Below are 235,668 nucleotides of genomic sequence, written 5' to 3' on the forward strand. Positions count from 1 at the left end.
TTCTTAATTAAAATCGTTTTTGCATTAGCAACCGAAACTGAATATGCAACATCCAATCAATAATACCTATACGTATACCAATCATCAAAAGGAATAGGATACCACATAGTGGTATCGGATAATTGATTAACAAAACCTTACACTCCTGGTCTAATAAATATCTGTCATTATTACAACAATCAACAATATACTTATATGATTAACAGATTTTTTTATTAACGTTTTCTTTTAAACATTAGATTATTGAAAATCTAATAGATATGTATTACATATACAAGTTGGTACAATTCCAGTCAGATGTCACCACTTTTATCATTCTTTACGCTTAAAGTTGCAGAATCTTATATAAATCATTATAATTTCTGTCGTTTCAAAGTTTTATGTTTTGATTAAGACTAAACTATAAAATTTAAATATATTGATAATATATTACTTTCTACAATATAATGTAATAATATATTGAGTATATTTATTAAAGTACTAAATAAATTTTATTATTGTATTATTAATATTACAGTTTTTTTTATAAATTTTAAATTGTTATTATATTATTATTATCAACGTGCACGAGAAATGTTAATTGAAAAAAAAATATAAACTAGGTTTTATGTTTACATTATTTATTAACATATAATTTTATTTTTAAAAGGAAAAATTGATGTGAGAGGAAGAAGGTTTACTAGTAGGTACATCGCATAGTCTCCCTTTATTATATAGTCATTTTTACTTACAGGTTCAAATAATTATCATTTATACTTCAGGATGCGCATCATTACACTTATTTATATTTTTGTGCATGGCTTGCACATAGAATAATCCAAATAAAAACCGATTATTTGATAACATCTATGTCACAACTTCATTCGATCTTAGTTTTTATTCACATATGCTTTAATTGTAATTGCCAATTTGCATTATTAGACATTTGACATTATGCGTGGCGGCTAGATCTCTAAATATCGATCACATATTCACAATCAGAACATGCCGCATTATTCTAAAAGTAGATTATAAAGCATTTTTACGTAATTAGCACAACATACATTATATTGCTTATAAACTATAAATATATATGTATGTAATAAATAAAAAGAATGACAAAAATAATGAAGTAAACGAAAATCAAATGTATATAAATTTTAATCAAAATATTAGCTTTTCAAAAGAATTCTTACAAAAAAATTTGTAAAGGATTTTAAAGAATTCTTAAAATAAAAATTATTGGACAAACAAGCTGTATTGTCTATGATTTAATAGCAAGTATATTCTTAATTTGATCTTGCGCTGCTTTTTTTTGTTTGAATAGCTGTTTATGAAATAGTACTCTATAATAATATCAAATTAATTTTGTGCTTACGTTATCATATACATTACAAGATGTTATAATTGTGAGATATTAGAAACAAATGTTCCAAATACTCAATCTATCGTTTACTTGTATTAATTAATCTACTAATATTCTTGTATCTCTAAATATTGTTTAATTTCAAAATTATTTTCACGAAACGCGCAAGAAATTTGAGGCACATTTCGATATAATCTAGGCAAATGAAATAAATGCAAAAATTAACAATACTTATTCTCATTATATATGATTGTTGTTTACAGAGCGTTTGCTATTTAAATTTTCCGCGATGGAATTAAATTGAAATTCATCGAGCATAAAATGTACATTAATCATACATTTTCCGATTAGTCGCGCACAATTTAGATGATCATTCGTTTCATGAATCTACAACGAACAATCTACGATAAAAGCTTGACCGCGAAAGGGAAATATAATGCACGAATAATATATATTTTCTTCGCGATATCGATGATCTAGACAATATTACGCTTTTTATACGGTTTCACATAGGCTTTATACAGTTATTTTTATTACTTGCGCTTCTTTTAATCGTGCTAATGCCTAGAGCTAATTATATTTCTTCGCTAGATATTGCACCGTCTACCGGTCTTCCTTCTCTTTTTAGCGTTACAGCCTTTACTGTCTACTCATCATCACGCTACGTATATATGTATACACGCTACACACGATACAGCATCCGCTTATATGTATATATTAACTTATAGTTTTTTTACTTTTCTACAAAGTCTGTTAATCTCTGTACAATAAGCGCACCGTTATTTGTGCCCGCACACTTATCATTTATTTCAATTAAGACTACATAAGAAAAGTTTACTATGTAGCTGCGACATATGATTTCCTTCTCGACCAGTTAAGCTGATCTTTGGACTTAAGCCTTTAAACGGCGACATTTCCTTAATATCATCGCATTGATCGTATCGAAGAATCCAGCGTTCACAGAAATATTTCGATACAAGTGGATCTTTTTATTGACAAAATACACGCACACACACACACACACACATACGCACGCATGCACACATAATAATTATTTAAGCTACATTCTATTACTAATCGTAATAGCGCCACAATTGCGCTCTAAAATAGCAAAGACACCGCGAAATTATTTTTTTTCGGGATTAATTATTATCATAACGGTCTTTCTTTTACAAGAAATTTTTTTCCATATTATCCTATTCTTTGCACGTATCATGTTATGCAAAATTAAGAGTGATATACCAGTGTAGTAATGAGCATACTAAAAATTTGTTTAATAAAAAACATAATGCAGATATATTGCTATAATAACAGCATGTATAATATGCTATAATTTACACAAAATATATCTTACGCAAATAAATTATCTATATGTCGGGACATAATCAAATTGGATTGAGATGCTCTATTAATGTTCTCATGAATGAATAAAATATTTTGATTATAGGTCTGTCATTTTGATGTTGAAAAATGACCTCAATGTCTATCATATATATTTGTAAGTATGATAAATATATTTGCGTAATGAGAAAACATAGTAACTCTCACTATTGGCAGTGAATTTCGGAAGATATCCAAAGTGTCAAAATGTCCCTATGGCGATAACAAAGTGTCAGACCATTTATGCAATGGAAATATAAAATCTCATTACTTTAGGACACTCTGTACTTTTTATGGAAGAACATGCGCAACTTTTAGCGATAAGATGCAGCAGAAATATTAATGACGAGCGAAATAATATTGCATGCGCGTATCAAATTATAAACAAATAAAACAAACTATACAATAGAGTTTGTAATATAATAACAAAACTGCGATTACTTTCAATCGATCGACAACTAAAAACTATATTGGTTTATTGGACGCGTTAGATTTAGATGAAACATAGAAATAAGAATACAAGAAAACTGCGCATTTTTCACAAGGATCGACACGAGCACAAAATCGACGTGATATTCAATTAACTATCTCTTCTATTCGTCTAACTTTATAGCATATTGTAACAAGAGTTCTCATAGTTCTAGAATTTTAATTATTTAAACTGACAATGCATGTTGTCAGACTTTTATTTAAACAACGACTAATTAAAAGCTATCTTAGAGATATATCAATGATATATCCAATTTAATATATTGTCCTTTTTGTCAAATTGTACATTGATACGAAGATGAAAAAGCAATTGGATGAAGAAAATATGTTTTTTAAATAAAATATTTATTTGTTTAAAAATTTTTGACATAAAAATTTGATTAATAGTCATAGTAATTTGATGTAATAAGTATTGCACATAAATCATAAAGCGATATATAAATGCACTTTACTATCAAACCAATTAATTAATAATAAAGATGATGTAACGATAATTAACAATTTATTTGCTGTAATAACTAAACTTTCATAAAAATGTAATATAAATATAAAAATGTGAATTACTTGATCCACTTACTTTCTTAATTGTTAATTAATTTTTGGAATCTGACACAATATGTAAAATTTAGACTTAATTTATCAACTGTTCCTAACTTTTATATCATTTACAAGCACACATTGCAGCTACTTTTAATATATTGTATATCATATACATTTTTTATATATTTTATTTCATTTTATATATTTATATTAATTAACAGAAGTTATAATTTTGATTTTTTTAAATTTTACATGTGTATATGTAATTATATTTTTTACTCATTTGCATCAAAATATAAAAATAACATAAAAAAGTAATGTCACTATGCAAATATTATTTATTAAGATATAACGAGGTATATAGATATGAATTGCTACAACTTCTTGATTTCCTTTTTTTAATAATTTATAGTAATTGCGAAATACGCAGCGTTTGGAATAAAAAAAGATAAAAACATTGTTTTTAAAAATATTAAAGCAAAACTTATGATGTCGCAAACTATATTTATAATTTGCTAGTAAATTTTAATTGTTTACACTTGCATAATAAATTGCTCAATTAAATTACAATTTAAAAAAACATACATATAATAATAATACAAATAACTTACAAAATATATATAATAAATAATAAAAAATGTTAATTATTCAAACGGAAATGATTGGCCAACATATGAACTAAATAATTAATTTTAAAAATTCATTAAAATATTTTCCACATCATCACGACAAATACAAATAATGTCGCAAAACATTAATCAGACATCGATGGGAGCTCGTTTGCACGAAGAGTACCAAGTGTCACAAAATTCGAAGAGGAAAGGCCTGCGCATTAGGCCATCTCAAGGCAGTGTATATTCCGATCTATGATCGAGAGCCATAAGAAAATCGTCAATTGCTCGGTACTTCTACGAGGCGAGCTATCTCGAGCTGATACGTTGTTCGTGAATACACACACATACACACAAATGTAACATGCCAAATAACACGTGAGGTGGAAATTAATACATAACGTAGCGCGCGAAATTATTGCACCGAGAAAAGATTTTCTATTTTTTAATACGGCGGAATTCATATATGATAAATAGTCGGATAATATTTTATATATTTAATATCTTCACTTTTCGTCTTTCGTAACGAACGATACTTTCGTTCGATTCTACGACTAAAATTTTTTACTATTGATTTCATTATTATATTATTTTAATTAACGTGCGTCCTACGTAGCGTTAAATTTCGCAAGCTCTCTTTATGATATTACATTAGCATACGGATCATTATTCCGTTTGAATCGCAAATATTAGGAATGCATTCGATTTAGCAACGTGTATTTATTATCATGGTACACATATAATTTTTGCTTAATGCTACTTGTACATATACACCTAGGCGTACATTCTCAGCACATTACACATTACGCACATTAATAAATATATTCACACATGTGTACAGCATATATACATACGAATACGACTTTTGATCGGCTCGTGCGCGCTAACGATAAATTATGTACAAAAGGCGGGTAACATCTGACTTCGCCGACAAGTCTTAACATTTTTATTCTCGTTTTATTATTGTCCGGAGTTCAACACAGTTTTACAGACGTGTGAGTATAATTCGGTATCAAGTATGGAAGGCCATCTTCTCTATGCAAAGAGTCCGTGGTTGGCTACAATTAGCTACATTATCGAGACGAGAGTATATCCTGATACGGTTTGCGGTGCCTTACGTCATATGCAGATCACCCCTCAGTATCCTGGTGAAAGTTTTCTTAAACTGCTGATTCGCCATAGCATAGCAGAATGGATTCATGGGACTGTTGGCGTAGCACAGAAAATATGAGAACATGAAAAGGTGCTCGTTCGTGCACGGTGGATTCGCGCAGAATCCCTCCACTAGCGCTAATACGTGATAAGGGGTCCAGCAAGCGACAAACGCGCCCAGAATGAAGGAAATCGTACGAAAGGCTTTGCGCGCCCTATTCTCCGTTCGTGATTTTTGCCGACCTATCGTGGGATCTTTCTTCTGCGTTTTGGCCTTCAATCGTTTCCCGATGGATTTAACAAAATCCCGTCTAGAGCCGCTTTGCTCCGTATCCGAAGTCTCTTTCTTCTTCTTGGACTGGACCTTCGTCTCCTGACTGTTTGTAACCGAGACCATCGGCATTATGCTGCTGGACGACGAGTTTTGTGGTAGAGTACTACTCCCTTTAGTAGGCTGATCCGAGAATCGATCCGTCGGGCTGTTGGACGAATCCAGCGGAACAGCCACGGTTGTCGTTACCACCGTAGTAACGGGTTGATGCTTCGTCTTGTCGGCCTTAACGGAGACCTCCGTGTGTACCTTGCTGATAGGCGAGGTCTGCGACGCGACGTTGGTCTGATGTGTGATGAACACGCGCGGCGGATGCGTTTGACTCGATGCATTCGACATCGTTGGTTGATGATGCTTTTTGCTTTGCGCTAGTTGACAGGTACCAGTTTGCTGCGCCGTTGCCCTGATAAGAGCGGTTTGCAACAAACTGGTGCTCGCGCCGGCTGGCACGGCGTTGCCCAGGCTAGGCGACGGAGGTGCCGTCGACAATGGATTCGCCAAACTGCAGGAAAAGGAAGACGGCGGACTCTCGTAAGAGGGACTAGGCAGAATGATGGAGCTCTCGTCCATGTATCGTAAATCACCACCGTCGAGACCGGTAAGAATATCGTACGTGCCTTGACCGTGGGTACGTACGATCAACGACCTGGGCCTGTCGGTCGACGAGGACGTCGTCGGGCTGTCCGACACGGGCGGACTGCTTTGGAACTGCGTAGGCGGCGGGATGATGTTCTGCTGAACGCTATTGATCGACGCGCGTTTAAGTTGAGCGGGCGGCGTTGCCTCGAGCGAGGTAATCGATTGTTGATTGCCGTCGGCGTCGTTCGATTTTAAGGATTGCTCGGGCGTTAGCGTACAGCTGCTGGACTTGTCGGGCTCGACCGGATTGTCGGTGTCCAGGAGACTGAGCTCCTGTATCTTGGGCAGTGTTTGAGCTTTCTGCGTCGCAACGTCGCGCGTAGGACTGGTCGTCGGCAACAATCTTCTCGTCGTTGGTACACTCAGCTCGACCTTGACCGGCCCGATGCCGTTGAGACGTCCATTTGAGGCGAAGACCTGAAGAGCGCCGGATTGAGCTACCAAGCCTGCTAATGAGGATCGTTTTCTGATGGTGTTGAGTTGCTGAGCGTTGCCGGCGGTGCTTTCCTCGTCGGAATCGAACGCCGGGCTGCTGGAGCGTTCGGATTTCTCGGTTTCCATCACCGTGATACTCGCGGTGATAGTTTTATTCGCCGCATCCGACGCGCCTCTTACGGCATCGACGCTCTTCGCGATTATTTTCTGCGTAGCCGTCGCGTCCCCACCAATGGTAGAATCATCGTCCACCGCCGTGACGCCGATCTTTGGCTTGTCCTGACTCAACAACGTGCTCTGAGTCTTGGAAATACCTATACCAGCGGCACGACCGGCCATACCGGACATCGCGCCGGCGCTCAGCGCGACCATCGACTGCATCTTCCGCTGCTTAGCCTCGCTCTTCTTTTGCATGTCGTAGGCGGTCTTATATATGCCGCCGTAAAGAATGAACAGGACGATCAGAGTCGTCCAATAATATCCGATTATCAGCGCGGTGTTGAACACCGGATCCTTGAGGAATTGTACGGCGCACTGGCCCGGATTCAGATCTCTGTAACCGATGAAGTGCTCCCAGCCGAAGATGCTGATGAAAAACAGTAGCGCCGGTATGATCCAGGTAATGGTCACCATCCAGATCACGCGCTGCTTCGTTCGCCAGCTGCGATACTGCGCGGCTATCTTTACCGAGCAGAATCGATCGATCGTGATTAGCAGAACCGTATACTGAGACACCAGGCATACTGTATAATCCACTGACAGCCATAGATCGCAGAGAAGAGGTCCCAGATTCCAATATCCCATCAGCACGTAGACTGTGTAGAATGGCATCGACACGGTGCCTGTACAACAATTACGTCGTTACCTATATAGTTGGTTCCTGTTGCCGCGTGTATCTGATTACGCGTATTCTGCATCCGAGCAGAGATCTCGCGATAACGAAATTACATCTCTATATGATTCTCATCGTGATGAACATACGGGCGCTCTGTTCATGATTAAAGGATTTGCATTAGAAATTTGTCGAACAATCACGAACATTGCATTAAATTTCGAAGAATACAAATTGAAATGAAGCGAGTCTATCCGTATGTAAATAGCGATTCATACATATTTATTATCGCGACTGAAATAAAATCAATTTTGAACGACAAAAATTTTGATATAGAAATATATATTTATAGCAATATAAATTATTTTTCACAATAAAAGTGATACTGCAATGCAATTTCGAGTCATATAAAGTATGAGAAAAATTATTAACATACGGATTTATAAATAATATCAAGTTCAACACAACTTTCGAAAATCACATTTCAAGAAATTAATTATTGATATTTAAAAAATTATGAAATTATTAATTTAATTATATTCAATAATGCTTCTTAAACAATTTATATTTATTTATGTGTTAATTTTCAAGAATGCTTTATTTCTTTTGTAAAAATAATGTGTATATTTTTATTGATTTTTTTTAGACGTTCGCTCTCTTAATATACATAAATATGTGTGTAATTTAGATATCTCGCAGGATATATTCAGATACGATATCGCTTCTATAGAACGACGCGACGTTTACTACAAGGGGAGAGGAAAATGAAATACCGTAGAACTTACCGATAAGCATATCAGTGGCAGCTAATGACGCGATGAAATAATTACTCGGTTGTCTGATGGCTCTATCTACGATAAATGCCAGAAGAACGAGGATATTGCCGCCAATGGTTAGCAGTATGCATATTGCCAGACAGATAGCAATCAGAACCGTCTGCCAGAGCGTGAATGGTGGCAAAACGGGCGTCAGAGATTCATCTAATTAATACATGTAAAGTTTTTATCAGAGAACAGCATGTCAATTAATTAATTAATGCATGATATTAACATGGTACGTCTATGACAAAATAATACAATATTAACGAATGTACGTAATGTTTTAACGCGTACAAACTCTAACATATTTGGAAAAAGCTTGTTACGTTTTCGTAAAAGGAAATGTTTTTGTCTGCGAATGTTCCCTACATAACTTATAATACGTCCTTCGCAAGTCGCATGATGCGAAACTTAATCTCAATTACATTACCCAACGTCGACGAAGTCGTTGCATTTCCGAAAGCCGAGGCATTCGTCGCGTTTGTCGGGAACCAGTCGGGCAGAAGTTCCGCGTATTCACCACTGTTCCAGCGCGGGTCATCCGGGTCAGGCCATGTTCTATTTAACTGAGTACATTCTGCTGTCAAAATCTGGTTGTACACGTACCGACATAGACGCTCCCGTTGTCTCTTCAGTTTCCTAAAAAATGTGGACAATGATGGTTTTTTTATCAATTACGCGAGAAATAAAATGTTGAATGTATCAGTACACAGACACAGAGACATAGAAGACGGATCGACCAATCCATTACAACAGTAAAATTCCTTCATCAATTTTTATTATTAATATAAAAACGATTATTGCAGCTAATTATATTATAAAAATAAATAATTATATTATAAAAATAAATAACAATATACAAATAAAGTATGAAATATTTACATAATTACAGATCAAGAGGAAAGTGAAAATTACCATAAACACGACTATCGCACCTAATTATATTATAAAGATAAATAATTATATTATAAAAATAAATAACGATATACAAATAAAGTATGAAATATTTACGTAATTACAGATCAAGAGGAAAGTGTGGAACAATTCCATTTATCGATATGACTATTTCTATTCACACGTGTAAATTCACACGTTTTACGCATAAAGAGAAGTTCGATAGTTCGGTGAATCGCAATGTTCCTATTCCTTCGCAGCTGCATGTTTGTTGTTACCATCGAAGAAAATATGACACCGGTATTTCCTGATTCTCTACACAGCGCGACATACACGGTCCTATACTCTCCGAAGCTTCGCTACAGTAGTAACACGAGAAGCGAATCAAAGGCTGAATACACCAGGCGCACAATGAGCTTGAAATAAGCATGAATGGAACCGCATTCAACCCCCGCGTAGTCAGTCTCATCGCCGGTAGGCAAAAAGTGGGAGAGTATGCCTTAAAGAGGGCGAACCTGTTTTTAAATTATTCAAGCAATCGATCGGAACCTCCACAATAATAGTTTGAAATTGCGCGCGACGATCTCTTTTTTTTATAATTTATAACAAAGATTTACTTTGAATTAGAGTTATCAAACTGTTTTTGTTGATATCACCCCCTCAAAGCAATATATTCACACGCTTTCCTTTAATCATTTCCCACGCGCTTTTTTTTTTTTTTTTTTGATAAATTAAAATTCTTGAAAAAAAGTAAATTAAAATATAGTAAACTTTATTGACAAATAATATAAAAACTTCTTTATACAATATAAAAGCTTCTTTATTTTTGTTTTTAAGTTATCTTTGTTCATTCTTTTGCAAATCAAAGAAATATGCAAAAATTTATTCATATTGAAACTGTTTCAATTGCTTGTTAAAGAATATCCATCTTTTATATGATGATTTTAGATTCTACATATTTTCATATTTATAATTTTATCATTGTTCCTTTCTCGTCAATTTTATTTAACATTTATATAATTAATTGCTTTGTGAATTCTTAATATATATATATATATATATATATATATATTCTATATACATATGTATAACATATAATATGATATTATAAATTTTTCAATTTCAATATTTAAAATGTAAAAAAAAATAAAATATCACAAAAAACATAGCAAATGTATTTTAAATATTTAATTAATATGGCTCTTTGGTGCACAAAACAAGATAATTAATATTTAACATTTAATATTAATATAAAATAAAATCCTATTTTGCAGCTCTATTACAAACCTGATAATATAACATTCAACTTGATGTTATATATATGTATATACATAGTATACTATACATACATATAAATATCATATGAAAATAGAAATTCAATCTGATATTTGAATGTAAAATAATGCAAACACTTCATGCATAAGCTACCAATAGTATGTAGTTCCGAATACTTCCAACCCTATGTCATACTATTGTAAGGTTGAATGAGAACTCCAAGGATAGCTTTAGCAGGTCGTTTCAGTAGAGAACACGAGTCATAGATTATTTCGCGTCTAAAGTTCGACTGAGCTGGAATTCTTGCGAGGGATAAAGTCGTTTAAATATATGACCCGCGTGATTCTCATACTTTCATCAACATCAAAGAAATTGTCTGCATTCAAAACGTCGACGAGCATTATATAATCATAAAATACATATGTTTTTATATAATCCATGAAAATGCGAACAAAATATTTCGATCTGGACATGTTTCCATTTGAACGATATATTATAACAATAGAGTTTATAGACTTATCATGGATTTATCTACAAATGTACAATATAATTTTCTAATTAATTTTCGTCGGCTAAGAGCCGATTTTTACGAAAATTGCAAATTTACAAAGTTGAATAATAAACGAGTTTATGTCCGAAAGCTAGAATAGATAGTAGATAAAAATTAAAATTGTGTTCTCTCATTTATTATATAAAAACTAAATATTTACTTCATTAATATTATTTATACATTGTGCAATTTTTTCAGTTCTATCTATAAGTTTGAATATTTTTATTTCCATATACATATATATTAAAACTTGCAAAAGAACAGCTCTCTATTCTCATCATCCGTCAACTTCACTTCCAGAAAATTTTACAAATTGATGAATCCCACGCTAACGTTATTGCGACGGCAGGTCCCTAGTGTAAGTATCTAAGAAAACCGCGAGAATAAAGAATGTGGTATGAGATCCTTTGTTTCAATGTTCCCCAGAGTAAATACTTGTCCTCGTTATTCGTGAGCATCCTTCTTGTGTAGACCTACCGTGAAATCATTCGTAAATACTTGTCCCCGTTATTGCTGTACTTCTATTTTACGAAGCTATTGTGAAACCGTTCATGAAAAAAGAACCAACCACCTGTGTAATTATTTAAAAATTCAGCCGTTCCGTTTATATGAAAAAAATCGAGAATAGTGATGTTAGAATAACAGTAAATGAAATCTTTTCACAAAAATAAAAGTTCGCTGTCACAGCATATCAGATATTTTTTGTTAATCATAATATGGAATAATTACATATATGTATATAAGAAAAAAAATTTGAAAGAACATTAATTTTATTTATTTGTTTAATTAATTAATGTTTCAAAAATTAGTATTTAATTAATAATTAATAATTTTAATTATAGTTTTAAAAAGTTATATAATGTTTGCTTTATATATAATTTTTATATAAATTCTTATTTTTATAGATTATATAGTAATGTGCAATATCAAAAATTGTCCAATTAGGTTCTTTATTTTGAGAAAAATACGTCTCTTTAATTATTTAACAATTTTAAATAAAAATGTACTTATTTTTCCTGAAATAAGATTACAAACTAATTTGCCAGCTTGAATTGGATGACATAATGAAAAAACTTGTAACTCGATATTTAAATCCCTTCCTAACACTACAACACTAACTCGATCTATTATAAAGTGACGCAAACTACAGCAGCTACTTCCTATCATTTGCGTAAGCACGGAGTATCAACATTTTAAAAAATCTTTTTATCAGAAGAAGAAGAGAGAAAGAGAGAAAAAGAAAAAAAGCATTAAAAAAGAGAAGGCAAAGGGCGTTATGTTGAGCGTCAAAATGAGATACATGCAAGTATATCCTAAGATATACGGGGAAAAACCAGCTCGTCGGAAAAATATCCCTTCTGAAGCTTCACGCATAAAGCTCTACTCTACTAATGCTAAAAATATCTACCATACGTCAAGCAGACAATAGTATGTATCTGATATTGTTTTGAAAATTTTTCATTCACACATATAATATATTTTTCAATCCAATTTCCCTTAAAAAAAAACATGTTCAATTTTTTAAATTGTCTAGAATTTATTAATATTTATTATTGTTATAAATTCCATTTTTAAGAAAAGAGAAAAACACAGTACAAATAATAAATATAAAATTTATATTGCCGATAAAGATTTGTCTTATATTAAAGAAATTAAAGAACCTTCACGGATTTACAAAACAATCGGATGTATTTTATTTAAATAATTTGTAGTTTCTCGAAATTTCAAAAACTTTTACGAAATGAAAAATGTTTACTTATCCTCGAAATTGAAACTTTTGTTTCTATAATAAAGGAATCCTAAAAAGTTATATATGTACGTATTGTATAATCTTTCATAATACCTTACTTATATGTAGAAACGAAAGCTTTAATTTCGAGCTTAAGCAAATTGATTCTGAAATTGTTATTCATATTCAAGTAGCATAAAAAGAAGCAATTTCCTCTTTTTTATCCATATATGATCCATCGTCCCGATCACATTTGTTGAACGCGACTTGTCAACCCGCAAGTACCAGCTACACGCCAATATCTTGCCAGTCGAATGGACACGGACTCGGTGTATCGAATCGCGTGGACATTCGTTAACACCATGGCGCAATAACGCTCAGTGGCAGACCGTGTTGTGTGCACGTCCCTTTTAAGGTACGCGAGCGCATTTCGTCGGTGTATATGTGCCGTGAGAGGGTGGCAAAAGGGGTGGAAGCTATATAAGCCCTGGTGAGCAGAGGATCATCGCCGTGGAATGGCATGATCATACGGACGGATGGAAGGGCCGCTGGAGGGAGAAAGGACTGAGAGGGCGGCTGAAAGAGAGGAGTGAATAAAAAGTTGGGCCGCGTTGTAAGCGGGGAAAAATTGCGAGGAAGAATATGGCGAAGCAGGAATACGGCAACAAGTATCTGGTCGGCATCGTTACAGCGTTGTAAATACCGGCGAGAAAGAAACTCGGTTCAATGAACGAACACAGACTCGTTGCTCTTGTCAAGTCCAAGTAAATAGAAATGTACAATTGATGACAGATTCTCTGCTAAACAATTTGAGATTCAGAAAAACATAACAAGAAAGACAAAGATTCAATTTATAACAAAATTGCTACAAACGAGATGGTGATTTCAATCAGATTTTTATTAACTTTTATTTTGAGATAAACTTCAGATTGGCTCTAAAGAATTTTCTTTTTGCACGATAGAAAAATCTTATACATATATCTTTGTATATTACATAAAAATATTATGTATAGTTTCTTGCATGTTACTATAATTTTGTCGAGTTTTTTTCAGCAAATAAAATTGTTGCTCTTAATAATACAATTTCAGATTACTAAATATTTACTCTTAGGATTGATGAGAACATCCCGATTTGTAATGTCACACTTATATTTTTTCTTGGCAGTACATTCGCAATCCCCTCCGGGAAGACCTTATTTTTATTTTCTGGCCCAGTTGCTGAATGGAACCTTTCAAAAGGCTCCCACTTTCCTTGCTAGACACAAAATACGTAACCCATAGCTGCAGGCTGATATCGGAGCAGCTAGCATCGTTCCTTCTCAACGGTGCATCTTCAAGTGACATGGTTTCCTTCAAATTCTCCTGTATATCCTCTTCAAAGCCGAAGTAACTCAAAATCGATTTTGAAGAAACCAAACAGATGTTGGCTTGAATAAAGAGTTATCTTAAGTTTAGTATAAAAAAAGATCAAAAAATGCATCTGAAAAGGCTACTGTTTTATTTGGTAGTACATTTTTATCTTTTTTTTCTCGAAAAACGATCTTTTTTATTTTAAAGACTACGATCTTTATATAATTCTTTTAATAAATTATATTTTATATCGAATTGTTATTCATATTATTGTATATCTAAAAAAAAAAATATAAAAATCACAAAAATGTAAAGCTTTATTGTACCATTTTTATGTAAATAAATGTATTTTATATTTTAATATAATAAATGTATTTTATATAAATAAATGTAAAATAATTGCATCTCATATATTTTATAATTTTCTTAAAGAAAGCTAATAAATAAAACATCAAAGCTTTTTTGAAATTAATTTTATAAAATATTAATAAGACATAATATACAGTGAAGTTTAGATTGTCATAATATTACCTATTAATCGAATTAATTAGGCATATTTGTTATTAAATTAATTCTCCGCAAAGACACAAATGTAATATCATAATATTCTTTCTCATATGAACTTTCTATTTTTATGTTATCCTTGTTTGCTATTTTCCTTTTGTAATAATCGGAGATACAGCATGTAAGTTCGCAGATTAAAGTAGCGAAACTTGGGTACAGCTTTCCCGAAATTACACCTTGCAGCGGTAAAGAGGAACAGATCTTCATGAGTCGCCAGATATTTTCTAACTTTACAAAGGTATTTTCTACCAAAGTTTGTAATATCTGGACTTGATACAATGCATTACGGAATAATAAAAATTCAGAATCTGGATAAGTACTCGTATCAAGATTTTATAGAATATATTTTTTGTTAATCTTTTTCTTATTTAAAAAAAAAAAAAGATTAATAAGAGCTATAATAATTTTTAATAATTTATATATATTAATGTACAATATTATATACACAATATTTCCCTTCTCACAATATCTCGTAGCATCTAATACAAAACAAAGAACGCTTCACACTCCGTGGTGCTACGTGATTATCGTCAAGGGCTTGCGGTAGCTTAATACGGGATAGTGATCAAATCGGATTTCCACTTTAGGGCGAAGGGGCAAACGCGGCTCCATAAATATCAGCGGAATATGTTACGGCGCACCGTGGGATGATAGCGTTGCTGCGGTGATGTAGCAGACTGAGAAGGGGGAATCTCGATCGCCCGGAGGGAATTGAACGAACCTATTTAATAACTCTCGCTGACGTACGCGATCGCCCTCGGCGTGACACTGAAACCACCCGGATAACCTGACCCAACGGCGCTCGAAAGCAAATCGCAATCCCTGCGGCGGCTACATCGATGACGACATGCCAATGGCATCATACTTATGCAACTCTCTATCGCAGCAGTGACGAACCTGTGCAACACAGATCGTGAATAGATAAAAATATAAAAATTGTTCGACAATTGTCTAATATTATATCGTACATATTTTATTTTTAATAATATTCATTTTGATGTACTTTGATATATGTATGATTTTTATTTTACATCCTCTAATAATAATTATGTGAAAAATATATTGCTGTGTGATTTTCAAGAGAGTAATTTTATTACTATTTTTAATAATATTCATTTTGATACTTTGATATGCGTGATTTTTATTTTATATCCTTTAATAATAATTATATGAAAAAATATGTTACTGATTTTCAAGGGGGCAGTTTATCTTCGAAAATGCTAGTAATTCATAATCGGCTCCTTTCTTGTGTGTGATAAATATCGTTTTACACCAGCTAGATAAACAAAGAACGTTATTATCTACATAATAGGATTCTGATAAGAACTTTAATAGCCTAGCATTATGAACTACCGGGGCCTGTAAAATGTGGATGACGGCGGTCTAAAACTGTAGAGAACGAGCATTGGATCAGTAGAAGACCGTAGGTTTAAGCAGACACGACCTTGGACCAGTTTTCGAAAACTGTGCATCTGAATTGAACGAGTATATCTGAGTCCATCTCTTATGATTCTCGAAATGATCATTGCACGGACATATTAATAGCGCTGTTGTACATTTTGATTGCGACATGACGACATGAGAACCAACATATATATATATATATATATATATATGCAGGAATAGATCAAAATAAAAAAAACGGATTCGTAAAAGGTTTGTGTCAGAATGTATGAAAATATTTCCATTGTCGCTATTATTTTAATTATTTTATATAAGAATAAAAGTGTAAAAATATCAACTGTAAAAATATTTTTTTAATTAAAACGAATTATATGTATATTCCATATAGAACAATATATAATTGTTGCGTAATTATTTTAATTATAAATAAAATGAAATATATATTGCATATGTTATTTATACTAAAAAAAGATTATGACATACGAGCTTATCAATGTTAATTGCTTTTATCGTTTGCTATTTTAAAAACATTTATATTCTATAGATGTTTTCCTCTCTTTCTTTCTCATCCTCTCTCTTAAAAAAAAAGAAAAATTATAAAAATGCTCGTGAGTATAATAAATTAATCGTTTAGACTCACTTCTATGTTTCATTGCGATACAAAGTACAATTGATGAATATAATGATTGAAATGAATTTTCCTCACGAGCAATATTACAGTGACACGGCCAAGATGAAGTGTTCCGTGTCGCGAAACTACACGCGCGAGAGTCCAACGCAACGAACAAGGGAACGTGTATCAATTTCCACCAATTACACGTCACCCAACCTAGTCTCGTCCTTTCAGTTGGAAATTGCAGATGCGTTCGACTGTACGTCATCGTTAGTACGTATTATCAGAATTTTCAAATCACCTTTATTACATAACATCAGATTTTATATAAATTGTTCTACATTTTAAGTGTACTACACCTGCAACATATGTATAATTTTTATTTTGAAATTTTATGTAAAATTCTATGAAAATGACAAATATAAATAAAATTATATATTATCATCTAAGATTCTTAGAAATGTAAAACTTTTGCGAAGCTACATATGCAAAACAATATTTTATGTGATAATATTAGATAGTTATATATTCTGCATTACACATAGATAGACGAGAATCAAAATTAAAGTAAAAATTAAAAACTAATAAAAAATATATGTACTCAATGACATTGACGACAACTTTTGTCACACTTTATATCGCATTTTATATTACATTTATTTTTAGCATAAAAATAGAAAAGAAATATATTAGATAGTGTATTTGAAACCATAAAAGCAATATAAAAATACTCTTATTAGCATGCTAAAGTATAATAATTACTTTGATATTATTTTAGATCATTAATTATAAATAGATACAAAAATGTATCTGTTATTTTCTGGTAATTGACACAATTTTCGCTTTTGAATATAATTTTCAGATAACGAATTATCTGAACTTTTATTATAATATGTTATGCAAAGAAAAGAAATATGCTTCTATCTCGATAAGATCTGCAGAAATTTGATAACCTGAACTCGTGGGGGCAAGTTAATACATCATCGTTGACACGATGTACATTTTCGGAACATGATGAGAGGAGAAATGGTCAGCCTGAAGTACATGAAAAAATCAAGTGACATCAGGCCGAACATGCATTCGACATTTTCGGCTCTTCAATGTGATTGATAAGGTCGATGGGAGACAGAATTGGCCCCTCCGTGTGCAAAATAATCCAAAAATATTTATTGTGTTCATAATATATGTGTATATCTGGCCCAAGTTATATTTAACTTCATATCATAAAAGAGATGTTTCTTTGATTGATACGATTGAAGTCAAATCAGAAACATTAGAAATTTAAAAAATGCGAATAATGCTTCTATTGTTTTATATAATTATTGCATTTAAATACGTGTGTTCTTTTGTTATGCGTTCACCATCTGCGCCTTATCAAGTTTATATATAAATCAAAACTATATCTAAAATTTTGAATACATTTATATATTTATATATAATATTTGTCATAAAATCTTGCACAGAATACGAAATTATACATTGCTTCATATTAATATCATAGTGAAAAAAATCACACCTAGATTTCATTTTCTTGAGAAAATTACGATGCCACATTCAAATGATAAATTCGAGGAAAAGATTGGATACTCTAATTGAATGAGCATATCATAATGCATTCTTTGCTCGACAAATTCATTTAATTTTTTATACATTAACGATAACATTGAGATTTTTTTTCAGTAGATATTTTATGTTGTAATATAAATCAAGTATCTAAAATAATAATTAAGATTGTTATACGTATTGATTTTTTATCTAGTTTTCGTATTTGGATTAACAAAGAAAAATGAAATTAAATCGATTATAAAAAATATTAAGAGCTTGTATAAAGTTTATTAATCTGCTTTTTAAAAGAACTTGAGAAGAACTTCACAATATTTTATAACGTAAAGCTGTTTTAGATTAGCATTGTATTTTAAATGTAATAGCTAGAATAATGAACCTATTAATACTCATGTTAACTCTGATACTTTTTTAATATTTAATCTTTTTAATATTCTAATATTTAATGCTATAAAGATACTCTCGTTCTATTTATATATACACTCCTAATGCGTCATAGATATAAAAATTCGCAAGTTATCTTAGGCGAAAATTATACGTGCAATTTATGGTATATGCATGATTAATCGTTTTCTTCATATTAAGATACAATCTCTGTCCTTCATCGATTGTTTGCTCAACAGACTCGACTAAATATATTGGCGAGTGTATATCCCTATCTCTAAAAATATTATAAAAGGTTACCTTTGAAGACACACACACACAGTTTTTCACACAGGTCGGACATGCTATCGATTTCCCATTACATTCCGCGGATGTGTACCATATATTGTACATATCTAATATCGTGCATGATATTATGGTACAGGGTGTTTATGAATCGCGCCGAGATGAGCTTTCAATGTATTTGCAAAAAAAAGTAAACAATTTTCTCTCAAGTATCTTGAGTGAAAAATATTTATACGTCGTTTTGAAAAAAATGGAGAATAACATCATTCCACAATCCGCTGAAACGTTATTATGCGCAAAGATTGCTATCTCCCGTACATTTCCCGGAGACTGACATCGCTTATATAACCGTGAAAGAGTTTATAGATAAATTAAATATATCCTATGATTTGGGATGCAGTACATACATCGATTCCCTAGAAAAAGTGAGAATTTACGCGATATAAAAATCAAACGCGTGCAACATGGAGTATGCACTTTTCTCTCGATTCTCTTCAACAGAGCAATGAAAATTCGAGAATCAATATTCACCGTGTGTCATCACAATGTACCCCAGCGTCGTTCCCGTTGCTCGGTCTATTTTATTTTTTCTCTGCATATGCGCTGCAATCGTGCGTCGGTTCTGGTACACAAAACCGGAGAACGACAGAGATAATTTCGTTGCATGTTGGCATAACAACTCGGAAAGTGGAAATATGCGAGAGAACGACCTTATAAAACAATTAAAGTAATGCACGCAATTTTACAATTTATATTGTTAAGTCAGTTTAAACTAAACATTTTTAACTTATTATTATATACAATTACAGAGTTAAACTTAAACTCTTATATATCTTAATTCAGAAGTCCCAACAAGTAATAACTAAAAGAACATTTCTTTCTAACTAAGATTTAATACACTAACAAGACTTACTTGTAAGAAGAGAGTTTATGTAAGAAAAGACGAGAGAATAAAAAAGTTAGTTTTGTAAAATAAAAAAAATTCGGAGAATTCTTTAAATTTTTTCTAATAGTGCAAATATTTATAACATATATCTCTCGTATTCTAATAATATTGCATTTCTATAGATTTCAGATTATATAGAATATAGAATTAAAATAAAAATATATGTGTGATAAACGAGAGATCCAACCAGCGAGAATAGTTGCAGAATAGATATAACGAGAATTTCTCAGCAAGCAGAAAATAATATGACAATTGATCGCCGCATTATAATAGCGCTGTGCTAATCGCATGCATCACCTAGCTAGACGGTAACGCTACCATTCGCGCTTTTACAGAGTGTCATTCACGTAGTTAAACGAAACAATAGTAGCCGCCTCGTATTGGATGCAACAGTCGATCCATTTAATGGCTCTGCTCCCATTTTAACATGTAACGTCGTCGCTAAAGACGCGAATATCGAATGCAGCGGCCGCATTTTATCGACTGTTTTTTCAAAAGCGACTTTTCTCTCTTTGTATTAATTGCCAAATTTTTCACGCAAATTCTGTTTGCAGACTTTTTGATTATTTCTCAAATATCGATATTATTGCTCCTTTAAGTGTACACATATTTACATATTATTTAATTAAGTATTTTTATCATAACATTATATATAATCATCTTAGCAAAATATTTTACTTTAATTATATCGTTTGCCTCTTCACATAAGATAATGTTTTTTCTTTAATCAAGCTCATATTTTTTTATTATTTTTTATCTAATGTATTGTTATTTTTTTTATTCAATAATCTTTTATTATTTATCCGATAAATCTTCAAGAAAAACTTTAAAAGCTATAAAAGAAAACCGTAGAAAAAGCGTAGATTATTTTATACTATTTTATCGTTTTAAAATAAAATGTGTGTATTGTGTGTATCGACATTCAGTCAGACCAGCTGTTTTATCGTAAAAAGACATTAATAAAAATAATAATGTACATACATATTAATAAAAAATTGTTCTTGGTCGCATTAAATTTTGCAATATAAAAAATGCAAAATATATCAGTTTGTTGTTGTACAATCGATTACGATGGAAATCAATATATCCGGGAAATGTAACCTATTGTGTCACAACTTTATAATATACTTGTTTTATGCATAATATAAATGCAACTTTGACTTCAATCCGCTGCGTTCAAGTAGCTAAATATCGCATAAAAATGTAACTCATGTCGACTAATTTAAATATAGAGCGTCATACACAAAATATAAATATATTTATTGGAAAGTTAGAAATATTTAATCTTTGAAACAAAAATTTCATCACTTTTCTGACAAGGTTTTACGCGCGTTATCATTATGTGTGTTGCGCACCCATTAACTTTATTTTATCCGTCCATATACCTATTTCTCATTCTTTTTAAGCGTATTACGGCCTTTTAACGAATGTGAAAATTTCACGTACGTTGTGACACACATCGATGTGTTCTAGTGGACGACTTTTGTCGTCGCGACGTTGTTGACTCACGCAATATTCGAAATTTTCACCTCAATCGCGTGCACTCCGACAGCTTGTTCGACGTTGCTCGCGTGATTCCGCATCGTTGCACGACATCGGTTTTTTCTTTTGTTGTTAAATAAAATGGTCAGAATTCGTATACCTCCGTCTAACACGTATTTGTCGAGCTAGTCTATCAACCAACTGCTATACCATATATTGTATATATGCTTCGCATCCCGCGTCGCATTGCCAGATTACCGTGGCCCTGCTAGGTCAAGGATGCGATTTGGCCCGGATTGATTTACGTGTACGAGTTTTATATACGTCGGCATTTATATAAATCTCTACTATTATATACGTATGTAACACGATGCCTATGGACTATTTCAAAATATTGTACAAGCAATATATATGTATACATATCTATATGTAACGAAAATTTTATCATGTAAATTTAGTTTGTGTGAAATGCCGATTATGATGTATGTAAATGACTATTATGTACAATATTATTTGTCTTGAAATATCATTATGCTAAATACATTCATGAATGCAGGCAAATCAACAGTTATGATATAATAGCAAATATTCCAGTTGAATAATTTTCGATGAAATATATTCAGCAACAAGCCTGTTATAGTTCTCATAAGTATAGTCTTTCAGAGAAAAATTATAGATTCATCGAGAAGAGAGAGATTTGATAGAAGAATTGCATGTTTTCGCGTGACATTAATACGCAAGTCCGCATTATAATTTTGAGTTTAATCAGATAATCATTTGCAATGTATCTTAAAATATTTCTATATCATGGTATACATGTTTAAAAAATCTTTAATTTCTCCTTATATTGAATGAAACTGATTGTTGATTATATCACATTAAACAAATCTGAATAATCGTATAAATCGTATAAATAGTGTGAAGAAATGATTATAACAATTCCCGAAGAGAATTCTCAGCAATTGTACATTATGCCATTCGACTAGATTGAAGGTAGAAAAAAGGTTGCCGGAAAGTCTTGTCTCGAAGAGAGGAACGGCTTCCCGAGGGAATTTTTTTTTACTTCATTTTGTCCCCGATGAAAGTTCATTTCCTTTAGCCTTGATATTCACGGCGAAGTAGGGAACACAAACGAGAAATGCTGAGTGTATAAGACGCGCCGCGTGATGTTATTACCCCTCGATAATGAGCAGTCTTCAGAGGTAGCAGCAACTTGGAGAAGTTGCTTGGAATTCAAGAGGGCCATTTCGCCAAATGACGAATCGCTTATCTAAACGCGTTTACAGCGACAGACCTCACTCCCGCGAGGTTGCAAGTACATTCTCGCAAAACTAATCAGACCGTGCACGTAAACGCTATCGCTATCTTGCGAGTTTTGATTAGAATGAGATGTGCAGCGAACATATGTTACAGGCGTAAAATATAGAAAAGACACAGTCCTGATCAAATAAATAAATATAATGGAATTTATTTGACTAATAATTTAGTCGGTGCAAGTTGTGACGTTAATATAACAGTACAATTATTGCATTTTATGTTATGACAACTTATGAGTTAAAATTCACTCGCAAAAACGTTTGCATATGCCACGAATAAATATGATGTCAAAAATAAATTTACAATGCAAGGATTAATTTTCATAAATTTTCCTAAATGTAGTTAACACACACCACAAGTGTAATTTATTTAATAATGTGTTTGATTAAAAAAATACATGTATAAAGTTCCGATTGAAAAATTAATTATGTGTTTAACTTAATGATTAATTAATTATGTGAGAAGAACAATACTTTGCGATATAATATTTATAGATTATAGTATATAATATTCAATAAGCTAATTAATAATATTAATTACTGTTGTCCTATTAATATAATTTTGCGCGATCAATGTCTGCTCTGAACTTCTTAGCACATAAATCTTTTGAGGATGTCCAGAATTGATGGAACGAATAGCGTTACATAGTGCAAGTACATGTCAGCAAGAAAAATTTAAAAGCAATACGTTGTAACTATGAAAAAGTAAGATGCAACAAATATTAAAAAATCGCTATCCTTAAAGCTAATTTAAATATAACATTTTTATATGAAAAATGTTAAAAATATATATAATTAATTTTAAATCATATTTTTTTAATTTTATTATATTTATTAATTACCTTTTATTTACCTTTTTGTAAATACGTGTAGAAATTTTACAACGCAATTTTTATTTATAATTTACAATTCCCTCGAGAGATTAACAATTTTGAGCGTGCTATTTAAAAATTAGCAATTCAATAGAAACTTTTAATTCGGGAGAAATCCAAAGTTGTAATAATATTGTATATCAAAGTTATAATAAACTATATCAGAGTTATAATAACTTACGCGCAAAATAATAATCGATGCATGTATGTTCACATCAATGTGTGTGATGGTTTTACGTGCGTAGAAACGGTAACGAAAACTACATATATGTATATATATACATACATATAATGCAACGAAAACTATGATGCAACTGCAGTCTATATATATGCTAAAATTTTCAAAAACCCAAGGGACGAGCGGGAAGCAGTGTTGCGACAAGTTATATAACACGCATTCATTCGCAGTCTCGCGTTTCATTCTATCCGAATGCTAATCTGAATAAAAGCTACCTGTGCTTACCATTGTGTGATGAAATCCGTACCGATGGTGAAAATAGGCGCGGAAGTCCGATTGACCTCGGTGCCGTTCAGGCTGCTTTCGGTGCCGTTCATCTCCATTCCACCAAACCGAGGTGGCAGCAACCCTCAAAGTCACTGCGCCCTCTCCTCCTCACAATACCCAGTCATCTCTCGGACATCCTAGAAATACGGGTTACGATAAAAGCATATTCAAATGCCGATAGAGATTGGAAATATCGCATTCCTTTTCGAATATACTCTCTGCAATGAATTTTATACAATACACGCTCGAAGAGGCAAGCTTTTATGGCAAAAATATCATTTAAACAGCATTATTTTTCTTCTTCGGACATTGCAGTTCGCACTTTAATAAAGAAATATGAACGTTTGTAATGTTGTAGAAATTCTTTTATTCATTTATAGGACATTAAACTGATAAATGTATTATAAGAAATGGAATTGTCTACCATAGTATAATAAAAAGATTGAAATATATTGTTATCATCATATCGCAAGCTTAAGGTTTATTGATATTAAACATAACATAAGATTAATCAAAATTCCACTGTCGATAATACAATATCTACAAATAATTGCGATGTAATTGTCAAGGTCAAGCAAATAAAACGCACAAATCTCCCCTCGCGTGTTGTACGACGGGCCGGGCTTTTATATTTATGATTATGTCCTGGAAAATGTATGCTCATTACGGAGAGAGAAACATAAGTATATGTATATAATACTAATATATAAATGCCATGGACGGAGAAGCACTATTTATGGTTTAACAGCTTGCATAATTTTTTAAAAGAAAATTGTATGTATATTAATTTATAATCGTGTCTATTATAATTTTATTTTAAATTAAATATTGTATATATATGAAATAAAAAACTTGTTTAATAAAATTAATTGTTTCATACAGTTTTAATACGTTTAAAGTACAATACGTACTGTTTTATTTACAATTGTGAATATAAAGTTAATCTTTAAATGCAATTAAAATTGCAGTACATATGGATATTGTTGCAGATACGATCGAGTAACTGCCGCTAAGGTCTCATTCTAAAACATATAGTACTTTCTGATACATATTAAGATCTCACATAAGAAATTTAATTTCCACCAGTCATGCCTCGTGCTCGGTTACTAGTACTCGACGTCAATAGTACTGCAATATTATCATGCGTCGCGCTTGATCCAAGCTGGATAACGTTAATGCTAAACGTTCTCTAAACAACAAGTATTAATATTACTATATTTGTGATTTTTTTCACAAATTTATCAATCTTTTCTTATGTAGAAATCTGGGAGATAAAAATGTTTGATTCCACATAAACGAGTTCGTAGTTAGTTAAAAATTCATCTGATAAAAAAATGACGCATCATTTTCAAAACAAATATGTTCTCTTGAAAAAAATATATAAAATAGTGTTTGAGATAGAAAAAGGGAAAATGATAATGGTTTATATATAGCATTATTTTGTACTAAAAAAAAATTGAAGATATTTAGCTGTGCTTTTACGCAGTAATTAATTATAGATAGACTAATAATGGTATTAATAATAACAAAAAATGTTGCAATTTTTTATCTTTTGTATTCATGTTTATAAAGATCACATATTTACGCGTAATATGATGTACATTAATAGAAATATTAATATAAAAAGGCTAATATAAGAAAGCTGAATATACAAGATATACTCCACAATAATGTTCATTTAATTAAATGCGAATACAAAATACAGTATGATAATGATATATGCAATATGCTCTTCTATATGTTCTTCAAATATCTGTTATTTATGAGAGAAACTGTTGCGCACGATTATCAGGTTAATTTTAATCCGGAGATCAAACGCTTGGAATGGATGCATAATATTCAATATGCTTGCACCGTAATACGTCGGCAAAATTAACCGTGCGTGGTTTTCGTCAAAGAGCTCTGGCGTTACAATTACATTTCATACGTGGTAATTTTCTTCTTTGCTAGTCTATTACCTAATTAAGGGCGAATAATAAACCGCACAACTGCTACGAGTTTATTATATAACTATCTCCCGATTCTTCAACAAAATATAGCATTCTTCTGTAATGCGATCGATAACATATTTTCCATATTACTAACGCAATTCAAAGAAGTACACATTATAGCGCAACTTAATACATATTTATGAGTTCAGTAGTGAGTGACACGCAATATTTATCAGATTGACAATGCTTCTTTCAGCACATTATTTTCTTTATTTCCGTAGATCGGAAATTTACGATAAAACGACTACACAATGATATTGTTATCTATCAACAATTCAATGACGATAAATTAAAACGCGCACGCTGCTTTGGAAATATTTAATATTACTTAATAAAAAGCGTTAAAGTTTTTGCATAATTTTAAAAGAAAAATATTATAAACAGAGTCAATTGAGAAACGAAATCTTTAAATGATAAACATTTTGTTATATAATTTATATTTTATTATACATATTAATAATAATATCCAACAATTAAATATATTATTACCATTAGCAATTTACAATGTTGTTAATAGTGTTAAAAGTAAAAATAACATAATTTATAAACAAAATTGATTAACAGAATTGAATGCAATTGTATAAAAGGAAAGGATTTATCTCGGCCTCTTAACGAGACCCCAATTAGCATCGGCTATTATTATCCAAGAATATCAGATTTCTTTTATGCTTTGAAAATGAATGCTCCATAACTTTTCAATTAACACTATACAGTCGTAATTGCAAAACACACACACACACACATACATTTTTCATTATTTAAATCTAAATTATAAAGTATAAGTATATTATTTTGAAGTATAACGAAAATGTAAAATCTCATATTGAAGTTATCCATATATTACAATCTATCAAAAAACCTATTTACAAGTGAAATATATCACAAATTTAGATGTAACCTTAACATAATCAGTATCTCTAGATTTTAGATAGTTAAAATAATTAAAGGATTGCGTGCGCGAAGCACATTTTTTAGAAGACGACACTGTCAGCCATTTGTACCTGACATGGAAATCGCACAGATCATACTTCCTCGTTCACTAATTTTAGATCAAGATCTAGAGAAAGTGTTTAATCTCGCCCTTGACTAAATTAATTAGTTTAGTAATTGTATGTAGAAATATATGTAATCTTTGTATGTGTGTGTATGTGTGTGTGTGCTATTTATATTGATAAATAACTGCCTCTAATACTTTATTAATGAGTGCATTAATATTATTAATTTACAAATTGATATAACAATGTATTGTATTATTTTAGACATTGATAACTTATCGTATTAAATGAAAACTGTTTATTCGTTGAACAAACTGTAATATAGATATCGCATAAAATTGTATATAAAATTGGAAAATAAGTAAAATGTACAACAAATGGATTCTCATAAATTTGATTCCAGTGTTAATGTTCATGTGTAAATACTCACATAACAGCAACTTGAATTTCCAATGTATTATTTAAAAAATATATTGTTCAAAAAATAATTATGAGCGTGACATGACATTTAACGCTTCTCTTGCTTGAAACTGAAAGTCGGCTGTGACATATTTTATCATTCTCATCTCCGGATTTCTGTCTTGCTTAACGCTCGTGCTCGGAACGGGGATAAATTTGGACGAGACCGAGTATAACGCGGTACTTTAAGCTTTATCAGTCTGCAAATTTATGCAATCCCCGGCAGCTTCCCTTTCTTTCATCTTACAACGCGAGCGCTTTGTTTCCGCCTACTCCTAGCTTTCTGCGATTTACGCGGGGAGAAATATCGCGAAACTTTTACGTCAATCCTATTCCCCCGCTTATCGCCTTCGAGTCGCTCATTTATTTTCGCTCGGATGGGAATCAGAGATACCTACATATTTTTTTTCAAGATAGATTTCGTCGGTGGTTTCTCTCCGCCAGATTCTCGCAGCGCCGGGCAAAACGGATTGCGCACGCAACAGGAAGCGTATAGGAAAGGTGTGGCGCACGAAACAGAAAATAATGAAAACAAGAGGAGCAGATATTTTCGCGGCATATATTTTCCCGTCGAATGTTTCATAGCACAAAACCTCCGAGAAAATTATCAAGTATCTCAATTGAGTTGGAAGAAGCGCGCGTGACGGAACATCGCGCAATTGACATTTGCGCAAATGGTCTCGTATTCTTCAATATCGTTCGAGAAACTTCAATCTGTAAACACGCTGAATATTAAAAAGCGGAAATTTTTAGATATAAACAACTTTTGTGACATTTCCATTATATTCATCTTAAGAAAGCAGTCGATAACGTAAGAAATCAAAACTCATCATTTACTTTCACAGCAAAAAGCTACTACGCACGTACATTTTATAAATGCGTTTTTAGAATATTTATATAATATCATAAAATATACGATCTTCTTTATGCTTTAGCTGACATTTTTTTATGATTTTAAAATTCTAATTTTTAAATATATATTTCATCATGTAAAGATTACCGCAGATTATTATATTGGAATAATTCAAGGTTTTAATGGCTTTGATCCTAAGCTACCTAAGCTAAAGCTTTTCATTGAAACTGATTATCACATCTCTTTAAACTACACAAATTATATACTTTTCAATACGAAATACTAAATGGAATATTGATTAATCGAATATTTTAAATATTTTATGCCTTAAAAGGATATCTACATTTTCTGCACATAATTGAGAAATAGGTAAAATTTTTTATTCAAAATATTAATCAATAAATTACTAGCACATATTTAAGTATATACATATTTATCCTTCTTTTTTCTTTCTTGTTTTTTTTGTGGACGCTTCACGTTTGAATTATCGATTTGCACACCCTTCGTCTGATAATTTACGCAGAAACTTAGTATCATTAATCATTTTTATTGATACAGTGCAATTAACACTCATTTATTTATTTCGTGTATCCGGACTTACAAGCTGGAAAAATAAAAAATATAGCGTGATTCATCATTCAATGTATCTCCGCTAATAATTCATCAAGCGTCGAAAAATATAAAGTTACCGCTCACGTGAAATAGCTTACTAATCAATTTTAGTCAGCGAGACCCAGTTGCGCGTGATTGGTTAATGATTCATGCTAGAAGTACATGCTAAAATATATAATCTTTTAATATACATTTATTAACAAGTATTCTATAAATGTCTAAAATGTGACAATATCGTTACAATTTGGTACTGATTTTTCTATATCGAAGATTTTATGTGAATAATTGCAATTGGAATCTTTTAAGTTTCTTAATACACGGGTATTTTGTCCCGTTAACAAGCGACTACTTACGTTATGCTAAAAGTTTGTGACAGTAACAAGTTGATGTCACTTTATCACAATACTTTTTTATTACATAGACAAGAATATATTCGATAAAATTTTATATTTTAATATACATTAGTATACAGATGATAAATATAATTATAAAAGCACGATAACACATTTATCTGTGAAGCAAATTTCTTTATATTCTTTTTGTGTTTAATAATTGTAGTAAACAAACCATTAAACCAATAATAAAAGAAAGCAATGAGAATTATGATTAGATAATGACTGATAAATGTTAATATTATTAGCGATGTTATTATCAAAATAATATTTCAAAGATTCATGTTATAAAACGGTTAGCAAGTTAACTTGTTTATTATATTTGCGCGATTAACTCATAAAAGTTCTCAGGAAATTGTGCACGAAATTGTATTTCCCCAATATATAAGAGATCAAAAAAAGAGAAAGACAGAAAAAGAGAATCTGAGAATGCAATTTACTGTACAAAACAATTATATCATTCGGCACACATTTTTATCGATAATACTTTCAGATAACGAACATCGATAACGAAATATACAAGTTATCTTAAATCTGACGTGTTTTTATCTATGATATTTATACTGTGATCAATTTGAAATTGATATTATCTCAACAGAAAAATCAATTATTTTCCATTTAAAAAATTAATAGACTTTAAATTATAAATGACTAAGAATAAGAAGAAAACACGTGAAAAATTAAATTTTATAGATGTCAAAAATAGCAAAATCTTATTCTTAATTCAACTTTTTTCAAATAAAATAAAAAAAGGAAAAAAATGACTTGCTTTTATAATATCTGACATTCTATAATATATAACTTTTATCTCAAGTATTATATCCGTCATGTGATGTACATGATAGCTCGTGATTAAATGCACCTATCGAATATCACGTGGTAAACCGCCGATCGGCAGAACGTGCACGAGTGCGTACAGCCAATATCACTGCGGCGACTGTTGAGGAAGTTAATTCTCGATTATTGGGAGATGGTGTTCACTAATCGGCAATTTACGCCCGACCAATGTAGATTTCCGATGGCGAATCATCTTTGCATGCCGGTCTCTCCTTGGTTCCACGACTTGCAAATAATTCGCCGCTACAAGAGACCATCGGGGCTTTCTATTTAGTTTCAGCGAAGGAAGCTGCCGCTATGCTACAGAGAATCGGCTGATTGAATATCCAGCACTAGAGAAGCGGAGATGAAACCCCGTTTGCTCGGGGTTGGGATTATAGGTCTATTTATATACGTATATAGACAAATATATACATCTTTCTCTATCTTCCTTTTTTTCCTGTCGTAGAAAAAAAAATCCGAGGGGTGTTAAGTCTTGTGTGCTGATTGATTTTCGATAAAAGAAATCCGCGTATTTATCAAACAACAGACAACGTTTTAGTGAACAATTCACATTTGAAAAGTTTCACATCTCATCGCAAAAAAATGCGATGCTGTTATAATGAAGAGATTTTTGTAAAATTAATAAATATATAAAAATATCTGCTGCAACTCTTGTAAAATTATAATTTTTGCTCTTTAAAAAATAAATTGAACAGAATAAAGTAGTAATTGACATTTAATGTTAAATAATAAATTTTTGTTTAATTAATTAATGCAGTTAAATTAAATTATACATCGATGCAAAATTAAATTGGAAAATTATAAAAAAAGTTTGCCAAGATTTTCAAGTATAATCAAAATTAAGTAGAAATTATGTAAAATAATTATATATATGAGAGAAATACGGCATTACTAATAAATATAAAAATATGTAAAGAAATGCATTATATATATGTAGATATAAATATGCAAAAATAAATCAGGCTAAATATATTATATATGAATTCGTAAGATTCAATATCCGAATGGATTAACAATGTAGATGAGAGAGAGAGAATCATTTTCTCTGTAGAAGCTGCTCCTCTGAGAGAAACTCGTGAAATGATATCAACGAACGAGGAAATGGTTTCAACTCACTTGAACTCGATAGAATTCGCAGTCCAAACACCCTTCCAGCGGTTCACATAGATTGCTGAGCTGGGCGATGGAGAACAATGTCGACACATATATCCGCGTATTTCGATCAATCAATCGGGTGTCCATTTCAATAATTGGTGTGTTAGATAGCACGTCAAACTCGTCGTTTATACGTGAAACTTAATTACAGAAGATTATAGTTGTATAGTTCCGCAATATATCGTGAAAAAAAATTTAGATTTTTCTACACAATATCAGAGAATATTTCGAAGCCATTTTTCTCTTGCGAAGCAATTGACTTCTCTCCGGGAAAGTACCTGAATTTTTATCAAAGTTTGCAATATTTTTCTCAATCCTTTTACATTTATCGAGTCAAATGAATAAATACATAGTAAGATCTGTTTCTCTTAACATTCACCGCATTCATGGGCACATCTAAAGTTTATATTTAAAGATATCTTTATAAGTACAATTAATTTGTATACAAAAAATATTGAGGAAAATCTGTTTTTACTTTTTGTTCGATTCAAAAATTTATGATGATAATTTAAACCTCCCTTGATCGTCCATCACGTCGCAATAAATCATCTCCTCTTGTGCGCGCAGTAAAATAATCACGTCGCTAAAATAATACCATGGTAAATTAAAAATTTAATTAAGCATTTCATATATAAAGAGGTTGAAAAAAAGAAATGTTTACTTTCAAACGTGATTTTATGCAGAAACAAAGAAGAAGAAATGTACCTGCAATATTCGCATCGTATCGCTGCATATGCTACAATATATAGATGATGCGATGACGACGGTTGGTTCAGATGAATTATGTTTCGATTATGCAAAGCGCTAGATGAATAAACGAACAATGTGATGACATTTACCTTACGATAAAAGCATTGTATTAATCCATAGTTGTACTTGCAAATCAGTTTCGCTGCCACTCGCAGATTCGCGCTACATGTGTTTACGCGTTTTCACATTACGACCGGTATTGAATTTCTATGAGCACGTAACATGGACCAATGGAAATCAAGTAAACACGATAGTATAGCGAAACTAACAATGCGCCGACCGCTCGTACCGTTAATCCGACGTTTCTAGCTCTCGCTCATCGTAGACAATACGGAGCGCGAACGCGAATCCGTCAGTTTAATCGGTTCAAAATCGTTTTGCGGGTCCGCGTGCGTTTGAACTGGCCAGCCGCACGATATTTTCATTCAGAATGTCCCATACCTGTGTGAGTTTCGCGAACGAAATTAATTATGTGAACAATTATCGCGCGTGTCTTGGCCACCCACACGAATTGCCAGTCGATACGTTTTATAATTTGCGAGCGTTCGCGAGGTAATCGCGCGTTTTCGTGTCGTTGTTACCAAAACAATTCCGCTAATTGATCAGCTTCTCATTTCCGCTGCATAATAAAAAAATATACGTACGCTTCGTTATAACGAAATATGTATGAAACCATTCTATTATTTTGTACATAAATGTCATATAAATACAAATATAAATATAATTAGCTTTATTATCATATATCATATGATGCTTTTATAAGCATTCTTTTGCCATGAAACGTGGTATACTCTTTATTTCGGTAGTTATAAATTTCAAAATTGGTGCTAAATAAATGTTATAAATTTGAAAATTATTGCTAAAGAACTGAAATTAAGTCAATCTGCGTTTAAATAAAAAAATGTTGCAATAAAAAGCATTTGATAGAAATTCGAATTTTTATGGTTACGTAAACTCGATAAATCAACACGGTATACCAGGAATATCGTGGTATACCGTGATATAATATGTTGCTTTGAAGTCAAAGGACACACGCTAGCAATACTGATTACGTGAATTCTCTTGCCCTGAACTAGCCATAAATCAGAGTATCGACGTGTTTCTAGTAAAAACATGTGTGTATAATAGTGTATGATATAATAGCTTATGGTATGCACATCTGCTATTATTAACACCGTATTGATGAAAACGGCCGAGTTCAAAGCCGAGATTGTTGATTTACAATTTGCGAACATTTGCGAACGCGAAGTTTCGTATTTCTCTGAATCCACAGACGTGATCCTCCAGATCACTCAAATCGGAGGATTGCATCAGAGTGCACGATCGCTTGAAACTTAACGTGTATGTATTGATTTATACGTATTCAAGATGTCTATTATTTCAGCGGCAATAAAGTATTTTATATACTAGAATATCTAATATTTTGCATGCCCTACAATATCGTATATATGCATATATATGTATATATATTTTGTGTATCATATATGTGTATGTATTACGTTTCTTTAAAGTACCACCGCAATTGCAAAAAATTTCGTTTTCACCTCCGATATACGAAATACGGTGATACGATGGACGTGAACGGAATATCTTTTACAGACATTACAGATATTTTTACAGGACATTTTTTGCAAGGGTTTCAGAGGGAAAAGAGAGAGATAGAGAGAAGGAAAGAGAGTAAGAAACGTTCGCAACGTTCTTTTCTTTTCAGGACACGTTCTTTGCGCTATATACCCGAGACCATTCGTGACGCGCTTTTCCCGTATTGGGTTAAACGCGATTCACGAAGGGTGGCGTGTATGCCGGCGCCTCTCGTGCTCGTTATCGTCCAGTTCGCGAAATGTGCTCCGCCGCGTGCTCTCGCATATCGAGGTAATCGTAATTATTTCTTTCGATTTTTTTTCACGGCAAATGTACCCGCGCAAAACAAAAAATTCGGGCGATGCGCTCGATAAAGCAGCTCGTCACTCGTAGAATTATACGACATTTCGGGATCCATCGACTCGACTCAGCTGCTCGTCGATGTTTTTTTTTGTTTTCCTTTGAAATCGCGAGAGAACACTATACAGCTAAGGCACTGAAATTTCGGTCTGTGTGTACATCGATTTTCGTACCCCCTTACGTTTCCTCGCCAATCGTTAATCCTAGCGAGAAAAAGTTCGATTCAATTGAGATCAGCATTGAATAGTTGCGAAAATATAAGTAAATATAGAAAGTTATATTCGGAGTTTCACTTTAATATTCAGATTCAGCGATAGATTTGAAACATTTTTAATTTTTTTTCTATTTTCGTCTCTTTCTCTTTGCTTTATTTGCGTTGATAAAAAAGCAAATGTTGAAAAAATAACTTATATAAAAAAATAAAGATTTATTTAAACGCGAAGAAAATAGAAAGTAATTCTATAATAACATATTAAAGAATTCAGCTTTACATACCAAAACCCAACTAATTCTTTCTAACGCATCCATTTTTTGCAGGCTAAATAATTAAGTTTCTGCAAAAAAATTATATACTTTGTAAAATATTAAGTAGTATCATCATCTTGAATAAGAATGCAAAACTATGTCATTTAAAAAAGAAGCAAATCTCTATAAAAAAGAATTCTAAAAATTCCATGTTTAATATCGTATAATATAATGCAAAATATACTCGTGTTTGTGATTTACATATTTGTTTCATACAAAATGTCTTTTATGTATATTCGACTTAGCATCAGTAACTTAAATATATATAACAAAAGAAGATACAGTACTACGGACTTCATTACCATTTAATTTGTAGTCTGGGAATACTACGGCATATTTATTCATCATTTTCGTCTAGTGCGGGAAACAAGCCACGTTAAATGCGGATTTCGCGAAATTAGCAGCTCGCGGTTGCTTATCCCCTGTTCGCATATTTCCGTGCAAAGATATATACTCGCCCTCGTATTTATCTCACAGCACCGTGAGCACTTTGTGCACTGCGCGACATATCGATGAATATTTAAATCGCTAGTTAACCGTCACATACAATATTAATAACTTTGTCAGTGCGTGGTCCGATTAAGCTGAAACGCAAATAACATGTTAATATTTCACGCACATGACGCGTTAACAGCATCGGCTTCACTCACATTCTACACATATCCGCGTCCCGTAAGAATATTTATTTTGAAATCAGATCACTTGGAGTGCGCGTATCTCCGATATGATGTTTATTGCCACGAATAGCTATGCCGGCATGCGGAATGCTTTAAATGAATTCGAGTCCCGTGCGGTACTCGTCATATTTTCATTTTCACGCGGTGCTCGAGGATGAGAATGAGAATGCCGTATGTATAATTTGTGCGATAAACGCGTTGGCATTTCATAATAAACATATAAAATATTCGAAAATTGCTTCAGCTGTTTTATTTGCTGATTTTAGCAGAAATTTCGATTAATGAAAACTTAATACAATAGATTACTATAGCTTTCAAGAGATTGAAATTTTCACTATTAGATAGTCTGATAATTTTATGAGTAAAATTCGATTTCTTCATTAAGACACAGCCTAATTACAGTTAACTTGCAGGCAAAGTCCTCTTATCATAGAATCATTATTACAAGATTCGTGAAACTCGTTTAATAAACGTACCGTTATAAAATTGTTCTTGGATAAAATATAACATAATTTGACTGTAATTTGATATGATGTCATATTGATGTTTTATCTAAGTACATCGAGGTTTTAAATTTTAACTAGAGCTACATACTTACGTACATATGTACATGAAAAATCATGCTGTTATAAAAAAATCATGTGTTGCTACACCATATACATTAGATAAAAACTTTTAGCATCATAAATGTTTGAATATTCGCGTTCGAATATTTGAAATGTAGAATGGTCAATGAAACAGTTCGGAAACGGATTTTATCAAATCACCTATGCACCGCAGTGTGTGCGCGAATATTTCTAGAGATACAAACTTTTTGTTCTTAATATATTTCGTGACACGTATACGCATCATGAATAAAATATTGAACATTGTACTCCGATTCTTGCAATGGAGCTGCATAGCAACTTACCATCAAACGTAATTAAATGATTGTAGGACAAGACATCTTTGTCACAAAAAATTAAAAAAAGATTTAAGATAATAAAAACAAATTAGATTATTATCTAATTGAAAATTATTCATAATTCCATTGAAAGTTAGATTAACATTATCTTAAGCATCTGTTTTTAATAATATAGCTGAACAAAATTAGAGATTAAAAAATAAAAGGAAATATAAAATAATATTTCTTTATACCATAAAATATTCCAGTTTTTAATAGATGCTGCCGAGTGCAATGTCATTGATTTTATTCATAATCCTATTAAATTATCGGAAAAGTTGCTTCTCTCGAATCATGAGCACTCGTCGTGCGAAATGGCCGTGACAAGAAAATATAGGTGTAGGTTTATGTATCTACAAAGTATAAGCTAATCGATATTTATCGATCGCCCTACCAAAGGCGAGCAAAGGACACGCTAACAAGAATCCTTCGACAGACGCAATCACTCTTCGATAAACCCTCATACATGTACCTTTCGTTTATTGACAGTTGTTGATTAAATATAGCGAAGAATACAATACTTGAGAGAGATGAAGAAGAATATCGTCTAACGCAATATGTATATGCGTACCTATTTATTATTTACGAATATAATATCATAAAATTATATATTGTTAAACGTCGAATCTATTAATACATAATTATTTGCAAAACTGGGAGTATCAAATTAATATCTCGATTCTCGCTGCCATTATCACTTCTATACAATAAATCCGTGAAACTATGAAAAAAAAACAAGTCAACTCTGATGTCGACTATAAAAATGTTAATGAGAAGCAAAATTAAGCTACGATCAAACATGCAAATCAGTCTTCGTCGTTCTTGAAATGATTTCGCATAAATGATAATGGGCGACACGCCGATTATCATCGCATTTCACTGTCGATCGTAGGTCATGGTCATCTGACGTCGCACTGAACAACAAAAAAAAAAATAGAAAAAAAAGATCCGATAATGTCTCTTCACAGGACAATCGCGACAGCCATATTTTGCCAGAGATTCTCTATTTTTCCGTTCGAAACCCGCTCGGCCTGTCACTCACGACCTCGATGCCGCCTGGCCGAGCAGAATAAAGCGATCTAGAGTTCGTTTACATCGAGGGTTACTATGAGATCGTGTGAGACTGCAACTCTTGCAGATGGTTTAAAACTTATGGTCCGTCGCACCTTCATCACACATTTAGCGTTAGATGCGACTATATCAGTTTCATCTCACGTTGCCATTGAACAGATTGGACAAGTATAATAAACATTCAGTAGGTAATAGACGATACGAAAAAGATTTTAATTAAAATAGAGAATTGAAATATATGTAGGTGCACACACACACAATAAGCTACGTGCAATTTTAGCAATACTAATTATTTTCATTGTTCATAAAATAATTTAAATTTTCCTTAAATAAGTGACGTAAAAAGATCAACATAATGATTAGGTTTTTTTAAATTTATTTTCTTAAATTTAAGATATATTACTAAAATATTTTGAAAAATAAAAAAAGACACATAAAAACCGGAATGAAATATTTTAATAAAAATGTCAATGATGTTTGAAATGCCTAAAATATTCTCTCAAGTGTGCATAAATTTATTTGTTGCTTGCATATTTGTAAGATGAACTCTATTAAAGTATGACTGACATATTATATCAATAGTTAATTTATATTTTTTTATGACATGACATGCGGTACGAACAAAATATGAAGCGGAACAACATGGTGAACTACAAAATGTGGCGACGAACTGGAAACTCAATTGCGAATAACATCGGTTGAACATGAGGCACTTATTAAACTGTCGATTAAATATTATGTGTTTCTCTAACTCGGTTAGCTCGTGTTGTAAGCATTTCGAATAATTGTTGAAAATGTAATTTACAACTTCTACTTTACCTTTACTATTGCATGACATATAAATACGTATCTAATCAAAATTAAGTAAAATGCGTGAAAATGATATACCATAAGATTCAGAATAATATTATATAATTCAACAGATAATTGAAGAGAGAAACAGAGAGAAAAAGAAAGGATAAATATTAAAGAGGATATAATAGGCTAAAATTCTCATTCTCTCTTAGACTATATAGCACAACATAAGACATTCAGAGGAAAGATATTCAGAGGATATTCCGAGGATATCGAGAGGACATTCGAACATCCTCAGGATGTTCTCTGAACGTCTTCGGGATATGTGTGCAGTTAGGATAAGACATTGACGTGCAGACGAAATTCGCCTCTTCGTGCGATCGACCAATCAGATATCCGGCTGGAACGCACGGCAACAAGTAACCAAGTGATAGCCTCACCTCGCGCGCCCTCCGTCTGGAGGACAGAGCCGAAGTAGGCCACCGGAACTCCGAAACTTCAGCCCTTAGTACTCCACGCGGACGCACGAACGCGAGATCTTACTTCCATCTTCCGTGCACGCGTCGGCGCCAAGTTCTCCGATCGGCACGCGACGACTGTCACCTGGCAGCTCGACGACCGACGGCCGTCGTGGATCGTTTCGCGGCATTGGTGCATCGATTGTTCGACGGATCGTCGATCGGCACTCGATGCGTCGTTCACGAGGATTTTAAGAAGGATCCCGCGGGAACCTTTGCTACCTTATCCTCGAGCGTTCTCGAGCGACTCCGCATCTATATACGATATACGTTGAATAATCGTCCCTCGATCGCTGTCGCGGAATCGCCACTTCAAATCGATTCGATCGTCCTTGACGATAAGTCGCTCGACGTTGCTCTCCGACAGGAAATCCGTCAGAATCCCCGAGAGGGACTGACCTTGTTGAGTTAGATCACTTCGGACACTTGACGATCCACCGGGACATTTTCGCGCGCGATGTCCCTATACGACTGATTCTGCTGCCGCTTTCCTTCGCACTCCGCATTATGTACTCGAGAACACCCCCGGGGGACACGATCGCGATTTGACAGGAAAGAGTATTGACAGGTCACGTGCGTGTATCTCGCGACTGACACGTGATGCGGTATTTTATATACGAAGCACGATTAATTTCACGATCGATGTGTCCGTGCCTCGGTCTCGCGAGAGACTTCCGGTCCAGATGTAGGCTCCCCGGCCGCCGTCGTTCTCGGACCACTCGGATCTTTCAAGGCGAATCGCCCGACAAACACGCGGCGAGGATTCAAGTGAGCGCCGGCGAGCGTCGCGACGCCGTGCACCGTCGTCAACCCCGTTCCGACACACGCGTGCGCAGGAACGCTCTTCGTGCAGGGGGATGAATCGTTTCTCATGGAGTCATTATCAATTCACCTACTTTCCTATCATCATAATCATCGGCGAGTCGCGGCGCCGCTAAAGTACCCCGATTAACGGCGGGCTGCTCGATCGCGACGGATCCGCGTGATAGATCGCGAATGGAAGATTTTAAGTCTCTGTTGTAATTTCGGAGGAATTTAATCGTCGCAATGCGCCGCGGAACGCGTATATTTATTTGTGCATGCTGATTGTCACAAAAAGAGGTATATCTATCTATGGCGAAAAGAGATGATCCTACAAATCCACGTTGTTCATTATCTCGCGCCAAATTTATTATATTATTTTCCAATTTTAATCTCTGTGTGATATATTAATCCCTGTGATTATCCGGGATTATTAACGTCGATTTTCAATTATGCAGGTATATTCTACTTCAAACATTGCAGTTATAGTTTCGTACTGTGATGCAAAGTTCAATTATATTTCATTTTTTTTCTTCCAAAGATAATGACATATAATCAATTGAGAAAAAAGAATGTAAAGTATAGATATATCAAATTAAAATTATTTATAAGCCGATTTTAATATTCAAAACTTTTGTAAAGCTTGTGGTTTCATATAGTATATGTATAAAACAAAAAAGAATACATATTGATTATATTAATTATTTGCTATGACACATTTCTGTACCGAATATTTTGATATCTTTGATTTATACGTGCACACGTGTTGTGAAATGTCTCCTGTTTTATTTAGATATCAGATAATGATGTGAAATAAAATAGAAAGACATTTTAAGAGTCAAAAAAGCGTTATATCCCTCGAACAAAAAAAGAACAAAGGTTAATTTTATAATATATTTATATCTCTTCGAGACGAGTTTCGCTTTAAACTTGAGATCGCACACGTCTTTCTTCGCTAATAATAACTTTGTTGCAGGGGACGTAGATGAAACTACGTAAGAATATTTTTCATTGCAGTACGAAATTGGGCGAATCAGCTGACAACTATTTGCAACAGCGACTCGCAAGTTTTGTTGTTCAAGTGTCAAGTTATAACACAAGTTTTTTTTTATTAAAAGCGGGGTGTAATAACCGCAAATAGCCTTACATGTTTGCCGCGCAAACTTATATTCCTCGCAGCTGCGTCTTCTCTTTTGAATTATGCGGCGTATCGGCTGCTCGCTAATCCGTTGACACTTCATAGTTTGTCAAAGGCAAGTTTGCACTGGGGAACTTCTGTTACAGATGAGCGGCAACCGACCAACTTCATGAATACAGAGCGGAAGAACAACGAGAACGAACTAGCGATTAGATAAGTCTGCGAACTATCATTAAAATAGATCAATCAGAATTTCTCCTTATCTAATTGCAGCATTCTCCGAAATTAATGTTTGCGCACTCGTACTATCGACATCGATTTAACATAATTGTGCATTATTGTAAATAATGTTACATGATCAATTTTTGCATTGACCGAGAAAATAATAGATGTAAAAAAATTTTATAATAATCTCTTAATGGAGTAATAAAAACCGTGAAATAATAATATTCTAGGTCTAAGTACTTAAACAATTGCTATTGTATTCTAATTTTTATCAACTATTACTCGAAATTATGCAATTGACTGTGTACTGGACAGGTATTTTCTAAACACAAAAATTCCATTCGATTAACTGTGTATTGATTTAGCTGATGAACGGCTTTGGAAAATGCGTTTCACGTATCTAGTGCAGTCGCAGCAATCGTACCTGACAGCAGTCACTGCACACAAAGCTTCTGTCCTTTCCTTCGCTTTGACGTGGATGTGCGACAGACCTTAGCCCCAAAATTAACCCCATTACACGAAGTAATGAGTGGAATATCGCGATGTCATGAACATCAAAAGACTAATTGAGATCAAATGCAAGCCAAGGCACTATCGCTAAATTTGTGCCTTTGTTATCTAAGCAGATGTTTGCTTGGAATTTATCTATATAACATTTATATATATATATATATATATAAACAAACATATTTTTCGAATTTTAATAATATAATCTTTCTCAAACTTTTCCAAAATGCACTATTGTCTAAAGGAAAACGTAATCGAATAAAAAAATGGCCAAAAGGAGAAATAAATGAGTTTATAATTACCTCAATATATAAGAATCTTTATATAAAAAGGAGTGCTGATAATAAATATTTTCACATGTATAATCGATCAATTCAATGTGCATATATATATATTTTTTTTTTGCAGAAAATTATTCCGTCTATCGAAACGTTCATTACCGAGTCAAACCGAGTTGTCCTTGGATGGCAATGACTGCATGAACAATATGTGTTAGTATGCGCATTAAGGTGCGGATGTGCTATTCGATCTATCTGAAACGAGGAACCACACTAACAAAACCAGGTTCTACGTCGTTTGTGACGTCACCGCACTGTATTCCGTACTTTCCGTGCATTGGGGTTAATTTTGGACCACAGTACTCAATCGCACGATCTTCATCGATGTTGAACGCTATTCATGAGACAGGTGTGCCCCTGAGACAAGCTAGGCATGTTTCATGCACTTTATTGAGCAAAACAGCACACACACGGTAAAGACAACCTTAATGCTATTAATGTCAGAGAGCTTTCGCTAATAGAAAGGATATTTTGATACCCAAAAAGATTTTGGGAAAATAATTGCACAACAAAATCAGTGCATGGATCAATACTTTACAGGCACAAGTTGACAGATGTCAACTATTCATAGTTTAAAATAGCTTAAATTTTTTTATTCTCGCTTTCTTCTTATCAATTTTATTTATAAGATCACAAGTACTCAATTATCGGCAAAAATTTACATTAAACCAGCATTAGACTCGACTCTCAGAACGAGTACGCAATTTCCAACCGACGGTGTCTATCAGGCGGATGAGAAGGCGCCGTCGTGAGTGCATACTTCAATGGAGGCAATATTAGAGTGAATTTTCGGCGAGATCCGTCCGGTTTGAAAAGGACAGGTAAAAGCCTCCGGTCTCCAGAATGACGTCGCGACGGAATGAACGAATCCGGCGGAGCGACGAAGAGGGCAAGTTTGCGACGCGTCGTTGAAAAGAAGGAGAATGGAAGAAAGAACGAACAGGGGGAGAGAGAGGCTCTCATCATCCTCCGCTAATATTTACCCGCGCAGACACAAAGACCACCCTGGTCATCTAAAGAACGCTCCCTCCTGCCGCAGCTCTGGGCACTGATATATAAAGATACACGGAAGTACTCGCTCGCACAGCCGAGCTTAACTTCGCTTACAACACTGCCAATATTCTTCACGTGACTTTCGTGAAAAACGTGACTCGCTAAAATCAACATCGAAATTCAGCGCTAAATTGGCGACACGATTATTTTATAAGCAGGTAAAATGTAGACGGCGCAGAAGAAGAACACTATTTCTTTTAATGAAAATCTAAAGAGATTCCGTACGAAAAAGATTCTTTTATTGGCTTTTCTTCTCTCTCTCTCTCTCTCTCTCTCTCTCTCTCTCTCTATTCATCTTTTATTTATATATTTAAATTTGATGCTAAAACAATATTGAACATTTTTAGACATGCAAATACGTTGTAATTTAATTTATCAACGATAACATATATCTCGATATCATGCTTTCCAATGTAAATTAGATTTTGCAGAAACATATCCGCCTCGATACAAAAATGCATTTTATAAAGAAATCAAATATAATCATACACATGCATTGAAAGCTGCAGTTTTAGGTCAACTCGATTTTCTCTACTTTCTCGTAATATTTTTAGTAAACATCTTTTCAAGACCAGGAGCGCATAAATAACAAATGAAAATTCTATTTGGAGGAAAATGCATAATTTATTAACTGTTTAAGCGTTCAATTCGAGGATAAAAATGTGTAAACCTTTATAAAGGGTGAAAATTGTAATACGTAATAAAAATCGATAATAAAATTTTAATGATAGAGACTTAAAAGATTGTGCATTATATATTAGTATATGATATATAAAATAGAGAGATGCGCTATAGTTAAAATAAGCAACAAAATGTAAACAATCTTATTTCTTTTTATAAAAGACACCTTCTAGTTCTCCAATGACGTTCAAAATTGGAAATGCCTTTCATAACAAACTATACACTGTACAAACAATTCAATTAGTACTCTAAAAAGCCAAGCACTCAAGGAACCATAACATGATATCACATAAATGTGCACTCAACAGTCCCGGACGGTAAATTTCGTTCTTCACTTTACATTATGAATAAAATACTAATGGCATTATTAAATCGGATTTGATCGTTTTATTAATCAATATTTGCAAGATTTTTTGTGTTGATTTTTACACGTCGAATATCGCGAATGTCAATTGATTAACTTAATATATGACTCACAATCACAGTTGATATGAAATTGTAACGTAATAATCAGAGTCAAAGTAATCTAAATGGAATATATTGTTTTTCGCGATTTATCGATCAGAGAGACCATTACATTTATATCACAATCGACACGTCATTATATCACGTAAACTCCCACAATAACTTCTCAAAATGATAAATATTTTTAATGATATTAAATGGCGTAGCAAAGTAAAACGTTGGATCAGTAGACAATATTAAAATATCAATAAATTTATATAAATACACGCGTATATTATAAATTTATATATATGATTGTGCGCGAGCGACATCGGTACATTTAGAGAAGAGATAGGACGAAGCTTTCAAACAGCCTTATAATCGAATCACCGTGCTTCCGTCATCGATGTTACGGGAACAAGCAAGCAGGCGGTATAGGCAGCAATTTGCAAAGACCCCCGGAGCAAAACTCGCCTTCGTTGGCCTGACTAAATTAGGCCTCGGTCCGGAGCTAAATGCTCGACTTTTTATTTCGTCGCTTCCTCTTCGTCCAAGTACAGCGGTGGCTTCTCGACCATCTTACCCCGAGATCTGCGCGTCTCTTGATTTGATTTCGCATCTCGAAGAAAACTCGAGGAATCTTCGCAAGCGACTTGAATCGAAAATTAATGTTAATTAATTGGTCATTTTACGAGAGATTTTGAACTCGGCGAAAATTTCGCGGCGCATTGGAGCACTTAAAATGTTGAATAAAAATTATGCACCTAAAAAGAAATCGCCAAGAAAACTCTATATATTTCTTTCTATGGCACTATATATACGATCGAAATATGAAAAATATGAAAAATTGTGTGTTAACAAATTTGTTGTTAATTCCAGCTATTATATCTGTTGTGCGCCTTTATAGATTGTATGAATATTGTAAAATAGTAATTTTTATAAAAAAGCAAATTAATCTAAACATGGATTTAACTGCAACAATAAATTTGCCCTGCTCTGCGCCGGATTATTATTTAATAAAAAATGTTGTATAAGCTTAAGCCATGACAGGTACAACGCTATAGGTAAAGTTTCAGAAGACAAGAATTTTTAATAGCTTAACTTTAGTTTGTTTTATTAATTAATATCGGGAAAATAGATAATCTCTTTTGTTAAATTCCTAAAAAGAAAAACAACGATAAATATTTATGAGAAATTGGTTTGTCACGCATTATGCAAATCACAATAAATGACTGTATGGCAACTTTTAGAAAAAATTTTAGAAAAGTTTATTGTAATTTTTTCCAATCGGATATTCGAGTACGACACAAGTGGATTGTGAATTTTAACAAGACTTACAATTCTACAGAATCACAATAACGTCTTTTGGTATCAGTTTTCTCATCGTGATTGCCGATTGTGAGTGAATTTTGAAACGATGCCCAGATCAATCCTCGAGGTGATCAATTTGGGAATACCAACATCGCTCTTGAGTTTTGAGTAGATAATTATCAAGCAAATGATGGTAGAATTTCCAAAATAAACCGGAAAAAGTTGATTTTTATTATTCTTCATTTTTCTACAGATTGGTTGTATTACATATTATTGCATATTATTGCTATTATCACTTATTACTCTTTCGTAGATATTGTTGAATATTATTATAATTATAAGAATATATTATTGATTTTGTTCATAATTTTGTTCTGATATATAATTTTTTATGATATATCTTAACAAACATATACATGCATATATTTATATACAATAAAGTAAAATATGTTCAAAATACAAAATAATGAGAAAATACCAATCTATAGATCTCAATTCGATTGAAAAGTAGCTTTTTATACAAACGAATTATTACTATGTATCGATGCAATTGTTAGTATGACGCAATTTTGGATTGAAAGTCGAAAACGATCAAGCGAGCGTAATTTGATTTACATGGTACATGTTTGCATTTCTCTGATGCGCGAATAACATGCGCGTATATCGTATGTAACAGAAGCAAAAGCAGAGTATACAGGAAATATTATTATTTATTTTTCGATTTTAAAAAAATTCAATCTATTTTTAATCTAATTATTTCTGCGGAAATAGTTATTACACAAAAAATAGAAAATATTGAAAAAAAGGCTAGAGAAAAAAACAGGATGAATGTATATATAGCAATAGATTTAAATAGCAAAAATAATTATATATATATATATATATATATATATATGTATAAAGATAAAAAGATAAAGATATATAGTGCTTTATTTTGCAATTTTTTTAAATGTTAACGTATTATCTATAAAATAATATATATATATATATATATATATATATATTATTTTATAGATAATACGTTAACATTTAAAAAGATTGCAAAATAAAAGCACTATATATTTTTATCTTTTTATAATTCAATAACATGAATTTACAGAAAACTTCTTGAATTTTTTTTATCTGCATTTAAGTTTAAAATTAAAGTTGAATCTTATCTTGGAATTGCGAGACAATATCGCAAAAAAATTAACAGATAAAAAATAACCATAGTACATATTCAAAAATGCAATATTATTATATATTATACAATATAAAACTGTTATTATCTAGTCTTAATCTATAGATTAAACTTAAGTAGAAAATAAAAATATCTTGCTATGCAATTTTTATATAAATTTTTAAGAGTAAGAAGATAATTAAACAATAGTTAATATTAAATTTACAGTATTTATAATTAATATATATGATTCGCGGAATGCCTATCTCTTTAAAATTTAAACTATTTCCGCTGATATTCATACACAATTTTGCTTCATGAGACATTTGATAAGAGAACGATGAAATTTATTATCAATTGATAATTCGATTTGTCAGGAAGATTATTACGAACGTTACTTCGAAGTACTTAAAGCTAATTTGACATTTTTTAAATACACTTTTTATCTATTTGATGAAACATTTTTTGTGCGACAAATATTATACACATATGAAATTGGAGTAATATAATTCTAAAGAATATTAATAAAGAAATTCTTTTTCAATTATATTATTATATCAAGCCATTTAAAAAATGTCTTTAAACAATATTTTATAATTTTTTAAATAATCGTGTTTGATAAAATAATATTTTTTAATTACATGCTCAGATTCTAAGAATTACATTTGTTAAACAAATTTTGTAAACATTACAGAGAAATATTTTCCACTCTAGTCAATTAAAACAGTTGCTCACACATTATGCACATTTACGCATTATCGATACAATGAATTTCAAAGGAAGTCTCAATGACAAAAGGAAAAAATCATGCAAATCCACACGCAGCAATTTTATACGAAGAAGGCTGGGATAAACCGGGCAAACTTTCCCAGGGATTGCTTTTCAACGATGCAAGGTTTCAGGATTGTCACAAGGTATCTAACCGATAGGTGCTGAAACTTTAAGCTTGCCATCGAGTATAATGGTGTTCGAGCTTCTTCATTATGCAGGCCAATCATGACTGCAACTTCCTTTAAGTCGTCCGTCGTGTCAGCCTAATATACATATCGCTTCCCATTTATGCGTTCCCCTATAATGTGATATATATCCCTATCATTTATAATTAAATGCTCTACTGAATTTCTTATTAAGATTGGCGCACTTTATAATGATTTTTTAAAACACTTTCTCGAAATTAAAATATTAAAACATACAGTGTTATAATGATTTGTTTTATTAATTAAAATGACAATTTGCATTTTTCACCAAACCAATGCTACATTTTGCATTTTTTTGGCAAATGTAGCCAAATTTGTCTTAAATACATATAAATCAGACTTAAATCATTTACATAATTATCATTTTATTTTATCTCTTAATTTCTTTAACGGTAAATTATTTGATACCTGAGAACTATCAAAGTAATCTGGATTACAACAAATGTATTCAAAAGAGGCCAACTTATCGAGCAATATTTAAGATGTATCTAATTAAATTTTATTTCATACACAATATATTAAAATTACAAAAACCTTCCATATAAACGTTTCAACCGCACGCGGTCTTCTTCAGTATAACAGTGTTACGTAATTTATAATTCTTACAAAAAATATCATATTCTTAAAATTTACTGATAGTCCGTTAATACGAGTCGAGAATTTGTTAGAAATTTATGCGTGTTACAAATTGTCATATTTATAAAAGTATTCGCCATAATGTGATCTTATGATGTTGGATCCCGTAAATTATTTCTTCGTTATTAAGCGAGAAATTCTTAATGTCCATAGGCGTTTGTGTCGCCTTTTCTCACAGTTTAACACAATTTAAAAAAAAAATTGAAATTATTATAAATATATAAAACAACCGTCTAACAAGACACCTCATTTTGAACTATCTGGATTACCTTTTCATCCAGAAAAATAAATGATGCATGCGTTATCAAATAAAGATGACTTAAATATATGAATTATAAGTAAAATTTTTTGCGCAATTTCAAACAGTTTAATTTTTTTAGATTTATAAAATTTTGTTTAAATAAATTTTCAAATATTAAATAAAAATGTTTCAAATAATATGATTATTACACGTTTGTATACATTTAGTTACACAATATCAAATTTACACATGTTTAAGCATTATATTACTTTAAAATAGTTTTTAATATATACGAAAGAAATGTTTATATATTGTATTATATTTTTTGTTTGATATGAAAAAAGCAATATTAACTTTTTAAACGATAGTATTAAATTTACAGTATTTATAATTATTTCCGTAATTATTGATTTGATCTGTAAAATTAGTGTCTGTGCTTTTCTCTACACGTATCGTTTCTATAAATAAATTACAAGTACACCAAAGACCATACAAAGTAGGATATCGCTTAGGCTTCCAATATCAAGGTGTACAGAACGTAAGTAAACCTCAACGCAGCCTAGAGACAAGACGTGTAGCCTACAGCAATTACATGCAAATCTCAGCAAGTTGTGCCTAAAACCTCAACATTGTCACTAACTAGCAGCCACCACCTCAACCGAACAAGGAATGTTGCAAGTGCTATAAACGTATACATATAACATAAATAAACACAAGAAATTTAAAGAAATCTAGAAAAAAATAAATCTATTATACTAATGAAAAAAATAAATTAATGGTTAAATCTATCAGAAAATTCGAGAAGTTTACTTAACAACAAACAGAAACTTTATCATTTTTTATACTTATTAATCTAAATGTGATATCTTAGACATTTTACGTCTAACTTATAGATAATTATTTAATATAGATACGTCTTCTCTTTTTCATCTATCTGTTTCTTTTTCTTATAAATCAATAGATAGTTGACAGTGTATAAAACTCAATCAATTATTACAGTCGACATTAGTATTTAATATCATTGCGAATTATTTAAAAAAATTCACAGAAAATATACGTGCGGCTTTCTGCGTAGATACAAGTATATTCTATCGTATTCTCATTGAAACTCGTTATCACCATTACCCTGAGTGTGATAGACAAATATTATCTCACTAAATGTCCGATTGAGGTTGATGTCGATTTACCTTTATCCGTAATCGTTAATGACAAATAATATAACAACTACGCAGTAAACGCGACTTAGTCTTAATCTGGCAATGTAGTCTTAATCTCGCGATACAGTTAAACATTACTGAGCATTACATTGTAATTAAATTTCTAGTGAAGTTTGATTGTGATTACAATAAGTGATGAAAAATATTATGTCATGATAATATTCAGTAAAAATAGAACTCGTACTTTAAACTCGTGTGTGCACATGTGACTACTGCATGTATTTGTGTGCGTGTCCGTTTTATATATAACGTTTATCTCATTATCTTATATACAACATATAATGTAATGCAAGGTGAAAGATAGTCCAATACATATAACCGTGCACTTCTATTTATACAGAAACCAATTTTTAAAATTTGACCGAATGTATCCATGTTAAGAAATAATCATGATTTCTTATCGCTTCGTGTTCTCTGTGATTTTATTGATTATTCTCGTCGCTCTAAATCTGGTACTCGCGTATGCTAGCATAGATAAAAATAAAAATTCGAATGAAATTTCCGCACGATACCGACTACCCAAGAAAATCATTCCCCTGTCTTATGATTTATCGATTTACACTCATCCCAGTAACGCAGATTACAATGGTCACGTACGGATTATGTTGCAAGTACTTGAAAAAATAGATTTCGTCGTCCTGCATACAGATGCATTAACCGTACAATCAAATGCATCTTTATCGGATAAGTCGGGTCAATTGATTCCGATTTTATATTATGTGTATGATCAAGAAACACTTATGCTTACGATTAAACTCGAGCGCACACTGAAACCTGAAAAATACACGATAGAACTGTCCTTTAAAGGATACATTGCAAACGATGTTTTCGGCTTTTACGCAAGTCTGTATGAAGTTGAAGGAAAAATTAGGTAATTCTGAAAACTCTTTTAAATTCATATTTTAAGAAAAACATTGAACTACAATTATTACAAGTTAATTACAATGCGAGCCTTCAGAAATGTTTATGATTAATTATATTTGTTAAATATATTATATGTATAAAATTTATTGATAATTTTATTAAATATGTATATATTTTTATATATAATTTTTTATTATATATATATTTATCAACAGTAGTAAAAAGAACAATTATATTCAGAGGTATCTGCTTATAACTGATAAAAATAAATTTTCTAACAATCGTTGCATTTGATTCAAAATATATTGCAAAATATATATTCTTTAGACGAATCGGCGTAACTCAGTTTTCGCCTACGTATGCACGTCGTGCATTTCCATGTATGGACGAGCCATATTTAAAGGCGGAATTCAAAGTACGAATTGGTCATCATAAAGATCAAAATGCGACGAGTAATACTCCAGTGGAATCTATACGAATGATGTTAGTATATAAGGTTCTTTAAACTTATATTAAATATTAAAAGAAATTATACGCATATTATAAAAAGACACACAAAAAGAAGGCAAAACAGTTTCATTCTTGATATTTATAGAAATGATACTTACTACATGACCACATTTCGCCGAACGCCGCGAATTCCCACGTACTTGGTAGGATGGACAGTGCACAATTTTATCCCGGAGCGATCAAAAATTTCGGAGGACTTCAAGATGTGGACGAGAGATTCCATGAAGTTTCGCGGATCGATGGCCTTGAATCGCGGTCAGACAGTCTTCTCGGCATTGCAGACGTGGTTGTCGGTGAAGAGCCCGCTGGAGAAGGTCGATCAATTTGCAATACCGGATTTCAATTTTAACGCGATGGAGAATTGGGGCCTCGTCACTTATCGGGAATCCGTAGTATTGCATGAGAACGAAATCACGCCGACGAGAATAGTATTGAATGGATTGACAACGATGGCTCACGAGTACACTCACACCTGGTTCGGAAATCTGGTGACGCCCGAATTCTGGGACGTCGTCTGGCTGAAGGAGGGTTTCGCTACGTATTTCCAATACTTCGGTGTATCCATAGTAAAACCGGATCTGAGAATGATGAATGTGTTCGTAGTAGATTGTCTTCAACCGACGCTACTCGCAGATTCCGATGATCATACACGTACACTGAACGGTCAGGAGGTCGGAAATCGTAGCAGCATTATGGCTACTTTGGATTTCGTTTCTTACGAAAAAGGTGCGTATAAATTATATACAAATAGCCCTTATTTTATTTCTGTAAATTCTGAGATAGTTATGTTAACACGTTTAAAATATATTGGAATCATTTTTATACAAAACATTTATGAAACAGAACTATACTATGCAACTATAGAATGCAATACATAAACCGAGAATGAATAAGATATGAACTGACAATGAATTAAACATGAACTGAGAATGAACCAGAGAACTGTATTTTGTAAACACTTTGTATTCAATCATTTGATTTTAGTTACATGTGCTGCGTCATCTGTTTCTTACACAACCTGTTGATCGTATACGTGTAAAAATTTCTCAAAACAGATAAAGATATCTGCCAATCATGTGATAATTTATTTTCACAAGTGGTCACATATATTTAAACCATATGTGCAAAAAAATTATTGGAAAAATTAATCTCTACAAATTAATCTTCCTATATATCTAACACAATTTTACACATCTCTAACACATATGTTTAATATTATACGCTATATATTTTTATTCACATACGTTAACAAATTCATATAAATCGTCATTTTGAGATTATCTTTCTAGATTTCGAAACTTCGATTAAAATATCGATGACGCACCAAATCGCAGAAAAATAAATTTTAAATTAATTGTACTAGAAAGTTAAATTGACATTGTGAAATTGATTTTCCTCTTTTTTATAATTAAATAATACAACGAAATATGAAACTCATATTCTATAATAAAACGTACATATTTCTTTTTATTTTACTGAACATTTCAATCTTTTATTAGAAAAATATTTAATAATATATAACATTTATTTTACACACATATCAATTCATCAATATAAAATACATAAATATTAATACGCTATATCTCATTTACAGGTGCATCCATAATTCGTATGATCAATTATATCATCGGAAGCACAGCATTTCAATTAGGCTTGCAGAGTTATTTGCGTGAAATGTAAGCCTACGTAACTAAAAATGTTTTCAAATTCTCTCTATCCACAATTTTGCATTTAATATAAAATCGTAAATGTATATTGACATGCACGCGATAAGCTAATTTATTGAAATTTATAATTGCCATTTCGTTTTCTCTTGTTAATCTGTTACTACTTTACAAAGATATTATTTATTTCTATATTATTAGGTCATATCAAGCAGCACGTCCATCCGATTTATATCGAAACTTACAGACTGCATCAGATAAATTAAAGCAACTGCCTAAGCATTTGCTCGTAAAAGATATCATGGAATCCTGGGCAAATCAACCAGGATATCCCTTAATAACCATTACGCGAAACTACACCGCGAAAACTCTTTACGCTTCGCAAGAACGATTTTACTTAAATCGCCATACAACGCAAACAGACAAATCTGGTTGGTGGATACCACTGACTTTCGCAATTGAAAACTCAAATTTTACGTTTGATCAAATCAATATAGCAGCATGGTTGGAGCCGCAGGTCAAGAGAACAATAATTGGTTCTTTCGAGTCAAACTCGTGGGTGATTTTCAATGTTCAGCAAGTTGGATATTATAGAGTCAATTATGACGAGAATAACTGGAAGATGCTTATCGATTATCTGACATTGAAGAATTTTAAAAAAATACACGCGATAAACAGGGCTGCACTTCTAGATGACGCCTTTAATTTAGCTAGAGCCGGTTATGTGAATTATTCTATTCCATTTAATATTGCGATGTATCTCATGCATGAAACCGAGTACGAACCGTGGGTTGCTGCGATAAATAACTTTAATTTCCTCAATCATATTCTCGCTAGCTCACCGCGAGTACAACAACTTTTTCAGGTAAACAACTTTTTCTCATTCTGAACAATAAATCAACAATAATATTTTGTCAAGCAATGAACATTTTAATTTAATTTAATAATTTAATATAAATTTGTAGACTTACGCAAATCTTATACTAAAATCTATATACACTTTACTGAACTTCATCGAAAACCCAGCAGACAGTTTCACAATAAAATTACATCGCGAATTAATCTTATCGGCTGCGTGCTCAGTCAACAACATCCACTGTCTAAAAATATCAAAATTTCTATTTAATTCATGGATTTCTATGTCGGAGAAAAGGTACGACATTACTATGGCAATTTCTATTGAAATCAATATGTATGTTTATATTGTTTACAGTATTATAGCTATGTTTTATGATTACAAGTAGATTTAAATATTCCAATGCTGGATATATATCACAATTTTTTTTAATTGTTATATCTTATCTTTTATTCTATACTTTACAGAATTTTTATAGAGTACGCTACTTCTTAAAAAAAAATAATTAATTAATTAACACAACAATTTTTATAATAATATATTTGACATATACAACACAGAATATCAGTTCTCTTGAATTGTTATATCTTATCTTTTCTGCATTATAATAGGTATTCTTGTACATTTCTTCTTTGAAAAAGATAGTTGATTAATCAATATATATTGCTTTATAATGATATATTTCACTGATGTATACGCAGAGTATCAGCAAATCTTAAGAGTTTTGTGTATTGTGTGGGCATTCGTGGAGGTAATGATAATGATTGGCATACAGTCTGGAATCGGTTTCTCCGCTCTGATTTACATACAGAACAGGAACTTCTGCTAAATGCACTTGGATGTACTAAAAGTGCACAATTAATCGAAAAGTGGGTTCCAAGAATCGGATTACGTAAATAAGCATGTTTAATCTGATTCTAAATATTTTGATTTTCAGATATCTTAATATTTCCATAAATTATGAATTCAACCTCCGCAAGCAATACAGAATAATGATAATTAATGCGATTTTGAATGGCAATCCCGAAAATGTGAATTCTGTTATCGATTTTATTCACAATAATTTGCATGCAGTTATAAAATTGTATGTATTATTTGTTTTATTTTCTTTATTATATAAATTTATTTGATCAGAATTTGCAATTTGAGAGCCGACAAAGTACTGTCGTTTATTATATTATTTGTTGAAATGACAAATATTTGATTGGGCATATATATGTATCGGCGAATATAAATTTCTATAAAAAACGATTAAATTTGATTAAAATCTTTTATTTTATATTTTATTATTTGTTAATTAATTATAACGAGAGAAAAGAAGTTATAACTCAAAATCAATCTAGTAATATCTTTTCTCTGATTTTATAGAAGAGGAATAGATTTCTTAAATAAAATGCTTACTGCTATAGGAAATAAAATTATAACCGAAATTCAATTAAACAAGGTATATTGCAATCATTTATACTATTTTAATATATAATAATTAATACAATATCTTATCATATATATTTTATACTATTTGGATAATGTACTAATCGAATTTATTGCACCGTAAAAATTGTATAACGTAAAAATATAATGTTTATATTATTTCAGTTTCGCTTTTTTGTTGACAAGAATATCAAAGACCTAGGATCAGCGTTGAATTCAGCAAGGAAAGCTATAACTGTTTCTGCAGCGTCCATAACATGGATTAATGAATTTTTGCCTGCAATCGAGAAAGCATTATTGTTAAATTAATGATTTAAAGACATATTACGAGAATATATTATACTAATATAGTGATCACGTTGTATTTGTAATTAAATTTAAATAAATATACATACAAGCACGTAAAAGAGGACTTTATGAGATTATATTTAAAATGTGTAAAATTGCATTTTGTATTAATATTATAAAACCAACTTTCACAAATATTAATTTTATAATTTGATGAAAAAATTAAAATATAATTACAAGTTATTTTATAAAATATATTATTTTAAAAGTTATCTAGTATGTATTTATCAAGAGATAATGTGTATAATAGTGTCTCGTGCGCACGTATCTAATTAGAATTTAGAATTTAATAAAATATTGTATTTATAAATCGTCTTTGAATAAAAAAATTAAAAATTATTTTTGTAAAAGAGAATATGATACTCAACGACTTTACTGGGCATATGAGTATTTGTAAGTATATGATAGAAATCATTATTAAACATTGTTTAAATTTTAATTTTTTTAATATATTAATTATTTATCTATGCATGAAACAAAAAATGTTACTTAAATTAATTAACAAACATAATTATCAAGAACTATATCTAATATATTGTTAAGATTGAGACTGTTATTTGTTCCGTTTTTTTCATGTTGTTATATAAAATTGATAAACATTTATACACATATTATGTGTGCGTAAATCTTTTCTTATTTATAACGTAATGATCATTACCTTTGATATATCAATTTATGTACTTGTGTGCATATTGGTCGCATTTTTTGCGATATATTTTATGATTCAATCAAAAACTTTTAGAAATGCAATTAAACTTTTTTACAACATACATATTTAGAGTATAATAACAAATTCTCCTATTTACGTTCGTTATGTTATGTATTTTAATTATGCTAGACACACATATAAATACATATACATATAACGCGACGAAACTTTCGCGCTACAAAATTAATATTCTGTGAATCTGAATTATATTATATGTTGCGTTGATAATATTCTAAATGGATCAATCAATGTTTATCTTTGTCTGCGTAAATATATTGTAGATAATGATAAAAAAATTTATAAGAAATCTTATTACGTGCAAGTATTTTTATGTATATGATTGAACAATTGTTTGATATTAGAATTGATTTTGATCATCGTATTTACACATATTGCAAATAAATAAAAATTAATTTACTGAATAATATTAATAAAATTAATAAATTGAACATCCAGAAATAATTACAATGCAATGCAACTTATATTATTAATGGCAATAATTATTACTATAATTATAATAATTATATTTTAATGTTACCAATAAAAAAAAAGTAATAATAATTATACTTGAAAGGAAGATTGTTGTATCGACACTGAAGGAATAAGTTTTAAACAAAAAATATAATTATTTTAATTTTTCTAATATAGAGTTAAACTCATTTAATCACTGTGTATTTCTTTTTAATGTTACATAGTTTTTCTATCCATTACATCACAAGCATCTCATTTAAGATAAAATATAGATTTTTTTTTTAAATTAACACAAAATTTTACTTACATAAAAAAAATGATTTATACTATAAAAACAAATAAATGTATAATAATTTTACAAATCCGTAACAAATCGACGCAGCATTTAGTTTAAGCAGTACCATTCGGCACTTTCCACAAGATATCAACGATAAAAGTGAGATTTCTGTGATATCTCTGATCTGGCTTGGCATTGATTGGCCGGATAACAATGTATTTAAGTTATCGCATTATCAGCGTTGTCAATATTGAAACCGTTCAGGAAATTTTGCGAGCCGCGTTCAGAATAGCGTCCATTTAGCGATCATACCCCAAAGAGTATAACACCTATTGCGCCGTGAGACCGTCGCGATAAGATTAGAAAAAACAGCGACGTTTTTTCTGCGATACGTCCTACCATTGCTACCTTATAAGGCTCCGAATTTTGGCCAGGTAGTCTTTCAATAAAATCTTGCCTCTGCGGGGACGTGGCATCGACCCGCACGGCTCTTCATCTTTCATTAGCTTTAAGGTACGTTATTTCGATTCTATTAAAATCGAAAAATTAAATTTGTGTAAAAGGAAATTAATCTTATTGCAAAACAAAGAAATGTGTGCAAGGCATTTGTTATACAACGATTTGACTCTTAATCTATTGCAATTATGTGTGTGTATGTGCAGTTTCATTTTTAACCATTTATTAGCAAATTTACCATATCTAATACTAATGCTAATATATTAAAAATTATATTCTAATAATTCAATTTATCAAAATATAAATTAAAATAAAAAATTAAATTTATTTTTTAAGAAGATGGGATTTATTTTTTTACAGAATAATTAATTAACATAAAAGTATTTTTGTTAATAGAAGCTTATAGCGCGAGCGGATATTTATATCAAAATTGTATATTTCGTATATACTATATAATTTAAATACACACACGTAACATATTTTTCTTTGAACATTCTTCTTTTCTTCTTTTTAGTTAATTACCTTTTAAACAAGCTGGAAATAATTATTAAATTATCATCAATAAATTTCGAGTCAAATGTCTTCTAAATCGATATAGATTAAATTCCATTTTTACATTATTACATCAAAACATCAATATTGTTAAATGCACTTCATTATTTTTTATATATATTCGTGTTTTAATTATAATTAATTATAATAACAGGGTGGATCGTGTAAAATTCTTTCGTTTATAAGAGATGTTAACAATGAGATACCTGCTGCCATTGATGCTTGTCCTGGCGACTTGCTGGGCAGGCAATCCTATATTTGATAGCGTTGCTCCACAACTCATTCAGGAAATTTCAGACGACTATAAATTACCGGACAGTGTCATACCTACCAATTATGTTATTGAATTAACGCCATATCTTGACACAGGCGATGCAAAGAATTTTACTTTCAAAGGAAACTCTACGATTGATCTCACAATTCAAAAGAATATTGAAAATATAACATTTCATGCCAAAAATATTACATTTAATAACATTTTTTTGGAGTATAAAAATCCTAATAGTGACATTACAAAAAATAACCTCACTGAGTCAGTCAAATTCGACGAACAAAGGGATTTCGTAATAGTAACTTTGAACACTACGATTACTAACAACGCGACAAATGTAAAACTAACTTTAAATTATACTGGACTGTTAAATGATGAATTACGTGGGTTCTATAGAAGTTCTTATCAAAAGGGAAATGAAAGAAGGTAAGATAATAATTATATAAAAATCTATTTAAATTTTTTTGAGACTAAAATTCTTTATACTATAATATAAGCTTTTTCCATTATATAGATTCAAAAAATTTTTACAATGATTTTCAAATCTTACATTGTCAATCTTACACATTGTCAACGTTCTGTAATATCATTTTCTATATATAAATTTTCTAAAAATCTTCTGTCACAAGAACGAGAAGATCAATCTTATTTGTAGATATTAAGTTTGTAGGATAATATTAATTTTATTTTTTATTAGTAAACTAAGATTAAAATAAATATTTTGATTAAAACAAATAATTTTATTTTAATAAGCAGAAATATATGAAATAGAAAACCATTTTTTGTAATAATGCAATCTTCCATATGTTACAGATGGCTCGCAACGACTCACTTCGAGCCGGTAGGTGCAAGACAAGCATTCCCATGCTGGGACGAGCCTGCAATAAAGGCAACTTTCAATATTATTATCAATGTTCCCGAGAATTACAGTGCGGTCTCGAATACAAAGATTTTAAAAAATGACAATAGGAGAATAAGTTTCCAGAAAACACCAAAAATGTCTGCCTACCTCGTGGCCTTTGTAGTTTCGGATTATAAAAAGCTGCGAGAAAACGACACATTTGACGTTTTAACAAGACCTGACGCAATTAATAGCACAGAATTTGCATACAAGATCGGGCAAGAAACATTGAAAAAACTACATGAGTTCACTGGCATCGATTATTACAACAAAATAGAGAAGATGGATCAAATTACGATCCCCGATTTTGCGGCCGGTGCTATGGAGAATTGGGGTCTCGTCACTTATAGGTAACATTGCTCAAAGCTCGTTAATCAGCAAATGATAAAACATAAATCTCTATGTATATCTGGTTAATACAAAGTTCATAACAGTTTTATCTTAAACGTGTAAATTTCAAGAGCTTGCATTATCTTTATCGACTTTTTAACTTAACATTTTATACAATGTGCTAATCAATTCTGTCTAGAACATACAAATTTTTAAAATAAAATGTCAACCATTTTATTCACTGCATTGATTTTCATTTGCAATCTCAAAAAAAATTTAGAATCGTTTATAAACATCTTATTGGCGCATCGAAAAATAACGTGCTGTTTATTTTTTAAGGGAGTCCGCGCTTCTCTACACTGAAAATAAGACAACTACGCAAGACAAGCAGTCTATAGCAACAGTGATAGCTCATGAATTCTCTCATCAGTGGTTCGGTAATTTAGTGACTTGCGCATGGTGGGATTATATCTGGTTAAACGAAGGATTTGCTACCTTCTTCCAATATTATATAACCGATCAGGTTGTTCAGACATTGGTAAGTAAAATATCAAGTATTTATAAATTACAATAATACAAACAATTTTATGTGCACTGCATAAATTCTGGCTAAATTCTGTTCAAACAATTTAATTAAGAAAAAAATTAAATATATAATATTATCATATTTATGCGTTATAAAAGAGATAATTTATTTCAACATTGTAATCAATTTATTTTGTGCGTTGTAAAAGTCTGTTTGGAGGCAAATTTATGTCAAAAAATGCATTGTAAAAAGAATCGTAATAGACAAGAAAATTATTAGCTGGTTTAATTAATTTTAATTGAAATTACAGTATCAAGAGGATTGGCATCTTATGGATCAATTTGTTATCAAAAATTTACAAGCATCTGCATTTGTTATTGATGCAACTAATAAAACTCGTTCATTGAATTCTGAAATTAGTGCAACAACCCCTCCTCAAATCCACAGTTTGTTTGACGATATTGCTTATAAAAAAGGTAAGTTTCCTCTTTTAACGTAATATAAAAGTGATATAGTTATTACTCTAATTGATTTTATTCATCTTTATAGGCGCTTCTATTCTCCGGATGTTGCAACAATTTTTGACAGAAGATGTCTTCAAAAATGGACTTAAAAAGTATCTTAATGCCAAGTAAGTCACACATTATGATTACATATTTCTAATAATAAAAGAATTTTTAAAGCTTTATATATATATATATATATATATATATATATATATATTTGCTAAACATTATATAATTACAGAAATAAATATTTTTATCGGCTCTCAATATAAATAATATAAGTATGCTGTCTTCTAAGCTGGGCAATAGAGCCAAGGAAACGAAACGAAAAATTAATTAAACGGAACTGTATCTCAATTTGAGATCCCAAAGTTCCACATATAAATTAATTTCGAAACTTACATATGGAGAAATAAGCGAGAAAAATATAGGTCCGAAAAGTCGCTGAAGCGGGAATCGAACCCGCGTCTTTCACTTTCCGGGCGACTGCTCTTACCAACTAAGCTATTCAGACCCTTTCGATCCTATATTTTTCATTTGCCTTTTTAGTAGATGTTAGTAAATACCGCCGTGATTAGCCCAAGGCGTGAATAAACTCAGAAATAAATATTTTTATCGGCTCTCAATATAAATAATATAAGTATGCTGTCTTCTAAGCTGGGCAATAGAGCCAAGGAAACGAAACGAAAAATTAATTTTTCTCGCTTATTTCTCCATATGTAAGTTTCGAAATTAATTTATATGTGGAACTTTGGGATCTCAAATTGAGATACAGTTCCGTTTAATTAATTTTTCGTTTCGTTTCCTTGGCTCTATTGCCCAGCTTAGAAGACAGCATACTTATATTATTTATATTGAGAGCCGATAAAAATATTTATTTCTGAGTTTATTCACGCCTTGGGCTAATCACGGCGGTATTTACTAACATCTACTAAAAAGGCAAATGAAAAATATAGGATCGAAAGGGTCTGAATAGCTTAGTTGGTAAGAGCAGTCGCCCGGAAAGTGAAAGACGCGGGTTCGATTCCCGCTTCAGCGACTTTTCGGACCTATATTTTTCTCGCTTATTTCTCCATATGTAAGTTTCGAAATTAATTTATATGTGGAACTTTGGGATCTCAAATTGAGATACAGTTCCGTTTAATTAATTTTTCGTTTCGTTTCCTTGGCTCTATTGCCCAGCTTAGAAGACAGCATACTTATATTAATTATATAATTATTTTTTATAATTACATAAATTTGTGTGCTAATATTTTTATGTGCAGCACTTTTAAATACAATTATTTATTACTGTTTATTTTCTATCATTATTATGTCGATATATGCTTAAATTTTTAATTAATTTAAATTTAAATTTAGTTATCATTGTAAAGGTATCAAATAATATTATAATACTAAATATAACTATAATTATATATATGTATATGCAGCATTCTAAAAAATATGCTTAGTAAAATAATACATTTTTTTTTATTTTAGTCAGTTTAAGCCCGTTACATCGGAAAAGCTCTTTGCAGCTATTAAAGACGCTGAACCTGAGAAGGTTAAAAATGCTTTACCGAATACAAATATTTCGCTTAATGATGTTATGAACAATTGGTTAAATAAACCTGGATATCCTGTTGTCACGGTCTCTAAAATCGCGGATGATAGAGTTAATCTAACACAGGAACGATTTTTCCTGACAGAACCAACACAGGAAGATGCGACTAATAAAACTGAGTGGTACATACCCATTACTTACGTCACAAAAAAAGAACCCAATACTATCAACAAACTCTGGATGAATCCTTACACGCAACACATTGTAGTTAATAATAAACTGGACAATGAAACGTGGATACTTATCAATAAGAATCAAACAGGTAAGCATGCATTATTATGATGCTTTGATCTTTACTAATCGTATATTAATGATTCTATTAATTTCATTCCAATAATTGATGATTATTTCTTTATATGCATATTCTCTTTTATTATAAAAATTTTTGTATGTATTTTACGTATCAAAAAGCGTTCTTTAATTATTTAACAAAACATATTTGACGCACATGCTTTTAACTTTGGAATTGTCATTAATATATTATATAATAGTAAACTGTATGAATATATGTGACTAATAGTATAAAAAATAATATGATTTATATAAATTGTTATTATATTTTTTGTTATAAGATTATTTTTATAATTAATTGTGAAATAATGTAAAAATTTATCATGAAAATACAAAAACACACATACGCACAAACAAACAAACAAACGTTGCTAGGAAAAAATACAGAATAATATTATTTTACAGGATATTATCGCGTGAATTATCATCTCGAAAACTGGAATCTTCTAGCGACATATTTAAAAGAAGATAATTATACAACTATAAGCAATACCAATCGTGCCCAGTTGATTGACGATGCATTAAATCTTGCGCGAGCGGGATATTTGTCGTATAACGAGTCTTTGAAGATTACAAAGTATCTATTACGAGAAACCGATTACATACCATGGTACGCGGCTGTCAGAGCATTCAATTTTCTGGACAATCTATTACAAGACACGGAAAATTATGAAAAATATCATGTAAGTTGAATATGAAGAAGAACACATGTGTTCTCATTGATTGTATTAAAAATCTTAATAGTGTAAAAAAAATACATGCAAGTGGTGTGTATGTGTGTATTTGTGTTTGCGGATGTGTGTGTATATGTATAGGTATGTATGTGTACTCGTCCTTTCTCTTTCTCTTTTTCTCTCTCTTTTCCTCTAATGTATCATTGAATTTCAGATTTATGTCGCTAAGCAAATAAAAGCTTTCACAGAAGAAGTCAAATACGATAAACCCGAAGAAGGTACACATGTAACAAAACTAGGTAAAGTATTAGCACTACATACCGCTTGTTACTACGGACTTGAAACCTGCGAAAACTTTGCTAAGACGGAACTCGAAAAATGGTTAAAAGATGAAGGAAAAACGAAGTAAGTACAAAAGCTTATCGTAATTATGAATCTACAATTATAATTACTTGCAATAAATAACGATTTAAACTTTTATTGCAAAGTTATCGTACAAACAGTAAATAAATATATTATCTAAAGAATTTTAATACAAAATATACAATTTTTCTGGCGATATAATTGTAAAAAAATCTACAAATCTATAAATTCTTTATTGCAAATATTATATATATTAGAGATGTGCGAATTATTCGAATTCGAATCGAATCGAATCTGGCAATATTCGATCCTTGATTCGCACATCTCTAATATATATATATATATATATATATATATATATATATATATATATATATATATGTGTGTGTGTGTATATATTTATAAATTGTAATATAATTCTGATCACGAATGCTTTGTAGTCTTTCACCAGATTTGAGAAGTGGAATTATTTGTGCCGGATTGCGAAACGCGAATAAAGATATATGGGACAAGGTTAAAGATAAGTACAAGAACAGTACGGATAATAATGAACGAAGCGACATTTTGATTGGCCTTGGTTGCGCTAAATCTGAAGAAATTATACAGAACTTCCTCAATTTAACTATCGAACAAAACTCTAATATCGATACTTTCTCTGCTATAAATTCGATTTTGGCAGGCAACGTCGAGTCTTTTGATATTCTTCTAGATTTTATTAATGAACATATCGAAACAATCAAAAACACGTGAGTTATTTTCTTAATTTTAATAATACTATATTATAAATGCAAATTGATGGTGTAATGGTTTCTCTACAGAGATAAGGATGAGACTCAACTTACCGCTCTCGTTAATAAACTTGCTAATAGGGTTGTAAATGTCGAGCAATATGGAAAGGTAAAATATTATTTTTATATATTGATCTCTGTTTTTTTTCATAGATAAACTTCAGTTTTTTATGACACATATTTTCTAAATAAATTTAATCTATTTTTCTCATTTTAAATGTAATAATTACGTATCATATCATATACATATACATACGATACTCGTATAGTATAAATTAAAATTTTTATCATAATTTGTGAAATATAATTTAATTAATAATTTATTTGAATCTATATCAAAATTTAATATTGCAGAACATGTTTCTAGAAAGTTTATATCATCTTCAATTTATATTTTTTTAAGCAGTTACAAGCGCCATATGCGAATATTAGAATGCGATAATATATCTTTTGTGTAAACAAATTTCAGTAATTAGAACCTACGAGTTTCATTTCTATCTCATCCTTGATCACGTTTGTATCTTATCTGGAAGTGGATTGATTAGGTATTTCATAATTTCATGAGATATTGTACCTCTAACATGTAGCCAACCTCTAACATGTGTCATCAACTGCGCACATCATATACTAAAAATTCATTATCAATGACAACAGATATTAATGATTCTACATACAAATTTTTTATATAAGAATATTTTTACATTTCAGTTATCATTACTCACAGACACACACTTGAAGAAGGTTGAAAAGGTTACAGCATTGAGTCAAGCGATAGAAAACCTTGCCTGGATCAAATCCTACGGACCAGAAGTTGGGGCCTGGTTCAAGGAGGATTTAAAACAAGATGATAACTCTGCAAGTTCTATTACTTTGGCGTCGTTCCTTGTGCTCATTCCAATACTGCTCTTATTCGACTGATTCAACTGAAAAATTTTAATACATAATACTTTCGTAATTTATCGTGGTGTTGTAATGTCTCATATCAATGACGTTAGATTCAAAATCTCTCGATCAAATTGATGCAATGCAACATTTTTTTCGAGCCTTCCAATTTTATTGTTGAGACATTCTCGCACTTGATTTTACAAGTGAGAAGAAATAGAATATCTCATACAGATGTATTATATTTTATCTCATCAACTTTATATTAATTAAGATTTTAAATATTACCATCATGCAAAAGACCATTATAATCTATATGATATATAGAAGATGCAATTTTGCTGGTAAGTGCTACATGATATCACAAAATTTATATATATATATATATATATATATATATGTATTGTAATTCGATATATATATATATATACATATATATATATCGAATTACAATACGTATATAATATGTTGATTTATAAAAAAAATCAAATACAGGTTCTTATTTTATGTATCATGAAAAATTAACATCGACAGTTAATTGAGAAATATGTAATATAGTTATATAATTGTATGCATAATTATGTAAATATACTTACATATGCTGATTGTTATTTATACAATAACTTTTACGTAATTTATAGTTATTTATAATTAAAATAAAAAGAAAGAAAGAAAAAGAAATATTAATCTTTTTGTCAAATTTTAATAGATATATCGCAATGTGTGCACAAATTGCGACATTTGCACATTTTTATGATATATTATTTAAACTTGATTATAAAAAATTGCTGATGATTCCAGTGATGATTCTCGCTTATACTTTATCTCGTTTTAATTTAATTTCAAAATGTTTTCTAATGTAATTTTAATTTAATAAAAAAATCATTTATTTGTAGTATTTGATTTTGAAAAATTAACAAAATACATATTTCTGATATAAAATATACTATTTTTAATGATCAAGATTAAGAACGACCTAAAGAGCCATACGCGGATGATGCTGCGTACATTTCCAACAAAAATTAAGTTTTCGTTGGAAATAAACTATGCACAAGGCACATATCAATCTCTCAGTAGACTACTAAGACTTAAAATATGAAATAATCTCATACTTGATATTTAATTTCAATACCCTCTAATCCCCCTACGGAAATAAATAAATAAATGCGAGAGAACTATTTTTATTATTATTAGATTTTATTATTATTAGATTTTTATTATTATATAATAATTATAATAAAATAATATTTGTAACTATTTTATACACAAAATACATTGAATATATTTAAATAATAATAAAATAAGTCGAGGTAAAGCTTTATGTTAAAGATAACAATAGAGATTGTTTAATTTATATTTTTTACGCTTTTCCGGCATTTGTAAATTATAATAACTAAACATAACGCGCACACTACCGTTTCATAAAATGCACAGACATTGATCATGATCAATAATGATCAAAGTATTAGCTATTGATTAAAACGAGGGAGTCTGATATTCGCGATGAAGGGATAGTCTATGATAGTCTTCGATTGAATTCCATTACTCTCTGCTAATGTTTGGCTCCATTGACATCAGAATAATTTAAATATCGGATGTTAATGTTATGATGTCATTTTGTTAAAGAAACTTTAGAGGCATGGCTCGCACGAAACTGATCACGTGATCATTAGTCTCGCACTTGCGATACCTTGCACGAGAATCAATCCCGCGTGAGACGCGCACCGTGACGGATGTGTGGGGTGTACTAATCTAATGGAAAGGATAGAAAGAAAGATGTTTTCGTCGAGCCCGGTTTATTCTTGGCTGTAAAGTTAGGTTTCGCTGTTAGATGGCGACATCATTACTGCTCATTGTCAGTCTTGCGAGCCTTGGGACCAATCCGTGCAGTCTATCTCTTTCTATCCTTACTATTAGATTAATACATCCCATACGTCCATCACGGTGCGCATCTCGCGCGGGACTGATTCTCATGCGGGGTATCGCAAGCGCGGGACCGATGGTCACATGACCAGTGGTCACGTGACCACTGGTCATGTGACCAGTGATCATGTGACCATCGGTCCCGCGTTCGCGATACCTCGCACGAGAATCAGTCTCGCAGCGAGCCGCGCAGCGTAATGAATGTATGGGGTATGAAGTTTTGCGCGAGTCTAATAAAAACGTAGATACACTTGATCATAAAAGATTTTTGTAAAAAATTTTATTTCTTTGTTCCTATTTTCTGTTAAAGATTTAAATATTGAATTTTTATGCGTTGCATAATTAATAAATATATTTTTATACATGCATTGCAATAATAATTTTATATATGCGTTGCAATGTTTAAAGTTTTATTAAAGAATAATATAATTTTGCTTCGCGCACGTAATTATGTTTGATTAAACTAAACAAAATGAGAAATATATATATATATATATATATATAAAAATACAAAATAGTCAAACAATATAATAGAAATTCGGTGAATTAAAATTATGTACATAATAGAAATTCGACAAATTAAAATTATAGTCATATTTATATAAATAATGCTATAATAAACATCTGTCATTGTAAAGATTAACAATTTGACAGTTGTAAAATAAATAATAGAAATAATATGAAAGGCTTGCACAAAGCGCGCGCTTGTGTAGTCTAGTTTACTAAAAAATAATATAACTTTGTCTCACGCATGTAATTCTGTTAGATTAAACAGAATAAGAATACATATATATGTATATATACATATATATAATATACATATAATTCTTTAAGTGCCATTAAGATTTTTCAAAATAAACGTTTTCTTTGAAAATTTTCATGAAAATCTCGTAAAAAATTGCTAATATTGATGAATGTCACGCAACGCCAAACAATAACAAACCGAATCGCGCTGATTGCGGAATTAGCTGATATGCATTGTCACCCTTACTGCAATTATCAGTTATCCCTCTCAGAATGCTCCGCCTATATGTATGTATATTTCGATGTCAATGGACACAGGTCAATGATATAAAATTATTCATGCTGTAGAGACACATTTGAATAAATAACAACGGATGATCGTCAAACGTCCGACTGTCATATTAATCGAACGATAATCAAACATGAGAATTGAACGTCAAGTGAATACATTTTTTGCTTTAGAAGTAGAGTCTATCACTTTACTATGCAGTAGTAAGGTAATATTAGTCATACTAACAATAAGTGTGAGAGCGAAGCTCATACAACGTTTTATTACTCGGATTTCAAGGATTATTCACGCACATATATAGTTAGCATAAGAGGTAATATTAATCATATATTGGTCATATATTGATTAATCACATATATTGGTCATATATTAATCATATATATTGATAACAATATAAAAAACTGATTATAATGTCGGCAGAGATTATATCTCGTCAACATTTTATTGTCATGCTTTCGACGTTCAAATTATCACGAATTCAGATTCAAATATTGATATAATCAATATTCTTGCTACGTGCGCAACAATATCAATAAGCACTGATATAAGAGCGAGAGAGAGAGAGAGAGCGAGAGAGAGAGAGAGAGCGAAAGACATTTTCTATATATCTGATATTATAATGCACTACATAAGAAAAAAATTGTATCATCAAAATTTATCAAATTAAAATAATAAACCGTATTGCAAATACAATATATAAATAAAAATTATCTATATTTATTTTAAATTAAAAATATAATATTTTTGTTTACTTGTTAAAAAATATTAAAAATTTTAAATAATAATCCTTAAGGTTGCCAGTAATAATTAATAAAAAACCACTCCTCAATGTTTAAAGTCGACCAGACTGGCAATAATTTATTATAAATAATTATTTGAAATACAACGTTTCGGCTGTCATTGCAGCCCTTTTCAAGTACATCAAATTTAAAACAGTAACTCAACTTCTATGCAAACCACCGACAATGTTAACGCTTGTTTTGATGAACAATGTAAGACTGACAGAAGTAAGCACATATTAAATAGATGTTAACTGTTCACAAGAATCTTAGTCACCAGTGACTAAGATTGGTTTTTTATTAAAAATTTTCTTTGCACTTCTATTTTTTACATTTAGAAACTAACATTTGAACATTGTTTAAAATTACAAAAAAGCATGTATCTGATTTCATTATATCTGAATTGTAATATTTTTTTCTTCTGAAAATGTTTGTGCAGATCTTTAAAAGAAGAAATAGCATGGCGATTTTAAAATTGTTAATAAATATCAGCCTATTATTTACTGCTATAGTGGCTATACCTGTTGACAATAATTCGAGAAATGATTCTCACGTAGCGGTTAATTATCGTTTACCGGACATTGTAACTCCGGTATATTACAATATTAAATTAATACCGTATATCGAGGTAGATAACTTTACCTTTGACGGTGAAATCAGTGCCAATATCACAATTCGTCGTACAACGTCAGACTTAAGTTTGCACGCACTAGAATTGATAATAGACGAAGCAGCGACATCGTTATTTGACAACGAAGGCATTGACCATAAACCAGCGACATATAATTACAACAATATAACACAGATTTTAGTCCTTAATTTTAATGATGAGCTATTACCTGGAAATTATACCCTAAAGATGAACTACGTCGGTATTTTAAACGACGACTTGCAAGGTTTTTTCAGAACATCTTATATAGAAAAAGGCAAAAAAGTGTAAGTAAATCTTAACATTTGAAAGATTTCCTATATTATATATATTCTTCTTTGTTTAAACAGTATTTATTACTATTATCTATTTGTTACTTTTGCCATCATCAAATCACTATGTTTTTAACTCCATAAAATATAAGACTTAATGTGAATCTGTTTGATGTCATAATTGCGCATATATGTATATGTACCTAATATTTTAAACACTTTCCTAACAATATTATTTTTGTTAATGCAATAATATATTTCCTTATATTTCATATTTTTCGTAAAATTTCGGAAAACTTTATTTAATATTTTACGAAAAATTTTTAAAGAATTGTAACTAAGAAAACAATTTTTGAGATGGTCTTATATAATAATGGTATTGTATAACTAAGTTTAACAAATTATTACATAAAATCAGATTAATAAATTATTGAAAAAGGACGCGAATGCATTATGGAAAATTTTATTATTTTATTCGTCAAATAACGTATGTCGCGTCCAGACTCTAAAAAAATATATCATCTAGAAGAATATATACTATTGTTGTTGTTCAAACGTGAGTCATGAACATTTACACGTTTTCCAAGTACTCATCCTCATTTACAGTAGCTAAAAATTTATCGTTATCAGAAGCGTGTCGTTGAAATGTGATAGGTGGTTGGCCGCATCGCATTTTGAAGCAACTTGGGCGCGACGAGCATTTCCATGCTGGGACGAGCCGGCATTAAAAGCTACTTTCGATATCTCCATAAAACATCATCAGAATTACACGGCTCTATCAAATATGCCGATACGGGAACAATTAGATAATGGAGATGGCACAATCTGGACACATTTTAATACGACTCCCGTCATGTCCACTTATCTCGTAGCGTTTGTAGTGGCCGATTACATTCGTGTTCCTAATAAAGACGAGACTGTCAACATGTGGTGCAGACCGAAATTGGCGCCGCATACAAAACTAGCACAGGAGGTTGCCGAAAAATCTGGACTACTATTGACAGAATATACCAACAGCACTGATAAGGTTCCGAAAATGGATCACGTAGCGGTCCGGCAATTCACAGCTGGCGCCATGGAAAATTGGGGACTCATCATTTATGTGTAATACATGTAATTTAAGAAAAATTGAATTCAATAGAACAACGCGCACGTCTGTATCAGATTTCTTGCATTACATAAATTGAAAATTATTTTTACTTTACCCAAATTATTAATTCTGCATACAGTTGAATATTGTAACTGTAGATTTTGCGAAAGAATATATTGATTTTATATATACTGTAAAGTTTATGAATATTACTTTATTTTATCAACTTTATTTTATATTTAAAATAACAAAAACTTTTCTTTTTTGTAAAAAAAATGTTGGTTATTAAACAATAAAATTTAATTCAAAATTAATTTTTTTTGCTGAACAATTTTACAAAATGTAAAATGTACAGAGAAAGAAAATTAAAAATATAATTGAATTATATTTTGGATTATACGAAAAAATTAAAAAGATATATTTGTACATCAAAAACAAAAAATGCTAAATATAACATAAAAACTTAAAACTTTAAGTAATTATATATTAATGTTATTAATGATATATTGCACAATAATATAATAACAATAATATAATAGGACATTGAGATGAACATAACTGCATGATTTTTGGAACAATTTTCAGGGAATCACATTTTGCATACGATGAAAGATTTGGTACGATACCTAATAAACAAAATGTAGCAGCGACAGCAGCACATGAAATGGCTCATCAATGGTTTGGTAATGTAGTCAGCCCATTATGGTGGTCTCATGTATGGTTAAATGAAGGATTTGCATCGTTCTTTCAAAACTATATCCTCGATCAGGTAGGTTTATTATTGCAAGTTTTGCTTGCATATATCTGAGTATTCGAAAAAACTGTTGTGAATATCTAGAAATATAAGGAAAAATATTTATTCTTAAAATACATATATCAAAAAGCTCTTCATATTTTTTTATTAAATCCAAATATAATACTATTAAATCAAAGTTTTTTATATGATAAAAAATGCAGCGTCAATAATTGTATATTATGATTACTTAAATTTAAAAGAAATTTCTATAAAAACACATTTATATCAGTTATATCACTATATATTATAGTAATTTTTGGCATATTGTATTATTAATTTATAATATTTAATTAATTTTAATTGATTAAAAATTAAAATTTATGTATTAAACACTAGATTTTTGAGGATTGGCGAGTAATGGAAAACTTTGTTATTACTACTCAGCAATCAGCTCTTCATATCGATATTGCTAAGAATATGAAACCTATTACATTCGAAGTCAATAGTCCCAAAGAAATCGAATCACTCTTCTCTTATTCCAGTTACGGTAAAGGTAAGTTTCGGTAAATAAATCACCATCTTCAAATTCCCGAACACAAATAATCTTTTAGTAAAAAAACAAACTATTACAATAGAAATAATTTTTTATTGTTAATACCTATATACTCTCTTTTCAATTATATAGTTAATTTTTTATCAGATTAGCCATGTTCATGGCTAATTTATATAGATGTTGATATGATATATTTTATTATATTAGTCATGTTTTTATATTTATTACTTATGCATACAGCACCTGCTATACTGCGCATGTTGCAACATATAATTACCGATGAAGTATTTCGAAAGGGTATTATTAAATATTTGCACACACAGTAAGTAATATATTTAACTCTTTGTCTAAGGATATGAAGTATTCAGTTAATATAATAGTGTAATATAATGTATTTAGTATAATATAATAGTAATTTGATGTAAAAATAAAAAATTTAAGCTGAGGAAATCGCTAAGTATCTATAAAATATCTGAACTGTACAGCTAAAACTACTTTTTACATTTTTTTAATAAACAAAGCAATTATTTAATTATTGTGCTTAAAATGTATTTAAATTCATTAACTTTTAAAATAATAAAAATTGTGTACGTTTAATAAATATATCACAGCACTGCACAACATAATTCTTAATAATTTTACAAATCTTTATATTCATCTTTCTCAAAACAAAAAGAAATGAATTGTTATTACATTCTGAATGCTCCATATATGTATGTATAACTATAGATTTATTATTATAGATTTATTATAGAATTAACTATAGATCAATAACAAATCTATTTTTTATATTTTTGCTATAATATATTTCATAATTATAATATGTAATATATTTTATAATTTAGTCAGTTCAGTTCGGCTACTTCTGACGATCTATGGAATGCTTTGCAAATAATCCTAGATGAATCAGATGTTCCGCATAATGTCTATAGATTGAAAGAGGTAATGGATACTTGGATAAAACAAAGGCATTTTCCTGTGGTACGCGTGATCCGAAATAATGACACAAATGAGATAGTACTAACGCAAGAACATTTCCGCCCAGAAAGTGAAAAACACATCGATGATGATAGATGGTGGATACCGTTGACTTTTGCTACGCAAACGAATCCTGATTTTTCCAATACTTTGCCCACTCATTGGTTAAGACCGCAAGATGAAAATATAACTATTGTTGGAATTGATCCAAATGATTGGATTATTGTCAACTTACAACAAATAGGTGAGTATTCTTTATACATTAGGTATTAATTTAATCTAGTTGTAAATTTTAAAATGCGGATATTTTTTTTTTATTTTAAACAGGAATAATTATTAATTTTATAATTAGAAATTTATTAATAAATATTCTTATATATTTTTTATTTTTATTTATTTTTTCTATAAATATGATTTTATTTGTTTTCTATATGATTTTTATATTTTTATGATTTAAAATTTATAATATAAATTTTCGACACGCATTTATATGTACTTGACAAATCTGAAATAATAGAAAAATATTGAAACATATTTTCTTAATGAATTGATACATTTTAGTGTGATGCAATTTATAATAATATTATTATTATTTATGGTATTATTATTATATTTAATCCTACGATAGGATATTATCGTATTAATTACGATTCCTCAAATTGGCATAAAATTGCAAACTATCTCAGATTTGACAATTTTACGAAAATTCATGTACTCAATCGTGCTCAAATCATCGATGATGCTTATCACCTTATGATCGCAAATCAACTTGATATCCTAACTTTTCTGGATATTATTAGCTACTTATCACAGGAAACAGACTATATAGCATGGCATCCTATGTTTGAAATATTAGAAGTTACAGATGATTTTTACAATTTGCCAGGAACTGAGTTTTTAAAAGTAAGTAGTAATATAAATATTTAAAATAAAGGTATATGTACAACATAATTAAACAATATAAGCTTTAAATAATTTAATACAAAATACTTAAACAAATTTATATATATATATATGTATATATATACATATATATATATATATATACCATATATGTATATGTATATGTGAATAAACACACATATATCTATGTTCATCAGCCAAATGTTCATAGCCATATCAATCGCAAACTGATATAAAATTAATATTATTTTATGTTTTTTTTACAGGCGTACATACTCGAAATTTTGAATGGACTTGTTAAGAATGTAGGATACGTAGAAGATCCTACTGAAGATGATCTTACAAAGTTTAAAAGAACTCGAGCTTTAAGATGGGCATGCCGTTTTGATCTCTCCGAGTGCAAAAGAAGAGCCACTGCTAAACTAAATGAACATTTCGCAGATCCCAAAACACATAAGTAATTTTATTTTTTTTATTACGTTTTAATAATAAATTTAATATGGTCATATACGCATATAACATAAAATATTTAATAAATTATTAATATTTACATACACATATCAGTTTTTTATTACATATGTTGTAGAGTTTCGCCAAACTTAAGAGAATGGACATATTGTAACGGCTTGATGGAAGCAAACGCTTCTGCTTGGAATAAATTATTAAGTATATATGTAAATAAATCAAACAAAGAGGCTTTACAGTACTTGGCTTGCTCTGAAAATCCTGATATTCTAATTAATTTTATGAATATATCTATATCAAACAATTCAATAATACAAGATGAGGATAATTCTATAGTTTACTCTTCTGTTATTACAAAACATGCTGATAATAATGCAATAATTGACTATGTATTAGAAAATTTGGAAAAAATAGTTTCAAGGTATATTAATTTTACACATTCTATACTTTGCATTTATTTATTATAAATCTTTTAATTTTTTCCAGAAATTATAATATGGATAATGTATTAGATGATATAATTAACAATGTGCACTCTAATGAGCAACTTGATAAGGTATATTTTATTATTTTTAATGTTATATTTTTATTTGCTTAGATATAAATTTATTTATTTTCATTCTTTATTTTATCAAAAGTTATAGAATTTTAAACTTTTTTATTTAATATCACTTTTAATTTTTTATAGTACAGCATTAAATTTTTAATAAATATAATTTGTTTTTAGGTAAAAAAATTTGTAAAAAATAAATATAAAGAAGAAGTATTCAAAAATGTTCAAAACAAAGTAAAAGTACGCAAGTCTGAATTGTCGGATATATTTGCCATATTTCGGCCACCTATAATAGAAAAAAAATAAAATGATAAGAATATCATAATCAATCAAATATAAAAAGTGCAAAATAAATATACATTATTTAATTATTAATTTTGTAACTTATCAAAAATTTTCTTTTTTATTTTAAATTTATATATAAGCTGTTTATATAAATTATAAAATATTATTTTAAATCCCTTATATACATTGATAGTGCGTAATTTGTATATGTATATTTAATTAAGAATTGAATTGATAAGAATCAAAATTATAAGTTATCGTTTTATTGTGATTATTATAATGATTATTTCTGTATACAAATATTTAAAATCAATTATATTTCTTCCAATTATATCGTTTTAAATGAATCTTAATAATTAATTTATACTTTAAATATTTGTATAAAAAATATTTTGTATAGTATATGTTATAGTCTGTAAAATCTTTTGGCAATATGTTATCAATAATATAGTATTCGGCTTCACTGGTCCCATTATTATAATGTTTTATATTGTTTACATTGCCGATAAGGCTATGAAATGTATACTCCTTTATCACCAGCACGATCCACACTCTACCTATGTACTAACTATATCTCCACCAGGATGCTGATTACAATCCTACCTATGTATTACATTCCACAGCCGTCTCCTATCGTCTCGTCAATTGTCATTCGCACAGTGAGACTCGAACGAGAAAATAGCGGCGTAATCGTGCTCTACACACACACACACACACACACACACACATATGTATCTATATATATGTATGTATATGTATAAGCTCTCTATATATACATAGATCGTGCAAAAAATTATTTTATAATTCTATAATTCATATATAATTATTATAATTAACAATTAGTTGTCATTAACTTTAACTATATTATATTAATAAAACGCGTCATACATATATCAAATGGGTTCATATTGCATCTGCGTTTTGTTAATAATTAAAAGAAATAAATATCCAAAAAAGAGAATTGTAAAGAATGTGAACAAATATATGTCAGATTCGCATGTAGTTTTCGAAATATGTTAATTTTAAATTAAAAATTTTCATAGTATAAAACAGCATAAAGTATAAACAGAATAAAGAACTTATAAGCTTTTAAAGTTATGAATTCATACACTATTATATCTTTAATGTACATATACAAAATTATATACTTAAATTATTATAAGCAATATGCATATTCCTTAGTTTCTTTTTTTTTAATTAACATCTGATTATATTTTATATCAATTGTAAAAATTATACCTATTGCACATGCTAAATGCTACAAGTTTATAATTTAAATTACATTGCAAATAATCCTAATTTTGTAGAATATTACAAACATTATTATTCAATAGTGATTATCTTATTTCTATTAATAATGCAAATATTATTAATAACATTAAAATTCATACATATATATACAAAATCATGTCATAAGTTATAGTCGGTAAAATTATTTGCTTTGCATTGCTTCTTTGAAAGAATCATTCTTTATTAGCGCGTCAAATGCTTCTGGAAATTGTAGCAAAGAGGCTTATAAATGGGTAACCGGAGTTGTCTCGATTAGTTGAATAGCTACCACTGTCACGGAATCCCGTCTAATAACGTAAGTACGCAAAAAAGACTTGATTTAATAGAATCATCAATTTATATAAATTTAAAAACTTAACACATTGATTTCCTTCCAAAAAAAGTTAGGAAACCAAGCATGACAACTGGAATCCTTTGAAAACTTCATAAATTTTGAAAAATTTGGTTTATTCTAAATTAACATCTTAATAAGAGGCAACATCATGCAACATTCTAACATATCTGTAATTGAGAAAAATCATACAAAAATAATATTATAATAATTAGGAAACAGTGCATTATTTATTGTAAAAATATTAATAATAAATAGATCGAATTTTTTAAAAATTGATAACAGATCAGTATAATTTTGATACTAATGCGTAAGTCATATAAACCTCATATTAATTAAATCCAATATAATTGTTGTATTAATAGATTATCCGCTTAATCAAAATTATTTTTATTTTACAAGTTGCTATTTCTTTGTGAAAATTATATATAATATTAAACTCAGCCTTGAATTTGATACCCACCGCTATTGCTTAATATGCTTAATCCGCTTAATTAATATGTGACTATATACATTGGTTGTCAGAAACATCTTGCTACATTACAAATGTAATATCATAATTTATAATATGCAAGCTGTTGATATAAAACTCTATTTCTGTGTTTTTGTATATATGCAAAATATCCACATAATTTCTTTTCAAAATATTAAATATTAAATGTAATAGATTATTTATCTGTTACTATATCTTTTAAAAAAGTTTGTAAATATTATATAATACATTAATATTAAATAAAATTGTAAATAACAAAATTCTGACTTTATTTGTTAACAATGTATAATATATCTTATTAGATCATAAATTTAAATTACTTATGTATAAATTATCTTTAAAAATTATGCATTAAGACGCGACAATTCATAATTTTAAACAAATTGGCATGTGACATAAACTCATAATTGCAATAAAGAAAATATTTTCTTTTTTCTTTCGTCTCATATAGATTTTTATCTAAAAAAATTAGGTTTTTTGTTTTATTTTTGCAGAATGTTATTGAACACAATTATCTGCATATGCGCTTTTACGCTCATCGTAGCAGACACTGCTATCATTCCAGCGTCAAACCTGAACGAAAAAATAAATTATCGATTACCTAATCACACAAAACCGCTGTTTTATGACATTAAATTAAATCCGCATCTTGTGCCAAACAACTTTACATTTAATGGCGAAGTGCTTGTCTCCATAGAGATTTTGAGCAACACACAAACTCTAATGTTGCATACGAAGAAATTGATACTAGACAAAAATGCAACTTTTCTAAAAGCCAAAGATGGATTGAATTTTTATGTTCCTACTGCGTACGATTATAACAATCTAACAGAAATTTTGAGCCTTGAGTTCGATGAAAATCTGCTCACCGGATATTATATTTTATATCTAAAATTTACTGGTGTACTAAATGACAGATCATATGGATTCTACAGAAGTTCTTATATTAACAATGCAAAAAATACAGTGTAAGTAAAATTATACATATTTTTTATATTATTTATTTTAAATGTATATATAGAAAAAATAATGATAAATAAAGAAAAATAAAGAAAAATTAAAGAAAAAACGCACGTACAATTAATTAACACATTTAATAACAATTAAAATTTTTCTAGATGGTTCGCTGGAACAAGTTTCATGGCAACTTACGCGCGCGCATCTTTTCCTTGCTGGGACGAGCCAGCATTAAAAGCTACTTTTAAGATTGCCATCAAACACTTTACTAATTACTCAGTTCTTTCGAATATGCCAATTTCTGAGGAGTCGGAAATCGACGAAAATGATGGAAAAATATGGACGCACTTTGAAGAAACGCCTGTCATATCGACGTACTTAGTCAGTTTCCTAGTCTCCGATCTTCATAGTATAAAGAACTCCAATGGAACTATCAGGGTTTGGAGCAGAAGCAATGCAATTTCCTTGGCGAGTTTCGCCCACGAAGTTGCCCAAAAAGCAGCGATCGAATTGGAAAGATACACCAACCATAGTTCCGTTCGGGTAGCCAAAATCGATCATGTTGCGCTTCCTGACATTTCCAATAAGGCTATGGAAAGTTGGGGACTTATTACTTACAAGTATAATAGACACTTTATATTATAAGCGTAATAAAATGTAACAATATATACACAAAAACGTAAAATATTGTTATATTAAATAACACATTGGTTCAGATAATCATGAATTTTACAATTCTGAAAATTATACAATTTTATGTATATATAATGCATTTACAGAGAAGCTACAATACTGTACGATGAACATAGTAATTCAATCGATACATTATATAGAATTGCAAGCAATATCATTCATCAATCGAGTCATCAATGGTTCGGTAATGCTGTTAGTCCGACCTGGTGGACGCATATATGGATTAATGGAGGACTTACAGAATATTTCAAATATTACATTACTGACAAGGTAGAAGTTAATAAGTTTGTACAATAACTTTATATATCGCTATATATATAATTTAAATTTCAGCATTATTGTACATATGTATGTTTTACATGTGTGTATGCAGAGATATTAAATAAATTTTCTCATTTAGATATATAAAGATTCGCAATTTATGGAATTGTCAATATCAAAAATGTTAAATCTAATATTAATAATCGATAGTTTTGAATTCGTACGACCTCTTAATTTGGAGCCTAATACTCTTGAAGAAATTAATTTCAAATCTTCTTTAACAGACGATCGCAAAGGTAACATATTTTCAACAAAAGAAATCAAATTAATATTTATAATTAAAAAATATTTTAATTAAAGTTCCTTCTTTCTAATAAATACGATTATTATTTCAGCCTCTCTACTTTTGAGGATGCTTTCACATTGCTTGTCTGATAATGTATTTCATATGGGACTCGCTAAATATTTTGAAAAGCAGTTAGTAAAGTATTGCACTTTTATTATAAAATTAAATATATTTACAACAAATAAATTCTCGAATTAGACTGTTTAAATAACGTTCTAAGAAAGTGATTAATACAGTCACATCAATTGGTTTTTTCTATTTCTTTCTCTTTTCCTAATATTACTATTATAAATAATATAATATGTATAAAATATACGTCACAAATCAAAATTTTATAATAATAAAAAGAATTTACATTCTGTTATGTTTAATGTAAATAAAGTTGCTAGTTTTGTCGAAAATAATTCTGTCAATTTATTTTACGACTAGCGTTTGAAAGAGTTTAATTTAGTAAATAAGTAAAATTTGTTATAAGAATATTTTACATAGGATAAGTACTTTCTGTCTACAGAACAAATATCTTTCATAAAAATTATAATAGATAATGCTACATGCATATAGAAAATAAATGAATGAATGAAATCGCATAATATTTATGTAAAATATGAATTCTTAGCAAATATGACGTAGCTAACCCTGAAGATTTATGGAATGCTTTGCAAGATACATTTGAACAATCAACGACGCAAAACAAATTTAAAATTCAACAAATAATGGACACTTGGGTTGGACAAAAAGGGTATCCACTTGTAACAATGGTTAGAGATCAACATGGAAAGGCGAAAATCACACAGGAATATTTTCGACCATATGAAAAAATGAATGCACGTAAAAATCGTAATAACACAGCCGCTATGAACAAGAAATGGTGGGTTCCAATAAATTTTGCGACTCGTACGAATCCAGATTTCTCGTCAACTTTAGCTACACATTGGTTGTCACCCGAAGTTGAAGAGCTTATAATCGATGAGGATATCGATCCAGAAGATTGGATCATTACTAATATTCAACAAACTGGTAAAATAATTTTGCTTATAAATCAATTTACTTACTATTATACATATTATATATATATATATATATATATATATATATATATTTATATATATAAATTTATATATATGCTTATATTATTGCACGTTATTAGAGATATAAAGAAATATTGATAAAAAAAATAATGGGCTTATTATGAAAAGTTAAAATATCTTGAGATTATATAATTTAACATACGCACTCACATTTATATATCTACATTAAATTAAATTTCTTGTAAGTTTATTTAAAAATTATCTATACATACCCTCTATACAGAAGTAAATAATCAGACATTAATATAAATATTTAGTATTTGGTATATAACAACATAAAAAATATAGATAATGATAATGATTACAATTATTAAAAATACAATAAAATATTTAAAAACTTATAACAACGTAATTGTCTATATAAAGAGCAACCATAAAAAATTAATTATCGCTGCTAATAATTAAAACATTTTTGATATGTTTGAAAATATAATAAAATATAAATTTTTATGTGTGTGTAAATATGTGTTTTAATATTAACAATAATTACATTGCAGGTTTCTACCGCGTAAATTATGACCCAACAAACTGGTTAAGAATCGCTAACTATCTGGATTCCGAGAATTACACGAAAATACATGTAATGAATCGTGCACAAATAATTAACGATGCAATCCATCTTATGTTGTCGCATAAACTAGATCCCAGAATTTTCATGAACATAACAAAATATTTGCGACGTGAAATAGATTACATAGCATGGTATCCTATGTTTCGAGGTTTGAAGGACGTAACCACATTTTTCCTTTACAATGGGGGTGGTGAATTGCTCAAAGTAAGTTATTTATAACATTTTTTATATATTATAAAATCTTTATGTATAATGAATATAAATATGAGGTTTTCTAAATCGGCTAACAAAGCCAAAGCACGAAAAATTAATTAATCGGAACTGTATCTCTTGGTTTGAGATCACAAAGTTCCATATATAAATTAATCTCCAAACTTACATATGGAGAAATAGGCGCGAAAAATATAGGTCCGAAAAGTCGCTGAAGCGGGAATCAAACCCGCGTCTTTCCCGCTTCAGCAACTTTTTGGACCTATATTTTTCGCGCCTATTTCTCCATATGTAAGTTTGGAGATTAATTTATATATGGAACTTTGTGATCTCAAACCAAGAGATACAGTTCCGATTAATTAATTTTTCGTGCTTTGGCTCTGTTGGCCGATTTAGAAAACATCATATTTATATTCTTTATATTGAGCCGATAAAAATATTTATTTCTGACTTTATGTATAATGTTTCAGATAACATATACAAAATGCATATACAAAATTAAAAATAAAATTAATCTTTAATTATTCCAAAGATTATAAATCGCTTTAAAAAACACTACCTTTTTTTGAATAAAACACGATCTCTAATTATCTCGATAATAATAGATTTTTAAACCACTTTTTAAATCATAATTTATAATATAAAATTAATCAAATTTATGTAATGCTTGCAGCCGTATATTTCGGATTTGATGAATAATATGATAGAGACTATAGGTACACGAGATCGTCCAAATGATGATTATTTCACAAAAGTAACAAGACATGCAATTCTTAATGACGCATGCATCTACGATCATCCTTTGTGTTTACGTGAAGCCCATGCTCAATTAATCACATATTTGGAAAATCCCATGCTCGCAAATACGTAATTATGGAAATTTTGAAATAAATATACAAAAGATTTATTTATTAGAAATAACAATTATAATATGTAATAATATATTTTTATATATACATATATATAAAAAATTTTGTTTTAGTACTTCATTTCAGAAAAAAGAGTGGATATTCTTTAATGGAATAAAGCAGGCAAATGAAACTATTTGGAACAAATTGTTATACAAGTACATGAACAAATCTGAACCGACATTATACTGTCTTGGACATTCCAAGAATTTAACTATTATCACAAAACTTTTAAATATGGTCTTATTAGAAGATTCACTAATTGCAAAAGATGATGTTTTTCGTGTTATCTATTCCGTATTAAATGGAGATTTCCCAAACGTCGATATGGTGATAGACTTTACTATGAATCATTGGGATAAGCTTACAACTATGTAATGATCTTATATATATTTAATATTTTAAAAGCTATACACATATTTTCTATAAGAGAATTAGACAAATTTGAAAACATTACAATTAGAATTCTCTTTTAAAAAAAACTCAAGAAAATATTACAGGGTGATTTTTGACAACAAATAAAACTGTTAATATAAAATTATTTTTTTAAACATTGTAAAAATCAGAAACTCCATATTATTTACACGCAATTATTACTATTTTTATATTACTATTTTAATTTGTTCTCTATTATCTATAATTTAGAAGAAATGCACAAATTTTTAAGTAACTTATACAAACATATAAAAAACATTTAGTTTATTATATTTCTAACATATTGAACTTTTTGTTACAGTCTTGATAATCCTACGAGTTTATTGTATAATATTGCTTGGCATGTTATTTCTAGAAAACAAATTGAAAAGGTAATTTGTAAATAGAAAGTAAAAAATATAAGTATGTGGAAGATTTCTATTAATTTATATTTTAGCTTTTTGCAAAGCTTTTTACATTTTTTATATTACATATATAAACGATATCCCTTATGGAAATTTATCACTAATAAGTCCAAATAATCACTTATTTCAAGTACTGAAATTACTGATATACAGTAATTTAAGTACTCGAAATAAAAGTGATTATTTGGACTTACTAGTGATAAATTTCCATAAGAGATGTACATTAAAATAATTTTTTAGTCATTTTCAATGTAATTATTTTTTTTCATGAAAACATTAAAATGTATTTGAAAAACAAGTAAAAACATGCTTAGACATACAGTATACATTTAAAGAAGAATAACATAAATATATGCGATTAATTTGTGAAGAGTCGCGCATAATATTTTACATTCTAAAGTAATAACATATTTAAAACCCTTTTTTCAGATGAAAGCATTTCTAGATAATCTTGGAATGGAAGTACCACAAACCATAAAACATCAAGAACGAAATATAGAGCTGACAGAGGCAATAGTGAACAAAATTCGTTTGTGGTTAGAACATACAAATTTAAACTTATCTACAAATATTATATCGCAAAATAGTCGTTAATTGCATCAATAATATAAATAATAATTATTACATTTATATGTAAAATATAAAATATAACGTCCTGTTTGAATTAAGTTTATAATAATGCAGTAATATAAAATTATTATACACAATATACAAAGCACAAAATACATATATGTATATAATTAATAAAAATAACAAATAATTATATAGATTATACACATTTTTCACAAAATAAATCGACAAATATAATTCTTGCAAAAATATGTCTCACTTATTTAATTATAACAAATAAACGTAAAGATTATATATTTTGAGGGACTACTGAATGCAAAATAAATATTTTTTATTTGTAAAATCTCAAGTAAAAACGCAGGTTTTACAAGAGTTTTAATGACAAAGAAAATGTGAGAAATACTGATAAAATATGAGATATAAACAATTATTTAAAAAATATTCATACATAAAGATATTAAATAAAATTTATAAACTATTAAATAAAAACGATTACTCTTATTAACTTTCAACTGTGTTTTAATTGTCTTTAATTATTGAATTACATAGTAAACGTTTACGCGACCTGTTGCTTCCTCGCGATAATTACACTAATAACTTCTACATTAACATGACGCGATCTAATGTTCATGCATTAAAGCAAGCGGTAATGAATTTACAGGTGGTTGATAATAATGCATTTTTCTACGCGACAGAGTTTCTGTATTAAAATAAACCTACCATAAAAGCAAACTCCAAATCCCTTTCTAAAAAGGCATGTAAAGCCAATAAATACATATATGTATATAATTAATAAAAATAACAATAATTATATAGATTATACACATTTTTCACAAAATAAATCGACAAATATAATTCTTGCAAAAATATGTCTCACTTATTTAATTATAACAAATAAACGTAAAGACTATATATTTTGAGGGACTACTGAATGCAAAATAAATATTTTTTATTTGTAAAATCTCAAGTAAAAACGCAGGTTTTACAAGAGTTTTAATGACAAAGAAAATGTGAGAAATACTGATAAAATATGAGATATAAACAATTATTTAAAAAATATTCATACATAAGATATTAAATAAAATTTATAAACTATTAAATAAAAACGATTACTCTTATTAACTTTCAACTGTGTTTTAATTGTCTTTAATTATTGAATTACATAGTAAACGTTTACGCGACCTGTTGCTTCCTCGCGATAATTACACTAATAACTTCTACATTAACATGACGCGATCTAATGTTCATGCATTAAAGCAAGCGGTAATGAATTTACAGGTGGTTGATAATAATGCATTTTTCTACGCGACAGAGTTTCTGTATTAAAATAAACCTACCATAAAAGCAAACTCCAAATCCCTTTCTAAAAAGGCATGTAAAGCCAATTATCGCAAATATGTTGCTACTTTTCCGCGATACTGATTGATTGTCGCGATTAACATTGTTGCGAAGCGCGCGCTTGTATTGTCCGATACATAATAGAAATTTAAAAATTAAAATTATATACATAATTAAAATTCGGCAAATTAAAATTATGTACGTAATAGACATTCGAGAATCAAAATTAAAATATAAAATTTTTAATATATAAAAAGGCCAACTAATCGAGCATTATTAGATGATATAAACTAAGTATTTATTCTATATAAGATAATACAGTACAAACGTTTCGATCGCACGCGAATGTCTTCTTCAGTATAGGAATTAAAAGTAGATGATCATAAGTGATTGTAAGTCGCAATTTTATCGCCGAATCAGTGCATGTCGTGTTAAGTCAAATTACAAAACGTCAGTATATTTCTTACGGATTGATCACTCTATTGAGATGTTTGGCCGATTCCATAGATTTCATCGTTAGTATGCGAGAAATTATTGTTGTCATAACGCACTATGAGTAGTGAGATATAATAAATTAATAATGTGTCAAAATATAAAAATTGGTCTTACGTGATCTGTGCGCTTACTTGTAATGTTTGTCGCTTCCCAACTAGACCATGTCCAATCATAATTAAACTTGATAACAAAACTGAATTTGATTTATGAGTCAACACAATTACTTTTACTTTTGTAATATTCTACTGTATTAACAAATCTACTTATAAATGCTACACTTACATATGTAGTATATTATATATATCGTTTCGTTTAATTTAATCGAATATAATCATGCACGCAAAGCAAAGTTATATTATTCGTTGATAATAAAATCTCAAAAATTATGGATGCATAAAAAAATTATTATTACAATCAATACATAAAAATATATTAATTAATTACGCAATGCATAAAAATTCAATATTTAAACCTTTAAAAGAAAATATGAACAAAGAAATAAAATTTTCTACAATAATCTTTTGTGATCAAATATCTATGCTTTCATTAAACTCACGCGAAACTCCATACCCCATACATCTGTTACGTTGCGCGGTTCGCGCGAGACTGATTCTCGTATTTCTCGTGCGAGGTATCGCGAACGCGGGACCGATGGTCACATGACCAGTGGTCACATGACCAGTGGTCATGTGACCATCGGACCCGCGCTGACGATACCCCGCATGAAAATCAGTCCCGCGCGAGATGCGCACCGTGATGGATATGTGGGATGTATTAATCTGATGGAAAGGATAGAAAGATAGAGTTGCTTTCATCGAGCTCGAAACATAATGATACGTATAATATATATTATAGCATTGAGCGATTGTCATCGCGAGGGTTAATAGTTATTGACATTTATTCAAAATAAAATTAAGTAAAATTATATATAAATAAAATCATTAAAAGAAATCAGACAATGGTGCGCACGTAGCGCGCTCGTGTGTTTTCTATTTATTAATATAAAATTGTAGAATTGCGCGCGCTGTCGTTGTTCTAATTGTCAGTAGAATTCTAATTGCGCATTGTCGAATATGTCCATAGGATCGATATAGCTCGCAGAAATTTATGAATGTACTTTGACGACGCCTATGGCATTTATCAATATTAAACGGAATGGTAAATACAAAAAGGCCTCTAGCCCCAATGGTCTTAACTTTGATATATGCTCCAGATCATTATTCTGATTAATCTCCAAAAGAAGATAAAAAAAGACAACGAGAGATAACACATTTATATATTTTACATATCGTACATATATACATATATGTATGTGTATATTTATTGTATACGTTTTTATGGTTTTAAAGGTATTAAAAATTAACACATTTATATATTTTACATATTGTACATATATACATATATGTATGTGTTTATTTATTGTATACGTTTTATGATATTATATCGAATTAATTCTACTTGTTTACAGCTAAAACATGTTATTATCATCAATATTGATTTTTAATTGTTTTTTATATATTAAAAATTAAATTTAAAAAAATATACTTCAATATAATTTATCATTTCACTATCGTAAGCTCTAGATAAGATAATGTATCACGATTCCATTAAATAATATCTATAGTATAGTTTTACTGTTAATTTTAAACGCAAAATAAATTAAAATAATTATCAAATTAATTAATATATATAATATAATCGCATTAAATTTTTTTCCGAATATTTTAATATGCATATAACATATAATTATATATGTAATATATAATTTTATATATATATATATATCATAAATAAACATACATGTACATAAATACATAAATAAATATATATATGTATATATAATTTATAATTTTATAATTTATTATTTTATTATTTTAATTTATTTTTTTCTTTTTGATTAAATTTCTATGTTGCTTATAAAATCTTAAATTTTGGTTTTTTATTGTCATTTAAAACAAAAAGGTTATATTCACTTCCAAATGTAAAATACAATAAATAATCAAACGATATTTTTTGATAATAAAATGCATCCAGTCATTTTTGGGCTGATAAAGAAACTGATTAATATTCATAAGTATTTTAATCAAAGGTCGAGGAGGAAAAAATGCGGTATTATTAAATGCGGAAAATAATTATTTACAAAAAAGTGAGATTTATAATGTTAATGTATAAAAAGACATTTTAATGTATAAAATAACATTTATAATGCTATTAGATAATAAAATATGCAATTGCGCACAATTCTATTCTACTACTTTATTTTTTGTCTCTTTTATTAAAAATAATAATTATTGATATAAAGTAAAACGATACATATGTTTAAATGGTTAAAATATTATAATTTTGATAATGCATTTTATATGTCATTGTTATATGCATTTATCCAGAAAAGTAAATATAATTTATACATATATTACAGTAAAATTCATTAAGCACTTTAAAATTCATTAAGCATCTTTATAAAAAGATAACGTTGTATTTTTAATATTATATTCATATTATATTATATTTTATATATATGTATATATATATATATATATATATATATAAATTGCTTAATGTTAACATAATCAATTATGTTAATTAAATAATTGTATAAATATTACATGAAATTTTTTCTTGCGTATACATTAATCTAAGTTATTATCAGTTAATTTAGATTAATTTGTGAATAGCTTGCCATAAAAATGTACATAATGTACTGATGTAATTATTAAAGTTTCTCTGAAAGATTAATGTAAAACTTTTTGTTTTTTGTATTGTTTCAGATATTAATTAATTACTGAATTGCAGTAGCAAATGATATATCGTGTAAGCAAAATGTGATAACATGGTTTAATACGAAAAATGATTACATCGTTATTCATTAAACTTGTGATAAGATAGTAAATGATATCATAAATAATCTTAACACCTAAGATCAAAATCGCATGTAGTGATCTATCATTTTTCACGAGGAGTCTATCGAGAACTATACACGCGAATTATACGTTTAGAATCGCATTGTGAAAGTCGAATATATTATCTGTCTATGATGGACATATGATAAAATCTTTCTACTAAATTTATTTTATTTAAATGTGACTTATATATTAAGTGTAAAATTGAAACAATTATTTCAATATTATTGCAGATACAAATAACTTTTACTTATCTGTATTTATTCGTTTATTAGTGAAGTAAAATATGAGAAAACGTTAATAGTAATATGCAATAGAACACTTAGTGAAGGTAAGTGCAATAATTTTTAAATAATTGAAATTCTTTAATCTCTAAATAAACAGTATTATTTTATAAATAAAATAATCAACTTTATATTAAACTCTGCATTATAATTAGTTAATCAGCAATTATACATAATAAAGAAATAATATGTATATATTTATAATTAATTATACAGAATTCAAAGTTTTTAAAAACTAATTTTTGCCTTTTAGATGAAGATTTTTTGGAAACATCTATTACTTTGCACTTTATTCGTATTAGTTAGCGGAAACGCAACAGAAAGATTGTCCTCTTACAAAGGTAATTTTATCTGCATCTCATATTCTATACATATATTTTATATTAATTTCAAAGCATATATTTATAAAATGTAACATTAAATATATAAATTTAAATTAAATATTAGCAGTAATAGAAAATTATACATATCTCACGTTTGCCATTTATATACAGGGTGTTCGGTAACAGGTGGGCCAAAATGTAAGGAGTGATTCTACATGATAAAATAAGACGAAAATCAAGAATGACAAAATTGCGTTCGAGACTTCGTTTATTAATTATAAATATTTTACACTTTGCAAAATATACATCAACTGTTACGATGTAAGTTTTTGTATACTTATGCGTCACAGTGTATTTTGACGGCGACTCTACCGATGTAGCTTACGCACGCCAAATATCAGAAAATTGCCGTGCGTCAGGCGCCCTTAATGCGAAGTTTAAAATATTTATAATTAATAAACGAAGTCTCGGACGCAATTTTCTCATTCTTGATTTTCGTCTTATTTTATCATGTAGAACCACTCCTTACATTTTGGCCCACCTGTTGCCAAACACCCTGTATAATATACATATTTAGATTACAGATTCTTGAAATTATATTTTATATAAAATTATATATTTATTGTTAGCATTTATAACAAGAATATATAATTTATAATTATAAACATTTATATTAAAATATACAATTTAAATGTATTATTTTATGTATTTAACAACAAACTGAAATATAACATATTTATGCAGATATATTGCAAGATGTGGATTTGTCAAAATATGAAACATCACAAAATGACGATTATAGATTACCAACATCTGTCAAACCTATTTCCTATGAAATTATGCTAATGCCAAATTTACAAGATAATGATTTTACATTTGAGGGCATCGTAAAGATTATCGCTATAGTAAAAAATGAAACTGACAAAATTACGCTGCATGTAGGAAATATTAATATTATGTCACAATCCGTTTTAGTGGATAATATAACTACTACTGCTTCGCATTCATATGACAAAATCACTGAAAAATACACCCTTACTTTCTCCAAAAATCTTAATAACGGATCGGAGATATTAATTGCTTTTACATATAATGGTATTTTGAGTGACAATATGATTGGATTTTATAGAAGTTCTTACTTCGATAAAGATGGTCAAATCAAGTAAGTAACATATTACGTTAATTCATGGAATCTATTTTCTGTATTAATAAAATTACAAAATTATAAAAAAATTATAAAATAAATAAACAAAATATAAATTGTGTATGAATATTTTATATATTATGTGTATTAATTTTTAACGTAAATATCAAGTTAATATAAATTCATTGAAATTTTTAATACGAATATTTTTTATAGATGGCTAGCTGCAACACAATTTCAAACCACACACGCGAGACATGCTTTCCCATGCTTCGATGAGCCGAGTTTTAAGGCAAAATTCACAATTCGCATATCAAGAGACGAAAAATATAAGTGTCTCAGCAACATGCCATTGAACAAAACTGAAAAACTGTAAGTGTTAGAAAAGTGTCCCAGAATACATGCTTTATTACAGTTGTGAAAGTGACCTTGTTTTAATACTACTCCTAATTCACTTTCTTCTTTTAAGGGAGGACAATAAGTTCTGGGATACCTTCGAGGAAAGCGTTCCTATGTCCACTTACCTAGTAGCATTCGTCATTTCGGAATTTGATTCTATCGAGCTTAACGAATTTAAAATATGGTCCAGACCATCCGTCATCAATCAAACTAATTACGCCTTGAAGATCGGTCTTGCAGCTTTAGAACTACTCAGTAACACGTTCGACCAAAAATATCACCTTCCTAAAATGGACATGGTGGCTGTCCCTGATTTCGACGCCGGAGCCATGGAAAATTGGGGATTGGTGACGTATCGCGAGCCTCGGCTGCTGTATGACGAGAAGGAATCATCGGTACCGGCACAACAAAGCGTGGCTTCCGTAATTGTTCACGAACTCACGCATATGTGGTTCGGAAATCTAGTGACACCAGAATGGTGGAGCTACCTTTGGCTTAGTGAAGCGTTTGCCAGATACTTTCAATATTTTGGTACAGCAGAAGTAAGAGCAATATATAATATTATGTATATATTAAATTATCGTAGAATTATCGTTGAATTTAATTTTCGAACAAAATTTAGATTTTTAGATTTAGTCCAAAAAAAATTTATGCAATTTTAATTTTGTACAATTTATATAATTACATAATTTGTTGCAACTTGCACTTAATATTGTTGAAAAACAATGATTAATTCTTGATCACAATATTAGCAGAATATAATAAAATTTTATTTTTACATCTTTGAAGAAAATAGATTAATAATTTTTCGGTCTTTCTAACACCTAGATCGAGAAATCATGGAACATGAATGAGCAATTCATAGTGGAACAGCATGAATCTGCTTTAATAGCGGATGGTCTTGAATCTTCTCGTCCGATGACTCGAGAGGTTTCCAGTCAATCGCAAATCGGAGAAGTGGGAGATTCTATTACCTATGCAAAGGGAGCCAGCATTGTTCGCATGATGAATCTCATATTCGGAACCGACGTCTTCAAGCTCGCATTACGTGATTACCTACGTATCAAGTAAATATTACATAGCAAATTATATAGTCTATTATATTTGATCTATTAATTTTGTTATAAATATTTGATTTAAAATACAAATGTTTAAAAATATAATAAAAAGAGATATAAAGAATAATAATAAGAGAGAGAGAGAGAGAGAGAGAGAGAGAAATAAAAAGTGGAGTAACTTTTAAAAGCAGTTGCAGCAATAGGAGAAGAATTAGATTAAGTAATATTAATATTTTTAAGCAATATATCTATTATATATATATATATAAATATATTAATAAATTTAGTATAAATTACATTATTTTAGTATTATATTTTGATATCTCTTTTAATATATAATTTGCTGACAAGAAGACTAATCTATTACTATATTCGAATTTATTATAAACTAGGAACATATATTAATAAATTAAATATATTAGCTAAAATTACTGATATTCATAATATAAGGAATTTGAGAAAAATGTAAAATTGTGCTCGCAATACACAGTTATTACATGCATAATATATTTTTAGCAAAGAAAAAGGATTAGGCCGTCCAGATGATTTATGGACGGCTATACAGAACGCAAATCGCTCATATTTACAACCTACAATACAACAAGATGTAAAAACAATAATGGATACCTGGACTACACAAGCTGGATATCCCGTTGTATCAATCAGCATCAATGACAAAGGCGTACTCAATATTACCCAACAACGCTTTCTTCTAAGAAATTTGAACGAAACTCCCACGAATGTCACCTGGTGGGTTCCGCTTACATGGACTACACAAACGGAACAGAATTTTACTAATACTTTTCCGAAACATTGGCTGTCCACTGAACAAGATACCATAGATAGTTTAAAAATTGATTCAAAAGAATGGGTGATATTCAACATTCAATCGTCGGGTTAGTATAAGTTTGACAATTGCAACTATCATTAGATAAAAAATGTATATTAAAATAGAAATTATAAATAAAATATTTTATATAAAAAAAAATTATAAATTACTTAAAAAATAGCTTTAATTTTTATTATAGGTTTTTATCGTGTAAATTATGATTATGATGGATGGCAGCGCATTTTCAATGTCTTAAACAGTGACAAATTCAACGAGATTCATGTATTAAACAGAGCTGGCATTGTGGACGATCTATTAAATTTAGGTAGAGCAGGATTTCAAGATTACGAAACAGTTTTGAATGGAATAACATACCTTAAGCGGGAAACGAATTATTTGCCCTTCAAAGCAGCATTTAATGGTTTGGATTACTTGAATAAACGATTTACAGGATATGATGAACATTCTTTATTCAAGGTTAGTCATTACTAAAGCATGTCAAATAAATTATGCATAATTAAACATAAAAAATACAATTTTAATCGTATAATAGTCGTAAGCTGAATTCAAAAAATTAATATAAAGAGTGATGGCAAAAAGACCTGTTTTTTCACCCATTTTATAGAGTCGAATTTTGGGATCTTTTTCAAACTTTTTTTATGTCAAATAGTACTATATGATGAGACATTAATCCCAGAGAAATTTCAAGATGAGCATAGGCACGGTTCCGGAGATACAAGGGGGTGAAAGTGATGATTTCTAGTCGGGGATGAGAAACTATCACTTTCACTTCTTCACATCTTCGTAACCGTGCCTATGCTCATCTTGAAATTTTACTGGGATTGTTTCATCTAATAGTACTACGAGTATTTGCCATGAAAAAAAGTTTAAAATTCGAGGTCCCAAAAATGGGCAAAATTTGCCATCACTCTTTTTATAAAAAAATAATATACGCATATAACTGCAAAGACAAATAAACTTTTGTCTTCGTTTTATAAAGCACACATAATTATATAATACCGTATTTTATGTTTTTATAGAAATACGTTCTATCTCTGATCAATCATAATCGTAAAAAATTAGGATACGAAGATGCCGCAAATAATGACAGATTAACAATTTTATTAAGACGAGAGGTAAATAATTGGGCCTGTAATTTAGGCAACGATGAATGTATAGCGGTTTATATGAAGAAGTTCAAAACATGGAGAACAAATACTTCTATTCCGTAAGAATATACAAACAATATATATACTTTTTTTATGTTTTGCATACAATATATTTTTTTAATATCATATGATATATTAATTCTGCACATTCATATAGCTCATAAAAAATTAATTACACTATAATCTTAATATTTAACAGTATTAAGCCAAATGAAAGGACTACAGCGTATTGCGTAGCCGCAAGACATGGAACTCCTGAAGATTGGGAATTTTTGTGGAAACAATATTTGAATTCCAATTATGTGACCGACCAAACAGTGATTTTAAGCGCTCTTGGATGCAGTCTGAATACCACTATTTTGGAAAAGTAAGACCTGAAATATGAAAATACATTGCTCTACGTCTTAATATATAGAAGTATTATTACAAGATAAAATTAAAGACAATTTATTGTAGATAACGAGCGTTAATCTGTCATAATTTGTCATAATCAGATAATAAGTTCTCTTATTATTAGATAAGCTCATTTGATGTTATTACAGAATATTTTTTTGATTAATTGACGTAAATCTTAAGAGCAAAATCTGTTTTTAATTAATATTATATTTATATAATTTTATAATCTTAATCTACTGATATAAACACTCATAGTTTATATAACAAAAAATAACAACATGATAGTTGTATTTATGTGCCAATATATATATTATTGTATTTAAAAATTATCATTATTTTTATATTCAGGTATCTAGGATATGCCATCAGTAGTTATGAAATCAATCAAATTCGTAAACAAGACAGCACGAATGTTTTCGCCGCCGTTTATAACTCTGGCTTGATTGGAGCCAAATATATTCATGATTTCACTGACAAGCATCACAAAGAAATGGAGAAATAGTAAGACCTGTTTATTATAATATGCAATATGTAAATGCAAAACAAGAGCATAATATATATAATTAATATTAAAGTTACATTTAAAATATTAATAATAATTTGTTAATATACAATTACACATAATTATGATATATATATATATATATATATATATATATATATCTTTGAAATTCTTTAAGTTATGCGATGCAAAAACGTAGATTAAATAAATGATATCGTCAGACGCGTGTAAGAAGAAAAATTATATTCGAATTAATTTTACAAGCACGTTATTTCTTTAGCTACGGAGGCCAGAGTACGATAGCCACGATTCTCAATGGAGCATCGAAAAGTTTCTCGACACTTAGTTTAGTGGACAATTTTCAAAGTTTCATAGAAAAGCATAAGACGGAATTTGCGCCAATCCTCGAATCTCTGGAGTCCTCTTTAAAAATTGCTAGAAAGGAATTGCAATGGTACGACTCCTTTTCGATGCCTATTATTCAATGGCTACACAAATGGCTAACGCAAGAAAATCTAAAATATCGCCTACCAACAAATATAAGTCCCCAAAAATATGTCATATCCGTTACGCCCTATCTTGAGGTAGGAAATTTCACCGTCGACGGACACGTCAAGATTGAAGCTGATGTTGTGCAACAGACAAGACAGATCGTTTTACACTCGGCGGAAATTAAGGTTCATACTGTGACTGTGATGGCTAATCAAACAGAAGTAAAAATTGAAAATCAAAATTTTGAAGAGGAATATGACTTGTTTGAGATTGATCTTGTTGAAGAACTGATTACTGGAACAAAATTGATCATTGAAATTAAATACACGAGTCACTTAAATACATCAGAGCTTCGTGGCTTTTATAAAAGTTCGTATGTGGATGATGATGGAAAAACGAGGTAATTAATTGAGTATTATTAATAATAAATTTCAGGATTTAAAATTTAATGAATTATATTTCCAGTTAATACTAAATACTTTCTTGAATGTCTTTTCTGTTTTCGCAAAGAAATATTAAAGAAGATTACAATTCATGTTCAATTTAAATGTTTTTTTTTCGGACAGCCAGTTTTATTAAAACAAATATAATAAAAAAGATACAACTTATAATTAAAATTTATTTGATTGATTGTGTTATATTAGATGGCTTGCAGCTACGCACTTGGAGCCCGTTGGCTCTAGAAAAATGTTCCCTTGCTTTGATGAGCCGGCAATGAAAGCACTTTTCACCGTTCAAGTTAGTGTACCATTTGGTTACAACGCTGTCAGCAATATGAAGTGGAAATCGATTGACAAAGTGTACGTATAAATTTAAATCTACTGGATTTAAACGGAAATATTTGATTAAATGTCATCTCTTTTCACTTTTAATTAAAATAATATAAAATCATATAAAATAGTTTTTTTATGTGTAATCCTATTATAAAAACAAATAATATAAATATACTGTTTAACAAATTATTGCAGCGATGATCGCCAATTATATACTTTCTTTGAGTCAGTAAAGATGTCGACGTATCTGGTAGCAGTTATCATTTCGGATTTCGGTATTAATTATGTGACGAATAAAACTGAATATGCAATACTCGCACGTCCCAATGCCATTAATCAAACGGAATACGCTGCATCCTTAATATCTCCAATCGTGAATTTCTTTGAAACCACAATAAAACAGCAATATGAAATCCCAAAACTCTATATGGTCGCGCTGCCAGACTTTCCATCAGGCGCAGGAGAAAATTGGGGTCTCTTGACATACAGAGAATCATATTTATTATATGATGAGGAGCACTCTCCGATCACGAGCAGGCAAAATATTAGGAACGTGATCGCCCATGAAATTTCCCATCAGTGGTTCGGAAATTTGGTCAGCCCTCTATGGTGGAAGTATCTGTGGTTAAATGAGGGATTTGCCAGATATTTCGAATATCATGTTCCTGCTCGTGTACGTATAATTATAAGTTGTTTTATTAATGTATAATTTTGATTTAATGAATAGATATGTTACAAATAATTGAAAAAAAAAGATTTCTCTATATTAAACGCATTAATATATGCTTTATATATATAATATATATATATATATATATATATTCTATATTTTAATGCAATGAATATTAAAATGGGAATATTATTTCACTTGAACATTTTCTTTAGCAATGGATTTATTAATGGATTTAGTATTTGTATATTAGGTGTTTAATGATACAACGTTGGAATCGCAATTTGTGGTAGACCAAGTACATTCTGCTTTTAGAGCAGACTCCAACTCTATGCATGCCTTAAGCCACGATGTATATAGTCCACGTGAAATTCGCAGTCTATTCGGTACTATCACTTATGCCAAAGGCGCCAGTATATTAAGAATGATAGAAAAATCATATGGAAACGAAATGTTTTATGAAGCATTAAGTGATTATATTAGTAAAAGGTACGTGAAATGTTTAAAATCATAAATATACAACAACAATGTTTTTGTGTAGAACAAAAATATATATATTATTTTAATTAAACAAAATGAGCGAAAAGTTTGCTAAATTTTTATTAATAGTTATTAAAAGTTTATTTAATATTAATTATTATTTAAACATACAAAGGTAAATACTTATTTTATATATGTATTTTCAATGATATAAGGGTCTTTTCTCTAATACTTACATATGTTTTATATAAGATATGTAAAAGTTTTTTTATATGTTGTAAATAGATACTAATCTGTCAGAAGGAAGAAATTATTTTTTCTTAAATTTTGTAGAAAATACAATACTGCGACACCGGAAGATTTATACGAAGCAATACAAGTACAAGTAACCAAAAATGGACTGGAAGACAATATCACAACCATTTTAGACACATGGACTACTCAACCAGGCTATCCTATCCTTTATGTTGATATTAAAGAAAAAGAAAATAGTGTAGTTTTCAGGCAAGAACAATTCTTCCTTAAAGAACGTGAAACTAATTCCACTAATACGTGGCACATCCCAATCACGTGGGCATCGATCAATAATCGTTCAGAATATTCTAACACCACGCCGAAGCGATGGTTGACAAAAAATGAACTGGAAATAAAAAATCTATCAATCTCGCTTTCAACATTCAACGTGAAGCAGTCTGGTAATTAAATAAAAAAGATTTAAAATAAAAATTTTGATAGCACACACATATAAATACAAGACTTCAACTTAATAATTTTTATATATAATACACATACATTCATTAATGTTATTTTCAAATTCTCATTTACAAATGTTTTCGTTTGTTCTCAGGTTATTATCGCGTGAATTATAACAATGAATATTGGATGAAGCTATTTAATTACCTTAAAAGTGATAATATTGGCACAATTCATGAAATTAATCGCGCAGCATTAATTGATGATCTTATGAATTTTGCAAGAGCAGATTATATCGATTATAAAACTGTTATATCAGCTTTGATGTATTTAAAACGAGAAAATAATTATTTTCCCTGGCGCGCATTCTACAATAATTTACCTTACTTGAACAACCGTTTTTCAGGACGCAGTATTGAAAATATATATAAAGTACGTATATTAAAAAAAAAAGAGAAATACTAATATATTCTTACACACAATTTTTTGGTTGTATATTTTGTTAATGTATTTTTAGACCAAAATTTAAGCGTCTTTTATAATATAGTCCGTACTTTTATTTACATTTACTTATAGTATAATATAATTTAAAAAATATTTTCTATAGAAAAATATATATATATATTTTTTAGACATTTTTAACAACGCTTATAGAACCACTTTATACACAACTAAGTTTCGAAGATAGAGAGAACGATGATGATCTAACTATTATGTTAAGAATGCACACTCGCAAATGGGCTTGCAAATTAGATGTAGGAGATTGCAAATTTCAGGCTACAAGATATTTTCAACAAAAGCAACTTTTAAAACCGTAAATTGAATAACAAGTTAAAATATTTTTCATAAAACTTATAAAATTAATAAAAAGTATAATATGGTGATTGGCTAAAAAATATAGAAATGAATATCTGAAATACATTAAATATAATAATATATATATATATTGATCAAATTTCATAATTATAATGATTATTTTACAGAATACCTCCAAATTATCGCGATGTTGTTTATTGCACAGCCATGAGTAGAGATACGACAAAGAATACTTATGATTTTCTTTGGAAGGAATACTTAAATAGCAATGTCACTACAGATAAACTTGTAATTCTTAGCTCATTGGCATGTTCACAGAATAAAAATATTTTAGAAAAGTAAGTATATATGTATATGGTATTCAAAACTTTTCATTAAACTATTGAAAATTGATTAACGTCCATAAATTAGGTATGATATTTTTTTATATATGTATTAAATACATAATTCAAAACATATTTGTTATATATGTAAAAATTATAAAACGTTGAAAAAAGATTATATAAAAATATAAATAATATTATACATATATATATACTGATATACATGTATTACTGTTTTCAAGGTTATTGCAAGACGCAGTTTCAGAGAATTCATATATACGCTACCAAGACAGCGCAAAAGTATTCTCAGATGTCTATGATGCAAGTTTAATTGGCGTTGAAGTCGTCATGAAAGTTATTAAAGATAATTACGAAGATATACTGCATAAGAAGTAAGTAAATAACACTATGCAATAATGAGAATTACATAATATAATATAACATATATATAATTACAATGACATATATTACAAACTTACATAACATGTTCCGTTTACTATATTACAAAACATTTCCATTTTCATTTTCCATTATAGTTTTGATGATTATACGAAAATTGAAAATATAGTAAACTCTCTGGCAAGCAAATTATCTACTCACCATCTCTATGAACAGGTAATTGATCATTGAATACATTACGCATTTTAATTGATTTTATCTTTTGTGCATAATGAATGCCTATAAGGAAACAATTTTGATTAAAATATTTATGTAAAAGCCTTAAAAATATTTATAACAACTAATAATTATATATCTAATCTTTCTCAACAAAAAAATATGTTATTAAAGATTAATTCAATTAATAATTAAAATAAAATAATATAATATAATAATAATTCAGCTTTACGTAAATTTTTATGCAGAAAAATCAATTTCAAACGTGTCAAAACGTATAATTAAATATTTATTGAAATATTACTAAATATTTTAAAGCAAATTTTATAATTATACTATTTATAGAATTCATGATGTTAGTTTTAATATCTGTTCAATCAAATTTATTTTTGATACGCAGTATCAAAGCTTACTGGATTGGCTGGTCCACAGAGAACCGGCGTTCGAAAAAAAGTCTATTAATTCTTATGTAACAACAGCGAAATACGAATTTGATTGGTACGAAAGAAAAGCGCCAATAATTTATGAAGAATTGGACAAACTATTTATGAGCAACAAATATCGCTTGCCGAGTACAGTTTACCCAGAACGCTACAATGTGATTCTCAAACCTGATATGGTGAATGGTACCTTTGAAGGAAAAGTGCAAATATACATAAGAGTTGAGAACGATACTATGTCCATAATTCTCAATTCGCACAACCTTAATATTTCAAATGTAAATGTCTTTAGAAATTACGCGGCGGATAGCAATTATTATAATGAATCAATACAATTGAATTATACGGATGAGCAACAATTTCAACAATTGAGGATATATTTAAGCTCTGAAGTCAAAAATGCTGAGAACATAATGGCAGAAATTGAGTTTAATGGTATTCTTAATGACAATATGGAAGGATTTTATCGTAGCTCCTATTTAGACGATAACGGAGAGCAACAGTGAGTAATATTTATTTATTATTACGTAAAATATATATAAGTTATATAATAAATAAAAGATAACATCTTGATGTTATTTCTTTAAAAAAATAATAGCATGCAATTTTTCGTATCTCATTTTCCTGAATAAAATTATGACTGAATACGGATATTGATATAAAAATAGCAATTGAATCTTTTACATTAGATTTTAATATTTACGTTCATTCATTGATTTATTTCAGTTGGCTAGCTACAACACAATTTCAGCCTACACATGCTAGAAAAGCCTTCCCCTGCTTCGATGAACCAGCCTTTAAATCGTTATTTACAATTAATATTGAGAGACCAACCCATTACAATACACTGAGTAATATGCCACTAATTAAAATGCCACTATCTATAAAATTGCAGTAAGTATAAATGCAAATGCATTTAATACAAACTTGATGAAATATGTATACGCAAATATAAGATTTCTTTATTATTATTAACAATTATCTTTGTTGTTGCAATTGTCTATTTTATTCTTATTTATCTATTTTATTTCTATCTTATTTTAGGGATGATAATTATACGATGGATATATTCGACATTAGCGCAGTAAAAATGCCACCGTATCTGATAGCGTTTGTGATCTCCGAATTTAAACCTGCGAAAGAGTCTGAAAAGTTTCTCAACGTATGGGGCAGACCTGAAGTCGTAAAGCATGGCAAATTTGCTCAAGATATGGGCAAAGCGCTTATTGATGAGTTGCAGAACTTCACGGGTATCGAGTATCCTTTGCCTAAGCTGGATTTAGTGGGGATTCCGGATTTCGCCAGTGGCGCGATGGAGAACTGGGGTCTTGTTACTTTCCGGTAAAATATTTTTCTTTTCTTAATTTAATAAGAATCATAAAAATGCATATATATCTAAACAACATTTTTTATGAATTTGTATCGCATAAATAATACGATCTCTTTAACAGCGAATACGGACTCTTTTATGATCAAAGCGAAACTACAGCTACATACGAAAAATATATAATCCAAGTAATAGCCCACGAATTTGCACACACGTGGTTCGGAAATCTAGTTACTTGTGCATGGTGGGATTACATTTGGCTCAATGAAGGTTTCGCTCAATATTTCGAATATTACGCGGCTGATAAGGTGTGTAATGATATTAGAAGATAATTCATATCTCAGCAAAAAATACATTTTTTACTCCGTCAAAGCAGATATATTTTTTAAGAATTTAAAGAAAATTTAAATTTAAGTTTTTTTATCTCTTTATTTCTTTTAATTCGTGAAAAGTATAGATCATCCATTTTAAACAAAACTGAATTTTTCAAAAATATCTTTTTATAGATGTCTTTACATAACAAATATTAACAAGTTCGCGAAAATGTTTTCTTTTTTATAGGTAATACCAGATTACAAATTCATGGATCTATTCGTGGTTTACGAGCTGCAGTCTGCACTATTACAAGATTCTTTGCCTTCAGCGCATCCAATGACAAAACCCGTTGAACAATCTGAAGAAATAAATAATATTTTTGACTATGTCACTTATGCAAAATGTACGTACCATACAGAAATCTCAATTATTATATCAAGATATCAAAAAGAAATCAATACATGATATTTATTTATAATCAAAGTACTTAATTATTAAATCAAAATTTTTATGTCTCATATATTGATATTTGATGCATTATATTCTGTTACATACAAAAGTTTGTTTTTAATACTTACTTATATTAAAATATTTATATATTTTTTTTAGCCGCCAGTGTCTTACAAATGCTATTTAACATATTGGAAATTAAAAACTTAGAAGAAAATCACAAATTAGTGCTTCGAGATTATTTGAATAAACAAATAAAATACGGTACGGCTCATCCTAGAGATTTATGGGAAAGCTTCGAACAGTTTGTGTCAATATTACGTAATACGAGCATCGAGGGAGTAATGACTACTTGGACGGATCAACCGGGATATCCTGTCGTGAACGCTACATTAGTTGGTTCCACATTAACGCTTACTCAAGTAATATCACAAAACTTTATATATTATTGTATTCTCATATCTGATTTAAAAATTCTATAACTCAATTTATTACTATTGTTTTAAAGGAGCGGTTTTTAATGAACAAAAATATTACTAGCGATGAAGTTTATTGGATACCGATTTATATCGTCAAATCCCAAGACTTTGTTGATCAGCCTTACAACTCCCCGGATAATTACATAACTATCAATTCTACATATATGTGGCTAGGATCTGAACCCGCGCGTGTATATATCAATCCTAATAATGAGTGGTTTATTGTGAATTACAAACAAACTGGCTTCTACCGTGTTAATTACGATGCTAATTCATGGCTGCGATTAATCAATCAATTGAATAGCAAACAATACGACTCAATCCACGTCTTGAATCGTGCTCAAATTATGGATGATCTCTTTAACTTGGCTCGCGCTACTTATGTCGGATATGATTTGGTGCTAAACGCATCGAGATATTTGACTCAGGAAACAAATCATTTACCCTGGAAAGCATTCTTTAATGGCTTGACATATGTCTACGAAAGATTTGAACAGGGAAATGATCAAAACCATCTAAAGACATACGTTTCAAATATAATATCCACAATATATAACAACACAGGATTCGATGATCGCAATGATGACAAGCTACCAGATAGATTAAATAGGGAGATGATTCTCCAATGGGCTTGCAAACTCAATAAAGCGGAGTGTGTCAAAAAATCTATAGACTTATTTGTAACTTGGCGCAATAACACTCTAAACCGGTAAGTTTCCAATAAGCTTTTATAAAGTTATTCAACTGATTGTAACATTTATTTCAATCAATATTGTATAATCTTTCTCTTTTTCCTTTAATACATATTAAACAAAAATTTCCATTTTATAGAAACTATGAATCTACATTTCGAAAATAAGAATGTTATAAAAATTGTTTTGTATTATACTTTGAAATATAAAAAGAAAAAGTATAATACAAAAATAAAAAAAGAGAAAGAGAAACAATTTTAAAAATCAAAGAAAACTACGTTTAAATAATTTTAATTGATTATATAGATCAATTAATACATACTCATGTGTGCGATTTTTGCAAAATATACAAATTCTGTTTACATTTCTTATTCACAGAATCCCACCTAATGCACGACCAGCTGTCTATTGCACCGCGATAAAGGAAAGGACTGCAGATGATTGGAAATTCCTCTGGGAGCAGTATCTAAAAACGAACTTTGGATCAGAGAAGAAGATTATTATAAATGCACTCGGATGCTCTACAGATGAAACAGTGCTCCGAAAGTAAGTTTACAAACAGAAAGTACAAAAATAACACTCTTACTGGATTGTAAATCCATTATTCTATATTTAAGCTCGTTAAAATTATACCAGTTATAATAATCTTCAATTGCTTGGATACAACTTTGTGTGCAACCTTATCGCGCTCAATGCGCAAATTCACGGAGAATTTATTTATACAGCTATCTAGGGAAGGCCATCGAAAAATACGATCCTGCAAATGCCGCTATTCGCCGACAAGATGTTTCAGCAGTGTTTACTTCCGTATATAGCGCAAGTCAACTAGGAGTGAACGTTACTCTCGACTTTTTAATAGCAAATATCTCAGAAGTCCATTCTTAGTAAGTATCACTGCAATATTCACAGAATTTTTGTAAAATTCTATATAATTTTTTGGCAATTAAAAATTCTTATATTATACTTTTCTTATATATAATTCTTATTATCACATGCTTTAATTATAGTTTCGACAATTGGGACGATGTAGTGAGTTTGTTCTATAACATGGCATCTCATATATCGAGCTGGAGTCAATATGATAAGGTATTAATATATAAATAATTAGAGAGATAATTATAATTTAATTATCCACTAAAAAAAAATTTATTGAATTCGAATAAATATTTATTTCAATACTGCCAAATGAATAATTTATTTAAAACTAATAATATTGATTTAATATGAAAAATATTTATTTGATATAAGAAAATTATTTTCACAAAACAAATAAATATTTATTTATTTCAAATAAATGATTTATTTGGCAGTATTGAAATAAATATTTATTAATTTAATCATTTTTTGAAAACTTTTTGAATAATTTCGAGTAATTTTTCGAAAACTTCAAAAATAACTCTTGCCGATGTTCTATCAATTTCATTAAACATATAAAAAATGCGATACTTACAATTATATTTTCTAGTAACAGATTAAATAACGCGATATATATAATGTATTCTTCTTTTAGCTGAAGGAGTTTGTCGAAAAATCGGATATAATCTCATATGCTCCAGTAGACATCAAAGTAAAATTAGCTCCTGCTGTTACTACTGCAGAAGCCAACTTAATATGGTACCAAAACTATAATCAAACAATTACTCAATGGATAATGAAAGAGCTGCCTGATACACGTCCAAATGGTTCTACTACAATAGTACCATTGAATGTTGTTTTTATGACTTTTGTTACATTGTTAATATCATACTTTTTAAGCTGTTACTGAGAAACTGTACTAAACACAAAATTATAATAAACAAAATTATATTTTAGAGCTTTCTATTTAACATAGAACAGAAAATATTTAATTATTACTATTTCTTCTTTAAACGTTAACTTATAGCGTTTTATCAGTAACACTTTTTTTAGACAATAATTTATTTTTTCTAAAAAATTAATAATAAAAAACGACGTTTTATTTTCTTTATATATAACACTTTGCTGATAAAAAAAATTATAACTTTGAATTAGGTAAATAAAGAAAAACGATTTAAACGTCAATATCTCCGAAATAATAAATTTTACGCAGATAAGTCAAAGGTTGGACTTGTAGATTTCGTTGATTTCTACAAGATTGTTCTTTGCACTTTTGCTGTAGGATATGCTACTGTTTTGAAATAAAAAGCGATTTAAATGGCGTTGTTCTAGTATAAATATAAAAATATAAGATAGAATTTGTAAAAATTGATACAATTTTATTTTATATCCATATACAGTGCAATGTTTTCAAAATAAAGCAGTACATTTTTAATTGGTTTTTGTTCTTATAATATACAGACAATTACGAAGTAATAGTCGCATTGCAAATCATTAATGCACAATCAAAATCTTATCACATACAAATATTATTTAGCACTCATCAGTTTTGTAGCGGATATTCATGTACTGAGAATATAGAGGATTCTTTGAAATTCTAAGTACATAAAGTATTATGTTGTATAAATTATGCTGTATTTGATCATAATATACATATACGTATATAAATATTTTTATTGTCTTTATTAATGAGCGATTAAAAATATTTTATTATTTTCAACACGTATCGGATGTTTCAATAGTCGCTATAAAAAATGCGACTATTATTAATAAAACGAATCAATTTTTTAAATTTTATAACTCTAGTGATATTATTACAATATAAACATCGAATTAATACATATATTTTAATTATAAGTATCTTTGATAAGATTTGTGTCAATTATCACTTTGATAATTTATATATTGTTTTTTATAAACGTATAGTCTATTAATTTAATCTAATATACAAATATATATGTCGCATGGATTTTTCAAAATAACAAAATTATCTAAATTAATTTTTAGCTGAATATTTAATTAAAACACATACAGTTTTAGGATTTATTTATGATAAATTATTTATTTCTTATAATATTTATTAATTGTTACTTCGGAACATATGTGTTGTGTGTGTGTATGTGTGTGTCTGTGTATGTATCTTTATCTCCTCTGTTGCTCCTTTGGATTCACAGTGAAGTTCATCACGCGTAGAGTGATAATTATAATAATGTGAGTAAAGATCCGTTGTAAAGAGATTCTTGATGTATGTACGTTATCACACTCTTCCCATAGAATAGTTCATGGTCTAAAGTCTAACAGTATAATCAGGAATGTAAACGCGCCCCCCAAAACACGGCGGGAGAGTCATTTCCCTCTTCGCCATTTTCATAAATATCATTTACATATAATAATAATGCTGACCATATATTTACAAATACATACAAAAAAACACGTAATATTATTCTTATACAATCCAACGATAGACTGCAATTTAGCTCCTTGTACCTCATCTGTGCAATTTGCTATGGACGAATTTTCATCGCATCACTTTGACGTTACAGTAAAAATCGGCAAAAAATCAACGCGCGCAATTGTATTATCAAACGGAAGGCCATTTGATTTTTTGTCGAAATTCAGATCATTTTAGGCCGTATTCCTCTGTAACCAGTCGCGGATCATTGCATGATTGCCATCGATCCATCGTATATTGGCTTCCGCTTGTTCCACCGTTTGTTGTATGGTTCGCGTTGCGGTACCGAGTTCAGTCATGTGTTCAGTTGCAAATTCCAGGAGCTAGAAATAATGTCATGAAAATAAAAATATATCTATAGCAAAAGTTCTCTTTTTCTCGAAATGCAGTGGTTGTGAGATTTTTCGCGTAAATTGTGTGAATTCAAGCGATAAGTGCTTGTTTATAAATTCTTTTAATTTGCCGAATAGAACTGTTAACACATTTGTCATATTTTTTCATTTGACTATTATATATAATAACATTCAACTTACATCTTTCAGTTCGTATCTTGTGCTTATTCCCCTGGTTGATGACTTTGCGATGTTATTAATAGTTAATAATGACGTTCCAAAACTGAAAATAATGAAAGATTTATATTACATGGTGCGTTTCTTAAATGAATTATAATTGAAAAGAAAATAATTGGCTTACTATTCTCTGAGACGCGTCCATTTGTTTCTAAAATAATTAAATGCGATCGGCTGACCGACGGCGTTACTAGCGACCGATCCGAAAACTCGGGCGACATCCTGTTTTCTGATTCCTGAATTTTCCGTGACAGCCCAATCTAAGTATCGATTAAGCAGCCATGTCTCCCTCGTGCAGCCCAGCGATTGTAGAAGTAAATCTTTTTCGGACCCTACATTAGTTGCTCGATATCGCTGCCAAGCAAAATCCCATTCGATCTGTCCACCCATTCGAATAGCCGTACAATAAACTACGCCTTTTAAATTCGGTGAGATTCTAAAACACGAAAATCATGTTTTTAATAGGCATGTTAAATAATTATATTCATTAAAATGTATTATAATTATTCTTTAAAAACAATAAAGTTTTTGAAATAATATAGATTGTATCTCTACATAGAATAAAATCACATAATTCGTTTGCTGCAATCATTTTTGACATCAAAGATAATAATAATATAGCGAATGATACGTTGAAGAGCTCTACTGCATGATTGTCTAGTCTTACCACTGATATTTTTACTTACGGATTGTTGACATCTGGATTAGGAGTATGACGCCAATTATTAAATTGTTGAATAGCGTTTTTTACGCAGTCCTCATGACCAAAATTGCATGCCCAATTTAGAACTTCAATTCGAGTAAAAACTGTCAGCTGAGGATCTCCCACCTTGTCAACAAAACCGACTTGCTTGTACACGTTGTCCAATAATTTCAACACGTACATCTGAAAAATATATTAAAAATTATATTATATATAGATTCATAGTAAATAATGTAAATAAATTTTACATTCCTCGAACATTACATATTTGTTTATGCATCGAGAGTTGCGTATAAATTCATATATTTATCTGCGTAGCTATAATTATATAGCTATGCAATTTTATATCTTGAAAATTTCATGTACTAAAATTTATTTATAACATGGAACTATTTAATTACATATCATGCACAAACAAAAATGTTAATTAACTTATAAAAATAATATATAGCTATAAATAATTTCGTTATATATATATATATATATATATATATATATATATATATACATATCGAAATAAAATATTAAACCAGAAAGAATTCCAAGAATTAAATAGCTATAACAGTTTAAAGCATGAAAATTTTTTGTTGAAATTTTTATTTGATTATTTGAGTATTTACCCTGAATTTATCGTAGCCCTGCATTTTTATTAACATGTCATTAAGATAGTTAATGGCAGTGAAAGCTGCTTTCCAAGGTAAATATTCGGTTTCGTGGGCCAAGTAAGATGTAACATCGAGAGCGGTGCTGTAGTCGAGTTTGCCAGCTCGAGCCAGATTAAGAGCATCATCAATTAACTGGGCTCGGTTAATCGTCGAAATATCTTTGAAATTTTGCTTGTTTAATTGCTTGATTAACATCTGCCAGTTTGCTCTGTCATAATTCACTCTGTAGTAACCTGTTATATAAATATGTTACAATGTGATGTTTATGTTTCCATAATAAGCAAAGAACAGATAATTTGATTTTATTGTTTAAAACATTTCAAGACTATACCTTGTCTTTTAAAAAAAAAAATTAAGAAATTTTTTAATTTTATTTACAATCTCCTTTTTTCAAATTTTTATCTCGAAATTCATGTCATTTCTAGGCAACTAAATTTTTATTTACTAAAATATTAGTATATAATTAATTCAAGATTATTTATCAAGATTATTTATTTTCTTGAAAAATTGAAGACAAATGATAAATGCATCAAAGGATGGCTTTGATTTAAAAAACCTTAAAAATATGATTGTTTTTATCTACCATGATATAATTACCAGTTTCTTGTACGTTGAAAAGTACCCACTGAGACGAGCTTGCACCCAAATCGTTGAGGATAATCGAACGTTCCGCTTTCATCCATGCAATAGGTTGAGTGTTACTAAAGTTTAATTGCTTCTCGCTCGTATAAGTGATGGGTACCCACCATAATGGTTCCGATGGAGAAGTAGTAACTTGTGTAGTGCCATTACGAAGCAGGAAACGTTCCTAAGAGAAACAAATAATGCATTTGTAATACAATTACAAAAAATTACTTAAAATATAAATTGCAAATGATTAATCGAATAATGTTCCGCAATGCTGTATTTATGTACCTTTTAATCTTTCCAAATAAGAAAAAAATATTTGTAATAGTCTCTCTTTCAAATAAAAAATGATTATATAAATCAGACAAGTTAATTTTAATTTTGTACTTATTTTAATTTTGTACTTATTGAGGTATTTTATCTTATTATTATTTAATCTATAAAAACCTGCGTCAGCATTGCACTATTGTTGTAGTTTCGCGCGACAGTGATTACAGGAAAGCCGGTTTGCAGAGTCCAAGTATCCATAATCTCTTTAACAGTTACGCTTGGTTCAAGTACCTTGTCTTTGTGAGCTTGTTGAGTCAAAGCATACCACAAATCATTTTGCTCAGCGCTTTGATAAGCTCTATCGAATATACAATAATACTCTCAGTTGCAAAATTTTATTTATACTTATGGTATTGAAAGAGATAGAAAATATTAATTAATTTTTACTCACTTTCCCTTCAAATAATTAGTTAGTCCCTGCTTAAAGACTTTTGTTGTGAGGAAATGATCCATCATTCTTATTATGGAAGCACCTGGAAAATTTCAGTAGATACATATGACTATACTAGTTTTTCTTATAATTAGATTTATTATAGCATACAAATTTTTAAGTACCTTTTCCGTAAGAAATTCTGTCAAAAATTTCACTAATTTCATCAGGATGGCCGACTTCGATAGATATAGGATGAGAAGATTCCAAAGCATCCAGACTAAATACATTTTGAAGATCGTGAATGACGAATTGTTCCAAGACTTTCCATGATGGTTCTACCTGAGAATGTTTCAGAAACAAAAAATTATATTATTTATATATAATAATAACATAGTAGAATTTTTAAACATGTTTCAAATTATTTAAATTGATAATATAACAGAGCTACATTTTAATTGCAATATGTAATTTAACACTGTTTCAAAACGGTTCTTACCGCATCTATGCCGATATATTCGACGTAACTGGCAAAACCTTCGTTCAACCAAAGATCTGTCCACCAACTTGGTGTCACTAAGTTTCCAAACCACTGATGCGCGAGTTCGTGAGATACCACAGTGGCTACCCGCTGCTTACTAGTACTGGTCGATACGCCTTCTTGGTATAACATTGCTGTCTCTCTAATTGGCGAAATGACAAATTAGTTCTCTTCCATCTTTTACAAATATTTTATTATACATATGTATAATAAAAATTCTTTTAATATTTGAAGCAATCATAAGCAAATATTTTGCTGTTGCTTTACCATAATATCTAGATGTGAAGAAACATTATTCATTTACAATCATAATTTATTTTGTTAATTACTATTTCTTAAGTTAAAAATTTAGATAATTGTTGATATATTTTTTATTATAAAAATGTGTTCCCATGTATACATAAAATGATTTCTACGTCGAATAAAATTATAAAAATATTTATGAGCTTACTTATGTACCATCTTCTCAAGTATAGTAATTTATCTATCAAATCTAAGCATAAATACACTAAATGAAGTGATATTGTTCTAAGTTGCATCTATCTTTTTTAATGATATAGATAATTAAATATTAAATGTAAAAAGAAAAAATATATCAAAATAAAACTATTTCGATAAATTATAAAATATTATAAAACATTTCGATAATTTTCATACAAAATTCTTTTGACAAATAAAATAATATTTTTTATTTCATACATGTAGCAATAATACAAAATAAATAAATTAGAAAAGAGGAACAACGAAGGTATAATATCTGATATCCTTACCTATAAGTTATTAAGCCCCAATTTTCCATAGCACCGGCTGAAAAATCAGGTAACGCAACCATATCCATCTTTGGCAGAGGAAACTTGATCTGGAAATACTCTTCGAAATATTTAAGTATTTTCGGTCCAATATTTAAGCTGTATTGCGATTGACTAATAGCTTCTTGGCGTGCCCAAACTCCAAAGTTACCATCTTCCGATCTCCGTACATCAAAGTCGGAAACTATGAAGGCGACCAAATATGTAGACATCGGTACTGAACGTTCGTAATGATCCCATACATATGTGTGCAAACCGGGCCTGGATGTTAAATAATAAAAATGTTTCTTTCTAAAATTCTCATTTATAGATAAATCATTTTTCTAAATCAATGTTTTTAAGAAAACATTAATTTATTCCACTTTGTGTATGTCTTATTCTGCACATATTATAAATTATTCTGTAAATTATAATTTTATTTTTTATTTAATCAAGCAAATATACAATTTTTTATATAATTTGTAAGTTTTGTCAAAATATATCAGGCATATACATATCTCAAACAAATAAAAGCTATTTCATATTTTATTATCAAATTTTATATTCTGTACACTTTGTGCTAAAAATTAACAATGTAGTGCCGTATATATAAGTATGACATACATAATTATACTCACACTGGCATCGGTGCTCCTTTCCTAGGCATATTCGAAATAGATGTCATATTTCTGGGACGCGCTATGTTGATCTGGAACTTAGCTTTCAAAGCCGGCTCGTCGAAGCATGGGAAAGCACGACGCGCATCCGTCGCTTGGAACTGAGTTGTGGCGATCCATCTATAATGCAAAACAGAGATACCTTTGGCAAACAGCCGACAGCAGCCCTTGTTTGAGCCTCCACATGTAAGCCAAACACACGACCGCAACGCGAGGCATTTTAAAGTATAATCAACTTCCGTTACATATTATCTAACGAAAATATTTCGCAACGATAACGAATATTTCGTGACGACTATGATAACGTTAAAAATTAAGAGATACAGCACAAGTGTTGCGAACTTGAAAAAAATTCAAGTTTTATTAAGTCTCACTCAACGCGCTCACATTCGCTTTTTCTAAAATTTTTATAATGTATTTTCAAACTCAAGAGATAAAATAATTTTGCTATAAAATGTTTACTCGGGATGTAATTTCACATTTAATTAAATGTACAAGGAAATGGCTCTAAATTTATATTGGCTGTAAAAATTCCATCGCGATACCATTTACCTCGTCTGATTGCCGACCATGTACGAGCTTCTGTAGAAACCTTGTAAGTAATCGTTCAGATAGCCAATGAACTTGAGATGCACCACGTATTGTTTGCCCCTGCTCAACGTGTCCGACGTTTTAATCACGTGAAATTGCCTGTCGGTGTCGTTTCTCTGCTCCACGATCCTGATTATCTTAGTCTTGTTGCTGGTAGCCGAGTACTCTCTGATATTTGTAAAGCCCTCATCGATCATCATGTCCACGGCGTGAAGCGTGACATTATTCGTATCCGACGTTACGTTCACCAAAATCTTGACCTAGATAAATCAAAAATGTTTCTATTTTTTTAAAATAACATATTTGTATACTAAAATAAAAGAATCTGAATTCAAATAAATATTTATTTTAATAGTTCCTTTTGCATACATATTTGTGTTTGAAACAAATAAGTATTTATCTGTTTTGAAAAAGAATTTTTTTTATCAAATACACAGCAAATCAATATTATTAGTTTCAAATAAATGATTTATAAAGGAGTGTTGAAATAAATATTTATTTGAATAATTAAATAATTTTTTTCAGTGTAAGATTAATGTGTTTTTCAATTTTCTTCAAATTTTTAAATATTGTATTTTTAATTATTCTTTTAGCTTCTAGTTAACTCATTAATATCATTTCACGATTTCAGAATAACATTCTATGTGATTCTAAGATACCAAAACATTCTTTTTCTTGCTTACAACTTGAAAAAAAATGTCAAGGATAAAAATGATTCAGACGAAAATGAAAAGGAACGAAAAAGAAACTTGACGGAAAGTTAAGATCAAAATGCACGAGGTTTGTGTGCCCATATGTCTATATTTCCTATAGATTCGATATACTATATATAAAAGTGAACGGTTGTCAATTGCTACTACAGGTGCTACTACAAGTGCGTTCCTTTCCTTATGTAACGGTTTACTTACAGAATTAAGAATTAAGTATGTAGAGAAAAACATTACACTCTTTCAATTCTCTACTAGAAAGTTGACGTTTATAATAGTAGTTAAACCGGTTTGTCCATCAATAAATTAAACTCGTGACGAAATCTCACAAAAGGAACAAATATTTTTAAAAGTGCCAAAACAGAATTATTGTTCCTTACGATAATCAATCGATAACATTTACATGTTAAAATAAAATTATATTTTTTTGGTAAAATAATCTGTACAATCAGAAAATATTATAAAAATTATAAGAAATTTGAGCATTTAGTTTGCATTTTTCTTATATTCTCTCGCTATTATTTTATAATATTTTATTATGTAAATAATTTATATTTAATTATATTTTATATAAATAAATATATTTATTTTGATTTTGTTTTAATTATAAAAATGGGTAATGTGCAAATTCCAAGTTGAATCTGATAAAAAAGCACAAATAATGGCATATAGAAAAATATTTCTTATAGCGCGTTCAGATTTCACTTATTACGAAATATATTGTAAATTGAGAAATATTACCTCGCCATGAAAGGTGAAGTTACCCTCCCATATGAAGGGTATCAGCCATAATTCGTACGAATCGGGCACAACTGCCTTTGGTAATCTGACATCTATCTTCTTCTTCACGGGCGTTGGCGAAAAACCCTTCCCGCTCGGCAAAAGCGGACTGCCGACGAAAAGGTCGTCGCATTGCTTGACTTGTTTCTCTTCGAGACAAGGAGCAAAATGATACACCAATAGACCAGTGGCAACCAGACTAATCAGAAAAAATGCTCCCAAGAAGAAGGCACCGCAACGAGAAATTGTACAGCCTCTCTTGCGTCCGAACGTGGTTGTGTGCGCATCCATCATCGCCAAAACCTCGCGGGACTGAGTCATATCATGTGTGAGCCTGAAAAAAATATATGCACACCTTTCAGTTCCTTTCCTTCAATTTATGCTAATTATATATTGTGATTTTTAAACTAATATCTATATTTGCGTCATCTGCTTTATTAGTATATATTATGTCATTGTGTTAATATACTTATTTTTTATCTAAATATATATAAGTATTAAACTGATCTTAAGCGCAAATTATAGAAAAATATTATAAAAAATATCAAAACTATTTTCCTAATCAATATAGTATATTTATTTTATCATAAATTAAATGCTGTACTTTATTTCAGATCTGATATGACTTTACATAATTAACTAACATAATTTACTTAATAGAAACTTTTAATTAATCCATTTATTTTACATTTACACGCTCCTGTAGCAAATTTTATCAGTTCAACAATTTATTTTTTATAATTTTTTCTTTGAAGAATTACGTAATTTAAATAACAGTAAATTTTTTTTCAATAACATTATTTTACCTGCTTGTAGATTTCTTAATCTGTTTTTATGTTTTTATTTTTAGTATTTCTCTCACAATGTAGCTAAAAAACATTACATAATCTTTAATAAATGTCTGATGTAAATATAGATTTTTTATTTTAAACTTTTAATAGAAGACCAAAAATAAAATTATTTTATATACATTTATTGCTATCGTTTACTTAAATGTTTGCTTATTTTTCCGGAATTTTATTTCACTGTTTTATTATCATTTATTAATTTTGATTGTTTTATTAATTAGTATGTATTATTTTATTAGTAATATCAATGTTACTGAAATATACTGAATATAATACTGAAAATAACTCTAAGATAAATAAATCCCCTTCGAAATTTTGCTTTATGTATAAAATTTGTCAAGGTTTCCCTTACTAAAGTCAAAGTCAAGGATTCCGAGGTATTCTGTATATGTGTATGATATCATAACAGCATTATATGAAAGGTCGCGTGTATTTTTGACTATATTATAATAATTTAAAAATAACAGATAATATACGAATCTGTGAAAACAATAATAATAGGAAAATTTAACTGTTTTGAATTATATCTAAATAGACTTATGTACCGGTATGCCTATTATCATTTTTATTAACAAATAAACAAAAAGAAAGAGAGAGAGAGAGAGAAAGAGAGAGAGAGAGAAAGAGGAAGAAAAAAGCAAAAACATTCTCATATAGATATTTAACACATAAAATATTCTCATATAGATATTTAACACATAAAATAGCATGCGGAACAGCATATTTAATATTACGTACAATGAAACAGCATATGAAACTCGGTCAAAATAATTTGCAAAGATAACGCAAAGATAACGTATAATGTCGTTACAATATACCTGTGTGTCAATGTTGCTTCAAAAGAATTCTACACGTACTTATTTCTATGTTAACTATTTTTTTTGTTTGTTTCTTTTAAATTTTAATAAATGACATTATATATAAAGCTATGTATAAAAGCTATGTAAAGAAATTCATAAAATGTCAACATAATTTAAACTTTTATTTATTTTCTTTTGCATATATATATATATATATATATATATATATATATTTAATATTGATATATAATACGCGCACGCAGTATGTGTACACTTAAAAAAATTATTAAATTAATAAATATTTATTTCAATACTGCCGAATAAATTATTTATTTGAAACAAATAAATATTTATCTGTTTTGAAAAGGATTTTCTTATATCAAATAAATATTTTTCACATCAAATCAATATTATTAGTTTCAAATAAATGATTTATTAAAAAGTATTGAAATAAATATTTATTCGAATTTAATAATTTTTTTGTATAAAATTAATTCTCTAGTAGATCAAGACAGTAAGTGTAGATCTGTTTCACTTTATAAAACCGAAGAAAAATATTAATATACTTATATTAAAATTAATCGAAGTAGATGTGCATAAAGAAAACAGAAAATGAATAATTGAGACAATTTAACACTTTGACTTACAAATATATCAAATTTTAAAATTGTAAAAAAGTATTTGAATTCACAATAAAAACGTGTCAAAACAAGAGCAATATAATTTTCGCAAGATCATTGTACATCATACAAATCTTTTTTATCTCGCGTAAATCGTGTGGAGGCAACCAATCATTGAAAGTAATTTCACGTTCCAAACGCTTCGAGTGAGCGTGTCAAGGAAACGCGAGTGGCGTGCCTGAATTGATGTAAGGTTCTTGCACCAACGTGAAATAGTCTTACACACACACACAATCTTCGCATACTAACCGAGACAATGGTGCAGCTTGAATAAAAGATGACTGTTGTGCGAAATGGTGTCGCGTAAATAAAATAAAATTGACAAAACTTCCTTATAAAAATATATCCTAACATGTATGCATATATTCTTGAATTAAATTATATAAAGTAAAGTATAGAACAGAATATATATGCATATCATTTCACACAGATACTCATCGTATCCATTTGCCACAATTATGTAAGTATAAAACGAAATGTTCTCACGCGCGCCTAATTTGTTCATTTGAATTTAAATGAAACGCTACGTCAAATTTAGCGAACACTTTATATCGTGAATCGTCAAGATAAACAGTTGTCCACATGTTTCCCACCTGTCGACGGTTTACTTTTCACTAGTAAACTATTTGCCAGTGTAAATTACTTGCGCTTCCTCGTTGAAAACAACCGCGAAATAATTAGTCGTGCATGTTTTACGTCGCAAAAAAATGTAAGATGATTTTAAATAGCCTGTATTAGTATTGTATATAGTGTTCTTTGATGTATTGCCGGTGCATTAATGGACACATCACGTACACACTTCATATCGTTGATGAAGATTTATATCGATGTTGAAGATTGTCGTTGAAGAGTTATACCGCTAAAATCGCTACGAAAGTTAATTGCAAATTTCCTGGAATCTCGGGCCCATTATTGTCGTAAATTACAAGAAACTCTTGCATTAAAAAAAGTCTCCGTTTTTTCATTTCTTGACACTATATACATATCCTCATATTCTCCATCCTACTAGTCTATTATTCAAGATTACTCAAGTCATTTCGCAAGGAGGCACTACGTTCATATATTTATATTCGAAAAATATTTTTAAACATTTATTTAAATTATATCATAATATTGTAGAATTTACTTTCTTATCAAATGGAATTATACTTTAATAAGCTTCTATTAATTTGAATAAATCAATATATTGATGTACAGTAAATTAACACATGCACTAATTAAGATCTCTTGCATTATCCGTTTAAAAGATTTAAACAACCTACCTTAACTTAATCGCATATTCAAACATTTCAATTCTACTATAAAATTTATTAATTCCGTGGAACTGCTGTTATAAAACAGATAATATACCACATATAAGTGTTACCCTTATTTCACATATTTATATTTACATTTGTGCCACAGTAATAATATTACAAATTCATACGTAAGATTCCAAGAAGAATATCGAAAGACTCCTTCACACATATATAATAATTATTATATTATAATTTATTATATTATAATTATTATATTATAATATAATTTATTATATTATAATTATTATATTATATCATAATAATTATTATATTAATCTAAATTATTTTTGCGAAAGCAAATCTCAAATTTTTCAAATCAACAAAGTCAACTAATGCATCTTAAATTTCGCCTAAATCCGAACTCACACAATAAGTAGGTATCTCTCGTATCCGTAACTGCTTGGACTTTTCTTTATTCCACGACACGTACCGTCGAATTCCAGTCGGAGAACAAGATCACCATCGACAGAGACAGCGAGAGAACACTCCAGTCCGCTCGATGGTTCGCGCGCAACTGCCAAGAAATATTGAAGCGACGATACAGCTTCGTCTCTTCCTTCTCCTGGTCAATCGGGTTTCCTGGTCGCCGCCCCACGATCGGGGCTTCCACCTTTCATATGTGTAAGTAATACCTTTCCATTCTACCGAATGGATCACCTGCGTGCCATCTTCCGTATCATCATGCGGACACATTTTCGGTTTTCACATCGTCGAGAAACAATCGTCATTAACAATCGATATGTATAGCGATATGTAACTTCTTTCGGATCCACCGCTCCAAATTAAAGAAGTGGTTCTTCGAATCTAAGGTGACCTGAATTTGTGTTGCCTCTTCCTCTGTAGATTTTCTAATCAAATTCCAAATCAAGCTTTTTCTTAACACCTATTTCTTTGGACACTATTCTATTTATATTCATATCTTTTTTATGCAATGTGGAAAAGCGAAATTTCAAATTAAGATTCTAGTGCAATGGAAGAAGAAAATGTAGAAAATTTAAGAAACTCAGCTATTTTGCGCGTAAACATTAGATCCAGACTTTTTGTTAATTCTTGGGATAAAAGATCTTTCTGCATAATCGTGCAGACGTAATCAACTTTTTTACTTGCTAAAGATGAAATTTTTTCACTTTGCAAGAATATGAATTTCGCATTTATTATTATTAAAACAATTTATACAAAAGAACCAGATTTATAAATTTTAATAAAAAATAATATTTAGAAATAATGCTTTTAATGTTCATATAATTTTCTCGTATTTTAACAAGAGGTACTCGTAAACAGATTACAATTGTATATGCTTGTAAATGGTTATGTATATTGTTGTATGCTCATGTTCCCAAACTGTTACATCATTATTTTAACTATTATAAATTGATTTTTCGTTATAAAGTTTCAATAATCTGGACAATCATCAAATAAGAGCTCATTGAAGTGTTGAGTGACAACGTGCAGCGTTCGCAATGATTAATCAATCAATTATCGAGAAAAGAAGAACAATGACGTAAGCACTATATTGCTTTCCTTGAAAAAGTAATTTTGTTTTATATAGCAATTTCACAAAGTATCCATTGTCCATTCATAATGCTACAATGTGTTTCACACTACGTTAACACAATAATTATATATACGTAACTATCCGTATATATATGTAAAATTGTTGTGCGCGTGTCATATAATAAATAGTATAGAACCTTGACATGTTTGAGAAAATAAAAACAATTTTGTTTGTGCAAACATTACATTACACTTACATCTAGCAAATCTTTCTTTTATGGACACAAGAAAATAATAAGCACATAAACTTAAGAAAATTATAGTTATGTGTAATTCACGCGTGTAATTGACAATGTATTCTTTCAACTTTAAAGAATTTTTATTACATGCAAATACAAAAACTTTTTTTGTACATACGTCACAAAACTTTTTTACAAATCCTATGATCAGAGAATTTGTTGAATTGAAAAAAAATATAAAATAATTAATTAAACAAAATTGCGAGAATAAGAAAACGAGAAGAAAATCCGCGAAAATTGAAAAGCAACGATATTAGCATAAAAACTGCAAAAATCAACATCACAAAACGATTAAAAACTATGAAAAACATACTATAAAATCACTAAAATATAAATTCAGAGAAAGATGATTTAAATCAAGTTATTATATATTTTCGAGTAATTTATTTAAATCCTGTCTTTAATCACACACACAAAGAAAGCATTAAAAATAAGAAGAATTTTAGCAAAAATACTTTCTAATCTTTTATAAAACACATTGTAATTAGGAAACTCATTTCAGCATTTTTCATTACCAATGAGCACATAATTATTACGCATCAATAATAAAGAAAAAAAGATTAATTTAAGCTGCACATATTAACAATTCTAATGATATTTCGAAATAATTTGCAATGCTTTATTTCTCTCATAAGAATCGTATAAGTTCTATGAACATCTGTAAAAAATTAAAAAAAACTAGTATATTTATGAAAATAAATACGTAAGATAATCGAGGTCGCGTAATTATCTCATTATAATGATAGGAACTACTTCCTATCATGCAAATTATTTTGTCGTCAAGCAACTAGAACCAGGTCTTGTTTAAGCCACGTCGCCGAGAAGCAGAAACGTGCTCTTTAATCTGTCAATCGAAAATCGATAAGTTAAGATCGCGCGGATCGGTTCGATAAGTACCTAATAATCGTATAAATTACCAGAGGGAGACAGATAATTGATTTAAGCGAACGAGCGCCCCTAATTGATTGAAGTCATCCGCCAGAGACGGCTCCTAGCGTCACACGCGATTTGTCACACACGAGACCCGCATTATTGAATCTCGCCCGTACCATTACGCACTGACGATATATGTATGTCTATATATATAAGTGCGAAAGTGAATTAATTCAGAATTCCATTTTCACAATCACACCATATATGTCTCGAAGGTTACGAACTTAGCCAAGAAGCATTCATTCGCGTCAACACATTATAGTAAATATAAACTCCATCTTTATATCACATTTGTTTCATATTTGTATTATTTATGATTTTTATTAAGATTTTTTAATATATAATTTCTTAAATTTATTTCTTTCATTAAAATAAGATTTTCATCAGATTATTGTACATTACAGGTTGTGTTCCAAAACGTCCTCTTTGAGGAAAATTTTAAATTCCACCTTCAAATCATATTTTTTTTCATATTTTATTTTTTTTAAGACTTTTTAATAAAATTTTTAAAATTTTCTTTTTTTATTAAAATAAGATTTTTATCAGATTATTTCACATTATAGTAAATATAAACTCCACTTCTTCACATCATATTTTTTTATTAAGATTTTTTAATATAATTTTTTTAATTTATGTCTTCTATTAAAATAAGATTTTTATCGCGGATTATTTATCCTCAATTTTATAGCCTTGTCTTCATTTAATCGAATGATGAAAAAGTCCCGATATTTCGCTGGATTTAACCATCTCTCGGTGTAATAAGTTTTCATCTAACGATGAATTGTTGCAGAAAATATAGCAAATATCTTTAAATCGCGGGATAAAAGAACGTACACGAATCGCCTCGTATTGGCCAGCGCACAATATCATTTTTCATTCATGTCGTTTTGGCAACGTTCCTTATCGTGCGGCGATGCTGCATAGGTCGGTGGAGAGCGAGCTTCGCTATTCCATTAGCGGCAAAGACTCTTATCGGCCTGATGTATTTCGCTGATCGAAATTCCCGAGAGGATGGCACATCAAATTTCTTACCCCCGGGCGAAGCTCTCGAGATCCGAATATGGGCGAATCGAAAATCCCGGATGGAGCGTCATGCCAGGGAGAAAAGGGATAATCTTACAACGTGAACAGGACGAAAAGACACGGTCCATCTACGTCGTACAGCTTGGATTACGTCTCATTGTGGTGTGCCGTTACGGAACGAGACACCAATCTATCCACCATTGTAATCGAGTGTACCCCCGTACCTATATCGCAACGTGAACGAAATCTCTTCTTCAACGAACCCGAAAATTTCTTAGGCTTCTCTTCCGCCCGGATGCGCTTCCTTCGCGGTAATACAGGATGTTCGGTGAAAGGAGCGCATGACGATATTTATTCCTTGTTCCTTAATAATAAAATTAATTATCCCTGAATTGCAATCGATTGAGAAAAACTTTACACAAATTATTAAAAATGTAGATAACAAAATTCTTCAGCTAATCTTACGAAAAAAATGTATTAAATATTACAAAATTCGAATTTGATGAACACGTAATTATCCATGGTATTTAATACATACAGAAACTATAACAAATAATACACGAACAAATTATTTCCACATTAAAAAAAAATTATTAAATTAATAAATATTTATTTGTTCTGAAAATAATTTTCTTATATCAAATAAATATTTTTCACATCAAATCAATATTATTAGTCAATATTATCAGTTATCAAATAAATAATTTATTAGATAACTGGTAATATTTAATATTTATTCGAATTCGATAATTTTGTTTTCAGTTCAACAAAGAATATCATGTTGACAAAAAGCATATATTATTTTCTGTTTATTTTTTATGTGTATTTACATATTAGAACGTTGAAAACACGGTGTACAAACACAGTAATTACATTTACCCGTCTTAACGTCGTGAACTGCTAATTGCGATTTAATATCAATGACCCTGAAAACGAGACAGGAAGCACGTTCACCTTTACATCTGCTGAAGTGTAAACAGTGTCACTGTAAACGTGCTCGACGCTTCGATATTCCACGACAAAGTCATAAAACTGACAAGGAAGGTCAGTTATTTGTCACAGTGATAGGCACTTTATTGAATAATAACCGCTAAATCGTATAAACGAACGCGTGTCGGATTAGCGATTCAAGGAGGCACAACGAGATGTTTTCTTCTGCCCAATTTGCCGTGTGTGTTCAATAGTGTTCCTATCCAATATTCTACTACAATGTTCGCTAATATATTCTGTCCTTTACTCGATTCGTTGCATGTGAGACTGTGAGAAAACACTTCACGCCAAAAGCACGTCATTACCTACTTACAGTGTTTGCTGTTATTTAAAGAAAATTATATTAGATGATCATCTAGATGAAGTTTTGACGTCATCTTATCTTTATATAGATAATAAAAATATGTATTTCTAAATTATCTACAATAATTTTTAAATAATTTTGGTTTAGAATCATAGCATAAAATACTTAAATAGTAGAACTTAAGCAGTAAGCGATAAAAATTTATAAATAAAAATATGAATACATATATTTTCGTATATCTTTTATAATTTACATTTTTTTTAAATAACTGTGCTTATATAAGCAGTCTTAAAAATTATTATCTAGAAAATAATCGAGATGAATTGCCATACAATTTTATCTTTTATCTATAGTTACATTTAAAACAAAATCATCTTCATCTTATCTAACAATAAGATGAATTTACATATTTTTATTTCATCTTTATCTAGCTAATTTTTAAATTATCTAAACACAACACTGCCTCTACTTAACGCTTGAAATGCGCCAAATTGATTATCGTTAATAAAGTTGTTAATAATCGAATAATTTCAGTCTATATATAGGTACGTATTCACGATGTCGCTAGTCGCTCGCTCACATTTAATTATACTTTATATATTATATTTTTATTAGTATTTAATCAAAATAAGTATATAAGAAATCTGTATATATATGTTTGAATTTAGTTATTTATCGTACTTAAATCTTTCAATTCCATGTTTACGCACTTATTTTCACAATTTATTGTGTGACAGCGATGTCGCTAAAAATTAGGTTTAATTCAACTTTTTAACAACAAAATAGCGAAAAAATCAATCACGTGACCACCCCATTGTTGCGACAAGCGACACCATGAAATTGTACCTTATTACACCGCGTCATACGAGATCTCTCGTGACTTCGTTAATTAAACGCGTCATCATTACTCCATCACCCGATCTTGCCGAGATTAATAAATTAATAAATTCGCGTTTCGCACAGAAATTCTCGCGAAGAACGGGATTCGGCTTATCGGCCAACGAATGGGATATTTACCTTGCAACGTAATATGCGCATATTTGTCCATTGACTAGTGCATACCCGGTGCATTCACCCTATATCTATACCGCTATTATCCACTTGGATCTCACCCGCCAACCCCCGCGGATCTACTTCCGCCCGTCGCGTATACTCGTAAAATAAATCGTATAATCGGATAACGAGAGCTGCCTCCTCGCAGCTCGAACGAATAACTCGCGATAACTCGATCTCGGCGCGAATCGTCTTGCCCCGCCCGGCCGAACATATTGACTCTACCTGTTATCAATATCTTGCTAGAACCGCTGCAAAGCAATATAATCTCCATATAAGCGAAGCGAGCTCGTATCGAGCAACAATGCTATGAAAAATTTGGCTTTAATCGAAAAAGTTAATGGAACTTATACGATCCAACTCGATTTTATCTTGTATTTCTTCGTACTTAAATTTCATCAGATTAATAGATACGTTAAACAATTTTTTTTAATTAAATTGTAATTATCTGTACAGTTAAATGACCAATATTACTCTTCTATTTCAAATCGGATTTAATAAAATTATATAAATACTGAAATTATATATATATAAATTGTTGTTTTATTTGTTATGGATCCACTTCTAAAGCTTGATTTTTGAAAAAAAATTGCTACTTTAAAACTGGAAAATTATTCTATGTTTTATTAATTTTATTAATGAAAAGTTGATTCTAAATTGATCAAATCGACCGCAGAAAAGAAATAAATCTATGATATTCTACATAATATTTACTTATATAAATTTATTAAAAAATCATTTGGTCCGGTTGCAGCTAGCTGGGACCGACAATATTTTCGCCTTCTTAATCTCTAAGAATCTCTAAGAATCATTTCATCAACATTTTCGACGTCGTCGATGACGCCTGGCGTTATCATTACCGCACAGAATGAGCGTCCAAAGAGAGAATAAGCACTTTGACCCGTTATCAGTACTCGGCGATTACGTCGGTCATTGACACAAGAATCCGTTACTTGTGTAGCCGCGAACTGGATACTCTGGATAATATCGCCGCTCTTATACGGTGATCCACGTAATTCGAAAATTGACGTGAAAAACGTAATAAGCTACAGGAATAATGTGCGCAAAAAATACCTAGGTATAGCAAAAATAATTTTGACTTCAAGTTACAAATCAAAATAATTATTTTGATTAATAAAATGATAATGAAAAATCTCATAAAAAGCATCTTATATAAAATAATCATCGCCTCGACGTAATATTTTTTCGTTTAATGTCAGATAAGTATCACAAAATGCAATTTTCCCGAATCTATCTAGAAATTCCAGCTCGATCATTTTTTTTTATATACACGTATATTGCGTATAACGCGGTCACGTATATCTGCAGCCAGCATAAGTTTTTCTATTATCGTCTCGACGAGTACGCGCCACGCGCGCCAGAGAGTGCCTCAACGTGCCAGATTCTGTTCGCCAGCAGGCCGATCCCGCGTTTACCGTCTGACCCGCATTCCGCCGAGCAGCCTGAAATTTCGCTCTACGTTCGTATGTCCCCCGTCTCTTCTTCCGCATTATACCTCCTAGTAAGCACAGCAGGTTCAAGCGCCTCTCCGATCGACGGAATTCTTGTGTTCACGTCGCGCGTTCGACGCCGCGAAAATATTATTCTGCAGGCTGGAGAACGCCTGAGGCATATGCAAATTTTGCAAATTTTGACAAATAAAAAATGCAATTTTTTTATACTAATCCAGACTAATGGTTCTAAAAGGATTCGCGAAATTATCTCGTGATGCGCTGCATCAAATTGCTGCATACCTATACTACTTAAAATTTATTACGATAAAAATTAGCTTATTTATATTTTCATTCGCAGTGTTAATCTGCATACTTGTATATCCCGAATTTTTCATTCTGATTACACCGGTAATTAATGTACAATTAATTTTCAGTACTTTTGATATCGACATAAAGACGTGTAAACAATTCAAAAATTAATATAAACGAGAAAAATTTTTAAAACGTAAGTAAAGATTGAAATGCAATAGAATGTTTACAATGCTACGCATTTTTTATAGATACATCTTGAAATATACCCTCCCTTATTTTCGTAATTATACAATGGTACTTTATTTCGAATGCATTTCATGGCGCCAGAAAGTGAATACCCAACAAGTCACCTTCAGCGTAACTATATGACGCCGTCTAATAAAGCCTTATCAAAATAAAGCACTCCAATATGTATCTCGTTAATTTATGCTATGTTGATAGCAAGGAAACAACAATGTAATCATTGTACACGTACGTACATACGCAAATAGCTATCAAACTTAAGCGCAAATTACTGTTTGTCGTTAAAATACTAAATATTCCAATTAGAAATCGCGTATGTATTTTGTGACATTTCGACGCGTCAAGATATTACGTAATATTATTACGAAATTAGCACATATCCTATATATAGCTATTTCTGAAAACATCGTAATGTCTTAAACATTTTAAATAACAATTTTTAAATCTCGCTTTTTGTACTGTGATATTGACATATTTCGGAGAAAAACAAATTTTTCTATAAGTAGTTAATGAAAAATAATTAAATATAAGTGATTCAATATAACGTTATTATATTTCATAAATGAATAACAATTTAAAGATTTAAATCTATAAACATCTGATAATTAGATGAGATATAATATACAGGATGTCCCAGAACTGGCGGAAAAGTTTTTAATGGCAGATTCCTGGTATCATTTGGAGACAATTTTTCCTTAGTGAAAATGTTGAGGGAGGTCATCATTTTTAGCATGTTCCTAATTTTTGGTATTATGTATTTTTATAACTAATTGTAAGCCTTATATTAAAATTCTATTAAAGCGAAATCTACCTAAAATAAACTGAAGAATGTAGTTCTGTTAATATTTTATTTCCACAACGCTTAGTTTTCAAAAAAGCCTTTATTTTTAACTGCTCATAATTTGAAGATTATTGCTGTCTCGACATTTGCGCTGAGGAAAAATCGTCTCCGAATGATACCAGGAATCTGCGATTAAAAACTTTTCCGCCAGTTCTGAGAAATCCTGTATAATTTTATGTAAATTTATATCAATTATTTATGCATCTCTTTTCATGCGTTCGCATAATTATATAATATTAAATTTATTGATAATTTCGTTATACTATTCCTAACAAATATATATATAAGCACAATATTCAAAACTATCTGTAATCAACATTTAAAACTGTTTGCATTTATTTAAACTGAGCTGAAAAATATTGACAAAGTTTGTTAACATATACTCTTCTTATAAAAGTTAATTTAAACTTGATTTTGATAAACAACAGAAGATAATATATAATTATTCAATTGATTAATGGAATATAATCGATCATACAAATCTATTTATTGTCACGTCGCGTCGTTGCGATAAATTATCTTGAAATTTTGTCCTCAGAACTCGTCAATAAAAATTGCTTACACTTTAGCAATAACTTATTTACTTTTTTTATCGATGATAGCATCCAACATGTGCAAAAAGATTTCGTATATTTAAAGGAAACGCAAATATATATTCGCAAAAACTCATCATCAAAACGACAACCTAGCTTATATTTACCATGAATTATTAATGAATCAACAACGATATTTGCATATAGGAAAAAAATTGTATAAACCAGATAATCAACAAGCAACACCACAAGATCTGGCACGTTCGCGATTAGATCCGCGATTACTTTATATTTCATATGCATATTGAACGTATTGACACATTAAATGATTCACAAAATCGAAATGGAAGTATTAGTCACACGATTACTCATACTGATTTTTTTACACTTATAAAATGTAGGCTGCGAATCGAAATATCGATTAATTATTATGTGTGACATTTGTGTCTATCTTATCTGTTCGTCATATTTCAGACCGATCGACTGGAACGTTGTCACATGGCCGGCGACAATCGTCACAATTATCATCTCGTTAGTATACAGTAGCCAAGGACATATGAGTCTCAAAACGTATGCTTAATTGAAGTAGGGCTGACACAACAAATGCGCTGGCATACGAAATTTAAAGGAGTGTCAAGCTCGCATCGCGCATCATTATACAGAGTGTCCGGTAACTAACGGACCAATGATGAAGGGCGGATTCTCTGGCCAATTTGGAGACGATTTTTCCTTAGCAAAAATGTTGAGAAGTCAATAATTTTCGAGTTATAAGCGATTGAAAAAAATGGATTTTTTGAAAACTAAACGTTTTGGAGTTAAAAGTCTAACATAATTACATTCTTCAGTTAATTTCAGGTAGAGTTTTACTATAATAAAATTTTAATTTGAGGCTTAGTTATAATGATACATAATGACAAATATTGGAAAGTTGTAAAAAATTATGATCTTTTTCGACATTTTCGCTGAGGAAAAATCGTTCCCAAATTAACCAAAGAATCCATTTGTAATCGTTGGTCCGTTAGTTACCGGGCACCCTGTATAGCCATTTAAATCAGCAACGAAGCGTGTGTATGTGTAAAATCATCATCTAAAGGCTATAGACGCATACTACGATCACGATCGAACTTTGATAGCTCATTCGAGACCGATGGTCACTTCTCGCGGGATTCGTAGTACACGTCATTTCCACTTTCGCTTCGAGTTAATTGGTAGCGGTTATTAGTTTCAGCGTAGCCGCCTAAGGACAATATACATTCGTCGATTTGCTCGTTATCAAAGTGTTATGTTTAATCATTCAGTGATAATGGTAATTAAAATTGTTCGGTTGTTTTAAAGTACGAAGAAATAAATGCAAAGATGCGGATAGTGTAATTAAAAGTAATTAAAAGTATAGAAGAAACTCTTTGTGTGTGATTTCCGAATTAAAATTAATTTAAACACCTTTCCAAAAATTACCTAGTAATAAAAGAAAAAATGAAAAAGTGCGTATTTGCGTTACTTGGTTACGTGATATTTTCGAAGAAGTGTTATCGCGTAAATATTTTGTGCACGATTATCTCAACGATATCAAAATTTAGCTTGTAACAATGATATAATATGTTTAGAATAATGTGCAGTGCAATTAAGTTTTCGTATCATAATCATATATCGTAGTATATAAAGTTGTCGCATTTATTTATACGCGTCGCGACACTTGCTGTGATGAAAACACGTGATGACAAAATGAACTTAAATATAGATAGCACATATCGCAAATATATTTTTGAAATCAGCAAAATTAAGCTGAAGTATATCTTAGATAACTTATAAACTCCCTGTAAACTTTGCATATGTATACCTTCAAGGCAATTGATTCTCAAGCTGGTCTAATTAATAACGAGCTTAACTAGCTTCATAAAATCATTTTTATTATGTGTATCAGTGATGTTATATTATAATAAATAGTTTTTAAATAATAATTGTTAATTTTAATTTACAAACTTTTCTAGGGAAATAATTTTAGTCATGATTATATATACTTATTTCTACACATTCTTTCGCGTTTTCGCAATAATTCAATTCGTTCCCGTAAATTGATATTTAACTCTTCATACAGTATTCAACGCACGGCCTTCTCTCTAAATGACAAAATAATTTCGTAATATCGCAAAAATATAATTCTTTTCTTTCTTCTTTATCTTATAAATTTCAACACCACAGCTATTACATCTTGTTGCAATCTCAACTTAAGAAGCGGATCGTTTATCGAAGTGAAATGTCAGCAGTGCTGATATATCAAAGAAACATCAGGGTAATATACGTCATATTTTTACGGTCCGATAATTACGCACTCGTATGATTATTTGTATATTAAAAATAATTACTATCATTGACCAATATTATCTCAAAATCCGATAGGTATAATAAATAATGGTACTATGTAAACGATAAGAAATTAGATTTATCATTGAAAAGTATTTTCCTATTTTTTATATAACTTATCTATTTAAATTGTTATTAAAAAGATATGATTCTCTCTCAAAACTAAATTTAAATGATATGTCATGAAAATATAATAGTTATAAAATTTCGCATTTTTATAACCAATGCTGATAATAAGTAATATTTTCTAAATAATTGCAATTATATATATATATATATATATATATATACAATATAGTGTATAAATATTAATATTTTCAAAATTATATTACACATATATTAATTTTTATTTGAAATCTATGCAAATTGCTTTTAAATTACATATCCCAATAAAATTTAAAATCTCGTCAAAACACAGTCACAATTTTAAATCTGTGTAATAATTAATAACTGTTTTTTTATAATAATTGATAATTAATAATTATCTTTTATCTTGATTATCTCATTTTGCATGAAAAATTATTAAGTGACATATACAAAATACTTTTTTAAAATTTTATTATATTCGATATCTTTAAAACGAATAAATTATAAAGTAATCATCATATTCTTGAGTTATACCATTAAATATCGATTAAAATTTTCTTGTCATTTCATATATTATAAACTCTGCACATTAAAAAAAAAAGTAATATAATTATTAGAAAATATTCATGTATGCTTATATAATTGACACTATTACTATTCCAAAGCATAACATTGTCGGAGGAATGTCGCGTGATATATTTTTTTCTATAATTAATCTAGTCTAAAAGATTACATTATTCCAACATAATTTACTGAACTACCAATAATAATCAGAATCATAAGCAAATCACCATGACCGCGAGGTCGCACGCGTCTATAATTTTTCTTATTTTGTCATCACAGACTACAGTGCTCACAATCATGGTCGCCGATAACTGATAACGCGTCGTTTTCTTGCGCTAAATTTCTTTCCTGTCACGTTTAGCAGAGTGGAATTTGCCGATCCAAAGAAATCAACAGAAGAGAATCACTCGCTTGCGAATAACGACGCCAGTGACAGTGTCGTGCGCAAGGGTGGCCGCAAATTTCATTAAGTACTAGACGTCTCTTCGTCGTCTACGAGAAATCGTCCAATCTCTTAGCATCAGATTGCGATTGGCAGTTCGTTCTCCAGTCTAATAGTGGCAGTTAGTGTTCGTGCAACCATTCTCTCACATTCGCGATCAGAACCAATACATTAGCGGATTCATCGATCATCAAGCCATCTCTTTGCCATTCGTCGTGATCGAGTGCACGTTACTCATATTGTACACCGCATTTATACTGCAATTACGTCCAAAATTGAGGTATCATTCTTTTATGTTGACATTGCACTTCGCATCCTCTAAATTAAAAGCTTAATCAGATTTGTATCGCAGAAAATTGCAAACAAACGCGATGTTCAGTAATAGACTATAAATTATTGAAATTTTGTATGTTTTTCATCAATTTATAATAATCTCTATTTTTATAAGTGTATTAATAATATATACACAAAAATATACTTTTTTGTGAAATTATTGAAAAATTGTATTTCTCTATTGCGAAGAAATAATTTTTGAGATACCAGTGTGCAAGTTTTTTAACAGATTCAACAATTTAAAGTATTAGTATTATTATTTCTAGCAAAAGTATTATTACTTTTAATTCAAGTAGATTGAAAATAGCATTCACATTAATGCAAATGTTTTTTTTAGAATGAACATACGTAGCACGTAACTCGAGGACAATTATCAGTGATCCAGACGCGCTGTGATACGACAGGATAAATTTCTCGATTTGAACAAACGGCCGAGATGGCGAACGTGGACAGAGATCTCGAGGAGCTCATGTCCCATCTGGGTGAATTTGGCAAATATCAATTCCGACAATACTGCTTTCACATGCTCGCCGCGTTTACATCCGGGGTGCACATGTTGAGTCTGCTGACAGTCGCAGCGGTGCCGCCGCATCAGTGCAACGTCCCTGAGATGAACCTGTCATCTTCCATAACCGAGACGTATAACTTGACCTTTAGCGATTGGAGTGTTTCAGAGCATCTTCCGCGTCCCCTCGACAGCTGTCACTATCTGGATCCCGACAACGTAACCCGGGAATGTGACTCCTGGACCTACGACACGACGTACATCCACTCGTCGCGCGGCATGGAATGGGATTTCGTGTGCTCACGACGTTGGATGGGCGCTGTAGCGCAAGCCTCTTACATGTTTGGCGTGTTTGTGGGTGCGGCTACTCTGGGCACTATGGCAGACAAGTACGGCCGGAAGATTATATTCTACGTATCTGTGGTGGCGCAGTTGGTGTTCGGGGTATCGGTGGCTCTTATAAACAATTATTACATCTTTCTGATGATCCGCTTCTTGTACGGCATCTTCGGCTCAGCCGGTGCTTACATCACCGCGTTCGTATTGACGATGGAGCTGGTGGGTCCGTCCAAGAGAACCGTCTGCGGCGTGTTGATCCAATTAACTTTCGCTACGGGCTTCATGGCGGTGGCCATGTGGGGCTCCATGATCCCGGATCGCACGTGGCTGCAGATCCTATACGGCATGCACAGCACGCTTCTACTCGGCCACTGGTGGCTGATGGACGAGTCGCCCAGATGGTTGTGGTCGCACGGTCGCGTCGCTGAAGCGATCGTCATCGTGCAGAGAGGTTTAAAAATCAACGGCAGCGACGTGCAAGTGGACGCGGCCAAGCTTATCAGCAAGTCACAGGTGCAACGCGAGATCAAGGAGGAGAAATCGGAAGGCGCGCTGGATCTCTTCAGGACGCCGAATCTCCGCAAAAAGACCCTCAATGTTTGCTTCAACTGGTTCGCTAACTCGATCGCCTATTACGGACTGACCCTAAACACCGGCAATCTCGTGAGCAATCCGTACCTCACGCTGTTTCTCAGCGCCGTGATGGAGCTGCCCGCGGCCATCCTTGTGATATTCACCCTGGACCGAACCGGCAGGAGGTTCCTCGTCAGCGCGTGCATGATGATCGGCGGTGTATGCTGCATCTGCGCCGCCGGGATGACCGGGCTGACCAGCGAATTGGCGAACACCGTCAGAATCGCTATAGTGTTATTTGGCAAGTGCTGCGTAGCCGGCTCCTTCGCCGTCATATACAATTACACGGCCGAGCTATTTCCGACGGTGGTGAGAAACACTGCGGTCGGCATTGGCTCCATGTGCGCTCGTCTCAGTAGCACCCTTACGCCAATGATCTTTCTGCTGGACTCGCTGGACCCGCGAGTGCCGACCGCGCTCTTCGGCTTCGTCGTTCTTACGGCGGGTTATCTGGCCCTCTACCTGCCGGAAACGCGGAACCAGCCGATGCCGGAGACCATCGAGGACGGCGAGAACTTCGGCAAGGGCGACACCTGCTTCACCACCTGCATGGGCGGTGGGGTGGAAACTACCCCCGAGGACGACTACGACATCACGATGGAACGGGTGGACGAGAGAGACGAGAAGGACCAGTTGAATAATATATAAAATACGTTTTGCCGTATACGAAATTTACAAGGTGCCTTCGACCAGTACTTATAACTATATGTCGCGGAGCGAAAAAGGAACGTATTTTATAGCCTGGCGACGCAACGCGAAACTACTAAGCTGGTATCAGAGATATATCAATTAGAGATACTTATTCGATTCAGCTTTAATATGCAGTTATCAATGAAAAGAAATGATTTAGAAACAATTTATATATTATATGTAAAAAGTTATTTTCTAAAAAATTGTATCTATCATATTATATATATTAATGTAATATTAATAATATCCCTAATAGCACACTATATCCAAAAGACATTCTGAGGATATCCTGAGAGTATCCAGAGGACATTCGAACATCCTCAGGATGTTCTCCGAACGTCTTCGGGATATGTGTACTGTTAGAGATTTTATACTCTATTTTTTTTTTTTTTTTTTTTTTTTTTTTTTAAGAAGTGTTAAAATATTTCAAAAAAAATTAATAACAATATAAATTTTATACATGTATATTATACTATAAAGAAAAGAGATATAATATTTTATAGACAAAGAATACACATGAGAATAATTTTCATTTTGTTAATTAGATATAGTATCACATAATATCGTACATTTCTATATACATAAGCGCTTGATAATCATTAATCAAAAAATTCTAATTTCATGGATGAGCAATCTCACCCCAAGAAGTAGAAGTGATTAAAAGTTTAAGCGTCACTGTTTTCCTGCTCTAGTATAAAATCCATCGCCCTAAAATCCTTATGAATAATCCGGGAGAATCAACGAGGAAATAAATTCGTTTACATCCGACTTATCTCGTTACTTCCGGTGAGATAAATTGGCCAAGAGAAGTTCAAGAATTGTGCGAGATAAAATGAGAAACGTGCGAACCCCTTAAAATCGCACATATGATCTTAATGGTGAGGATGGCAATTTCGAAAAGATGTTCCCTCGAAAAGATCCGAGAGATCCACGGTGAAACCGCCAATTCGCTCCTCTCCCTAGCTAATGGAAAAACTTTGTCGCCTAGTTCAACGCTTTTCCAATCATAAAGTTTGAAAAATGGTCGCGTCAGTTATCCATGGATTTTTTTCGCCGTTAAATTAACGATGGCAGAGAGAGAGAGAGAGAGAGAGAGATCTTATCTCGAAAAAGTTTTATTAAATTTTTCCCAAACAATCTAAATTATTACGAAAAAATTGCGAGATATAATCCTCATTATTTTATAATTATACAATCTTGCCGTAATATATTGTAAATTTTATATATTTTATAATAATTATTTATTTAGATAACAATTTCAAATATTTTTATATTGCTTGTATTTAATTTAAATACGTTTTAAAATAAAATTAATAAAGATTAAATCGATTGAGATAAAAATTCTATGCTAATAAACTTTTCAATTGTTTATCGAGTTATCAAAAATCAAATTGAATTAATAAGAGACGCGAATTAATTATAATTTTAGTTTTGATTTATGTTATTGGAATATCGAATATTAAAGAATTATAAAAATTAAATTAATTATATTTAATTGTAATTATTTTATCAAACAAAAAATGATAGAGAGTTATTCTATTAATTAAATTCTATACCTCAAAAAGATTACCGTGCAACATGCGGTTGAATGCTGAATACTATATAAAGTGTAATGTATTTATTGCAGAAGTTTCTGATTATCAATGTTACGCGATTTTTTGCGCTTCATAAAAACTAATGGTATATTTTTGCAGGTAATTTACTATACGGAAGAGTATTCTTTATATAATTAAACGTTATATAATTTATGTAGATTTTGGCGGCTGACAATTGCAAACATGTACCTTCTCGTTCATCGACAATGAAAAAATAATCATCAAACGCAACAGCGCAATATTAATGCATTTCTTTTTTTTAACGATAATTTAAATTGAACATTTAACACGTGAAATTGATCGTCAATGATTTTCTTAGGATTCGCGAAATGCTACAAGATTAACTTTTAATTAATAACTTGAAATTCCATACGTGCGTATAAAATCACCCCCCAGCATAGCGAAAAATTAAATATACTTTAGCTCTAAAATAATACTAAACTTTGACGATTAAATGTAAAAGTGTTAAGTCGCAGATGAATAATTTACAAGTATATTATCAATTATTTGCTGAACAGAGCGCACGCGTGAGTCTTGCTTTTCTTGGGTACAGAAATGGTTAATTTGAATTTCAGTGAAATGAAAGAACAACGCAGATATAAAATTAGCATTGCTTAATATTTTTTTAATTTTAACAAAGAATAATAATAATTAATAGAACGAATTATATTCAACTCTAGAATATATCTAGATACAGAGTGTATACTCAAACCTTATAAATAAATTCCATGATTTTCCAGGTACTTTTGTTCAAAATTTCTACTAGTAAAATTATAGAATTAAAAAAATTTCTAATACAATTTTAAGTTTGTTTCTGTTATACATAATTTTTTAACATAAATAAAGTATTTTTTAATATAATAATATAATATTATATTTTATAACAATATATTTTGATACACTTTATATAAACCTAATAAATTTTATATTCTTTAAAGGTATATTTGAAAATAAAATTAAAAGGGCAATTTTTTAAAAAATTCTCTGAGTTCAAAATAAATTCCATGCGTGAGTATTCCAGGATTTTTCAAGGTAGAAAAATATTCCCTGAAAATTTCAGGTTTTCTAGGTTTTTTCCAAAGAGTATACATCCTGCTAAAGTGCATCTAGATATTATTATTAAATATCTAGAGAAAAAAAATCGAAAGAAATTTTTTTCAGAGAAAATATCGCAAAAATGCGAACGGACGTTCTCCAAGAGCAGAGCAACTCCTTATAATTGCGTGCCTCGTACAGCTTGTATATATGTAAATCCGGCCCTGATGAATCGTACACTCACCTGCGTTATCGAACGCGCACAGGTCCATGCGTAGGGATGCTGGAGGCGAGAGATACCGGAGCACACAGTGGTAAGGAGCGCGCGTCGCCGACTGAACTCCCGCTCTGTGCTCGCACATTAAATCGCGGGAAGCGTTGCATCAGCGCGCGCAACTCTGTCAAACATGGTGCTGCGGCCGCTGCCGCAAATTTCATCTTCCGGAGAATTGGATTGCAAAAGTGCCATCTCGTACGACGCCAAGATTTCGCGTCCGATTTTTAGATGAAAGGCGAAGAAATATATGAGGACGAGAAAGATAGAGAGAGAGAGAGAGAGAGAGAGAGAGAAAGAGAGAGGTTCGTACGATCAATAAAGATCGAACAACTTTGCAACTATTAATTCGAGTTAACTAAAGTCAATTATTTTCTCATCTCCTGCAAATTAATTCGACATTCATCCAGTATAATTCCGGAAAACGATGAATAGTTATGATTTGACTATAGATCTTTTTAGTGTATTCGATTATTTATCTTCTTGATATTTTCATAGAACTCTTTAAATAATAAAAAATTATATTAGTATTATATATCACAGATTATATAATCCAAAATTATTTATAACATTAAGATATTAATCGTTATTTAGTTAGTTTAAATTATTTTAATTATTAAATATCGAATAAATAGCTTCTTGAAAAATTTCGAAACAATATAATCCATATCTTTTTCAATTTAAATACACTCTTCTCGCTGATGCAATAAAAAAGAGATGAATTTCAATTTTCATTTCCTAAGCAAGCTCCGGAGTACAAAAGTGTCATCTTTCCACTTCGATAGATGAAAACTTTTTATTGCGCTTTCATATCTCTTCGACAATTGACGAAGCTCTTAGTTCGAGTCGATTAAAAAACAAGTTCACAATCGTTTTTATATTTTATGCGTACAAAGCGGCGGATTTCATTGACACCTTCGTTTTTATATTCTAAATAGAAAATTGGACAATCAAAACTGGTAGTTATTCTGGTTGAAACAGATATATATATATATATATAAAATTAATTAACAAATTAATAAGTTAACTTTTTATATATATATATATATATATATATATATATATCAATATAACATTAAATTTTACTAATGTATCGTAATCATCGTAATGGTCGTAATTATTAAATCAGTTTAATATTTGAAACTATCAAATTATATAACCTTTTTTTCGTTTTATTTTTATTTAATTCTGTAGTATTTAATTAATCTTTTTCGTGTACATAATAATAATATGGAATTATATTATTTTTTACATTTATTCATTGTCTTGCATATTGATAAATTTTCCAACGAAAAGATAGACATTTTAATGATCGCTGCTAGACTTTAATTAAATTGAGTCCATCTTTGAACACACCATAAAACAGTTGGACATGTCCTAATTGCGAATTCCCGGTGACTCGTTTATAATCAGCGGGGATACAGCACATTGCGCCATGCAAATTATTTTAATTAGTAAGTCAGCATACGAATTTTACTTGCCAATATAAAATTTCAGATATCAAATAAATAAAAGTCAGACAATATTGATTAAAAGTAATTTTTTGTTAGAAATATTTTGAGAAATTTTAATATTTTCGTTTCTTTTTAAATTATACATTTTTTAAAATTCGATAATACTTTGTGCACACAATTGGAATTGTATTTTTTCTAGAAAAAGATAATACGCTAATTAAATCTTTATTAAAAATTTAAACATTAAATTTTAATTCTGCTATAATACAATAAAGATAATTTCCATTTTTATAATTTCATAAAAATAATTATATAAAATTCGAAAAATATGAAAAATATCGATTTAATCATATATTCCATTGCGTAATATTTGCATCCACAATCTATAAAATAAATTTAGTGCATTATGTCTGACTGTTTATTAATTATAAAAATGTACGGACGCTAAACTGATGAAAATCATGACACAGCATTATGCATAACATCTCTTTAAAAATAATATCTATGTATATAATGCTTGGCAAAATATGCAAAAAAATGCGTATGCGACTCACATTTTCTTTTTTCATACCGAGTAATTAATAAATTTTTTATACAATTTTCATGGTTATTTCATATATTCACATATAACTTTTTGTCGTTTTCATAAATAAAAGAAAAGGAAATATACAAGTGTACATGCAATTCTTGTAATATGCAATTTTCATTAATTTATTTCAAAACATTGATAAAATATATATATATTATATATATTTTATGTTATATTATATAATATGCATATATTTTTATCTACAAGTTGTCCCGGAGATCTCGACTGTAATATTAACAAAATTTATTGAATGTAAAAACATTATAGAAGTAAAAAAAATTAATTTGTCTTTCAAAAAGATTTTTAATTTACTTGCTTCTGATATTCAATTTAATAAGCATGGCAAAAATATATGAGTTTAAATAAATTAATATATATTTTTTTTAAATAAATACTTCATTATTAAACTGCAACAGAAAAAGCTCAATTTGCGAGAAACCTCTTATTTTTAATATTATAGGTCGAGATCTCTCTTTCGGGAATATTTCACTTATTTGTACATATGTATATATGCATTGCTCTGGTTTGTTTTTTCGACATAACATTAATACCTATGATGGATACAGTCGTAATGGTAACTTTGCGTAAAAGTTGGAATATTCGTATATTTACCAATCACTCGGGAGAATTTGTACTCTAGTAATACAAGAATGTACGTTCGCGCTGCGCGCCTGAATCTGTCGAGCATCATCACGAGTAATTAATCAATTAATGCGGCACATAATGGCTTCTCTCCAACAATTCGAATCATTATAATCTCTCCGCTTTCCCCTCTCATCTTCGTCGTAAACGCTAAAATTACAGCGGTTTCAATCGTTACTTTTTTCGCGGAGAATAACTATGCGCACGCGACAACGCTATTATTTCAACGGCATTACACGACGTTATCAAATATTACAACGCGCGACGAGAGTTGTTTAAGGACGAGCTATATCGACTATGGCATATCCACGTTACTAGGTAATTAATGGAATGAATACAATGCCCACTTGACAGCAGCGGTAGCTGAATCAGTTGCTGAATCATACGCACCTATTAAATTTCTTTTCCATTTCGCATCGTAATTGTTAAATGTATATATACATATACATATATAATGGACGGGACTGAACGTTGGACGAGCAGAACCAATACTCGTTTTAGTTAAAACAAAAATGTTCAAATATTAATTGGAGCTTTTTTATTAAGCGAACATTATTACTTGCTCTTTTTGAACTACAAATAATTTAAAAGATCAACGCAGAGAATAGATAGATAAAAACCAAGAAAAATTTACTTTAATGATGATATTTAAAAGCCGATTCCGCGAACGAATTTTTAGATTTGCTCACACAAATTCGACAAGTTAAATAAAGTTTGAAAAATTCTATAAATATTTAATGTACAAATATAAATTTTTATAACGCGCGTCGGTTTCCCGTCCGGCGTTGTCATCCGCGATTAAAAAAAAATACAAAGAAAACATATTTTAAAATTGATATTGCAATTACCGTGCGCATATTCGGCCAATCTACATAGACATGCTAAAATCTAAAATGATTAAAGAAGGCACATTGTCAGACTTGCTTGAAACAATTCACGGCAATTTGGTCCTTCTTCTGTATTGCTCCAGGCAATAAGACAAGATTTTGCGTATACGAAAAACTTAATATATATATATATAAAATCTTCGCCCGCAATATATATTCAGTAAACATATATCTAACAATTATTGCTGTGGACTAGCAGCGATTTACTCTTCGGCATCTTCGGCATCTAAAATACTCTTAAAATAAAATGGTTGGAAGGGATATCCTATACCCATGTAGAACTTGGTCATGAACTCGACCCTAAAGCACGAAAATAATAAAAGATATAATAAGAAGCTATAATCATCAAGATACTTCGTCTCAATAATGCTCACAATCAATAATTAACCAATGTCGATCTGTACTAAAATGACGATTCGCATCATGAATAATAATAAAAACGTTGATGCATACAATTTGTAATTTTTGTAATTCTTATTAACCCAAAAAATTGAATTTAATCTGCACTATCTCTTTTTTTTCTAACATGTAGAAAACAATTTCTTAATCTTCTTCTTAAAACTTTTCCAATTCTTCTAAAACGAATCTTAAATTATAAGAAACATACATGCATTTAATTAATATAATATACATACCAGTGAAGTCGAAGTGTATGAAGAAACGCCGAGAGACCCTCCATCAAGACGAGAATGACGACAGTAAAGAAGGCCCAGACAGCGAAGGTGACAAACAGTATGACACTGTTCACGTACTGATCCTCTTCGGCGCCTAAGCCTTGCCGCAACACCCGGTTCCAGAGTACTTCGGATAGCTGGGAATGGGCCAAAGACAGAGCCCATAACCGTAGATAGGACGCGGTGTGCGAGACAGTAGACAAGACGTACTCTATGGTGTGAATGGACTGAGTAATCATCAGTTCGCCAAAGCCTTGGTCCTTGCTCCCGTGGCCACCCGCCGCATCGCTGCTGGTCCCCGCGCTCTGCACTTCCTGCGGCTGCAACTCGATGTCCTGGGACGCATTTCCGTTGCTCTGCAGCAACACGGACGTGCAACGTCAGCGTTTCATTCGTATTTATAATTAAATGCAAAGCGTTAATTCTGCCAATACGGCAAATACAGACAAAACGTATTTCATCTAGATGATAATCTATATCTCAATTTTATTCAATGTTATTAACCACAATGATTTGTACGGCCACGATATTCATGATAATTATCTCTCACAGGTTTGTTAAAATTAATTTGTAATTAATTTTATAATTATAATTATAGTATGGAATAAATTCAAAGGATCGCGTTATCAATGAAATTGCCTTATTGATGTGTTAATATTGTAACAGATAATAATAGATAAGTTGCTTACGTAAACTTTCCCTGGAGCTTTAAATTTTGACGAGCATAATATAAATAACGGTTTTCCAAACAGCATCACGGGGATGCATGCTAAGGCAGAAAAAATGAGAACTTTCTGCAAAATATCCTGCCCTTCAAACATATATTGGGAACAACCCGCGGGCACAGGGGCATCTTTGAAAAGCATCATGTTAATAAACGTAATTAAAACCGATGGTGCACAACCTGGTCTTCGCCCTTCATCTGCATTATGATACATCATGTTACGTTAACGATTACATGTTGCAATTAATCGAACTAAAGAAGATTCATTATTTAATATATTTACCATCAGACGAAGCGTTGTATAAAATCCATTTAATAAACATCAAGACAGTCATGTAAAAAAACAGAAAGACAAGGAAGAACAATTGTGGTATAAATTCTAAGAACAAGCTGGAATACTTCTTGAAATACCTAAAAAAAATTACAATGCAACATGATCAAATATACAAAAATTGCGGAAAATTTTGTCGATTTCCGAAATGTTTTCTATTCCTATTGTGTCAAGATACTCTATTCAAATATCACTAATCATCCTAATACATTCATGTGAAAAAAAACATTATTCTCACATTTTCGTTAAAAAAATTCAGAGAAGAGAATAGTATACTTCTATATTAATATATAGATTACGTAAATAATATATTTACATTTTTAATGACAATTTATATGTTTACAACGTGTAATTTTTTCATCGAAAGCACAAAATACTTACATGATATTGACAACATTCAAGCACACGCCGAAGATCATGTGCGCGACGCCGAAAATGATCGACAGCTTCATCTTGAACGAATTCTGAAATACAATTTTGTTGTGAGCGAGCGCCCAAACTGGATCTAAGCCCATAGGATATGGTTCTTGCAGATAGTGCTTCGCCTTCTCCTCCGGCAACAATTCCAACGTCTTATTTTGTACTGCATCGTTAAGCGTAAACTCAGCTCTCCAACTAGATCCGAATATGTTAACTGACTTTGCGAATATATCATTGTAGATCAAACCGCTGTAGATGGAGAACAGACCCATGAGGAGGATGATATAACGACCGCCGAAAAATAAATTCCAAATTTCATTGTCCGATTTTTGCGCGATGATCTTCTTCTCGCGTAGCACCATGGCCGCACCAAAAAGCGTCAGTATTAGTCCTAAATCAACGACGTGCAACAACTCGATAACGATATATAACGTGATACGTGTGAGCAAATACGCGTATACTATTTTTCGCGTATTTATTTTATTCGTCATTTTTGTTATTTTTTATTCATTTTATTCGCTTTTTTCGTATTTACTCACCGTGGCCAGCATCGCCGAACATGACACCAAACAAGAATGGAAATGTAATGATGGTGTAAAGCGCCGGGTTAGCCTCGCGATACGATGCCACACCGTATACATCAATTAGATTTTGAAAACCTTTTGTAAATCTGTTCGTCCTGTTGAACGTCGGGGGATTTTCATCCGTGTGGATCACGTTGAGGAACGATGGTATAGAACTTCCGCTCGCTTGCTAAAAAATACATTCCGTGGTCATTCGTTTTATGATTCACACATTATTTTGGATTATCCATTATTATATGACCTATACAGAGTCTTGCAAGATAAAAATATATATTGCAATAAATTGTAAATTACTCGTCGAAATAAAAATTCGAAGATTTTTATTACGTCCCGCTTGCTTATCTTTAAAATATATAAATTAGCGATAAAAATATAACCATGTATGCTATGAATTTAATTGGGTATCTATATAATATACAATGTATACCGACCGATCCTTCTGTAAGGCAATTTTGTACAGTCCCGAGATCGGCAATAGGCACCCAACATTCTCCAATAAGACACTTTTTCGACACATCCATGTTGAACAGGTTCATCGTGTGAAAAATGGCTTTCATTTTTCGCACCATGATACTCCAATTTGGCAATTCCTTTGCTACATTATGCAAAACACGTTGGCGATGATCTTGCGTTTGATTTAATACCTTAAAAAAATTATGTCTAAATACAATTGAAGTATTTTCACATACTTTTATATCTATTTAAATATATATATATCCAAATATTATATTTCTACAATTTAATTTATAATTTAATTGTAAAATATTGTTATTAAAATAAAAAAATCTAATAAAACCTAAATATTTAATAGAATTCAATAAAATTAAATTTTGCACTGAGCAAATATTATATTTATAATCTCTTTCGCGCGTGACAATCTCACCATGTTAAGATCTGCCAACTGTGCTCGCACAGCTTTCAGTTTTTCCTGACGTTTAGCTTGGCTCGTTGGACAATCATAGAGCGAAGCGCGAAAACCAATGCAAACCTTCTTAATACGAGTTTTCAACTGTTCTCCTTGAAAAAACGCCACGAAGGCTGTTTTATAAATTTCGTTGCCCTAAAAATATTCCAAAAAGAGAATCAAGCGTATCGACAATAAATGTTTTTGCAATTTATCTTCGATATTTAAAGCAAAGCTAAATTAATATTTTGCAAGATCTATGAATTTTATTTTGACATTGTCTCTTTGGAAGCTTTGAGAAAGACACACTATTTTAATTTATATATAGTTACACAAGTGCAGAAAAAGCAACTCGACCTATTTTATAAATATCTTTTTTAGATATACGAATTATATTATTATACTTAATTATTATTTTAATAATTGCTAATACGTATGTATATATATTCTAAGAATTATTACGATAGGATTTTTTGTGATATCAATCTTTCATAAAATCCACGTGCAATATAATAAATTAAGCAATTTATCTGCATGTGTAAAAATAAAATAATAATCAGAACTAACCGTAGCTGGATCTTCCAATGGTTTGTCAATTTCGGTTTGCCGAAGAAATACGTTTCCACGGGATATACGCCAAAGCATTCTCTCGAAGGCAGGAACTCGTTCGCGATTTATTACTCCACCGACGAATCTGGAAGGAAATAGATCTCATTTTTATAATATATAATTTATTAAGCATTATATTATAGCATCGTATATAACTGTGATTTCATTAATCTCCTTCAAAAATTTTCCGATAAAAATTAACCATCAAGTATTTATTATTTATTATATGTTTCTTTCCAAGTAAATTATTGTCGCAATTAATTAGAGAGAATTACGCAACTGATAATTAAAACAAACTCCTTTTCATTTTAAATAAATGTAAATCTATTAGTGGGACAATTTATTATTCTGGAGAATAAATCCTGTTAGAATAAATGCGCGTATTAAAGCAATAAAAGAGAGTATTTACGTGCAAATCCGTCCTTTTAATATTATTAAAATATAACGTTACATATATAATATTTAATACGCGAGAGAATCAACTTTTATATCTGATTTTGCCACTTACTCCAGATGTCCGCGAATCGAAGTTGCTGGATTCGGAGCTTCCTCGTTAATGAGCGCCTTGGTAATCGAGTCGTTGGCCTCTTCCTGTTGATACAGAAGAAGAAGAAACGAATCTTGATTCTTCGACAAAACGGTAACATCGATTACACGAAGGAGGACGGCGTTACGAACAAAAGCTGCTGAACTACTTTAGGTACCTCCGTGAAAAACACTTGCGTTTTTTCGAGTACGTGCTGAAATTCCATCAGCTCGAGATAGTTGCTCTTCAGATTCACCCCGTTCTGGCTCAGCTCTTGTATATCATTCTCCGTTTTCTCGAGATGCGCCTGTTGCAAGCGAGAGTACGATATTGATATAATATCATTATTGTAATATTATTAATTCAGGATTGGGTAAGTTAATAATTTTTTTAAACTAAGTTAAGTTAAAGTTAGTTGCTTATAAAATTAATTTAGTTAAATTAAAAGTTGCATAAACAAAAAATTAACTTAAAGTTAAGATTAAATTAACTAAAAGTTATAAATCAAAAGTTAATTTTTAAAAACATTTATATTAAATTAGAATTTTGTTTGTTAATTCTTTTAAAATTTATAATAACACATAACAAAAAAATTTTGATTTTTATATAAAAATATATTTTTTGATAATTACAATTAATAACAAATAAACATAAAAATTAATGATACTTTAATTTAAAAATAATACGTTTATAACATCAAAAATCGGAGATAAAAAAATTAACTTGGGAAAAAAGTTAATAAGTTTAAGGTCAAAAATAACTAGTTAAAGTCAAAAATTAATACATTTTAAATTAACTAATTGTAAGCTAAGTTAAAAGTTACTAACTCTTTAATTTTTTTTAACTTTTAATTAACTACTTATTACCCAACCCTGGAAATATTGATCGTAAGTAATATAATGCTATTCTTCTGTAATATAAATAATTATGTATGTATATGCAGCATTCAAAACTTCTCTTGTAATCAGATATATAATACATAATTATTCGTATATTGAAGACATAGACTAATGAGAAAAATATATGTAGGATGAAAAATCAATTCGCTGCTCGCTGTCAAAGTATAGTATTTTACGGAAGAAAAATTTTACCTCGAGATTTATAATCTCACGTGGGGCGGGTGCCCGCGGTAGTTCTGTAAGATTATCCCGGATAGGCACACCGTCTTTCCTGACTTCCGCCTCGATGTATCGAAGTTTGCGCTCCAATTCGTCGCATCGTCGAACCTCATTGACGAATTTTCGTTGAAAATAATTCACGTCACCGTTCAACTATATAGTGCATCAAATTTTAACGATGTTAGCGATCAGTAGCTGAAAACAACATTCAAACGAGCACACAAGAAACTTGTTTTTTTTTTATTTAATTTTGTATGTTAATTAGATCGGATCACTTAAATGTGTTCGCATAAGCAAACTCCAAAATATACATTTGAAAAGATCTTATATGCATAAAAAATTTTTTATATTTCAATACTTTTGATACACTAAAAAGATAAATAATGCATAACACTTTTCGATCATTATTTATTACATTATAATGGGATTAATTATGCCAATAGAGTAATCAGTGGCGATTACATTCAACTTACATCACGAAATTGCACCGTTCCAGTTTCTCCTAGTTCAGAAACGGAAAGGTAAGCTGCCTCTGGCTGAATAAACAGCTGGCAAAGGGCCATCTCCTCGCTTCTGAACATTCCCCCCATCTTCAAACTGATTTAATCCTCACCCTGCGACGAGAAATAATATTTCTTTTAACTGCAGTTTTCCTCTCTTTCTCTCTCTCTCTCACTTTCTACTAAATATGAAAAAAAATAATTAAAAATATGGCACAAAGCTATTCATCATTTTTTTTTATAAATGAATGAATTCCAAAAATTGCTTATAAAGCTGCAATTTTTATTAATCTTCTTAAATTATTTATATTAACCGTACAACAAATCGTTCAACTGAATTCAACTGAAAAAATAAAATTTGAATAATACTATTTAAAAATGTTAAAAATGTAATAGTGAGATTCCGCAAAGATATTTTTAAATGTTAAGCTGCAAGATATGACAATTTGGTATCGCGCAAATATTGACACTAGATAAGACAATTATACTTGGAAATAATGTCTTATTAACACAGTACACTTATAATTATCATTAATTAATAAATTTGTCATGTAAGATATAATAAAATATGCAAAACAAGGCCATTATATACTGATAATGTTTCACATATTTCTTAATATGTATTTATCCCTTAATATATTTAATTCTCAATGAAATAAACATGGCAAGAATGATCTATTGAATAGACAAAGAGTTAACGCAATTTTTAACTTCCTAATCAGAGCAAAAGATGATCCATCATACAAAAACTACAGGACAAAATATTGAATGAAAAATAGAGTAAACTGTTTACAAACTTTTTTCTATCATCTGATCATAATTTTAAGAGAATGAGATATGTAAAAAGGATCAGTTTGAAAGACTCAAGAAATGGTAAGAAAAACGCAGTGAAAGACTTTTCTTATTGGTTAGAAAATTGCCAATATTTGATTTGCAAACAACACTTGTTCGTGCTCGACCTTCGAGTACCGAAGATTTTTCTCCTAGATGCAACGCGCGCATTTACGGAGTCACTATCAGAGATCCAATATATATACATATGTAACGTGCGCCTTATCTAAATCGACAAACACGAATTCCTCCGTACAAAATGCAACGAGAGGTGTATATAACTATAATTAGATGCTCTGGAACAGTGTGACGCGTTTAATGTTATATATCTGACGGAGCGTAATCACCAAAAAGTCAAACGAAATGTTTTACGGCGCTATTTTCCACGTAGGTGGAGACGCGAGGGTAAACACACGAATACGAGATAAGCGAAATGCTTCATAAATATATAGGTGAATAAAAAAAAAGTAATGTGTACTTGCGTTTCTCGTGCACTCTCACACTGAGAATTTTCACTGTTATCGCGTCCTCGAGTGAACAAAAAAAATGATACCAATATATTATGCGCTTGCATTCGAATGCGTAATTCGAAATGCAGTAGTTAACAATAATAAATCACATATATTATTAAATTCAAGAGGATGAAAGCAAAAATAGCTCAGATTGCGAGCACGACAATGGCACGAGATTATATAAATTTTCAACTTTATCTCAGGTAGAACATAAAACTCATAATGATGTCATTATGATTTTATTCATCACTTAAAAGTTATCTGGACAAAAATAATTTAAAGATGACAAAAGAAATCACAAATTTAAAACTTCTTACCTAGGTTGAAATACAAAACCGTGTCCAGAGAAATTTAAAAAATTATATTTTCCGAAGATACGACGGAATAATATTTTCCTCCATTACAGTAGTAATCCTCGTTTGATAACAGATTAGATAAAGAAAGCTAATCGATATTACAGTTTCCTAATCAACTCGGAATTTCTTAATGAGAAATGTTTAATGATGTTATTGCATTGTAAGATCCCTAATATTAAACTACATTAATAATACTCTGTCGAAATTTACGATGTCTCTCTCTCTTATCGAACTCTTGCAATCACCATTCACGTATACGTGTTTCTATCTACTTTAAAATAATTAATATACCGTAAGCAAGTCTCTAATTCGATTATAAGTATCGAAAAACCTATCAGCTTTTCTTTAAGCGGCTCAGATCGTTTTGCTTATCAGTATATTATTACCCGTGGCAAATTCCAAAGAGGACATCGAAATTCTAACGTGTTATCAACACGACTAATTAACATCCCAAGGTCCGTCTGTTTCAAATCAACGTTTTTATTCATGTATGTGTGTTGATGTGTATGGTGAATATTCTAGAGAACAAATGTGTATGTCGTGACAAATCTCTAGAATCAGTAAAATAATGTAAGAAATATTCCGAGATAGATATTTTCTTCTCACACGTAAAATGCACTTTAACAAGAGAGAATATTAATATTTCAAGCTCGATTTAAGCGAGATTTATAATATATATGACATTTTATTTTAAGAAAAGATAATATTACGAGGACATTCCACGGGTAACAATCCAGTAAAGTTTCTGTCTAGAAATTATGTTGCTGAATTTAATTTGTCTCTATCGCAAATTTGTCTTCTGTACTTTAAAATTAAATCAACGAGTAACTATATAAATGAATAAGTAATTTATCATATTATGGCACTCTAGCAAAAGTGAAATATTAAGAATTATTATCACATTTCATTGCATTAATGTTTACAAATTAGTTTCAATTGTGTTACATCAAAGAGTAATATAAAAATTAAAGCGTAAAGTAAAAATTAAAGGGTAAAATAAAATTAAAGAATAAATTAAAAATTTAAAAACTTGAAACAATAAAATTCGTTTCCAATTCTACAAATTTTCATATACTCATTCTGATACAGAATTGACTTCGTTTTATCAATTATATAAACAACATGCAAAAATTGCACTGCAAAGTTTCTCAGATGCTAAAAATTTCCTTTTTGCTAATATCGTTTAGTTTAATTTTACTTATAGCAAAGATTTTGCTATTTTAAAAATAAATATAAATATCATAAAATCATCATTAAAATTAATATAATACAATGTTGAATATAGTTGAAATATGATTAGTAAACGATATAAAAAACTATAAAGTCACCAGATGATAATTAAAAAATGGTAATAATTCAATCGACCAACTCTGGCAAATAAGTGATTTTATTGAATATTTACAACGTTTCGGCCGTGGGTTTCGGCCCTTATCAAGTGCTATGTTCTTAAAACAAAGTAAATCACAACTTTTTTAAAAAACAAAGATTTGATTTTAGAATCTGACATGATATAATAACATGATAGTATGAAAACAAAATATGAATATTCAATAAAATCACTTATTTGCCAGAGTTGGTCGATTGAATTATTATCATTTTTTATTATGATTAGTTTTTAAATAAAAAACAGAAGTTCGTCATAATCTGTAATTATAAATAAAAAAAGATATAGAAATATTCGAGAGATGTTTGATCAACATTGAATGATTCACTCAACATCGAATGAGTCTGACAATAAGAGCATAATCATGGAATGTCACAGTTGCGTGCGAAAATGTAGTAAATAGGTAAAACTGCGACAAATTGACAACGGACGGGCGTTGGTTTCCTGTGAAATTATAGAGAGAATTACTTGAGTTTTACTTTTATATATATAACAATATATATATATATATATATATATATATATATATATATATATTGTATATATGGCAAGGATTAAATAACTCACATTAATGTTTAGCAATATCATATCCATTATTTTTTTATAATCTTACTCAATAAAATAGAGAAAAAAATCATAGTAAATTATCTGAGAAAAATTGTCAAGAAAATAAAATATTGTAAAAAAATCCGATAATGAAAGAATTGAAAGAAGAAAGAAGAAAAAAAAAGGGAAGGCAACCACTTATGTTGTTGATTTGTAATTTTAATATAATAAACTAAGAGCAAATTCTTCATGTTATGGCTAGTTGACTGTGTGAGATTACAATTTGCGATATGTCGATTCCAACAAGTGTTAATCTAAAAAAGTAACGCATGTCGATTAAGCGATATGATAAATGATAACAATCGGAAAAAACAAGAAGTAACGACCGAGAATAATGTGGCGGATGATATCTCTGCGATATGACAGCCTATGAATTGTGTCGCATAAGCAATGAAAAGAAAACAATTGTAGATGAATTATGCATCCTCTAATTATCCAAATGTTTTACGAGGAAGAGTCTAGCAAAGTGGATTCTTCCTTTTGACATAAAAAAATAAAGCTCCCTCGTAAACAACACAAATGAAAATATTAAGTGTCAAATGTTTTTTTTTAATTATTAAATATTCTCATCCGTTGATTATTGAATTATTACTAAAATCAATGTACATTATTATTCAACTATGACCGAGATTACTCACCTCGTAACTGTGAAGACTATATAATAATTTTTTAGACGTGTCAATCTAAATATATTATACGATACACATGAAATTTCCAGATCATAATGTATACGTTATTTATATATAAAACATCTGTATTGCAAATAACATGCCATAAGGCGTTACTCACGCACGTACGTACTAATGATTTACGAATTGTACGTATCAATTTATCATCTTATCATAATTTAATCTTGATTGAGATTTCTAAAGTCAAGGTTGTCGTTTCAATTAAATCGAGTCAAAAATCAATCGATTGAACGATCCAGCTTAAAGAAAAAGTAAATCTAAAATTAATAAAAAGTCAAAATAATCATCAAAAAGCGCTCCATAAATAACATGTGTACAATCTACGAGAAAGCAACAAGTCCACGTGACAATCACATCATAAGCCCATGTCATTCGAAAACAAAAAAAATTCTGCAAGGTGCACCGCTTTATTTAATTTGCCAGACAATTTGTACTAAAGAATTGGTATATATGAATTGGGTTCAATTATCTTATTAAAATGACAAAATCGAATCATGCACTAGATACACGCACAAGTTACAGTCGCCGAAAGTACGGCGAAAATATTGACTCACACTACTGATAGCACACACATTTGCCGGATCATCACATTCGAACGAGCGACGATTAAACGTTACCGTTCTCTGGGGGAAAAAAAAAAGGAAAAAATTACATAACAAACGCTACGAGAGCGGATTTGAACGGACACAATTGTACCGAGCGACTGGCGCACGTCTCGTACCATATGGACCACAACTTCGTCGCTGGTTACGATTCAACGAGTGTAGAACAACACAAGTCCGGGCCAATAAGCTACAAACAAGGGCGGCGACAAGAGAGAAGAATGCTTACAATGAGCTTGCTGTATATGTATGTACATACATAACATATATACGTATCCGAGCGTCGCAGATGCTCGTTCAGAATCAATTCAGCGTGTCAGGTATCGCTGTCAACAGTGTTGTATTTAGATGATTTTAAAAGAAACTAGATAGAAATATGTAAATTTATTTTAGATAAAATAAAGATGATTTTGTTTTAAATATATCTAGATAAAAGATAAAATTATATGATAATTTATCTAGATAATTTTATAGATAATAATATTTAAGACTAATTATGTAAACACAGTTATAAAAAAAATGTAAATAATAAAAGAGATATAAAAGATATGTATTCATATTTTTATTTATAACTTTTTATCACTTACTGCTTAAGTTCTACTATTTAAGTATTTTTATGTGCTATGATTCTAAACCAAAATTATCTGAAAATTATTCTAGATAATTTAGTAAAGATATCGTTTTTTTTCATCTAAGATGCAGATAATACATATTTTATTATAGATAATACTTATTTTAATAATACATATTAGTAATACATATTCAGCGTTGGGTCAGCGTTGGGTGATTTAGCGGTTAAGAAAAAATAACGGTGAGAAAAACCATAAGAATATCAACAAGAGGTCAAAAGGGATATCGAATATAAGTAAATAAAAATATTCATTAAAGTGTTACTAGAATATATAATATTTAGAAAATTTTTAATAAATTGTATAAAAAATTATAAATATTAAAATTTTGAAAATAATTATTATTATTTGGCGTGAGTGGAAGTGTGCGCGATACGAGGTGCGTTTTGAAATACAGGGGAAGTAAATTGCGATTAGACAAACAGAAAAAAGAAAAATATTATGAATAGATAATAATTTTAAGCCAGTGTAAAAAAAGAAAAAATAATAAATTTTAAAAATTAGACATGCTTTGAGGCCCGCGCGAAGCGGACATATTAGTAATACATATTAATAATACATTTTAATAATACATATTATTTTTATTACCTATATAAAAATAAGAAGACGCCAAAGTTTCATCTAGATAATCATCTATATAATTTTATTCAGATAACAGCAAATACTGTTCTTTCTACAGAAAGCCCAAAGATTAAATCCGTATATGAGATAATGTGGAAGATATCGAAAAAACCTTTAGATTTTTTAGAGAATTTTTTATACTTTTATTTATGCCCTTTTTGCATAAATATTTGAATTTTTATAGATACACTTAAATGCAATCGTGGATTCGATCGTAATTTTTTTTAAATTGTTTCTCGTTAGTTTCTGATAAAAAACGAAGAAAATTAGCATATTTTCTTTCCTTAAAAAAATCCTTTCTTTAAAAAAATTCAATATTTATTATTAAAATTAAAATTAGCATATTTTCTTTCCTGAAAAAATCCTTTTTTTTTTAAATTCAATATTTATTATTCGAAAGTACAAAGGCAAAGCAAAATATTTGAATATAGCTAGAAAGTTGTAACGCGTTAAAAAATATATTTTTAGAGTTAATTATATGTTACGTAACAGCGTTTACACACATACACATACATGCACAATTAAAATGGATTTTTCCGAAATTAAAGAAAAAAATATTTCTATCGAAATTTCAACAAATCTGAAGACTATTTATTAATTATTTTTATGAAATGTTGAGAAATGGTTTTAGAATCTAATTGTTAAAGCAAAGAAGCAAAGGAAATTTTGCGCAAATGAAAAATATGTAAATCGACAAGCACTGCTAAAATATAGTGAACAGAAACGACGTCTTTATGTTCCAAACACAAATACACACGTCGTTCGGTTCATTAGTCGCCTTTGGCAGACTAATTAAGATTTTTCAGCATTGCCAATAATTACGTCAAACGTCGCGAGCAAACAAGACAACGCAAATGAATGAGTGTTAATTACGAACAACGATTTTTGTTGTGCAGATTTGCGCAGATTATTCTTCTTAATTCAATTTCTAAAGAATAATAAATATAATAAATATATAATAAGTATAATAATAATAATATGTATATAAATAGATGATTCTTTGTCTCTTTTTTACACAAAATACAAAAGAAGAAAGCAAAGTAAATAATTGCTCTGTGATATACAATATACAAATAAAATTTTATATTAGAAAGACATTATAAATTATCTATGAATTATTTTGATTTAATATGAAAATTTTGAGGAATTTTTTCTTAATGAGAAACTTCTATCGGAAATTTTATATGTTAAAAATAACTTCAATTTGTAGAAAGATACCCAGAATATTTGACATACATATTTGACTATATAATTGAAAGTCTTTAAAAAATTTTTCAAATACACTACACTTTATTAATATTTCGTTGTATGACTGCTGTGTCTTTTCCGGATTAATTATCATTTATTCAGTGTGCAGAGATAGAAACTTTTTGAATTTTGTCGTTATTTAATTATAATATTCTTTTACTTTTTGGGGATTTCTCTGTAGTATTTGCTTTTGTAATAGGTAATTTTTTCGAAATTTATGAATAATTCAATTTTTTTAACTAGATAGTACATCGTCCATTCTGCAGAAAATCGTTATTTATCTTGATCTTTTATTATAGGCTTATCTCAATAACATTATTTTTTGGATCACATATTTTAATTTGATTTATGAGATTTCTAGATGTTTGAGGAAAATATAAAATAACTTTAAGTTTAAAATAAATAGTACATCAAGATTCGACATGTGAAAATATTTAAAATTAAATGTAAAGTCTTTTTATTTTTATCTTTGATCCTTGACCAACTTTACTTGTATAATTAATTATTATCATTGGAGAATAACTCGAAGAAAGAACCAAAACATACAATTATATTCCTTAGTTTTGTATTAGAAAAGACTTTTGTATTGAAAAATATATAATATATTTTGCCCCCCTATGGTATCGTATGTTAGCTTGATTTTCTTATTTTATACAAAAATGGAAAAATAGTCTCTTTGTAATTCGCTTCGCTATTGTAAGTATAATCAATCAATAAGTCTTTACGATCTTCGCAATCGATAAACGCACACATTTTCAGACACACGTTGCTCGCGTGATTAGCCGAGATCTTACTCTCGGGGGAAAAAAAGATATCTCTTTATCAAAAGATATCTTTGTTTCGCAATAAAAAAACACAATAAAAATATGACCAACCTTGTTAAAAATTGACACGTATAAATTACTGATTGCAATTTAGCTTCGCACAATGAAATTTTAGTCCCGTTTGTCACGCAGGTGCAATATTCACAACTGATTTGACTAGATCCAACACAACGAATAAATCCCACCTTTCTGATACAAGAAAGGTGTGGAGGTGGCTATAGTAAGGAGAGGGAATCAGAACTCGTGACGATCTCCTGTTAAGCAGATAAGAGCAAATTGTGACAGCACTGTCTTTTGTATTGCCGGTGATTTTGTGTGTAATGCCGCTTTCACATGCGTACTCTTATGATTAGAATCGTCGCTTGTATAGAATGGTTACAATACTTTCGATCGTTATCATGCAAATCGATCTCCCTGGAGAGATCGAGCCAATGATAAACTCGATGGAAATAACAAAAATAAGGGACAGGAGGGAAAAATACGCTAGGATCCTAAAATATCATTAAAAAATATATAGATTTCTTAAGAATAGATTTGATATTTTTATATATATGACATTTATTTTCACTTTATATCATAATAATTTCCGATGAATGTTCACTTTCAGAGAATACGATTAATAATAACAATCGATGCATTTTTATAGCTACGACTATTTCGAGATTCAATGCAGGTCATAAATTGAGAAGTGCGTAATTCCAGATTGGCTTAATACAAGAGATAAGAAAAATGTAGAATGGAGCAACGAAAAGCCAATATTGATTAATACCAGTAATTGCATACATGCGATGCAATGAATTCGATAAATCATAATCCTAACTCATGTATTTTGCGATAAAACAATAAAAGTTTTTTTCTGCCATTATGTTATATATATATATATATATATATATATATATATATATATTCAAAATAAAATATATAGAAAAACATGTGCCAAATAATCCTCTCACAATTATAAAAATTTAACGTAAAAAATTCCTTTTCTTATATGCAAATAAAAATATTTTCCCTAAAGCATGAAGAGAAACATTTTTATTAAAATTAAATAATATCTTATTTAAAAAATTAATTATAAATATACGAATTTAGATAAAACATAAGAGCCAAATCGCTGATGGCGCCTAACCAAAAAGATGCTGATGGTATCTGCTCGTCAAAACAATTAATTATGTTTCGTGGAACGGAAACTTGAATCACTGATTGCCGTCATTATCAGCCGCATAAGTCTTTCCTTACAAGGTAGGTAACAATATACTTGAGCATTGCGTTTTCAAATTGTTTGCATGTTTCCTTGCATACTGATAACAATATTTCTTTTTTTTTATTAACGAATTATATTGTATTAAACAATACTAAGAAAATAAAATAAAAATGGCATAACGGATGATAATAAAAGTGTTCACGGGCTTCTCGGTTATATCGTTTCGCATCGCTATCGCCCGAGATTCTGTTGAAGATGATAAAGCAAATGTGATAATAAGTCGGTTGCCGCACATTACCTTTATGTGATATACTTTGTATAGATATTCGTTATCTCCTGATTACTTAAGGTCTATCGCTCTGTAATTTATACACTCGTAAATACTCACTTTAGCGAACTCCACGAGTTTGCTTCTGATTCCGAGAAATATATTACAATTGTACGTAATTACTAATTATGCAATATAGAGACAAGTCGAAAAAAATTTATCAGTACTTGATAATAGGCAAAATTGATCAAAAAAATAACATTTTTCGTTAAAAACACGATTGTCCTTTTAACTGTCAAAGTGTCGTCCACTATTAAGCTTTATTAAAGCAAACACTCGGCTGCAACTGAATTCTAATTCGATCTCGCTGTCAACCAACAATGATAATAATGAGGAAAAAATTACTGTTACTTTCTAAGATAACGTTAGACCGAATCTTGCGGCAGATGGTCGACGGCTACGATAATAGAAGCGATTTCTCGCGTAAGGTCGGTGCTTATTCTTCTATAATTTCTAGGTCGTCGCGGTGGCCTCCAATCTAACGGTCAACTATTACGCAAATTGCCGTATCTGCAGTGACATCTTTCATTATGCGAAGCAATAAAACTTAAGTATTATTACATCACATACGCGCGCGTAGTTCTCTCCGAGAAGAACACACGTGACATAATATGCTCATATGCAGAGATTAGAGCCACGTGATGGGTTGGTAGTCCCGACAACTTCTCGTTCTTTTGCGAAATAATCGATTCGTATGACTAATCATTCATTATCAATCTCGATTATAAAGGCCATGATGTATAAGGAATTTTTGCCAACCAGTAATTGCATTTACTTTGTTACAAATTTCAGATTAAAAGTATATATTAAAATAATTAATTGTTCATGATTTTAGAATGTGATTAAATTGTGCGTTTCACTTTTATAACGTTAAAGAATTATTTAATATCGAAATCATTTAATTATGTATAATCAAATTTTTCCTAAAAATGGGATTAGGTATTAAAAATTAAAGCTGCAAGAATGCGCGTGACTGTTCATTATCTCTGACGGAAATAATCAATCATTGTGAAAGCAAGTCGTTGCACATATATATACATACACACGCACACACACATATATATATATATATATATATATATAATATTTAATGACATTATAAAAACTGTAGATAATCTTGATGGCCTGTTCAATACAATGATAGCCTATAAATTCCAATCTGATATAATCATGAATAAAAAAGAATATGCTATTACTATTTTTCCAATAACACGTATACGAAAAAAATTTTTCAATTTTATACTAAATATTATAAATGCGAAGTCGCATTATTTTTCTTTTTGATCTTTTATTTAATTTTTCTATTCTAGATTATATCTTGTAAAATTTATTCAGACTCAATCATATGTATATTCTACTAGTTTTTATATTGTATAAATATATATATATATATATATATATATATATAATATATGTTTCTAAGTTTTTTCTTGCATTTATAATATTTTAAAATCTATATTTTATAAATTAACATTAATTCTTTTAAAAGAAAAAAATAGCTATTATAAGTTCAGAAATGTAATAAAAGTCGTGCAATCTTTAAATGAGTTTTTTCCACAATGCTTGCACTTATTAAATTAATAATGCAAATTTAAAAAATTAGTAATGATAAGTTTTATTATCATTGCTAACTTTATCGATTGCATGATCTTCCGTGAGAAAAAAAAACTCGTCAAATAAAACAACATGTATTAGATTCTAAACTATATTGAAGATTATGTCATCCTATTATCTTAAATTAAAATATGAACTTCAAGCAATACTTTTAAATATGTTCCACTTATTAAATCTTTTTTAATAGCAAATTTTGATAGATTTTTTTATTGAGAACGAATTAAATGTGCATGTGTATGTACATTTATAATTTTATAAGTCATAAGTAATAATACTTGTTAGTACTTTAACGTACTAATTTTTTATACTATTAATTTTACTCCGAAAATATAATAGTATAAACAAAAAAAAATAATTTTTTATAATTCCGTCAAATGAAAAATTATTTCAAACACGTATATATATTCAATCTTTGATAATTCGGATATTTAAATTTAAATTATCATTATTTTAAAAGTAAGCAAAAATAATAGAATCTCCACATATAACTATTACAATATTTTTTAAGATATATATTAATTATGAGTAGGAAAGCAATAATTATGAATGAATATTTTAAAGTCATTCTATACATATACATGTATATATGCCTCAAGTGGCCGCATCCTATTCTTTTCTTTTTATATGTATGATATATGAATTAGAGCCCCTTATTAAGTAAAGGGGCTTTACAAAAATTGCATCTCGTAATTTAAAACGGATGCAGTCTAATTTTATTAATGGGTTTCAGCAACAGCATTCTCACTAAACGATCATTGAATACTTTGCTCCCCAAAGACAAGGACAAGTTTGCGCTGGTGCCTCGGCTTTATATACACTGGTTGTGATATTCTGTTCACGGGAAAGTCGATAATGTTGCCATCTTTTGGCAAACGCGGTTACTTGAGGCATATACATGCATATAAGATTGAGATTTTAAAATATCAATTTACAATTAAATATTATTTTACCACTTAACATGCATACATATATTCTTACTTACTTAGAATTATTTTATTTTATATTATTGTTTTATTTTTAATATTAATTATTATACTATCTTATAATAAGTTATCTTGATTTTAATAATATTAGTTCATTAACAGAATTATTATATGTAATATTTCATTTTCAATATGTGTGATATTTATCACAATTTTTCATACATATTTTATAAATATATATAAATTTATTTACTTAAAAATAAAAAAGTATAACAAAAGTGACTTAAAATAATTTTAACTTTAAATAATGTATAACAAAAACTGATACGTTTTACTTTAACTTATTGGATTGTGATTCATGTAATATTATTACATAATAAATGCAAATTAATCTATATATATTATGTCCATTAAAATGCACACTTACCAGTAATTAAAGGTCAAACATTAGTCGTCTTAACACATGATATCAAGAAATTTGTATTGGCACTGCGCGATAGTACTCTGTATGTATTGCATAACAGATTGAGCAACATATATTACTGTAACTGTTGGAATGGTATTCAAATATTGAATGTGGGACGTCAAATTATAGTCAGTTAACTTGCGGTTTTTCATATTGTTCGTATCTGTACATACACCTTACCACAAAACACACCGCATATAATATTGTACAATGCATGCTTTTATTTCTAAAAAAATAACACTTGATAAGGATTGCTCTACATTCAGAAAAATTTTATTAATGTGATCTCACATTAATAAAGAAAATTAAATATGTTTATTTCTTTTAATACTCAAAAAATAATTCAATAAAATAAATATACTTTGCTTTTTAATTCTTATTTTCAATAAAATTAAATGCTACATTAACGTGTTTTGACAGACATAATTTCACAATATCTTGATATATAATTAATAATAACAAAGTAATCAAATAAACATATTCAATAATGCTTAATTTCATCTACGATTCAGTGTTTTATAATTAATCTTTCAATAATATTCAATCGCAAATATGTATTTATTTAAAAATTATTGATGCTTCGCTATTTTCATAGAAATAAAATTTATTAATTCAAATTATGCGTCTAATTATAAAAAAACATTTCTGTAATTTTGCAGCACAATCCATGTGTGTCAAAATAAAATGTATCAAAATTTTTTTTCTCATCGGATTGATATTTTTTGATCAAAAAATAATTAATCATCACGTTTTTCGTTCGATTGTATTAGTGACAATTAATAATCTCATCAAGTGTTTCTCCAGAAAAGTCGCTCGACTATCTGTCGTATCTGTTCGCGCAGATTGTAAGCCGAATATTAAACAGTGCACCAAATTAAGCAATGGAATAAGTGACTGGCAAAAGAACTACGTCGAGTACATGTTTGAAATATCTAAGCAGCACGAACCTTGGACATCAATCAGCCACTGAGTGACCTTAATAATCGCCATCTGCCTAGCGAAACTACGACAAAAGAGGCTACAACGTCTTTCTTCGAGACTGCATGTTGAGTTGCATACGAAATATTTATTTTTTATATGTATAAAATATTTCTGAATAAAACACATACACATACACACATGCTGTAATTTATAAAAAAAAGTGTCTTGATTCTTCGACTAATATTTCAGCTTAACCTTTCTTCAATGAAAATACGCAGATATAAAAAACATTTTTTCAATATTTTAATTAAATTATTTTTAAATTAATAATTGAGAAAAATATCTCTTCTATAATTTTTTTCAGATTTTAATATTTGGTGTTTTAAATAATCCTGTAATTAAAATACTATTATAGTAAAGTTCCGTTAAAATAAAACGAGAAATAAGAGGATCTGACATCTATTTAGGTTAATTGAAGAGTTCCAAGAGTTCTAATTGAATAGTACTACAAGATAATCCAAGTGATTATAAGCAACTCGTGCTGAACACAAATAACGTGGATCCCATTTTCTGCATAGACAGAATATCTACGTATTTTATGAAGGTATAAGCAAAACAATTCGAATTATAAATAAATATTACGTCAATCATGTACATATATAATTGCGTTTACTTGTATAAACGAACATATGCATGCGTATATGCATGCATAATAACCATCCAACTACTTCCTCAAAACATCAACCTTGAGATAAAACAGTAAAGTTCGAATGAGTTAACGCGATAGAAAATAAAGTGTCGTTATTTTATATGTTATATATAAAGTCGCAGATAATAAAAGCTGTTAAAAAGCAATGAAAAATGAACGTTTATCAATCGCTACGCATATTTATTCGATTAAAAGTAATAGACTAATTCTTTAAGTTATTAATAATTGATAACTGATTACCTCGATGAAAATTAACGTTCTGTATATACAAATTTAAATAAAGTGCTATTTTTATACAGTAGTACGTCATCAATTAGCTCTTTCTACAACATATACAAAATAATAAAGGTATACATCGAAAAAAATTGTTAACTAAATCGTTCAACTAAATTACTATTTTATTAATTAAACATAGTATTTAAGTCAAATATACACGTTTTGTGTTAAATTTAATATATTATATTTAATTTAAATATTTCTATATATTCAATTAACAAAATAAAATTTAGTTGAATTTGATTTAGTCAAATTAACAATTTTTTTCAGTGTACAAAAAAATGTATAAAACAAAATAGCATAGAAACTTCGAAATGAATTTTGCTTCTAAAGATATACGAATATTTTCGCACGGAATCAAGTTCAAGTGTTCAAGAGAGAAAGAGAACGAATAAACAGCATCAGAGAAGGAAGAACTACTAATATAAGCTAAACTAGATAGGTAAGTAAATACGATCTGCTGCGACGGGGCATCGAACTTTTACTCTCGACTAAGAGAGTTATGTGCAATGCAAATAGGTATATATACAACGAAAACGAATCGTTCGATTACCTCACCTCACAAGAGTAAAAAAAAGACGTAATACAAAGTGCACCAGAATCACCTTTAATCCATAAATTCTTTGATCAATTTGATATCAATATTTCCTCAACAAAAATATCGACAACCCAATAATTTTCGAGTTATATTCGATCTGAAAATCGAATTTTTCGAAAACTATAAACTTTGAAAAAAATAAAATTTTAAGCTTTATAGATCAGACATTAATTACAAAAATATATATTTAATGTTAATTTAAAACGTGTCAAATGATAATCTTTTTCGACATTTTTTCTAATGAAATATTAATTTTAAATTATATATGCATTATATTTTTTGTGTGAGAGAAAGAGAGAGAGAGACCGTGTATAGGTATCTTTGCGTGTCGGAATCATAATTTCGGTTATTACAGTCGCAATGCTCATTAATTGATAAATACAGCATATGCTCAGATGATTGACTCTGTAATCAATATTGATTATAATTGTGACGGTCATCCTACGGTTTTGCTTCCTTCGCGTGTGAAAAAAGTCGATATTGAGAGAGCTTTATTTATATCCGACTCACATACATATAAAATGACGGGTTGCCACTGCAATCGAGCAAAGATGAAAGAGTTTTTCAACGACTGTATGCCGTTATAGCAACAATCTCGTAGATAGACGCGACGCAGAGATATACTTTTAGATACACTTTATATATATATATTGTATATTTGTATGATCGTGACATTCGCTAACTAGCTAGAACGGATTCATTGTTAACCGATCCTTTCGTATACACTTGCCTCGTAATGCTATTTATACAAGATATATGCAACTTTTATGTATACTCAGTGTAGGCGAATAGAATCATCACGTTCTCAGATATCCTTTGCTAGTATCATAAAAAATATAGGTGTGTTTTCCACGAGTAATCGTGAGCAAATGTTGCTCGAAATCGACATAAAAGATAAGGCGTTTTCACAACAATAATCTCACTAGTTTTACTAATTTAATTTTATATATATCATATTCGTGTTATAGCAATGCGAATATAAAATGCAAAATCAGCGAGCCGAATCTTTAGCTTTAAATGTATAGGAATAGGCAGATATATATTTTAATATTTTTTATGATTTTCCCTCTTTTCTGTTAGTGAAATTAATGTGATATTAATTGATTAAAAATTGCAAATTCTATAAGATTTCCTATATGCTCTTCAATTTTTATACTCTATAATTGTAAGCTCTAACTATAACAATAAGCTATGATTTTAGTTTGATTAAACGAATCTGAATAATCAAAGGCATCTCGCCAATTATTTAACTTGGCTCATGTAAGATTAGACAAGGTTCGGAGACAAACAAAGATTAACGCGACTGCATCTGAATGCGAAAATAAGATCACGGTTGTGCTATACAAATTCCTGAAGTTAAGATCTACGTTTACGCGGGATTTAACAGCAAGTCTTCGTATACTCTTCATTTAACGCAAAGTTTACCTATAAACTAAACAATAACTCGTAATTGCCACGATTTTAATTTACGAACTCAATTTTTATCAAGCTGTCACGTTTTGAGTACATAAATAAATAAAAAGCTTTTAATAATAAATCATACAAATTTGAATCAATTCACACGAACAACACGAAACTTACCTCTTGCTTAAAAAAAAAGACAAAAAATTGGCACTCTTGTTTAATATTTAATGAGGGCAAAGTATCACAAACCTGAAGCCAGTACAGCAAGTCTAAACCAGCCTCTAGTTTAACCGGAGTTTTCCCACGAATAACCGACGCGAGTTTTCCCTAACGCAAAGCAAGAGAGATACATAAACCCGATTCGTCTCGTACGTCTATTCTTACGTTCATAAGGTTATTTACACTCGGTGTCTGACACCATTTTCGTAGCTCGAGCCACGGCATCCGGAGCCAGGCTCAACTATTTGTTCGCTAAAGTCTAGCGTAGTTTTCGAGTGCCGAAAAGTGTAGCGTTTCGCGAAAAACTCAAGTAGAAACGAAGGAATAATGGAACAACTGATCATCCTTGGAGTTTAAATTATACGAAGTTACTCTGTGTTAAAAACGACATTTCTGTGTCATTTCAAATTTCATTTGGTAATTGCCTCAGAATTCTTCAATCGTTTTTGTGTGTATTTCGCAATTATTTAAATATTTAAGAAAATTTCAAGATATTAAATTAATTAATAATATAATATATATAATATATAATAATATATAATAATATAATATATATAATAATAAATTAATATAATATATATAATAAATTAATAAGATATACAATTTTAAGATATTAAAATTTTAGATTAAAAGAAAAATAATTATAAATATAAGCACTTGGCACATTTTTCGTTCGTAACACTTCTATGGAAAAGTTTACAAAACAAAAATATCATGTTTTGATATAGCAGATGCAAGAAACATCAGAATTGTCAACACGAGCAATAAATAGATCCAAGTCACTTTAAGCTTTTGTTTTATACATAAAAGCCCCCGTGATTTCTATTTTTCTCTCTCATTTTTTCTCTTCGTGATTTTTATTGTGCATAGGAAAATACCGAAATTTCTGTATTTGTACAGTGACCATAAATTTCCAAGTCAACTAATATATAATTTTAATTTTTAATAACAGCAATAATTTTTAATAACAGCAATAATAGTGGTAATACAATTTAACGATACAGCCAAAGTCACATTTGAAATATCAATTTTTTATATACGACGTTCTAATTTTACGTTAATTAAAGTATAAAGCATTTAGAAATGAGCATGTGCAAAATTAATATATAAAAGATTATCAAAAAATACGTGAAAATAAAAAATACTCAATACAAATACTATAATAAAATTAATATAAATGCCAATAGATAATTTAATTGTCGAGAGGAACTGTTCTTATATAAATTGTTCTTTGTCATTAATATATCCATTTTATATGTTTCTTGATATTTACAATGATTTATATTTATATTATTATTTACAGTATTTGTACTAATCGTTAAATATTATTATATATACACGAGTGAAGACTCTTCACTGAAAAATATTTCAACACGTGTCCCGTATAATTATTTGCAACAGTGTTAAACGCAGACTTACCTGTTTCTGGAAAGGATGGAAAGGTGCGCGTTAGCATTTGTATGAAATCGCGACACGTTTTCACGCACGGTAGTAAATAAGATAAACACTCGGTAAATTATGCGAACTGCGCGTCGCAGCGGATCGAAAGGGACTGAACGATGACCGCGACCCACCACCATGCGCCGATTCTCCCTCGTCAGCCAATACTCGCGAACGTAAACATTCGTAACAGCTGATCGCCGCTGCTGTCAAACTACGCGCTCCGACTCTAGCTCCGATGGCGCGCGACTTGCTACTACCAGTGTTGTGCTTAAATAATTTGAAAATTAGTTAGATAAAGATGAGATTAAAATATGTAAATTTATCTTATTGTTAGGTAAGATGAAGATGATTTGTTTTAAATATATCTAGATAAAAGATAAAATTATATAGCGATTCATCTAGATAATTTTGTAGATAATAATTCTAAGATTGCTTATGCATATAAACACAGTTATAAAAAAAATGTAAATTATAAAAGGGATATAAAAATATACGTATTCATATTTTTATTTGTAAATTTTTATCGCTTACTGCTTAAGTTCTACTATTTAAGTACTTTTATGTACTTATGATTCTACATCAAAATTATCTGAAAATTATTCTAGATAATTTAGTAAAGATAATATTTTTTTTCATTTAAGATGCAGATATAAATAATACATATTTTTATAATCTATATAAAGATAAGATAACACCAATATTTCATCTAGATGATCATCTATATAATTTTATTTAGATAACAGCAAATACTGGCTACTACATACATGCATGCATGCATACATGGGCGTCCGCAGAAAGGGGCAAGAGGAGATGTTTGCCCCCTTTGGAATCAGTAAAAAAATTAAGCATTTATTCTCTTTTTAAATAAACACTGGAATTTATTTGCATAATTAATATAAAAAATAAAAATAAAAATAAAAATTTTTTTAAATTAAGAACAAAAAATAAAAACAAAAAAAAATTAATTGTCCCTCCCCCTCTAGAAAAAATCCTGTAAACGCTCATGCATGTATATATTGAATACTATCGCTAATACAAGTGGTAAATACTACGTGAGATATAATTTCGATTCGACACATTTGTTACCAAATATATTCTCGCAATAAACGTGATTCATTAAATGTTATCCCAGAAATATTTGAGAAAAAACTATTTAATGTAATATTTATTGCGTATATATGTAAAAGAAATGTCTAAAAATAATTTATGGATTTTTACATGTCTTTATAATTTTTTTAGATATTTTATTTTATGTAGAGCTAAATTGATAATGAATATATTAAAAAGAAATTTCTATGTATGCCATGGAAACCACATAAATGGAAACAAATATTTTTTACGAAAGTTTCGAGTGTTTATCTCAAATTGTAATTTAATTCAAATTTAAATACATAGTTGTATTAACTGTTAAGATGTCATGTAACTTTTTGTCATAACTTCGATTTCATATTTGTACACAAAATAACTCAGCATTACAAAACTATATTTTTGTGTTCTTCTTAACAATTCCTTCTATTAAAATCTAAGGAAGAATGCCTGAATAGGAATGCATAATAGTACATAAGTATGTATATGAAACAGTATCTACTGCAAGATTTATTTCATTGTTAAACTTTCGTATCTTGCAGCAATAGATATTTTAATATATATTCAACCCATACATTTAAAATTTAATAATTCTCTGATAAAATTACACCTGATATTATTAAGCAATGATATCAATTTGATATTTTGTTGTATAATAAATAATAATATATTATATATATATATATATATATATATATATTTCTGATATTTTAATGAAATATGAATAGTAAAATAACTATAGAAAATATCTATAGTATAAAAAAATGACATCCCATTTTATTTAATGTTTAAATGAAGTGTCTCTCTATAATAGAAAATTATAATTCTACTCAAACAACACTCTATTCAAACAAAACAAGATAGAAAATAAAAATAATTCGTCCCATATTATTATAACATTATTGTAACAAAAGAAAATTCATAATAAATATTGTATAGTGTCAGTTGAAAAAATTATTCCAGGTTGGATTTTCATTGAATTTAAACTTTCACAATTCTAATTCAATTTTCGACAAATCAATTTACTGTTATTTGAATTAAAAATATATTATTAAGTACCTTGGATAATGCTAATATTGAGCTGATGCAATCTGTTGTATGCATAATAATTGAAAGTATGTAGTAATTTGTCATCTATTGATGAAGTAATGATGCTTCATTACTTATAGCCTCTATAAGAGGTTCTATACCCATAGTCCAGATCACCGATGTATTTGTATTTATAGTCACTTCAGAAGTTTCATATGTATTCGAGGTACTAACTAAACCTCCAAATTCCATAGTCGTATTATCTGAAGCATAAAAAAACAGAATTAGAAAAATTGCTCAAATATGTCATCAAATTTAAACAGATAATTTTAATTTATATTATTCAAGTTTATATAAATGAGGGATATATATATACATATAAAACATACTTAAATTCCACTTCAAGCCAGTTGTTGATATACAATTAACCGGACATCCAAATGGTAGTAAACCGCACCAGGATCGTCGTTGTACTAAAATCTCTGGTATACATATATTGTGCAAACCAGGTTTTAACAACCATGTTAAAGAATTGCTCGCAATTTGTATTACCTGTAAAAAAAATTATTTTAACAAAAATATTCAACATATAAAAACACAATTTGAACTTGTCTGTGTTAAATAGAATATTCATCACCTGTATATTTCCCACAAGCTTGTCACTTTTATACAATGTATTAATATTGCCAATGATATGATCGAATCTGCCCGATGTTTCTGCAAGCACGTATATTTCACCTAACTGTCAACAATATTATATTCTCTCTTTATTGTATATAATATTAATTAATAAGGAGCAACAAATCTTAAGGATTACATTTATATTTCTCGTCTTGGCATAGTGCGCAACTTGCAACAAGGCTTTGGTATAATCTGTATGATTCTGATTAGGTGTCTCAACAACAGTGGATCCTATATGTCCCAATTTTTCAATTATAGCTGGTGAACAGCTATCCATATCTCCTGTTATAAGATTAGGTATATACTTCCTGTGCTCATCGCTCAACACGTCTATCCCGTACTCCTCCAAATACTTCAGCCATCTGTGCGTTCCACCATCAACGGTGACTGTGATTTGAGCTGTAAAATATAAATATAAATTACTAAATGTAAATTACACCGTTTGGAGTAAATTATTAAATACAAGATGTTCAATTACATACCTTTCTGCCAGAATCGGAGCATAATGTCATGTTTCCAAAATATGGGACGATTTAGCACGATCACCGCGTATTCACAGCACGTGCCACATTGAAATATATCGAACGGATTCCATGCTGTCCCGCTGGACTCCGATGTGTGTTGCATCGCGCGATGCGACGTAACCTGTCTCATCACTGAAATTACGTTAATTGGCGGATTAGGGTTAAGCTACAGAGGAGCATGAATCTGCGTAATCTAGGATATGTTTCTGCCTCTGTTAAGCTCTCTATCGAAATGTGTGATCGGGGCGAAAGAGAAGGGATCTGTTCCTAAACGCTCTCTTGCTCACCTTTGGCCTTGAGAATCTTACGTAATTCTTGTTTAGCCTCATGACGAGATTTTGGAACGCGAAATGATTCATTATTATTTATCCCGATAACGACGATATTATCGAGGTATTAACGCAATTTTATTTTTTTGACAATTTTATATGCGTGTATGTGTGTATGTTTTATATATAAAATTTGATATATATTAACTTTTAAGAATTTTACCGCGATACAGCTGTCCAAAGATATTTTCACAAACATCACGTTACAAAATATCCCGATAAAAATAAATGACTCAAAATATATGTCAATACCTACTGACAAAATGCAAAATAGTCCGTGCATTCGAGAAGCACGCCGCCTCCGAAATGTCAGCTGTTCGGCTGCACTTTCTGTATTTAAAGCGGAGCAAGTATATACATTCGCGTTTAGAAAAAAGAAAACGACAAAGAAATGTCAAAATATAATATAAAATCTAATTAAAAACCTATAAAAATGTATTTATTTCAGTTGCAATATCGTACCGCTGTTTTTCTTTTTTCTTTTAAAGTATGATGTATATATGACATATAAAGCGCAGAAAGTGCAGCAGAGTTCAATCAAAACAAACAGACGTCACACATCTTGCAGTTCTGCAGTCATCTGCAGTTTGCCTGCAATTTGTTCGTACGATATTGATTTATATTATTTTCATTCGTTCGTTTCGGTTTTTAAATTGATATTATACGTGTATTCTATTGTTGAAAAAAATATTGTTTTACAGACAATCGATGGGGTCGAAAATTTGGAAATGGAAAAATATACCCGGCATTCCAGGCCGATGCAATGATGTACTTTATACGCCGCCAAAATTGCAGCCAACGCATGATCTTCTCGTATTCTTTGGCGGCGATGTCCAAGTATGTACAGAATTCAATTAATTACAATTTTTATTTCTATAGAATATTCAATTATTTTTTCTAACACTGGCTGGATTTAAAAATAACATCTTTTAAATAGTTTGATATTTCATACAAATGTACTGTAATTCTTGATGTTATATTTTCTCCAATTTTTAATATATTTATTATATTAAATTTATATAATAAAGATATATCACATTTTATAAAGATATAATTATATAATCTTTTTTTACATAAAATCAATATATATATAGCTTGTTCTTTAAAAAAATTATAGTCTTGTTAGACTTAATAGTTACATCATTTTTAATAATTGATATATTTTATATTAGCAACATTGTAAAGTTATATTCAAGTGAAATTATTATAGGACATTCGAGAAAATATGGAAAGGCATCCAGATAGTAAGAAGTATTTGAAATGGAATTTAGAAAACACTGCAACTATACTCTCTGAACAATTTCCTAGAAGTCACGTATTTATCGTTCGTCCAACCAGGTAAAACACTCATTATACATAAAGAAATTGAGATATTTCATTACTAATCCTGTGTAATATAATTTCTTATTAATTAATAAAAATTATTAAAAGAAATTATAATTTTCCCTTTTTTAATGTTATTTTTATATTAACTTATCTATGTAATGATTTTATTTGTTTTAGGATGTTAATAACTAAAAGTGCAGTCTACAGTTGTTTCGATAACTTTGTGCCTGGGGACAAATATGGTACACCCTCATTTTGTCCAATGCACAAGGCTTTAAAACATTTAAGAGAACTTCTTCTTTGTTGCTTAGAACATGTTAAAACATTAAAAATGGGAGAAGTATGCATCGAAGAAAAGATACATATACATATATAAAAATTTTATAAACTAATTACACATTTACTTCAACTTTGCTATATGTGTGTGATTGTATTTATAATTCATACTTTATGAGATATTCTTGAAAAATATATATAATTTATATAAATCAATTCCATTAAACAAAATGCATTGTATGCATTGAATATAACATTTGAGGTATCAAACTAATAAATATTCATTTTAATTTATAGGATATCGATGATGATTATAATCTTAAAGCAACAAATTTAAATCTAATGGGCTTCAGCAAAGGATGTGCGGTTTTAAATCAAATTCTTTATGAGTTTAATTATTATGCTGAAAATCCAAATGAGAATATTCATATAAATAATTTTATAAAACTCATCAAAAGTATGTGGTGGTTGGATGGTGGACATAATGGTGCCAAAAATACATGGATTACAGAACAGAATATACTTCGGTCTTTTGCTAAATTAAGTAAGATGACCTGGCAGAAATATCTGCAAATAATAATCTGGCAATATTTCAATATAATATAGTTAATATTTTTTATTATTTTTAGGAATAAACACTCACGTACATGTTACACCATATCAAGTACGAGACACTCATCGACCATGGATTGGTTCGGAAGAAAATAATTTCAATGAGATTTTAAAAAATATGGGAATATCTGTACAACGAACCTTACATTTTGGTGACAAAACACGAAGTTTGTCATGGCATTTTAATATTCTTACAGATATCAGAAATAATGTAGAATAAAGTCGTTGTACACTTCTCCAATGTTAAATGTTGAAAATATACTAATAAGTATTTATCTATAAAATTGATAGAATAATAGATTACAGTGTTTTCTCACTTGAGAATGAAAACAAGCATAAAACTATATGCAAATTATAATCTTGATTGATAATAATAATAATGTAATTGGCATTTCTGTGTTGCAAATTATCTAAAAAAAAATAATTGAATAGAATCTATTTTATGAATTTAGAATATTCCTATAATATGTACATTAATTTAATCAAAAATATAATCTTAAAATATAGTCATAAGAAAGAGTAATAAAGTTCATTAAGTACAAATATATGTGATGTAATATTTACATTATTATTACAATTACTGTACAACTTTTATGATATTATTATTATTATATAATATACTATATATTTTTGAATAATTACTAGTTGAAACTAATAGATTGTAATTGTTTTTATTTAAAATCCTAATATAATAAAATCATGAGCCCCATTTTTTTTTATTTCCATAGAAATTTCATTATATTTTTTATTATATTTTTTTAATAAATTTTATTTTTCATATTTTATTATATTTTATTAATGGTTGTAAGATCCCTTTTTATAAATATAAAGCAGAAAAATATATATCGAAAGATATAATAAAAAAGTATATAAATTAACATCACTACAATGTACTTTTCTCTGTAAAAAGAGATTAACTGTGTGTATATATTATTACATTCTCTTATTAAATTACTTCGATATCTCATAAATAACTTGTGTGCTAATTTGAAAAATTTGTATTATTTATCTAATCTAATAGATAGATCTATCTAATTAGATCTATCTAATAGATATAAGATATATTTTCTCAAATCTAATTTTTTGTTATTCACAGCTGTATTTTTACGTATGTTTCTAGAAATGTCTTTTTTAAGTTGAAGAAAAATAAGAACTTGAGTTTTATCAGCTACAATTAAATTAACAACACATTATTACAACAACACATCATTACTCAATAAGTTCAAAAATAGTTTCCCTATCATGAAAAACTCTACTTCCATTTTTTTTTCAATGTTGAGCAACAAATTTAATTTCTCAATTCTTGCTTTTCCATATAAAAAAAATTGTTCAATATATATAAATATGTTTTAGTAAAAATCTGAGATAATAACAATTATTCTAAGTATTTACCTATTATACTATTTGCATTTGTTATACAACTTTTATCATGATGTATCTAAGTCCATATCGGAAACAACAGCTCTTACTTTCCAATTTGAATTATAATTCACTAACATCTATTTGGGCACTTAACTCCATGAAAAGTTATACCTCTCGATCCTGTAATAAATATGAATAATAAGTATCAAATTATTAAAAACATTTATTCGATATATGTATATCTTTATTTGATTAAATAAGCAAATTAGAATGTTTCTTAAAACCTTTGAGCTCGTACAACAGTGCTGCTTCAGCCCATTCATCAGAACCATCGCAACAATCACAAAATCCATCATTGACCTTAAACGATGATATCTTTGCTGCAATTTCACACATAATTTTTAATATTCTAAATTTTATTTATCTAATTATAATAAAACTCGAGATTTTATTACAATACCTGCTGATTTTCTGGAACTAGTCTCGCAATAGAAGACACCGTTATTGCACGCAGAGGTACCTGGTTCATCGCTACCATCCATCGGACAGTCGCAATAATCATCATTAATTTTCACAAAGTCGATTTCCCTGTTTGAAGCGAAACAGACGAATTTCCCCCTAACATTGGGAAGATACTTAGCAATATCTTGGTCTCGTGTACCACGCAAGGACACAGTCTGTCCGTTTTTGTCACGTATGAGCTTGGAGTGTTGCGGCTGATGCCACTTGGAGATTCGCTTTCCGACGACGACGTGATGATTATCTCGCAACGAGCCGGTGATCAGTTTGCCAACGCTCTCCCGATTCAGCTCTTTAAAGTAAAACAGCTGATGAAGCACAAATATCACGGCAACCACGAGGACGCATATCAGCATGTACTTGAGCTTCTTTCGCAAGAATCGCCGTTTCCAGGACACCTCGGTTTTCATGTTTTCTTACCGGCTAACCGTCATTGCAAAACAAATCTCTCCCCCAATGCATTTCGTACACCGTATACATTCGTCCGACACGAGATAATCATAACGTAAACATTTATGCACCTCGCATAAAAAACGTCAAACGTCAAATGTATTTTTTTAATTGCTCACTTTGCAGCTCAAATGTATTTTCACGCGTCTTCGTACCGTTCAATAGCTTTATTTACACAGCCACGCACACTATTGTATACATACAGGGTGTTCAGCAAAAAAAGCAAAATGTACTTTAAGTGCGGAAAGTGTACAAAAAGGCGCAGAACGAAGACACGTGGGGTAAATGATACTCTAACCTCTTTTTATATTTCGGGAGGGAGATTAAAATAATAAATATATAAAATATTTACAGCTTTTCTCTTATGTCCAATTTTTTCTACAAAACGTACTATAGTACAGTGAACGTAGGACTTGCTAAATTCTCAGCGAAAATGACAAGTCAAAAAGCTGTACTGATTTTTGAAATATTTGTCGAGTGTCAAACTACAAAAGCCAGAACCGGCAGGATGACACTTGTTCATCATCATGTAGACACACCAGTATTCATGCCAGTGGGAACTCAGGTTTATCAAACTTTTTTTAAACTCGTTTTCATACTTAAAATTTGTTTAAAAAAAAGCTTTCATATTCCACCATTCATAATTAAAACATTAATGATAATTGTACATCCTTCCATAAATTAATTATTTATATCCTATATTTACCATATTTTATTTTTTATTATATATATATATGATATATATTGTATATGATATATAAATAAATAATAAAATCTGATTTCATTAAATAATTGCACAATTTTTAGGGAACGTTAAAAGGATTGTTGCCCCAACAACTGGAACAATTGGATTGCCAAATCATTCTCGGCAATACATATCATCTGGGAACTAGGCCTGTAAGCATAGAAATCATATACTATTGGTGGAAAAATATTTAAGTTACATAAATAATTTTAATTACAATATAAATTATATATATTAACAGGGTGCAGACGTTCTGCGTAAAGCTGGAGGTTTGCACAAGTTTATGAATTGGAAAAGAGCGCTGTTAACAGATTCAGGTGGTTTCCAAATGGTTTCATTGTTACATCTAGCCGAAATAACAGAAGAAGGTGTTAAATTTAAATCACCATATAATGGTAATATATGATCAAATATATATTTTTAGATATACATTAATAACTATATAATTCCACTGACTTTTATATAATGGTTCACAGAATCTGAATGCATGTTGACACCTGAACATTCAATTCAAATTCAAAATACGATTGGTGCTGACATAATTATGCAACTTGATGATGTTGTTAAAACTACTTTAACTGGTCCAAGAGTAGAAGAGGCAATGCATAGGTATAATTATTGTTCTATAAATATATTTTTTTGTTAGATTATATATACTTAAATATTGCCTAATTTATAATTAAATGTTAATTAATCTCATACAAAATTAATGATTTTAGAACAACACGTTGGCTAGATCGTTGTTTGTTAGCACATGAAAGACCTAATGAACAAAGTATATTTCCAATTGTGCAAGGTGGTCTCAATTCCGAACTGCGATCCGAAAGTGCACGACAATTAATTAAACGACAAGTGAACGGATATGCTGTAGGAGGCTTGAGGTAAAAACATATTACTATATTATTAGAGTATAAGCAATTACAAAAAAGAAACAAAAAAATGTTATATAACATAAACATTAAAATTTATATAATGATTTTTATAACGATTTTAGTGGTGGGGAAAGCAAGGACGATTTTTGGAGAATGGTTCATCTATCAACGAATATCCTTCCAAAAGACAAACCACGATATCTTATGGGGGTTGGATTCGCAGTTGACTTAATTGTATGCTGTGCATTAGGAATCGATATGTACGATTGTGTATTTCCAACAAGAACAGCTGTGAGTATTTTATAAAGTATACATTGAAACTTAATGAATCAAATAATACAAAAACTTAATGAGTCAAATAATACAAAAAAATTAATGTTAAAATAAAACTTTCAGAGATTTGGTTGTGCTTTGGTACAAACAGGACAGCTTAATTTGAAACAAGCACAATTTAAAAAAGAAATGATACCGATAGACGAATCGTGCGAGTGTAGCACCTGTAAGACTTACACACGAGCTTATTTGCATCAAATCGCTACAATAGAGACAGTGTCATGTCATTTGTTGACAGTTCACAATGTTGCGTTTCAAATGAAGCTGATGCAAGATATCAGAAACAGTATAAAAGAACAAAGATTTCCTACATTTATACAGGAATATATGTTGGCAGTTTATCCCAATAAGGACTATCCAATATGGATAATTAATGCTTTGAAGGCTGTCAATGTTACTCTATTGTAAATGTTTTTTACATTAATTATATAAAAATTTACATTAATTATGTATAATTACTTCTTATAATTTATTCATTTAATTATACTAAGATGTGACACAATAATATATGTATATAAATATTTGCCACTCTATGTATATATCGAATAATATTATTTGCTATCAATGTACAATCATGAATTAACTAGTGCTTTTTTTTAATTTATAAATAAAATCTCTAATCATAAACAAGCATAATCTACATTAATTCATATAGAGATCAGATATCTTTTATAAAAATATTTGGAAAAGAGCTTATAAATCAGTTAAATAATTGTACCTGAATGTTTTTTTACACACTTCAATTTTCTTCTTTTGCACACTTTTTGTTATAGATGGAGGATGAGGCACAAATATTACAAATGCTAATATTAATTTCATCACATGAAATCATCCGAATCATATCCACTGTTTTCCGTGTTTGAAGTCATATTAGATGTATTAAATAGAGAATTATAACTCCTGAAAAATATAAAATTATTCTTATATTAAAGTTACAACTTATTAGCTTAATTTAATTATAAAATTTAAAAATAGTGTGTTGTATATATGCATCAAATAATTATGACTAAAATTAAAACATTAATATCAAATCTCAATAATAGGCAGTAATTGCTGTTATCTAAATAAAATTATATAGATGATCATCTAGATGAAATTTTGGCGCCATTTGATTAAATTATCTAGAATAATGTTCAGATAATTTAGTTTAAAGTCATAGCACATAAAGATACTTAAGCAATAAAGCTTAAGCAGTAAGCAATAAAAATTTATAAATAAAAATATGAACAAACTAAGATTCAATAACGGCTCTGTAATATAAATATAAATATAAATCATAAAAAAGGCGTAAAGAGCCATACGCGGATGTTTTCTACGTACATTTACAACGAAACTAAATTTTCGTTGGAAACAAAGCGTGCGCAAGGCACGTATTATTCTCGGTGTACCAACCAAGACTTTAAAAATTGAAATAATCTCTTACTTGAGATTTAATTTCAAAAACCCCTAACCTGTGGAAATAATTAAATAAATGCAAAAGAAAAATATAGATCCGAAAGTCGCTGAATCGGGAATCCGGAATTCTGCCTTCCTTATGATTTAGATTTATAAAAATATGAATATATTTTTAAATAACTTTTATAATTTACATTTTTTTTATAATTGTGTTTATATAAAGCAAGTTTTAAAATATTATCCGAATAAATCGCCATATAATTTTATCTTTTCTCTAGATATACCATATTTAAAACAAAATCTTTATCTTATCTAAGATAAATTTACATATATTTATCTCATCTTTATCTAGATAATTTTGAAATCATCTAAGCACAACACTGATAATAGGTTACCTCATCTCTGCTTCTTCCTGACGTCGTTTTTCCTCTGCCTTTTCCCTTTCTTTCTGCTCTCTTAAGAGCTTCTTTTTATCTTCTCGTTCAATTTTATCTCTCTCTTCTCTCTCAGCTCTAAAGTTTACTTCTTCAGAACGTTTTGTCTTACTAAGACGATTCACAATAACATTCATTCGTTTGGCAACATGAATCTTACGAACTTCTTTGTCCTTATGGAAACCAACTTGACCAACCTCCATGCCTTGTGTTTTTTTCAAATTTGACCACATTGTATATACTACATCGATATCATTTATTTTGTTCCCTTCTATACTGTTTGCCTTTACTAATTGTGCGGCATCTTCCAACACAGTGCTGGGAATGTCATCTATTGTCTGACCCTATAATTTTGGAAAGAAAACAAATGTTTTATATCATATTTTTAACATCTATTAAATCAGATTTAATTTTTAATCAATAAATTAAACTTACTTGTCGAAGTCGAAGATACACATGAGCAGAAGAATATTTATCAACATGAAACCATACATCTTCTGGCCAACCCCACTTGATAAGATCTTCATCCATGATAAATAATTAATCATGCATTAAATTATAAATTTTTATTAATCATAAATAATACAGAATATTTTCTACTTACTCTCATATTTATCAACTCCCATAAACAATGTAATGGGTGGCTGCACCACTGCAATATGTAAGATTAATTGATTAATACAATATATTAATCTAACCTCTCAAAACAGTAACAAAACAATGTTGTCAATAATTTAGAAAAACACATAATACTAGTTTTCCATTTATTAAAAATAAAGATAATGTTGAGAAATAAAAATAAATTACCTTCGCTTGTAAAATAATAAACCATTATTGATAAAAATTTCGACTAAAACCCATGCAATAAAATCAGCTGCTAAAAATATTTTTGTAGCGCCAACGATGATGCTGTATCGATATGTTCAATCTCAATCTCGATATTTAAATCGAGTATTAGGCGGGAATTATCACTACGAATTATAAATAAAAATCTGAAAAGAAATTTCTATTAACTCAATCAATATATTTATTCAATATTGGCAATTATAAGTTTAATAAATTCTGCGATTTTATAGTTCAATATATACTTTCACTGTATATATATTTTTTTAACTAACTTTTTGAAGATTAAAGCAATATACACATTTGACATGTTCTGAATTGAATTTTATCAATTCCATTTATTTAAGAATTTATATTAAGCGCCAAAATAACAGCTGTTGTTTATATTATAAAGCATTTTCTCTTTTCAAGAATTGTCAACAAGTAAAATGTACAACGTTGAAAGCAACTTTCAGCATTCTGCATAAAGATCATTATGTGCAATTAATGGTATATTATAGTGTACTATGAAATGCATTCCTCATGTGGAGGAATGTCAACTTCATGTATATATATTTTTTTAAATACTAGCAACTATAATTTTATATATATAATTTATATATATAATTTATATATATATATATATATATACATATATATATACATATATATATATATATATAATTTGATAATTATATATAACTATATAATTGTATACGAGCAAGCAATAGTGTTACAGAGAATCACTAATTGAAATGTCTGATATTTCAACTCTCTGTGAAAATTACTTGTAAATTTATATAAAAATATCGATGTTTGACAGAGACTCAAATAAGTTTCACAATAATGTTAGGTATAGCGATTCATGTGGATGGCATGTTTTTCAGCATGATATGTCTTAGATATTTGGCTAAGCACAGGTGAAACTTCAGGGTCGTTAATCCATACATTTGTCGATGCTGGCGTTTCTATCATTGATAAATATGCTACAATAGTAAAAAATTTTAAGAAACATATAATTAAAATTTTTTACATATCCTCACAGCTTTATCTTACCAAGCAACATTTTAGGATTTGTAAGACTAAGCTGAATATGAGAATTGCTCATAATTGCTTTATAAATTGGACCATCAAATTCCAGGCCCTCATCCAAGTCTTGTAAGCTACGTCTTCTTTCACCCAGCAACCATTCACACTATCAAAACATGTTTATTTAAAATTATGAACTATAATGCTTTTGCAACATTTATCACACTAACTTACAGCATTGGCCTGATCATTTCCAGTAATTTTCAATGCTCCAATAACATTTTTTTCGTCAAAACCCATGTCCACGAGCGACCGCACTGCTCTCTTATTAGGTTTAAATTCCATTTTCTTATATTGTCGAAAACTTTCTAACAATAATTCTACAATGTGTATTAGATTTTTTTCTTTTTCATCGTGACCTAAATATATTTTGATGTGTAATAATTTGAAATATATATACTTCCATGTAGTCTGTAGTCTACTGTTTTCAATTTAAAATATTATTTTTTAAATAATATCAACAAAGTGCATAATTCTGCCTTGTACCAAAATTACCTATTTCGAAGATATCAATGCATGCATCTTTTAATGATATTTTCTTAGTGCTCATTGAAGAACTAGGACCTGCAACATTTTCATCTGTTATCGAATCCATAAATAGATCTGTTTCATCATTTTCATCATCTGAATCATCCTGATGCTCTATAAGCCATTCTAAAGCTTCTGTCATATTTGATCTAAAACAAAGATATATTTTTTATATCTTTGTTGTATAATCAAGTTATATAAGTTATAAATATTGATGTTATTTTCTTAATTCTAATATTTACTTTCGAAGACGCAATGCTTTGAAAACTTTCTTGTGAGAGTAGCCCATTTCCATAAGAGTTTTTACAACTTTTGGATCATTAGTAGGTTTACATCTAGCTTCCAATTTCTCCTTAATAATGTCATATAATTTTTCAGCATCTGGACTATGCATTAAAATTTTTGCAGATGCTTGCACAAGGGTTATTAAAATCTTACGAATTTCAGTCTGAAACTATAAGTAGTTATAAAGGTAAAATAATATAGTAACAATTAATGTTTTCTAAACAAAAAATATTTTCTATACAATATTTTCTATACAAAAATATACTTACATCTGCAGGACATTCTGTAGATGGCACAAGTTTAGCTTTAGCATTTTGATTAGATAAACCTCTTGTAGCTTGAGCTATCGCTTCTAAACTTGGACCCTTAAGAGCTTCATCTGAAAGATTCTCTTGTACAACATTTGATCGAATTTCTACTAATAACAATTCATCTGTAAAAATAAATAAATTATTCATTATAACATAAATTTATATACATATATATATATATATATATATATATATATATATATAAATAAGAGATATATGTAATATACATAAGAAATCTAGCAAGAGAAAGCAAGAGAAATATGGCAGAATATATCAAAATATATAGATTAATTATACAGGGTGTTATAAAAGTATCGAAACAGCAGACTAACTCGAAAAATATGAGTCCTAGAAAAAATGCTAAGTACTGGGTTTTTATGATTTTTTCCTGGCTAAGGTAACCGTCAGATAGCCAGAAAAAAAATCATAAAAACCCAGTACTTAACATTTTTTCTAGGACTCATATTTTTTTAGTTATTCTGCTATTCCGGTACTTTTATAACACCTTGTATAGATTTAATGTAGATAAAATTACCATATTCATTGATATCTTCATCATCAACATAATTTTCATCCACAAGCTGTTTAAATTTAGATGAATGAACTAAGCGGTAACGTGAAATGGGTTTAGTTGTGTCTTGACCATAAAAATGTATCACTGCTATTTTTTTAATATTTCCTACAGTAAAATCTGGCTTTACCGTTACATCCAACATATTACCCTCTATGCTACATAGGAAAATTTAATATTATTAATGATATATAAGATTACTTCTTGGAATTTAAAATCATATAAATTAATAAAATACCTGATAACATTGACAGAAAAGCTTTCAGGTGAGGTAGGTAACGGCATAAGCATGGTATTGTTGCTTGCAGGATTGCCTGTGCCGACAGAAGAAAGGGCCAAGGACCGCTTATCGGCAGTCCTTGAACTTTTTCTGTTATGCCAGGCCTCTGCTATTTGATCACGCATCCATGGGATCATTAAATTTACTTGAAACATTCAAGGAACATTCATTGTTATAATAATTGTGACATGAATAAAATTGCAATAAAAATTGATATATTCTAAAATCTTTTAAATTACAAACTAAATCAACTCTTTATTTATACAATATATGTATAAATTTTATAATAAAACTGTACATGTATACACACTACATACAAACTTCATTTTTCATAAATGCAAAGCTCCAAATTTAATTTTTCTAAAAACTTGTAAAATATATACCCACCTTTTATATTCAAAAACTTTTTACATAAATAATTCAGATTTCAATTTAACGTCCAGTGAAAAAAATCGAAAGATGCGATAACAGAGGTTATATTGAAAAATATGTAGCATTTTTCGAATAATCTGTCGAGCTGTTAAATAATCAACAGATCGGCTGTCATCTTTGAAAACGATGCATCGGAGAAAATTATTAATTAAAAATATCTGTTTACGTCTTTAATTTTTTAACAACATTGTCGCTATCGTTACGTGTCGTTACAAATATGTATCGACGTAGTAATGCAAAGTTGTAGTTTGCGATAATTTGATGAAGCGCCGAGAGATGTCATGCACTAAAACATCGAATTTCTTTACCGACAGATTATTTTTTTTTTTATAAAATATTAATATTTTATATTATATATTTATATATTTTTTATTATAAAAAATATACGACAGATTACGAAAACAATAAACGATACGAAGCGAAGCAAATAAAGTATAGTAATTTTATATTAATTTAGCAGAGAATTAGGATGATTATAAATCGTAATATGTATCAATAATATATATAGATATGTATATATTAATATTATAATGTTAATTATTGAAATTTTTGTATTTATACTTAGAAATAGCGCTTTCTACGACGCAAAGGCGCCTCGTAAAGAGAAACAGAGTCCCGTAGATAGCGCGTCGCCATGGCAACGGAACGCGCGGAACATGAACTGTCAAGTTTCGCGTTCCGCCGTTTCGGTCAGCAGCTGCGATTGTCAGCTGTTCAATATGGAACGATAGCAAAGTGCAGTCACTTGTAGGAGTCGGTCGACGTCGGATACGGTCAGGCAGTCGAACAACCGAGTCAGTCAGCCGAACGAGCGGGTCCTCGTGTCAGGTGAGCGGCGCGCAAGAGCGAGCGCTAGAGACGGAGGACAGCGAGGGACTGAATAAGGACCACGCCGCCGTGAGGGAGAGAGTGCGTGAAGGACAGCGTTTCTCGCGTACGCGCGCGTACCTGTACGATTTATGCGAGACTCTCACGCCAGATCAACCTGGATGTATTAACGCAGGGGCTAAAATACAGCATATCAGGACTAATGAACCTCGCAACAAATCAGGCGTCCGACACGACGTCCGACACGCAGACGAATGGTCCTTACTTCGTTAACTTTAATCAGGACTGCACGTAAGTGTGTTCCGTCTGTGTGTCCGTTTATCCAAAAGCATCCCTTTTCGAGCATCCCATCCCTCCGCGTGGCACATATTTATCTCATCCGTCTACCTTCCTTTATTTCCCTCGACGTTTCCGTTTCCACGTTGACGTGTGTCGTTTTTTTTCTTCCTTTTTCCTTTCTTTCACGCGATAATCTCTCGCGCTTATAACGCGCATGACTCGCGCCTCGCAATTAAGCAAGTTACGCGCTCCATGTTTTCCTCGCGCCAATGTTTTCATTGTCTGCGTCATCTCTATCGCTTCCCCTTTCACTGATTAATTGCGCGTTAACCGAGAAACGTTTTCCTTGTATTACGTTACATTACGCTCCTTTGTGAGGTAATGTGCGCGTTTACGTGCGAGAAAGCCAAATATTCGTCCCTCGTGTGTCTCGGGCCTTTCTCTATTCACGTTCTTTTTTATCCAAGGACCTCACCTCGCTCCTGATCCTCGGATACGATTGCGTATGTTTTATTTTTATTTCACACATACTCACGCGCGTGAGCGATGATTGCAGCAATAAGATGGAAAAACAAAGAACTTGTACGAATCATGAGAATTTATTACGTTTTAAATTATGTTTGTGTCATAATTTTTTAAATAAAAATGAAATGATAGGTTTTGCATATATATATATCTGTGTGGAAAATTATATTTTTGATAAAAAATACTTATACATTTTTTAAATAATTATTTTTCAGATCTTTGGCAGTAGGATCAAAGTCAGGATATAAACTTTATTCTATTAATTCTACTGGCCATCTTGAAAAAATATACGAAAATGGTAATAATTTGTTTTTCTATATTTTAACAATACAGTGTCATGAAAATGTTATGAATACTGCTTTATCGTTTGTTGAAAAGAAATTTCTTATGTTATTAATTGGTGTTTTTTTATTTCTTTTTTGAGATGATACAGAATTTGAGGATATATGTATTGTTGAGCGATTATTTAGCAGCAGTTTGGTGGCGATTGTTAGTCTCAAATCTCCTCGTACACTCACGGTGTGCCACTTTAGGAAAGGAACAGAAATATGCAACTACAGTTACTCAAATACAATTTTGGCTGTGAAACTCAACAGAGCGGTAAGTTATCACAATATATGTTTGCATTAGCAAACTAATATTACACATAATTGCATTTATATACAATAACACAAAAGGTAGTAACTTAAAACTAAGTTTATATGAATCTTTTGGTTCCTTGGATTCGATCTTTATGATCCATCTGTATTAGATTTTTCATATTTAAAAAGAACACTTTGTATATTTTAAAATACAATCTAATATAATATTTTGTTCTTAAACAAGTAAACTTTGATACTATATAAAGTAATGTGTTCAATGTTTTTTCATAATTATGCAAAAAATAATATCATTGGTTTCAGAGATTGGTGGTATGTCTGGAAGAATCGTTATACATTCATAATATACGAGATATGAAAGTGCTGCACACAATTCGTGATACTCCACCTAATCTTACAGGCCTTTGTACCCTTTCGCCAAATAGTGACAATTGTTATTTAGCTTATCCAGGCTCGAACACGATTGGAGAAGTGCAAATATTTGATGCAATTCATCTTGTATGTACTGAATTAAATCGGAATTAATGAGAAAACTTTGATGTATTAGAACTGGGCATTTACACAATTTTTTCATATGTGTGTAGCAAGCCAAAACAATGATACCCGCACATGATAGTCCATTGGCAGCAATCGCTTTTAGTTCGACTGGCACCAAAGTGGCAACAGCCTCTGAAAAGGGCACTGTGATTAGAGTTTTTGACGTAAGATAAATTTTAGATATAATTATATATAAAATGAGTACATTATTACTTTATTAATAACTTGATAATTAATAACAATTGCTTATACTTTTACAGGTTCATGAAGGTACAAAGTTATTCGAATTTCGACGCGGAGTTAAAAGATGCGTCACAATAAACAGTCTTTCCTTTAGTATGGATTCTATGTGGCTCTGTTGTTCTAGTAATACAGAAACTGTGCATATATTCAAATTGGAGGAACCAAAGGAAACGTAGGTATCATTGATCTAGTGTGTCTATCGCTTTTGCGATATGAAAACATCGTTTCGCATATAAATATAAAATTTAAAAATGTCACTTGCGTTATCATAGGCCAAACAAACAAACTGCAGATGAAGCACAAAGCTGGATGGGATATTTGACGAAGGCTGTGACAGCGTCAGCTACGTATTTGCCGTCGCAAGTGACTGATGTTTTTACTCAAGGACGTGCTTTTGCCAGCGTCCATCTACCGTTTCAAGGATTGAAAAATGTCTGTGCCATCACTGTGTAAGTATTTGAAAATTTATTTATTTTAAATTTGTATATATTGTACATACATTGTATATATTGTATATTAAATCCGTTATATACATTATTATACTATTATATACTTATTCCATTTATATTTCAGAACACACAAAGTACCAAAACTGTTAGTAGCTAGCGCCGATGGTTATTTGTATGTCTATTCCGTGGATTTATCGGAAAGTGGATGTTGCGCCCTTATAAAACAGCATAGGTTCGTAATATTCATTTCATTAAAATCGACTTTTATAAGTGATCGTAATTTATCAATAACATTACACTGTTGAAAGTTTGCAAATTGTATAAAAATTTAAAAATAACTTTTAATTTCTAAAATTATGTATTTTAAAGAAAACGTTTTTTTCAATCTAATATAAAAATTAATATAACATATTACTTCATTTTTATGTTACACGTAATGATTACTTAATGATACATAATGATTACCTTATAAAGTTTCACTAATAATAGCACTAAATTAAAACATGTATATATATTAAATAATAATAATAATTTGTGTTTTCAGTATTTAAATAAGGAATATTAATATAATTGATATATGTATGGATGAATTAAAATAAAGATATCTTATTCACATTTTTCACAGATTAGATGATAAGGATCGGGATGAATCGGACTGTGGCGGTTCCGGTTCTGGAGCAGCAGCTACCGCAAATAGTACAAATACAGGTATGAAGAGACACTATTGGACTGTTAGTTTTAGAGTAGATTAATTGAAGCGAGTTGACGATAAAGATACATTACCGACAGTTATTTTGACGAAAAGATTACATAATGCAAAATTTTTCTTTCTCGTATATCCAGTATAAAACGCTTGAATGTGTATAAAATTTCTTTTGTCTATCTTATTTAAAGTTGCAATTTTGTGATAAGTTTTGCAATTATTCAAGCACTAACAGAGTATATTAAGTATCTTCTTTTTCTGTTCAAGGCATGTCACACATACATAACACACACACATACAGTTGGTACTGGCAGATATATGAATATTTGACGCAATAAAAAATATATCTAAACATATACACAATACATTTGATTAAATATAAATTTAAAAAATAAAAATATCGTTTCTTTCATTTTAGATAGCAATTGAAAATAATCTGTTGATGGCAAAAATTCAATAAAAATGTGTATATCTCTGCACTTTCTTTTTTTAAATAATATTTAATTTAAAAACAAAAGTAGTATATATATATAAGAATCAAATAACATAATATGAAATATTACTATTAGTGTAAATAGTTTTAGAAAAACTGTTCTCATTACTTATGTTTTATCGCGTATAATATTATATAGACAAATTGCTATTTAAATGTATTTATCTAGATAGTTCCAGCTCTGTAGCATCTTTATCAAAAAATGATTCGGTAGTAGTAAAACGCTTATATATCGTTAGCTATGTACCATGTGTGTATATGTGTGTGCGTATGTATGATTGTGCTCGAACTACGCCTTTACTTTTTTTATAATTTGCTTTATCTTCTTTTTTCTCGCTTCTAGCCCCTTTATAAATGAAATAAGTCCTGAACTTCTTGAGGGGCTCAGGGGAAGGGGGTGGGGTGGGGGGGGGGGTACCCCGATAGTCGACCTTACTTGATGTAATTTTTTTCTTTTTAATATCCACCGAAGCCTGCATAAATAGCTACGCGGGTGTGTTGCGTGGCCGTTCGCCAGACTCCATGTCAGGTACTGGTATGTCCTCTATTCTGTCCCTCGATTTTTTTTCGCTCTCATTCTCCGTACACGAGAGAGATACTTAATTCTCCTCTAGAGCTTTTCTTTTTTTCTATACACACACACACACACACATACACACGCACGCTTCACTAGCTACGTTCGCGCATTTATTGTATACATACACGCAGCTAAAGGAAAAATGAGAGCAAACGCTAAGTAATGTGCCTTTTCACGCGGTCTTAATATAAAAAACTTATATTATTGTCGCATCATAACGATAGTACAAATCTATTACGCTTATTAACTCTACAGACTGATAAGATTCTTAAGAAAAAATTGTGTATATTTATATATTATCACATCTGTGCACAAGATATGCATGTAGGCACATTTTAGTCATATTCTTGGGGTAAACCACTATGCACGTATGCAAATTGTTTTACTAGTCAGCAAATATATAACACAATTTTGTTGCATCAGTATATTATTAGAAAAGATCTTGAGAATTTCTATAAGAAGTAGTTTATTTCTAGAAGAGAGACTACCTTAGATAGACATACCTATTATAATAATATTAACAATTATATGTAACAGTTACTAATATATGATCACTAAAAGACTGTATAGTTCATATGTATACATATGATATTAGTGTTCTTCATTATGTGGCAGCAGGTAAAAGTGATGTATATATATTTCTAAGAACAAACTTACACTTACACCAAAGAGTACATGTATGACGTATTTCTGTTAATGGTATTGTATATATATGTTAAGTTCAGTTCTTAATTATGGGATATAGGATCATAAGAAGAAGGTAGAGAATATCTCTTTTCTCTTCTTTTCTTGTATATCAATATCATGAAATTTGATACAGGTTTTAAAAAATGTAATAAATTAAAAATTTTTTTTTTTTTTAAATTGAATATAATCAGTTTGAAAAGAGGATCATAGAAAATAACAATATAATTTTACTATTTAAATCTTTTTGATCTTGTAAATATTGCTTTATATTTTTTATACTTTTATATTTAATGTTGAATATACAAGAAAACATTCACATCGTCGCGAGTACGCGCGAGTAAAAAACTTTAGTAAAACATAAAGTGATATGTACATACTATTGAATTTGTAGAACAATATAACTGATAAATCATATGTAATTTATTAATTTTTAAAAAGTTTACTTTATCACATACAACAATAATGTATATAAAAAAATTAAACGCCTGTGTTTCTTATATTTTTTATTCTTTTTTAATTTTTTTTAAATTTAATTTAAAAAATCATTACTTCATATCATTAAAGAGATCATTAGTGAATGTGTACTTCACGACAATGTGACGTAGACAATGGTCGATGAAATATTTGCTATTTGCACTCAGATAGAAATATACCCTTGGAATATTCTAATTCATAGAAGGCTTGTATTTAACATTATATATTTTAGTATATATATTTATATATATTTTAATATATATATATTTTTTTTTTATATTTTAATTTTTACTATATTTTGAAAACTGAATTTACTTATACCAAGAAGAAGATAAATCAGTCGGGAAATAAATATCTGAATGCATAAAATATATCATATATCATTGAGCGTTAATCGTCTGTATACATCTTTATCGTTATATCCGCTCCGAGATAATATGATGAAAAAATTATATAATTTGAAAATAAATGGATTTGTAGAATCTGAGAAGTATCAGGAGATGATAGCGGCGACGGAAAGTCCACCGAAAGGCGGCGGCCCGTTTCGTTTGGACGACGATACCGAATTTCCACCTGTCACGCAAAGGACAGACTGAGCGTAACACACACACACGTACATACGCAATTAAGGCATATCAAAAGCTCAAGACAAGCGAAGATATGAAAAAACCGTGTAAGAGAAACGATCGTGACGAGCAGGACAAAAGGAGGGCACAGAATGCAGAGGACGGTCCAGTATTTACACAGACGGCCGTATATCCAGTACTTCAAGTTCGGTAGAACTAAATCTGTAGGCGATATTACCGAGAATGTTATATATTTAGTACGCATTCGAGAATTTAAATAAGATGCATATTAGTCGCTAAGACGCGAATATGGAAAAAAATTTTTTCATATAATAGAAAAATCGATGCGTGCTTCAGGAAAAAAAGGGAAATGCCTTTGATGTAACATTCTCGGTCATATTACTGAACTATCGGATATAAGCAAAATTTCTTTCATCGTTCGTTAAACAAGTATGGTATTTGCCTGAACGAATGGAATATCATGCGAAGAATATGGTAATCCAATGATAATTATTTTAAAGCGTTTGTCATATAGGAATTACGGGTCGAAAAATCTTTTATACAAAAATGTATACACAAAAGAAGAGATTCACATTTGTATGTCAGTAAAGCTATTTTTACGATTCTATATAGAGAAATATTTATACAGAAAATATGCGTTTTTACGTAGCCTAAGAACAGTATACTCCAATTTCGGAATTCTACTCCGACGCACAATTCAGCGATAAACAATTGTGAAATCATGAATTAGCATAAATTGTTTTTGCATTCATTTTAACAAGTGCCATATTAACTGTGTTAAACGGATTGAAAAATAAAACGACCTATGTAGATCAACATATGAAAATATTATCTATCGAAATAATTGCCATAACGTAAGTGAATATGCCCTATTTAAAGAACTTGACTTTTTTTATAAATTTATAATAATATTAACATGTCGACAAGTTAAATTTATTCCAATTTCTGACGTATTTATTCATGATGAAATATCAGAAAAAATTTGACTCTGTTCATCATATTTATACAAATTGTATGATCCATGATACACAAAAAATGTAAGCAAATCAAATATGTCGTCTTTGTTTTTTGTGTACCATGGACATATCTAAAAATCAGTAGAAATTGATTTTCTACTTTTTATTCTATCACACGAAAATCACACAAAATGATTGAATAAATTTTCGCTAATTTTAGAATATGTTCAAGCATTAAACACAATTTATTTTGCACGTTTCATTGGATTACTATATTTTTTAATAACAGAATCATTGTCTTCTGTGTTCAACAAAGAAAGCTCACCTTCTTTCTAGATAAAAATGTAAAGATTATAAATATGGAAAATGAACGATGAACTTTAGTTAATTCTTGTATAAAATGTAAAAGACATTTCTCGACATATGTTAGCTTCTTATAAAATAAATAATCAGTTATAATTTTACCGAAAATAATTTTCTTTGTTGGCATTTAAAGTTCAAAAGTACTTCAATTTTTACATGTTAATTGTGAGATAATGATAAACAGATGAAGTATTTAAAAATGTAAAAAAGGTTCATTCCAGTTTGTTTCTTTAAAATCCGAAATAATTTTAGACAAGTTATCATATCAACAAGATAATTTCTGATAACTACGATATATTGAATTTTAAAATTCAATAAAAATTTTATATCTTATTATCAAACATTACCATGCTGTATCTTATGCTTTATATTAGACAGATGTTATGTATATGTAATGTATCAAATGTGCAATAAGTCTCCTTGAGCGCTTTTTCGGATTATTGAAAATTATCATGACATGTTTGTAATTTGTATAAATAGCTAACTAATAGGGACAAAGAGAATAATCTTCGATACACTTGTGTTTTACGTTAGTACCGACTCGAGCTTGATTGTGAATAAAGTTTCTCCTCCGATGCCAATTTATCAGAATGTAAGACGACACTGGCGCTGGCGAAGATATTTTATCGTTATATAATTAAGTAAAGTACAGATGCGTTTTTCCTTTCATAATTCTTCGTAGCGTCGTATTGCATGTAATTTATAATGTATATCTTATAATATCTCCGATTACAAATAGAAAGTTTCTTTCGCGTGTGAATTGAAGTATACGGCGCGATCGTGAGTATGTCAGTATCATAGATCCAATGATGTGTCATGTCGTTACGGCGGTTTTATACTAACGAGTTTTATTTGGTAAATAATCTTACTTTTATAAAGATATAAATAAACGCATTGGTTAATAACCAATTTGTACATATGAACGTGCTAAGGCTTAAGCTTTGAACGTCATTGCGTATAAAGTTTCTTATCAATACACGTGATTGTGCTGGTCTGCAAATGGAAAAAAAATACTGTGAGTTTCTCTCTCCTTGTCTACGATTGGTTCAGCATCCCACTTTTATTTGTATTTAATAAAATTGCTGACGATTTTTTATAAACCAATTATAATTTTCTCAAATTTGCGTTATCACAACTCTATTAATATGGAAACTTGTAATGATATCATTTCATTGAGAATCATATGTTGTAAAAGACAGATGAAATAATCATTTACAAGTTTCTAAATAAAAAAATTAATTTTTGTTTTTTATCCTGAAAATATTCTTGGCATTTCAGTTAAACATTCCTATGTGCAAAACCCGATATTTCGATGAAGAGATAAGTAGAGCAGAAATTTAAAATAATTAAAAATATAGTTAAATAAATATATATATTGTAAATACATAAACTTGAAGCTTTTTTTAGATAGTATAAAAAACAAGAAGAAACTCGACTAATAAGAACCAAGCATAGAAAATAGAATATGAATAAGTTTTAATAAAAAATACTTTAATTTTAACAAATTAACCTTTCTTTTCGGACTATCCTCAGTAATTATTAACAAAATAAATCATACGCAGAAACATTATAAAAATGGACATTGAATACTTACGTCATTATAAAAATCGTGTGCTTTATGCAAGGAATTACATATACAGCAATTAACAAAATTAATAAATTAATTTAAGAGAGAAGCAAACAGATCCAAGATACCCATAAAAAATGTCCTAATGATCGTTGCCAAAATGATACGATTATTGATATATAAACAAATTTTAAGTAGATGCTACATGAGTATAGATAAAGAAGAGATGATATAAATAATTATTTTAAATCTTGGAACAGTTTTTTCTCCTTGGGAAAGAAACTTGTCGAAAATGATATACATTAAATGTAAAAAAAACTCAACTTTCAGAATGAAATGCTTAAATTACTACATATGTCGATCACTGAAACTTTTCGAAGATTTGAACCTTATTTACCTACATTATCTTTCCTTTGTTCCACCTATGTTTATGTTAACTGTATCATTTTAACAACGATCATTAGGACACTTGACTTTCTGTTTGCCTCTTTCTTAAATTTTGATAAATCTTTGTTTCGATTATTTTGTTATTGCATTTTCTTCACAAGCATATTATTTTTTTAAATTTACACACGATGGTATTTTTACAATATCTTACAGTTGCGCCCATAAAATTCCGTAACAGCTGTAACTATAATTAAAGAGATTTGTCTGATTTATTTTTCTATCGGAATCATTAGGATTGCATGGAGGTCGGAACACACGATTTTTTTAATATCACGTATATGCATTCAGTATTTGTTTTTATAACGTTTCTGCGTGTGTATGTATGTATGTGTGTGTGTGTGTATACACACACACGCACACACATATATACATATACATATATATATATATATATATATATATATATATATATATATATATATTATATATCGAAAAGGAAATCAAAATACTTATCTTGATAATTAAAGGATATTTTATAAATAATTATTTACGTTGTTTTCTGCACTTAACTCTCATTAGCTCGCGATTTCTCTCTTCTTGTTTTTTATATTATTTATTAGAACCTCTCTTTTTATTTTTGTTTTTAGATAGAATACCCGTTAAATCTACCAATTTTGTTTTAATGATATGTAAAAAAATTACTTTTTTTATGCACTGAATCTGAAGCATTATTCTCGTTAATGAAAATGATAAGATCATGAAATGCACCACGTATCAGTCGTTATCTAGAGAGAACAATTCTCTCTGATGACAATGTATTAATTTATATATATATATATATATATATATATATATATATATATATATATATATGTAAGTTACACCTTTTTAAATAATTCTATTGTTAAAACTTATGGTAAACAATATGTACGATCACGTAATTACGTAACACTATTAATAAACTCGCCGGTCTCATAAGAAAATTGAACATTTCTTTTTTTTTTATCTGAGTCGCGTATTTATAATAATCTCTATTTTTATCAGATATCTCAACGTTTATAAAACTGCGGTTATAATATGTGATCCGAATAATGAGATTCAGAAAGGCTTTTTGGTCACATCTGGATTAATTTTACTATTAAGGAATATTTGTAAAATCGTCAACATACATTATCATTAATTATGACAATTTTATCTCGATGGCATAAATTTTTATATTACTGCAATTTATGAATATGAACAACAAAATGTATTCTGAGTGAGTACAGTGATAATGCAGCAAAAGGGTCTATTCCTATTTAGCGAATAATATAGTAAAATACGTGATTGCTAATATAAAATTCTATAGCAAAATTGCAATAGATATATATGTTCCTATATATGTATGACATAAAATATTATTTCGTTATTTTATCTTCGTCTCATATAATTACCAATCAACGACATGATTATTATATTTCCGCTTCATCGTTGTCACCTTGATTAAGAAAAAAAGATAATTTGATGTATAACGCAATTCCGCTAAAAAGCAAAGTTTCGTTAAATAATGGCGCGAAAATAATTGTATGACAAAGTGGTTTCACATTCGGTATTTTATATCTGAATAATTCTCAGCTACATGGATTAGGATTAATGGAAATTAAACTGCAAGTCAATTCTTTTTCTTCAAATACAATTCATTAATTGTTGAAAGTCGTTTGATTTTTTAGATTTCTTTGCTTTACCATCATCACAGATAAACTAAGTTGAAGCATACATTCTAAAGTTCAAGAAGAACGTATGTATGTTTTAACTGAATTTATCGTTTGATTATAAATCGTATCTGAAAAGAAAGAATTGACTTACGCTTTGATTCCCGCGATTGGATCTCAATTCTCTTATACAAAATTTCTGTTATTTTATATTCGTTATATATTTACGTTCTTTATTTTTCAATTGTACCACTTAAAAACGATCCCTGTGCAAAATGTTATACGGTAACAAACAGGCCCTTTTGTCGTATGTTCACTGTAATGACATATAAGGAACCGAAAACTTAGCTATAGAGATCGTCATCCCCATCATCTTGAAAGGCTTGATCGCCTTGGGTGTTATCTTGAGCACCGCCTGCTCCACTTTGTGGAAATCTGCAAACATTTTTTTTGTTTTCTTTTTTTGTTAAATGATATAGAGCTTATATATACTAACACACTTCCCTACTGAGAACACATGTTTATGTATCATATCTGAAGTGATGTATGAAAAATAACATTCAAAAAGATAGAAGCTTTTTATTCCTTAATCTTAACAATTTATTAATCTTGTTAATTGTGGTACATGTGTTACTATAAATATGATTAATTGGCATGATTATTGTGCATAATTTTGTCGACAATTACAATTGCACATAATTACCACCAATACAAATTGTTAGCATGAGTTTCATCAAAATTATAGATAATATCATTTTATCGATAATCTTAATAATAAATAAAATAAATCCGATTTATAATTGTAAATCCGTATTATATTTATATATGATTATAATTACATAATATAAAATTTATTAAATTTATCAAAATTATTAATTATGATTATATAATATTATTGCCAAATTAATCAAATTTACATACATATGTATGCATATGGCAAATCAGAATTCAAAAGAAATTCTTACCTGAAATTTGTTCCGAATCCTCGGGATTGTTGAAGCGTTTGTGCAAACATCTCATATTTGCGAATGTCATTGTCGGATACTGAACGACGCGCAAACCTCATTGCTTCCTCAAAGTGAGCTCGCGTTATTTCTGGTACAGGATCATCCTCATCCATCTAGAATAAACGAGTAGTAGAAATCTTAGAGAAGTTAAAAATTAAAATGTATTATATATATATATATATATATGTATGCGCGCGCGCGCGCGCGTGTGTGTGTGTGTGTGTGTGTGTCAAGCGACGCGGTAGCGTCGCGACGCCAAAACATATATATATATATGTATATCTCGATAATTATTTTTATTTAAATTCAATTATTTTAATTTTTATATATAATTGCATATATATATTTTTTAATACTAAAGTTGTATAAAATGATTATTATATATCACAAAGGTAAACTTTTTCTTACAATTGAAAAATATTGTATAATTATATTTATAATTGTATTTATAATTCGTTATATATAATTATAATATAATTGTATAAATAATTCGCAAAAATAAAAGATGAATAAAAAAATCTGCTAGTAATATGAAGCAATGCATCAAGTGCTGATTCAGATATGAATTATACAGATGACACAGCAGAAATGAATCTTTGAAATAACGCGAATTAAAAATGTTTTAAAATGAAAAATCTTTTAAGATACTTACATCCATAGATGCAGATGGATTACTAGCGCGTTCTCTTTCCCTACGAATTTCAGTTTCAATGCACTGTCTAATGGCAAGCTTACATGCACGCTGGCAGATTTCTGTAAGATCAGCACCAGAGAACCCATGTGTGACTTTGGCTATATAGCTTAGATCTACGTCCTAAAAAATAGAAAATATTTTTTTTTAAATAACAATTAAAAGTTATCGTAAAATTAACAGTATACAACAATAAACATACATTATATCAGATAAATATATATCAGATATATCGCTCCAAAATCGTTTGTATGTTTTATATAAACATATGCATAGTTTCACATTAAAATTATTTAATTTATATTTATTTAAATGTTTAATTATTACCTTAGCTACAGGTGATTTGCGGAGATTAGCGCGGAATATCGCTTCTCGGGACTTCTCGTCTGGTAGTGGTATGTAAATCAATTGATCTAATCTACCAGGTCGTAAAATTGCTGGATCGATGATATCAGGACGATTTGTCGCTCCTATAATAAATACATTCTTCTTCGCGCCCATACCGTCCATTTCTGTTAGTATTTGATTTATCACACGATCAGCCGCACCGCCAGCATCCCCGACAGTGCCTCCACGAGACTTGGCGATAGAATCAAGTTCGTCGAAAAACAGTACGCAAGGAGCAGCTGACCTTGCCTGAAATAATTTGTTGTAAAATAATTTATCTTAAATTATATTATAATTTTTTATATTTCTTAAAAAAATATATTAAAATATTTTTTTATATTTTTTTACTAAAAATAATTATTTTCAGGGGTAATATTGTCACTCTAGGCTCCCAAAAAGAACAGCCTATTTATGACCATTTTTTATGAGAATACAGTGAATGGAATATGAAATCTGTTTAAAAACTCTTATTGTACATATTTTGAAGTAAGTTTATTTTTCGACAGTCAATTTCTCTGTCGAAGTCAAATTTTTTCAATTTTTTTTGTACAAAATGGCGGCGCGAGAATTCAGCAAAAGAAGCCTCTTCTCACGGATAATGTTTCACGACCGAAAAGATTTCTCCTGCAATTTTTGACATAAAACAAAAAACCAAAAATTTTTTGAGTTTTATATAAGATTATCTAGGGAAGTACATACGGATTTTAAATTTCGTTGTAAACTTTTTTGTTATAATTTTTCACGTAATTTTTTTATAAATAAAATTTTTTTTCAAACGTGCACCATTTTTACAAAAAACGGTATTTTTTAATTTCTGCATGTACTTTCCTAGATAATCTTATATAAAACTAAAAAATTTTTTGGTTTTTTGTTTTATGTCAAAAATTGCAGGAGAAATCTTTCCGGTCGCGGAACACTATCCGTGAGGCTTCTTTTGCTGAATTCTCGCACCGCCATTTTGTATAAAAAAAATAAATTCCATTCACTATATTCCCATAACAAATTGTCAAAATTAGGCGGTTTTTTCGGGGGCTAGAGTGTCATTATCCCTTAATTAGTTATTGAAGAATGTAAAAATGCTGACCTTGTCGAAGACATCTCTGACGTTAGCTTCCGATTCTCCGAACCACATAGTCAATAATTCAGGACCCTTGACAGAAATAAAATTCGCTTGACACTCATTGGCGATTGCTTTGGCCAATAGCGTTTTACCACAACCAGGTGGACCATAAAATAGTACGCCTCTTGATGGTTGCATGCCGAATTTCAAAAATTTATCGGGATGCTCCACTGGATACTGCACGATAAAAATACATGTTAAACATGTACATGCACGCTTTAAAACTCATGTCTCGAATTTCTTACCTGCACCAATTCTTGCAATTCCATCTTAACGTTTTGTAGACCTCCGATATCATCCCAAGTGACTGTCGGTACCTCCACGATCGTTTCGCGCAAAGCACTAGGACTGCTCTTCGTCATCGCGTACTTTAATGGAAACATACTTTCACTTAGAAATTTGCTACATAAATTGCGCGAATAAATTTAATATAAAACCGAGGTAATAACTCACCTTAAAGTTTTCCATAGTGACTGCGAGAGAAGACAGAACCTCTGCATCTATATGATCGTCCTCTAAATCAATAAGATCCATCTTTTCGCGAATCTGTTGAAGAGCCGCTTCCGAACACAAAGATGCTAAATCAGCGCCAACATGTCCATGAGTTTCTGCAGCAATCTAAATATATATATATATAATATTGTCATGTCACAATATAAAATATAATTATTTTAATCTTTTAAACGTAATATATGTAAATGATATGCATACCTCTTCCAAATCAACATCGTCGGCGAGTTTCATATTTTTTGTGTGGATTCTCAAAATTTCCAACCGACCAGTAGCATCTGGTATACCAATGTCAATTTCTCTGTCGAAACGTCCAAATCGGCGCAATGCACCATCGATGCTGTTCGGTCGATTAGTAGCTGCCATCACAATCACATGGGAGCTTTGCTTCATACCATCCATTAACGTTAATAGTTGTGACACTATACGTCTCTCAACTTCACCGTGTGTCTATAAATATAGAAAAAATATAATTTCCATTTCAACGTGCGATTTAAGAAAAAATATTTAGTTTGACTTGACAAACTTTTTCACGTTTCGGCGCGATAGCATCCAATTCATCGATGAATATAATTGCCGGAGAATTTTTCTCAGCTTCCTCAAACGCCTTCCGCAAATTACTTTCAGATTCACCAGCCAACTTACTCATAATTTCAGGGCCTATAAAAGAAAGGAGCAAACTTTTAAGTCATATTTTTTCTATTTAATCAAAGATCAAGATTAGGTTCTAGTAGTAAAATTCATAAAAAAATTATGAAAAGCCAAATCTAGTTAGTGCACATAATTAAGAATCAATCAAAAAGTTATAAAATATTTGTTTTGGTTCTCGTTTGAATCTTCTTCAATGTGTGTATGATAAAATTAGAAAATTAAAAACTAAACTGTGAAAATCTTGATACATCTTTTCAATATATTATTTGGCATAATTATTTAGTCTATTATCTTGTAATGAAATTTATACCATTAATAAGAAAGAAAAATGCTCCAGTTTCATTCGCTACAGCACGAGCAATAAGAGTCTTTCCTGTTCCCGGTGGTCCGTACAACAATATACCACGTGGTGGTTTAACACCAATAGCTTTGAATAAAGATGGATGTCGCAGAGGTAATTCTACCATTTCCTTAATTTGTGCCAGCTGTTTACGAACGCCACCAATATCATCATAACCAACAGCATTCAATGCTTCCTCCTCTTCCTGCAAAGAAAAATACTGTTTATTTTCTGCATCCACATTGAGAGAAAATATTATAAAATATAGTATATTTCTCTGACCTCTCGTTTAATAGGATCGCCTTCACAATGTATTACTGTGTCAGGTGCCACAATGCAAAAAGGTCCTGGATCAGTTTCCACCACTTTGAATTCCACAGCACGCATTCCTCCTCGCACAATGAAATTGTCATCTTTATGAATAGGACGGTATGCCTCTAAGAAGTATGGCTTTAAATATACTTCAAATAGATTTCTGTAAAAAGTGCATAATATTTTATATATTTTATACTTGAAAATTCTTGTATTTGAAAAAAAAAAAAAAAAAAAAAAAACTATTATACAATTAAAAATATATAAAAAAATTTTGTTTTATAATAAAAGTTAATTATTATTTTCTAATAATTAGATATTTTAAGTTATCTCATTTTAGAATTTATTAATCAAATCTCATAAAATAGATATAATTATAAGATAATTAAATTTTGTTAAATTTACCCAGTTAGACCATCGACAGTATCATCCATTGGCAATACATGAATACGCTTCCCATACTTGACCTCTGGACATGCTTGTACGGAAACAACATCGCTCAGACGTACACGCAAGTTATTTCTGACAACTCGGTTCATACGAATTTTCTCATCTGGGCAAGTATCATCAGAAAGGACAATACATACTGTTTCTTTACGCCTCTTGCCCTTCAGTAAAACAGTATCTCCACGAAACAGTTGCAGCTCATCCATTTTTGCTTGAGAAAGGGCCACCACAGAATTATCATCTGCGATAGCTTCATCAACCAACAGTCTATTTGGCCTATCCTTCTTACGAAGGATAGCAGTCGCCAAATCTTCACCACTACAATTAATAAAACAATAAGAAAAATTAATTATATATCAAATATAGATTTTAATGTAATTAATGTATATTCAATATATTGTTATAGTTTATACAATATTCCTTTGTACATATAAATATATGTATGTAAAATACTCTACATCTTATGGATAAAATATATTATAATTATAATTATGCACAGTATACTTTTAAATAAAAGATAAAATTGTTTTATTAAATTTGTCAATTTTGAAGAAAACTAAAGATTATTCTGCCAGAAAGAAATTCGCCTTTAAATTTTTTTATTAATCTAAAATCTTGTTCCTTAATTAGTTATAGATATAGTGATAAAAAAAATTTTTTAAAAGTAATATAATAAAATAATATTAAATGTACAATACATCTATCGATATTTTTATATTACATTTTATAACAAATATATATGAAATATATAGTATGTGTATGTATGTGTGCCATACTTATTTCTATATAGTAGATATCTATTAGTAGCTTCTAGAGATCTATTAATTAGAATTTTGCTGATCATATAATATCAATCTTATATTAAAAAATGATGACATGTAACAGGGAATATGTGAAACATTTAATTAATATTTAAAAAATTTTTTTAAATAAATACAAAATTATTATAGTACAATTAGAACATAATTTGCCTGCATAATCACGTTCACATCGAAGATTACGATACATAAAACGATCCTCGTATTGTGCAATGGTGATATTAATGGAGAAATCGTACATATTTCTTTCTTGTCATGTTTAGTCATACACAGTCGTAATGGCCAAAAATCACGCGAAGCGTGATTCATATTAATAAAAAACCACAATTTAAATTATTGAGAAGTGCGAATATGGTGAAATCCATATTTCGGTGCATAATATCACAGCATGTAATTGCATGTAAGCGGCAGCAAACGCAGATATTCAGGAAAACAAAGCGTCGCGTCGACATGATGACATCGTGAAATTGAGAGAGAGAAACCTGATGTAATCGCACTTTATCTACACACGCTCCGCAAATTTTAAGATATTACGAGAAATCGACGTAATGAAAATCACGGTAAATATGTCGTTTCGCCAACAATTTTCGCACGATTTTTCTTACCTCTTCGGATCACTCATCGTTCAACTTTTAATCAACGTAAAGATACAAGTATGGACACTTGATGTCGGCACCTTTCGATCTGTGGCTGTGGCTGTGGCAAGTCTAGTGTAGAGTGTAAAGGAGATCGCGAAATACAGTCCCACCGGCAGGACTCGCGCGCGCATGCGCGAGTGACGTTTTGTCCACGTGACAAAATTCACTAATTTAGTGCTGCCATGTCGCGGGACGTAAATATCCTCAATTCGTACAGTGAATTGTCTAGCCAATCAACTTCGTCTTTCGATAAGTCCCTCGCACAATGTCAGGCAATAGGCAATAGGAATAAGAATAAGCCTCTTGCACAATGCCAAGCCACAGATTAATAGACAGATCGCCAAAGGCCTGTCTAAAGAGGAGACCGTTATTTTTGCCCCTTACCGACACACTTTGCCCCTGGTTCGAGTCCAGGCTAATAAAATCCTTTAATTTTACCAAAAAACTTTGCCTCTAGTGCGAGTTCAGGCTAAAATCCTTTGATTATACGTGTAAAATAAAAAGATTTTAGCCTGAACTCGCACCAAAGGCAAAGTTTTTTGGTAAAATCAAAGGATTTTATTAGCCTGGACTCGAACCAGGGGCAAAGTGTGTTGGTAAAGGGCAAAAATGACGGTCTCCTCTTTAGACAGGCCTTTGGCGATCTGGGGGTCGATTGTGTATCTCAAAACCTAGTGAAAATGACAAAAGTGAGCATTCACTTGATTGGCTAATTTTCACTATAGTGAAAACACGAAATATTTCACGTGAGATTATTCGACAAGAATTATTGTGTCGAATAATGTCAAAATGTGTCGTATATCCTACTGCATTATATGTTATGTAGAGTAGAGCGCGATTAAAATACGTATTAAAAGAGAGGACATTACATTATACACCAGAATTTGCTGGTATGTAAATAATTATAGTGCATAATTGAGATAAGAAAAGGTATTTTTTAAATCTATTCTTTACAGCTCTAATTGTAAATGCATGTTGTGTTTTACATAACATTGCTTATAAATGGAGAATTCCATTAAATGAAATATATTTGGAGGAAGAAGGAGAAGTGCCGATACCATTTAATGATATAAATATAATGCAAGCAGAAGAAGTACGAATTAAGAAATATTGTGTGATGGTATTTTGAATAGGATATATATATATATATATATATATATATATTTATATATATATTTATCACATAAATTGTATCACATAAAATTAGTACATTTCATAATCTTATAATAAATTAATAATTAAGATTATCACAGTACATTTCTTAACTTTATAATAAAAGATTTTTAAACACTACTTTTTTATTAATGTATTGTTTTATATCGATCAATTCTCATAACACGCCGCGTCAATTTTATTCAAGCATGTTCAAAAATGTATCCGCCCCCGACCGAAATCCGAATGTTTATTCATAAAATTTAACATAATTTCTTTTTGTTTCTCTGTAACATTCATTCTTATTCACACCGTTCAAACTGCAGAGGTTATAAAGATAAAGGTATCACTGAAACATATATGCATGTATATACGCTTTACGAAATGTTCACTATGGTTTGTGCTCCCGTGAATCTAGGGATATCGTATTTTCATCTTGCTCATAGCCAATCGCGTGTATTTCTTCACGTGAAATAAATGTGCAAAAAGTGAGAAAAATCGACACAAATAGACAATCGATCCCCTGTATGTTTGTTTATTAATCCGTGGCCAAGCAACAGGCAATAGGAATAAAAAATAAAAAATATTTATCAATAGGAACAGAGAATAATATCTATCTCCTTTTCCGATTGGTTGATATTTTCTATTTCTTATTCTTATTGCCTGTTGCCTAGCATTGTGCAAGGGGCCTAAGGCCCTAAGAAATAGAAAATATCAACCAATCGAAAAAAGAGATAGATATTATTCTCTGCTCCTATTGGTGGATATTTTCTATTTTGTATTTTTATGTATTGCCTGTTGCTTGGCATTGTGCAAGGGGCTTTAATAGCGCGCTCCCTGAATCTAGCCTGTCTCTTACCTAGCCTCAACCTGAGCTAGCCGAGCGAGTTTTAATAAGACAACCATGACCAGTAAGGCGAGATAAAATCCTTCAAGTAACAGAGGTCGTTAAATAAGTGAAAAGAAAAAAAATAAAAGGCAACTGTTTATCACGTAGAATGTTTATTGTGCTAAATGCTAGCTAGCGGAATTTTTCCTAATTATGTTTGAAAGTGACGATTGGACTTTTGAAGTGAGTTTTTTTATTTACATAATTTTACTTATCAGAATTTATTCGAATAATTTATCTAATTTTTTATCTAATTTATCTAATTTTAATATTTTAATATTTAATAATTTATCTAATTTGTTTTGTATATTGCAATTTTATCAACACGCATTTGATAGAGTATCTTGATATTATTTATGCACAATTGATGAAGGTACAATATATATACTATATATACCCAGATAGCCACAGTAATTATTATGACATCATTTTGATGTCAAAATGCATTATTTGCCATCAAAATGATGCATTTTGACATCAAAATGTCATAATAATTACTGTGGCTATCTGGGTACATATGCATATAATTTACTTACAATTTTAGGATGTGTTTGATGATATTGATGAGAAAACGATACAATTCCATTCTCGGTGTCTAAGTGAACAAGAATCATCATCTGTAAAACGACGTAAAGTGGACAACTCCAAGATTCTATTTTCGTCGATGGACAATACTTTTAATTCAGATGGAAATATTGCAACGGAGAACAGCACATTGTCCCGTAACAATGAGAGTGATACATCACGAAATCTTTTATTAGGAATCTTCCAGGAAAATGCTTCTCAAGAGAGATTTAATCTTGCCAAAGAGATAAGCAAACCATTAAATGATATACAAAGAGAAGCACAATGTTTTCAGTTATGTAAAACAAATACATTGCATTATAAAAAGTCTAAAGAAAAGAACTATATTAAGACTGTAAATAAAGTAAAACTTGATAAAGAAGTAAAATTGGTTAGAATATTCCCTGGGCCAGCTGGCTTAATATCAGATGTTAAAAATGATAATATTTCTGTTGTATCATATTTAGATAGAGTGAAAGAGTTAGAAAAAACAGCGATCAAACATATCGAGATCAAGTCACAAAACGAGAAAAATTTGGTTGGAGAAAAAGCTTGGAAATTTTTACTCGATGATGTATCGGATCATTTTTTAGAGGAATATAGAATTTCTATGATTAAAAAGAAGGCAAATACTAATCATTGCAATAGCATGAAAGTAAAATTTATAGCAGGTGTATTGGATTGTATAGATCATAGTCAAGATGATCCATATATTATATTAAAAGATTCAACAGGTTGTATAGAGGGTACCATTCATCGTGATATTCTATTAAAATATCCTGGAATATTAGAGCCAAATGTGGTTATTTTTTTACACAATGTAGGATTGTTAAAAACTACAACGTATATACTAACAAATAAATATCATATTCTAATATCTCAAGTAAACTTACTAGCTATATATTCTGATAAAGGTCGGATTGTAAGTACGCCTCATATGGAAAATATTTTATCAAATATTGAATTAAATAAAGATTATCATTCTATGCCAGGAACATATGAAAATTGTGATAAGGTAACATTGCAAATAAATTTTTCCGTTGATAATAAATCAATTAAGGATTGCGAACCTGTATCGATAAAAGATCCGATATTATATCAAGCAAGCAGAAAATATCCAAGTTACAAACAGGATTATGAAAATTGTAAAGATAAAATATTTTCAAGTCCCAACTATTCGATAAGTATGAATAATAATTTAGATATGAATAATATTTTCTCGACTATCGATTGCGAATTTTTAATTTCGAAAAAGCAGAATTGCCTTAGTTCCCAGAGTACTTTGTGCAATAAGAAAATTCAACAATACGAATTACCATCACGGAATATAAACTACTTGGAAAATACAAGAAAAGAATCGATAATAAATTCTCAAAATAAGATGGGAGAGGAAAAATACTTGTCGCAATCTTTACAGAAATGCGTCGCGGATGTAAAAATTTCTAATGCACAAGACTCGCGTGAAAGTTGTCTTTACGATAATATATCGCACGAATCGCATACAAATTCAAATTTAAATGTAAAATCTACATTGCCGGAAATAAAGAGTAACTTAGATAATTTAAATACTCTGGTAAGCTACTTTAGTAATGTTAATGAATACGATTCAGACGACGAGATTTTGTCACAATTGGATGCAGATAACGTTTTTAATGCGGCCATGTCTAAGAAAAAATGTTAAAAAATATTTTTATGTAAATACATCATCGACATCACACATAATTGCGATTAGATATAAATACAATAGATAAAATAGGTACAATTAGATTTAGATAGATTTAATATTAATGTAATTATATTGTATGAAAAATAAATTTACGCGTGATACGTTACTCTCTCTCTCTCTCTCTTCTCTCTCTCTCTCTCTCTCTCTCTCTCTCTCTCTCTCTCTCTATATATATATATATATATATATATATATATATATATATAATGTAAAATAATTAATTTGATTCTATTACTAGTATATAGATAGAGCGGGATCAAAAAGTAATAAGAAGCGAAAGTGACAGTTCAAATATTAATCTATAAATATATATATATCCAGCTAACCATTTCTGCGGAGGCAAATGTAGGCAACAACTTTTGTTTGTTAAAGGACCGCAGATGAGAAACATATTTTGTTATTGTAAACAGTGTGAGCATATATAATTCAGTAAATATTTCCCAACATCAATTCGCAGACTATAGTTTGCTAAAAACCCCTTATTTTCAAACGCTTATTATAATTCGATTATTGATGATGTCTCGACTTTTTCCTTGAGGAATTCGTTCAGAAATATGATATTTCCAGGACATTAGGTTGTTGTGAATTACCCTGTATATATGCGTGTGTTGATTATCAGATAAAGCTAAACAATTGATAAGGTGGTTTATTATAACATGCGTATGTATCTTATATCTTATTACTTATTACTATATATATTTATAATTTATATTGATATTTGAATTCTTTCTTTTGACCCCGCTTTATTCTAAATCAAATAAAGTAATAAGAATATATATATATATATATATATATATATTCCTTATAGAAATTTATCATTAGTAACGCCAATTAATTTATCACTTATTTCGAATACTGAAATTACTGTATATCAGTATTTTAAGTACTCGAAATATGTGATTAATTGACGTTCTAGTGATAAATTTCTACAAGGTATATATATATGTATATATATTTTTTTTATTCTTTTAATTAAAATTATTATATATATATATATATATATATATATATATATATATATTAATAAAAGTAACGCGCGCTATTTGTAAAATTGTACATTTAATCTTATCTCTCATTTATCATTCATAATAAAAATATTATTTCATTTGCCGTGTCATATAATTTACACGATAATGTTGTTTCATACGATTTAATCGGTTACACACATGGTAATAAAAGAGGATATTGACGCTATATGTAGTATAATTTTGTAACATACAAAAGACATATTGATATATTGATTTGATGAGATATATTGTACATACTGTAATATAAATGTCTAATTATATACTTGAAGTTATTGATACAAATGAAACAAATATTTGAAAAATCATATTTATAATCTTATCTTTCTGTTCTTTATAACCCACATAAAACATTATATTAGATTGTGTCAGAAAGTTAAGGACGACGAAATACGCTCTGTATGATTTGATTAGTTAAATACATAGTATAAAGGAACGTAAATTATCCGTAATATATAATTTCACAATTGTATGCAAAAAACATATAATATTGTGCATTTTGTAATGTGAATATATATATATATATATATATATATATATTATATATGTAAGTATACATTCGCGTTTTGTAACGTGTATTATAATTAATTGTTTCGTGCAATTGTTGTCAAATTATATTACATGCATGATTTATATTCATTCTTATTCTTTTATCACGTGTTGATAGCAATTGAATTGTACATGCTACGTTATCGCTGGATTTGCGACTATAAAGGAATAACATTTTACGAAATCACACATGAAAAGATAAGATCGTAAAAATGCGATTTTATTCTTATTTTTCATACAATGAATTTTACTTTCAATAAATTTAAATTAAGAAATATACAAATATCTATTTATATATATTATTATGTGTATATGCATATATATTCACTTTATACATTTTTTGCTTAAAGTATAAAACACGTGCAATTGTTTGTGTGGTTAATGTTGTGTGTATAATGATGTGAATACTTATATACCTATATTATTTTATAATTCGGAAACATGACTTATGCGTCTACCCAGCGAGAAATATATATATGTATATGATTGGTCGAATCGATGTCGGTTCGAACAATTCGACATCGATTCGACTATTACTTCTCGCTGGATATACGCTAGTTAATTACTTAAATATTTACAGTAAATTATTCGCGATGAATTATACATATATACAATTATATATATTACAAGGTCGATCGCTAAATGGATACACATTGATGCACATGTTAATCGATCTCGTCCTTGTGTGCGCAGAGCAATTTTTTTTATATAATACTGAAATCAGACATAAGGAAATTATTAAAAGTTGCGCATAAAAAGTATAGCTACATAAAAAAAGATAAGTTTTTCCAATAAATTCTTATAACATATTAAAGCACACGCGAATCAATGATTGTCGCGCATTATTATTGCTATACATTTTCAATGATTGTAACATATCGCTCTATATAACAATATATGTATACATATATATTTGTTTCAATAGAAAGAGAAAGGTATTAATTAAATAAATATGAAACACCAAGACACGAGTTTGTTGTACCAAGAAAAGGTACGAATGAATGGATTAAGATTGTCAATTGTGTAAAATATGTAGGATAAGAGCAGATCGCTTTGAGATTAAGATTAGCGAAATAACTTGTTTTTTGCTCACGCGTATTGAAGAGGATTATCCTGATCTCGTATATTATTTATTTCCATTTTTCTTTTGCAATATATGCATATACATCAACGTCAAAGTTTTATTGTCATTTTTGGATATTTTTGCAACGACATTCAATAAATGGCAAAGATTTATCGGATATTGACTCTCTTTTTTAACATACAATGTAAAACATTTAATTTTAATATATTAATTTTTACTATTGAGCTTTTAAATATATATGCACGTCTTTTATATGTGTACGTACGTGTTGTGTGTATACATATATATGTGTGTGTGCACGCGCGTGTCGAATGGCTGAAAGAGATAAAAAAAGTGCCGTTTATTGCATTTTATTCACGCGCGCGCGCGCGCCACGTACGCTCGCGCATAGAAGCGCATGCGTTCATACACATACCATAATCTTAATGAGAAAGAAATATAATGCGACAGTATGTTTTTTCAACAATTCGAAGTATCAGCGATATCTCCATCAACATTACCGCACATACATTTTATGTTTTCATATGTGTTACATCCTTGTGAGAGCAATGTCAATTTTTCATTCGAAAATATAAAGTCACTTTTAACGCTCGGTTTCTTTTCGTATGTGTTTTTAATTTATGTGCTTATTCGCTCATTGTCAATACAAGCATTTTTTTTAAATAATTTTTTTTTTAAAAAAGGTACCAATTTTACACATTTATCCAAAAATTTGCATAAGATTATATTTTTAATAAAAATAAATATATTATATATATATATATATATATATATATATATATATATATTGTTAATTAAACCTATTCTTGATTAAATTTATCCTCATATAACAAAATATATGATTAAAGTTGTGTTATTAGCTAATATATAAATATAAAATTATTCTAATATTTTTGTACCCTGCATGTATATATATATATATATATATGTATATATATATATGTATATATATTTATTTCAGTATATTGTATACATTACTATTGTATACATATTTATTTCAGGAGAAATGATTAGCACTCTAGGACATTATACATCCAATTTTAAACAAAAAGTTTATATAAATTTTTATTTATATAAACAGGTATCCTATTCTGGACGATTCTATATAAAGATATAACGCGTGTTCGCAAGTAAGAACGAATACAGTTATATTATTAACTTACAATTAGTAGAACCAAATGTTATGAAACAATTATATTTAATTTTTGTTATTTTCGGTTATCATATATATATATATATATATATATATATATATATATATATAGTTATATATACGAATGTAAGCATTAGATCACGTTTAATAAAGTCCTGCGTTAAAAATGTTTGATTTCTGGTGTAATTATTAAAATGTCATATTCACTCATGCCAAAATTATTATTAATTAATTGTAATTTAATTATTTTTTATTAATTAATATTAATTATATTCAAACGTATTGAAAATTTCAAATTTAATATAATTGTTTCATAGAATTTGATTCTAATAAGTTAATAAACATATTCGTTCTTAAGAGAAACTACACATTTATAATCTTTGAAAATAGGATACATGTTTGTATAAACTTTTTTGCTTACAATGACGTGTAAAATATATATACAATAAAAAGTGTTTTATAATATATTTTCATATTATTCTCAAATTACATTTATCATTACATTGTTATTTATTTCGAAGAAATTGATTCTAAAAATATATAGATTTGAGATGACGCGGAAAATGCCAAATATTGTTATTAATCTATATTAAGTTTTAAACGATAAAATTGGCATATCATTGTCATATGTTTCAATGTATATTTTCGCTTAAAAAGGTTTAAAATTAATCGCAGGTAGAGACTAGCTATCGCGAGCGGTTTATTTATACTATTACTGTCTTTCATTGCGGATTTCGATTATCTTATTGTAATTCCATTATCGAGATCGAGAAATATTCCATTTGTTGCGAAAGTTTGGCGAAAGTTAAAAGACGAAGAAAAAAGGGGTGAGTGGTTGTACTTTATCAATGAGACACAGAGAGCGGGGGAGACTCGAGCTAACAACGTCAGCAAAATATGCCGTGCGCACAGCTCCACTTTGTCGGTCGACGTAAAATGTGACAGTGCAGTTTGGTGCGCTTCATACGTGAGACAAAAGTGATACCGCAGCAAAGAAAAAAATTTATATATTAAAAAATTATTAACGGGCCAGTTGTAAGTTGCTTACTTGTACTATAATATATGATACGTCACTCGTTATAAAGTTTACGAACACTAAACGAATGTCAGCCATCGACCGACACATCCAAAGTTCACTCGTTGACCTTGTGCTGCAAACGATAACGAAGCGCTCTCATTGCTTCCGCCTTGCAATTCCATTCATTGATTGCTCAAATTTCAAGCAATTTCAACGACAGATAAATCGTTCTCTAAATCTGTGCCGTATTGGCCTTGGCTGCATTTTACAAAGAACGTGCGAGTATACTTATAACGGTTTATTTAAGCGGTTATTTTTAATTCCTCAACAACACACAAGTGGATATCATATGGAATTTAACAAATTTTTTGCATTGTGAACATTCAGCGAATCGATTTGAATCGGTCAACACATTTCGCAAATGAGAGTGCGCGTGCGCGTTTCCCGAAATTGCCGACTCTTGTCCGTGCGTGAAATCATCATCTACTTTTGCCGTCATCAAGGAAAGGAAAAACATCAAAGAAACTAAAAAATATTCGAACAGCATTATATATTTGTACGTATTTCTCATATTTGTTGTAGTTGTTATTATTATTATTATTATTATTGTTGCTTTCATCATTAACATATTTATAATAATATAGTAATAATGAAAATTATTTATTATTATTTATATCATTGTGTGTGAGATAGATAAAAGAACACAGAACACAGATAATTATTTCATATTACGAAAGGTGTTACGAAAAGGTGAGCGTGTTGTTTTTGCATCACGATTTTCGAAACAAATATGTTTGTAGATATATATATATAGTTAACTAGAAAGTGAAATTTATGCGTCAATATATTATCAAGTCAATTAAACATTAATATTCTTATACTTTATCGGCAAAACGTTTACAAAAAATATTTAACAAGACTCGGCACTGTGACTAATATTTACGACTATAAAACTCGATATTATACGACGTCAATAGCCGACATATCGTTGTTGTAACAGTCGTGCATTTTTCAAGCAGGTTATTGCTTTAAGTCATTAGAATTCCTTCGGTTTTTCACAGTCTCTCTTTCAGGTATTCGGATAATATCTCTACTTAATATATGTATGTATGTGTGCAATGGATTGTCAAGATGCACGTATATCGACATATACAAATGTAACAGTTTATTTAAATGAATTGTTGATTTTTTGAGATATATTCGCTATATTTGTCTAAATATATTTTCTTGAAAGTATATATTTTTTTAAAAATATATTATAAAAATATGTAAATTATCTGTTCGACATCTTTTTTAATATCTAATAATATATACGATGCATTGTCACGAAAACTGAGTGCAACGTTTTTTCGCGATATAAATTTAATAATACGTATTGTATATAATAACATTAACATAACTAATGCTATTTATAAACATATCCACAGACGCATGTATATACATACCTATATGTATATGATATGTCACAAAAGTAATGAGACTAAATATAGAATATGCTGCACATATAATGTAGCAGCATTGAAAAATTCTAAATTATGCGGGATGTATACATAGTACAATCCTTTCTTTAAAAACACACCAAGTTTCGATTCTTTCGGTTGGGTTTGTCATTATTATAATTTGTGTCATACAATTTTTTCATAAGTGTGTATTAATAGACCTTGCGTTTTCGTTATGAGGCGATAAAACATTGAATAATAATATATACTATAATGATAATATATGCTATAAAATTTTATGTTGAATTATAAGAGAATGTTATGGATTGGTAAAAAAAGTTAAAAAAGTTTGGTAATCATGCTTTATTACGTGCTTAGATTTTCAGTGCGCGGTTTATCTTCAACTATTTCGCAATCTTCCCGTAAACATATATATATGTTATTGCTATCGAAAACTTGAGCACATGATAAAATATTCACTAAATGCTTTTTTCAACTTTTATCGTTTATTTTTATTCAATACTTTATCATTCCAACAATTACGAATTCGGTGATGAAGTCATTTACTCAAATACATATATTGAAAATATTACAATATGACACATGAACGTAATCAAACGAATTGAAACTTTGTGCTTTTAGAGAGGAAAATCTCTATATACATAAATATATACATTTCGCGTTATTAGGATTTTTCAATGCTGTCACATTATGCGTTTCATTTCTTTTGTAATAGAGCATGTGTGTATATATATATATATATATGTACAATATGTGCAGTAATGTATATGTTACAAAAATTTCATTAATCTTGTTCAGTAGGCGGCGTTAATTGAATTCACAAGATAAGGTCATTAATTGTATTAACAAAAATTGATACGCGATTTATCAGTTTTTTCGTAGCAAGTATAACAAATATTTAAATTATACCATTTATTAATTATAAAAAGCATGCTCTTCAAGTAAAATATAAAAAAATTTAGTCGTTAAAATCAAACATTATTAATGTACTAGATTGTAGAAATATGTGTGTCAATTGCACTCTCTCTTTTGTCCGCAAATTTTCTGTTCACTTTAAAGTTTTTTTTTAAAATAAAATAACTTTATTCAAATAGTAATATCAATTATTTATGATTTATTTATAACTTAATATTAACAAAAAATTTAATTTAAAATACTTTTTAATTTATTATCATATATAATGTAAAAGTTCATAAAATTACCAATTTCAAGTCAAGAATTGCATTAAAATTTTCATACTTTGGATAAAAATAAAATTACTTCAAAGAATGCACAAGTGAAAGGAAACGTATATAGAAAAGTAGGAACATTTTGTATATATTATACATGTATCAATTCTTTTTACCAGTCTGCACAAAGTACCAGTAATTCCAGTTTTTAATATGATTGAGCTATACATATGATTTGTGTGAGTTGTTGCGAAAATTGAGGTAGAATGTAATAATTGTATATGATTGGCTTTACGAAAGGATACATTAGAAGTGATAAATTGATATGATATATATATATATATATATATATATATATATTCACACACATACATATATATGCGCACACTATAGTTACATGTTATGTATATGTGTATAAAATATAGATATAATAGATATTGTGTCACAGAATTTTGTTACGCAACAGATTTGATGAAAAACTTGCATAATATTTAACATAATGTATATAAAAGCTAATGTAAATAACGTTAATGTAAATAATAAGCGACATTTCAGATATTATTATTATTGGCACAAATTGGAGTAATAAATCAGTGGATTGTAAAAAAAACTGTCAAAAACCTACGGCATAATTTAATCAAATAAACTCGAAGTTATGATCGATGCTAATGGTAAGTATCAAAACTGTATTCGAAATAGTAATCAACAAATTATTGCGTGAATAATTTCGTACTTGAAAATTTAGTATATTTTTTATATTGCGCAATAAGTTTTTATAATAGTTTAGAATTTAGAATATATTAAAAAAATATCATACAGAAATATGCATAAACTGATGTAGTGAAAAACAATACAGTTTTCATTTATAAAAATGTATGTTGGTCAAAAAAAAGAGAGAGATTTTTTTAAATTAACGTTTCTGTCTTCCTTCCTCCATTTTAATTTCTTTCTATACACACATATATTATTGTGTTGAAAGGTATATAAATAATTATATAAAAAATATCACTTTGCGCGATCTTTCTTCTATCTTATTATTTTTCGTTAAAGTTTTAATCAAATATTTTTGCTTTATATTTTTAGTGTTTTCTCTTTCGTCTAATTTTGAGTGATATATTCGGCTTTGAAGTGTTTTGTTAATATGTGCAGGAAAATTGCTTTACAAAATAATAAAACACATAATTTATGACCCATAACAAGCCAATAAAAAGTAAATTGACAGGCAAAAATGTTTATACATATTATATTGCTTACGATTGACAGTACACCTATATTTTTATTTATGACATGTGTATTTCTAGCAAATATTTTTAAAATTTTTAATGGCGTAAAATATATTCTTTACTTTTTTATGTTAGATTTTATTTTTTAAGCTTATGTTTTGTATCATTGTGCGTGTATTCTAGTTTTTCTCCCTCTAGAGCTGCGTTTGTAAACGTCCCTCGAATACATTTCCTCTCTTTCTATGTATATCACTTCTTGTCAGTGATATAGAAAGAGAGAAAATGCACTCGAGGGACGTTTACGAACGCATCCTATTTGATTACTTTATGTTCTATTTTATAACACATTTATATAATACTATTGAGGCACTATACTTTGAATATAGCGCATTGCTAATATATTATTTAAAATCTATTATTCACAATTAATAAAACAAAAAGTCGCACTATAATACATATATTATTGTGCAATATAAAGATTTTCTATTTCAAATGGTCGGGATATTTAGGGATTTAGGGATATTATATTTATTTTATTTCTTTTTTAGAAGTGAATAAAGACAACACAAAATCGGATGTCTTATGGCAAAAAATTTACGCTGATCAAAATGAACATTTGGTATACGGTCAACTCTTTTATTGATATGCATTAAATTTATTCTTGTCTTAATTTTATTATATTGTTTCTTATGATATGCAATATACGGCATATTTTAGCATATTTACGGATTCGAGAAGAGTTTGCTGAGAACTATTGTAACATACGTTTTGTATGTATTGTCTATTGGATGGATCAGATTATTATTTCACTGGTATCCTCGCCTGCATTTGTATGCCACTCATCGAAGATGTACTTTAAATCGCGCAACGAAAATACTCGCAATAGTAAGTATTTTCTTTGTTATTGTTATATTATATATAAATTATTCTTTTAATTATCATATTATTATTCATCAAACAAATAAAAATTTTATAAATAATAATAGTAATTGTAATAGTAATAGTACCTGTATAATAACAGTATTATTAATAGTATTATTAGGTGGTAGTAGTAGTAGTAGTAGTAGTAGTAATTATATAGTAGTAGTAGAGAGAAAGAGAAAGAGAGAAGGGGGATGATAATAATAACAATAATGAATGTGTAGGATGATTATCAAGGAGAGTACAAGTCATACTTTGTACGGGATGTCCAAAAAATTTCTACTAAAAATCTAAGGTAAGATATATTAATGTGCGAAATATTAAAAACAATAATATAATGTATATGATATAGTATACATATAGTATACATATAGGATCGTAAATACACGCGCTATGCTTCAAAAATGAATGTACCCACATATACAGTGTTTGCTGTTATCTAAATAAAATTATATAGATAATCATTTAAGTAGAAAATAAAAATTTGGCGTCATCTTATCTTTTATATAGATAATTATTATTATATATTAATATTGCGTAAAAAATTTTACGTTTTTGTGTTTAATACACACACACACACACACACACACACGCGCGCGCAAACGCATGCATACATATATTATTTAGAAAAATAATATAATTGATTAAAATAGGAACGATATATTAATTGATTAAAATTTGATAAAAATTTGAGAAATTTCTTTATACATATATATAGAGATTAAAATAAGAGTTTAATTTTATGCAAAATATATTTTTGTGTTCTTTGGTTAATCAACTATGTTTTTATTAAGTCAATCATTTCTTCTTTTTAATATAAAATAAAATGCAAATTAAAGATTCGCTAATTCTATGTTATGTTTTCAGTGCGCAAAATTTTGCGGTTACTATTATTAATCAAGATCTTGTAGAGAAAATCAAGGACAAGACATTGAAAATTAATTTAGAAAACGGTACGCATTGTGAGGTTTACGAATATAAGGCTTTCTGGTGCAAAAAAAAGTGTTATATCTGGGACGTTACAAAACATGCATTTTCGAGACTTGTAGGATTTGAAAATGGTGTACTGTGTTCCAAATTTCATCTCTCATGTAGTAGTGCCTTATCCAAGGAAGAGCAATTGCTTAGGTAATTTTTTTCAAATTAACGTTAAATGTTCTCTCTAGATATAACGCTTAATTTACATTTATTTTTGTTAGTATTTATTAATGTACATTCATTTAGTAATTGAAAAAGGAGCTTTTTCCAGTTTAAGAATGTTCCGTCTTCTTATTACAGACGTATTGTATACGGAAATAACAACATTGTTGTACAACTCCAGAGTATCAGTGTATTATTACTGTTAGAAGTTTTAAATCCATTTTACATTTTTCAAGTATTTACCGTGGCATTATGGCTTGCGGAAGATTATCTATATTACACAATTGCTATAATATTAATGTCATTGTTTGGCATAACAAGCACTATAATTCAAACTCGAAAGGTATGTATGTATATGTATATATTATGTAAGAAAACCAAAAATTATGTCTAACATTACATCATGTATAAAATTATATGATTATCGTTTACTTATAGAATCAACAGAATTTACGGGGTACTGTTGCGTCTTCAGAGAACGTACATGTACGCGTACTTCGAAATACTGGTATTTTTGAGAATATTTCTAGCAAGGAATTAGTACCCGGTGATGTCATAGAATTACCGAGGCATCAAGCGACTCTGGTATGCGACGCAGTCTTATTAACGGGGCAGTGCATAGTAAACGAATCCATGTTAACGGGTAAAATCGATCATACATATACATCTTTTTTCTCAAAGCTTTTTTTAACGAATTTTTTTTTTATATACATAGATATTTATTAATTTTTAACAACTTTAGGCGAGTCTATACCAGTAAGAAAAACATCATTACCATCACGTCACGTATTGTACGATGCTAAAGAGTTTACGCACCATACATTATATAGTGGCACCACTATTATACAAACCAAGTATATTATTTTATTCTTAATAACAAATATATAATAATATACGGATGTACAAAAATTAATAAATAATCCGTAGATATCACGGAAATCAACCGATTCTTGCAAGAGTGATTAGAACTGGTTTTCTAACTAACAGAGGTGGTTTAATAGCCGCTATATTATATCCTCCTCCAGCAGATTTCAAATTTGATAAAGATTCGTATAAATTTATCGGCATTTTGGCATTCATTGCAACTTTGGCTGTTATATATACCGTAGTAACAAAGGTAATGCTCTTATTTTGAATTAGAGATATGTAAGCCACAAAAAATTTTTTCTTTTATAGTTATATGTTTACACATTTTAATCTATTTAATTATTTAACTTAAAACTATAAGAAGTTTTAATAATGTACATATGTAATATATATAAATGATAAATAATTTAGGTTTCGAGAGGAATTACAACTAGTGATGTAACGATGAAGGCACTAGATATTATCACGATAGTGGTACCACCAGCATTACCGGCTGCGATGACCGTAGGAAAGCTTTATGCTCAAGCTAGATTGAAACGTGCGCAAATCTATTGTATTAATAATAAAGTCATAAATGTTTCCGGCAGCATAAACTGTGTATGTTTCGATAAGGTAAGATAAAGATGTAGATAAATATGGGTGCGCGCGCGCATGATAAATTTTTTGTTTTTTTTTCTTTTTTCATTTTAATTAACATCATAGACGGGAACATTGACCGAAGATGGATTGGATATGTGGGGCGTTGTACCATGTACAAACGGCGTCCTCGGGAAGGCCGAGACGGATATATCCAAGCTTAGAGATCATTCTCTTTTCAAAGGAATGCTGGTTTGTCATAGTTTATCAGTAATCAACGGAAAACTTTGCGGAGATCCTTTGGACGTGAAGGTAAAATATTCGATTATATTATTGTTCCGCAGTTGTTCCGTAATTATTTGATATCTCGATGTAATGATATATCGATTATTATGCGTTACAGATGTTCGAAAGTACTAAATGGATATTAAAAGAGTCGAATTGCATGGATGTAAATAAGTACGATGCGATAGCACCGGTAGTTGTAAAGCTGCCGAAGAATAATTTTACAGAAAATATAAACAAAGAAATGTCGGAAATCGGTATAATACAACAATATCAATTTTTGAGTTCTTTACAACGAATGTCCGTGATTGTACGTGTATTAGGATCGGATAATTTTAGAGCTTACACGAAAGGCTCTCCCGAAATGATAATCAATTTAAGCAAAACAGAAACTGTACCGAATGATATTTCCTTCGTTTTGGAACGATACACGAGACAGGGTTATCGCGTAATAGCTATGGGTTGTCGAACGATCTCTGAAAATAGTGCAGAGGTAATATATCTCGTATATAATATATCAACGCACATTCGTGCATATAATTCAACTCTCATCTCTCTCATGGAATATCTCTTGCGGAGAATACATACGAATGTTCTAGGTATTGAAATTATCTCGAGAAGTGGTCGAGCGAGACTTGGAGTTTTTAGGACTAATCGTTCTAGAAAATCGATTAAAACAACCAACAGCATCAGTGGTTACGGAATTAAGAAAAGCCAACATACGCGTAGTGATGATTACAGGTTTGATCAAATAATATAATTCATAAATTTTCCTTTCACGCGTTAATGTAATATATATATATATATATATATATATATATATATGCCCTATATATATATATATATATATATAGGGCATTCCATATCAACTCAACTTTTTTCCCCGATCATTTTTTATTTGTTTTATTTCATGAATTTCATGTAGCTTTCATAAATTTTTTTAGATTTTTATCTTCATTAATTTCCGAGTTATATATTTTTAAAATTAAAAAAAATTCCAATATTTATAACTTGAAGAAAAATGAATATATTGTCATTAATAAGGTGGTAATTTTTTTCGTCTTTGAATGTATTTTTTAAACAAATTATTGAAATTAAAAAAAGAAAATTTAATAGTGTTTTAGTCAATTTTAACGAAATTTTTTTTCCTTAATAAGACCTCTAAAATTTTTTTTATAAAAATATATAACATTTTAGATTTCAAAACAAAATTTTTGAGTTATTAACTAAAAGAGGATTCAAATATTTTCGATTTTTAAGGCTATTTTTCGAATATTTTTTTTTCAAAAATCGCATTTTTTAAATTGTTTGCACACTATTTTGATTAAAAAAATTAATATTTACAAAATTAATAAGCACTTATTTCTAAAAGTCAGAAAAATTCCAATGATTGTAATTTTTTAAGATTTTTGCTATATTTTTGAAAATAGTGTTTGTCAGTTGTTTAGGCAACTCCGATATTAAGGAGAACAATTTTAAAATAAAAGATATTAATGCAATCAAACATATTTTATTAAAAATTAGTACATGAAAACACTTTTGTTAAATTACATAGTTTAAATAATTAATAAATTTAATAAATAATTAAATAATTAAATGTAAGTGTAAAAAAATGCAATGTTTAAAAAAAAATTCGAAAAATGGCCTTAAAAAATCGAAAATATTTGAATTCCGTTTTCACTAATAGTTCAAAAATTTTGTTTCGAAGTCTAAAATGTTATATGTTTTTATAAAAAAAATCAAAGGGGTCTCATTGAGGGAAAAAAATAATTTTGGTTAAATTTGATTAAAACATTATTAAATTTTCTTTCTTTAATTATTTCAATATTTTGTTTGAAAAATACATTCAAAGACAAAAAAAATGACCACCTTATTATAATGACAATATATTCATTTTTCTTCAAGTTATAAATATTTAAAATTTAAAAAATTTTTAAAAATATATAACTCGGAAATTAATAAAAATAAAAATAAAAAAAATTCATGAAAGCTACTTTCAATATAGATACAAAAAGATAAAAAAAATAAATAAGCAAATAAAAAATGGTCGGAGAAAAAAGTCGTTAATTATTGGTATCGAATGCTCCATATGTATTCAAATTCAAATTTAACAGATTTTATTTTTGAATTTTAGGAGATAATATCCAGACTGCAATAAGTGTCGCAAAAGAGTGTGGGATACTCGCGATCGAAGAACATATTGTAGATGTAGTTGTAGCTTCGACAAAGGGAAAAAAGGATGATCGTCCAGAAATATTTTTTAATGTTCAGTGTCAATCTTCGACATTGGTAAAAATTTGTCGAACTTTGAATTAGATATTGCGCGATCTTGTGATAAAAAGTCAACGACTAATGAAAATAAAATTTTTTTTCGCAGAACTCGCGAGATCAAGTGTTAGCGACACCAACAATTCAAGATATAGAACGCGGTATAACCAATTGTAATTATAGATTTGCTTTAACGGGCCAAACGTGGCAAGTATTGAGAGAACATTATCCTGACCTCGTAGATCGCATTTGCGTACGCGGTACAATATTCGCTAGAATGAGCAGCGATCAGAAGCAACTATTAATTATGGAGCTTATGCGTCTTGGTTACTATGTAGGTATGTAAGCGTATAAGTTATATATTGAAAAAAAGTGAAACGGATATCTTATTTATAATAAATTTATACGCGATATAACCGCAGTTTTGCGGTGCAGTATTGTACACGCTTTTATATATATGTATATATATATATGTATATATTAGTCATGTGCGGAGATGGTGCCAATGATTGTGGAGCATTAAGGGCTGCTCATGTTGGTATATCGCTTTCCGAAGCAGAATCCAGGTGAGAAACATATGCGCGCTTGCATTACATATATTTATTAATTGTTATCTTTTATTTTTTTTATTCATTTGCAGCGTGGCTAGTCCTTTCACCTCGCGAGTATCCGATATAAGCTGCGTTCCAAAAGTGATACGAGAAGGGCGTGCTGCTTTAATCACGTCGTTTGGAATTTTTAAATTTATGGTCGCGTATTCTCTTACTGAATTTCTATCCGTTATAATATTATATTCCATAGACTCAAACTTGTCGGATTTGCAATTTTTATTTATCGATATTTGTCTAATCATTAACTTTGCCTTCTTTTTCGGCAAAACTCACGCTTATAAAAAGAAATTATCCAAGACAACGCCAATGACAAGTTTGATAGGTTTAACACCCCTTTTATCTCTAACGGTACACATGTCCGTGATGATAGTTTTCCAAATGATAGGATATCACGTTGTTCGACAGTTTTCGTGGTTTACGCCATTTGTACCTACTAGCAATACTAGATACACATGTTACGAAAACTATTCAGTTTTTTGTGTTTCTATGTTTCAATACATCACAATGGCTATTATATTTTCGCGTGGAAAGCCATATAGACGTCCGATATATACCAACAGCGCATTCATGTTTTCCATCATTTTATTAACGTTCATATGTGCGTACATTACAGTTTATCCGGCAGATTGGATAGTGAATGCGTTACAATTAATTGTACCGCCCGTTTACGACTGGAGACTCATTATCCTAGCACTCGCTATAATTAATTTTCTCATTTGTTTTTTCGTCGAAAGCATTATAATAGAACGTGTAATCGAGAATACTTTGAAAAGAAGAATGTACAAACTGAATAAATCGAAAAAACGATATTTAAAAATAGAATATGAATTAAAAAATTGCGAAAATTGGCCAAAATTCGGTAAACAACTTTCAATATTAACTACCCTGCGTAAGGAAGATGACGTACGGAACATTACGAATATTACATATAATAGTAATTGTCCGACTAATAATCGAATGGTAAATAATGACTCGATCGAGTTACCACGCAGAAATATCAGTAAGAAAAATGGTTTCGAAAATCTTGGTTTCGTAAAAAATGATTAAATATATACATAATGTATCTATTTTCGAGAAATCTTTTTTTAAATCTCTCATCATAAAACTCAGTATTAGCGTAATAATATATGTACCTAATATATGTACGGATATTGGAATGTATATCGCATTAATGAAAGGGTGTTTGCATAAAAATATTGAGGAATATATATTATACACATGCGTATATACATATGGTATTATTAACGACAATTCGGAAATATATTTAATGTTTTGGAAAAAAAATTGAATATATTTTTATATATCTTTATTTTCGAAAAGTCGCCAATGTCGAAAAAAATGTTTCTTTTTTTTTCATATTTATATATCATTTTTATAGAATATGTTATCATATGATAAGCCGTTTGTATATTATGATATACATATGTATATATGCGAATTATGTAAAGTACAAAGTAATACACGCGTAGAAAATACGCATGACAATGTTATTCACATGCAATGTAATTTCATATTTATTAAGATTTGTTTTAAAAAATATTTCTCTTGTAATTTAACAAATTACTCGAGTTGTTTTAATAGTATTATATAATATTATTTAATAGTAAATTTGCGAATCCATAAAGTAAAATAGATTATAAATTATAAGTCTAGATTCCTTATCATTGTGTGAACCAATAATGTCAATTTTCTTGGCATTTTCTGAAAGAATAAATTGTGAATATGTTAATTATAATGCGACAATATAATTTAGAGAATCTTACTCTTATATAATTCCTTACCAATAATAGCCTTGTGTTTTGATATTAATTCTTTCCGTATCCATTCCTTAAAACGTAAAACTATCTGACTAATCATGTGAATCATTACATCTTCAATGTTTGGCCTCAGAAGAAAGTTTGGTAAGGATATAACAAAATTTTTGAATATCTCTTCTCTTTAAAGAAAATAAATACAATAAATAAATAAATAACTAAAACAATACAATGTGTGAAAATAAAATTTGTTAATTATATGTAACATTAAACATATCGGAAAAGGTGCTTTATAGAGAGTAAATAACATTTAAATCGATTACCTGTGTAGCTCATTTAAATTGCATTCCAATATAATATCACCAATAATCAGAAATAATTGCGACTGTAGTTCTTGTTTAGGTAGGCGAGAAGACGTTTCTACAATTAATTGTAAGGTGTGGCTTAAATTAATGCAGTTTGCATACCAAACTGAACTCGCTTTTAGAAATAAAGTCCTTAAAAGCTTGGTTAATAACAGTAACGCAGATGAGTCGCACCAATTTTCAATGATATCTGCAAAAGAGAAATATTAAAATTTCATACAGGAAAGATAATAGTTATGTACAAAATTCATTTACCATTTAAATAATTTATAATAGATACACAATAGTCTTTAGTAGACTTAGAAAGCTGTTTATTGTAGCTATTTATAGATGTAAACCATATATGAATCCGAGAAAGCATCAAGTTATGTTCTAAACATCCTTCGGTAAATACTATCTGAGAAAAATCTTCTTGACGTTTCCTGGATTTATTAGTGAGCTGTTTCATTATACTGTATGGAAATCTTGATAGAAAATTCTTCATAAACATATTATGAAACGAATCTTTGAACCAATATTTTATATGCTCGGCGTCGTAGTCATTGCAATCTAACATATCGATATATTCGATTATAGAGTCTAGAATTTCAATGATATTTTTCAATAATGCGGCCGCTTCGTTGGAAATTACAGTCTCTGTAAAATTTTCATTTTTTTCCTCTGGATATACTTCGAGCCATATATCAAACATCAATGGCATCAATAGATCTACATATTTTATAAATTCTTCTATCGATAAGTTTTCTTCTGCATAACTTTTTTCCGAGCTTAGGTCTTTATCAAGGTCAAGTTTACAAACTTGAGTGGACCTACCACTGTAAATGGGAACATACTTTGTATATCTCTCTGCTTTTATAATCATCGTGGAATATGATCTCAAGCGCATATTTGTACAAAGCTTTTCATAGTTTACTATAGAGATAAACACATTAGCTACACGTTTCAAAACCTTAATTCTCCATTTAATACTAGTACTTTTAGAATTTAAATTTGTTGTTAATTGTCTGCCAGGTTTAATTTCACTGTGTAATTTACATATCATGCCCAAAAAATTGAGTAAAATTTTATGACTATCCTTTGCTAATATGCTGCTACAATTTTCCATGAGTATATCCAAGAAAAGTAAAGAGTCCTCTTTTATATGCAAATCAATATGTGTCATAGCACAGCTCAAGTAAGAGATCAAAATATCACGATAGGGTATCAATTGTTCGTTAGAGATAGGAGCAAGAATTAAATTCAATGCGTGTAACGAATCCCTTCGTACATCTTTATCTTTATCAAGAGATAAAGCTGCAACACCGCGTAATAAAGAATTCAATTGTGAGTGCAGAGTTTTTGGAGGGTATCGTAATAAGATGTCTTTTAGTTGCTTTAAAGTTTCTTCTCTTACTGTCGAATTATGATGTCGAAGACGCGTGAAGAGATCCTGAAAACAAATAAAAAAAAAATAACTTAGTTTATTGGTCTTATACAATTGATAAATCTGGCATATTAAGCAGATTAGATTAATATAATGTCACATATATCTTATTCATAACATCATAATATAATAATACTAGATATACATTCTCTTTAATACATACTTTAATATTGAGTTTGCGAATACTGAGAACTTCTGTTTCATCTCGATGTTGTAATTGTTCACGTATTAAAATTTTCTTTATTTTAAATGATGTATCTGTAGCATTTAAGCCCTTTGGTAACTGATTGATAGAATTTTTAGTTTTTAATTTTATTTTTGCTTTTTCTGATTTTAAACGTTTCGAACGCTTATGATTTTTAGCCATGATGATCAAACATGTGATACATATGTATCATAATATAATTATACTATATGTAAATAGCAAAATTTTAATTTTTTTTATTTTTTTGAGTTTAACGTGTCGTCAACCGGTACAGTTTGTGGTTATATTGACACACTTTAATTCTTTTAAGCAAAATTTTAATCACACATTTGAGGTTAAGGATTAACAGAAAAATAGATAGGTATAGCAGCAAAGTCCGTGGATGGATGGAGATGGCGGATGGAGGGCTCTTGGGTCACAGAACCTTGGGTAGCAGCATAGAGAAACTTGAGAGTTTGAGAGGGGTCACGCCTCACGCCGTCATTTTTCGTGAGATTGCTTTTCTAGCTGGTATGGTGGCGCTAATTGAATTCATTTTAGAGCCAGTGGAACTACGTAGCCAAAATCACTTTTCGCTGATACGGTAAAACGATTGATTGATTCATGTTCGTGCTAGATCCACGATCTACACGATAGTGAATCCATAAAAAACATAGAATTTTGGATTAATATTAATTCATATATATATAATGTTTTATTAGGTACGCATGATGTTTTTGTACCTCTGTTCCAGGTTTAATAAAATCACTATTTAAAACATAATGGAAATTGAAGAAATAAATAATAATATATGTACACAATAAAAATTCAAGAATAAAATTATGTACATAGAAATTCAGCAAATTAAAATTATTTACATAAAAGAAATATTTATGATAAAATATTTATTATAAATATTTATGAATATATATATATATATATATATATTTTTTTTTTCTCAAATATTATATAAATATTTTGAAAATGTTTTATAAAGATATTTGTTTAACATATATTATTAAAACATAGATTATATAAATATTTCCATGTAATATTTATATGGTATCTAAAGATAAATATTTATAGTGATTATTTTGTAAATATTTTTAACTAACAATAAATTGTTAATTCTTTTATTTACTACCGCTATGAGACATATATATCTTTCTCGTATTTGATTTTCGTCGTGAGAATTATATAAGGCTGGCAAAAATAGAAATTAATAAAGTTAAAAATGTCATAACATTATTTTTATTTTTGAGCTATATTCTGCAACAAAATGTCTTTTAACAAATAAATTTATGTATATATCGATTGATGTGTACATAAATTTATTTGTTAAACTATATGTATATATACTCTCTGTTGCCTAAGTGTATTTAGTGGATATTATAATTTTATATTCTTTTTTAAAATAAATGTTTAATAAGTTACTTATAAACATTTTTTGCATATTTTTACTTTTTATAAATGGCTATAATAGAGTTTGAAAAACACAAAAACATATCTTATATCGACCAAATTTTATATTAGACTATATATTAACCGATTATTTTGATTAAAAAATCATCGATTAAGTCATTTTAAATCATGATTTCTTACTGATAATGAGTATCTATTAAAAAAATATAAACTTTAAAAAATCTGTATGGTAATAATTTAATAAATATATTGTATTTATAATATTCACCATAATATTTATCGCAAATATTTTCTAATATTTATGATAAATATAATATATGATATAATATTTATGATCTATTGAATCCAAGACTCCAAAAACATTTATATAATATTTATGATAAATATTTATAAAATATTAAAATAATTAAAAATGGTAGTAATTTAATCAACCAACTCTGGCTATTTAATAATCTTTATTTAATATTCACGACGTTTCGGCCATGGGTTTCGGCCCTTATCAAGTGCTAAAACACAACTTTCTATATAGAAACTTAATTTCTGATCTTAAAATGTGACATGATATAATGTGAAACAATTAACTATATTGGATATATAGAATATAGTTAATTGTTTCACATTATATCATGTCACATTTTAAGATCAGAAATTAAGTTTCTATAGAAAGTTGTGTTTTAGCACTTGATAAGGGCCGAAACCCATGGCCGAAACGTCGTGAATATTAAATAAAGATTATTAAATAGCCAGAGTTGGTTGATTAAATTACTACCATTTTTAATTATCATCTGGTGACTTCAGAGATTTTTACATCTTTTATTAAAAAAAATAATTATTATAAATATTCTATAAATATTTTATAAATATTTTGTGCTGTCTGGGGTGTTTTTCCAATAATTTTGATTATCGAGGAAAGGGGCTATATTCTGTTAATATTTTTTCATATCTTTAATCAGACTCTTTCATTTTTTGAATAGTTTAAAATGTTAATTAAGATAATTAATATTTTTATTATTTTAGGGTCTTTATATTTAAATATCGTAATGTAACGTTAGGTGTTTTTCCTATATTTTTTATCATTGACAGAAAGTCTATTCTGTTATATTTTTTATATTTTTAACAAGGCTTTAATTTTTTAAATAATTTAGATTGTTAATTGCGATAATAAATTTTTCATTACTTATTTAGGATCACCATTTAATATTTTTAACTTGGTGTTTTTCCAATAATTTTTATTATCGAAAAGACGGTACTCTGTTAATATTTATCTATATTTTAAACCAGGCTCTTTCATTCTTTAAAAAGTTTAAATTGCTAATAGTGATAAGAAATTTTTTCATTACTTTAGGGTCCCTATTATTAGATATCGTAACGTTAGGTCATGTGTTTTTCCAATATTTTTATTATCGAAGGGAGGTCTATTCTATTAATATTTTTTAATATTTTGAACAGGGCTCTTGTGCATTTTTTAGAGTTTAAATTGCTAATTGCGAAAAATTATTTTGTCCTTACTTTAGAGTCACATTTAGATATCTTAACTTGACATAAGGTCACGTTTTTTTCCAATATTTTTATTATTGAAGGCAGGGCTATTTTGTTAATATTTTTTCATATTTTTAACTAGACTTTCATTTTTTAAATAGTTTAAAAAGTTAACTGGAATAATTAATTTTTTCATTATTTTAGGGTTCCTATTTAGATATTGCAATGTTAGGTCATATGTTTTTCGAATATTTTTTATTATTGAGGGAAGGGCTATTCTGCTAACATATTTTATTGTTTTTAACAAAGTTCTTTCATTTTTTAAATAATTTAGATCGCTAATAGCGATAATTAATTTTGTCATATCTTTAGGGTCACCATTTATATATGTTAACTTGACCTTAGGTCACGTGTTTTTCCTTTATTCATTATCGAAGAAAGGGCTATTCTGTTGATATTTTTTTATATTTTTAACCAGGCTCTTTTATTTTTTAAAGAGTTCTAATTGCTAATTGCAAAAATTAATTTTTTTTTCATTATTTTAGGGACTCAATTTAAATATCGTATTAACGTTAGGTCATGTATTTTTCCAATATTTTATCGAAAGTAAGGCTATTCTGTTAATATTTTTTTACATTTTTAAACAAGCTCTTTGATTTTTTAAATAATTTAGATCGCTAATTGCGATGATTCAATTTTTCATTATTTCAGCGTCACCATTTAGATATCTTAACTTGACGTTAGGTTACGTGTTTCTCCAATATTTTTCATTAGCAAAGGGATATCTATTTTGTTAATATTTATTGATATTTTTAATTAGACTTCTTCATTTTTTAAAGAGTCTAAATCGCTAGTTGCGAAAAATAATATTGTCCTTATACTTTATGGTCACCATTTAGATATCTTAACTTGACGTTAGGCCACGCGTTTCTTCAATATTTTTATTATCGAAGGGAGAGCTATTCTGTTAATATTTTTTTTATATTTTTAACCAGGCTCTTTTATTTTTTAAATAATTTAGATGGCTAATTGCGATAATTAATTTTGTCATTACTTTAGAGTCACCATTTAGATATCTTAACGTTAGGATATCTTGACGTTAAAATACGAATTTTTCCAATATCATTTATTATCAGAAAGATGCTTATTCTTTTATATTATTTATATTTTGAACCAAACTTCTACATTTTCAAATAATTTAGATGACTAATTGTGATAATTAATTTTGTCATTACTTGAGGGTCACCATTTAGAAATCTTATTCCTACGTTAGATCATGATTTTTTACAATACAGTCTATTATCAAAGAGAAAAGTATTATCTTAATATATTTTTATATTGTTAATCAGGCTTTATCATTTTTCAAATAATTTATATCGCTAATTACGATAATTAATTTTGTCCTTAATTTAGGGTCACCATTTAAATATATTAATCTGATGTTAGTTCATGATTTTTTACAAAATGTTTTATTATCGAAGGGAGAGCTATTCTGATAATATTTTTTTATATTTTTAACCACGCTCTTTTATTTTTTATAAAATTTAAAACGCTGAATATGATAGTTAATTTTGTCATTACTTTAGTCAAAAAATTATCTTAATTTAACGTTAGGTCATGATATTTTACAATATGTTTTATTATCAAAGAGAGGGCAATCTTTGTTAATATTTTTTCATACTTTTAACCAGGCTATTTCATTTTTTTAATAGTTTAAAACTTTAATTGTGTTAATTAATATTTTTATTATTTAAAGTCTTTATATTTAGATATCGTAACATGTTAGGTCATTGTTTTTCCAAAATTATTTATTATTGAATGAAGAGCTGTGCTATTAATATTTTTTAATATTTTTAACCAACCTCTTTTTTTTAAATAATTTACATCGCTAATGGCGATAATTAATTTTGTCATTTCTTAAGGGTCACCATTTAGATATTTTAACTTGACGTTTGGTACGTGTTTTTCACGGTTTTTCAGGTAGACACGTCATATTTCAATATTTCTCATTATCAAACTGAGTACCATTTAAAGGTATTCCCATATTTGAAAGCCCGATTTTTTATTTTTTAATTACTTTCAGTCATTTAGTGAAATAATTAATTTTTTCAAATTTTAAAACGCAATGAATGAATCATTATGTTAGGTATTAGCACTTCATACTTCAATATTCTTAAATATCAAACTGAGCACGAATTATAGAACGTATTCCCATATTTTGAAACCCGGTCTTCTATTTTTTTTTTAAATAATTCAATCATTTAAAGCGATAATTAATTTTTCCAAACTTTATAGCACAATGTACGAATCATTATGTTAGGTACTGGCACGTCGTATTTCAATATTTTTTATTAACAAATTTAGGACCATTTGAAGAACGTATTCTTATATTTTGAAGTCCACTCTTTCATTTTTTAATTAAATTCAGTAATTTAAAACGAAAATTAATTTTTACAAATTTTTGGATTGAATGTATGTATCATTATGTTAAACGTATTGACACGTAATTTTTCAATATTTTCTATTATCAAACTGATGATCATTTAAAGGACGTTGTGTCATATTTTGAAGGCTGCACTTTGATTATTTAATTAGTTTCAGTCATTTAAAGATATAATTCTTTTTTCCAAATTTTTGGACCCAGTGTACGAATCATTATGTTAGATATTGATACGTCATATTTCAATATTTTTATTATCAAACTGAGGATAGTTTGAAGAACATATTTTTATAATTTAAAGCTCGATCTTTTATTTTTAATTAGTTTTAGTCATTTAGGGCAATAATTATTTATTGAAATCTTTTGGCTCATTGTATGAGAATCGTTATGTTAGGTATAGAGACGTTATATTTCAATATTTATTATATTTTAATATTATTATATTTCAATATTTTATATTCAAATTGAGGACAATTTGAAGAACGTATTTCTATGTTTTGAAATTTGCTCTTTCAGTTTTTAATTAGTTTCAGTCATTTAAGGAGAATTAATTTTTCAAAATTTTAGATCACAAAGAACGAATCATTATGTTTGGCAATGTCACATTATTTTTAATATTTTTTTATTATCAAACTGAGAACAATTTCAGAAACATATTCCTATATTTAGAAGTCGCTCTTTCATATTTTAATTAGTTTTATTTATTTAAAGCGATAATTAGTTTTGTCATTTCTTTAGGGTCAGCATTTAGATATTTTAACTAGACGTTAAGCCATGTCTTTCTCCAATTCTTTTATATCAAAAGGAGGGCAATTCTGTTAATATTTTTTGATATTTTTAATTAGACTCTTCGATTTTTTAGACAGTTTAAAAAGCTATTTGGGATAATTAATTTTTTTATTATTTTAGGGTCGCTATTTTGTTATCGCAATGTCTTGTGATTTTTCAATAATTCTTATTATCGAGAGGAGGCCTATTCGATTAATATTTTTGAAAACATTTTAAAGCAATCTCTTTTATTATTTAAATAAATTAGATCGCTAATTGCGATAATAAATTTTGTCGATACTTTAGAGATATTATTAGAAATCTTATTTTGACGTAAGGTCACATGTTTTTTCAATATTTTTAATTATCGAAGAAGGAGCTATTTTGTTAATATTTTTTCATATTTTTAAGCAGGCTTTCTTTTTTTTTTAAAGTTTAAATTGCTAAATGCGATAATTTTATTCCTTATTTTAGGGGCTGTATTTAGATATCGCAACGATAAGTCACGTCTTTTCCCAATATTTTTTATTATAGAAAGGAGGGCTATTCTGTTAAAATATTTTTATATTTTTCACAATGCTCTTAGATTTTTAAAATAATTTAAATAGGTGATTGCGATAATAAATTTTGTCCTTATTTTAGAGCTATCACTTATACATATATCTCAACTTGCCGTTAGGTCACGTGTTTTCTTAATATTATTTATTATTGAAAAGAAGGTTATTTTGTTAATATATTGTTATATTTTTAACGAGGCTCTTTTATTTTAAAAATAACCTAGATCAGTAATTGCGATAATTAATTTTGTCGTTACTTTAGAATCACCATTTAAATATCTTAACTTGACGTTAGGTCGTGTTTTTCCGTTTTTTATTATCGAAGTGAAGGCAATTCTGATAATACTTTATTATATTTTTATCCATGCTCTTTTTATTGTTTAAAAAGTTTAAATCGCTAATTGCGATAACAAATTATGTCCTTACTTTAAAGTTTTGATTTAGATAACTTAATTAAACGTTTGGTCACGTGTTTTGTAATATTTTTTATTATTGAAGAGACGGTTATTGTGATATTTTCTATTTTTAACCAAGCTTTTTTATTTCTTAAAAAGTTTAAACCGTTAAATACAATAAAATATTTTTTGTTATTTAGAGTCTCTATTTGATATTGTAACGTTTGATCATGTGTTTTGTGAATATATTTATTATCGAAGGGAAAACTAGTCAATTAATATTTTGTAATATTTTTAACGTCCTATTTACTTTTTAAAAATTTGGATCGCTAATTGCGATAATCAATTCTGTCATTACTTTAAAGTTAGCATGTAAATACTTTAAATGAACATAAGATCATGATTTTAATTTCAGTATATATTTAAGTATCAAAAAGAGGGCTATTCTGCTAATATCTTTTATATTTTTTACCAGGCTCTTTTACTTTTTGAAGAGTTTATATCGTTAATTGTGATAATTAATTTTGTGATTACTTTAGGGTCATTATTTACATATTGTAAATCATGTTCATTCAAGTCGTTTTTTCTAATATTTTTTATAGAAAAGATGAGTATTCTGTAAATTTTTTTTTAAATTTTGAACCAAACTCTTAATTTTTAAATAATTTAAATCGCAATTGCGATAACTAATGTTTTGATTATTGTAATGTTTAAATTAAGATATTGTAATGTTAAGTCTTGTGTTTTTTTAAAATATTTTTTATTATCGAAAAGAGGGTTACTTTGTTAATTATTTAGACATTCTTAACTCGGGTCTTTTTATAGATTTTAAATAACTAATTTTACGTTCATTAATGAGAAATTGTAATTTGAGATTAGATAATGATTCTTTAATGTTTTCTTATCAAAAAGAAATCTATATATATATATATAAATATTTTTATTATTTTTTTTTTTTTTAATTTTTTTATATATATATATATTTTTATTTTGTTAATACTTTTTATTTTTGAATAAATTTTTTTTTCTATTTATTTTTTTTTATTTAAAACGTTAATGTGATTATTAATTTATTTATTATTTTAAAGCCTCTATTTAGTTACCTTGTGTGAATGTAACGTACGTGTTTTTTTTTTCTAAAATTATCGAAAGAAAAGCTATTCGTAAATATTTATTAATATTATTAGATATAATCTTTCATTGTTTAGAATCTCATTAATTTTATAAATAAAAGAAAATACTTTAAAAAAAATTTTTTTTTTTTTAAACGATAAAAATTGTTATTGTTAAACAAATTTTTAATTTTGTTGTAACAATTAAAAAATCGAGTTGAATCTAGACAAAATCGACAACCATTTTAATAAGTTAATCATTATTAAAAAATAATATATTCAATTGAGCACAAGTTGTTGAAAACTTTTTAATCTTGTTGTAATTCTTAAAAAATATGTTAAATAAAATCTTAACCGTTATGAATAGTTATGATGTTAAATAAAATAGAAAAAAAATATCTTGAAATAAGTGACAATTTCTTACTAAATACTTTTTCATTTATGTAGTATAAAAATAAATTAAACAGTGTCCAACGGTCAAGTATTTTCAGTAAGTTAATCAATATAATAAGAAAGTATATTTAATGAAATAAAAGATAAAACCTTTTTTTTTTTTTTTTTTGTAGTAACTAAAGATTGTGTGTAACCTGATCCCAACAATTATCAAAAACTATACAGTTGGTTGAAATGATAATAAATAACTTGAATGGCGTGAAAATTGTTGTTGAATACTTCTTTACTTATGCAATTGTCAAAAATTAGATTAAACTCGGTTCTAAACGTTATTAATAGTAAACAAATTAAATTAAAATACAAAAAAAAAAAAAAACAAATCTTTATTGGAATAAAAATTATAAACAAAGAATGTGTAAAACCTGGTCCTAACCATTACAATACATCTGGTCCTAACTGTATACATCAAAATACAATGTAATCCAATACTAATAAACCCCTCCCTTTTTTTTTTTTTTTTAAGTCAGGAAATTTGCCTAAACCAAACTTTGCGTCCTGACCCTTGAGGGAGGGCCAGGAGGCTTCGTGGTGGATTCCCGTCCGTAGTATCCCGAAGGACTATCGGACGGGGTACCGACCTAAAACCTGACTGAAGCCCCTGGTCGTATGGGTATTGTCCACCGCGGAACCGCGTGAGCATTACTTCACGGTGGACACTCGACCGGCGTCCTGAAGGTAGGACACATCCCCGGAGGGATACTACAGGTATCCCCCCGGAGAGGACATCCCTTGCCCCGAAAGGGCATCGAGGGGAGCCGGGCCACTAGCTCCCCCCGGACTTTCCTGGGTCGACGTGCAATGGGATCGGGGCTCCCACCCCTCTCCCTGTCAACCCGGCAAGTGAGGTGACCGCAGTCACCCACCCACACACACAAAAACGTCACAGGACGTTACAAAAGACCAACAGTGCACAACACATGTACACAACCACAATGAGACGTAATAAGGGCCACAGGCCCAGCCCTCTAGGGGCCTACAATTAAGACACATGGCCATCCACAATAAAGGTGGGAGAAGATGTAATTCCCACCTGCAACAAAAGACAACAAGAAACTAAGACGAACATAAACTTGGCGCGAGTGAAGAGGCCGCGGAGACACCTCTCGGTAGCCTCCCCGGCACTCATTCACCCCCACCGCTACCTACTACATAGACCTGGCGGGGCAGGGAGACCACGGAGTCACCTTTCGGCATCCTCCCCGGAACCCCCCGCACCCACCGCTACAAACTACGACAAATTGACAGAAACAACATCAGACATTGTGAGCAAAGCTGCAGTCCGGCACAGGGGAGTCACCTCTCCGTAACCTCTCCCGCCCCCGACTGCAGCTCACCTGCACCCACTCGGGACTATCGGGAGTTTCCCCAACAGGGAACCCCGGAGCCCGCGCACACGCCGAGGCAGCCACGGTCTCCATAGGCCGTCCCTCATCGGGACGGCCCGGAGCCTGGCGCCTGTCCTTCGCCCCGGTAATTCGTTGCCCGGGTGGAGGGGAGAGCGAACCGCACCCCCGCCCACCCAGGACATGGTCAGCCGACCCCCCGCCGTCCGCACAAGTGGGACAGCGAGGGGTGGCGACACACCCCGCCGCCTGGTGTCCTTCGACACCACAGCGGTAGCAACGTCGCGAGCGATCCACCCTAGACGAGCAGCTCACTCGCGCGTGCCCCAACACAAGGCACCTGAAACACCTCAAGGGGCGGGCGGGAAGCAGCTCCACCCCAAGGGTGTTCCATCCAACCTTTAAGCTACCCGCTAGCAAGGCCTTACGGCCAATTGCCACCGGGCAGCGCACCCATAAGGTGCTCCAAGGGGACCGCGGCAGGAGCCGGACTAACCCGATCCGAAAATCCCCCGCATCGCATCCCTCCAGAGACACCAACGCCTCCAATATTTCTTCACGCGTGGTGATCCCCTCCTCCATAGTCCCACGGAGCCTAAGCTCCATGATTTTCTGGGGGCGGGAGACCACCACGCCCTTCTCCAGGAAGACTTCTCGCAACTTGTCTGCAAGTAGGTCAGCCTTTTCCACCGTGCCTTTTCCAGGGACCTGCAGAAGCAGACCCCCAGTCACACCAAAGCGCATTGACATCGGGCCAATGCCTAGCTCCGTAGGGTCGACGCGTGACTTTGCCTCCCTCAAAATATCCGAGTAGGACCTGCCCCCCGTCGAAACGAGCTGCACCGCCGACGTACTCGGAACGCGTGCAGCCCGCACTAAACGGCCCCGCCGAACACCTAGTCCGGAACCAGAAGGGCCAGACACACGAACCCTCCCAGGGCCCGGGCTCCGCACGCCCCCGGCAGCCGAATCAGCCACCGACGGGGACGAAGACCCGAGCCCTGGGAAGGAAACCTTTCTTCTCGTACCACGACCCCGCCTCCCACGCACAGGCGTCGAGAGGACGGGGGAAACCTCCTTGATCGGGAGGGCAGAGACAGGCGACCCCGTCCCTCTCCCCTGGGAATCCAAAGAGGACCTGAGAGACTCTACAGTCCTCCTCAGGTCCTCAAGCGCCCCACTTACGCGCCTCTTAATGAGGAGATCCACCCGCGCTAAAAGCTGCTGGTGTGGATCCCCCCCCGAAGCTGCCTCAGAGGAGGACTCAAAAAGAGTCCTCCGCACTTCAGAGGCGGTCTGCTTACCAGAAAATTCCGGCTCAGAGACCACCTCTCTAACCCGCCACCGCCGTGACCTCTTCTTTACAGGAGGCGCCTCCTTCTCCCCCGAAGAAGGAGGCAGAGGAGTCATCGCACCGCGAACAACCTCCAACTCCTCACGGAGTTTTCGGTTGCTCGCTTCCAACTCGCTGATGCGCTCCTCAAGTCTCTTGATCCTCCCGGCGTAAGCCCGGCAGTTATCCGACAGGACCTGCTCCCTGTCAAAAATCTCCACCGGGCTATGGAAGATGCCGGGTTCCGACACGTCAAGCGCGCCATCGGACCTCCCAGGGAAGGCAGAGGCAGTGCCCAACGAACCGTCACCCAGCAAACTCACCTCGTGAGTCGCATCCCGCGGCGAATCCCCACTAGTCTTTTCCACCTCGTTGTTACGGAGGTCAGATTCCTCCTGCACCGTCTCCAGGGCGCACCTGTCTTCTGAGGCACACTTCTTCTTCGAATAACTTTGAAGGTGTAATCTCAGGCGCCTGTAAATTCCGAGCCATCGGAAGGCCCGAACATTCTCGTCCCGAAGGACGTGCCTGATCTCGATCGCAAGATCACTTGGATCGTCGTCCTCACTTAGCTCCTCCCAGGCAATAGCCAGTTGGATGAGCTGGTCCTCTACCTCGTCCTCCGTCCTGCAGCCTCGGCGCTGTTGCTTCCCATCCGCGGACCCAGCCGGCAAATTCGCGGACGACCCTGTCGCTTGATGACGACGAGGGGGGGAGCCAGGCCTACACCCCCCCCAAGCCGGTTCCCGGTACCTGAACCCGGGACGTTCTCTATCTTTCCAGAACTACTCATGATGCTAGAAAAGAAAATTGGTTTTTTCTGTCGGGGGTTTTCCTTCCCCTTAGAAGGTTGCCTTACTCAGCTAACGGGGCCTCCCTCCTTCACCTAGTGCAGTGGACAAGTCCTTTTAGGGCCTGCACGCCATCACTCCTCGTTCATCCATCACCATTCACTCCAGCTAGGGTACCTCGGGAATGCGACACCGTACACTGCAGGGATGAGTCTGCAGTGCCCCTGAGGGAAATAAACCCCTCCCCTAAAACCCTGCTCCACTTTTTTTTTTTTTTTTTTTTTGCAACCAAAAAAAAAACCCCCGCACCCCATTTACCCCCCGGGGAAAAAAACCCCGACAAAAACCCCGACAAACCGGGGAACCCTAAACCAAACCCCGGAAACCAAACCCCACAACCAAAACCCCCCAACTTTTTTTTTTTTTTTTTTTGGGGGGGGGGGGGAAAAACCCCAAACCAGGGGAAAACCCAAAAACCAAACCCCCCACAACCAAAAAAAGGGGGGGGGGGGGGGGGGGGGTTTTTTTTTTTTTTTTTTTTTTTTTTTTTTTTTTTTTTTTTTTTTTTTTTTTTTAAAAAACCCCTTTAAATTTTTTTTCCCCGTACAAAAACCCTTTTTAACCCCCTAACCTTTTTAAAAACCCCCGGAAAACCCGGGGGGAGGGTTAGGAGGGAGCCGTCCCAGAAAGTCCCCGGGCCGGGGTACTTTGGGGCCCCCGTACATTGATGTAAAATGGTTCAAGTGCATTTTTTAAAAAAAAAAAATTTTAAATTATTTTTTTTGGTGCCAAAATTTTAAGGGGAAAAGGGGGGGGATCATTTAACAATTGTTTTTTTAAAAAAACCTCGAAAATACCAACGTGCCCTGCCTGTCTAGTTTTTGACGGCGTTAAAAATTTTTTTTGTGAAAATTAAGTGTATTAAAACGGTTTTTTTATTGCCAGATTGTTTTTTTTTAAGAAAACTACATCATTATAAATTTAGAATCTCCGTAAAATTTCTGCAAAATTAAAATGAAATTGTG

At 29.9% G+C, this 235,668-nt stretch overlaps 20 protein-coding genes and 1 non-coding gene across 48 annotated transcripts; 11 read left to right on the top strand and 10 right to left on the bottom strand.

Annotated features, from left to right (window-relative positions):
• Positions 1-4,250: 4,250 nt before the first annotated feature.
• On the bottom strand, positions 4,251-39,603 carry mAChR-B (muscarinic acetylcholine receptor). Its single transcript, XM_029306579.2, has 5 exons — positions 38,744-39,603; positions 24,263-24,441; positions 9,003-9,211; positions 8,540-8,734; positions 4,251-7,764 (listed from the first exon to the last, which is right to left on the bottom strand). Exons 2-5 carry the CDS (start codon positions 24,358-24,360, stop codon positions 5,480-5,482), a joined length of 2,787 nt encoding a protein of 928 aa, XP_029162412.1. The 5' UTR covers positions 24,361-24,441; positions 38,744-39,603; the 3' UTR covers positions 4,251-5,479.
• A 9,717-nt stretch (positions 39,604-49,320) lies between these two features.
• Positions 49,321-55,281, top strand: LOC114933999 (aminopeptidase N). Its single transcript, XM_029306582.2, has 10 exons — positions 49,321-50,420; positions 50,741-50,896; positions 51,009-51,649; positions 52,518-52,599; positions 52,789-53,452; positions 53,553-53,740; positions 54,145-54,312; positions 54,381-54,527; positions 54,812-54,887; positions 55,040-55,281. Exons 1-10 carry the CDS (start codon positions 49,939-49,941, stop codon positions 55,181-55,183), a joined length of 2,748 nt encoding a protein of 915 aa, XP_029162415.2. The 5' UTR covers positions 49,321-49,938; the 3' UTR covers positions 55,184-55,281.
• A 1,682-nt stretch (positions 55,282-56,963) lies between these two features.
• Positions 56,964-65,997, top strand: LOC146720866 (aminopeptidase N). The gene is made up of 12 exons (XM_085487964.1): positions 56,964-57,192; positions 57,842-58,384; positions 58,772-59,209; positions 59,529-59,727; positions 60,026-60,191; positions 60,265-60,346; positions 61,701-62,086; positions 62,521-62,798; positions 63,004-63,194; positions 63,593-63,898; positions 63,971-64,049; positions 64,649-65,997. Exons 2-12 carry the CDS (start codon positions 57,876-57,878, stop codon positions 64,856-64,858), a joined length of 2,844 nt encoding a protein of 947 aa, XP_085344090.1. The 5' UTR covers positions 56,964-57,192; positions 57,842-57,875; the 3' UTR covers positions 64,859-65,997.
• Positions 65,998-67,344: 1,347 nt separating this feature from the next.
• Positions 67,345-76,135, top strand: LOC114934002 (aminopeptidase N-like). The gene is made up of 12 exons (XM_029306589.2): positions 67,345-68,091; positions 68,997-69,493; positions 70,133-70,582; positions 71,154-71,337; positions 71,701-71,857; positions 72,098-72,179; positions 72,703-73,079; positions 73,464-73,738; positions 74,005-74,195; positions 74,325-74,624; positions 74,690-74,759; positions 74,931-76,135. The coding sequence occupies exons 2-12, from the start codon at positions 69,018-69,020 to the stop codon at positions 75,060-75,062; spliced, it is 2,694 nt and encodes an 897-aa protein (XP_029162422.2). The 5' UTR covers positions 67,345-68,091; positions 68,997-69,017; the 3' UTR covers positions 75,063-76,135.
• Positions 76,136-76,531: 396 nt separating this feature from the next.
• Positions 76,532-83,791, top strand: LOC146720867 (aminopeptidase N-like). 2 transcript variants are annotated; one of them, XM_085487818.1, is made up of 12 exons: positions 76,532-76,626; positions 77,650-78,123; positions 78,274-78,732; positions 78,892-79,075; positions 79,206-79,362; positions 79,462-79,543; positions 80,029-80,429; positions 80,998-81,275; positions 81,955-82,148; positions 82,264-82,563; positions 82,926-82,995; positions 83,458-83,791. In XM_085487818.1, the coding sequence occupies exons 2-12, from the start codon at positions 77,651-77,653 to the stop codon at positions 83,620-83,622; spliced, it is 2,763 nt and encodes a 920-aa protein (XP_085343944.1). In that variant the 5' UTR covers positions 76,532-76,626; position 77,650; the 3' UTR covers positions 83,623-83,791. The 2 variants fall into 2 exon arrangements, with proteins under 2 accessions (XP_085343944.1, XP_085343945.1); XM_085487819.1 differs by having other exon boundaries at positions 76,579-76,626; positions 77,853-78,123.
• A 4,572-nt stretch (positions 83,792-88,363) lies between these two features.
• Positions 88,364-105,290, top strand: LOC114933998 (putative aminopeptidase-2). The gene is made up of 32 exons (XM_029306581.2): positions 88,364-88,662; positions 88,869-88,956; positions 89,683-90,100; positions 90,299-90,454; positions 90,552-91,023; positions 91,310-91,548; positions 92,056-92,435; positions 92,568-92,845; positions 93,409-93,596; positions 93,737-93,904; positions 94,282-94,434; positions 94,716-95,327; positions 95,572-95,727; positions 95,896-96,373; positions 96,624-96,859; positions 97,184-97,545; positions 97,698-97,975; positions 98,176-98,357; positions 98,527-98,697; positions 98,925-99,074; positions 99,219-99,297; positions 99,698-100,239; positions 100,464-100,631; positions 100,782-101,078; positions 101,189-101,372; positions 101,626-101,782; positions 101,989-102,251; positions 102,338-103,017; positions 103,379-103,546; positions 103,726-103,884; positions 104,008-104,086; positions 104,511-105,290. Exons 2-32 carry the CDS (start codon positions 88,869-88,871, stop codon positions 104,763-104,765), a joined length of 8,196 nt encoding a protein of 2,731 aa, XP_029162414.2. The 5' UTR covers positions 88,364-88,662; the 3' UTR covers positions 104,766-105,290.
• On the bottom strand, positions 105,214-135,680 carry superdeath (Suppressor of ER stress-induced death). 3 transcript variants are annotated; one of them, XM_085487817.1, is made up of 15 exons: positions 135,589-135,680; positions 113,617-113,989; positions 112,130-112,428; positions 111,539-111,697; positions 110,883-111,182; positions 110,071-110,254; positions 109,757-109,913; positions 109,593-109,674; positions 109,319-109,499; positions 108,842-109,052; positions 108,200-108,477; positions 107,563-107,762; positions 107,001-107,312; positions 106,841-106,922; positions 105,214-106,630 (listed from the first exon to the last, which is right to left on the bottom strand). In XM_085487817.1, the coding sequence occupies exons 2-15, from the start codon at positions 113,974-113,976 to the stop codon at positions 106,481-106,483; spliced, it is 2,955 nt and encodes a 984-aa protein (XP_085343943.1). In that variant the 5' UTR covers positions 113,977-113,989; positions 135,589-135,680; the 3' UTR covers positions 105,214-106,480. The 3 variants fall into 3 exon arrangements, with proteins under 3 accessions (XP_085343943.1, XP_029162416.2, XP_085343942.1); XM_029306583.2 differs by lacking the exon at positions 135,589-135,680 and adding an exon at positions 117,648-117,822; XM_085487816.1 differs by lacking the exon at positions 135,589-135,680 and adding an exon at positions 117,712-117,777.
• Positions 127,916-134,548, top strand: LOC114934001 (organic cation transporter protein). Of its 5 annotated transcripts, none has more exons than XM_085487803.1 (3): positions 127,916-128,066; positions 130,134-130,494; positions 130,885-134,548. In XM_085487803.1, the coding sequence occupies exon 3, from the start codon at positions 130,984-130,986 to the stop codon at positions 132,670-132,672; it is 1,689 nt and encodes a 562-aa protein (XP_085343929.1). In that variant the 5' UTR covers positions 127,916-128,066; positions 130,134-130,494; positions 130,885-130,983; the 3' UTR covers positions 132,673-134,548. The 5 variants fall into 5 exon arrangements, with proteins under 5 accessions (XP_085343929.1, XP_029162419.1, XP_029162421.1 ...); XM_029306586.2 differs by having other exon boundaries at positions 130,137-130,494; XM_029306588.2 differs by lacking the exon at positions 130,134-130,494.
• Positions 135,681-136,395: 715 nt separating the features above from the next.
• On the bottom strand, positions 136,396-166,196 carry Vha100-2 (V-type ATPase subunit a family protein Vha100-2). 6 transcript variants are annotated; one of them, XM_029306607.2, is made up of 14 exons: positions 166,133-166,196; positions 145,554-145,694; positions 145,054-145,233; positions 144,141-144,269; positions 143,945-144,027; positions 143,395-143,521; positions 142,807-142,983; positions 142,355-142,567; positions 141,879-142,092; positions 141,301-141,730; positions 140,872-140,999; positions 140,554-140,786; positions 139,826-140,220; positions 136,396-139,490 (listed from the first exon to the last, which is right to left on the bottom strand). In XM_029306607.2, exons 2-14 carry the CDS (start codon positions 145,668-145,670, stop codon positions 139,394-139,396), a joined length of 2,523 nt encoding a protein of 840 aa, XP_029162440.1. In that variant the 5' UTR covers positions 145,671-145,694; positions 166,133-166,196; the 3' UTR covers positions 136,396-139,393. The 6 variants fall into 6 exon arrangements, with proteins under 6 accessions (XP_029162440.1, XP_029162436.1, XP_029162439.1 ...); XM_029306603.2 differs by lacking the exon at positions 166,133-166,196 and adding an exon at positions 163,964-164,028; XM_029306606.2 differs by lacking the exon at positions 166,133-166,196 and adding an exon at positions 162,575-162,627.
• LOC114934014 (U4atac minor spliceosomal RNA) lies at positions 157,695-157,816 on the bottom strand. The gene has a single exon (XR_003820186.1). It is a non-coding gene; the product is annotated as a U4atac minor spliceosomal RNA (small nuclear RNA).
• Positions 165,342-167,998, bottom strand: LOC114934012 (thiamine pyrophosphokinase 1). 4 transcript variants are annotated; one of them, XM_029306613.2, is made up of 7 exons: positions 167,889-167,998; positions 167,266-167,439; positions 166,920-167,182; positions 166,740-166,844; positions 166,492-166,654; positions 166,133-166,365; positions 165,342-165,523 (listed from the first exon to the last, which is right to left on the bottom strand). In XM_029306613.2, exons 1-6 carry the CDS (start codon positions 167,917-167,919, stop codon positions 166,208-166,210), a joined length of 894 nt encoding a protein of 297 aa, XP_029162446.1. In that variant the 5' UTR covers positions 167,920-167,998; the 3' UTR covers positions 165,342-165,523; positions 166,133-166,207. The 4 variants fall into 4 exon arrangements, with proteins under 4 accessions (XP_029162446.1, XP_085343948.1, XP_085343950.1 ...); XM_085487822.1 differs by lacking the exon at positions 165,342-165,523 and having other exon boundaries at positions 166,206-166,365; positions 167,893-167,977; XM_085487824.1 differs by lacking the exons at positions 165,342-165,523; positions 167,889-167,998 and adding an exon at positions 167,800-167,882 and having other exon boundaries at positions 166,206-166,365.
• LOC114934011 (mitochondrial protein C2orf69 homolog) lies at positions 167,568-170,505 on the top strand. 3 transcript variants are annotated; one of them, XM_029306612.2, is made up of 6 exons: positions 167,568-167,700; positions 168,338-168,473; positions 168,847-168,974; positions 169,140-169,302; positions 169,536-169,782; positions 169,868-170,505. In XM_029306612.2, exons 2-6 carry the CDS (start codon positions 168,345-168,347, stop codon positions 170,068-170,070), a joined length of 870 nt encoding a protein of 289 aa, XP_029162445.1. In that variant the 5' UTR covers positions 167,568-167,700; positions 168,338-168,344; the 3' UTR covers positions 170,071-170,505. The 3 variants fall into 3 exon arrangements, with proteins under 3 accessions (XP_029162445.1, XP_029162443.1, XP_029162444.1); XM_029306610.2 differs by lacking the exon at positions 167,568-167,700 and adding an exon at positions 167,931-168,240; XM_029306611.2 differs by lacking the exon at positions 167,568-167,700 and adding an exon at positions 168,156-168,236.
• Positions 169,829-172,415, bottom strand: LOC114934013 (uncharacterized). 2 transcript variants are annotated; one of them, XR_003820185.2, is made up of 4 exons: positions 171,673-172,415; positions 171,497-171,592; positions 171,243-171,392; positions 169,829-170,260 (listed from the first exon to the last, which is right to left on the bottom strand). XR_003820185.2 is itself a non-coding variant. In XM_029306614.2 (3 exons), the coding sequence occupies exons 1-3, from the start codon at positions 172,139-172,141 to the stop codon at positions 171,343-171,345; spliced, it is 615 nt and encodes a 204-aa protein (XP_029162447.1). In that variant the 5' UTR covers positions 172,142-172,415; the 3' UTR covers positions 170,633-171,342. The 2 variants fall into 2 exon arrangements, 1 of the variants encoding a protein (XP_029162447.1); XM_029306614.2 differs by lacking the exon at positions 169,829-170,260 and having other exon boundaries at positions 170,633-171,392.
• Positions 172,397-174,761, top strand: Tgt (tRNA-guanine transglycosylase). The gene is made up of 8 exons (XM_029306608.2): positions 172,397-172,462; positions 172,536-172,746; positions 172,989-173,078; positions 173,168-173,321; positions 173,403-173,535; positions 173,646-173,807; positions 173,921-174,089; positions 174,195-174,761. The coding sequence occupies exons 2-8, from the start codon at positions 172,546-172,548 to the stop codon at positions 174,537-174,539; spliced, it is 1,254 nt and encodes a 417-aa protein (XP_029162441.1). The 5' UTR covers positions 172,397-172,462; positions 172,536-172,545; the 3' UTR covers positions 174,540-174,761.
• LOC114934007 (coiled-coil domain-containing protein 25) lies at positions 172,860-176,967 on the bottom strand. Its single transcript, XM_029306601.2, has 5 exons — positions 176,768-176,967; positions 176,565-176,612; positions 176,396-176,487; positions 175,922-176,304; positions 172,860-175,031 (listed from the first exon to the last, which is right to left on the bottom strand). The coding sequence occupies exons 1-5, from the start codon at positions 176,790-176,792 to the stop codon at positions 174,950-174,952; spliced, it is 630 nt and encodes a 209-aa protein (XP_029162434.1). The 5' UTR covers positions 176,793-176,967; the 3' UTR covers positions 172,860-174,949.
• Positions 176,968-177,112: 145 nt separating this feature from the next.
• Positions 177,113-180,559, bottom strand: Kpc2 (Kip1 ubiquitination-promoting complex subunit 2). Of its 4 annotated transcripts, none has more exons than XM_029306593.2 (9): positions 180,234-180,559; positions 179,805-179,991; positions 179,531-179,724; positions 178,954-179,117; positions 178,642-178,853; positions 178,367-178,548; positions 178,046-178,230; positions 177,839-177,977; positions 177,113-177,750 (listed from the first exon to the last, which is right to left on the bottom strand). In XM_029306593.2, the coding sequence occupies exons 2-9, from the start codon at positions 179,981-179,983 to the stop codon at positions 177,632-177,634; spliced, it is 1,374 nt and encodes a 457-aa protein (XP_029162426.1). In that variant the 5' UTR covers positions 179,984-179,991; positions 180,234-180,559; the 3' UTR covers positions 177,113-177,631. The 4 variants fall into 4 exon arrangements, with proteins under 4 accessions (XP_029162426.1, XP_029162425.1, XP_029162424.1 ...); XM_029306592.2 differs by having other exon boundaries at positions 177,113-177,768; positions 178,642-178,847; positions 180,234-180,558; XM_029306591.2 differs by having other exon boundaries at positions 177,113-177,768; positions 180,234-180,553.
• Positions 180,560-180,953: 394 nt separating this feature from the next.
• Atg18a (Autophagy-related 18a) lies at positions 180,954-189,960 on the top strand. 4 transcript variants are annotated; one of them, XM_029306596.2, is made up of 11 exons: positions 180,954-181,397; positions 182,126-182,208; positions 182,335-182,510; positions 182,813-183,007; positions 183,094-183,210; positions 183,307-183,461; positions 183,562-183,738; positions 183,863-183,970; positions 184,364-184,446; positions 185,407-185,469; positions 187,153-189,960. In XM_029306596.2, the coding sequence occupies exons 1-11, from the start codon at positions 181,309-181,311 to the stop codon at positions 187,266-187,268; spliced, it is 1,362 nt and encodes a 453-aa protein (XP_029162429.1). In that variant the 5' UTR covers positions 180,954-181,308; the 3' UTR covers positions 187,269-189,960. The 4 variants fall into 4 exon arrangements, with proteins under 4 accessions (XP_029162429.1, XP_029162430.1, XP_029162431.1 ...); XM_029306597.2 differs by having other exon boundaries at positions 185,407-185,463; XM_029306598.2 differs by having other exon boundaries at positions 182,344-182,510.
• Positions 189,961-192,106: 2,146 nt separating this feature from the next.
• TER94 (transitional endoplasmic reticulum ATPase TER94) lies at positions 192,107-199,232 on the bottom strand. The gene is made up of 13 exons (XM_029306590.2): positions 199,112-199,232; positions 197,647-198,006; positions 197,212-197,404; positions 196,900-197,134; positions 196,465-196,598; positions 196,140-196,388; positions 195,882-196,046; positions 195,674-195,796; positions 195,393-195,605; positions 194,249-194,557; positions 193,883-194,044; positions 193,189-193,343; positions 192,107-192,658 (listed from the first exon to the last, which is right to left on the bottom strand). Exons 1-13 carry the CDS (start codon positions 199,126-199,128, stop codon positions 192,568-192,570), a joined length of 2,406 nt encoding a protein of 801 aa, XP_029162423.1. The 5' UTR covers positions 199,129-199,232; the 3' UTR covers positions 192,107-192,567.
• Positions 199,233-201,117: 1,885 nt separating this feature from the next.
• On the top strand, positions 201,118-203,581 carry LOC114933994 (uncharacterized). Its single transcript, XM_029306578.2, has 2 exons — positions 201,118-201,368; positions 201,730-203,581. Exons 1-2 carry the CDS (start codon positions 201,339-201,341, stop codon positions 203,428-203,430), a joined length of 1,731 nt encoding a protein of 576 aa, XP_029162411.2. The 5' UTR covers positions 201,118-201,338; the 3' UTR covers positions 203,431-203,581.
• A 4,595-nt stretch (positions 203,582-208,176) lies between these two features.
• Positions 208,177-220,708, top strand: LOC114933993 (polyamine-transporting ATPase 13A3). Of its 4 annotated transcripts, none has more exons than XM_085487725.1 (18): positions 208,177-208,860; positions 211,489-211,604; positions 212,705-212,775; positions 212,874-213,041; positions 213,302-213,372; positions 213,945-214,205; positions 214,356-214,560; positions 214,656-214,860; positions 214,960-215,071; positions 215,145-215,334; positions 215,496-215,696; positions 215,787-215,972; positions 216,064-216,438; positions 216,545-216,686; positions 218,080-218,234; positions 218,323-218,547; positions 218,698-218,779; positions 218,854-218,917. In XM_085487725.1, the coding sequence occupies exons 2-17, from the start codon at positions 211,589-211,591 to the stop codon at positions 218,734-218,736; spliced, it is 2,622 nt and encodes an 873-aa protein (XP_085343851.1). In that variant the 5' UTR covers positions 208,177-208,860; positions 211,489-211,588; the 3' UTR covers positions 218,737-218,779; positions 218,854-218,917. The 4 variants fall into 4 exon arrangements, with proteins under 4 accessions (XP_085343851.1, XP_085343850.1, XP_029162410.2 ...); XM_029306577.2 differs by having other exon boundaries at positions 208,178-208,860; positions 218,323-218,551; positions 218,854-220,708; XM_085487724.1 differs by lacking the exon at positions 218,854-218,917 and having other exon boundaries at positions 218,323-218,551; positions 218,636-218,763.
• On the bottom strand, positions 219,389-223,010 carry LOC114933992 (testis-expressed protein 10). The gene is made up of 5 exons (XM_029306576.2): positions 222,530-223,010; positions 221,199-222,372; positions 220,902-221,133; positions 220,606-220,760; positions 219,389-220,525 (listed from the first exon to the last, which is right to left on the bottom strand). The coding sequence occupies exons 1-5, from the start codon at positions 222,731-222,733 to the stop codon at positions 220,422-220,424; spliced, it is 1,869 nt and encodes a 622-aa protein (XP_029162409.1). The 5' UTR covers positions 222,734-223,010; the 3' UTR covers positions 219,389-220,421.
• Between the last annotated feature and the right edge of the window lie 12,658 nt (positions 223,011-235,668).

The sequence above is a fragment of the Nylanderia fulva genome, unplaced genomic scaffold (assembly GCF_048542155.1).
Source record: "Nylanderia fulva isolate GAGA-0341 unplaced genomic scaffold, ASM4854215v1 Scaffold6, whole genome shotgun sequence".
Classification (NCBI taxonomy): Eukaryota; Metazoa; Arthropoda; class Insecta; order Hymenoptera; family Formicidae; genus Nylanderia; species Nylanderia fulva.

Coding starts and splice junctions, on each gene's coding strand:
- mAChR-B (XM_029306579.2), bottom strand. CDS start 24,360: ATGGAGATGAACGGCACCGAAAGCAGCCTGAACGGCACCGAGGTCAAT. Junction 9,212..24,262: donor ACGGATTTCATCACACAATG/GTAAGCACAGGT, acceptor CACATTTTTTAG/GAAACTGAAGAGACAACGGG. Junction 7,765..8,539: donor TGCCACTGATATGCTTATCG/GTAAGTTCTACG, acceptor ATTGTTGTACAG/GCACCGTGTCGATGCCATTC.
- LOC114933999 (XM_029306582.2), top strand. CDS start 49,939: ATGATTTCTTATCGCTTCGTGTTCTCTGTGATTTTATTGATTATTCTC. Junction 52,600..52,788: donor CAGAGTTATTTGCGTGAAAT/GTAAGCCTACGT, acceptor CTATATTATTAG/GTCATATCAAGCAGCACGTC. Junction 53,741..54,144: donor ATTTCTATGTCGGAGAAAAG/GTACGACATTAC, acceptor ATGTATACGCAG/AGTATCAGCAAATCTTAAGA.
- LOC146720866 (XM_085487964.1), top strand. CDS start 57,876: ATGTTAACAATGAGATACCTGCTGCCATTGATGCTTGTCCTGGCGACT. Junction 59,210..59,528: donor TGGGGTCTCGTCACTTATAG/GTAACATTGCTC, acceptor TTATTTTTTAAG/GGAGTCCGCGCTTCTCTACA. Junction 60,192..60,264: donor CGATATTGCTTATAAAAAAG/GTAAGTTTCCTC, acceptor TCATCTTTATAG/GCGCTTCTATTCTCCGGATG.
- LOC114934002 (XM_029306589.2), top strand. CDS start 69,018: ATGGCGATTTTAAAATTGTTAATAAATATCAGCCTATTATTTACTGCT. Junction 72,180..72,702: donor ATTAAATATTTGCACACACA/GTAAGTAATATA, acceptor TTTATAATTTAG/TCAGTTCAGTTCGGCTACTT. Junction 73,739..74,004: donor CAGGAACTGAGTTTTTAAAA/GTAAGTAGTAAT, acceptor TTTTTTTTACAG/GCGTACATACTCGAAATTTT.
- LOC146720867 (XM_085487818.1), top strand. CDS start 77,651: ATGTTATTGAACACAATTATCTGCATATGCGCTTTTACGCTCATCGTA. Junction 80,430..80,997: donor TACTAATATTCAACAAACTG/GTAAAATAATTT, acceptor ATTACATTGCAG/GTTTCTACCGCGTAAATTAT. Junction 82,564..82,925: donor TGGGATAAGCTTACAACTAT/GTAATGATCTTA, acceptor TTTTTGTTACAG/TCTTGATAATCCTACGAGTT.
- LOC114933998 (XM_029306581.2), top strand. CDS start 88,869: ATGAAGATTTTTTGGAAACATCTATTACTTTGCACTTTATTCGTATTA. Junction 98,358..98,526: donor CAAAAGCAACTTTTAAAACC/GTAAATTGAATA, acceptor ATTATTTTACAG/AATACCTCCAAATTATCGCG. Junction 101,079..101,188: donor TGGGGTCTTGTTACTTTCCG/GTAAAATATTTT, acceptor TCTCTTTAACAG/CGAATACGGACTCTTTTATG.
- superdeath (XM_085487817.1), bottom strand. CDS start 113,976: ATGACTCAGTCCCGCGAGGTTTTGGCGATGATGGATGCGCACACAACC. Junction 109,500..109,592: donor ACTAATTATTTGAAGGGAAA/GTGAGTAAAAAT, acceptor TATATTCGATAG/AGCTTATCAAAGCGCTGAGC. Junction 106,923..107,000: donor TGGACGCGTCTCAGAGAATA/GTAAGCCAATTA, acceptor CATTATTTTCAG/TTTTGGAACGTCATTATTAA.
- LOC114934001 (XM_085487803.1), top strand. CDS start 130,984: ATGGCGAACGTGGACAGAGATCTCGAGGAGCTCATGTCCCATCTGGGT.
- Vha100-2 (XM_029306607.2), bottom strand. CDS start 145,670: ATGGGGGGAATGTTCAGAAGCGAGGAGATGGCCCTTTGCCAGCTGTTT. Junction 142,093..142,354: donor ATTGCCTTACAGAAGGATCG/GTCGGTATACAT, acceptor TGTATTTTTTAG/CAAGCGAGCGGAAGTTCTAT. Junction 141,000..141,300: donor TTGAATGTTGTCAATATCAT/GTAAGTATTTTG, acceptor AATTTTTTTTAG/GTATTTCAAGAAGTATTCCA.
- LOC114934012 (XM_029306613.2), bottom strand. CDS start 167,919: ATGCACGGACTATTTTGCATTTTGTCAGTAG. Junction 167,183..167,265: donor GCTCCGATTCTGGCAGAAAG/GTATGTAATTGA, acceptor TATATTTTACAG/CTCAAATCACAGTCACCGTT. Junction 166,845..166,919: donor CCAAGACGAGAAATATAAAT/GTAATCCTTAAG, acceptor TATTGTTGACAG/TTAGGTGAAATATACGTGCT.
- LOC114934011 (XM_029306610.2), top strand. CDS start 168,137: ATGACATATAAAGCGCAGAAAGTGCAGCAGAGTTCAATCAAAACAAAC. Junction 168,241..168,337: donor AGTTTGCCTGCAATTTGTTC/GTACGATATTGA, acceptor ATTGTTTTACAG/ACAATCGATGGGGTCGAAAA. Junction 169,783..169,867: donor TCGGTCTTTTGCTAAATTAA/GTAAGATGACCT, acceptor TATTATTTTTAG/GAATAAACACTCACGTACAT.
- LOC114934013 (XM_029306614.2), bottom strand. CDS start 172,141: ATGAAAACCGAGGTGTCCTGGAAACGGCGATTCTTGCGAAAGAAGCTC. Junction 171,593..171,672: donor TAGTTCCAGAAAATCAGCAG/GTATTGTAATAA, acceptor GTGAAATTGCAG/CAAAGATATCATCGTTTAAG. Junction 171,393..171,496: donor ACTGTTGTACGAGCTCAAAG/GTTTTAAGAAAC, acceptor TATTTATTACAG/GATCGAGAGGTATAACTTTT.
- Tgt (XM_029306608.2), top strand. CDS start 172,546: ATGTCCAATTTTTTCTACAAAACGTACTATAGTACAGTGAACGTAGGA. Junction 173,079..173,167: donor ATCATCTGGGAACTAGGCCT/GTAAGCATAGAA, acceptor ATATATTAACAG/GGTGCAGACGTTCTGCGTAA. Junction 173,322..173,402: donor ATTTAAATCACCATATAATG/GTAATATATGAT, acceptor AATGGTTCACAG/AATCTGAATGCATGTTGACA.
- LOC114934007 (XM_029306601.2), bottom strand. CDS start 176,792: ATGGTTTATTATTTTACAAGCGAAG. Junction 176,613..176,767: donor TTATTATTTTACAAGCGAAG/GTAATTTATTTT, acceptor TACATATTGCAG/TGGTGCAGCCACCCATTACA. Junction 175,032..175,921: donor CAGGAAGAAGCAGAGATGAG/GTAACCTATTAT, acceptor TATATTTTTCAG/GAGTTATAATTCTCTATTTA.
- Kpc2 (XM_029306591.2), bottom strand. CDS start 179,983: ATGATCCCATGGATGCGTGATCAAATAGCAGAGGCCTGGCATAACAGA. Junction 179,725..179,804: donor TTTTCTGTCAATGTTATCAG/GTATTTTATTAA, acceptor TTTCCTATGTAG/CATAGAGGGTAATATGTTGG. Junction 179,118..179,530: donor TGAAGATATCAATGAATATG/GTAATTTTATCT, acceptor TTATTTTTACAG/ATGAATTGTTATTAGTAGAA.
- Atg18a (XM_029306596.2), top strand. CDS start 181,309: ATGAACCTCGCAACAAATCAGGCGTCCGACACGACGTCCGACACGCAG. Junction 183,008..183,093: donor TATTTGATGCAATTCATCTT/GTATGTACTGAA, acceptor ATATGTGTGTAG/CAAGCCAAAACAATGATACC. Junction 184,447..185,406: donor CGCAAATAGTACAAATACAG/GTATGAAGAGAC, acceptor TATCCACCGAAG/CCTGCATAAATAGCTACGCG.
- TER94 (XM_029306590.2), bottom strand. Junction 197,405..197,646: donor ACTGTCGATGGTCTAACTGG/GTAAATTTAACA, acceptor CACTTTTTACAG/AAATCTATTTGAAGTATATT. Junction 195,606..195,673: donor AATTGCAAGAATTGGTGCAG/GTAAGAAATTCG, acceptor TTTATCGTGCAG/TATCCAGTGGAGCATCCCGA.
- LOC114933994 (XM_029306578.2), top strand. CDS start 201,339: ATGTTTGAAAGTGACGATTGGACTTTTGAA. Junction 201,369..201,729: donor GTGACGATTGGACTTTTGAA/GTGAGTTTTTTT, acceptor TTACAATTTTAG/GATGTGTTTGATGATATTGA.
- LOC114933993 (XM_029306577.2), top strand. Junction 212,776..212,873: donor CTGATCAAAATGAACATTTG/GTATACGGTCAA, acceptor GGCATATTTTAG/CATATTTACGGATTCGAGAA. Junction 215,335..215,495: donor TATATACCGTAGTAACAAAG/GTAATGCTCTTA, acceptor TAAATAATTTAG/GTTTCGAGAGGAATTACAAC.
- LOC114933992 (XM_029306576.2), bottom strand. CDS start 222,733: ATGGCTAAAAATCATAAGCGTTCGAAACGTTTAAAATCAGAAAAAGCA. Junction 222,373..222,529: donor TTCGCAAACTCAATATTAAA/GTATGTATTAAA, acceptor ATTTGTTTTCAG/GATCTCTTCACGCGTCTTCG. Junction 220,761..220,901: donor AATTTAAATGAGCTACACAG/GTAATCGATTTA, acceptor TTTTCTTTAAAG/AGAAGAGATATTCAAAAATT.